This window comes from Vanacampus margaritifer, chromosome 13, assembly GCF_051991255.1.
Source record: "Vanacampus margaritifer isolate UIUO_Vmar chromosome 13, RoL_Vmar_1.0, whole genome shotgun sequence".
In the NCBI taxonomy this organism is placed as follows: domain Eukaryota; kingdom Metazoa; phylum Chordata; class Actinopteri; order Syngnathiformes; family Syngnathidae; genus Vanacampus; species Vanacampus margaritifer.
Window position 1 is genome coordinate 5146584 of NC_135444.1, and position 288358 is coordinate 5434941.

Consider the following 288358-nt stretch of genomic DNA (forward strand, 5'->3'; position numbering starts at 1 on the left):
TAGGCTAATACGATAAAAATGACAGCATCAATTTCTTCAAACTCCGTATCTGCTTTTAACAGGCCATCATGCTATTTTCCACAGTTAACTGCAGGCATATACTAACCTGGCAAAAGCCAGATTGATAATTGTGATTCATCTAAACCTGCAGGACTCCGGCCCTCAAGGATTGAGAATGCCTACCCCTGACTTAAGTGATTATAACATGTGTTACTTTCGTTAATAAACTAAATCATTTAATGAGTTACTGCCTCCGCAAAATTTTATTTGGAATTTAATGTTTGTGGACTTTTTGTAATGTTCTTGATATTTAAGAAGAATTCATGCTCCATAATTACCCAATATCGTAGTCAAGTGAAGAAAAAAAACACAAAACTGAATAGAACTGAACTCTTGTGAATAGAAATTGAATCGATTGAGGAAATTAGAATCAATACCCAGCTTTAATATTCATTTTCACTTGAAATGTCTACAGAAACTGCATTCTCTAGTTTAATTTTATAGATTTTAACTGTATAAAGACCAAGAGAGTCAAGACATTCTCTGATGCAAGTGGATGTCTTACTTGAATTTTTGAGAAGCAGTGGACAGGGGCATATCCATGGTCATGGCATAGTGGGTAATAGCGAGCACAGCCATTCCCAAACATTCATTCTCCATCTCGCGCTGCTCGACCTCAGACAGACATGTTCGAAGAGGTACCATACCTGTTTGAAAATCATTCTGGCCCTGGAAGACAAATACGAAAATATATGAAAATTAGTCAATGTAATTAATGAGGAGACATGTTTATTTGTATTTCGGTACTCAAGTGTATGTTTTGAAATTCAACTGTAAACTACAACCAATCAATTTGGGTACTGATTTGACATCTGACAGCCCATCTTTAGGAGCTCCTGGTTTTTCTGTAGTACAACAAGTAGACTAGAATGTCAGAATCGGCAGCCTGGCCGGCGGCCATGGCAGCCTAATCAGGCCCCAGGTGAGCAGCCCTCATGACCGACTGGGAGAGGCAGTCAGCAACGTAGTTGTCCTTGCCAGTCATGTGCAGGATTGTCTGGCAGTGGGCCGACGTCGCTGCCTTCCAAACAACAGCTGGTCTTGGGCATTGAAAATGTCAGCGGCCTGGCGCTGGCAGCCCTCCAGGAGAAATCGGTAGTGTTGTGTGGCGAGGAAGAAGCCCGGGAGCTCCCTGTCATAAGTGCAGTATTTCCTCTCATTGTCACGGAGCTGCCTGCTGAAGAAGGCCAGTGGTTATCAGGCTCCGCCCACCCATTGCTCACACACCTCCCACTGCGTAGTCTGATGCGTCTATCGTGATGGCGACCAGCAGACATGCGTTAGGCAGCGTAGCCTTGGCATAAGCGAAAGTTTCATCAATCCCCTGGGACCAGGCCTCTTCATCCTTGGGCCCTTTTCCCTGCAGGGCCTCGTACAAGGACTGCATGATGTGAGCTGTGTGGGGAATTAACCAAAAGGTATACCATTCCCCAAAACTCCTAAAGATCTTTTTGAGCGGTGCACAATAACAAGGCATTCCATGCTGGCGAATTCCTTCTTGGCAATAACTAGCATGGCCAACTTGAGGTGCCAAGCATGAGCATAGAAGGAAAATGAAGGTGGGATCAGTTAAAAAGTACAGCCAGCAACCTTTCCATCTTTTCTGACAGCTTGCCATTACCAAGAAAAGCAGATGGTCTGCCTTCGTGATTTCAGAGAGTTCTAAGAGGTATGTCTTGCCCAACCTACTTGCCGATGGCTGGTGGAGCTTTCGGCAGCGTCATTGCTCTGGCTGTTGTTGATGAATCCAAAGCTTCCACGTATTTGGTAACATCACGTTACTCCTCTTAATTGGAACTGCACCCCGATTTGCTGACACCACGGCATTGGGATGTGTTGACAAAAGTCGACTGATAACTTGACTGATGCAGCAAACCACCTGCTTTCTGACGTTGAGGCACTATAGGTCATTACCTGAGCCCTGTTATGTCATTTTCAGTCGACAGCAAGTGGCAAAATGGCCGCCCCCGAGATGGATAAACCGGGTGGATTTTTGCTGTTGAACTCATTTTCCACAAACATAATATTAACACAACATATTATTGTAAAGAAAAATTTGGGGTTGATTTCCCCTTTAAACATGAGCTGCTCATTGCGTTACAACTAGGGTTGTCAAAATTAGTGCGTTCATTTTGAGTTCATTTAAAGTTCCTTTAACGCCATAATTTTTTTTAATGCGCAATTAATGACTGCCCCTTACTTGGAAAGCCTGTACTGGGGGAATTGCAGTCGCAACGCATAGCAGACACGTCCACGTCAAAATTTAGTAGTAATAAATGTAATAATAATGCATATATTTGTGGATCCTGGGGTCAAGTTGTATTTTACAATTTTAACAATGTGCAGAATTTCACAAGTTACAAGTGCAATACATGTTGTTAATTTTAACTCAAGTTTATGAATTATTATGCAATAACTGTATCAATGACTAAAAGATGCGGCCATAGTTCTATTAGTTTAACATTTGTTTCCACTTTTATGTTAACAAGAGTATGAAAACTTAGGAAAAAATATTTTATTGAACATTTAGAACAGATATAAAACATGCGATTAATTGGGAGTTAACTATTGAAGTCATGCGATTAATTACGATTAAAAAATGGAATGGCCTGACACCCTGGTTATAACAAAGGCTGCTTCCGGAAATTAAAGGAAGGGGATCGCACTCTACGAACTCGCACTGACCTAATGTACACTCCCAACTCTCCCAGTTAGATGTGATCTGACACTGACCCACCTCTCCCCAAAGAACATGCATGTATGTTAAATACCTGGTAAAACAGGTAGTCAAGAGATGCAGCATCCAGGAGTGGTGCTCCTTCTGGTCTTTTCTGCTGGCTCAGGCCACCTTTAAGTTTACTGATGCAGTGTCTCCAAACTGGAGACTCACCTTCATTGGTACCATGCCAATTTCGGAAAAAGAACCTGAGAGTCAAAGTAAAATAGGGACAAAACAGTTTAGAGAGCAATATCATGCAGATATTGCACATGTTTAAAATGAACATGATTGTACTGAATATATTTATTTAGCTTGTTCATCGTGATATTTATATCCACTCATAACTCATAAATGTTGTCAATACAGTTTCATATCCTGCTCCTAGTTTTTAATCCTCTTTCCTTTGCGGTTGTGGCCAAACATTGATATGGAGGAATCACGTTAGTGCAAATTAGTGCTACATATAAATCTCTCCCCTTACTGCATACACAAAGTTAACGACTGTGATCAGGTGACTGCAGAGGCTATACAGTATGAGTACAGAGAAGACACTTTTATTACCAAGCTTGGTGCCTTATGCTGCTTCAAGCAATCAATAAAAGATGCTACGCATTCAGTAACGAATGGCTGTTTTGTTTTTGTTGCTGCTGTTGTTGTTTGACAGTATTTAAATAAGCTACAGCAAAGGAAGACATACATCACCAGACACTAGACTAGTGCTCTTTACACAAGCAATATGTGCCACCCTTTCTGCATGACCAACAATATTTCTATTGAAAAGGACATTATCAAGTAAATGATCTCGAGTATTCTATATATAAGATTGTTTCTGTCACTAATATGCTAATATGACACGGCTGAGGCCAGCAGAGCGAGGCCTCTCACAGGCCTATATTTACATGAAATGTACATTTTGCAATTTGCATCACAATAAATTTAAATGTATTTAAAAAGAAAGTTTTGGAGTTGACTTCTCCTTTAAGGAGGATTACCATACATCACAAATATGAACTCAAATGCAATACAATGAACAGAAGTCAATCTTACCTCATGCGATAGTGCAACTTAATATTGGTCTTATCTGTGATGTTGAATTCATAATTAGGCGGGCACCACATGCCCGTCACTTCATTGTACAGGGCAAAGAGATTGTGGCACAATGGTGAAATTGCTGATGAAGGGGTAAAATAACAGGGAAAACAATCAAAATCAAACCTTTTGTCCAGTCCGTCTCACGTACAATAATTTCATATCACTCACATTTTGCACGAAACATCGTTTACACCAAAAATGTATATAAATGTTTTTGCTACCATTTTTCATAATAAATGAAAAACTTTTCTCTGTACACAAAATAAATTTTCTCTACTACTGTTCACAAATCTGTATAACTGTAAATCTTATTGTTGGGCAATTACTTCTTCTTGGTTTAGATAATCTCCTCACCTCACAGGTGTGGCATATCAAGCTAAAATTGGCAGTTTTACTGTATTGGGAGTGGTGCAAGTGGGTGCAACTGGTTTTCTGACACAGATAACAATTTTGCCCACATGAAAATGGGTGGAGGCAAACAAAGTTCTATCTTCTTAGTTGCATATTACATCCAAATGTAAATAAAGCAGAAAAGGGACTTAAAAGTAGGGCTGCCGCTATTGAATATTTATATTTTTAATCAATTGTTCTATTGATTATTAATTAATCGAACATGAAGATAAAATTTTATTTTCCATTAAACCCCCACATTACTATTTATTAACCAAATATTTTTGTTTATTTTACTTAGTTTTTTTTGAAACAGCTAAACAATGATTAAGCAATATCACACAGAGTTGTACTCAACAGCCTTTTTGAAACTGATTAGTTCACGATTAATCGACTTTTTAGACAACTTTAGCTAAAAGGTTTAACGCAGGAAATTGAATTATGAATTGCCACGTGTGAGGGCGAAAAATAAAACTGCAAATTCCCTTTTTCACGTACCCAACCCGCACATTATGTCACATCCGAGGGTGGGAAATTCTAGCCCAAATCCAATGTGATAACTATTAGCCAGAGGCCTACAGAAGTATCCATTGTGAACAGCTAAGCCTTAGCTGTTAGCTTAGCTGCTAACATGTTGCAATTAGAAGATTATTGAGTCACGAATGGTCAAATAAAAAGGCTGTTGTAAAGATATTTTTGGCAAATTTCTACATTAAGCAGCTTTAATGTGATGTTTTAGCTTCTTATGTTAATCCCGAACGTCAAAATAAAGGAACTGGCCTCACTATTCAAATACTTGTAATTAAGGAGAATGTACCCACTTGCTATGCATCACAACACCTATCACAAATAGTTTCTTTGCTAAATATTGATAAAGGAGGGCTAAAACAATCACTGAAACAGGGTCTTCTTTTTGCCAGCCAAACAATAGTCACTTACCGCATTTCTTTGCAGCCTCCACACACAGATTTTCTGAAGTGTAGCAACCTTTGAAGAACTCCAGCTGATGGACGTCCGGTAAGTAGAAATGGACTTCCAAGCCCCAAGACGAAGAAGGAGAAGGGGTGAGTTGGGCCCTGCTGTTGGATCTCATCATTTTCCCACAGAGTTGCCTGCTCAACTCCATCATCGAGTGGTATTCAGACCCTGAATTAGGGTATGACAATATAAATTGAATTACTAGGGTACAAAACAGAGTATATAATGCAATGGCTTCATCCACAGAACCTAACACTTAAAAATCTGAAAATACTTTCTAAAAAGTTTGGACATGTGAGTTAATGAACAGTGCTGCTTCTTAATGGAAATACTTCTGATGTTGTACAATTTAAAATTTGTGATCGCAAAGAGGTCAAGTTTTATGATGGCCAAAGAACCAGAACCAGAAATAGACTGTCCTCACATCTTCACTCATTCCTCATGAAACCTCAATTCCGGGTTTTCCTCAGAGAAATCAACGTTGAACTACTACAGTACTACTTAAGCTTGGGTGACTGAATTTGGGAAAGAGGTAGACAAACCTGAACTATGGAATGGTTGCCCGCCAAGCAATTTAAACTATTTAAAAATGAAGTGCGCGAACCGGACAAGTAAGATGTGAAGTAAAGCCAGTCGCACAAAAATTCAAGCATTTTTAATGAAAGATTTCTGGCCTTAGTCCATAATTGACAATGACGCATATCAACACTTGTTGAGGATGCTAGAGTCGTGATAGAAAATCCCAGTTGCAGAAGCCATTCTACACAAAAGGTAATGCTGTAATAATAATAATACTGTACTGTAATGCAATAATGTAATATTGCAACCAGAGATGTGGTCACTAGAGAAAGAGCCACCCTAAACCGTAGTGTGTAAAGGGGCGAACATGCCAGTTTCTAGAAGGTAGGGAGCGGTAGAGTGGTGGTGGTGGAGGGTGACGTTTTGCTCGTCCCCGCGGACATGTAGTGTTGTGTTAGCTAGCATACGACACATTTGGGATAGATATACGAGAAAAAAACAAGAAGAGGCCGACTTTGAGCACATTCCAAATGTCCAGCTCAGACTCCAAGAAAACTTAAAACTTGAAGAGTTAATTTGAGCACACATACTCACATGTGCATGAGCTTGACAGAGACTGCAGTTACACTTGAGGCCAGAGGTGGCAGTAATGGGTAAAAAATGACAAACTCCACAATCCATCTTTATTATTATTATTAATATTATTATGAAGATAGTGATGCCCGGCCGTTCAGCTATCTTTTCTATGGGCTGAAACAATCGGGCACACATCGCTCAGGCCAATTGTCTCAAGGTCTAAGCAAGCACATCTGTATGTTTTATTGATAATAGGACAGTACGCAAAACATGACTTCGTCAATTCTGCTACTATATATAATGACATTATGCTTGTAATAAGGTTAATTGAACACTCCAAATTGTCCCTAGGTGTGAATGTGAGTGTGGTTGTTCGTCTCTGTGTGCCCTGCGATTGGCTGGCAACCAGTTCAGGGTGTACCCCGCCTACTGCCCGAAGCCAGCTGGGATAGGCTCCAGCACCCCCGCGACCCTAGTGAGGAAAAGCGGCCAAGAAAATGGATGGATGGATGGATGCTTGTAATAGAATACTGCATAACTAAACTAAGCACTAAGGTGGTAGAACTATGTGTGTGGAGTAAACTTACATACAGGTATTTGATTTCACAATGGCTATTTGATAAACTTCTCTAGAAAAGACTGTACCTAAAGGCAAAAAAGTTATGGCTATATTACATGACATTGTTATTGTTTATTTGGTTCGAAGAATGCCCAAATTCAACTCAAGCCCTTTAACTTGAGTTAGCTTGGTTGGTGCCATGCAACCTTAAGATAGTGAATAGCCCTTAATATTAAGATAGCAGAGCAAATTTGCAACCTAAGATAGTGAATAGCCCTTAATATTAAGAAGAGACAGTCATGCTATAGTGTTTGAATTGGTTTGGAATGTTGTAGTTGTTTTTTTTTTTATGTAAATGTTCAATGTACCACTTTACAATTGTAATACTCTTTCCCTCTCCTCCAGTCTAGTCAAGCCAGGATGTTGAGAAAGCAGCTAAGGAGAAGAAAGACTGTACATTCATATCATACCCAAAACAATAATTATAAGCTGGAATAGTATAGTTCATTTTTGGGGGGGACACATGTACATAAATTATTAGTCGGTTGTGGTCTGCTAATTATGAGAGGCAGTTTTCTTATCCCAGTCCATCCCTGTTGGGAAGCAAGGTACTGCAGGCACAGTACTCTCATATTACTGCGACAACTCATATTGCAAATGACAATCACTGCACACTCCAAAGTAGAACATTTGTTACAGGCAGTAGGTTATACATATTGCTCCTGTCAGCCCATCTGAGCTACGTCGTACAATCAGTGCGCAACCACATACACAATCATCCCAGTTTTCATATGACGAGACCAATAGTTTACACCGTAGTACGTACTCTTAATACCGTCGCCCTTGTCACGTACACAGTAATGACATCATGTTTATCGAGTATCGTTGTGATCACTCTCGACACCAGCAGGACGTCGATCAGTTTCCTGTGAAAGCTGATACACTAAACTGACTCACGACGGACACAAGAACACATAACTGCTAGTGCTAGCATTTGAACGACCCTAGCTCGCTCGACATGAACTATCCTAGCTTGGTTGACATATTATGTAAGCCAGTCCGTAACAGTGAGTAAATCAAACAAGCTTCACTATTACAACACGAAGAAAAGACAGCAAATTTGTTTTACATATTTTTCGACTTAAACGTTGCGTGATGCCGTCAACTCACCAAAAAGCTTCTCAGTCTTGCCAGACAGCTGGCAGGTTACTTCCGTTTCGTTTAAAACATTAAAAAGGGACCTTAACTGTTTTTAAGGCTTTAAAAAATCCTTCATCGGGAATATTACGACAAAACACCCTAGTATCGAGAAAGAGTGTAGACTGGAGCTACACTTTCCTGACAAGCAGCATCCTATTCCCGTAAAACAGGCAGCGGCCATGTGAGCACGGACGCTGATTGGTTCTTCAGGCCGTCACTCGTGATGACATATTAATGCTTCACGCCCTAGCCTGCACAAGGCTCAAATTTTTATGATTAACCCCTTATATATATACTGTAGTAAGAGATAAGCACGGCCACAGCATTATCGCTGCTCGCAAGAGCACTAATAAGAGCACAACAAAATTCTGGGAGTTATTAATGACCATTTATTTATTTATCATTTTGTGGCTCATATTTTGTCCAAATTATTGGAATGGAATTGATTGATAAATTGAGTTTGTCGCATTGTTTATTTAACATTCATTCTTCAATATGCTAAACACACACACACACACTCACACTCACACGTATGTATATATATAATAATTGTGTGCGTTTATAAATGTGAAAAAAACACACCACAATTTTACTTCCCAGAAAATGCTGCATCTTCTTTGTTAATGAACCTGGTTAGTTGACATTCCTCCCTTTTCTGCAGTGCCTGCTTTTCCTACCAAAATCCCAGTTGTGCAATCAGAATGCCATTTCATTCACTTTATTTCTATTTGTCTTTTTTTACATTGTGTCATCTATAGGCTGAACAAGTAACAAGCCTATTTTGAGAAAACGTGGAGTACAAAGTACAGGTATGGTATCTATGTTCAAATTTAGTGAATAAAAGTAAAAAGTTGTCAATCAAATAGATACTCAAGTAAAATGCCTGTAAATCTACTCAAGCACAGTAAGCGTATAGTTATTACTTCCCACAACTACACGGAACTAAACCAGTGTATTTCCTGGTGAAACTGTGGCTCAAATAAAAAAAAAATGTTGAGTTAATAAAATGCATATACACATTTGAATAGAAATTAAGATATATTTATTTTTTTATAAAAACACATAATAAACTAAACATAATATTGCCACGTCACTCATAATGTTCTGACTTAATCATGTAAATGAGTGCAAAAGTTTTTGTTTCCAAACTCACATTTCACATTAGTGCCAAGCCTGAATGCCGTTTGGTCCGCTGTGTAAGTGTCAAGTTGGCAGCCATCCTTCAGTTATCACAGTACTGTACCTTCGATGGGGACAGCATCAGCACTGTGATAACTGAACCAGGGCAGCCTGTCAAATCTAGAAGTTTCCAGGCGTCTTCCAACGTCATCTGTGGGATGATGGTTCACAGGTGTGCAAAAAATATTTTTTCTTTTGCCTATTATACACTTTACTGACGGAACTCAATACAAATAATGCCATACATACATTTTCTTAGCTAAGGGCTGTTTTATGGTTACTGGAATAAATATTCCTTATTCCACATTAGCACACCACTAAACGGAAATGCCACAAGCTGACTGAAATAATGGCGATCTCATCTCAATTGATCACAAATGTATGCGTGCTGTGAAATCTGGACCTGTAAAGATGAACACAACGCTAATACACTTATACACTTTCTATAACAGTTTTCGCTACACATAAATAACTAGCGTAGACATTGTAGACCAAAAACTGTAATTAATGATGATATTTACAGTACATATTAGCATAAATAAGGCTCTAATCTAATAATACTGAGGAAGCTATAAAATGTTACAGACAGAGTATATACTTTTCAATAAATCATATTGTAGAAAAATTTGAGGAGTTTAATTTAAAAAATGAAAATGATATACATATTCTTTAAACGGAAAAACACATTTCAGAAGGCCAGTTAACACCTAATATGAACTTTAAAAATCATATTGAATGTTTCAGTTGTAATATTCAAATTTATTAGGATAGTACATTTTCTGTTTTCATTAGCTGTAAGATACAATCATCAAAATTAAATAAATAAAAATAAATAGGAAATATATACAGTACAGGCCAATGGTTTTGAACACACCTTCTCATGCAATGCATTCTTCTTCTATTTTTATGACTGTTTACCAGTACATTGTGGAGTCTCACTTAAGGCATCAAAACTATGAATGAACACATTTAGAGTTATGTATTTAAAAAAAGTGAAATAATTGAAAACATGTTTTATATTCTAGTTTCTTCAAAATAGTCACTCTTACTCTGCAGAGGTAGCAAATCCAGGTCCAAAAAGTAAAAACCCTGCCACAGTTTGGCTTTAGCCCTAGGTGCTAGCTAACGAGCAAAGTTGGGTAGTAATGAGTTAGTTACATTTACTTGAGTAACTTTTTGAAGAAGAAAAAAAGTCCTTCTAAGAGTAGTTTTACCACACAATAGTAGATGTGTGAAGAAGTAACGCTACTCTTACTCCGCTTTATTGGGCTACACTAGAGTCATTACCCGCCGCCCAGTTCATACATGAGATTTACCGTATTTTCACGCAAAACGCTCCGCTAGACTGACTGTGTGGGAGCATTTCCGCGGACACTAGTGATGTGACGTTCACAAACGAATCGAGTCTTTTGAACGGCTCTTCAATGTGACAATGGGTACCAAGTCTTTAGAGTCTTTAGAAACCTCTAATCGTTTTTTGATGACTACTTTTTACCTTTACTTGAGTAATATTATTTTGAAGTAACACTACTCTTGAGTAAAACTTTTGGCTACTCTACCCACCTCTGCTAGCGAGCTCCCTAGCTAGCTCCCTGGGTGCTCGGTTACCTGCTAGGGAGCTAGCTAGTTAGCACAAGGCCTAAAGCCAAACTGTGGCAGGGTTTTTACTTTCTAGAGCTGGATTTGCCACCGCTGTAATGCTCTGATGATTTATTTATTTTTTGCACACTGTTGGCATTCCCCCACTGAGCTCCAAGAGTAGTCACCTGAAATGGTTTTCCAACAGTATTGAAGGAGTTCCCAGAGGTGAGAATGCCAAGGGTTCCTTTTTAGAAGAAACTAGAACAGTGGTGTGTATCGAGGGCCGGAGTCCTGCAAGTTTTGCATGTTGCCCTTCTCCAACACAGCTGATATATGGTCAGCTCATGAGCAAGCTCTGCATAAGCCTGATAACGATCCTGTTGATTGGAATCAGCTTGTGTTGGAAGTGAGAAACCTCCAAAACCTACAAGACCCCGGCCCTCAAGTACCGAGATTGCCCACCTCTGAAATAGAACCTAAAAGATGTTTTCAGTTACCAGTATTTCACCTTTTTTTTTTTTAAAAGTACATAACTCCACATGTGTTCATTCTTAGTTTTGATGCCTTTAGTTAGACTCTACAAAGCAAATAGTGATGAGAATAAAGGAATTGACACATTGAATGGGGTGTGTCCTAACTTTTGGCCTATACTGTATTTTTGTATGTAACCTGGTGATTTTAGGATTACAGTACGGTTGGCACCAAACCCTGTGAATAGCTAAGAACTATTATGTATTGAGCTCTTCAGCACCTGTTTAAGTAAACCATCGATAAATCCAACAAAAGAAAACTTTCTGAAGACAACAAAACATTTATTGCTACTGTAGGTGCCAAATGACCCACTGTATAATAAAAACAAACATTGCTCAAACCTCACGGATGACAACCTACAATCATGTGTCAAAATCAAGGTGATGTCTTACAGCCCCGACGTACCGATGCAGCTCACTGAAGTTCAGGAGCAAAAATGACAATAGCCAAGTAGAATAAATATAAATAAATAAATAATTGGCCATAATTGAGCAAAAATACATTTTAAATTGTAAAATGAAATAATCCTTAATTCATGTTGACAGAACAATTATTTAATTCTCCAAAACCGGTCGAATATCATTTCAAACTCATTTTACTCAACACTCATCACCATTGAAAATAAATCGCTTATAGTTCATTTGAATGCGTGTAAATGCGGCGTTGAATCTCTCGTAAGTTCTTCTGCTTCTTCGACTAAACTTTTAACTCCTCCCTGATTTACGAAAATCATGTCTCAGTCAAGATGCATCACTTCAACATAGTTCCTTGGCACCAAGATGCAACGAGATTTTGCCAAAGTATTGTCTAATTGAAAAGGACTACTGTCTTGGACATCTGGGGGTGTTTCAGAAAGAGCAAAAACAACAACAACAGCGAATAGGCAAGTTACTCATTAGATAACAAGATAGGTTCCAAGAACAATAAAATCAAGTGAAACCACAAAAGGGGCAATACTGTAATCAATTAAATTCAGGGATGGCGGTACACAGGCTTGTTCAGCCGTCAAAAATCTGTGTAGCCCCAGTTATGTATCATCAAGCCCCCAATTCGCCCCGGAAGAGAAAAAAATCCTGGCACTGGTGAAAGTCACTATTGGAATTGAATTACTGAACTAAATTGAGGTTTTTACCATCATGGTACTTTGACTTCTGAGCGCCCCAGATGTCCCTTGGTTGATTTTTGTTTTGTGTTGTGCCAAAATTTGAATTACAAGTGAGCTTCAGATTCATTGCCCCTTGAGGGGAGAGAAAATAAAACAGGAGAGCCACAGTCGCCAGTGCACTTTCAGCTATAATTTGAGCAGCACAAACTGCCAAGCACAAAAAATACAATTAAGCAGCTACTGGAAACCAAAACTCATGTCAGGTCTTCTTGACCCTCACAGAGACTAAGCCAGGGGTTGGCAACCTTAAATACTCGAAGAGCCCTTTGGACTTTCTCTTACAGAGGAAAAAAAAACCCACTGAGAACCACAAAACCCTTTTGACATCTAAAGTGAGGATAACGCTGCATTTATGTTTTTTCCCTGTATGTAAGAAAAACAACAACTACACTGTATACCCTGTTGCATTTATGAAATTAATAAACTGTTACAGAGAACACAAAACTGTATTTCTGCATGTTACAAAAACATTTTAAACTCTGAAAAAAAGACGCTTGGTTGAAGCTTACTAGCAAATAAAATGGTCCTTGTCTAATCGAGTCCTTCTCGCATTTCTGAAATTAAAGCCAAACTTAAATTATTCATAAAAGCAAACCAAAAATTACGTCTACTTCTGTGTTCCGTTGCCATTTTGTCACATGTGGAACATGCAGCTGTCAATATGAATTAAGGATTAATATATGTTTTGCAAATTTATAGCCAATTATTTATTTTACCTGGTATTTTTGCTTCTGAACCTCAGTGCACAGCATTGAATACATCCGGGTTGCCAGACATCATCGTACTTCATCTGATATATGATTGTAAGTTGTTATTTGTGAGGCGTGAGTAATGTTTGTTTTTAATATAGTTCATGCTCGTAGCATCAAACATCCAGTTGTCATCAGAAACTTTTCTTGGATTTATCGATTGTTTACTTACCAGGCGCCGGATAGCAAATAAATCTTGGTACCAGCTGTCGCACACTGGCGGTTTTGCAGCATATTTTAAGCTTTAAAAAACAAACAAGCATTTTACTTTAATGATGCAAGATCACCATAATATTAAAATGTAGGATTACATGTGAAAAACATTAACTAAAAATAAAAGCAAATTTCAATGAAATATTTCTTATTTATTTTCCAAACTCACAGAGAGCCAAAGCAGAACAATGAAAGAGCCACATGCGACTCTGGAGCCATATTGTTCATGGGTCCTGTGGCTTTGTCTTGTTGTTTCGTGACCCAGTAAAGGGTTGGAACCTTTATAAAAATATTGGAAAAAGTATATAACTTTACTACTGTGGCTTTCATACGCTGGAAATGTGTAAATTATTTTACAATATCGCATTTTGTTTTATGAATTCACTTTTTTAAACTTGAGCTTAAGCATTTAAATAATTTTAATTATGGGTTAATAGTTCAGACATAGACTGTGAGAGATGTCCATTCTGTTAGGGAAATATTTGTTTGTACTGCAAAGTGTTAATTATCAATTTTGTATATATATTTAACAATAATTATTTTTTTATAATACCTTTTGTTCCCCTCAATATATTATTATTTTTTCTTTATGGAATAATGATGAAATGATAATTGTTAAAGGGCAACACAGACCGGTTTTGCCCCAATTCAAGCTTTCAACTAACATGTACTAAAATTTCTAAATAATAACCAGGACATGTAGACAGCATTAGTAGACACCCGTTTATACAGTTTATCAGCCAAAAATATATATTTTTTTTAAAAAGGGGAAAAAAGTTGATTTGGTGTTGAATACCACTTTAAGTAAAACACGTATTCAGTGTTTAGGACCATCAAAAAATATTAAGGAATTAAAAAATAAACATAAAACAACAAATTTACTCGTCACACATACGTGATTAGATGAAAAACTTTGTTGCACTATCTTAAATTTTAGGGGGAAAATGATAACATTTAGGGCCAGTCTGGATCCATGATGCAACTGATTCTTTAGCGGAACAGTACTAGTTATTGTGCAACATTTGTGCATGTGAAAAACAGTATGTTTGTTAGAACATTCTTGGGCACATAATTGCAGATTTCCATCCCCACCCCAGATGGCGGTCACAAAACGAAAACAGAAGCTATTTACTGCTCCCATGCAGTCTAATGGGGTAGAGAACCCTGGTTCTTGAGAGCCACTGTCCTGCCAGTTTTCAATGTCTCCTTCCTCTTACTCAGGTCTCAAATGATCAGCTTATCAACAAGCTCTATATTAACCTCATAATGATCCTGTTCATCTAACAGGTGTGTTGGTGGAAGGAGACATCGAAAACAGGCAGGACAGTGGCTCTCAAGGACCAGGGTTCCCTGATTGCCTGCCCTGGACTCATGTACCTGACTCACTAGGCAAGACTCCCTTTAAAAAGGATACAGCTCCGGCACACTGCACATGCACGTCACAATGCGAAATCAGTTTTGTTGTTGTGAATAACATCAAATGGTGACAAGGATGTTTAACTCATAAATAGTGAATTTCCTCAAAATGTGCATTTCTCCTCCCTTCCATGGCAGAGGTCTCTCCCCAATGTAGAATCTCATCAAAACATTTCCTTTCTCATCCTTGTTCCTGTTAAGGCATGGCAGAGACAGTGTATTTCATTATTCATACCAGTTGCAAAGGGCGAGTGACGTCAGACTTGTTGTGATTCTTGTCGAAGGCTCCGCCCCCTCGGGTGGCGTCAGTTGTACGTGGCGGCTCCTCCTCCTTCTCCTCCTTCTCAGTCCAACCCTCTGCACTTCATGTAAACAACTCCATTAACCCCGCAGCTCAACCCACCGACCGACCGACAGACATACTATGTTAAAGCGTGGCGGGAATGGCGACAATGTTCCACAAAAACACGGCCAAACGCATTGTCACAGTAACATCTGTTTGTCAACTTGCACCTAATGTATATTTTCATGTCAAAAAAAGGTTGTGTCGTTCACCTCACAGTGACGACCACCAACCAACCTGGTAAATCTTCCATAGACTGGAGCGATGCGACATTAAACTATAAACTGCTATTACGCAATAACAAGCATAAGGACGTCTATAATATGACAAAAGTACGCTTGAATGTTGCACTTAAAAAAAGAAAAGTAAACCAAAAATAAAACCCGCGACAGTATTTACAGTGTCACATATAGATATTTTTTTAGTGGGGAGGGATCAATGTTTTTACATAAGAAAAAAGTGAAATAATGATACGCAGTAGTTTGCAGCCAAACGTTGACGCCCAACATTGCGCGCACACACACACAGACACGCAGGCGCACACACCCCTTTCTGAATTAAAAACAAACAGAATGCTACAAGATCCCGTTTATTAGCTTTTAATTTTACGAACACCGCGGAAGCATCAGTATGTGATATTATCATTTGGCTCACTTACCTGCTTTCCGTCCGTATGGCGTTCCGTGTTTACATGAATATTTTTAATGACGCAGCAAGAGCACACGGAGCAACGTGATTGTCGCCATTTTTTGTTGTTATTGAATTCTCCAAAGCCATGTGACAAGATGATCACGGTTTTAAAAATAGACTTCCGATTGCGAAAAGGAGAATTGAAAGATGAAAAAAAATGTTTCAAATGAACCGGAAGCAGGTTGATCCCCAGACTTGTTATGGATTAGTCTGCCTACTGACTGAAGGCGTGTGCAATATTTGACAGCTCATGGACGAAGCTACACGGCTCGCAACAAGTACTACAAGCGCATCATTCCTGTGTTGAGGAGAGGAGTGACAGAGACTCATGTGTCTGAGTTGGATCGGATGCCAGCGAAGAGATTTTTTCCTGAAAAATAAAGTTTTCATATTTGTTGGAAATTATGTCAACAAGTGGTGTGTCCCAACTTTACCAAATTAGAGCCACCTCGTAATTTAATGCCAATAGCATTTTCTGATTGAAAACATGGGTTGTGTGTGTGTGTGTGTGTGTGTGTGGTTGGGGGGGATATAAAAAATAGAAGAGAGGACTTGGACCCTTTGTTCTGCTCATGGTCAAGGACAATTAGCTTGATGGTGCCATTTCTGATGAGTCATGTAGCTCACTTTTTACTCCTTAAAGAGATTTTATTTTAGTTAGCAATAGTGTTTTAACAGTTTTAAGTAGGGCATATCAACAAAAACAAAATCATACCAATTATTATGATTTAATACAATATATACGTTGGTAATCAAGAGAGAGGGGCAACACTTAGCAATCACTTTTACTACATTTCATGTGGATGGTATTTATTTATTTATTTATCGATTGTCAAAAAAATATACGTCTGTCAGTTGTCTGTCAACCTGTTTGCAATGCGAGACCACATTTGCAAACTAGAAATAACGGCACGGTTATTATAGTTGGCCACAGGGTGGTGCCATTGGATCAGTATTGGGCATCGGTCTTTCATTCAGTGGTCCGTGCCATTGAATTACTTTAAAGGAAACCGCGTACTGTCGGGAGAGAGCGCAAAGATTCACTATTACCATGATTCAGGTGACAAAGGCACTATTCAAAGCATAACCTAAATCACAATAGGCCTTTATGTTTCATGAAACTGTATTCCTTTATTATAAACATTATATTCTCTTCATTCTACAGTTATGCTTCTCTCCGCTGCAATGTTGTACAATATATTCATTACGATTTTTTTTTGTAATCAGCCTAGCAATAGGGCCTTTAGAATCAGTATTGGCTGATATATAACTTCACACCTGACGCCATGTGCGGGCCAAACAGGGGCCATGCTCGCCTACCAATTTACTTGGAATTAGAACTGGGCCTATATTAGATTATGACGGTATGATAACCGTGAGCAAAAATGTTTCAGTATAACAGTATTACAATTACAGATCTAAAATTACTTTAAAAAAATATTTGCATAAATATAAACAGATTTTTTCCCTTTTAGCACAATATAATGAAGTATATAAAACATTTGAGAAAAACATTCAGTTTTCTTCTGTTTTTATTCTTCTTTGTAAATTTCCCATCACTTTGTGAGCTAAGAGACCTATGGGCTACTCGTGTTGTCCATGGGGCTAACTAGTACCCGCTGCCACCATTTTATTTTTTATTTTTTTTAGGATAATGTAGATTTTTAGGACAATGTACATCAACAGTGCAAAAACGCATCCATGTTTGCACAGTTTCTCTTTCATCTTTCTCCCGCCCTATCCTCCTCTGTGCACTGGTCACAAAAAAAGTTAATTGCAGCCTATTAACTTCAAAAGAGGCGTCTCATTTAGTCAACTCTGAAAGCAGCAAATCATATTGTGCACTACTTGGAAATCCTCTCAAAAAAGAAAAGAGTTCATTACAGGTGACAGCCAGTATTAGCAGTTAATGAAACCTTTTTAAAACCACGGCCAATCTTCAATCCGGTAATGTCTATACTTGTAATGTGTTTATCGATGACTGACAATGAGTTTTACTCAATAAAATTGAACTTTCACATCCTTGTTTTATTATCATACAATTAATTTAAAAAAAAAATCACTAAACCCTAAATGTTTACAGTTGGTTAGTGCTAACTTGATGATCACGAGGCAGGGCATAAGTTTGCGCCCAGAACAAGACTAGTGCAAAGCGCAGTCTAATTGTGTGCATGGGATGAGTTTTTCTTCTTTTGTTATTTTGATAAAATAGCGCAGCTAGAAGAGGGTGTTTGCGCTATTGGGCGCTGTTGTGGGAGGGAACTCAACCAACTCTAGGCTAATCGAAGCTGTTCCCCTCATTCTCTTTAAAGTCAGGGCGGTCAAGGCTCACAGTGCTTGACATTACAGAAGCAGAAATTGACTCACTGGGGTTGGTGCATGAGGTTGGTGCATGCAAAGTGCGTTCATACATACATGCGGATGATGTAGCATGTGACTTGAGCAATTGTAGATCGCCTTGCACCCTGATCATCCAACCAACATCTTTTTTCAGGGACATCCTTTCTTATTTCAGCAAGACTGTGCCAGGCCACATTTTGTGGCTTCATAGGGGGAAAAAAAGCACAAGTAAGACTTGTAGATTGGCCTGCCAGCAGTCCAGACCTGTTTCCCATGAACATGTGTGGCACATTAAGAAGCCTAAAATATGACAATGGAGATGCGGACTGTCGTTGTAAATCAAGCAAGAATGGGAAAGAATTCCACCGAGAAAGATTCAACAATTACTGTCCTCGGTTTCAAAACACTTATTGAGTGTTGTTAAACGGAACGGTGATATAATACAGTGGTAAACATGCCGCTGTCCCCGCTTTTTTAAAACGTGTAGTGCGAGAGGCTTGTGTAGTGATAGCGTGCTGGTGGAAAAGAGTTTTACTCCCATATTTGACTCTATGATAGTAACAGAAAATTACCGCATATACTGTACAGTAGTTAGTTTCTGTCAGTCTTGTGTCAGGTTCACATAAACTGGGTCTAAATTTGGTTAATGTGATTAATATTCACCAGCCTTCACTGGACTCATGTCTTTCACTATTTAAATTCATTTTTAAAAAGAAATGTTTGTGTTTTGTAAAGACATTTTCTGTTTGTTTTGTTAAATAATTGGATAGAATGCCATTTATTGGCAAGTGGTGGTTTGAGTTTGTCTTCCAGTTCTCATGCTGTCTGGTGAAAAAAGGCTTTATGTGCCTCTGATGCTCAAGAGAACCTTGTTCTGCTGAAAATGACCTGCAAAAGTGCCATTCAAATGACGCTCAAGTAGACTATTTGTGTATGAGCAAAGCACCAATATCACTGCTGGTTTTATGTTCAAGTGGAACAATAGTTTTATGTTACACATATATCTGGCTACAGTTTATTACATTCAGCATGAGCCGCCAATATACTACTTTCACCCAAATATGCATACGCTGTAAGTTTTTGTACTCATAACCTTGGCTACGCAGAATCACACTCTAAACTTTTCTTCTTCTTTTTTTAACCCCATGGTGATATTACTCTTGGCAATGGACAAACTGTGAAGTTAATGAACTGGTTCTAAAACGGGACAGTGTTATGTAAATTAAACACAACAGCACGTTCAAACTGATATCCACTGCATTTTTTTCTTAATTCAAGTATACACTTGAATTAAGAAAAAAATGCAGTGGGCTTTGGACATGATACAAATACAGATGTACATTGTATTTCTTATTGTGCGTTGTAGAGAGTTTGTAGCACAGCCTAAATTATTTTTCAAAGTGTAGTAGTAGAATTATTGGGAGAGCTTGCCATCACAGAAAAAACTACAGATACCACATTGCCCTGCGACAGGCGTAACTGTGAATTATTCGTCCGCATTTTTCCTGGATGATGTGCGCAGTAAAATGGGGCGTTGTAGAGTCTCTCACGTCCATTCGTGGATGAACTATTTTTTAAAGACATAGGCTACCGTAATGTAGGCAAAATAAGACATTAAAAAAAAAAAAAGAGGAGGAAACAGGGTTTTGGGCTTGGAGTACTGTTTTCACGGAAATGGGCACCAAGTGAAGGCTTTGCGCACAGCTTCGAACACTTCCGAGATAAACAGGAATTTATTTTGCCATCGAAACGTTTGAGCTGGTGGGTTACCGCTCATGCGTGTAACTTGCTGGGAGTAGCTATCCCTTTTAACGAGTAATTTTCTTGCAAAAAGCAAACGCGACAAGTAAGTTGCATTACACTCCGTGCAAACGGGAGCAGACTTTTATTTGGATTCCGAGTGAAGACATGGCCAAGTTGTTCCGCGCAGCTATCATGGGTCCTCCGGGATCAGGTAAAGGAACCATATCAGAGAGGATTGCGCAGAGCTTCGGCCTGCAGTATTTATCCAGTGGTCACTTTTTACGTGAGAGCATAGCAGCTAAAACAGGTAAGAAGATAAACTTCATCATCATTGTCTCCTAGCCCTCCACGAACACGAATGTTTTTTGTTTAAAAAATAAATAAGGTTTATAGGTTATAAACACGTGATGCATAGTTTATGTCCTGTTTATGACGGCAGATCAAGCTAACTATTCCAATTCTGTAGGTGAATGCTTTTAAAGTCTACGAAGGCATTTTGGTGTAATTAAACGTGTATTTTTGGACATTACCTCATTTTTTTCACTCCACAGTGTGAAGGCAACCGAGCATACAACTTTAAATGCATCTCCTTATAAGCTGTCCATTAGGACAGGAAGCAATTAGATGTCGTGCGTCTGTCTGTGTCACACACAAGGACTATAATTCTGTGAAGTCTGTTTTGATTTGACTCTTCATTCCATAGCAGGCTCCATACACTTATGTTACAACTTCCCAATTCTGGCTCAAAATCACATTGAAGGCAGCTTGTTGTTGCCCATGTTACATAACAGACGTTTGACAGTCCCAGTTAGGAATTGCTGGAGTTTACCACTTCATTGCCTGTGCCATCTTAATATAAGCAACTGAATGAATACTAATTAGAATTTCAGATGATGTACTCTTAAATCCATAAATGAACTGTGTTATCTGTCTGTTGTAAACCAGAGGCAGGAGTGGAAGTAAAGACGTATGTGGAGAGAGGCATGCTGGTGCCTGATCATGTGATGACCAGGCTGATGATGCCCAGACTGGAACGCCTAAGTTGCCACAGCTTGCTTTTAGATGGTAAGAAAATATTCCATATATTTCCCTAATTCATTATAAAGCATCCTCTTACAGTTATTTGTGTGCTGATACTTGATCTGTCATGTAATACTTACACAATGTCTTATCCATAATAAATGCTGGAATTGGGAATGGCCAACATTCCTTTATGGTGATTGGCCAACTTGTTTCCACCCCCATTATCTCAGATGACTCCTTTAGTAGAAAAGGCATGCATGCTCTTATACAATGCCTTTACATCTGTACATAATGAGCACTCAGACTTATGCTCGCTGGTCTGTACTTAGTGCATTTACAGCCATGCATTTACATCATGCCAACATACGTATATATTGTACTGTCCATTTTCACACACGGTTAGGTTGTTGTTTTTTTTAACCACGTATCCACCAGCAATACATCTACACACATGAAGAATGTTCAGTAAGAAAAATATTATATAGGATAGAATCATCTTAATTTGTCATCCTGTACATGAAATCTGATTTTTGCATTTGACCCATCACAGTAGTGGACACAGTAAACACGCATTTAAGCTCTTGGGGAGCAGTTTGGGGTATGTCTCGCTCCAGGGGAGGTTGGGGCCGGGCGACAATCTTAAACCACTTGGCCAAGGAGGCCCCTTTTATTTCAGTGGAGCTGTCCTGAAAGCACAACAGGTCACTGTGTTTTTCCAAGTTAAATATTATCTAGTATCTTTAATAGTGGACAAACATTGCTGAACACAACTGCTTGGTGAGTCACAGGATTAAATTTGGAAGTAGGATCCGTAATCAATCAGTAAACAACATAGCTTTTTGAGGCTGGCCAGAAAAATAGAGGAGTTACAGAGTACGGTTGGGCAATGCATTTGTAATGTTTTGAAGTACATATACAGTACGCTTTACTCGTAGTTAAAGTACCATACAGCTCAAGAAAACTACATGGAAGCATGTTAACCTTTTCAAGAAATTTCAGATAATCCCTCCTCCTGCCTTTGTCTGTTACTCACTGTTAATCTTTGATAGGATATTGGAGTCACCTGTTCACTCATTTGCCACGACTGAACACATGATTTTTTCCCCTAAAAAAAAAGCATCCATCCCCAAAAATGATAAAGAAGACCTTTTCAGAAAATTAACTTCAAGATGCATTTTTCATCTGATGTGCAATGCGCATGCAATATGGGCAATCGTGTTTAATTAAAAGGGGGAGTTTGCAACTTTCTAAAGAAGCACTTTTTGTCATGTCTCAAAACGCTCTAGGACCTGCTAGTAGAATATTATTAAAATGATCTTGTCAAAATATGTTTCTCTTTGGCCACATCTAATGTCTCTGCTTTCATTTTAATTATTAGTTTAAAATTTGTCACACAGAGACAAAATTAGCCTAGCAGAGACTGTCGAGACACAAGGTGTCACAGAAGTGGGTGTGCCAATAATTTGCGGGCACATGCTGTAGCCGTGCGGGCGCACCCAAGAAGCTTCAGTTTACAACATCAAGCTGGTAACATTTATCAGAGACGCAAGTGTGGGATAAAGGGAGGACTGAAGCGAGGCTACATTGAAATCTTGCTAGCTGTTGTGAACGGGTGACTAGCTTTTCCGAATTTAAAACCCAGACAGTACAATTTCGCAGAAAATCAAATATGCAAGAAATTCTCACCAGGAACTATTTATAACAAATTTAATCACTAGCCAATCTGTTGAGTGTTGGTTGTACTGTATTATTACTTTCGCAAATGCTCAATGCTATCTTGGTTGACAGTTCAACAGCACTAAACAAGTCAAGGCGCTCACCATTATCCAAGCCATTTTGCTCGATCCCCTTGTTGTGGCAATGTAGTTAGCCCTGGAACAATTGGTTTACTCTGCCCCTACAACTTGAGTTGACATGCGGCTGTTCTTATATTGGTATGTCAAATAAATTATAAAATGTTTCTACGTACTAATCATTGCTGTTTGGTGCATAATGAGTATTTCTATGGATATTTGAGATGTCCAACTTTGTGAGTGGTCATGGAACGCACCTCGAGTCCACTGCCGAACCGCAAGTACAGTACTTGCTTTCTTTTGTTTCTCCATGCAGCTATCGATCAATGAATGCAAGCACTTTTATTTATTTATGTTTTTTTTGTGTGCAAAACCTTGTTTATAAAACTGATATACATATCTTGTGGTCCCAAAACTGTTCGGCCTGACTGCATTTCCCATGATTAATAGAAAACGGAAGTAGGAAGTAGTTCTAGCTCTGTATGATGCAAACGTGAAAGTGAACGCAAATAAATAGGAAGGAACTTAAATTAACAGTTAAATTCCTTTTTAATTGGCTTATTGCAGTAGTGTCCAAACTCGGTCCTCGACGGCTGGAGTCCAGCAGGTTTTGGGTGTTCCTCTTCTCCAACACACTTGAAGCGCATCAGCAAGCTGTGCATGAGCCTGAGAATGATCCTGTTTATTGGAACAGGTGCGTTGGAGCAGGGAAACATCCAAAACCTGCAGGACTCCGGCCTTTGAGGACCGAATTTGGACACCACTGGTTTATTATATGAATAGCTATTCCAACTGTGCAATTGACATACACATAGCCCAAACAATTTGCTTACTGACTGGACTAAAAAAACAAAAAACAGACGACAGGATGGGACCTGCATAAAAGTGCGACAAAACAATGAGGCTGGCGAAATCCGCCGAGATTCGGGACACAAGGCTCAAAGGTCTCAGTCAAGTCATGACATCTATTCACCATATGCCTTGTGAACTTTCCTAACCCGAACACACGTTTTTGTAATATGTAAGAAAGTCGAACTGCCTGAGGAAAACCAACGCAAGCAACGGGAGAACATGTAAACTCCACAGAGTCCACACTAAAAGCTAGTTGAGATTCAAGCCTACAAACTTTGACCGTCAGGCAAACATGTCTAATATTTTGGTTGCATAAATATTGTATTGTGTTAATACTTGCAGCACTTTTTTGTTTGTGCGTCTCCCCCCCGTTTTCGTCCACATCTCAAAAATATGCATTTTCAGTTAATCATCGGGCTTTTGAACATTTTTAACAGCATGTTTGGTGGTGTCTCATTATCACACACAACTTTCTCCCTACTTGTTTCTCTCCAGGTTTTCCACGGACACTTGCACAGGCCCAGTCCCTGAACAGTTTGTACCAGCTCGACTTGGTGATCAGTCTCAACATCCCTTATGAGACTCTTAAAGACAGACTGAGTGACCGCTGGATCCACCCTGGCAGCGGTCGAGTTTACAACATGGGCTTCAATCCACCCCGAGTGCAGGTCTGAAAAGCTAAACCTTGTGATGTGACCAAATTATTACTTTATAATTCAGTCTCATGTTCTTGGAAAGTGTGAGACCATATTTCCCTCTCACAATTCTTGTTAGTTTCCCGCGTTACATCATTTGCTTTTACCGTACACATTCAATTTTGACTGTCAACATGTTGTGTCATACACACACAGGTACATATGGACCAAAAAAGTACATCCTATTTAAAGGGGACATATTATGGAAAATTTGCTTTTCAATGTTTGTGTACAAATATTTGGGCCTCTGCTGGAGTACCTTTGTACTTGGCTTGTTTGATACACTTTTACGCTCTGTGTCCGAAGCAACAATATTATATTTACGATACAGTGGATATAAATGGTAAATGGACTGCACTTACAAAGCGCTTTATCTACAAAGTACATAATATGGTTCCCAAGCGCTTTACAAAGCCTCACATTCACACACAATCATACACTAATCGGAGGCTCCAGCCATGTACGGCGATGCCAGGCCCACGCACACACATTATGGTTCAGTGTCTTGCTCAAGGATACTTCGACATGGCCACAATGGTTGAGTTGAGGATCAAACCCAACCCAACAATATAAAAACTCTACACACCCCTGACCAATAATTGTATTGGTCTAATTATTTTTATTTAACAAAAACCTGGTGTTTAAACAGGGGTGTGTAGACTTTTCTATCCACAGTAAACAGAGGTGTGTAGTAATGCACTACATTTACTCTATTACATTTGCTTCAGTAATTTAAAATTTTTTTTACCGGCGTAGTGGTAGAGTGTCCGCCTTGAGACTGGGAGCTCGTGGGTTCAATCCCTGGCCATGTTATACCAAAGACTATAAAAATGGGACCCATTTGCCTCCCTGCTTGACACTCAGCATTAAGAGTTGAAATTGGGGAGCTAGATCACCAACTGATTCCTGAGCGTGGCTACTGCTGCTGCTCACCGCTCCCTCAGGGGATGGGTCAAATGCGGAGAAAGAATTTTGCCCCACTTAGGTGGGTGTGACAATCAATTGTACTTTAACTTTTTGGGGTAAATTGTACTTGTCAGAGTAGTTTTAATGCAACAAAAGTTTTACTTTTAATTGAGCATTTTTGTTAAGAGAAATTGTACTTTTGCTCTTTTGCATTAAACAACATTCTGCTTGCTACATTAATTTTTTAATTAATCTATTATGTTTTGATGTCACTTGACTCGATTTGGAACGACTTGTGACGTTGGACTCAATTTTGACTAATCAAATGGAGCTAGGAAGTCACATAACTGCATAAAAAGTCTCTGCGCCCTTGCACAAAAACACATTTTTCAGTGACTAATTTTCATGCAACCTGGTAAAAGCAACAGAAAATATCAGCTAATAGCTATAAAAGTCTGGTGAGCCTATTGTGCTATTTTCTGAGTGTAAACTAAGTTAATTTAAGATAATTGTTTTGTGGAAGAATTTGTCTTATTGTTTTTTGCTGTCAATTTAAAATTACATCACAGTTGCTCAGGGATTAGGTAACGACCAATCACGGCTCACCTGTTTTCTGAAACTGGTTGGTTTGCCCTTTCAATTGAGAAGCATTTCTCAATTACAATGCCGAAATGGCCAAGTAAGTATTTGGTAGAATACTTAAACTAAAGTAACTGTACTGTTACTTGAGTAGAATTTGTGGCTACTGTACCCACCTCTGACTGTACATTATGCATAATGTTTCCTTTAAGTACATATTGTTCACTCTTAGATGAATGTGTGTAGAATAGGCAGATATTTTAATTAATGCAATTCAAAAAGGGTTCAATCAAGCAAACTTGATGCCAATTCCATTGAATGGTCACTGCGCCTTCCTGTGACGTGAAAATATTTGCTTCCGTCCTGGGGCACCGTCGACATTTGGCCCAACAGAGGAGTTTTCATGAGTTACCACAGGAAAATGAGTCATGGTCATAATATTGTTGTGCAACATTGTCATGCAGCAAAAGAGAGAACACCATGTGACACAAGAGGCGCCTCAGTTTTATGTAGTTTTTATTGATTCTGTGGAAATAACGAGCAGAAAATGTAGGATACATTTAAACGTTATCGCCTGTCTGAAGTTTGTTTCATCTTTTTTCATTTGTCATTCATCCACGGTTCAAGTAAAACTTTGTGTGTGTGTTTAAAAAAATATATACATTTAGGCATGTACGCATATGCGTATATCTGTCTCCCTTGAAGCTTGTTTTTTTCCAAATATGTGGGATTATTTGTGCATTTTTTATGTTCTGGCCCATTTGATATGTTGAGTTATTTCTCTGTTTACTGTGTGATGATACAAAGGGCAAAGATGACATTACCGGGGAGCCGCTGATTCAGCACGATGACGACAAACCAGAAGCTTTGATGGCCAGACTGAGACATTACAAAGACGTAGCGAAGCCCGTCATAGACTTATACAAGTTAGTATTTTCTTGGTTTTCTTTTAGTTTACTAATACAAGCACAGATGTTGTTTTTTTTAATGATAATTTGTTTGTGTGGTAGGATGTAACTAAAGCCTTTAACTCATTCACTGCCATTGATGGCTATAAACGTCAAAAATTCATTTGAACCATTTCTATTAGTTTAACATTTCCCCCCCACTTTTGTTCACAAGAGTATGAAAACCTAGAATTGTTTTTATTGTATTAGAACAGATGTAAAATTTGTGATTAATCGCGAGTCAACTAGTGAAGTCATGCGATTAATTACAATTAAAAATTGTAATTGCCTGGCGCCCCTAATTTTTAATAATCTTTTCTTAAAATATAAAAAAAAAGATTATTAAATAAAAAAATTTAAAAGTGTTTGTTTTTTTGTTTAAAAGAAAAGATTATTAAAAATTAGGGGCATCAGGCGATTAAAATTTGTAATCGTAATTAAACGCATGAGTTCACTAGTTAACGATTAATCACAAATTTTATAACTGTTCTAAATGAACAAAAAAAATCTAGGTTTTCATACTCTTGTTAACAATTTTTTAAAATTATTTTTTAAACTAATCTATATAGTTAAAAGGAAATTTTTAAAGTCTATAGCTGTCAATGGCAGTGAATGAGTTAATGGCGTTTTACAAAAATGGTACATACATTACACTTGTAACTTGTTCTCTTACCTCTTCACTCAGGTCACAAGGAATCCTGCACTCATTTTCTGGAACAGAAACCGATCGGATTTGGCCTTACATCAACTCTCTCCTCAGCACCAAGATGCACACACAGCCATTGGATGCCCATCAAAGCCAGGTGCCCTGATTTTGCTGGGAGAGAAGACCTCAAAAACATAAAGAAGAAGGTAGAACGTGGAGTGATCGTCTCCAACGCTGGACCGTTTGTCTTAGTGGATTTGAGAAAAGCCAGGATTCAATGTTTTCACCCCAATGTCATTTGAGGTTTTTTTTTTATTTGAGGTGTGTGTGTGTGTGTTAGCAGTAATTTTACAAAATGGTATGGAGTGAATAGCTAACCTGATAGCAGCTGTTCTATACAACCTCCGATTTTTACTTGCAACGTACATAGAATCTAAATTGGAGCGCCATGCAAGAAATGGCTAATAACAGAGCAGCAGGTTAGAAGAAAGAAAAAGAAAACGGAAGGAATATGTCAACACTAAAGGAAAGATTTCCTTTGCAGCAGACGGTATCTCCGCCACAAACTATGCAATGTATTCAGACAGTCAGACTGTTTTGACTTGAGTTTCATTTCTTATCAATTATGTAGAGGTAAGGCAAATCATTCCATGCAAGTTGAAATCAAAAGTGAATTAATTCAATCCAGGATATACTAATGTGGCACTGTATTACCTCAAGAATCTCAAATCAGGTTTCATTCAAAATACATAAAGCATTTTCTAAAGCATGCAGTAATAATCCCGGAAAATGTTAAGAAAATGGCCAAGAAGGTCTGCTATAGAGAGCTGACAAACACCGTGGAAGGACAGGACAAACAAGGACCCAACATAAGCATGTATGCATTGCATTTAAATACTGTACAGTGGAAACTTTAAGGCCGAACACTAATCCACCTATTATTTACTATTTCAAAACCATTTGTTCCATTAGAAATCCAATTGAAATATTTCATCCCAGAGCCAGACTAGTATGTCACTATCATTTAGCAGTCACACAAGTGTACAAACAAGTTGTATCGTCAAAGAAAGTGGCGGCAGGGGGCTTGCTGATGGCAGTCCATGTTATTCTCAAATTGTCTTACATATGTGGAAATTATTTTTACCACTGTTCAGTACAACTTAAAAATAGTAAATTTATATACTCTCCAAGATTATGATTATGTGAGAACAGTGTTGATGAACATGCAGAGGTATAATTATTGTGACTGGAAGCTAAATTTCTTCTCCCACCCCAGCTGATTTATGTGGTATATAAAGTATTCCTTTATTATTTTACTGATTTCTTGTTTAGCCAATTTGTACACAGCAGCTTAGACAAAGACACGTGTAGCAACATACTGTATTCCCTTTCCTGTTTAATGGTTTACGTCACACATACTCACGCGCGCACACACACACACACACACACTTCCTCTCTGTACTCTTCTGTGGTGGCAACAAAAAAAAGTCTAGGATGCAAAAACACGTGTAGAGTTTATTGAGCTTTTAGCCACTCACGAAGATGAAGACTTATGCGACATCATGATTGCCCCATATCTAATTTTATGGAAGATGCTGTTTCAACCTAAGATATTATGCAATTTTGTTTTCCCAGTTTCCACTGTATAGCAAAAGGTCCGTGTTTTGAATTAGAACTTATTATTGGGATGATCTCTAAATTTGCTGTATATGCTCTGTAATGCAAACTAGGCAGCTGTTATGTAACTGCTCTGGAGAACCAGTTACTGAGTTACTTGTTGCTCTTCTGCTCGATTATCGTAATGTTTAAAGGTGTATTTATCTGTTGAAATGAATAACATAAACAAGACATACTTCCATTATTTCCATTTCCAAATCCATTCCAAAAATGTCTGAATCAAACTCCACAGTGCCCCTTGTGGCTTGGATGAGGACCTTAACACATGATAGGAGTCCTTTGATTGCGGTTTGCATTTGTTCATTCATGTAACATGTAAATACCGCCACTCTGCTTTTCACGTTCAAATAATCACACTTGCTCAGCGTTCAAATATATTGGTTCCACACCTGTGACAAGTTACAGCAAAATTTATGACATTGTACACTACTGCCTAACAGATGGTCCAGCCTAAAATCTGCTTCTCTGCCTGTTGCCTTATGTAGAGATATATCATTTCACATTGAATTGGGGTCTGAATCGTGAGCAGGGTACACACATACCGATTTTTCAACATCTTAATCTATTTTTAAAATGTGAGAAATGTCACACATAAGGAAAAAATAGGTGAGCATTTTTGTTTGTCTGGTGTACTCGGGAAGACAAATACACTACATCAGACTTCTCTACAACAATATCTGGATCAATAATTACGGATCTTCTTCCCCACACCAGATGTCTGTCGTAGTAGTCTGGAGGCAAAAGAAGAAAAAAACAGTACAGAAGAAGCTAGGCTAATTGTTAGCTTGTCTGGTTGCCAACTCTTCTCTGTGTCATTTTTTTTTTATTGTGATGAATGATTTGGAAGACCCGTTATGTAAACACCCAACACCACCAGTTGCTCCTCTACAGTATTTGTGTCTGGTAACAAACAGCATGTGCTTGACATCACTTCCTAATTGCTAGCATTCTGTTACAAATCACAAAAGAGTCAGTGTCGTGGGCCAAACTGTGTTAACCACACACTTAAGGATGTGAGATTGTAAGATATCAGAAGGGTTCAATGTTTACGATATAAATATTGAACAGGTTCAACGTTTATGATTGTTAGCATCGACCGTTTTGTGGGCAAATAGGAGGAAAAATCACTATGCACACACTGCGGCACAATTGCTTAGGATAATCTGCCACTGTCACAGATATCGGAGAGTCGGGCCTTTACTGACTTTGAATGGATGAAAGGGAAAAAAATTGGCCTAATTGGTAGTATGTGTGTACTCCGCTTTACGTGACAATGTATGTATTTGTGTTCAGATTTTGAATATAGTTACTTGTAGTTAGAAGTACTTCCAGTATGAGACATACATTTTTGTTTTTACAGAGTTTAAAATTGTAAAATTAAACTTGTTAATTTTTATACTGAAAGGACAATGAGACAATGCGGTTTTATAGTTACTAGTGACTCGGGTGATGAGCGGGTAAGAATGCTTTTTTTCCTCTGTTATTTTAAAAAAACAATGGGAAAATATGTCTATGCAAAATGTCAAAAGATTTGTTAGAAGTGTAAGTTTCATGTGGCCACACCTGAGCTGCATGTGGTTAGGCAGCTTTGTTTGGAATGGGTGTGGTGTAAATATTTTCAGGTGTTCATGATTACACCACAGGACTTTTGTGTACAACATTTCTTTTCATGTCACTCTTTTAATACCAATTTTGCTCAATCCTGTTACATTCCAAATGCAATAAAAACAGTGTTCTGGTTATTCTCTGTTTTAATGTGATTAACCTCATCCGTTATAGTTGAACAAGATTGTATAAGGCACATTTAAATAAGCCCTTATTTAGGTAGTGTGAAATTTCACATGTACAAAAAAAAAAGCCTATTGAAATCTTTAGGTAGCTTGAGCAGGAAGTCAACCTTTTGAAAAAATGTACAATAAGAGCACCACTAGCCTAAACATGGTATACTGATTAATATCGCATTTTTGGAATATAAGTTAAGTAGCAAAATCCTCCCGTTTTCAGCCATATCAGGGGACGGTCTTTGCCGCTTGGTGTCCCCTGAAAATAACATAACAGTTGCTCAGGACCAATCACGACTCACCAGTTTTCTGAAGCTGAGCCGTGATTGGTCCCAAGCAACAGTGATGTCATTTTCAGTCAACAGCAAGTAGCAAAATGGCCACCCCCTGAGATGGATAACAACAGGTGGTATTTGCTGCTTAAGTCATTAGTACCAATACTAATCAGTATCATAGTGGGGGCACATATGACATATGGTCCAAAAAAAAGTTTGGGGTTGACTTCATATTTAAAAAGAGATGTTCAGATACTCCAGAGGCACAATCAAATGTATATTTGCTAGCCGGTAGCTTGTAGGCGTACACAGTAGTTTAGTGTGTACAGTTTAGTAGGCTACATAGCCTCGGGTCACATACCCTTTTGAAACTTTGAGCTACTTCTTGACTACCAAATAGCGCCAAGGGATTCCACCAGTTTCACATTTGCTCAAATTACCAAATATGTTATGTGAGGACACTGCTCATGTGAGAATTCAATAGATTTCTCACAATACAAGGTGGGAAAAATCAATCAATAAGCAACGCTTTGTTTCTATGAATCTCTGTACATTTTCTAATGATCATTTTTACAACATTCCTAAGAAATAGCAATGTCTCATTACTGGTGAGCTATTTTTAGAACAGGCCCAATGGCCAATCATATTGTTCTGTATTTTCATGGTAAAAAAGATTGCTGTTTTTGTCGATGTATCATTTACCAGTGTAGAGTCTGTAATTGAGGGCAGCGCACTATATAGTAACAAGCACGTCTGACTCATAGAAGTTTGAATGTGGGCTCTGGGCTTCCTGTATGGCATGTCTGTACTTACAGTGGGTTTTCTCCTGGCATATCGACTTCCTGCCACGCTTAAAAAACATGCATGTTAGGTTCATTGAAGACTGAATTATTGATTCTCAACTGTTGGGTCATGACCCAAAAGTGGGTGATAGACAGAGGTGGGCAGAATTCATAAAGTTACTCAGGTAAGCCTAAATTAGTGAAAGAAAAAACTACTTCTGAAGTATAGAACAAGCACAATGGAAAGGAGATGGATGGCTGAATGGAGTCGGCAACTAATTGGCTTTCCTAATGGGGTAATTTCCCCTATTTAAAATGACAGCATATGTGTGGTGAAATTGACTTCCTTTCTGTCTTCTAAAATTATTCATGCAGATATATTTGATGCAGTCTTTACACCTTATGTCATTTTGACATTTGCTCGTACTGTAATAGTTTTCTTAAATTAGATCCACTGAGACACATTAACACGTCAAAACTCCAGTCCAGGTTTTACCAGGTCGCTCCAGTGATGGCAGTGCAGACTGTATGCACTGAGCGGCGCAGTTTTGCGGATTCATGTAGCGTGTGCTAACACAGATTCCGGCCACATCTTCTAAAGATTTACCACAAGCTTGGATGCTGCGCGGTTCGCATACACCAGGATGCGATCACATCGCGTTACCGTAGCCCTTTGCAGCCTCCCGGTGCAAACCCATATTTTTTACCTACTAGGACAATAAACGCTTTGACCTTTGACTTGCAGCTGATGGCAATACAAAGGTCGCTGACTGATAGCAAGAAGCTTTGAAGCGCATCTTTACGGCTCGATAGGACTGCGCTCACGGGAGAATGCCCGAATCCATCCTGAAAGGTAAAGTCATATTGTTTGCATTTTATTCCTGCATGTTTTATCAGCCAAGAATGGGTATGTGTGCTTGAATAGTCATTCTGTAACCGGACAGATGAGAAAGCCGGATGTTATTGTTATTACGTAACGCATAGAGTAACAAGCACGTCAACGTCAGTCCGCGGGGAATACAGTGCACGTATCCTCTTGTTTTTATTTTTATTTGTAACCCACGGGCTCTTGTGTTGCCACAAATCGAGAGCTCGTACATCGCGAGGGGATTCATTTGCTGTACCTACGCTACACCGTACCATGGAAATGATGCATTTCGTGTGAGTGCCGCCATTGCTTTACTCACTTCATATTTGTCAATCACCTGATCGTCTCCGGTTTAGCTCAACACGTCAGCTTTACGTTTAAATCAGTTTTTGATGTAAATAAACCAGAATTCAAAATGCAATGCGCTCGAGAGTAGCGTGTGCTCACAGTGACGTCACTACAGTTACGTCACGTGAGCGGCTTATGTTACAGAGCTTACTGAGCAGCCCGGAGCAGCCTCCTATCCAACAGAAAGCCATAGTCCATAAAAATTCTGAAGCAGTGGTTCTCAAACTTTTAACGCCAGGACCACCATCATGACCAACATTAAAACAAAGTAGCATGTAGGCTTAAGTGCATATAAAAAACGATACGTTTCCTCAATACGATATATAATATTAAGGTAAGCCACAATAACTTCACGCAAATTTAGTATAATAACGCTGCCCTTAAACAAGAAAAAGTAAGAAAACTACCTTTAAAAAGATTAAATTTAAATGTTTAAAAAAACATAGTTAAATGAAAATTATACCCTATAAGTAGAATTTTTAAAGCAAACACCAAACAATTTTTAAAGAAATAATGCAAATATTGTATGGTTCTAAAAATGTAAATACGACATAACTGTATTGATTTTTCCCCTCCACGTACCAGTAGAAGGAGCTAGCCTACACATCACCTTGTCAAGTATGAAGGTTTTTTCATTGTGGAGTTGTGGAGGACCCAAAACGCAGGGAAGAAGGAAGGCAAGACACCTGGCTCGAAATAGCTAATCAATCACATTTGAGGAATAACTTTCCAATTTTGTGGAGCAATTTTTGCAGGTTAATCCCAGGGACTTGGAGCAAGGGTATTATTAAATAATTAAAAACATGACAATGTACAAATTAAAAATTGGTATTCTTTTGTATATAATCCACAGTTTTTTTTAATGTTATTTTTATTTATTTATTTGTGCATAGAAACTAACTGTATTCTTGAAACATTTTCACACAAATAAACATTTCAGTTTTAAACATTTCCGAATGGGTTATATTTTTAACAAAATGGATTCATAAAATATATCTACTCTAATGTAATATTGAGACCATTTAATGTGCAGACTTCAAAAGTCAAAATCACAACTAAGGACTCTATTGTGAAAACAAACAAATTAAATTACTGATATTAAAAATATTTGATACTACCAGTGTATGTAACTTTTCAGCTTATACGTAGGCCACTCGATCAGGCTGACGTACGTCAAACCGTAATGCAATTTATCTCTGGCTTCCGCTTCTGTTTAGAGTCCAGGTGCTTATTAATTTTCCTACTGTTTTGCTGCTCAAAGTTGGATACACTCTGCTTTAATGCAGTTCCACCCAAATATGTTGTGAAAAGTGTAGTAGCGACTACACTAGTCAAATACCCAAACACCTAATTTAAATTACATGTCAATCTTAGGTTAGCTTGGCAATTAGCATGGCTTCCCTTGTCTTATTGTCATCCCTTCGTGATAACGATGCTTGTTGGTAAGTGTAGCTTATTTATTGCCATGGAGGTGACGATGACTAATGAGGATCACTAGCTAGCCAGTCTAACGAGCCAAAGCTTGTTGCCAAGTAGGTGTGGCGTAAGTAGTACTGAATACACGCGTGGTGATCGACGTGAACGTGCTGTGTACGTCAACATCTGCAAAACTACTTTGGGACCATCTCGGTGGTTAATTTGACAGAAAAATTAAAAAATCTGTGATTTTCAGTTTTGCTTTTGATGGCCCAAATTTTTGAATTTTGAAACTGTGATGCAAAACTGCATACTACAATATTTTCAAAACTGTAAATAAGGCATGTGGAAGACCAGGGAATGACCAGGGAATCGTGACTTAGGACAACAATTAACAGAGAAAACCAGTGAACTAAATACAAACAAATAGACAAGAGAGGGACTGGCGGCAGTCTGGGCCACCCAGTCTGGACATTGTTGAGCGACTGAGGCTGAGCTGGTACGAGGGTCATGACTTACCAGAACAGAAATGGGAACAGAAACTCAGTCTGCATCATCCTCATCAGCCTACACTAATGGAGATTGGGAAACAACTACCTGTAGTTATAGTCTAAGTCAAGTCTCAAAGCAAGGTATTAAATTAAAGGCAAGCCGAGTCTTTCATTTTCATAATTTGTAGCCCGCAAGTTCCAAGTTCTCCTCTGGTTTGGACACTCACATGTCCTAAGTTATCGCATATATATGTTACATAATGTTAATTTTATCCACCAGTTTTAAATTTAGTCTCAGTTTTAGTTCAGTTTCAATCACGCTTGCTAGTCATCCCATTTTTATTTAGTCCATTTTAGTTGACTATAAATCTAGCATTTTAGTCTTTATTTTAGTGCAAGAATTTTTTTTATTTGTCTAGTTTTAGTCAACAAAAACTGTTAACGTTTTAGTTTTAGTCATTTTACCCCTGTGTATTTTTGTCAGCAGATAATGTTGAACATTTGAGATCTAAAACTATTTCACATAAAACTTACTCTCATCTTTTTTTTTAATGAAAAACAACTTCACACACAATTACAGCATATTAATAAGTGGCTACTATGGCTCCATGCTAGTAAATTAGCCAGCATTAGTTAGCGATCTGATTTACATTATTGTTGGAACGTTATAGCCGTTGGATTAATGTTACGTTATAACTATAATTATTATTATTTTTTTTACCTTTCACCGTGAATCCACCTCCTGTCTGTCCCGTAGGTTTGTGCATGTTATGCTGCTAGCTGCAAATTTGAAAGGGGGTGTGTCACTGTGTGTGACATGACAGTGTCACAGTGACAAATTAGCAGACAAGAATTTACAAAATCCTATAATTATCGTCTCGTTTTAGTCCATGAACTAAAATGTCCATAGATTTTAGTCCGGATTAAAATGAATTAAAGTATATTTTTGTCTCGCCTTCATTAGCTAACGAAAATGCATACTGATTTAGTCCCAGTTATCTTTTTTTAGTTTTAGGGTTTTAGTCTAGTCTAGTATAGTTTTATTCCGGTGAAAAATGTGTGTTGAGAAAATTATTTTTGTTTAGTTTTCATTTACAAAATTAACACTAATACAGATTCCTGAAAAATGTGAGTAATTAGAAAGAGTTGTATTGTAATATAAAAAAAGAAAAGAAAATAGTAATCTGTTAACATAATACCTGGCAACTAGATTGTGGTTGGAAAACCAATCTTGCAATTATTGTGGTAAATGATTAGGGACACATTTTATCAAGCACTCAACACAACCAGTTGCTCCTCTATTTGTGTTCAGCAACAGTAATGTCATCGAGAAGGAAAAATCACTCTTAACACACTCCACACTCAAATATATTCACTCAGGGTAGTCTTTCAGATAATCAGGCCTTTGCTTCGGCCTGATAATAACAGTAATGTGTACCCATCTTTAGACCTTTTAAAATGGTACAACTTTTATATTGGATCTCATTAGGTTGTGATGGGTGTACTTGTATTCTATTTCACTCCTCCTGGCCACCAGAGGCGGTGCTTCAAGCTCTGAACGATCATTCTAGCACTTAGTCGACAACCTTAAATACTCAGCCATTTGGACTATTTAACAGAAAAAAACATAAGACACAAAACTCGTTTGACATCTAAAGTGAGGATAACACATGTCGTTTTTTGTTGTTACTTATATGTCTGAAAACTATAATGCTAATAACTGCTACAGATAATGCAAAATTGTATTTCTACATGTAACAAAAACTCAACAATAAAGACATTTGATTGAAGCGTACTTTCAAATAAAATAGTCAAGTCACTGTCTGTTTGAGTCCTCATTGTATTTGCAAGATAAAATTTTATACATATGGCCGACCAAAAATCTTACATCATGGTTTTGTCATGCATAGAGACTACAGTCAGCTGTCAACCTGACTACAGTAAAAAATATATTTAAAAAATCTACTTCACTTTACACATTTTGACGTACTGTAGTAGGGACAGATAAGGTCAGTAGAGCTTCGGAGTGTATAAGTCAAGGAAAAACGTATTCAATTTAGTTGAAGATATGGAGAAAGGTAAACACATGAATTTATTTTCACTGTTTGACTCTCTATGGCATCAGTGGAACCACAAAATCAAAATGTCACCAATGTTTATCATCCTCCATGATCCAGGAAGTAGCCTGTTAATGACAATTGCAAACATGAAGTGCCACATTAAAAAAAAAAGTTTAAAGTTCAGCCTTGGCAAAGGTGCTTTTTATTATAGAATCACATTAAAGGTGGCTCAAGTCTTTTATTATTTAATAAAACACATTTTGAAAATTTAATAATGCCTACATGGTTCTATAAACTACACTTTAGATCACTTGCGTAAAACTCGCATTGCACTAAGTCCTGCCCTTATGTGTGGCAGAGCAGTAATGTAGCATGTATCACGGGCAGGTTTACAGGTGCTGCTCTTACTTGTAGATTCTACACGTTCACTTACATAGTGCCATGGTTAGAAATGAGAGGGAAAACTCTGCACCAACAATGGAGCGGTAGTTCCCTTCCTTTTGGACATTCCGTTCCCGCTGTGCTCTGTGCTTCCGTCTGCTCGAGAATGAGTTTCCCAGGCTCATGTCCTCTTTTCAGAACCATGAAATTGTTGCCAGGGGACAAGGCAAAAGAAGGAAGCATTTCACCATTGGCCAATGCTCTGCTCTGCATGGACTCAAGGTCATGACAGAAGATTTGAAATGAAATTGGATTGGAAAAATTGCAATTGACTTTAACATTACGATTAGCATTCAGCGTTGCTTCTTTTTTTTCTTGGTGATGCCTGACTGACTGAAATCTATTCAGGTGACCCTGAATAGTACAAGTGGCATAGAAAATGGATGGATGTACAATAATATTTGAATGTATTCAGATGTTGCCATGGGTGGGCCATAGGGGGCCGTGCACGCCCACTAAGATACTTGTGCCCCACTACTTTAGGCATGGATATGTAAAAATACATTTTCACTTATTCTGTTAAAAAAAAAAACTAGTGTTGAGTTCTAAATCACTAAGATTAAATGATGGTGTGATATTGTTTAATTGATGGCCAGTCTACTCTGCAATGGCTTTACTGAAACTAATGTTGGGTGTGCAGGTTTACGTAACAAATATGTCATGAAGGAGGTGCCTTCACAGATCACTTCACATCCAATCCAGCTGCGACTTTGATGTATGATTCAGCACTAGAGGCGGTGTCTATATGTACTGTAAACGTTGTCTATGGTAATAATTGCAAGTGGGTGTCGCAAAGGCACAAAGTTATACAGTAAGAATGGACTGACAATGTCACTGACTCGCCATCGGGAGAAGTGAAGCCACCAGCGGCCATCTTACGTTGCCTCTCGCTTAACCGGCCTAACTTGCGCGGCGTTTTCATGTTATTTTCTGCCTATACAGCAGAAATACCACCATGTATGGCATAGGGTTGTATCGATATGTCTGGGTGAAGCACTGCATACATATTTCATTGGTAAGATTTAGAGGTGCACTGATCAAAAATTTCTGGCCGATCACCGATCATTAAAGCCTGACAAGCCAATCCAGATATTTGCCGATCCCAATTTTTTTCCAAATCAACAGCATACATTGAACAATACCTGTGAAACAATACAAAAAGTTGTTTTAACTGCACATTGAGTGGCTTTCTCAAATAAAAATGAAAAGCCTATTAGTGTTATGGTAACAACAACAGAACTAACCTAAACCCAACCAAAGCCATGACAATTAGTCATCTCACAGCAGAAGAGGACAGTTTTTCATTATTCAAATTGGCCCCGATACCGATCCTGACTGATCAATCAGTACATCCCTAGTAAGAATGATATTTTAAATCTTACCATAAAACACACTGATAACAATGTTTTCAGCAAAAAACAAATAACCCAAGTTATAAAAGTGGCAACGTAAGATGGCTGCCCTCTGGCTTCAGAAAACAGGTGCGCCGTGATAGGTCGTTACCTGAGCCCCAAGCAACTGTGTGTCATTTTCAGTCGCTAGCCATAATGGAGCTGCATAGTTAATATATTATTGTCAAAAACATTGTGTTGACTTCGTTTAAGGGATTCAAAATACTGGACATGGAAAGGGGAACATGGGTTGCATTGGGGGGCACATTGTCACATTACTTGCCTTGCCCCTGGTGCTATGCCACATACTCGGCAGCATAGTGGGCCACACGACAGTACAACACTGCGGCACTGAGCAAGAGGGAGGGAGGGAGGTCAGAGAGAGAGAGAGAGAGAGAGTGAGTGACGGAAGGAGGAACGCGAGAGAGCGCACCTCCCCCAGACAGCAGTGAGCCAGCTAGTATATTCTCCTCCCGGACATGTGGTGCATGTAGCGGTAGCAGCAGTAGCATCGGCGGCTGTGGAGGAGACCGCTCGGCCACCTCGTCGTTGGTGCTCCTTCAAAATAGCTATTCCGAGCTCCTCTTTTTTTTTTGTTGAAACATTTTTTTATTTTATTTCACGTCATTTTTGTGATGAGCTTGCTTGGTGCTTACAAGAAAAAGAGCACTTATGATGGCTACGAATCTTTGCAGTTGGTCGATAGTGGCAGAGATAGCTTCAGCACCGGTAGAGGAGGCGGAGGAGGAGGCGGCGGCACACTCGGAGGCCCGGTAGCGGCTCTTCACGGACTGAAGGCCGGCCCCGGCAAAGAGGAAGACTGCAGCACCATGGACAGCTCAGGTATGTGTCCGGTCACCCTCATTGTGGCGTTTGTAACAGGAAGCGACTAGCGTAATGGCCTCAGCCACACCAAGTATAGTGTAGAAGTGACAGATGGGGTGGCTGGCAGTAGTCTCAGTCCCTGACAATATCACCATGGAGTCCCTTCCTGCACTCTCATGATTTTCAGGCCTCTTAAATGTTCATATTGGGTTTCAGTGTAGTATGTTCTGGTGCCGTTATCACCTCCTGCCAGGTTTAAATTATCTTACAAAAGTGAGTAAAAGCCCTCAAGACCATTCAGCAACCATTTCATGGGTCTCACTGTATATTGACTTAGAAATTGTACAGACTATATACAGACTTTTCACCCTCACATCACACATACTTCCAGGTGGCAAAAAGCTCAAATTACGCCAATTTGCGCAAATAGTAAACAAACCCTTGCATGCCATTTGACCAAGAAACAGTGATTGTGAAATGGTGTATATCAGTGGTCCCCTATTGGCAGAATGGTATTATGCAGCAGTAATACCGTGTGTGACTATTTTCAGGATCAACAAACCAATAATATATTGCTATAATGACAGAAATAACTACACACAACCTGCTCATCTGACAGTGTGGAATAAATAAACTTTATTACAAAGCAACAAAAAATCAAAGGGACACCGTTATGTAACAAACATGCATGCAATATAGTAGCACAGTAGTAACACACTTTTTGAGAACATATATCTTAACACCACCACTTGCTCTCACATTATTTTGACCACACATTTGGAAAACCTTTCATTTAAACCATGTGCATATATGAACGTACACATTATTTCCCAAACATGAACTTGGCAAACGTACGTATTCAACTTAACTTCCTGAACAAGTTTTAACGTGCCATAGATACATTGTTGTTTACAAGGTGTACATAGAAGTGACCTCACTTTTTGGGTACAGACAACAATGTTTTGTGACATCTTTTTTTTTTCTCAATCTCTTATTGCCATCTAATTTTGACATTGTGGGAAGAAATATGTATTGTATATATTATCCATCCATCCATTTTTTGAACCGCTTATTCCTCACAAGGGTCGCGGGAAACCTCATTTATTTATACTAAAATATTTAAAACACTGACTCAATTACTTGTCCTATGAAAGCATTTATGAAAGTATTTTATACAACATTCCAAAAATATTTGAATAATTGCCTTGCATCCATCCATCCATTTTCTTAACCGCTTGTCATCACAAGGGTCGCGGGGTAATTGCCTTGCACTGTGAGGGAATACAAATGCTATACAATTTTTTGGTGTAAACAGTACATTCTGTAGAGTAAATTTGACTCTATTTGAATGGATAAAATAATTTTTGCTGTTTATCGGAGAAATGTGATGTGAAGAAGATGCAGACAGCCCTTGCACTAAAATATTACTCAACAATTCGCTGAATTCTTGTCCTTGCTCCGGTGACTATACAGGATCCCCTATTTGCGTCTTCTCCTACAGATATACCCGACAAAACCCGACAATCTTTCCAGTATTTACCTGTAATCCACATAAATACATGCCAAAGCATATAGTTGCTGTAAAATTTACTTTGTTTAACTTTTTACCCTTAATGCACTGTTTTACCCATAATACATTATCGTTTATAGTTAAATACTGTAAAATTGAAAAACAAGAAAATGTTGTTTTTTTTTACTGTAGATTTTATATAAATGTGTTATATTATATTATTTATATTCATATTATATTAGATATACACTAGGAAGAGAGTAAAATAAAACATTAGAACTATATAAAAGTCACTCAAGGGTTGAGGAACAAACTCACAACCTTAAGCTTGGGAGACTGCCACACTACCACCTGAGCTATGCCCCTCCTACTGTTGGCTTATCTCCAAGAGACCGAAGACATCGTTTTTGGTCTCTTGGAGAGAGGAAGATATCATGGAATCAGTTGCAGCTGACATGATCAATATACTAACAGAAAGCAGCAGCTGCATGGCTCAAGTAGATCGGCTGTCTCCCAAGCTGAAGGTTGTGAGTTTGTTCCTCCACCCTTGAGTCACTTTTTTTTCTTTTCTTTTTCAATTCTATATTTAACTCTCTTCCAAGTGTAAATATTACTCTAAAACTGGGTCTATTTGGTCCCACTCTAAATATAGTAAAATTTACTCTACAGAATTTACTGTGTACTGTACCTGTATCTGTGTTGTTTGATGTCCTGTCAAATAGTACAATACACCAAAAATTATGGTAGTGCAAGCCCTCACAGTGCAGGACAATCATACCAAAGTTTTTTCAATGCTGTATTAAACATTTTCATACATACTTTTGTAGGACAAGTATTTAAGTCAACATTTGAAATTTTGTATAATGCTGGCATCAGGTTACAATTAGGCAAATTTGATATTTTTTCAAAAATCTGAACTTTTGGTCAGTCCACACGTGCGGGTGCCATTTTTGCCAATTGTTGATCAATCTAAAGTGTTGAAAAAGGCTGGCTCTCTTTGATGATACACTGTTAATGGTTGAACAAACATGCTGTTTTGGAGTTTCCTGAAAAGTGACAATATAAGGGTTTGGCCTGACACCAGCAATAAGTAAGTGATGCTTAAATTAATAAGTAATGTGTTTCAGTTAATGAAACTAGTAGAAATTACACATCACCAAACATATAATAACAATTTAAAAATTCAGTTGAGGCTGGTCTCGAGTATTCTCCCTTATCGATCATGCAAGTTTCAGGTGTTCCACAGCATCCACCTGAGTCTTACCTTATTTTATAGGTATGGAGCACAGAGCCTGAAAACATTGGAAGACAAATATCTTTCTGTATTGTACTGCATTAAAAAAAAGAAAAAGAAAAAAAGATGTGAGAAATAGTCACTAACGTGGGACATTTCCTGTTCTCTGGCCTGTCCCCGTTCTCCACATAGCCAGACAATGGTGAAATTTCAAAGTCTGAAGAAAGCAACCCTGTTCCATTAGATTCTTTTTTTTTTACGCTCAATGTGATTACCTCTTTATCAATGGACTGTATGCATTGTATTAAGTTCCAGTTATTTTACATTTTATAGTCGGTTGTTATAACTCACATGTTGAACTACACTTTGGATCCAGATGAGTTATGACACGGCGTGGCAGATTTAGGACTCAGACGCAGAGATAGGGGTTTGAGGCCAAGGCAGATATTTATTAAACAAAAAAAACTCCTCGTTTAGAGGGAAAAAACAAAGGCTATTAAATGTTAAACTAAAGGTGCTCCAAAAGGGAGGATGTCTTAACTACAAACAAAACAATATCACTCCTTAACTAAAACTATACTGTGGCTATACAAAGTTACAAACCAAAGTTCACACAAGAGACAGGACAACAAGGCTGAGGACTGTGACTTGCTTGAGTGGCTCTGACGAAAACACTTTAGCACAAGACAGGGGAGACGCAGACCATTTAACACATGAGGGAAATGGGAAACAGGTGGACACAATCAGGAATCAGGGTTGACACTGACACCATATGAGGAAGGGCAAGTGACCTGAAACGAAAGGAGTCAGAATGTTCAAAATAAAACAGGAAATGACAAGACAACCTCACCGTGGTGTGGCAAGTTCATCCTGAGCTGGGATTGTGTTGGTGCCTTTTTTTTTTTTTTAAAGGTAGTCACATTCCACCGTGACCTATACAATTGGAACTGCATGAGCAAGTAAATTCAAAATGTACTGTCCAAGACAGCTGCATCATGTGTTCATAACAATATTACAAGTACAGTGTGTCCACAATCATATACCCATTTGTCCTCCACATCCATGTCATTGGATTCTGGGGACAGAACATCATTTTGTAAAATCAATTATGACTTTAAACTTGAGCACAGTCAGTATTGTGTCATATTGTTTTGGGGTAAATTAACCTCATCTTCTACCTCCTCATGCTGCTTTTGCTGTAATGACTCTCATATAAAGTGGTTAGAAAATACACACAATTAAACTTTGGAACAGAAATGTATCCACAAACATTTGGTTCAACTATTAAGGAAACACCTTTTATTGTGGCCAACCTAAGGCACATCTGTGCAACAATCATGCTGTCTTATTGGCATCTTGATATGCCACACCTGTCAGGTGGGATGGACTATCTCGACAAAGGAGAAATGCTCACTAAAACAGATTTAGACAAGATTTGGAAACAATATTTAAGGGAAATGGTCTTTATGTGGCAGCACGGTGGCTGACTGGTTAGCACGTCCGCCTCCCAGTGCTGAGGACGTGAGATCGAGTCCGGGCTTCGGCCTTCCTGGGTGGAGTTTGCATGTTCTCCCCGTGCTTGCGTGGGTTTTCTCCGGGTACTCCGGTTTCCTCCCACATTCCAAAAACATGCATGGCAGGTTAATTGAACACTCCAAATTGTCCCTAGGTGTGAATGTGAGTGTGGTTGTTCGTCTCTGTGTGCCCTGCGATTGGCTGGCAACCAGTTCAGGGTGTACCCCGCCTACTGCCCGAAGCCAGCTGGGATAGGCTCCAGCACCCCCGCGACCCTAGTGAGGAAAAGCGGCCAAGAAAATGGATGGATGGATGGATGGTCTTTATGTGTAGAAAAAGATCTTTGAGTCAGTGAGATTGGGTTGTTTTCCTCACGAGTGGGCATTGTGCTGATGTATAAATGTCAGTCTGCTGCTGAAGCCTGTTTGGTTTAAGCCTGTCTCTCGCAACATTAGATATTCTGTCAGCTACTGTCCGAGTCGATGCAAAGGATGCGTCTACAAACATCACGTGTATTACAATGGCTTGTGATTTTTTTTTTCATTTCAATCATTTATTCCATTCAGTTGTGAAAGAAAGAAAAGACAACATGAAACAATATTCTTCAGTGTTGAATGAAAAAGAGCAGAAAGAAGACAAGTCTTGTGAATAGTGAATACAAAATGTCAGAGTTGAGTGGTGTAATGGCTTCCCGAGAATGAAAATGAACCAACACTCCTTGTGTGCGCAGAGTAATGTGAGTAGGTCTGAATGCATGCGTCTCACCCTGCAATAGTAATATACTGTAGCTGTAGTATGTAGTGTTAAGTATCCAGAAGCGAAGACAGCATACAGTACTTAATGCATAATTTACCTGATGAATAACCTGTTAAATAAGCTTATCTAGACTTCTTGTGATGATAAAAAGTAACTTGCAAAATGAAGGATGAGCTTTAGCTTGAGCGTCTGTTTGGAAAAAAGAAGCTTCACTTATTCTTTAAAGTTTAAAGCTTTGTGTTTTGTGATCCAAATGCTCCAAAGTGACCTTTGGCGGCTATCCATTTTTGTGCACCGTATGTTAAACACGGTCTGTCTTTTCCCAGTCTATTTCAACACATTAGATTATTTCAACACATTACACTTCTTGCATGGCTCAGCTGCCTGTTGGTTCCTTCCATTCAAATATGCACATTATTGATTTACTTTTGACTGCATACATTGTTCCTTGTGTGGAAGCGGGTGTGAGTGTAAAGGCCCATTAGACGCACAGCAACAATCAAAATATGGCTTTAATGAATGTAAATGAGAGGGTTTACAGAAAGATGCACCGCACTCTTAACAGTCAAGAAAATGAAAGTCAAGACTAGATTTCTGAAAGCATTCATGTTTAGAAATTTGATTTTATGTGCTGAAGATTCAGAATGGTGGAAAGGCAAAAGTTTGGAAAGGGAGAGAAACATCTCATGAACATCTCACATTAATAATGGACTCTAAGTATTAATCTAAATATTATAAACATCTAAACTTGTAGAAATTTCATCTTGATGGGCATATAAGAAGACAGACATGGATTAAATTCGAAAGAGAAAAATGCTGTCAGATATGCCAAAATTAAACATATGTGATGCGTTTTCACAAAATCATGCTTAGGTCTCAAACAGGAAAATTGAGATATTGTATTCTAACTCTGCACCTAATTCCCTTTAAAATGATGTATAATACACGGACATACCTAAAACATTTATGAAGTTACATCAATTTCAATGTTGACAGGTCGAAATCCCTCGTTGAGAAAAATGCATTTAAAGTTTTGGGCGCGTACATTTTTCAAAGGTCCATAGCAACCAGGAAAAAGATATTGACCCGAAACTTTCAGGGAGTGTTAAAAGACCATTGGAAGGTAAATTCCAATAGCAGATAAGGACATCAATCAGAGGTTTAGGTTCAAACCCATAGGTGAGGGAATTTGACATCTCAACTGATGAAATCGGGTAAAAATTGTGTTTTTGGCCTCAATGCCTCTATCTGAGGCATCATCAAAGTTTGCTTGTCATATTGTTGCAACTTGTGTGCGTGTGTGAGTGTGCGCGTTTGCTACATGGTGGGGCCCATATTCTGGGATTTTACAGACTTGTGCGGCCCACTTATCCTGGTGGGGCCATTTTAGAGGGCCCCACAACTTTAGACCTCTTTTTGAGGGTCAAGACTTGGTTTTAGAGTTTAGGTTTGAATTGGGTTATTTAGGGTTGTGGTTAGGCAATCATTTGTGATGGTTGGGGCTAGGGTAAGGGGCTAGGTGTGTGTGTGTTTGTGTTTTAAATTAGGTAAAATTAGCGCAATGGAAAACTCGTTTTAAGAGTTTTGTGTCAATGAAAAGATGATTTGTCATTTGGTGTGGCCTGTGACAACAAAGTTGATCGATATTTATCATAGACATTGTACCTCAAATGTATTTGGCCACATAAAGAAAATAAGAATGATTTGAGTTCGGTTCAACACTTTTTGTTTTGTTTTGTTTTGCAATCAACGTAATACAAAAGGAACACTTCAGCCCATCAAACTACTGTCTAGTCAATATGAGCTCTGTGCATTAGGGGGGGGGGGCTTTGTAAGAACCATCGCAATGACGTGATCATTTTTTCATCTTCAAGTATATTTCATAGCCCATATTTGATTTGAATTTCATCCCACTTAAAAGAGCATAGAGTGGAAATGTGTGGTGGTATTGCGAGCCAGGCAGAGGCTTCATTTGTGACACGTCGATGACGTGACGTGTCATCTTTCATTGCCACATGAAATTCACGACATCGAGGAGTGATCAAAACATTACATTATTTACATTAGATTATTACATCATTTCATTTCGTCATTATTTCATTCCACTTCAATCCGACTGCTGCACGATGCGTGACTGCAAGGAGGCACTTGCATGTAGGAGCGTTTAATTCCCCCTGTGATTGTATTGCGACATCATTTGCTTCAGTGCATAAATAGATTAAATTAAAAGGAAAAGTAAGATCCCGCAATTGAAGATGATCTCTTCTGTTTGGATTACAAACATTCACCAGTATGATTGGTGACATTCGCTTCTGCTATAAAGTAACGAGCGTGTGTCTTCTGTTTGATTTTGTACCGGAGGGTGACATTATGGTGTATTTCGACTTTTATTGGGTGCTATGTCCATTTCTATAAATCATTTGGGAAGTGACGTTAGAGGAGAGGAACTCTGGGTGCTTTTTGGAGCAGGCTCCAGAGACGCGCTAGCTAGCAGCTCGGCTAAAACATGCCCTAGTTATGATGCTCATTACTATACAAATTTCTTCTTTTTTTAAACTTCTACTACAAATTAAACTTTGCTGCTGCAGGGAAATGAAAATAGAGATCTTAAGGAGGTTATTGTTGGAGAAATGTCAAAATAGATTTTTTCCCCAAACAATGCATTTTTGTCATTGACTCAAAACTAATCTCCATGACATACGCCTGATTTTGTGAAAATACATCACGTATACATTTTGTAAACCCACTAATAATGCACTCTAAGCATTAATATGATTAATAAATGAGAGGATGGCCGTGGATACTATGGATAGACCGCCTGTCTAGGATGATTTAACTTTATAAGATGCTATTGACCCTGGGAACCTTCTGAACCTTTTGTTTTTTTTTCGACATTAAAACAAAGAAATGTGAAAGTTTAAGATTTCAGGGTTTTTTTCAATTCAAGAAAAAAACAGAGCTACGGTATTTACTTCTTTAAGTGTCCATTTAACTTTTTAAGGTGTTTTTTTTTTCATTTTTATTTAAAATGAAGTATATTGTTTAAGATTTTTTTTAAACTTCTACATTTTGAAAAGTCTGAAAAAATGTTCATTAAGCATTAATGCTTTAAGACATTGCAACAAAGACAAGATTGACATTTGTATTTGGAAATTTTTTGATGCCAATATCCCCCCCACCCCCTTTTTTTACTGAAAATTAATATTGGCTTCAAATAGCTGTTATCGGCCTCCTTGACTCCTAATAATCGGCATTGGTATTGGCCCTGAAAAAAACTAACATTTTGGCCTATCTCTGGTGGATACAATTCACATAGAAAAGCGCTTTGTCAGCCATTGGTCTCAGCTGCTGTCGCAAGTACTGATACCTTAAAATAAGGCTGGTATCAACCCAATACCGATCCCTGGTTTTGATACTCCCCCATGCCTAAGAATGACAGAAATGTAGAACAACAAAAAATGTGAATCCTAAATTACCGTAAGTATTGTGAAACCTCTTAAATTATAATTGAGAGTGTACATTTTTCAAATCCACTTTAGTGGTGTATAGAGTCAAAACAACCAAACTCTGTCACTGTCCAATGTAACCGTTTGCCTTTAAAACATTTTTTTAAACTATCTCTTTTTGCTTGGGATTTATTGGGTTAATGTCTTCTTTCCCCAGATATGGACGGCAACTATGGTGGAGGACTGCTGGATATGGTGAAGGGCGGAGCTGGAAAGTTCTTCAGTAACTTCAAAGACAATCTCAAGGACACGCTAAAAGACACATCAACCAAGGTCATGCATCAGGTTGCCACGTAAGTATTCATAAATAATAAATATGTAACTATAGTCAAAACAATGCAAAGGCGGATTCTTCTCTCACTTCTAAATAATGCTTCCTTGTGAAGGAAGCATTGGGCTGCATGGTGGAAAGTTATTAGCATGCCTCACCATTGCTACAATATGTTAACTTAAAACTTTGTCTTCACAATACGGTAATGCATGTCATAGCAAGGTTGCACATTTTAGGATACTTCCATTTACATTCATTCACATTGGTTTGCATTGATTCAAGTATTTAACTGAAATAATAGAATTACTTCTATGCTCTTCTTTGATAAGTCTAATAAGGATGCCACTGGTTCGAGATGTGTACCAGAGCAGCGTGTTTTAGAAGCACCAGAGTCTGGCACAGTGTGGTCCACTCACTGTTTGTGTGTGCACTGTTTGTGCACTGGGACCACAAAGGGAGCTCTGTTTCTCAAAAAAACGCACATACATTTCCTCTCACTGTTGACTCAGCACGTCTGATCATGAATATTCCTGCCTTGTGTCTCCCCCTTCAGACCTGCACTCTCTTCTCCTGTTGTTTCTTCATCTGTTTGCTGTCAGTCGTTCTCACTCCTCTCCAAGACTAAATTATTCATGTTAGCTCATTGTGCAAAACGACCAGTGCACTGCTGTTATGTAGAAGGTTGCATTTCATTGTGCCTGTGTGAGATGCATGTTTATTTAGTGCATATACTGTATGTGAGTGGGAGGTATGAACGACGAGGGAGGTACACTGCTATAGCAACCAGCAGAAAGCTGAAAAGAGAACAAGTAGATGGAAATATGCTTTCACCCATCCATTTTTGACTGCTTATATGCTTACTGTCATAGAAGACCTGAGCCTATCCCAGCATACTTTGGACTGATCACACATGTTCACACTTATTGGCATAAGCAATGTTTCTAGAAATAATGTTTCTAGAAAAAATGTTTCTTTTGAATAAATTGGCTTTTCGTTAACTGTTTGCATAAGTTAAAAACAAAACAAAAAAAGAGGAAAATAAATAAATGAAATAAAATTAACTGTTTGCGTAAGTAGATGGTGGATATAAATAAAAAATTGCAGATGAATAGAAGAGCAAACTTGTACTTGAGGCAGTCAACAGAAACTTTGAAAACAACAAAATTCAAAACAAAAAATAGAGTACTGCTACTAACAACGCACAACACACAACACACCACTCCAACAGTATGTGATAGAGCACTTACTGTAATTACAGCAACAAATGGAAAAGTTTTAGAAATAAAAAGTTCTTAGATCAGAATAGGAAATAGCTTAATAATATTTTCCAAGTAACAATATTGCATATTATGGCGGAGATATACTGTAAAGAAAAGCGGTCCGTTTTCAACTATTGCATCCATCTGAGTTTTGTTCAACCATTAAGATCATTGTATTCTCTGAATATGCATGCGTCATGACAAACAAGAGTTTCCCCCCCCTGTTCTTTGATTTTCTGAGGAGCTCAATTGAAGAGCTATAAACTGTTTCAAGTGTCACTGGATAGGCCATGTGAAGAAAATTGGTAATAGAGGCAACCGAGAGAGCACTGAGGAAAGGATGAAGTGATACCATAAGAATGAATGTTATACAGTATACATTTATACAAAATCGGTAAGCTTCTTGTTTTATTGAACAATAATCATAGACACTATGGAGATATGTAGAAAATATTATTTATGAAAGAATTAGGCCACGGTCAAACTGAAAGTAAACATTGCTTCGCCTCGTATTTTCTGTGGAGTTTAATCGTGGGTACTACAAAAGTAGCTACTTCAATTGTGTTGTGCCATAATGGAGAAAAAAAGATGCTTTCTCCTCTGAGAGAGATTTTATTTTATTTTTTTTACATTGATAGCCAATCAGGTGGCGGGTGGTTGTGCTAAAACTTTGGCTACTGCTATTGCTATCAGTTAGGTGGTCTGTGGTTGTGCTAAAACTTTGGCTAATGCTAAATACTACCTTGTTTCAAAGTTGTTACAACTGTAAATACACGTACTTTCCTTGCGCACCATTCTTCAAGTGTTTTCCATTTTGGCTCGGTCCTGATACCAGAAGTTGGCCGTGTTTGTATAACTGTGGGTGACCACAAACTGCAATAATTATTTTGACCTGCATCTCTACACTACTTACACAGGACAGTCAAATCTTGATGCCTATTTGGTGTCTCGACTTGATGTGTGTTTTGCAATTCAAATTATATACTACTTATACTTAGCCTATATATTACTTTCAATTTATTGCAGTGGCCTTTGTTGTTGTTTTTCTTATAACTTATAGTACGAACAATTCTGTACTTGTGTAGTCAGGGGCATCAAACTGGGATTAAAAATGGAAGACTTTCCCAGAGCTACAGGCATGTCCCCTCCTACTTGCAACAATCATTTACATGCGGGGGCCCTTCAAGAGGATTATGTATGGAGGCTCAGATTTTTGTGCTACGTAGTACGCAGCTGTGTGTAGCTGCATCTTCTATTTCCAGAACACTCGATTCTTGATTGACCAAAAATGAAACAGTTTAATTTCGATAATATATAAATAATAATATTGTGTTTGGAAACATAACTTTACATGTGAAATTCATGCATGGTGCGGTGATGATGCACCCGCTCACACAATCTAAACCATAGTAATGAATATGTAGACAAGCTGTGACTTTTTTCAGAACTGGATTTACTTTTACCTTTTCTCTGTGAAAATGTTTAAAATTGTCCTTAATAAGTAATGTTTTTTTGTTGCAGGTACACTAAAGGGGAGCTAGACATAGCTTACATCACGTCACGAATCATAGGTAAGAACACAGAGTATGCCTGAATATCACCTGAATCATTTCATGTAGGTAACATAATTAAACCCACCTTTCCCCTTTGTTGAATGGGGTTATACTGGCTGCATTTTACAATATTTAATTTTGTTAGATATTGCAGTGGTACCCAACCTTTTTCATTTAATACAAGTCCATAACTTGCGCGGACCGGCAACCATGGAGGGTGAGGTGGTTGGTTAGGGGTGGCTGACTGATTACTAAAATGTTACAACTGCATACATAAATCTGCTGTGGCATTTGTATCTATCTATGTATTTTATGTACCTGTAGTAGCGGCAGAAATGCCATAAAAAGGGCAACAACAATGGTTACTATGGTAACGCCTTATCATGAATGTTATGAGCAGCACAAAAACTGGGGTGTTTTCTGTTTTGCAGCTATATTTCAACAATTAACGTGAAGCCTCATTTTTATGTAACTATTAGCAGCATCCTCCTAAAATACATCAACAAAACAAGGCACCACAAAACAAATATGAAGTCCATGTATAATTCACCATAATGCTAAATCAAGAGCCGCTCGCCTAGCGGTGCAACGGATCACATAAGTCAGGTTCGGGTCGGATCACGGATTTGAGGCACGGATCGGATAGTTTTTCGTACCTGCGAAAAAATAAATAAAAATGCAACATTTAATTAATAATGCTCTACAGATTAGGTGTCACAAACATGGTGCTTGCAAGCCAAAGACCACAAGTAAAGCTCACGTGCCTGTTCTAAAAATACCTCACCAATGACAGCATGTTGTAATTTCCTAGGAATTTTATAGAAGCGATCATTTGAAAATGTGAATACGAGCGGAGATGAATGGAAACAGTGTTGGATATATTCAGCGTTTTTTCCTAATTGTTGTGAGAAATCATTAACATGAAAAAAACAGCTCTCAATTTCAAAAAGGTTGGTAACCCCTGTTCGAGATCAAGTATAATTCTAACATTGAAAAAAGTGCAGGCACACATGCTGTAGATGTATGCCTTCAGCATACCAGGCTCAGCAGTGCAGCGCAGGAGAGGACACAATCAGCTGGACACTATCTCACTTTAGGGCTTTTGTGAAAAGTGAACCTCACTTCACTATTTCAAAATCCCCTTTTGCAGTACCAGTAGAAAAGGGCATCTATCTATCTATCTATCTATCTATCTATCCATCATTATTATTGTCATCATCGTCATCATTATGTATTATTATTATTTGTGTGTTTTATTATGTGCAACTCTTTGTTACAGCTGCCACTGTTTTATTAAGTGTTGGGTAAATAAAGTTAAAAGTTGAGTTGTCAATTATGGATCCTGTGTCATTTTTAGTGATGACCTACCCAGCAGAGTCTGTACAGATTGGCTACCAGAACCATGTGGAGGACATCCGATCCTTCCTTGACAGTCGCCATGCTGACCACTACACTGTCTTCAACCTGTCACAGCGCAACTACCGCGGAGCCAAATTCTCCAATAGGGTAAAATAACTGCCTCATACACTTCGAACACATGTATCAAAACATTTGCCAAACTGGTATTGTGTTTGTCAAGGGGAGGGGTTTGATTTTTGAGTCCCTGCATTTCTAAATGGCCTGACAACTCCAGGTGGACAATATTCTGGGCTCTCCTCATCTGAGATTTCAAACTCCATAATAGGCTCTACCTCCATCAGGGTCATTTGTACAGCAAGTTCTCAATTATTGATGTGAACATGAACGATTTTTTGGTAGGCACACAAAATCATCGTCATCCTGTTCCCTTGTGTCATCCAATCATCTCCCCCAGCCACTTGTGTCTTGTCCAGGTGTCTCTCGTTGTCTCTTCAGTTGGCTTGTATTTAGTTCCCTGGTTTCGTTCGGTCTTGGTTGGATCATTGTCGCTGTCACCACTTTTGTGTTTTGTTGTTACTTTGATTTTTGGTCTTTTCATAACTTTGTTGGTTTTGTTTATTTTGAGTTTTACCCAGTTCCCCTGTTAGTGTTTTTGTTAAATAAATTGTTTTCAGTATTACATGCATCCCTGCCATAGTTCTCCTGCTTCCCTGCATTTGGGTCCTCCACCCCATCGTAACAGAATGATCCAACCAAAAACGGACCCAGCAGCGCAAGAGGCAGATACCAGTTCCCATTCCGGCGGCGCATGTCCTGCACCCGCCACCAGTTCCCGTTTCGGCGGTGCACGTCATGCCGCTGCAGCCCCTGGCCTCTTCACCTGTGCCCTCTTCCTGGCCCCACTGCCTTGTTTGACTTTTGTTTGGGACGTCTGGGATCCGTCCCTTGAGGGAGGGGTACTGTTTTGATTTGTGTCTGTCATGCTTGGGTTTGTTGTTTTGGCTTTGTGTCCTATCTTGCTGGTGGGGTTGTTTGCACCTTTACTCGTCATCTTGTTCCCTTGTCGTCCAATCATCTCCCCCAGCCACTTGTGTCTTGTCCAGGTGTCTCTTGCTGTCTCGTCAGTTGGCTTGTATTTAGTTTCCAGGTTTCGTTCAGTCTGGGTTGGATCATTGTCGCTGTCACCACTCTTGTGTTTTGTTGTTACTTTGATTTTTGGTCTTTTCATAACTTTGCTGGTTTTGTTTATTTAGAGTTTTACGCAGTTCCCCTGTCAGTGTTTTTTTGGTTAAATAAATTGTTTTCAGTATTACATATATCCCTGCCGTGGTTCTCCTGCCTCCCTGCATTTGGGCCCTCCACCCCCAACGTGACAGAATGATCCAACCAAGACTGAACGAAACCAGGAACCTAAATACAAGCCAACTGACGAGACGAGAGACACCTGGACAAGACACACGTGGCTGGGGGAGATGATTGGATGACACAAGGGAACAGGATGAGAGTACAGGTGCAAACAAAACCTAACAAGCAAGACAAGACACGAATCATAACACTTGACAAAGAAAATTATAACAAAAAACAAAGATCCAGGGCAAACGGGTTACGTCAGGCAAAAACGATTAACGCTAGAAGATATGTTGTGTGGCACTAATGCATGAGATGGAATTCTCTAGCGCCATCCTGGGTACAGAACAGGCTTCTTATTGAGAAAGGCTGATGATCCAATTGAGCCCAGGTGTGTCCCACCAGCTGCCAGCCACACCCACCTGCCTGACCTGCCAGGAGAAAACAGACCTGCCATGCACAAAAGGCATTCATGACATAATAATTGGAAGATGATAACCATAGTTATGAATGTAGGTAGATAGGACACACCCTTTTTGTGCTGCATGGCTATGGCGATGCAAGGGGCCAAGGCGTTAGTACATTGCTTATGTGGACATCGGGAAAACTGGGGGGGAAAAAGGACGCCGGACCATTGTACTGCATGCAACTATGAATCGAACTATAAAACTCTTGTTTGGCCTTCTTTTCAATATTCTGTATTTATAGTGCATTTTGGCATCGACAATTAAGTAAACTTCATCAAAATTGGTTGAGAAATGAGCAAATTGTGACTTGATTTCTATGTCAATGCATTGCCTCGGATGTGAACGGTGCCCCTGCCAAAATGGCCGCCACATAGGTGTGTCGTTAAGCTGGGCTGCTATAGCACACTGGTATATTATATATTATGTCTTGTCTTTCTATCTTTGATAACGCAAAACTCATGATTGCGGAAAACAGCACATAAATCATGGGGGATAAAAGTGATGATAATACATGTTTGTTATTGTGTTACTGTAAAAATAACCAGGGTGGTCAGACTGCTTGGATTACATGTTTGGATCAAGAGTAAATGTATACCTGACAATCACAGTGGATAAATATGAAATGTTTTTAGGGTTAACCTTTGAAATTGCATAGAAAGTACTTATGGTCATTTTTTACTCCATTGGAAAAGTGGGGTAACTAAAAAAAAACAATAACTTCAATACTATAATAATTAGATATAAAACCAATTAGCCTCATGTCAAAGACAACCTATTTGAGGAATACATGGAAGATTAAATGATACAAATTTAAATTGAACTAACGGTGCACACGAAAAAAAAAGCAAACTTATGCATCTAAGGGTTAAAAAAAAGGAAACTACATACACACATGTACATACAAACACATACACAGCCTCGAAAAAAATATGTGGACTAAGCACTGACTGAAGCAGATATGCGTCCGTCGATCGGTCCTTCTCATTCCGTCTATTTTTGTGAGGCTTTATGTCAAAGCATTTGCCGAAAACGCGGAAGCACTCTGAGAAAGGTGGACATCGTCACTGATGGGAATTGACGTTTATTTGACTAATTTGCTCACCGCTGTAATATACAATGCAGTACTATACAGTATATAAATGGGCATGTAGGTACTAAGTATTTGCTCTCACTCAGTCACTGACAATTGGCATGAAAAAGGGATGAATGGATATGGTCATCATCATTGTATAGATAAAATAATAAATCTTTGGCCAACACTCTTGCACTTTGTCCACATTGTGAGACAGAGGACTCAAATGAAATAATTTTCGCATAAACACCACCCAGCCTCCAGCAGCTACATGCAAGGCAACTGTGGAGTTAACATGGCCTAGATAGCTGCCTGTGGAAGTTAGTGTGCCTTCACAGATGACTCATCATGGCAGCTTGTGTGTTGTGCTGCTCTATTGCTGCTGCTGCTGCGCTCTAACTTGCACCTCTCCTCTTTCCATGTGTTTTGTTTCATCACTACTTTTCCTCTCTTCCCCCCGTTGTTCTCATCCCTTTCCTGTTCGGTCTGTTCTGCCATCTATGCCCTCCTTCCTTTCGAATCCCTCTCCAGGTTTCAGAGTGTAATTGGCCTGCTCGCCAGGCTCCCGGCCTCCACAACCTCTTCGCTGTTTGCAAGAACATGCACAACTGGCTAAAACAGAATCCCAAGAATGTGTGTGTCATCACCTGCTCGGTAAGATAACGCCTCATCATATCACTTTCTCGCTTCAGGTACTTCAAGCAACAAGTACCAGTAGGCTTTTACCAATAACCTTTCTTTTGTCCCAGTGACTTGCATTGTCATTAACCTGAAATGAACTCAGATGAATACGTTCACATTAATAGTGCACATGATTGTTGCCACACAAATTGAAATGTGTTTCTATTTGTCAAATGGTTTCACATTTTATGCTCGTTTTAATCAGTCATGCGCTTCATTCATAGAGGGAAACTTGCTGGGTGTCAAGAGACCTTGCTGTGTGCTTTTTAGGATGGCCGGGCGCTTTCAGGAGTCTTGGTTTGTGCCATGTTTTGCTTCTGCCACCTCTTCAACAATCCAGTTCCCGCCATGCAACTCCTCAGCGCCAAGAGACCAGGCTCAGGCCTCTGGCCTTCACACCGCAGGTTTGCATCCATGGTGGGACATGACATCTGACACAATCTGAATATAAAATGACCAAGTGTGGTAAGAGAAGAAGGAGGACAAAACTAGCACCGTAGTTGTGTTAATTTTGTCCCGGCAGCCTCATAAAAATGTCTTGTATCCCAGGGGTCACCAACCTTTTGGAAGCAGAGAGCTGATTATTTGCTAAAGCAATAAAGTTGATAAGTTTGAACATTAAATAACTTGTCTTTGTAGTGTACTCAATTAAATATAGGTTGAACATTATTTGCAAATCGTTTAGCACAACATCCCAACTTCAGTGGAATTGGAATTGGGTTTGTAACTTGGACTGACCACCAGTCAATCACAGAAGTGTCACATGGGAATCTTGTCCTCTGGCAGGTACATCGGGTATGTATGCAGCATGGTGTCCGAGAAGCCCAGTCTACCCCACACCAAGCCTCTGATGATCAAGGCTCTCACCATGAGTCCAGTTCCCTGCTTCAACAAGCAACGGAGCGGCTGTCGGCCTTTCTGTGACGTCCTCATTGGAGAGACCAAAATCTTCACCACGGCACAGGACTATGAGAGAATGAGGTACAAAAGAAACATCTTAAGTGTGTTAATATATTAGCTGTTACAAATAGACACTTATAGCATCTGTATTGTTGAAAGGCAAGCAATGCAAAGGCAATGTTAAGCAGTTCAAGTGCTGTTTAGTTTTTGTATGCAAAGTGTATTCATTTTATCTGTCTATGTCTAGAGAGCACCGAGTTCAAGAGGGGAAGGTGTTTTTTCCTTTGGGTGTCAGTGTGCATGGAGATGTCGTTGTTTCTGTCTATCATATGAGGTCCACCATCGGGGGACGTCTGCAAGCCAAGGTACACATACGTATTTATATTTTACAAAAATATCTATAGAGTAAAATACAGCCCCTCCAAGAGGCGATGTGAAAATTTCAGATCACACAAATGATTTTTTTTTAAGGTTTAAGTTTAATCAATCCATTTTTGATAACAGTGCTTTCAAAAATGTTAGCATCAGATCAAATCAATTTCATATAAGATAGAGCTCTTTAATCCCAAATCAAAATTGTCTTTAAAACTTAATCATTAGAAGTAACATTTTTTGTTTGCTCTTTAGGTGTCCAACACACAAATTTTCCAGATCCAGTTTCACACTGGCTTCATTGCTCCTGGAACTACTATGTTAAAATTTAACAAGTAAGTCTTGTTTTTCTTTAAATGGACCAAGTTGAGTGATTTGATTACATAATTAAGTGACTTAATTAAATTAAATTAGCTTCAGAAAATTTGTCTGGTGACCCTAGATCAGATCTGTAACATTGGTGGACCAGCCAGGTTACCTCTTGTTTCTATTAGTACGCTGTGCAGATTTTCTTGAGAAAAGATTTAGGTATTATAACACATAATCATCTATCAATTACTTTTACTTTCTGCCAATTATTATGTTGACTATTACATATGTTTACAACTGTGTATGTATTTATGAGAGTGGTTTTTATTAAGCCCTAGCGCCCCCCAATTGGGTCATCTTGGACTTTAAAGAAGATATTGTGTGAAACATGCACTAATCATGAAAGTGAAATAACTCTGCTCTCCCACTTTGCTACTTCATGCAAAACACACACGTATTTTTGTGTTTTGTATTTTCACATTTGTGCTGTGTGCCATCATTATTTAGGTACTTTTAACCAGTAACAAATATACTGATAATTACACATCTGAACAAATCTCACAAGTGTTCCCTCTATTATGACACAATTAGACCTTGTGGATGCAGAGATATCCTCTTTTTATTTTGGGTATGTAATTTTCAAGCAAAAGCCTGAAAAATATGTACATCTAATGTTACAAATGAATAAAGAGCCGTGGTGCCCCAAATCCACTTGAGTCTTATTGCAAGACTATTCGCAGTAGTAGTTGCATTAGTGTGCCTACTAAGTCTACACGGCTTTGGAAGGCTGAAGTAGGCGTTAAAAATGAAATTACTTGTCAATACTAAAATATTTACTTTAGCTTAATCCACAAATGCCTTTTATGTATCCCACATTTCTCCTGTCAGACCAGAGCTGGATGCGTGTGACTCTCCAGACAAATATCCCCAGCTGTTCCATGTGATATTGGACGTGGAGGTGGAGGGCTTAGACAAGCAGAAAGACCTCACGCCCCCTTGGGAGCAGTTCCCATCTAAAGACCTGAGTCCCAATGTGCTTTTCAGCTGCCACCAGGAACACCAGGATGCTCTCGCCGTTGCTGGTACTTGTCCTACTCATTATAATGTAGTGGTACTCAACTGTCACCCACAAAGAAATCATGACTTTACTGAAACAATATATTTTACTCACTCCATTAATGCAATCCAGGAGTCCCAGATGTGTCCCAGACAATGGCGAAAAAAGTTCATAATAATAATAATAAAATACCTATTTATAATAAGCATGGATGTCCCTGAAAACAATGTTGCTTGGATGGCAGGATATGTTGCTCCAAAACCTGTATGTACCTTTCAGCATAAATGGTGCCTTGACCAACAAGTACTCCAATTTTACGACCATATCGGTTGTTTTGCCATGATGAAAATACAACCCCACACCGCGACAGCTCGCCCTACGGTCACAAGAGGAACAAGATGTTGGTCCGTTCTGCGCATGCTCTTTCTTGACATCAATCCTTCGTCACTTCTGGGATGGAAAACTAATAGTTGGGGTTAGTATTAGGCTTTTAGTGAGTTTGTACGCGTTACGTCTTCACATTATACAATAATGGTTGGTGTTAGTATTTGGCATTCAGTGGTTGTAGTATGGTTAACGTTAAAAAAAACGTGTGGTCAACACTTAAATGATTACTGACCTGTTAGCTCAGTAAGATAGACGTTCATCTTCGGACCAGGTGACCCAGTTTCGAATCCCGGTAACTTCCGTTAGGGTTCAGTTTAGTGTTTTTTGATATTTACATGGCCGATAGGGGTCGCTAAACTACAATACGTAACACTTGATCATAATTTGGCACATTTCAAAACGACCTACAGTATGTGGTCGTATTAATTGAAGGACAGTCTCGCCTTGACAGATGTGCAAGTCATCTCAGATGAGCTCAGGCCCAGAGAATCTGGTGGCGTTGTTTGAACATTTCTCAACTTTCCCAGACCTTTGTTGGCTCTTCTTTTTTATTTGGGACGTTTTGCAGGCATCACATTTAAAATGAGAGAATCCATCCATTTTCTTAACCACTTAGTCATATTTGCACCCCCCCCAAAAAAAGCTGTCATATTCTCCAGTTTGAACATCAATTATCTTGTCTTTGTCATGTATTCAATTGGTTATAGGGTGAAAAGGTTTTGCAAATCATTGTATTTTGTTCTTATTTACGTTTTACACAACATTCCAACTTAATTGGAATCTGGGTTTGTTTGTTTTTTTAACAAAATGTCTAATTGTTTTATAATACATGCCCTAAAATGGGTAAATTACACTCATGTGCATGTTCACAAAAACACCATCACTGAATAAGAAGTGTGGATATGTTTGGGTGTTTCCTGTACTGGGGTCCATTTCACAAAGCATGTTCAACAAACACAGAGACTAACCCTGAACAGCGAGTTGACATAGACTGAGAGAGGAAACTCTGCGTTTTCGGTGCTAGGACAGCTGATATGAGGAAGTTATATCAACGCAGAGTAGTTTCACCTGGCGTTGCCACTACACTAAAAAGTCCACATCAATGGAGCCCCGATTTGTCGAGTCACCATGGCAACGGGGAAGCGCAGGGCGAAGTGCCGCCTCTGCTTCCGCGTTTGTTTGTTTTTTACCTCTCTCAACTGAAAATCGAAATGCGATCATATGGCGAATTTGAACACCGCAGCTCCCATAGAGGAAGGCGGCGTGGGAGAATATTGCTGCTCAAGTCGGGTCAATGCGTAAATTTAAATGTAGTCCTTTGCAATCACAATAATATTACAGGGGAAGCCTGTTGAATGGTAGCTCATTAATTCATTTCATTTGGGTGCAATCCTGCGGGGAAGAAGCGCACTTAAGATGAAATATAAAAACATTATTCAAACGGTTATACGAAAAAAAACGAGCGCAACACACAATATATGCTGTGATTTGAGCGCATGACTACGGCTGGTAATGTTGCAAATGTAAGGATGGATTTATGTAGATGATGGACTGTGAAGTGAAACGGTACCGTTCAAAAAGATAACTGCCCGAAAATGCCAGCATATCTATCCGCGGTCTGATAACAATCTCATGACAAATATTTAATTCCCTGCGCAATAATGCGGCACCTTCATCAATAGGGTCGTGTCAAAAGTGGACTTATGGACGCTATAGACTATAGGCATATTTACGCAAAAAACTCGCAGCAGCGGACTTTATGAATGAAGAAATGAATGCCGTGTGTGGCTAAAAAGAGGCGAGGACAGAGAAAACCTCAAGGTTCATTGTGGACAACCTGCAACCGACCAGGTTTGGTTCATGGAGCTTGTTACTACGGTAACTGACCGAGAGCTTAAATGACCTCTTTTTATGAAACAGGCTAAAGTTACCTCTTTTTCTCTGGTTTCATTTACCTCCCTTTCTGAAACGGAAAATGCAGAGTTTCACACATTTCAGGGTTTTTTGACCCAGAGTTCTCACTAAACCTGTTTTGCGAAATAGACCCCTGATGTGATGCCACAGAATACGCGTAGAATAGTGTTGTTAACTAACAACTTAACAAAACTTGCTAACTTTTATTTTTGCCCCAACAAGATGAGATGGAAGGCTTGGATTTGGAGGGTAAGACAGCAAAGTAGTGCTGACATTCAACTAACTGTACACAATGTATGAAAATTATAGTGAAAAACAAAATAACCAAATGTGAAGTTTACATGAAGTTTACAATTGTTGGATTGTTGTGAATTTTGAGTGTTGCATTAGATGATGCTTGTAGACCTCTCACAGTTAGTAGCCCATTATACATTGTTTCCTTCCTGACCCAATATTCTCTTTAGCTAGTTAGTCTATTACTGTGCATAACTTCCCCAAAAATATTAACACCCTCACCCGCACCCCCATAGCATCCATTTTTCACTCTACTCCATTTTAATTTGTGATTGATACCATTTTTCTCTTTCTCTGTCTCCTTCCGTCTATTCTCTAAATGGTCCTACAGAGCCAGCCAGGCCACCTGGAGGCCATGATGCCCGAGGCCACGGTGAGGAGAGTGAGCCCTCTGACGACGAGATGATCTCTCTGTCCAGCCAGCGAAGCAGCACCAGCGCAGCCCCCCATAAAGGGGATCAGCTTTCTCCGACGCACGTGGACCCCAATCCGCCTGGAGAAGTTGATCTTCTCGGCTTGGATCGGGAAGAGATCAAGCAAACGCCTCCAGTGACCCAAGCTCCATCTACTGCAGCTGCAACTACCGACCTCCTGGGGGACTTGTTTGGGGCTCCACCCCAGCCAACTAACGGGCCATCATCCAACCATTCCACTCCACATAAAACAGTACCAAGCTCGGCCTCGCCATGTGCTTCCCCCGGGCCACCAGGTGAGGATGACTGCAAGTGCACAGTACTCAAGCAAAAATTTAGTTATTTCTAGGTTGCTTGTCAGAGCTCATTCAAATGTTTAATAGTTTAAAACGAGTATTGGTTTACTAAGCATTTATATTGCAAGATGCATGTCTGTTGACCAGTGGCAACAGTGCCTTCTGTTGTCAACAGTACTAACTATGTGTAGCTGGTACATTAACTTACACTTACTGGCCACGTCAGGTGCACCATCCAAGGTGGTCTTGCAATTGATTCTGTGCAATTTATTCATGTCATCCTCTAGATTAATTCAGATTTTTTTTAAGCATTATTTAAAAAGCTTAGCATTTTGGGTTGTTTCTGATGGTACATTGATCATTCAGTTCATTCAAACCAGGTCAGCAGTACTTACCCCCTTTCTGCAACACAGAAGTACCACAGTTCCTATTATTTACAGAGCATTGTGATAAAGTCCATAGATAATTTCATTTTAAATAGTATTTATTATAATTTAGTGAAAATAAAGTGCATATTATTATTGTTATATAAATATTAAACAAACAGTGTGTTATAAAGGGCGCAAATACATACCATATACTACATTTTTGTCTATATTTCATTGGATTACTAAGAAAAACAAAATGGAAAACATGACATGAAATTACTTTAATGGCTATCTACTGTAATTCTCTTCAAATTTTTATCGGCCAGTGTTTGATCCCTTTGGAGCTGGTCCCATGCCGAAACCTCAGGAGATGATGGGTTCGTTCCTCGGACCAGGTAACATGGGGCAGCCACATTCCTTCTTGCATGCCGCTCGCTCTCCATCCCCCATCCTGCAACCCACTAGCTTTGGTGAGGAATGTTTCTGCTGCTGTGTTGCACACTGACACCATCTGTTGTCTATATGTACAGCATGTTGTATTGTACTGTAAGACAACTGTGTTGCTTTAAATCATTAAATTGCATGGTCATTGTCTTTGAGCATTCACTGGTAAAATACAACAATAACAATAAACAACTGTAGTGAGTCATTGCCTTTTTAAAGTTAATGTGGTAACGTAGCAAAAAGAATTTACAGCTAAAATAACTTCAGGCTAGAGGCGCGGTATACTCTGCACTGGTCGCCAGTCGATTGCTAAGCTAATATAGGCAAAAAACAGTCACACTCCGATGGGTTCCATTTTTGTGACCAACGCAAATCCGGCGTAAACCTATGATGAGGCAGTTTAGACCGGATGTTGGTAATTTTGGTGGTTAGCATGCTACCTTATTCAGTGTTTGAGTCTCGGCTTCATCCTTCTTGTTGTCCAGGTACTCCGGATTGCTTCCATATTCTAAAAATAAGCAACACACAGTTTAATTGAAAACTCAAAATTTACCATAAGTACAAATGTTTATTTAGCCTGCGATTGGTTGGTGACCAGTCCAGGGTGTGTCCCTCCTCTCGATGGAAACCAGGTGTGATAGGCTCAAGATAATCCGCAAACCTAATGGTTGTGAATTATTGTTCTTAGGACGGAGTTCCCCCGTCCAACCTGGTACCCCAACCGTCAACATTCAGCAGCAAAACATCATGGGAGGCTGGGAATGGAACAGAACAGCCACCACAAGCACAGGTACACCTCACTGCATCGACCATTGAGTGAAACCCAATTTCCCTGTCTAGATAGATTAAAAAGCCAGTGATAAGCGAGTGAGACATAAAGACAAGAAATTTAATATGTGAATATTCTCTGTTTCTAAAGGAGGAGGCTTGGCAATGGGCAGTCGATCAGCCACTACGAGCCCTACAGGTTCGGTTCACAGTACACCCACCCATCAAAGCAAGCCAAGCACCCTGGATCCGTTTGCTGACATAGGTAACCTTGGGGGAACCCTTGGAGGTAAGTTACTGCACATATTTTCAAGTATCTGCATTGTTGTCTTCTGCTGTTTTGTGCCACAAACTCAGTCCTTTCTTCCAGGAGGTTCTGGATTCTCCAGCAAGCCCACCACACCAACAGGAACAACTCCTTCCTTTCCTTCCATGGGCTCTCCATCTCGGCCTCCTCCATCTCCCCAGCATGCAGGAGGATGGCAGCCCCACTCAGGAGCTGGCTTCCAATCATGGCAGCCTAACACAGGCACAGCAGGCTGGCAGCCGCAAGGACAAGGACCCACTCCGCAACCAAAGCCCAGTCCAAGCCATACATCCATGCCTCACACTTCACCGCAGAACCGACCCAACTATAATGTTAGTTTCTCTGCTGGGGGTGGATCACCCAGTGCTGCGGGCAAAGCACAGATAGGAATGGGTGAGAATCAAACTTGGTTACTTTGCCTTCTTTTAAAGGACTTAAACATTCAGTAGGATTTTAATCTATAATAAATTAGCTGATGTACCATCCCTGAATACATTCTAAATTACTTTTCGTCTTTGCTTTGATCCTTTCTGCTCAGGCTCGAAACCCAAGGCTTCCAATGCCAACTTTGATGACCTGCTGTCTGGTCAATGCTTTGCAGGGGCCAAAGAGAAGAAAGGACCCAGGACTATAGCAGAAATGAGAAAAGAAGAAATGGCCAAAGAGATGGACCCCGAGAAAATAAAGGTTTTCACAATTTGAATGACTGCTTAGGCAGGCAGGCTAGCGAGAGTATGCATATGTAGCAAGTGTTGTTTTTTGGGCCGGCTTTGTTCAATGCTGCAAAATGTTGCAAAGCCACTTGCCACTCTTTCTCAAATGCTCTTTATGCTCTCAAGCCATTTTTCTTGTTGCAGAGAAATTTTGAACATGTTCAAAAGTTGATGGTGACACGGTTTTGTTCCACATTCCAAAAACATGCTCATTACTCATTCACTCCCAGCCATTTTCACTGACGCAACCCCCCATTGCTCCCGGCTGTTTTACTGGATTTTGACTGATTTTGCAAGGCCCACAGAAAATTGTGTTCTATTGCTTTAATAACATGGAACCTACCAAAAGAAAAACTAGAAAAATTCCCGCGGAAATTTTGAATGGGACTGCTGACTCTTGTAAATGAGCTGAACAGTTTAAAATTTAAACGACTGGAAGCGGTCAAGAAATGTGGAAGTTAACCATAATCAACATAAACTAAAAGTATCTCACTGTCCCTGAAAATGTATTTTAAAAAATGTAAATGAGCTGAACAGTTTAAAATTTAAACAACTGGAATCGTTCAAGAAATGTGGAAGTTAACCATAATCAACATAAACTAAAATTATCTCACTGTCCCTGAAAATGTAAATGAGCTGAACAGTTTAAAATTTAAACGACTGGAATCGGTCAAGAAATGTGGAAGTTAACCATAATCAACATCAACTAAAAGTATCTTACTGTCCATAAAAAAAATGTAAATGAGCTGAACAGTTTAAAATTTAAACGACTGGAATCGGTCAAGAAATGTGGAAGTTAACCATAATCAACATCAACTAAAAGTATCTTACTGTCCATAAAAAAAATGTAAATGAGCTGAACAGTTTAAAATTTAAACGACTGGAATCGGTCAAGAAATGTGGAAGTTAACCATAATCAACATCAACTAAAAGTATCTTACTGTCCATAAAAAAATGTAAATGAGCTGAACAGTTTAAAATTCAAACGACTGGAATCGGTCAAGAAATGTGCAAGTTAACCATAATCAACATAAACTAAAAGTATCTTACTGTCCCTTTAAGAAAAATGCACTTTCGCGCACACACATTTGACTTGGAGACGTCACGCACCCACATTCCATTGATATTGTATGAGAGACGCACACCTCCAACAAAAGCCTCTCACGACTTAACGGTTGAAGATGCAGATTCAAGAAATGGCACGTTAGAACGGCAAGGGTTTGGGGAACACGAGCATGTTCTCATTTTTTTAATCGGATGAAAAATGACCAAATGAAAGCAGGTTGAAAACTTATGATTTATCAGAAATGAAGAGCGAAAGGCGCCTGAATTTAACATGGAAAAGATAGGCGAGAGAATCCGCATTCTCCTCGCTTAAAGTGAAAATAAAGGTACTAAATGACACCTTAGCCAAATAAAAGTTAGTTTGTCTGAAAGAAGACACTTGTCACTACAAAATGTGAGAATTTGATGTCTAGTGAGCAAAGATTGTGGCCATGGTGACGAGTTGAAGTGAAACTTTTGACTTTTGGAAATAGATTTTTTTGGTTCTCGCCACTCAAAGCCTAATTGCTCCACAGAGTGTAATAGAAGGCTATTTCACTCACTGTCTTTGAACCCGCACTTGGCGGAGAGCTTTCGTTCCTTAAAATAAATTTCGACACTGAGCTAAAGATGGGAAAAATTGCTACAAAATGAGCTAAAATTCATATCGGTTGGCCAACGTATGTGCGCGCAGCGTGTCTTGGAAAAAGGTGCTTGATCTGTAATTTGTTCCCCCTTTCTCCATTTCCTATGGGACTTTTTGGGGAGTTTTTTGGTAATTGCGTCGCCATGGTAACTCGGAATTCCTAGAAAAGTAATGCCGCACCGAGTCAGATTGAGCCGCATCGTTTGATACCTCATTTGTCCCGGTGCGATCTACGGTACGGGCCGCATTTTTGAATCTGGGGATTTTCTAGGATGGAGAGTAATATGTGCTGCTTTCAGCAGACCCTAAGATCCTCTTCTTTCCTTAGAAGAAGTATATTTCTATCTGTTTCCGTTTTGCAGCAATTAGCATTAGAATATAGCTAAGTTTCATAATTATTCACAAATCTGATTTAAACTGCGGGGAAAACAGCTTGTTGCAGCATGGCCCTGGTTGATCTCTTATACTCTGCTGCCACCTGCTGGCCGTTTTTGTAATAACTACCATTGCTTCAACCATCCTCTTCAGTTCAGAGGTTGCATCAAAATCTTCTGTATGCTCAAGCATATAAAAAAAACATTAAAAAAACATAAATACGTTTTTTGGATACTGGGAATATTTGAAATAGAACGTATTAATAATTTTTTGGGAGCAAATTAGTTAATTGCAGGTAGATGTTGATGTGTGTTTGACTGGTCGTTTGTCTGCATGTGCCCTGCGACTGGCAACCAGTCACTGCCACTAAGGGCTAAGTTCCAGCTCACTCGTGACCCTAATAAGGACAAGCAGTATTGAAAATGGATGGAAATGCACCAATCAGTTGTTTCAAATCTGTTCCTGACTTGCGAATGACACTTTTGCCTGTTTGTTTTTCAGATTCTAGAATGGATTGAGGGGAAGGAGCGGAACATCCGGGCCCTCCTCTCCACGATGCATACAGTGTTGTGGGAAGGAGAAACACGCTGGAAGCCCGTTGGAATGGCTGACCTGGTAACTCCAGAACAAGTTAAAAAGGTCTATCGCAAAGCAGTCCTCGTTGTTCACCCAGATAAGGTGAGACAAATAAGGAAGTAGTCATATCCCATTAAGAAAAGAGGAATTTTATTAACCCACATGTTATGTTTGTTTCGTAACAATGTTCGTGACTCGTTCTAATATTTAATCATCACAAAATATCACAAAACACAATGCAATGTTTTTAATATTGAAAAACAAAAATGAAGAAACGGAGGCCAACAGACTACATTTAATCATTTCCATTTCCCCTCCTAGATTTTCCAAACAGGTCAATTTGACCCGCAACATAACGTATAGGTCAAGTAGACAATATCCAATTTGTTACTGTCTTAACATAGCCACATTCAATGTTCACAAAATTAAAAAAATTTGCCCTCTACCACCCTCAGTTGGCTGAAATTCTCAACCCAACTCAATTTGATATATATAAATATAATAATAAAAAATATAATGTAAAATCTTATATTATTTTCTAAATATAAACATCTAAATATAATACTCATATTATTAAAATAAAATACATAAACAGTTGTTGAGTCAAGATCCAGTTTCTGTCATCTAAAGTCTAAATGTAACACCCAAAAGTGTAGTATGTTAAACTTGAACTGTTTTATTTTTATTTTTTAAATGTAATCGTTATAATTAAGGTTATTATAATGATATGATATAATATATGCCCTTTCATTATAAACATTATACAATTTTGTCATTATTAGCATTGTTTTTTTCTCTGATTGTCTGTGTGAAATCACGCCTCTACTATCTTATTGTGAGACGTGCATTCTCCATTTCATTTAAGTCGCCATAGTTCCTGTGTCCCAACAATGTCAGCCAACAAGAGGGTATAAGCCTTCAAATCGTCATATAGTTTTATTGAATGCTGCACAGGAACTTTCTGATACATGATACAATGAGATAAAATATGAAACTGATAACCAGAAAAATGATCACACCCTCAATAATGTGATATGTCAAAGATCCAAAGGTGGGCTTCAACCAGTCAAATAAAGAACTATTGTCCTGATGAACAAATTTGGTTGTTTCATGAAGGTGATCAATTATATTACCAATAGTGACATTGTAGTCAGGCACAAAGGTACAACATTCAGATCCAATGACAGAACAAGTTCCCCCTCGGGCTGCTAAGAGAAAATCCAAAGCTGCTCTGTTTTGTAAAGCAAGCAGTCTGACAGAAGCGAGTTCACTTGACATGAGCACAAGAGCCCGACCGGTTTCGTTTGCGATAATTTCTATTGCATGCGACAAATCAGCGATTTGATCTAAAGCCGACATAACTCCATAAAAAGGAAGAAGAGAACCAATTGCGTTCTTGAACGGAGACTGATGGTGTGTCCAGAATAGATCGGAAACAGCACGTTTGTGTCTGAGAAGATAAGGGTTCTTGGGCAAAGCCCGAGTCACTCTCATAGCCGGGATGACATATCCTAAGCCACAGCGTCCTTTGTAGTCCACTGGAAGATAAGGGTAAGCCATGTTCCCACACACCCAGTACATTCCTACTGGAGACGATACGGAGCACATGGCAGTGCGCTCAGCGAGCGCATTGAGCCGAGCCGGGCCTGCCGTCTCCAGGCACCGCTGGGGACTTGATTTCACTGACTGGAACTCGCTATCGGGATGACTCGGGTCCCATTTAAATGTATGAAGGCAGTCGGATTCTCCCACAGATGCTGTCCCGTCGTTTTCCAGACACCAAGAAAACTTCTGAGGAATGAGCTGTACAGGAACAGCTCTGGGTGTTTTCACGCACCTGTTGCAGTTGCCGTGTGGCCCCGAACAGTTGAGGGGTCTCATTTTGGATAGACGAGGGCATTCGGAGTGGGAGTAGGTCTGAGAAAAGGGGATATGAAGCAGGTGGCAAGTGTCGCAGTCAGAGGCAGGCAGGGCCATCAGGGGCAAGCCCTCGCCAGCTGTGTAGGGCATAAAAGCACACACGTAACAGCTGGAATTAGGCCGGAGGTGCTGGGCCACTTGCCACGCCATAGTCAGGAAAACATTGATGTCGTCTGCTCCTGCATCCGGTGACTTTATTACCTGTGGCGCACCTAGGACAGACTCCACTAGGAACACGAGCAGGAGAAGCATGGCCACCTTTGTGATTGAGGATATAAAGACAAATAAATGAAGTGGTCCTCTCATGCAGATGTCTGTAGATTTAAGACCAGCACCCTCCTCTAGGCTCAGGCCAGCGCTTTAAACATGAATGAAGACCAGAAATACTCAACAGGGACTAGGTGAGCCCAAGATCATCTGTGGAGTCACCTCCCCTTTCATTATCTTCTCGTATCAGCATGTCACATGTCTCACTATCAATCTCCTCTATTCAATCAGTTGAAGGTGTTAAGCTCGTCTTGATGAAAAGAGGATATTCAGATGCAATCAATCGGGAGTCGAGTTGGGCGCCTAACCTGCCTTTGCCTCCGCCTCTTGCGCAATTGTCTGTTTGTTGTTTGCAGGACACCATCTGCTGTACTTTGGTCTTTTCCATTTGACACTTAATGTATGTGTGAACAACTGGCTCCGTTTGTTGACACTGTTTCTTTGGCTGACTGCTGACTCAGAGTAAAGTCCAGCTTTGCATTTCACACCAAAAAGCACAATGTAAAAAGAGCCTCTAGAAAGAACATTGATAAGTACTGCATAGTATTTGAAATGCCTGCATTAATACAATACATGCACACGTACAGTATAATTTTCAGAGCACACAGTTTTGAACTACTGCCTTCATATATTTGTGTGTATTTACTCTAAAAAATGCCGAATCTAAATCTTTTCGGTCACAAGATAATTTTTTGCTTTCGCACCTATACTTATATCTAGTTGGGTAAAAGGGCTTTTGTTTATTCTGCTCCTTATGTATAGAATATACAGTATGATAAACTAACTTCTTTAAACACTCTTAAGTTCAAACTTATACATTTTTAGACAGATTCCACCATATGCACTTGTTTTTCCATAATGTGTTTGTAAATTGAATATTCAGAGAGGGATTCTCCTATCCCATTGAAGACCTTTATTTTAGGGATGCACGATAATATCGGTGGCCGATAATTATCGGCAATTATCGACCAATTTCACGTCATACAGATAAACCAAATGATAAAGAAATCAGCTGATAATAATCGAGATGCCACGTTGGTCCATCTGTTGTGGTTGTTGCTCAAGTTATGCCCAACTCCTCAATCCCTCGCCTCGCCTATTTGTGACATCATAATGCGCGCGATCTCGTGTTCACAGAAGATGCATCATGACGACATGGCAGAAGCCAGTGTGGGCATTCTCTACTGTGTCTCCCCAAAATGTTACCCTCGCAGTTTTTTGTTTGCATTTTTAAAACATGACTGTTTTGTTTTGGCCAACTCAAAATGAGTTACCGGTTGTCTTTGAAGCAGAGATGTCAATAAAATTCAGCTTCATGGTGCTTTACACAATGTTTCAATGTATTTGTGCATGTTAGACTTATAGTAGGGCTCGAAAGTACATTTGTATTCGAGTATGTTTTGCAAACAATTATCGGTTATCGACATCAGCACTTTCTAAGTTATTGGTTTATCGTATCGGTTGAAAATAGTATTATCGTGCATCCCTATTTCATTTTTTTTTCTAAACAGCTGGGCAAAGCAGTTGTTACATTGGCCCGTCATTGATGGATGCCCGCCTTTACTGAAAACCGACTGGATCCGAGACTCTCTGTCCGTGTATTTTTCAGGCTTCACATCCTAAAGCCCTCGCTGAAAGTTAGGCATCAATGAAGGGCCGATGTAACAACGTTTTTCCCCAGCTATGAAAAATAATATACGGGTGTGTTTTCCACTCAGTGTTAGTGCACATGAGAGTGGTTTGTCTATATGTGCACTGTGAATGTCTGGTAATTAGTTTGTGATATCTTTCACCCAAAGTAAGATGGGCTTCCAGTGACTCTGAAGAGGATTTAGCAGTATAGAAAAGGGATTGATGGTTGATGGAAAATTATGTTTTAGCCAAAGTCAATTATAGCTAATTCCAAAACACCTAGAAACTATATTAGTACTAAGTAGAACGCTGACATTTGGCAAACAATTCACATTTGGATCAACACAAGCACATTTGCCACTTGTACAATTGAGAAAATCTGATTTATGTCTTTCATTTCCCTTCACAGGCCACAGGACAACCCTATGAACAATATGCCAAAATGATTTTCATGGAACTAAATGATGCCTGGTCCGAATTTGAAAGTCAAGGTCAAAAACCTCTCTACTAAAAAATGGAGTGCAGGGAAACAAGGGAAGAGAAGATCCTGGCACGTTTCACCACTCTGGTCAATATTTGCATTCATTCAGCCATGTTGGATTCCCACTTCACAGATTTAAGAGATGCTCTTTTAACTACAGCACCCAGGTGACTTGTCTCCTAGTAAGGAAAGTACTGTATAGCCTCTTACTGTATATCCTGTGTGCAATATACCTCCCCTTGTCGGGTGCCCTTAGCTCTGAACTATCTCACAGATGACACAATGGAGTGTCTGGGCTACATTTGACTTGAGTAGATCAATCTAGAACATTAGATAAGAGAAAAACGCATCAGTGAACGGACAGTGAACAAGTGAGGGATCATGCAAGTCAAAGCGTTCCCATTCACAGACTTACAAAGTTACTATTGACTCCTTTCTTGTTTTGGAGAGAGGGACACCAAGTGTAATTGTACAGAAATAAACAATACAATATTACACTAAAAGGCATCATCAATAAAGATTCTATTACGCCACCTAAAACATGCTGATACCATTTTTGTTGCCTTGTGCTTTTACAGGCTGTAATTTAGAATTAGCACATGTACAGTTGGAAACATGAAGCACTTTGGAGCCTCATGCATTGCCACTAACAAGAGCTGATTGAGTAATGAGCTCATTTTCAATGGTAGCTGTCAAGGTGGTTTGGTTAAAGCACAAGCATGAATCTGTGGCGCTTTGAAGGAATGTGATTATTTATTTATCTTGAGCATTTTGTTATTTTTTTGGTTTACGAAGGTTCCTTCATTTAAATGGTTTCAACAAATTGTGCTATTTATTGAAAAACGTGCATATCTGAGCTGAGCCAGAAACTCAGAGTGTAATACAAGTTTCAAACTACAGTACAAAAATGCACATTTTATGCATCACTGATGGTCTGAATCTTCTGTTTCTCCCCCAACTGGCGATAATGCAATAATTGGTATTTTTCGCAAAGGTTTAGGGCAGGGATAGGGAACCCTGGTCCTCGAGAGTACTGCCTATTTTCTATGTATCCCTCTACCAACACAGCTGACTCCAATGATCAGCTAATCAGCAAGCTCTGTAGAAGCCTGATAATGATCTTGTTCACGAATCAGGTGTGTTGGTGGAGGGAGACATAGAAAACAGGCAGGGTCTCGAGGACCAGGGTTCCCTACTACTGGTTTAGGGTCTAAAATGAAATTATAATGTATTAATGATGGTAATTGTTTGTTTGTTTGTTTAATGTATCCGTAAGTCGGCTGCTACTGTAACAACTTAATGAAATGTATTATTTGCTGCCATGAGTTTACTTTTGTATGACAATTTCTATCAGAGCACTGACACTTTTATTTGTTTGAATAATGCTCATGCAGTTTGTCAGGAATAGCATCACGTCATATCAAATTAAAGTTATGTACAACATTTATCAACAACACTACATTTGATTCTAATGTCTGATCGTGGGACATATTTTAGGGACATTTACTGTACATGCAGTTAGGTCATTTGATGCTCAAAATGATTTGAATCCTGTTACTATTGAAATCTTTTGTTTTCAGGACTCTCTCCTCTGTATTTTGTATAGTGACTGAAAACTGCTCAAAGGAAAAGATGCTTTAATTGATAACTGGGATCCAAAATGGTTTTAATCCTATCAATTGTGGTGGACACTCAACAACAGACACACTGGAAAGGAAATGCAGACACGGGATTTGAACTGTGCTCTAATTCCATGGACGAGCAACATGTGAAATAACTCATAAGCTCCCTCGCCGACGGAATTCTCCATCTACAGTCTTACAAGTTGGCAAAAAACTATAACATCTATGTTGTACTCAGTGGATGTGCGTTGTTTAAATTGTCGAATGTATGAAAGTGGACTATTGTATGTTATGTGTTTGCCTGTCTGCTGTTAACGTATTACTAAACAGAGTAAAATGCTATTGATGTGTTCCCTTTAATTTGTGTTTTACGGTCACATAAGATATATCATGTTAATAGTAAACTGAAGAAAGTGGAAGACTGCGGCCAGAGCTGGACAAAAAAAAAATTGGCCCTGGTTGCCACGTAGCTCTGCCACTGATGTTGATTGGTTCTGTATGCTATCTTTATTGTAATTTCATTAATGGGCTGATTCCCATAGATAATTAAATAGCACTGCAACGGCCCCAAAAGTTGCCGGCCCGCCAGATATATGTCAGATGGCCAGTCCAGCCAGCGAACACTCAACAGGCCTCCACTAGTACAGTTTCAAAAGAAGCAGAGAAGCTTGCGAGGCCTGTAATTCTAATTTTGCATATTTAGTACTCATGCCTGACAGCAAGGGACGCAAGTTGCGCAATAAAAATAAAAAAAAGACAAGAATGCTCACGGACAGTAGGTACAAATAACACTAATAACAAAACTGCATGAAAATAAAATAATACCAAAAATCTTTACATTTAAAACAACATATAATTTAAGCATCCACATAGGTAGAGGCAATAGTGTCTAGTCTAACCCTACAGTGAAACCCAAACTCTTGTTTAAAAGCGTGCTTTGAGACCCTAATGTTAGTTTAAAATCCTACGTTGAAAGCTAAAAACTTGAAATGGTGAAGACAAACCCCACTAAATTCCTTTTTGACAAATAAATAATTAGTCATGAGTATTTGCATTATTGGCTGTTGTTATCATTCAAACGGTAATGTTTTTTTTCTCTAATTACATTTTTGGCTATACCTGAACAGAATTTCTCGCTTATTGCTTAATATACATTTTCTATGAAAACTAATGCAAATGCTTCTTAGTGTCTTTAGACTTCTGTTTTTTTTTTTTAATTCTATTACAAATGGTCCATCTTTGTCACTCAAGCTGTCTATACTAATGCCACTGGAGTGGGCCTCATGTTGTTACAACACACCAGAGTGATCTGTAAGCAACAGTGCCAGGATGAAGCAGCCATTTTGGATTCACAACAGCAAACATTAAAATAACAATAAATAAGAATATGTTTAAACACTTGTAAATTATGTTTTGCCATCATTGTCTGTCTTGCCATGGGAGGGTCACCATTGTCGAGTGACGTCAGATTGAAGGTCTGTGAAGTCGGGGTCTTTTTTTCGGCTTCACAACTCCCAAGTTCAAAGGGGCGGTCCCATGTACACTTTCAGGGGCCTCATTTATAAAGCTTGCATACGATCAAAACTTTGCGTATGAACATTTCTGCGCCAAAGTTGGTATTTATAGAAAACAAACTGAACGTGAAACTTTACACACCGCCACGTCAAGTCTGGACCTAACGTACGCAATGCGCACATTCTGGAGACATGGGAAAACAGTGACACAAACAGCTTTTTGGTGCATTTCGATTCCTCAAACGCCATGTATGCTGGATGTTGGGTCACATTAATGTTTGTTTTGCTCCAGACTTGCTCCGATGACACAAGTACGCCGCGGAGCAGAAAGCACACAAATTAGCTTTTTTTTTTTTATTAAACATTTTAAACGCTTGTCTTCTCTCATTGATCACCTATCTTGAAAAATCCTCATGCAATAAATCATATTAACGACAACTAATGAAGACACATATTGCACGCATTACATCATCGCATCGCGCAACAATTTACGCACCTACAGTTATTTCACCCGCCCGTCGGCACAAGTTATTGCTACGATGGCGTATTAGGGCCACATATAAATATACAATATTCCGAGAGAAAAAACTCGCAAATTAGCCGCTTTATAAACTTACAAATTTATGAGTTTTTTTCTCGTTTAGTTTATAAAGTGCAAAAAAGTGGCAGATTTGCAAGAAAAAAACTCAGAAACTTACGAGAAATACATGTAGCGTAGCTATAGTCTAATCATGTGAGGATTTGTTAATGGGACACTGTTTATAAAATGAAAAGGCAGGATGGAGTCGGATTCATTCTTCAATTTAAACTTTATTTGTCATTTACCGCAGCCAGAGCGACAACACTTCCTGATCCCCTATCAGCTGACTAACACTAACCAATCAGATGCTAGCATACCATAGGTAAATGCAAGTGAATGACGGAGAGCAGCAGATTCGACACATCAACTTAGATACTTGTACAAAAAAATACCAAAATGTATGAACGTGTAAATAATAATTCTGGAAACATAAATGTACATTTTAACAAATTCACTTAAATGCTTGATCGTGGTGTGGACCTTCGCAAAAGCGAGGCGTCTTTGTCGCTGGCCGAAAAGTATTGGCACAAACAGTCGAATAGTACGCTACATGTATTTCTCGTAAGTTTTAGATTTTTTTTCTTTATTTCTAAAGTCGCAAATTTGCAAGAAAAAACTCGTAAATTTGCGAGTTTATAAAGTGGCAAATTTGCGACATTATAAAGTGGTAAATTTGCATGTTTTTTTTCTCTGAATATCTATACGCCATCGTACATTGCAGTTTAAAAGGCTACATAAAACTATTATATTGACACAAGACCATACGGATAAAAATGAGCTAGATGGGTGGGCACACGCGGTCCTCGAGGGCCGGAGTCCTGCAGGTTTTGGATGTTTCCCTTCTCCAACACAGCTGATATATGATCAGCAAGCTCTGCATAAGCTTGGTAACGATCCTGTTGATTGGAATCAGCTGAGTTGCAGTAGGGAAAGCTCCAAAACCTGCTGGATGTGAAGCTCCACGACCTGAGGACCGAGTTTGCCCACCACTGAGCTAGACTACAGTCAGGTACAAGCATCTTTGCTATGGAGCTTGAAGCTTTGTCCTACAAATAAATAAATAAAGGAAAGAAATGCATCAATAAAGTATGTCATAGCAGTCCACACAGCCGTGGTGATGTTTAATGAAAATCCATAAGCAACACATTCGGAATAATAATAGATACTAATAATAATAAGAATAATGAGGCGGCCTATTGATTGCCTAATTTTTGCCTCTGCAGTGACAACTCAATTTCCCTATAGTGCATTAAGTAAAGACAATAAGATTGGTGAAATTATTTCTTTATGTTGACCTTTGTACCAAACCAAATTATTATCCATCCATCCATTTTCTTAGCCGCTTTTCCTCACAAGGGTCGCGGGGGGTGCTGGAGCCTATCCCAGCTGGCTTCGTTTTTGTAATTTCCTTTTTTAAATTATATTTTTTGCCTCTGTGCGCCCTGCGGCCAATAATCACAGCCTTCCATGACTCAACCTCTGCGTGGAGGGTTTCATAATGTACATCTTTGTATTTAAAAAAAATCTTTTTTTATTATTATTCACACAAAAATTCAATGTAGCCTACATCATGGTGAGGTTAGTCTTCTTTCTTGCCATTGCCTGTACCGTCATCCATTGTTTTGATTCAATGATCGCCGTCACATGCTGCTTATGAATAGGCAAATCCATTAATGAGTAGATTTCCTAATATGGGGTGAAATAGGCAGACTTAGGGCACCGAAAGGCGTTGAATCAGCAGCGCACACCGGTTGGGATGTGCGGCATTTGTAAAGGGAAATTGCGTGAAGGTGTGCGTATGTGTGTCTACGCATGGTTTTATAAATGTCAATTTTTTTCTACGTTAAGTTTGGGTTTTGTTTGTAAGTACTTTAGTACGCAGGCACTGATGCACAGTTTTATAAATGAGGCCCTAGGTATGAAGTCGGAAAAGTCTGACTTTCCATTTTCCCAGAATGCTGCATTCGAGGATGGTCGGAAGTCGAATTTATCCCAGTTGTTTTTTCCCAGTTTCGACCTAAAAGCGTTCGAGGCAAAAGTTAACAATCAAAATGGCGGATAGTGATACTGTACATTATTATTTTTTTGGTCCTCAGAACACATTTTCACCTCTAGCAAATTTGCCTTCTCACAATTTTGCTTCATTTATGTAATTATCTTATTTCATAAGCATTTCATTAACCATACATTTCAGTAGTTCACCGTATAATTTCATGTAGAAAAATAGCGGCATACTGTCACGTACATTGTGTTACGTGAAGTTATGTTGAATATTTATGAATGAATAAAGTTATCTGGTTTTATACTCAGTAAATTGTGTTTTACCATTCATGGTCTGTGTTTCCAAAGGCGTTGCCCTTGTAGAGTGACGTCATATTGTAGTTCATCGGTGAAGTCGGGGTAGTTTTTTTTTCCGACTTCGCAAGTGGGATTTCCGAGTTCAAGGGGGTGTTCCCATACACACTTCCTGGCTTGAAGTCGTAAATGTCGGACTTCCGACCCTCTTTGAATGCAGCATAAGTTTGGCACTCATGAAGATTGCCTGCACGGTGCACCACTTGTCTCGCCGATCCTGCACAATGACACACACACACACACACACACACACACACACACACACACACACACACACACACACACGAAGACACAAGGAAAAGCGAGAAAGATAATTAACTTGATGAAGGAGCGAGGCAACTGGCTACTTTGTCCTGCTTGAATCCACTCCTTGTAGTCCGTGCTTCCATTTTCAATTTCGTTGCATAATCGCCATGCATCACAGGACTGCAGCTGCACCAAAGCACGCCCCTCCTCACCTCATACCTTTTTTTTTTTGCTGCGTAAGTGGAGTCATGATGTGGAATTATTAGGAACACAAACAATTCTAAGGAACGAGTTTTCAAGGGGCCGCTAATTGTAGTAAATTGTTTTTCCAACGTTCAGGGCTTTTCCTGTCTTCTTTCATGTGTTCCTGGAAGACCTGAAGCATACAAGGAAAAACAAATCACCGCTGCTTGATTAGATACTCATTCATTGTGTTTTAGTAAAAGCAGATTAGGTATTCACTATTTTTGTTAGCAGGTTTACAAAACCTTGTTGAGGGTTGTGACACAAACCAATGTGACAAATGCATTTTAGTGACATTCACCTCAATTGTATGCAGCAGATATGTGAAGCTAATGGTCCAAAACAGGATTGATTGGCCTTGGTGGAGGACAATTTTGACTGCCTGTTTCCCCTTTTGATCCCGATGGGGTCGCAACGTACGTTCAAATTACGCAGGACAGAAACCTTATTGCAATGATTACTGATCATGTCCTCCATGTAAATATGCTGATAACTTTTTTTCTTCATGTGAAATGTGTTCATTACCTCGGTGTGTTTATGTGTTGATGACCCGGATTGTTAATGTCTGAAACTTAGAAGATTGTAGTATCGTGCATCACATCACTAATGATCCCATATGGTAGCAGGATGGTATCATGTTTCACAACAGGACTGTAGTGTCATTGCCAAGAGGAAATTTGGGGTAATTTTTAATTCCTCCGTCAATCGATGACTCACATGCTTACTTGCTGCACTTTTCTGTTTGTCCCTTCTTGCCTCGTTTTCTGTTGACGCAATTCCTGAGAGACCATCAACGCTGATGGATCAAAATCAGTTGGCGCAGGCTGTTTTGTTTTTCATTGTAACATACGCCATTAAGTTCAACTCCTCTGTGCAGAAAACAACACCGTACGGCGTATGCCCTTTAATGGAACGGGCCGGCAGTACATTTCCGAAAAATCCAGCTTATTGTCACTTTTTTTTCTTTACATATTATTGAAATTGATAGTGGGCATTTAAAATGGATCGACACTGAAAAAACAAAAAATCAACAGTGGATTCAGAGATGTGCATGTTTCCAACAGATAGATAAGAGGCTCACTCTTGCCATCTGTTGGTGGACAGTTATAGCTATGCTGTAGCTATGCAGTTTATTTTCTGACTAAGTGTCTTCTTTTGTCTCTTGGTTTAGGTGGTTGTTTATTTGTAGATCATGATTGTGTTCCAAAATTCCATCTATTGCTCTCTGCACATCATCTGCAACTATCTAAGTCATGCGCCTCTATAGGTGTGCTTTTGCTTTACAGGGGAAGCCAACCAAAAGATTTGGTTCTAGGCGCCCCCACCAGGCTAAATATGTTATTCTAATTAATATTGCATTTGTGGAGTATGAGTTAAACAGAACCCCAGCCATTAAAAAAATAAAATAAAAATCAATCTCAGGGGGCGGCCGTTTTGCTACTTGCTGTTGACTGAAAATGGCATTACAGTTACTCAGGGCTCTGCTAGCGACTAATCACAGTTCACCTGTTTTCTGAAGCTGAGCCGTGATTGGTCGTCACCTGGGCCCTGATCAACTGTGATGTCATTTTCAGTTGACATGAAATTGGTTGGGGGGTGGGGGCGGGTGTCAAAAACTGTCCACATAAAGATTGAGGGTAAAAGTATTACTACTTGGTTTGCATACAACAGATATTTGTAATATTATTGGTCTTTTTATTTTATTAGGGAAATTGCAAATTTTATCCATGCTTTAAAGTATTTTTGGATGATATTAGTCCTTACATAAAGTCTCTTAAATTTGTAAACAATAGGAAAGGTCAAAATGATATTGAAAATATTTTCTAGTTTGTTTATTTGAAGTCTGGCATTTTCTATTTTTTATTTTATTTTAGGGTTATCATATAAATCTGTAATTGCAGTTATGATGTGGCATTGAACTGGAATGTCTGAATGTTTGTATATACTGTATATTGTTGTAGTTTTTTGTTGTTGTTATATTGACAAGATTTGTTACAGAATTGTCAATTTGTATTCTGTCAAAAAAAAGAAAGAAAGAGTAATTAACAACAGCAAAATGGCTGCCCCCTAAAATGGATAAAAATGAGTGGATTATGCTGCTAAATTCATATTCCGCAAACACAATTAATCTGAATGTTGTGTTAAAACTAATGAGGGCACATACAACAAATTATTGTAAAAATAATTTTGGGGTTTATTTCTCTTTTAAATGGTGAAGGTTATGTGGTATTTCTGCATTAGTCAAGTGTCTTGCATAATGTGTTACTGTGTAATGTTGATTTTTGCGCCGATGCAAGCCTTGTTTAGCTTGTTTGGGAATTTGTCACTCGGGTCTGCGGCAAGCTGGACTGTCTGGCGTTCCGAGGGCAATTTCTTTGACACGGTCCAGTACCTCGCAATTTTGGTGGTTGAAAGTAGGCTAAACTTTGTCTTAAGTATTGGCGCTGGTCATGTAATGCAATTTTGGTGAATTTGATTGAGGTGCAGGCAGACAGTTTCTTAGTCATGGATGGATGTCATCGTATTTTTTTTGTAAACATGACAAGAATGTGCATCAAACCCCCTGAATCAGTGTAGAAATCAATTCATTGAACACATTCTTATTATCGTTGTCTCACGTTCAACAGCTTCCAGTACACTGTTGCATCTGTCCGCCAGCCTATGTCAACAACTCAAATCCATCATGTTTGCTGGAGAAGGGATTTTTCCCTCTCTCACTTTTGGCCAGTATTGCCATCTTGCATCACTTGAATGGCTGGTACAACTTTGTCTTTAGTCTTGTATCAAGATTTAACTGTGTTCAGTTACCTCAATACAAGCACATGTGTGTAAACAAAGGGTTGGGGTTACTTGCTTGTCAATTGTACTGTGGTCAGCAGAAGGTTACTGGCAGTTTAAAAATAGGTTTCCCTTTGCGCTCCATTGCTTGTGGGTACAAACTGGCTGCAGCTGTGATGGAAAGTAACAATAGAGCTTTAATAGTAACCCTTACAGGCTTTTTAAATGTTTTTAATTAGGATCCAATATTTCCGAATGAATGTGTTTTTTAGGACTTGATGTCCTTGTGATGTCATGATCTGTGTTTGGTTGATATGGTTTTAGTTAGATTTTAGTTGTCATGTTTCCTTGTGTCTCCTTTCGTCAGTATCTGTCTCTTTAAGATTTATTGTGACCACCTGTGCTTGTCAACCCGGTCACTTGTATCATCCAATCAGCTCAGCCATGTGTGTCTTGTCCAGATATCTCTCGTCTTGTCATTTTGTTTGTATAAATGCTGCATTCAAGGAAAGTGGGAAGTTGAACTTTAACGACTTCATACCAGGAAGTATGGGAATGCCCCTTTGAACTCGGAAATCCCAGTTACGAAGTTGGGGGGAAAAAGGGAACCCAACTTCACCGACCGACTTCAATGAGTATTAAACTAGATAGCTTTCTTCATAGATATTCAACATACCTTAACGTAACACAATGTACGTGATGCCACTATTTACCTGCATGAAATTATATGGTAAACTACTGAACTCTATTGAATGTTTATGGAATTAATAAGATAAATACATAAATGAAGTAAAATGTAATTGTATAAAGGCCTATATAATTTGCTGGAGGTCAAAAGGTGTTTTGTGGACCAAAACAAAAACAATTCATTACTATCCGCCATTTTGGTTGTTTACTTTCGCCTTGAACGCTTTAAGGTCGGAACTAGGAAAATCCAATGGGATAATTCAGATTTCCGGCTTACCTTGAATGCAGCATTAGTCACGTCTTGTTGTGGTTTGTTTGGTGTCTCAAGCCAAGTTCAACTCAAGCCTACTTAGTCTTTATTTTGTTACTTTGTACCGGGTTGTTTTAGACTTCTGTTGATTTTGTAATTTTGTACCTTTTGCCTTTTTGTTCTTTTTTTTTTGTGCGCATACCTGCCGAGATGTAACATGTGACCTGTAAAGCTATTATCACCTCATGAATATAATTTATGAATATATTAATCTACTATCAGGTGTCTTGGAATTCTTAAATATGTGAGTGTTCTTCAGCAGCCCTGAATATAAACATGATTGGATCACATAACACTAAATGATAATGATGTTGGCTGAAAAACATCCAAATGGTGACAGGGTTCCTTCTTGAAGAACAATAACAGCTACTGTACGTATATTGAGGAAAATTAGTGGAAAAAAAGAAACAGTATGCACTACCAAGTCATTGAGAGCACTGTGAGTTATCTCCAAGAGCTTCATGGCACCAGGCAGTAAAACGGCGCACTTCAGTTCTTCGTCTGGAAATTCAGACAGAAAATGCTTGCATTTACACTGAAACTACAGCCAGGAAGTGCTGTAGAATGGTGAGGCATTGCATGTCAAAGGCACCTCCTCTCGTAACACATCAGAGCAGGGCAGCTCAGATATCAATCATCACATTTAGTGGACCACTTTTACACACAGCAACTCGGAAAAGCCCTCTCATAGGGATATCATTGAAGCAGGTGACTGACATAAAAGGTGAGCTTTGCATTAAGCTGGTGTCTGTCAGTAAAATCCACAGTGTGTGTGTGCGTGTGTGTTGATTATAACACTGTGGATCAGAAATAGCTCAGTATGCCCAGAGACACACACTCTATGCATAGAGCTTCCAGTTTATTGGACTCACAATGCTGGTGACAGGACTTTTATCGGCTGGCCAACTTTGTATCACTAGCTCTGATTCTAGACAAGTCTCAAGGCAACAGGTGAGGTGAGTCATCATTTTTTGATGTTATGTGTTGATACAATGCTAACTTTACTTTTAATCAATAGCCAAGTTCTTCAAGTTGGCAGTTGCCCTTGCTCATTTGTTTCTTTGTTTAAAAAAACAACAACAACAACAAACATTGTTTCTAACATTGTCTGTTTTCTTCTGTTGAACTGTCAAAACTCCCACTCTTCGTCTTGATTTGCATCTGATGGTTTTATTGTTTTAAAGTAAAATTGTAGTCTCAAGGCTTTTTATGACGAATTCAAATTGTGCTCACTAATTTAATTGCGTGGTATGAGTTTTTCAAAACTTAGCAATTATTTTCTAAGTTGCCTTGGTTTGGGTAAATGTCTCCCGTGATGAAACAGCTGCGCTTAAAGTCCTTGTTTCAAAAACTTGGTGATGATTTAAAGTTTTAGCTCATAATAATAAAGTTCCAATAGATTATAGTGCACCTCGACAACCGCACTTCTGCCACGCTTCAGCATCTGCCTTCTCATCTTTTGGTCCTACTACGCATTTTTACGCCAGCTGGAACCACGTCTAAATACAAACAAAATGCTTGTTGGGTGAAATTTTGGATTATTTTCCAGGCATGGGCATACATGTAAAATAAATAAATAAATAGAATTTGGGTGTTTATTTTATTTGATTGTACAGATTTTTCCTATATTTTTTAAATATTATTTAATTTTCAAAATAGACTGTGATCTTATACGCAGAATGCATAAAATAACATGTATATACTGTATGTATACAGTATATTTATTTATCTATTTTTCAAAAATCTATACTTTTGGCCAGTGTGTGAATGTGTGTGGATGTCTTTTTTAAAATTTATTTATTTATTTTTACAAATTATTTACCAATCTAAAGAGTTGAAGTGTTCTCTTTGATGATACAGTAATGGTGGAAAAACATGTTGTGTTTAGGGTCTCCAGAAAAGTTACAATTATGGAGGAACAAGGTTTTGGCCCGTCACATTATATAAAGCACAACTGTAAATTACTATTATAGTCTATTACTCCTACAGGGTATGGCTAATTCAGTAAAATAAATTCAAACACATTTTAAAAGATTGATGTTACCATTTATTTGATATAGCAGACTTGAGATTTCTACTTTGTTTTTCAAAGAGGAGTGCTGTGGTGACTGCAGTTCTGCACATGAATATAAAGTGAATGTGCTAGTGTGTGGTGACCTAGTCAAAAGTGAGGTAAGTTTGAATACACAAACATTTGAAATGCGCCTTGGGTTCAAACTGTGCAAGCCGGCTCAAGCCAACAGCCTGGCAATGTCTCACAGGAGACTCCTGTCTTTTTAAATCTATGTCACAGCTAACGGTCAATTCAACCATCATGGTTATTTCAGCTGTGGTTGCGCAACGCATAGCCAGACATATCCATGGTAACGAAGGGCTTCTGCACTTAGCCGCTGGCTGCAATAGACCTTTAAGGTTGAAGATAAACAACACATCTATTTATTTTAACGCTATGGACTCTCTGTCATTGTAACTTATTAGCCGTTAAGTAAACCACCAAGATCAGAATAGCTGGATGGCCAGACAGATGAACGGAAGGACAGACAGACAGACAGAACACAATGGTGTATGGAGGCAGGACCTCTGTCAATATTTTGAAATGTCAAGGTACATTAATATATGAAATTTGAAGAACAAGATGAATAACAAACCAGAGTTGGAGGGATGTATTGTACTCATCAGTGATATTTTACATTTTCTATTTGGTGTTTTGAATCATGAATCAAATTAGAATGTTGAAGACAAAAGAAAAAAAAAAACGACATCCTGCGGCTTTGCTCTGAAACAGTTGACTTACTATTTAGGAAAACATCATTAGTATAATATTTGCACTGAAAGCGGGTACAGAGATAATTAGCTTGACTAAGGTGAAAGGAACCTTTCCCAGGTAGCTTAACATACAGTATTAACAACCTGACTGTCATTTCATAAAATGTGACCAAGGTATGACTCAAATACAGTAATGCCCACTTATTCTTTCCTGCTGCTTGACAGAAATGCATGAGTGCGCATGAAAAGGTGCTGAATAAAAAGATTTCAACAAGAGATGACTTGGAGTAGATGGAAGATAAAATATTAAACGGCCATTCACACAAGTCATGGCCCTCAACAAATGTGGGTGTCTAGAACTTGATCTGCAGGTTATGGAATTTGGAAAATACTCAAGTGATGACAATTCTTAAATTCATGAGATTGGGAAAGTGGACAAGTTATTGCGAAACAACATTGGACTTGCTAGCGTGGCAGCAATTCTAATTCTAAAAGACGATTAAGACGATGATCAACTTTTCAATTTACAATGATATTAGAGAGTCAAACATGTCACGTTGAAAAAGGAGCAGCACTCCCAGTGCGTGACAGTCTGACAGATAAGCAAATAAGCAGTTTTACATATATTTTGAAAATGAAGTGTGAGAGTGATAGCTTTCCCTGCAGGATATGTAATAAGAGATCATTTAATTATCTCTGCCTGTCTATGTGTGTGTCTTTGTGACTGCAACACACGTGGGTTTGCATATAGCATATATTCTACAGTCTAAAGTGTGGTACAGTTAGGTATTGCTGGTGTTTGCTAACTAAAACTTAAGTCAAATTGGCTCGGGTGCTAGATTGGTCATCATTCAGTCTCAAGGTTGTCGTCTCAGTTGTACCTTGTAGCTTGGTCCAAGTATCCCTGAGCAACATACTACGTGTTCAGTCGCTCCCGGCGCTGTGTCATAAGTGTAAGGATGAGCTCTTACTTTCCTTTCATTAATCATTGTGCGACTTGTGGGTGAATGAGGTGACTGTGTTGAAGTGATTTGGTCAAAAAGATCGCCAGCCAGCCAGCCATCCAGCCATCCAGCCAGCCAGCCATCCATCCATCCACTGACACATCCAACCATCCATCCATCTATCTATCTATCTATCTATCTATCTATCTATCTATCTATCTATCTATCTATCTATCTATCTATCTATCTATCTATCTATCTATCTATCTATCTATCTATCTATCTATCTATCTATCTATCTATCTATCTATCTATCTATCTATTCTGCTTTAACCAAGTAATCAAGCAAGCAATTCTACATTGTTTATAACGTAGTTATTTGGGGAAAAACAGGTCCATCAAGGCCTTCTGTGAAAATATAGTGTGTAGAGTTAGTGCCATCCAGTGGTGATCTAATAGAATGCTACGATTTTGAAACACGTGCACTGAGTGCCTCAGACAGACCACACTTCTCAAGCCTACCACTAATTACTACCGATTATTATTTGGAGAGAACGAGCGAGCGAGCAATCCAGCAAGCAGGTGCTAGCATGAGCGGCGAACAAGAGTGGCTAGCAAGAACTCGCTGGAGTGGCTAACAAGGGCGTTTAGTGGAAGAAGCTAGCAAAGCAGAGGGAGACAAGTTGCGAGAGCCTGAATCAAGGGACTCAGCAACAACCACCTGCAGGCCCCAACTGGCGAAGTTTAGCAACGGTCGAGCCATTGGGTCCGACCTGAGCTACAACTGCCACCAGAAGTAAAGTATGTTTTTTTTTAAAAATAGCATTGCGGTCCATGCCAAAAGTTATTTTTAGTATATGCCGCAGGCCACAAAAAATGGATGTTGGGACACAAATGGCCCCAGTGGCACAGTTTGGAACCCCTGCTATAAAGGGTTAAAAGTGACAGCAGTGTCCCCTGCCACTCTGCTTTACTGTTACGTCATTGTTCATATTGGACGGGGGGAGCTCATTGGATTATAGACAAAAAAAATTGGATGACACACAAGTTTGGCATGGAGCACTTCAGCACTTTCCCTCCTTCAGCCTTTTGCTATTTTTTTCCATGTTTGTTTTCTCTGGGGAAAATGGAAGAAGAGAGACACACCCTAATTATTTGCAGTAGTCTACTTGGTGGCGAAGTTGTGACATTACTGAAGACTGAGATAAAGCGGACATTGTCTCTGGAAGTGATTCCATCTTGCTTTGATAACGAGCACACAGTTGAACACACCTGCTTCTGGCTTCCATTTACTTTTTGGTGAGAGTGAGTTGCAAGGCAGACTAAAAAGACAAGCTGATAAATCCTTCCTTACTTTGCCAGGTGATTCTCAGAAGAAGACCAAAGCTGTCGTGTTTGGCCCCAGATTTGCTAATTACGGGATGTTACCCACTCACATCTGGCCCTAATTTGTGTTCAAATGTTGCAGACTGACAAAACATCTCAATGTTGTTTGTGCCGCAGCATTATCACTAATAGGACTCATTATTATCTATTATCGTTCCATCCACTAGTGTCATTAGGATTTTATACTTGTGCACTGACTCACCACTAACCCACACTGTCTGTGTGGTCTTTTAAATTATTATGATTTGCTCTACAGAATAATGGTCACATGAACATTAGCAACTCCAAAAAAAATCTATTAATTTATGACGTTTGGTTGGGCTTAGTACATTTCTGAAAAGAAAGAAGGCGGAAAGAGGGGATGTTAACTTGTCCTGTCTGGTCAGCGCACTAGCCAAAATCGAATTTGTGGTTTAATGCTACATAGCTGGACTACATTGACTCACTCTTTTTTTCCCTCCATTTCACAGGCAATTTTTCCCTTGAGAATTCATTTCTGGCAGGTACTGGTTTTACATGAAGCATTGCAGTGGAGCAGTGTCTCTGTTAGTTCTGTAAAATGTGGAAAATGTTGGCTCATAACAGATGAGTGTAGGCTAAATACAGTATGTTAATGCACTTTCCTACAGTAAATCCCAAGAAAAACAGAAGAGTAGAGTCAGGACACATGGTGACAGTAAGGGTTCTATTTTGGTAGACAGGCGCAAGGGTCCGTAAAAAAACTTGCACATTTTAATTTTTGTCTCAGGGTAAATCTAGTTGACTGTGTTTGGGTATTTGGCAGACCGTGCTGTGCTTTGTGAGCATTCTGACAGATCCATGCTTTTTTTCTATTATACACCCAGACAATTTTGTGACAGAAACTAGACCAGGCCTTAAAACAGCTAAAAGCAGGTCTAAGTTGTGGTGCAGGTGGGGTAACATGATGATGAAGCACAAAGACTGATGTGTGATGTATGATGTGTGGTGAATGTCATCGTATGACATTCATAAATATGACATCAAAATCTACAAACCCTTTGAATCATTGTAAAAAATCACGTCATAAAATGCATTATTATTATCATTATCTTTGGTATATCTTTTGACTATGCAAGAACTATAAGTCTGTGGGGAATTTTCTTAACCTTAAACATTTCTTGACAATACTGTTTTATTTGACCTCACTCGTCTAAACATGACATTTTAATTAAAATTACATTTGTGGAATATGAGTTATGAAGCAAAATCCAGCCGTTTTTATCCATTCCAAAGTGCGGCCATTTTGCAGCTTGCTGTCAATTGTAGATGACATCACACTTGCTCAGAGTTCAAGCAATGACCAATCACAGCTCATCTGTTTTCTAAAGCTGAGCTGTGATTGGTTGTTTCCTGAGACCTGAGAAACTGTGATGCCATCTTCAGTCGACAGCAAGTGGCAAAATGGTCATCTTCTGATATTGATAAAAAACTGCTGGATTTGTCTACTTAACTCATATTCCACTACCACAATGTAAACCAGAATATTGTATTTAGACTAGTGGGGCTGCATAAAACCTATTATTGTCAAGAATTTTTGGGGGTTGACTTCCCCACATCAGCGCAAATACTCATTTCTTCCAATACGCATCTATGAAAATACCACCCAAAGATAAGACAATTTCTATAAAATGAAAATGATTTCACTTAACATTCACTTTAGCAGTCAATGGAATGCTTTTAAGCATTTCACCTTTACAGTAAATGGAAATGTGTGCATTTATACTGCATTGTTTTAATAATAAAGTAAATTAAGCAAAGTAAGCAGCATTATACTGCTGTGAAATGTTTCATCATCATTTTGCAGTCCCCGGTTTGAGTCACTTGACACAATGGCTGATGTCAGCAGAGCAATGTTCTTTTCAACATGTGGTCTGCTTTATCGATTAGAAGAGCTACTACATTAACCAGATCTCATGACTAATGTAACATCAGCGTGTGTTTCAGCTAGAGAAGCTTTCGAGGGGCCATGATTCAGCTGCGCCCTGCAGGAAAAGACATCATGCTGCAACGCAGTCAGCATTACACGATGATGACGATATGACAAAAACAAGGACAGTACTAACATTGCATTTATTGACCATTTCTTTTTGCGATGTCAATTTTTTATTTTGTCAACCAGTGGCAATGACATTAGAAAAAAAAGTAGGTCATACACTTTAGAGGTGGGGTAACAGGATTTTGGTGGATTTGATCGAAGCACAGGGATGTGTGATGTATGAGTGGTGAAATTCATCATGAATGCATTATTATTATCATTTTTTTCACTCAACTTTATTTCGAGCATTTAAAATGACAATAAAACAAAAGAGCATAATGTCACAATTGCGCCAAAAACAAATAAACAGAGACATTCAAGTTATTCCACAAAACAAGGATGAACTATAACAGTTTTCTTTCTCCATAAATAATAATAATGACTTTCAAAGAAACTCATTTACAAAAGAAAAGACTTACTGTTCGAAATGGAATAGGATGAAGCAACTGCTTATCTAGTCCTATCCCAATTTTACCTCACTTATTATTTTTATGAACTCATTATTCATAAATGCCTTAACAAAAATTGTACTTTCAAACACTTTTTTTAAAAAAATTATTCCTCCCTAGTATATTTAGCAAAAATGATTTTTTTATACAATCTCTTAAATTGACAAATATTTGTACTTCTTTTAATGCAAACACTTTTGAGTTTTGTGCGAGCATAATGTTGTCTAAATTTCAATTCCCCTCTCAAATAATGCCCCCCCCTCGCTCTCTGTTATTAATTTTTGTATGTTGCCGGGCAGCATTTTATTATTTGCCCTATACATTATTTGTCCAGTTTTTAATTTTAAAAATAGTTTATTGGTGTGTTCAAGGTACCCTACATGATTTATTATTCTGATGGCTTTTTTTTTGCAGTGTGCATAATGATTGTATTGTGTTTTTGTAGGAATTACCCCAAACTTCTACACAGTAATTCAAATATGGTAATATTAATGAACAATACAAAATATGCATTGTTTTCTCATTTAATATGTGTCTGACCTTTCCCAACAATCCAACAGTGTGTACTACCTTTGCCTTAACATGTTTTATATGGGCTTTCCATCAGATTTTGTCATCAAGAATCACACCCAGAAATTTGTTTTCATAAACGTCATTAATCCTTATTGTTAGTTTCCAAACAACATCAGTTTGGTTTTATTCAGATTTAATGGAAGTTTGTTTAAGTCAAACCATGTTTTTTTTTTAATTGATCTTTTATTCTTTGGTGACCACCTCCACAAGCTGCTGCAGGTTGTCCGCAGAACAGAAAATGTTTGTCATCTGCAAATAGCACAAACTTTAATATTTTCGAAATTATACAAATGTTGTTTATGTACATAATAAATAATTTTGGTCCCAAAACCGACCCTTGTGGGACTCCACATACCCAGTTGAGTTGATTTGTGATTTCCCATTTGCGCAAATTGATTCCTATTAGATAGATAATTTGTCAGCCTGTTGAGTGTAACTCATCTAACTCCATATTTTTCAAGTTTCCTAACACATAATGACCTATTGTGTCAAATGCTTTTTTTTTTTTTTAAATCTACAATCTTTTATTTTGTTATGTTCCTATTGGATGATTTGCTGTCAGAAATCAGCATCAGTTAGAGGCAGAAATGTGAATTGTGAAATTATTTCTTTAAATATCTGGCACTGCTCGCTTACTGCTTCATATGTTGCTATAACATATCTAATGTCTTACTGTATGACTACAATTTTTGAGCAAGTACAGCGGGCCACAGCTGTCTAAAATCTGTACAGTTTATACACAGTTTATAAGGAATTTTAGACACACTTACAATTTAATCCCTCCATATTAAATACACATTTCATATTGGAATTTTTTTTTAACAAAACCCCCTAATATTTAGGTTAGGAAGCGTGTGGTCCTATGGGGCACCCCCAGTAGCACTGATGGAAAAATTGTGGTCCCTTTTAAGTAGCCCATCCCTGTGCAATGCTTTGTCTTTGTACAGCATTTTTAAACTAAATGGGGAGTACGAATATTTTTTTCAAGATTATACTATACATATGAAATAATCTATTCTTGTAAATTCTGGTACACTAAAAAAAAAACACATTTACGCCAATGCCAAAGACTTAACATAATTACTGATTACTAAATAATATGCCCTCGTGTGCTATTTTTAGCACAATGAGATTTAACCATCCTATACTGCCTCAAATCGAATTTGTCTTCAATGAAAGTGACTCAATCTCCATGTGAAAGTGGATGCTACAGCACATTATATCAGACCACTCAATGACATCATCCCAACAGGTCTGAAAGCATGACATCATCCCCTTGGTATGTAATCCCCCATATGTAGTCCAACACCCCCACACTTTCAGTGTATGTGTTTTCTCTGTTTCAAAGCTAGCTCATGAATTTTTCATGAATAGCTTCCAGCTGCTGTAATTTAGTAAAGCGCATTTAATACTTAGTTCAGGGCTTTTTGTTGGAAAGCGCCATCTCATGATGTTGCATAGCGTGATCTTGACTCATCAAAAGCAGTGATATTGAGCTCTGACATCATCTTACTGTGAATACTGTGACATGGGAATAACTTCAATGAGCTGAGGTAGCTTTTTAGACAATCTCGCACTCTAAGAAGCAAACACACGCACCTCAACATGACTATATTAGAACTAGAGTGGGTCTGAAACATACCTAACAGCTTGACCTGGATAATAACCACATAATGATCAGCTGCAAATCATTCATTATCAAATTGCTCAATTTTAATATCCATGGCTAAATTTTGTGTCAGCGACTCCCAGAAAATATAGAGGAAGGAAAGGAACAATACCAAGAATTTGTCATTCAATCACTTCTTCAACCAGAACGTCTTTAAAATGTAGATCGTGCTTCCTTGTATTTACATGACTGACACTGCTAAGTCATTTTGGCACAAATGTTGCATAGCTTGAGGATGACGTCATACCTAGATTGTTGTGGATGATATCACTTGAGTGGATGATGTCATCCCCTTGCCTAGAGAGCTGCTGCTCAAGGGTGTTTCCAATTGTTGCCGTTCCCTGCTGTTCTATGGTCATTGAATGTCACTTTCCAAGAAGCTATTACTACTTTTACTGAACTACTTTAAATTTGATGGAATATAGCAATGTTTTGTGTTTTTAATCCATGTTCATGTTGATCACCACTTTTGTTTCTACTTAAAATACAATGCAAAAATAAAGAGGTATTGATTTTATTTTTACTTATTTATTTATTTTGACTATATTGTATAAATGATTCTACTTGCTGAGAATCCAGCCAGCAGGACGGTATACTGACAGCTGCAGACAATGATTAAAATTACATCTTTTGCAGTCATTAGACTGTGAAATTAATGTATCCCCATAATGACACGGCTCAAGGAAATAGATTTGCATGAATGAAGCTCCTCCTCTTCTGACAAGCTTAATATATGCAGCACAGCACGGCGACACATCATTTCTACGTCATAAAGTTTGACTGTCATTCTTAAAATCTGAATTTTTGACTTAAAAAAGAAGTACAGCAGAACACTTGTGGAGTGCACCTGCCGATTTTAGAATTTAAAGGTCTGATACAGATTTTTAACTGAACCTATGTGGAATAATAATTTAAAAAAATTATTCCACAATTCAACTCGATTGTGACCTGTGCTAAACTAGATAATCTGACAATACACTTGACCCTACACACGTCAATGGCTCCTGATGCTTGTCTCGTTCAGTCACTTAAATTTTTTAAATTCTTCTGTGGTGCACCATGTTCTATCACATGGCAAAATCCTCTAAATTCTTACTTTTATTCCTCAACAGTGGATACAACACACTATTATTAGTAACATGGACATTCCTTCCTTCCAGACAGCGTATTATTGAGTAGACATTTGGAAAGTTAACTTCAGTGTAGCTTATTGTCCACATCTGGATGGAAACTCTTTTTTTCCCCCAGTCAAGCAGCTGGTTGCTTTGATGAATTTGGGGAGTGGGGAAGCCTTCATTGAATTAAAGGCTCAATTTCACCTTATAGGTAGTTTAGTCTGTACATTTTGAGCAGCAATTGCAGCATTGGAAAAAATTTGACTCTTTAATTAATATCATCGTATACTGTGGTGTCTACGTAAAGTGTGTTGGCTACTTGTTGATGTTTGTTTATTGCAATGCACTCAAAACAGGGATGGTTCTGAATATATTACATTCTTTGCAGTATATAATTACTCACAGTATACCTTTGTCATAATCATAATGTCATATACTGTATTCACCACCACTAGAATTGAAAACTTAAGCGGATTTATGGCAAATGTCCCCATTGTGGGACTGATAGTAAAGTAATATTATGTAATTAAGTGATTTATTTTCTGTATATCCTTATACAAGAACATTATTTTGAGGATGTCAGCTACAAGAATGATTTGTGGCAAACGGGTTTGTCTTGTCTTTGTCTTAGTGTTTAGTTAAGCCAATTCACATCAGCCAAGCTATTGGAGCAAGTTGTTTTGAAGCATCTCATCTGTACAGATTTTACTCTCTCTCTCGGTAGAGCGATATACAAATTATTATTAATTTTTGTATTTATTTATGTATTTATTTTTTTATAATGTACCTTTTTTTTTTTTTAAATAGGTATTGTATATTATTGACAGTCTGGTGAATTTCAAAATCAGTGCTTTTTTGCCTTTACTTATTTTTACACAAGTAAAAATGTCATGCAGACAGTAAACATGAATAAATTATGCAGTTGTTAAACACAAAAACAAAAACAAAAAAACATCGATCCTTAAAAATCAATGTCGGAAGCAGACTTGAGAAACGTAGTGGTAAGAGCGCGAATTTCCTAGTTTACCTGAATGTATCTCCGAGGGCTCCACCCGTCTTCTTCGACGTCACTACTGCTCTTCCCCTCAACTGCGCTGTTGCATTCACGAGTCTGCTAGTCGTGTGGAGGGCGAGACGCGAGAGTGATGAGTTAGTGGCGACAAAGCGCCAGCACCGAACTCCAATAGTTTGCATGTTCTTAGTGAGGATTTAAAACTCGAGGTGAACTAACTGAACAAGATCCAGGACAGCTGATGTAAGAACAATTTGTTTCTACTATTTTTTTTGTTTTTATTATCACACGCTGTTGGAAACTGTTTTGCGCTTCTTTCGGTACCCCTGACAGATTAAATAAAATAAATTTTCACTTTCACGCTTTTCATCAGTGTATGCTATTGATTATTGTCAGAGAGTATAAGCATGCAATGTGTACTCTATATACAATACATCTAAAAACGTATGACCAGTTCTTTTACTACTATCTGCACTTTCTAGATGGGTTTCGCGTCCTTTGCCCGCTCTGAAAGTTACAGTATTTTCTTTTTTCACTTAATTGAGCGTTTTTGAAACTTTTTAGACATATTACTGCTGGTAGCGATCATCATCTGATGCTGATAATGAGAATACATTTCGTGAACCCATTCTCCTGTTTGTACCAAGCAGAAGGTGAGTCAGACCATGATGGGTAGTTGGTAAAAAGCCCTCAGGACACGAAACAGGCGCTTCTTTTGCATGTGGAAAAGGAAAATACACGCGGCACAAATGTCTCATTCTGCTTAATGTAATAACGTAGTTTCCAAACAAGATTAAATTCAAAGAAGATGTGTACGATTTAAAAGAAGACACATTAATGGTGTAGCAGTTTAGTCATGTCTCTTTTAATGTGCCTTTGATTGACTAGCAACCAATGATGGGTGGATGATTGGCTGCACAATGCATAATATAAAAGCAAGAATACTTTGCATGAGACAATATTGATTATCTTTTATCATCTGCTGATATACGATGTTGTCAAAAAATATAAATGTTTTGAGATCTTTGAGATCTCTTGTAATAGTTACCATCATGTGCACATTAAAATGTTGGCATTACATAACCAAAATCTTAATCAGAATGTTGCAGTTTTTAGTTACTAAGTCACAGAAGTCTTCTCATGCCTTTCACCCCTTCCTGTAATTGCAGAATTTGGCACTGCTTGATTGTCATGACTCCTCGCACTCACACAGCATTGTTTTTGGGACAACTGAAGAAATTCCCCTAAGGATAGTAACTGATGCAATTGTGTTCTGATGATTTGTGTTGGCTATAGCTGCACTTACTGTTTGCAAACCAACCTTTCTGCTCTGCTAGTCACAAACACTCACATGCTCTGATCAGAGTTCATGTGTTGGGGATGTTTTCCATTTTTGCTTAAGTCTAGCATTTCATTGAATTAATTAATACATGTGCTTACCAGCTGGTGTGAAGTTATATGATATGACTTGCCCTTTTGCTCTTTTTCTGGGTCAAAACAGGCAAATAATGTTGAATAAACATTGTATTTCATACCCCCAAAAATAATAATCAATTTGTTGTTATGATTTAAATGTTGTGATCTAAATTAAAGAATCACAAATCTGTTTTTCTCGTTCATACAGCAAAAGCAAGGAAAAGTCCAGCAAAGCAATGTCCACGCTTTGAATGCAACAATGTAAGTAGCGACATGCAGTCATCACCATAAGAGAGATTTTTTTTTCTTTACAGAAAATGAATCACTGAGTGTGAAAGCATGACTGTGTGGATTGTCTGCAGAGGGCGGCTTCAAAATAGTGTCTGCTGACATCATTAGTGTGATAAAAGAGAAGGGTGAAAATGAGTACCTACGACAAGATAATATCAGTCTATGAAAACATGAGTAAACCAATTGACTCTACACTAATTAATAATGATATAGAGCAATAAAGCAGGAATTAGTCAGTGCATTGTGATGTCAAGTTACTTAACTACGGTGTGTCTATAATGTTCTTCATAATGAGAAAACTAAAATGGCACTATAAAGCTTATCTGAAAAGCAATATTTTAAAAATTGTGATAATAATCAAGATTGGACGTTATGAAAACCAAATATATCATTCATGATCTTTTTTTTTTCTTTTGCCAAATCGCCCAGGCCTATATTGAGTATGTCTGCTCAACTGAAGGGGCTGGCCCCTTCCTCATATACTTCATGCTAAACGCCTGCTAAGTCAGGAAGCTGTTCATTTCCAACTTGGCCACCACAATATGAGCGTCCCCCCCTCTCTCACATATCCCATCTATGTCTCTCCACAGGGGTCAATCTGTGATGTTGTCCGTGCTCATCCATGTTTTGCTGATACTCAGTGGTGAGTTTTACCTCCGACTGTGAACTCTTAAAAGGGCAGTATACGATGGCTCTGGCCAAAACAACACCCCTCACATTTTATTAATTTATTTGTTAATGTGCCAATGAAACATGTTTTATTTGATATTTATTATTTACTTACTGTGTAAGTTAATTTAAGCATTAAATGTATTAAACACAGAAGGCTGAAATGATCAGACCCCTGAAACTCTCGAGTTTTGAGAAATTTTTGTTCCCTTTTATTTTCAGTGTTTTTAAGTTATTTCTTTTATATGGCTAATGGCGGGGCGGGGAGGAGGTTGTTTCCCCCCATTTCACCCATTTTTTCATGGGAAACATATATTGAATGTTTAATTTGCGTTTTTTTTTTTTTTTAAAGGATTTTTCTTTTCTTTATCGAGTGCTTATCAATGGGCATCAATTATACGCGGATTTTTGCTATTCGTGGGTATCCACAGTATTCCAGTCTCACCCATCTATTATAAATACTTGTCTGAAGATTGATATTTTTATTATTATTTTTTTTGTAGTGGTGAGTGACAGGAATGTCAAGAGTAATGCTGTGAAGGATTATCCTTGAAGCTGTATTGTCTTCCTACATGATTTAAAACTTAAATTTACAAACTGCAATTCCAATAAAGTTGGGACTTTAAAATGTAACTAAAAACAGAATACAACGATTTGCAAATCCTTTTAAACCTTTATTCAATTAAATTAACTACAAAGACAAGATGTATAATGGTGAAACTGATAAATGTTGCATTGTTTTTGTTGTTGTTTTTTTTGCAACTATTCTCTCATTTTGACTTTAATGGTTATAATTCACATTCCAAAAACATTCAGACAGGGGCAAAAAATAGACTCTCAAAAAACACCTTGAGATCATACCTCCGTCTCCAATGCAATCTGGAAGTTACGCGATGTGTGAAGATTGAAATTTGCAACCTTCACTTTCATCTCATCACTTTCCAAATTCTGACCTAACAGTTCATTTGGTATCACTGAGCATGTTGTGTGAAGTCCCACAATAACCTTAAACGCTCATGTCATTATTGACACAATTGACATATTGGTTGAGAAGACAGATTTCCTCTGAGTCGGAATAACAAGAATAAAAAATAAAAAATACCCAAGGGAATCTGTTGTATTCTGTCAGTGGTAAACAAGTGAGATCACTTTCCCCTGAACACAATTAATAGTCAGTCACAACCTAATACAATACATGCCATCTATTACATTTCAAATCGTAGTATTGTCACTTTGTGCACTTCACAATTGCAAAATGGATGTACATTTTTGTTAACCGCATTGTCTCTCCACCACTAGGAACGGTGTGCTTGAAGTCTGAGGACGGAGCGGGACTCTTTTCAGGTGCGCTGGACTTGCCGTGGCAGGACCAAGTGTGCTATGACTCACCTTTGGCGCATGAAGGAGAGGCTGGCGGCATGCCTACACCTGAGAGAAACCGTTCTGAATCAATGCAACATCCTCACTGCTACTTACGGAGCATTTCAACTGGCTCAAGTCTTAATAAGGCCTCTGGCGGTAAAATACTTTTTGATGATCATGTTTGTACACAAGTGTAATTCCACACATTTTTCTATCATTCTGCTACTTGATACAATTTGTAGGATGTTAAACATTTTTGTGTGGAGCAGTTTTCTGTTTACTTCCATTATGAGATGTGATGATTCATTCAGTCAAGGCCAAACAGGAGCTCTTGATATAGCAAGTTAAAGGGCTTGATGATGCAACTCCTGCTCCTCCTCATTGGTATGTTGCAGCATGACGGCTTGGCCTGCCGCACATTTGCTTGTCACTGTCAAAGATCACTCCCACAGGCTCATTACACTTGATTGGCTTTTTATCTGGCATTCCCTGCAGACTGTGGTTAAGGTGAGTGACCACCACACTCTTGTGCTGTCATCCAAAACATCGCTATGATGAGATCAAGCCTTTTACTTGACAAGAGGAGGAAGAAAACTGTCCTTGACCGTTTCCTTTTGCGGAAATGATAAATAAATACAGTCATCATTGTTTACAAAATGATTGTGGCACTAGGCTAATATTTATAAAATACATTCATATTAATTATGGGATATCGTCAATCGGTGGTAAAGAGGATGATGCGTAATGTTGGCAGGTTTGCTGTGAAATCCATTGCAATAATCTGCTCGTCACCTTTCATCTTCTGACAGGGAAGATAAAACGAGAGCCCTGCAGTCCTGCTCTGCTCATATTTACCATCCAAGAAAATATTCTACCAGAAACAAATTCCTTGAAATTTCATGTGAAAAAATATATTTTTAGAAGTTCATGAGCTTTTTCCCAACAAATACATATTTTAATTATAATTTTACTTGTGTGGTTAGATAGCTTGTTTTGTTAAGATGGCTAATTGTTAGCCTCATAACTTTGATTTAAGTTGAAGATATTATTTGGTGCAACCATTTTAGAGTGTGTCCTAAATAAGAGATGTCGTAAATTGTAGATGTTAGTACAATTGCACATAATAATAAATAATAAAGACAATAAGTATTTAATGTGTTTTAATAATACATTTACTGTGCTGGCTCTGGTGAAATCCTTATCTTTCAATGACCATACATGTTTATTAAGAAATAACACAACAAGAAGTGTATCAAAAATATTTATTCCCCAAGACATCATTGGCATTAAAATGGGCCTCACTTAAGGGATTTCCTAATGAACTAGGTTCTGAAAGTCTTGTCACATTTTTGTTTCTCAGAAAGCGTAAATAGGAAGTAGCGCTTTATTGGTAGCGCTTTCATGTCAATATCATGTTAATTTCTTGACAAGCACCAAATAGCTCTAAACTTCTGAGTTTCCAAATGAACTAAGTTCTGAAAGGCTTCAAACATTTCCTCAGAAAGCAACACTTTATTGGTGCTGCTTTGTAAGTTTCAATCTCATGTGAATATAATGTTAATGTCTTGGCAGGCACCTGTTTCAACATGCTGTGCAGGATTGATGAAAACTGGGAAACTTTGACTTGTGATTTGGGGGTTGCCAGACTTCCTTTGGGCAGACTGAACTCTGCTCTTATGGCAGTTCGCCTACAGCGCTTGATGTGAGTACAAAACTGTTTCTGTTTTATTCTTTTCATTTCCCACCGCGTGCGTGCATGTCCCTAAATTGTCGGTTCCCAATTTAGTATGCATTTGACGGTTGATCTGCTGATGGGAAGTCACTAAAGTTCACTCAGACCCCTGGCTATTTTCTGTGGGTGGACATTATAAAACTGCTCTCTTCTTAATATGCTGCAAAGATTTTAAAAATGTCCATAAGTTAAAACAAACAAGGTCAAAATGTAATTTAAATTTAAGTGAGGTGTCAAATGAAACTTTTTTTTGTGACTTGATTAAAAAAAAAACTCTCCACCAAAGTAGATTGTCTTTTGTCTCCATTTCCAGGTCCAACAAAAACGCCACAGCAGTCAACGACACAAATATGGAATCTTCTGAACCCGTTGTATGTAAAGCAAAGGATTCCTCCATGTGTTCGATTTCTGTTGGCACTACAAGCTTTGTTACTGTTGTAACTGTCAACATATCTGGCTGTGAAGCTGGACCAATTGTGCTCAATGTACCAGCTCGCCCTCGTAAGAAAGAAATAAAAAAAATCCAACCCATGCTTTTATGTGTTAATGTATCCAACTGATTGTATTTTATCTTACAGTGAAACCCAGGACTCCTTTGAACCTCTCACATTTCCAGACCATCAAACCAGAACTGGTTTTACAGTGGGATGAGCCAAAAGACCATGGTTCCGGTCCATTAAGATACGAGGTCCGATACTCAAATATCACTCATCGATCTTGGCAGGTGAATACTAATCCTTACTACACATTTTTTGTTTGTTAACATGTATTGTGTATAAATGGTCATTTTTAATTGTACGACACCTAGACTCACATAGACATACTCAGGGTTAGCCTGGTGGTCCGGACTGGGGAATTTTTTTTTTGAAAATATTCATATGTATCTGTTGAGAGCGGGGTGGGCGAACCGCCAGGCTTATAAAACCCTAGTGGGATCCAATGCAAACTTTAGACAAACTCTCAGGGTACATGCATAGGGAAGTTCCATAATTGGTTGCTGCAGTCTGAAAGTGCCTCAAAAAGCAGTGACAGTGACTGCTTACCCTTCATTCAGTGCTGTAGCCTTGTAGCATCTACGTACACATAGCTATAAATAACCAAACTAAATACACACGCTGTTTGCTTATCCAATGGCGGCAGGGCTACTTTAGCTCCGGGTGCTGCACTGTTATACCTCACCATCTCCACTTTACTTATGCTGTAATAAAAATTATCCAATTAACTATGGCCAGCAGCCACATGCAGACAAATAAAGACAGGAGACACTCGTTCTGATGGCTGTGCAGTGAAAAAGCGACCTGACAGGGTTTCTGATTCGTCTAATTATTATAATTACATTTTTTAATTGATAGCTGACGACGAAGTGACGCACAGGTCTCTATTGTTATTCATGCAGCAGGTCACAAGGTCGTCCACTTCAGTATTTACCTTTATGTAGAGTCTTACTTGCTGAGAGTCAGTCTAAAGAGCGTTTGCTACACCTGTTCAAATATCTTCATTCAGAAGCGAAGCCCGATTAAATATTGTTGTGGTTTATTTGCATGCGTGTTTTTCAACCATTTAAGGTCAAATGAGGATTTTGTGTTGTGGTAACACTTAAATTAAAGGGGAAGTCAACCCAAAAAATTGTCTACTTTACAATAATATGTTGTATTTTCCCCCACTGAACTAAACACAGCATTGTGATTAACATTATCTATGTGTAATTTGACGTAAGCAGCAAAATACACCCGTTTTTATCCATTTGGGGGCGGCCATTTTGCCACTTGGTGTCGTCTTAAGATGACATCACAGTTGCTCAGGGTCAGGTAACGACAAATCACCATGGTTATTACCTGAGCCCTGAGCAACTGTGATGTCATTTTCAGGCAACACCAAGTGGCAAAATGGCCGCCCTATGAGATGAATAAAAACGGGTGGATTTTTTCTGCTCATATTACACAATGCAATATTAATCAGATGTTAGTGGGGCTGCATAGAACATATTGTTGTAAAGAATTTGGGGGGGGGTTATTTTCTTCTTAACTCTTTCACTGCCAGACGTTTTCAGAAACGGGTTGTCCCCACTGCCAGCCGATTTAAGCATTTTGAGTGATCTTTCAAGGTCCACAGAAAATGTTGTGTTTGGACTATGGAAACACACATACTACCAAATGAAAGATTGGACTCTCATCGCTCCGCGTTACGACACCGTCATAGCCGCCGCGTCAGCGGTTCCAATTTCGCCGTCAAGCTCGGATTCACCATCATCATCGATGATGATCATCGTCGTCATCAATGTACTATTTTAGCGTTGGTCGATGCCTTTCGTCTTGTAAGTGTAGAGCTGCTTGCAAACGCTCGCCATTGCCCGTTCCCTCCTCCATCTAGCTCCATCTAACGTCTTCTACTGCCGCGTCAATGCTTCCCAACCACGGAGTCACCACCCTCATCTTCATCATCGATGATGATCATCGTCGTCAACAATGTGCTCTTTCAGCGATGCTTTTGGTCTTTGAAAAAAACGGCTCGGGCGTGAGCTCCTCGCAACCGGCCGCCATTTTTCCTTTGTCTTCCATTTTCATCTCCTGCTCGACGCTCTAGCTCCGCCTCTACTGACGCCCACCCGATCTTGTCAAAAGAGAGTCATCGCTGCCCTCTAGGGGCCAAAAATAGTCATTAGGCACAACAGACAGGCTGGAAACTTTCACCAGACATGCGGAAGGGTTTCCTCTACCCGTTTCCAAAAAAAATAAATAAATAAAATCATTGGATGACGTCTTTTGACGTCATTGGCAGTGCTCCGTAAGTTTTTACTTGACGTCTTTAAACGTCAGTGGCAGTGAAAGAGTTAAAGGTCTCATATTATTCAACTTTTCAACATACTAAAATGGTTCTCAAATGTGTTAAAGACATGTCTGTGGCATGCATTTGTCAAAATTGACTTTGGATCTAATATTTTTGCTGTCCCTAAATCAGCCAAAAAACGCTCTGTTCAAAACAGCCTGTTTTAGGGGTGTGTCACTTTTATGTAAATAGCTGCACGAGGCCACGCCTAGGCCACACCCTTCTCTTTCGAAGGTGAAGTGATTTCGGTCATGGTAGTCATGTGCTAATGTTGTGAATGGAAACGACTGGCCATGGCAGCAGAAGAAAAGAAAAATACAATTTTAATATGTGGAAAAGTGGCATAAAGTTTTACCATAAGAAAAAGTAGCATAACGTTACTACAGAGACTATATTGTAGCGTTAGTTTGTGATTGTTTAGGCAATGGTATTTATTATTTTATTTATATATTTTTATCGTAACTGGCAAATCTCCTGCGAACGTTATTTTGTCGTAAATGTCTCCGATTTTCCGTGAATGCTTGTAGACATTTACAAGCGGTTATGAATGACACAAATGTGCACATTTAGGCCACTGCGCGGTCGCAACGTGCAAGCCGTCTCGTCAAGACCACTTAGCGGCCGGTTAGCATCACAAAGTCATGCCAACTAGGTGGCGAGTTGCCAGTCACGGCAAATTAACCACTGCGGATTGTATCTTGACAAAACAATACGCAACCGCTTCGTATTATCCAACCACCGTCTGTTTTATCATAGCTGACCTCTTGTACCCAAACAACCTCCACACGACAAATTTATTTCCACTTTAGGCACTAATAATACACCAGTAATATAGTCGAAGGTGCACATCTCTTATTAGAAAGGATAGGAAGGAAGGCTAAATCAAAAATGTTAAACTTACATCTTTCCCGTTTGCAGTCATGTCACAATGTTGGGACCGATCCATTATGTTTAAACGTGTTGCAAATCCAGCTTTGAACAGGCTTTCACTAACAAAACAGTCCTTTGAGAAATGATGTCGGTGCACGTCCTTCAAAAATAAAAGTAATCCACTGTCTTCTCAAAGACTTGGGACGAAGGAAGCAACCACTTTTTCCTGATCATTGTTTCCCCTCTCCACTTGCAGTTGAGAAAAAGAAAGGAGCATCCATCTTATTGAATTTCAGTGGGCGTGACAAACCAGAGGTGGTGCCACTAATCCAAGGGGGCTGGGTCGAGTGTACTTCCGTGTCGTTTTGACATCACTAAGTCACGGAAGTTTAATCTGCCCGTTTGAAGCACACATTTTAGAAAGGAGGAGAAAGCAAAAGAAGTCGTGGACGGACTTTTTTTTTACCTGGTTGGATTGTAGACAGGCCGGGGATGTATATTAGTAATAGAAAACCCCACTAAAGTTCATTTTCATACTATGGGACCTTTAAAGGCCATTGGGAAAATATTGTTTTTATCAGAGTGAAGCCATCTGACATATTTCATCATGCAGGTGTTTTCTGACCTCTCCCTGCTGCTCACAGGTGGTGTCTACGGGGCTGGAGCGCAGACTGATTCTGGATCTTGTGCCCCTTGTCAACTACACTGTGCAGGTTCACTGCTCTCACCTGCATGGACCTCCCTTTTGGAGCAACTGGAGTGAGCCGTATCACATCTACCTTGGCAGTAAGGAACACCTCTATGTGTTGTTTTGATGGAACTTGACATTCTAAATTGATGCCTTGAAATAATCACAATAAGTAATTTTTTTCAGATTTTTCAGGAACCAAAAACATTTACCATTTGCATCATGAGGAGATGATTTAGGCAAAAAAATAATTTTTTTGCAAAAAAATTACATGGGTAATTAGACGAAATGTGTTTTCCAAAGTAAAAGCAGATCTTTGCAATTATCATATTTGCGGGGGGATCCCTTTGCGTTCATGGAAGACTACAGAAATCAAAGATTTTTACTGTAGAGAGGTTGAAATTCTATGGATTGGGACAATTTGGACTTCAACAAGGTCTCTAAAGGATAAATGGATTATTGAAATAGTTGTCAATTAATTTCATAATCAATTAGTCTAGTCAGCTTTAGATTTGGCATGATAGGTTTGCTACCTTGTGCAAGTCATACCTTGCTAACATCTGTATAAACTCGACTGCGTCATGTCCCTCTAAAAAGATTCATTTCTGAATGCGTTGCATTAATCCAATGACCTCAATTATTTCCTAGGTAGCTCTCAAGCATTAAAAATGGCTAGCTGCTCATTAGCATTATTTTAATACGACACTCTTCATATTATGATCAGTTTCAACAGACTGTAAAGGTCAGCTTAACATAATAGACCTGCTACAAATCACACATCATGGACTCATCTTAAAAGCATGCCAATGTTGTTTTAATTAACCAACCTTTTCTAGTGGGGTAATAAAATTGCAATAAATAATACAGAAGGATTGCTATTAAAATATTAATGTTATACTATATATACAGTATGTTTAAGATAATTTACAGGTGCTCACCCTGCTTTTTACTATAATGTACTGTATAGCCCAAAAAATAAAACATAACCGCAAATGTCAATTAAAAACTTCTTACAATGTGTTTGTTCAGTGGTGAGCTACATCCCTGAAAAGGTTTTGGCCCATCCGGGGGAGAACGTAAGTGTTTATTGTGTATTCAACAACCACAGCATCAATGCCAGCTCTGCCGTGTGGATGCTGAACTTCAAACAGCCTCTCTCGTCCAGCCACTATTACTCAGTCAACCAACGGGTATGAGTGCACACGTACCTTCTTTGATTGAGTGTGCTATATTTCCAAAGTACTGTTGTCCTCACTAAATGTTGTCCAAACCAGGTCAGCCATGTCACAATACAGCCATCGAACTCGGGGATGTATGAGCTGCTGCAGTGTAGGGCTTCGAAGGAGTGGACCATCCCTTACAGCATCATCTATGTAGACGGTAAGCTGTAGTCATAAGCAACAGCAAATATAAATCTAAATTTTTAACATCTTAGTTGGGTATTCCTGATGTTCTCCCTGTGCTTGAATGGGTTTTCATTTCGATACTCTGGCTGTCTCCCACATTCCAAAAGTATCCTTGTTAGGTTCATTGAATACTATTAAGTGTGAATGTGAATGGTTGTTTGTCTGGTTATGCTATTTAACTAGTTTGCGACCAGTCCAGGGTGTACCCAAACTCTTGACCCAGTGAGCTAGGGTAGGGTACAGCACACTTGAGAACCTAATAAAGATAAACTATATTAAAAAAAAAAAAAAAAAAAAAGCTGGATATGTATGTATGTAATGTGAATAGAAATTATTCTCCTGCCTTAATCACTGTTGTTTTGAAAGTATGTGTTCCCTCTTCCTGCTGTTGACAAAGGCAGGAAAGAGAGTGGAGACATGTGACAATGTGGGCTTGAGTATCACAATGAGGCATGGGCTGCTGTTGTTTTCCCCATAACTTAAAAAATGTGTGAATCTGTGTTTTTGCAGGAGCCTCTATCGACATCAAATGTGAAACTGACGGTGATATTGATGCTATGGACTGTAGCTGGAAAAACACTTCGTGGATCAAACAAAAATTCCAGTACACGTAGGTCATGATTTTTATTCAGGAGTTGTTAACTTTGGAGCGCCCTCACATGTCCTCGTGCTAATGAATACTCAAATCAGGCCTTGTTATTATGCGCAACTTCAATGAACACAGTGTACTGAATGAGACAATGCTCATTTGGGGCACACCCTGGAAATACATGTGTCCAATCCTGCACAGCCAGAGGACGCCAGGAAGTTGCTCAATTTCTTTTTATTTTGTCCTCTTTTTTTTCTTTTTTTTTAACCTCGGAGCAATATATTAATCAGCACACAAGTCATTGAAGAGCAAAGCTTAATAGTTTGCATTCCTGTTGAGACATGTTTTATAACTGTTGTGCCACACTTTTTCTTTACGTCTGTTTTACAAATTCTTATTGTAATATAACCAAAGCATATTTGATTTTCATTATCAACATTTTCTCCCCATGGAATAATTCAATGTAAACAATTAAAAAAGTTTCACCACTGTTTCTTTAAAGAGAATATTGCAAACATGAAATATCATTCTTGTAACATTTAAATGAAATAGGGGTGTCAAAATGAGTGTTTAATTTTGAGTTAATGTATTTTTAATAATTGAGTTAATTTATTTTTAATAATGTAATAATAATTGATTTTTAATAATTAATTTCTATTTTACTTGGAAAGACTGTAATGGGGGATTTCCAGTTGCAATGCAGCAGGCACGTCCATGTTAAAATTTAGCAGTACAGTAATTAATTTGAATGCATATATTTGTGGAGTCTGGGTTTAAGTTGTATTTTACTATTTTTTAAATGTGCAGAATTTTGCAAGTTACTTCATGTGAGATTAGATAGAACCAGGTAATAGAAAAAGAAAATGTACTGAGCTGTCACCAATGTCTTACAAATGCAATTATGACATCTAGTGGCAGAAAAATAACCTCAACACAAATCAATATCACTCATTTTTTACAGTATAGTGCATCCTTTTAATTTTAACTCAATTTTATGAATTAGTATGAAATTATTGTATCAATGACTAAAAGATGCAGCCATCTTTCTATTAGTTTAACATTTTTTCCTCTTTTATGTTAACAAGAGTAGGAAAACATATTTAAAAAATATATATTTTATTGTACATTTATGCCAGATATAAAATGTGCGCTTAATTGTGAGTTAACTATTGAAGTCATACGATTAATGACAATTTAAAATTTTTAGTTTTAGTAATTTTAGTCAACTGGCACCCATAAAATGAAATATTTGATAGCTATCCTAAACATCTCAAATGTCTTCTCCACAGATGGACTGACCTACCCTGTGATTTGATGGAGGAGAGAGAGAGAGAGGGTGAGAAAGTTGGCGAGGTGGGACCTGAATGTGTGCCGGTCCGATCCAAGCAACATGCCTGCACAATCCCGGATATACGAAGGAATTGCTACAAATTGTGGCTGGAGATGCTGTCCCATCAGGGCCCTATCAGATCCAAACCCATCTACATATCACCTCTCGACCATGGTAACATCCCAATATTTTGTTATACTATGCAGTCCTAAACGTGGCTTGTTGCATAAACTGATGAAGCCTGCTGTCCAGTGTGGATTGATTAAATGCCCTCAGAACCAGGGCGGGACTGGCACAAAATTCTGACTGAAACTAAGAAAAATGATCATTAAATGTCACTCCATCGGCCCCAAAAGACGCTGGCCCACCAGGCATCTGCCCTATAATCCAGATGGCCAGTCCAGCCCTACTCCAAACTAACATGGTTTGTTCCTTCATTGTCTGACTTGCAGTAAAGCCCCACAAACCATCGAATGTGAAGGCAGTGAATCTGGGAAGTGGCTTCCTGAGAATCACGTGGGAGCCTCCATTTTTGCCTGTGCAAGGCATCCAGTATGAGTTCCGTTATCACACTCCTTCTAGCATCAGAGCTCAGCCAGAGTGGAAGGTGAGTTATTTTTGGACAATTGAAAATAGCAAAATGAGTTTGATTACTGAAACACATTTTCACATTACATATTATTCTTACTCAATGCAGCTCAGTAATCCAGTGTGGGTACCGTTGGCGGAGATTCCGATCCCGGACATGTGCCAAGTTTTTGCGGTTCAGGTGAGGTGCATGCCCGCCAACCCTACTGGCTACTGGAGCGAATGGAGCGACTTGGTCTACTCAGAACCCCAAAACAGTAGAGGTAACACATCATTGTTATTACCTTTACAATATTTCACACTTTCCAAAATTTTATCAACCTATTGCATTATTATTAGAGCTGTCAAACGAATACATTTTTAATCAGATTAATCACATCTTAGAATTTTGATTCTCATGATCATGATGATCAGAATCATGATTAATCGCTTAATTAAAAAGGCTTTTTTTAGTAACATTTTTTCCCGCCAAATTTAAAGCGCACCTGTTATGTGTAAATTTTTTCGACATTTAATGTTATGAGGACGTCTTCAAAAAAATGTATCCACTGCACACGCTCATCCTCCTCTATTTGTAATCAGTTAATTAATTACATAATTTAAAATGAAAAAAATGACCCTAATAATTTGACAGAATAAATATGCTGAATGTCATACGCAAACATTTATTAAATGCTTTACTTTAATGCAAGTAGTTATGTTTATTGCTCAAACACAACCTGTGCTACCGTTAACGTAATCATCCGCTGTCAGGTAAAGGATCATTTGCGGTCAAAATTATTGTGATTAATCTGCGTTAATACATGATTAATGCGATATTTTTTTGTGATTAATTAATTAGTTAACGCTTTAACTTTGACAGCACTAATTCCTATCTTTACCTTGGTGCTCTTCCCGCAGCTCCAGAACATGGCCCTGATTTTTGGAGAATTCTTGAAGATGATCAGCTCACAAACTCAACGAATGTTACTCTGCTGATTGCGGTATAAAGCACACGATGAACATAGCCAGTCTGTAGTCGATGCATGACGAATTTATGTCTTGATTTGCTGTTTGTAGCATCTTTCAACAGTGAGCCACTCCTACTGCATTAATGGATACTATATAGTCCGGCACCAGACTTCAAGCAGTATTGTGACGAGGGAGAAGATTGAGCTGGTGTCGTCCTACAGCTTTGAGTGGAATCGAGGTCTCCAGAGTGTGACAGTGGAAGCCTACAACAGCCTTGGGAGTTCCAGAAAAAACTTTAACATGACACTGGGGAGACAACCTAAACGTAAGTGATCAACGACTCTAACCATACATCCAGTAGTTTTTGTATTATTTAATGGCCACTCGTTAAAGAATTCAATCTAAATTGGCTATTTTTTTTTCTCAGTTTAACAACTAATGTCATTTCAGAAGAGTGAATTAAACGATTATAATGCCCTGTGTAGACTAGTGGGAATGCGTAGAACAAATTATTGGAAAGAAGATGTTTGACTTGACAAATCTTGCATTAAAGCTTTTTTTATTTTTTTATATTCTTATTGTGCTTGAAATATCAGGATTGTCTTTTCTGGCATTCTCCCACCACCTGTCATCTACGCACTGTGAGTGGAACAAGCCTACCATGTGGGCGTGTCCTGTCAAATCTGGCTTTGAGCATTCAGTATTGTCCTGTCGGCTATTTTCCTCTGATGCACATGAAAGGCTGCTGTAAATCACGCGCCTTGAAATGGGGAGGCATTGCTCACTGGTAGAGTGGTTGTCGCCCCACCCGAAGGTTGAGGGTTCAGTCCTCCGCCCTTGTGATCATGTCGAAGTGTCCTTGAGCAAGACACTGAACTCCCAGTTTCTACTGGGTGAATGTGATGTCTGTGCCAAGTGCTTTGAGGGCCTAGGTGCTATATTAGTGAAAGACCATTTAGCATTAGAAACATCAATATTGCACTTGATGCATACGGATACAATCTGCACTGTAACGCTGTACGTACCAATAATATTGTAAAACAGACTTCCAGGAAGCTATCAAATACTGTTTATTTTAAGATGCCACTACCAGTTTTTCTTTTCTTTTTTTCCCTTTTTTTTAATGAGTCTCATGCATTGTGCCAACAATGACTTGACTTGAAGATTCAGCTCTTCAGGCAGCCTTACCCTTGCTTCTTCAAATAACAAGCTATAGGATTTTTTAAAAATTCAACACGGGGATCCCCAACCACTGTGGAAGCACAGACTGCATTTTAAAAAAAAAGTTGATAAAAGATGAGTCAGCTATTAGCATTTTATTGGCAAAGTACAAAGTTTCAAACATCGTGCTGTTTGAGATTAAAAGACAATCTTTAAAAAAGGATGATCCAAGATGGGAACAAGCGCAGGGCTTGGATCCAATGATGTAGAAAAGTGGATATTAGCTAGAGTGGTTTTCAATTGTGTGTTAATTAGAAGCAGCCCTCTATAAAACTTGTACAGTCTGTGCTTATGTGGTTGTTTAACTTTATTGAAAAGTGAGCTGGTGAGTATTTTATAGTTGTGTCGACACTGCTCTGTCTTGTGTGCACATCAGGTCGGAGCGTGCGCTCTTTCCACGTGCTGCTTATCAACAGCACTTGTGCGTCTCTGCATTGGAGCCTGCTGGACAACAGCTCTGCTCCACTCTTCATGGTGCTAGAGTGGGCACCACAGCGGCGAGATGATTCTGATTCCAGCCAAGATCAGAGTGGACGCACGTGGGCCAGGCTGCCCTTCACTGGCCGTTCTGTCCACCTCAAAGGTAAACAAGACATCTGTGCTTCATTTTCTCCACATCACTGTTAATTGAGGTTCAGTAGGACAAATTAACATCAAACTTGATCTTTGGTTTCAGGTGATTTTTCGGCATCCGAGGAGTATAGCTTCTACTTATATCCTATGTTTTCTGAGGGAGAGGGCGAGTCTGTATTCACAATAGGTATGCAAGCTATTAAAAAGCATTTTTGGGCCATTGTATTGCTATCCCTTGCAAAACTCCTGTTGTGTCTGCCCCACATAACGTAGCCACCAGAGGAGACCCTTCAGCCTACACAACGTTGCTGATTATTGCCCTCCTCTCCATCGTCCTCTTCATCACACTGGTCCTCTCACAAAACCAGTAAGTGTAGCTTTCTGGCTTCATGGATGACCAGCTTCACCATTTATTTATTTTTGCTCATGTATGAATGTTAATGGGAATGCTATAGAGATCTAACATATCCTCAAACCAGCTGTACTTCATTGTCAGGATGAAAAGGTTTGTGTGGAAGGACGTACCCAACCCAAAGAAATGCTCCTGGGCAAAAGGACTCAACTTCAAGAAGGTAAAATAATACCTGCAAACTTTCATGTATCAATTTTCTTCCACTGCAGCTGCAGACTGTCACGGCTAATTTTGGGCAACCCTTGACTGACAGCTGTCAATCAAAGCTTGGCTGACAGACAATCATTCACACTTAACTTCACACTGTTAACCCTAATAAGTTAACAGAACGAAACAAAAAAAAATTAAAAAGTGAGGTAATCGGTTGCCTCACTTTTTTTTAGTTGATTAACTCAATAGTTAAAGTCTTCCAGAACTTGAATGGTTTGATGACACCCAACTTAATTTTTTTGATACATAGTTACTTAAAAGCTTTCTGTTACAGCAACTCAGTTATTCTCAGGTACTAATTTATAAATGTTAGTTTTAAAACTACTGGATTAAGTTAACAGAAGTCCAAACAATAAGTACAAGATGTCCTCACGAGGGTCACAGGAATGCTGGAGCCTATCCCAGCTATCTTGGGGAAGTAGGCGGGATACACCCTGAACTGGTTGCCAGCCATTCGAATGGTACACACAGACAAACAACTCAGAGTGTTCAATTAACCTACCATGCATATTTTTCGGAATGTGGGAGGAAACTGGAGTACCCAGATAAAATCCATTCAGGAAGGTGGAGAACATGTAACCTTCACCCAGGAAGTCCGAAGGACCGGATTCAGTCTCACAACCTCTGCACTGGGAGGAAGACATGCTAACCAGTCGGCTACCATGCCACCTGCTATGAGGATCAATCAGATTAATTTGGGGGGGAGAAACAGTTGTGGTTGCTATTTACATTTTCTAACATAAGTTTTATTTGTAGTATGTACTATATAAAATTACTTTTATTTGTAAATATTACCTTTTTTCGAAACAATAAAAACAAGATTGTATCACAAAATAACAAAATGTTAAGTTACTGCTACCAATAATTTATGTTTTTAAGTTATCCATACCCCAAAACTACTATAGTTTGGTTTAATAAAAAATGATTAGTACAAATTACTCACAAAAGCAAAAGTTACGCATAGTAGTAATTTTTGTAAAACTTTGAGTATTGTGTTCTTGATCTATTTGATTTTCGGGTTTACAGTGCACGTTTTAATTTAAAATATTCAGGACATTTTGGGAATGCAGGCCTCTGGAAGGAATAATGGTTGAAAGACAGTAATAGAAATCAAGCACAGTCACATTCTTATTTTCTATTGTTGCTGTAGGCTGACAGCTTCCACGAGCTGTTCCGGGCCTCAGATGTACTGCCAGCCTGGCCGCTGCTGCTCCCCTCTGAGAACATTTCCAAAGTGGTCATCATGGAAAAGGCGAATATGTCAGTTCTCAGCACGACTTTAGTCCGAAGCCCACTTATTTCCCCAACTCCCGACGCACTGTCCCTTCCTTCATTTCTTGAGGGCAACCAAAACATAGCAGTGGGCAGCGAGGCTCGTTTGGGTGGCATCCCCCACTCAGTCCTCAATTTGAATATTCTAACCACACCCAGCCCGCGGCTAGATGAGCTGCAGCTCGTTGATCCCTCACCGGGCATCATGGAGAATTCAGCCCAGTCTTCAGTAACTTATTCCACAGTGCTGCTTTCTAAGCCAAAGCAGGAGCAACAGTCCATTCACCTGTCCGACCGGGACGGCAGCGGCAGCAGCTCCAGCGACGAAGGCAATTTCTCTGCCAACAACTCGGACATTTCCGGCTCTTTCCCCGGCGGCCTGTGGGAGCTGGAGAGCTGCCATGGCGGAGAGATGGACGACCCGCGTCGATCCTGCTCCTACAACTCAGTGGAGGAACTTTCTGAAACGTCAGATCAAGAAGATGCGACAGAAGACAAAGACTTGTTCTATCTTGGCATGGGTGAGGGAGAGGCTGAGCAGGAAGAAGAGTTGCTGAAAAGTGTTACTTTGAACAGAGATGCCTGCTCTGTCGAGTCGCACCTTAAGCCCGCTGAGCTGGTTTCCACATCCACGTGTGACTTATCATCACTCTACAAGCCCCAGTTCAGGACTACTCCGTACATTAGGCAAATGCCAGATTGAAAAACCTCATGTGGTTGCACATTAGATTGCTTGTATTGTGAACTGTATCGTCACTAAAGACTTTTAAATGGAAATCAGTTCTTGCAGACTAAAATTGACATTGAATGTCAAAAAGCTTCAAATGCTGTGTAACTCCAAAGTGATGTTCATCAATGCTGCTATTTTGTTGTTCAGTGTGAGGTAATGACACTCGCAATAGGCAATATGTATTTGATTGTGATTGGGCACATACAGTACATCCAAGTTGTGGCCCAGCCAAACTGCTTCTCAGCAGTTATGTTACAATGGTTACTGATGAGGTTATGTGAGCTCAGGTAACGTTCTGAATAAAATATAATGAGGAAGAGAATATTTAACAGAGAGAACTGAATGCATTTAATAGATTATTTGGTTACTACTCATGTCAAACAGCTTCTAAGTGACAGATGTGATTGTACGCTGCCATCTCTTGTACATAAAACTGCACTGAGATCTAAAGAACAGCTATGTGGAAAACATCTGCCTTTATTAATACAATCAAATCATTACGTTGTTATGATTATGTGTCCAGTGAGTCTAAATCTGAAAACAAACAATGAAAATTCTGAAATATGATGAATAACTGTTGTTGCACATTGATATTTTTTTGTGTCTATTTTTCATGGTGAATATAAATTATTTGTTATTATTAGACTCATGTGTGTTTCTTTATTAAGAGCACGGTTTCAACTGTTTGCAAAACCACAGTTGGTTTGAAATGGAATTTGATACATATTAATACTGCATGAATCAAAAAATCACATGGTTACACCACAAAATGTGTGTTTAAAACGTGTAACACGTAAAAAGACATGCTCTGTCTTTCATGTCGCTCAGTGGGGCGTTGGAAGACACTTGCCAATAAACCGTAACACTGAGACTACTCAACAATCGTAATATGTCTCCCCTTTGTGGCTGCACTTGGTAAATACAATGATTGAGTGCAAGTTTTTTTGTTTTTTATCCTACTAACACTAACACCAAACATTTAAAGAACGTTAGTACTTAGTTATTTAAAGGCATCCAAATTTCGTGCGTGTGCCAACGTTAAACACCAAACAGTGTCGTACAACTTAACTACATACATACGTGGACAGAATTGTTGGTACCCCTCTGTTCCATTGAACGGGACAGTGTATTATTTGGTGGCATTTAGTGGCTGAAGAAGAAGAACTTCGTGAATGTAGTTATGCTGCATTCGAGGAAGGTCGGAAATTTGAATAATCCCAGTTAGATTTTCCCATTTCTGACCTGAAAGCGTTCGAGGCGAAAGTAAAAGAATCAAAATGGCGAATAGTGATAAATTGTTTTTTGTTTGGGTCCTCAAAACACATTATGACCTCCAGCAAATTTGCCTTCTCACAATAAATCAAATAGAAGAGGAACAATGATGAATAACGTAAATATTATGCATTTATTTAATTTATTTCTTAAGCATTCCATACAGTTCAGTAGTTCACCGTATAATTTCATGCAGGGAGATAGTGGCATACTGTCACGTACATTGTGCTACGCCACGTGACGTTATGTAAAAAATTTATGAATGAAGCAAGCTATCTAGTTTTATACTTGAGTGAAGTGTGTTTTAGCATTTACGGTATGTATTTCCATAGGGTCACCATTGTAGTGTGACATCACATTGAATTTGCTTGGCGAATTCGGGTTTGTTTTCTTTCCCCGATTTCGCAAGTGGGATTTCCGAGTTCAAGGGGGCGTTCCCGTACACACTTCCTGGTATGAAGCCGGAAAAGTCCGACTCCCCACTTTCTTCTAATGGAGCATTAGCCTCTGGTAGTGCTTGCAGCTAGTGTTGGACGCAGTGAGTCGACCACCACTTACCTTCCACAGCTTCTTTAATTGGGATTATAGGTGTCTTCAAACTCATACTCAGTCAGTCAGCCTATTTAAAAGGTGACAAATAGTCACTGTGCTTTTTGGTGACATGGTGTGTACCACACTGAACATGGATGACAGAAAGTGAAGGAGCGAGTTGTCTCAGAAGATTAATAATAATAATAATACATTTAATTTATTAGCGCCTTTCATGACACACAAGGACACTTTAAAGGGCAGAGTAAACTAAACTAAGACAATTAAAAGCAAACCCAAAAATTAGGGCAGAAAAAAAAATTGAATTAGAAATTAATTATTTAAAAATAAATTAGATTAGAAAGACAATAATAGACAAGCATGTTATCGGTTGATAAAATAATGCAATGTTAGCATGATCTCCAATAAATTTGCTAAGACACTTCATTGACTGAATGATGCATGGCAACTATTGTACTGTGCTTGTGTGTGGTTTATTGAGCCAAATCCACAGCATAGGAAAAACAGGCACTATTACTTATCTTGCAGGCCCTTCCTTCCATGAAGCCTTCAATTTACTCCAATTTCCTTTTGACTTGAAAATAAGAGTTCTTAATTTGTTTGAGTGAAGGTAAATTTTCAGCCGATTTTTGGCGCCCTCTAGAGTCCACTGCACCTTAAGCATCTGCCTTTCTGGCCTAATGGGTGAGGCAGCCTAGATCTGTGGTGTGTGATCTTAGATTGTGTCCAAATGAAATTTTGATACAGTAAACTAATGTTTGACTATTTTTTTTAATGCAACAAATAGGAAGTACAAAAACTATGGCCAAGTAGAAACAGCATCACTGGCTTGTACCTCTGTCTCCCACTGTAGCACAAGGATAGAATTTATAGTACAGATTAGAAGCCTGATTAATCTATGGAAAACGTTTTTGTATATTACTTGCCAGTTGCCACCACAGTCCAAAAAAAGTTATTGTGCATTTGCATATTGCAGCCACGAGGAGGCAGAATAGCAGTCTCGGTTGGCTGAGTAGACATCACAAGCTCACTGACTTGGCTTACTAGTGTTCACCATAGAAGGACATGATGGTGCAAAGAGCAACTGGCTCTGGCAAAGACGGTGCAAATCATGCCATGCGAGGTTCAGATATGGTTATGGAAAGAAAGTCTCAGAGACTTTGGGTTTGTTGTTATTACACAGTGACAGGCAGCCATGAAGCTGGGATACATTTCTGATCTGCCTTGGAAAGGATGTCATGGAGTCCAAACCTGAGAATCAAGGAGAAAATTAGTCCATTTGAGCTAGCTAAGGGGGAAAAGCATCAAAAGATGTGGCTTGTCCAGTGAAGTGATCTATTCATTGCCCAAAAGAACCAGCTCACCTGCTTGGTATACAGTACAAGCAGCTTTCCAAAGGGGCTGGTGATAAGGCAAAGCTTGGACAGCACATTTAAGTGCCGCATGTGGCATTGTTTAAATAGATCAATGAATATACGTAAACAAGAAGGAATCTTATGTGATGGATATGGCTCTGTTTGGCAGTGTGGGTAATGTCATTCAAATGAACATACATAGCACATGTCAAAGTGTATTTCAGAGCATATTACAAGTCAACTAAATTGGTAGCATTGCATAATATAAGGCCAATAAAACATGACAAATTTACACGTGGACAGAATTTTTGATATCCTTCTGTTAATGAAAGAAAAATCCAAATGGTCACAAAAATAACTTCAAAATGACAAAAGTAATAAAGTTGTATTCAAAATTAACTAACGAAAATCAGACATTTCTTTCAAATTGTTGTTCAAGAGAATTATTTAAAAATAATAATAATAGTGAAGCAGGCCTGGACAATAGTATTGTTTACTTGTTAACACATTATTTGTTGTTTGTTTGTGTTAGATGCTTTTCCATCATCTTATTCAATGTGGTTGTTAATTGAACATATCAAATCCCAGTGACGAACTGTTTTGATTACTCATATCTAAATGGTTTATACTAATTTCATTTTTTTTCTTTACCTTTTTGTCGGTCAGGTTTTTTCCCCCCCGTGGATTCTTCCACAAATTGATGATCGAATCAGTTTGAACTGGTTTGAAAAACCCTTTTGGAGATTTTGAAAATTGGAAAACTTGTCCCCCCCCCCTATTCCCCCAATATTGTATATCTAGTTATAGCGAAACACATCTAAAGTACATGTAATATGGCATTTGCTAAAGTACATGTAATATGGCATTTGCTAATGATGCGGACAAAACTGTGTGTTGCGCTGTCTGTGTTCATGCTATCAGCTGTGACCATCAACTTTGTTAAATGGAACCAAGAGACGGTTTTAGCAGCTTGACATTGTGAATCCTTCATTGATCACCTGACATGAATTCATGCAGCAGTAATGACGGGCTTTCGCTACTGAGATTTGACCAAGGCGGCTTTGAAGGCCTTAACGTTTGGGCTAAAGGTCAGATTGCGGCAAGTTCACTCTAAAACTCCCCAAGCACAAAGGAAATGAGGGGAAATCTCCTTTGGTGGTTGGGAGAGCCGGTCCTTCTTTCAGTAAACAGAGAGCTTTGGTTGCCTGGCACCGCACTACTTCATGCTGGACACACTTTGGCTCCCAGGGAATGTAAATCCTCTCCTGCCCTGTAATCTGTCATTTTAGCTCAATTGCAGCTCAGTTTTGTGGAAATGTATCATTACATTCACAAGGGTGCACACAAACAAAAACAATGAAAATATAGATGAAAGGAATGAATTTGGATAACATTGAGGAATAAAAACATGGTTAGAATGCTGCTTGTAGCAGCAAGTGTGTCAGAGTTTAACAAACACAAAACTCAGATGGGAATATTTGGTGGGAAAACAACAGCATGCAGACAGAATATTCCCTGAACCACGATGCCCCTCTTGTGGCCCCTCCTCTGAGTGGAGACCTGAAGGAGGGCTTGGGAAGACGTTTCAGTCTGCAACTCTGATGGATGCTACATGACTAATTTCAGGTCGAGCCGTATTTTACTTCAGTAATAGCTTTTTGTGTCATTCCGTCAGGATCTGTAATGCCAGAAAGGTTGATAAATTGCATAAGTGACCCTACCAAAAATGTGCTTGTGTACAACAACATTTCTTGAGCTCTAAAATTCAACACTAGCTGCTTCGTGCTTATCCCAGTTAACGATGAGTAAGAGACGGGTTATGCCTTGGACAGGTCGCCAGCCAATTGCAATTTAGAGTCCTCATTGAACGTATAATGCTTGTTTTTGGAATGTGGGAGGCAAGCATGGGGAGAACAAGAAAACTCCCAACAGGAAGTGATTTGAACCCCTAACCTCAAACTGACCTCAAACTGTGGTAGTGCAAATCCTTACAGGACATTGCAATCTCCAGAAATACAAAAATACCATAGGCCAGGCGTTCAGCAATGTCCCCAAAAGGTGGTAAAGAAGAAGAAGAACAATGCGGGAAAATGAATATTAAAACTCTAGCCACGCACCTGAAGCAAGCTGAAAGGCTTGCTGAGTACGACCAGAGATAACTTAATGCAGCATTTTGTCGCAATGACAAAAGCATTTGTGTCTTGTCCAGATGCACCCCGTTGTCTTGTCAGTTTGCTCATTATTGATTACCCTCCGTTCAGTCCTTGTCAGTTCGTTGTTTCTGTTGTCACTACTGTTGTTTCGATACCGATATCGGGAGAAGCATTAAAACAGTGGTATCGGCATCGGCAAGTACTAACAAGTAACATGCCGATACCATTATTTCCAACACTATATGGGACTTTGGATGCAGCATCTTGTTTCTTCCTTGTGCACGACATTCACTGATGTGTGACATGTTCATTGCATGCTGAGCCAAGATATCCTATTGGCCATTAAATACTCTGAACCAATGGCAGGGCAGCTTATTCATGTTAGAAAATAAACAAAACTAGGTATTGGTACTGCAAAACTGGATATCGGAATCGGCATCAGGAGCCAAAAAACAGTATCGAAACAACACTAGTTGTCACATAACCTGTATATCTTGTTTTGAAATACATGCTTTTAATTTGGAAGGCTGCTCTGTATTTCCATTTCCTGTTCTCTGTTCGTCATTCATCTCATAGCGTGTAGTGCAATAGTCAATGACGATATGCAATCTACAAAGATATGTCTGCACTTCAGAGCTAATTAAATTGTTGAGTACAACTGAAGACTTATGTGCGCTTTTACCAAACCTGTGGCGGGCAATGAATGCAAAATAACCATTTCAGTCTTTAGTTCGTGACCGAAAAACGGCCACAATAACAGACCAGTATCGATATCCATCGCGAGTACCGATACCGTGAAATGTGTCCTGGTATCGTCCCGATACCGATACATGGTATCGATACTCGACGATCCCTAGTAAATACCAAATTCAGCAGAAAAGAGGATTACAGTCATCCCTAAAGAAGCGTATCCACGCATGATAAGAGTTTGTATATTGATCTATACTGTAATGAAATCTTACCGTATGTCTATCTGTATATTGCAAGACAAAAGCCATCTACTTATTCATGATGGAGGACGTGAGATGCACGTTTTTAATAACAAAAAACCAAGGAGAGCCCTCTGGCCCAGGTCTCGTCTGCCAAAAGTGGGTCGGGCGAGAGGAATGCCTTCAGATGATTGGGTGTGTGTGTCACAAAGCGTGCTTGTCTCTGGCTAACAGGGTGAAAGAGGGGAAGTTGAAAGGCCCCTTTCACTCCGACGCTTAATCAAATCCTAATTGCTTCGGCCCGGGGTCTTCATGGCCGCATGTAGCACAGCGACGCCCCCATGCTTCTGTGCACTTGTTTGCTATTTTTCAACGCCACCCCCTTGAAATATCCCTTTGAAGTGGGAATAAGCGAGGTCCTTCCTCATGAATAGGGGTTGGAGGGCAGACTTCCTTACGGTTCATTTGACTAACAGATGAAGTCAGCGCTGATAACTTGACCTAGACAGATCACAAAAGTCAAGTGTGGTAATGAACTCACATGAACTACGGAGCCATTTGTCTTTGAAATATGTGTGTATAGCCATGAATGTGCATCTGTGTATTCATGCGTCCAAGTGTAGCTGACATTTCTATGAGCTGCATCAGCAACGCAGAGCAGGAAGAGACGCTTTATGGATGCTAATGTAGAACATTACTGGAAGGCACCATCTTGCAACGTCTCTCCCGGGGTCTGTACAGTATCTGCACTTTAGTCGGGCTAAAACAATCCATCAGATATAGGCGATATAGCGAATCTGGAAAGGTTAAATGAAATGCATCATTTTTCAACATTCACTGTTTGAACAGAAATATTGAGACATATCACCAAATTAATCAGTACCACTCACGTCAAATAAAAAAATCATAATGATAAAAAAAAAAAAATTATGACAAAATAGCTAGCTGTATTGTACAGTACACTAGTTGCGTTGCTTTTAGGGCTTTTTCTATATGAATATGTTCATGGCTTTAAATAATAAAATAATAAGGTTAAACATATGTTAGTCATTAAAAAAGGATAATTACAATATATATATATATATATATATATATATATATATATATATATATATATATATATATATATATATATACATGTCACACAGTTTTGACAACGAAACAGTTTTGGTCCACCATCACGTTTTCCTCTATGTCATCATTACAACAACACTTGCACCAGATTGCTAGCTACACCGCTACCGCTATTAGCACTCGGTCACCACATTTAACACTTTATCCTCCAATAGCAGAAAATGAAGGAATTATTACCTACTATATTAAGTGTAATCTTTGCGTGTCCAAATAATTGTATTCAGGATCTGATGAAGAAGTTTTCTTGCAAGAATTTATTTAGAAGCTTCTAAAGACACCGTTAGGACATCCACATCTGAATGCGTCATAGACCCCCCAAGAGTGTGACAATTTACAGAACATCGACTCATTTATACTCAAAAGATAAAAGGTTCCTCCTCCCGGCTCTTGATTGAACAAAGGGCAGACATGTCATCTCCTAGATTGAACAAAGGTGTAAGGTTGATGGTAAACAGACATCTTTATACAGTTCCCCTTCTTGATTGGGGGAACAGAAGTAATCAAAATCTGACCCCAGACCTTCAGTCCCTAAGTGACAAGAGACTCTGACAACATCATGCACATTGCCCCTCCAACAGCATTTGAGGGTACAAAGATCAAATAAAGTTCACAAAATCACCACTGTATTCTTTTAAACACTCATGATTATATCACATTGATATATGCCTATAAGTAAATTCAAAAACAGTAAAACATCAAATTGAAAATGTTAAATGTCTTCAAAAACAGACACCACCACCCCCATTACTAACAACACTTGAGCACTACACTGCAGTTACAACTACTGTAACTATTGAGGTGGCAAACACACTCTTAACTGAAGTTACTGCTGTACATTTGAACTGTATTTGATCAAATTAACCTTCCACTCTGTTCCATTCTCTTATATTTGCGACAGTGAAATATAGGACGGCAAGCTTTGCATGCACTGTCTGTATCAGGCGCCTTTCATTAAATGTTCAAAGTAATATCGACCGCCAAAGACCTTGAAGAAGAAGAACAGGCCTACTGTGGCTGCTATAGATCAGCAGATCAATACTCCATCAAGGCTTCAAACAAACTGAATGTGATTCCACATACATACATTTGGCAATCTTCATACTTTGAACCTTTATTCTTTAAACCCTTTTCTAAAAAGTTTCATCTCTCTCTTGGATTATTAGGTGATACAAGCCATATGGCACATGAAGGCAATTGTGCTAGTCTTACTAAAATTATTTGAATTGGAAGATCAGTTTTGATTTCAAAGATGTGAGTGCATCGGTTCGAGCTTGAACGGACCGAGGGCCGACCAAAAAGTTACCAATTGTTAGAAAATCTTGAAGAGTTTCAAACTGAACTGCACCATGTCACCGTGAATCGTAATCCAACTGGATCAAATCGAATCTAATTGTTCCCCTTTAAAATGAGCCGTCCTTGAATGGCATCCCCCCCCCCCCCCCCATGTATTGGAGAGAGGCACACTCCTAACCTACATGTGAACATGAGACAGATGACTTCATTCTCAATGCTGTTTTGCAAAACGTTAAGGAAATGATTGGAAATTCATGCCCAATTCTTTCAATGGTCTCTGCTTATTCTGACACATGACAGATTACATCACTCTATGGGAACAGTGTGTCCTAGTTCCCCCACTTTGTTTGTCTCCCTCGGCATCCCACGGAGCCCAAGGACCCCTGGATAAAAACATCCATAAGCAGCAACAAGCTCTTGGGATAGCATTATGTGAGTATGTTACAACAACCCCTGGCTGTTTTTAATAGAATGAGAAGAAGACAGCTTGTTTACCCATGCATTTATTCAAAAAGGGACTGCGCGTATTAATGAAAAGTTACACGTAATTAATGACAAATTATATTGTAGCCATCAGCTAGTTTCCATCTGTAGCTCCTTGACAGGTTGACGTAACATATTAATAGACTAAAAATAGGGTGAGAAAAGTCAAGGCATGCACTACACGCTACAAGTATGCAGATAGTTTTTTTTTTATTTAATTTGTTGGTATGTACTACTATGTTTTGGCCTAACCTAAGGTGCATTTGTGGTAAAGGGAATCAGTAGGAAATTTGGACTTTGCAGGGCACTGTCATAAAACATTTACAGAACTCCTCCTTTCACCAAACTCTTCTGATTCCAACTCCAGTGTCAGGTCATTCAAGCTATGAAAAAATAAATAAAAAAAGGCAACGACTACTGAGCAAATCTTTTTCCAAGACTGGAATTATAGTCATAACCTTTAAAAACTTCAAAATCCATTCTAGATTCTGATCTAGGCAGAGAGATAAGGAAGTCACAAAACTGGTACACAGAAAGACAGACAGCCACCACGCTCATACTAACAAACACATTTTTGGTCTCAAGGAGGAAGTAAGAGTTCCCAGAGAGAAGCCAAACAAACACACAGAAAGTCCCCAGAGCACAGCCAAGAGTTGAACCTTGGTGCTGTGAAACAAGTTAGCAAGCACTCTTTCTACTGAGCCAGACTCAAACATAACAACCTAAATATAATTTAGCCTGAGACAAGACGTCATTCAGCACGGCTCCTCGCATTGCACAGCCACTCCCACAAACACAATACCAACGTCAACTCATGGTTCAATCCAACTGGCACACACCATGTTTAGAGCTGGAGGGCCGAAACACTACATCACGCATCAGTCATCCTCCCCTGCCTTTAAATTTTCTTCCCCTCCTCTCACAGCTTGCCAAGATGTTCAAGAGGTATTTTGGAGAATAATGCACAATTTATACAATCTGTCACCTTTAGAGGTTATAAACTTGATATCTCTGAGCTGCAAGCATTGGGACGGTTGACATCTTTTGAATTGCGATTCCATACAGCTTAAGTGTTGCTGCAGGCTTGTGGTGTGTGCATATTGAAAAACAACAGATTTGCTTACCGTGGCCTTTGGTGGGCTTGTGGTATTTGTTTGTGACTTCACGTACCATCTCCGCTGTTTTTCCCTGCATGCTGATTTGAGACGCCACCTCCTCACTCTGCCTGATTGTCTCAATGGTCAGCGCCAGGCCGTTCGTCAGCTGCAGCTTACGTGAAACTTCTTTGTCCAATATTCCCACAACGATCCTGTCGCGGATATTTTTCTCTCTGGTTGCGCCAACGTCACAATGTTCCGACAGTTCATACAAGGCTCGGATGAATGTCTCCGCCTTCTCACCCAGCGGTTGCGCCCGCTGGTGAAAACATGCGCATTAATGTATCACGTTCCTTCGCGGCACAAAGTATTCATCAAACTTGCCGAGCACACGCTCAAAGTCATTTCTGTGTCCCTCCACGTTGAAAGCCAACGACCTGTACATGTTTTCGGACTCGCTACCCATGGCGTATATCAGGCTGCTAACTTGCAACGCGCCATCTTCTCTGTCGAGTTTCGTAGCGGTCCTAAATCTCACAAACCGCTGCCTCGAATCTGGCCACTCACCAGGCTTATCGAAGGGGAAGCTTGTCGGTGGAGTAAACTTTGCCATCGCTTTGAGTTTACTTCTGACACCATGTAAAAGATGGCAAGGAGGCTCTCTTGTCTTTCTAGCACCTTCCTTTATTTTCCGACACCAACTTAACACACACGCATATATGAATTCTCTCGCAAAACTCCGCAAGGTATTGACATTGAATTACCATGCAGCTATAATGTATGCACAAACACAAATCTAGCATCATTAAATGACACTCGCGTCAGGCTACAAGCTGACTAACTGTTACGACTGATCTTAAATGACTTAAACGGTCAAACAGAGACTCATCAGTCATATACCTACGTTCTGTAATTATGTAGACGTCTTGTAAATGAACCAATGCTTAAGTATATATTTCCAGCAGTATGTAATTGTGGCCCTCCTGGAAGAAGGACCTCAATTTAAGAACTACTCGTCGTGATAGCTGACGTAGCTAGCATTACTACAAACAAAGACACAGTCACCTAGCATGGACACACAAGCTGTAGAACAAACGCCACACAGTAATATCATGGTTAGCTATGTTTCCAGTAATATAACACCGACCTGTTGAGAGTTTTATTCAGATTTGTAAGTAGTTTCATTACTGTAGCCTTACCTTTCACAAAGTGATCACTGCATATATGACTGTTGTCCGACTCTGCTCCTCCGGATTTCAGACGAAGGTTTTTAATCCAGATCTGCCGTCTTCTTTCGGTAATTAACAACACCCCCCGCCTCTATGGGTTACTACTTCCGGGACATGAAAGTAGCTTTAATTTTATCTCGATTAGACCGGTTGGTACAGCCATAAACAGCACAAAACTTCGCCATTTTCTCAGCTTTTTCTTATGGGCAAATTACTATTCCTGCCCCCCATCTGGGGTTGGGCCGCTTGTCGAGACGTCACATGAAACCCACCTATAGAATTCTTGATAGGGTATTTTGATGAAAGTACATCGGAGTCATGTTATTAAGACACTCAGCAACTGTTTTAAATTATGAAAAAAATGCATGATATCGCCTTTAAATAAAGCATTCAGAATGCTGCATAATGGTTGAAATCTCTTTTCATCATCGTCCTTTTTTAAATGCATCTGTAAAAGGTCAGTAAGTTATTTAAATGCAAATTGATAAACCTTATTGAGATGCACAATAATGATGATTGAAAAGTGCCCTGTGGATCATGTAAACCCCTCACGGTAATAGTTGTCATAGTTTAAGATGGTTAAGTGTATTTCTCACCATTTTGAACTATAACTACGATTAACATAATCGGGTAAGACTATGATTTATTGTTATTATTTTTATTGATAGACTCAAGATCCTGATATACAGTCACACAAAATATACTTATAGGAAGAAATGCATGTTAGAAAAAATGCACATCCATAGATAACTAATTTGCTTCCCAAAACGTATAAATACATTATATTTAAATGTTTTAAGTGTCCCTAAGACATATTTATATGTTTTTATCTTTTTTTTATGCTAGAACATACAAAAGGCTTTGATGCAGCCTTTCAACTGCAAAGTATGCTTGAAGAAATGGTAGTTATTACACAAACGGCCAGCAGGTGGCAGCAGTGCAAAAGAGATCAACCAGGGCAATGTTAAAAAAAAGCAAATTTACTCACATTTCTAAATAGATTAATAGAATAATAGAATAATGATGAAACTTAGCTATATTCTAATGTTAACTGCTGCAAAACGGAAACAGATACAAATATATTTTTTTCCTGATGAAAGAAAAGACTCTAATCTTTCTTTTTGTAGGTTCCATGTTTTTATAGCAATAGAACACAATATTCTGTAGGCCTTGCAAAATCAGTCAAAATCCAGAGATAAAGATGTGTTCTCAGTGGCGACAATTCATATGAATGTTGTCTGCAATGTTTCCAAAAACTGGAGTATCTTGCTTCATTAGGGACGGGTCATTATAAAAGATGAATTTATATCACAATTAGCGCATTGAATCTCATTAGGTTGTGTAACTGTACCTAATGAAATGTCTGCTGGCTAAAAAGTATTATTGCAATGGAAACCATTAACTAGATCAATACAGTGGACTGCAGTTGGCCAAAGTGGCGTCAGCCTTTTCACTCAGCTGAGTTTGGTGTTTTGGTTTGGACACAGTTCAAGCTCAGTGGGCATCCAAACAAATTTGTTTTCATTCACATCCAAGTCCTTGTGCAGTTTTAAGTGTGAAACAAAACAATCTGTAGAAATAAATAAGAATCAAGGGAACAAGACACGTCTTTTAATGGCTTTCAGTCATGTGCTAAGAAGGAAAAAATAAACCAGCAGGAAGCTTCCTTCCTCTCTGCTGCATGATGAGAGCAAACTCTTCAGCTCTTTTCAGCCTCCTGGGAAAGCACAAGCAGCCGTCTGTCTTTTAGCTCCTCAGAAATGGACAGTTAAAGTAAAAGCATTTTGAGAGCATACAAGGTAGAACGGCTTGGCTGGACCTCAAAAGAATGATGAGCACGATGAAAAAAAAAAACGGCGCTTGTGAATCAACCACTTCATTCCAAAAGCTGGAATTGAACAGAACATAATCTCAAACCTGCATTCAGCCACATTCCGTCATTTCAGCTGCGTTGTTTATGAACTAAAACACATAAGACAAACACTGGACTGACTGAAGATCTTTGTGAAATGTACTGTAGTTTCACCAAGACACCTGTGTTTTGTTTTGTTTTGTTGTGATGTTTGGCCTAAAGACTTGTGATGGTCTTGAGGAGATTTGGCTGCTGCCTGCCGGAAGACGTTTGCTAGCTTGTTAGCTTGCTTGCTAGCTATTCCAGCTGACTGGGCGACAGGCGGTGTGCACCCTGAACTGGTCACCAGCCAATTGCAGAGCACAAATAAACAAACATTCCTATGGACAATCTTGAGTTTTCACTTTTGGAATGTAGGAGAAAGCCAAGGTATCTAGATAAAAAAAAACACACAAGCATGAGGAGACCATGCAAATTTCACAAAGGCCAGAGCCAAGATTTGAATCCCAAACCTCAAATATGCAAGGCAGACATGCTTAGCACTAGGCCACTGTGGTGCCAGATTTTTGGTAATATCAATTAAAAGAAAAGAAAGAAAACTGGTTTTACCATTTGTATTAAGACTACATCAATGTGTATTGTTTTTCTCCTCCAGTCCTCATTTGTTACAAAATCATAATAGCTAAAGAAGACAGCCCGTTATATTGTCATGGCAACTGGAGATCCATTTGCAGTCTATGAAGTAATGGTTGTGTTATGTCTTGTGCCCAGAATAGCAAAAGAGGGTGGGACGAAGGTCACCACACAATGTGGGCATCTGATAAAGCTGCAGTGCCTGAAGAGAAATTGCTTCTTAAAAATCGAATTCTCAACCCCCACTTGTCAAAGCAAAGAAGAGTTGTCATGTCAACTTTTTCAAATAGGTCTTTAAGTGTCAACCTTTATTTTAAGAAAACTATTTCAACCTCCTGGCACCTCCACGCTTGTCTGCCAGTTTTTTGCTTTGAAACAATGTCCATTTCAAAACGGACTATACAGTGAAATACTGTACATTACATTGGTTTGTGGACTATGCACTATGGTTTTTTATAATGGGTTTTACAGATTTTCTGTCTGCATTGCTTTCTCCTCTCTCACATAAGGTTGAGCTCATTTGGAAAGAAAACCACAAACTAGTGGAGCAGACAGTCACTTCGGCATGCACTGCTGTTTTCTAGCCAGCACATATGTTAAAAGAGGAAGGAGCGCTCTGATGACGTCATGTCGACACTGCAGATGGATTGTCCAACCGAGATCGAGACCATTCCTGTGGGAAAGTAATTTAAAAATGGAAAAAGGCCTTTCTAATGTTATAATTTAAGGAGTTCTCTGACCAGTGTACAGACAGTGTTTTTGCATAGCAAATGGTGTCTCCAGTCACAGGTCACTGCAAGTGTGTGTGTGTGCACGTGTATGTGTGTGTTGGCAAAGGCTGCACTTTCCATTCAACCAGTGTCGTGCAGGAAAGTGGTGCGAAAAGAAAAGCAGAAAAGAAAAGAAATATTTCATACTGCTTTTCAAAAATTAATGTGACTGTCTTGCATGCTTTAATTAAGACTCAGCGGTTGTTTATTGCAATATTTGCTCTGTGATTGGCTGGCGACCAGTCTCTTGCCCAAAGTCAACTCTAAACCCTAAATGATACAGAAAATTATATACGGTAGACAGTAGTAAAAAACAACAAAAAATCAAGATTGACAAATTAGCCATTTCACATACACTTACTATGGATATAATTGCACAATGAAAATTTGTACTGGAAAGTTAACTCCCTCTTGAATTCTGACTCTTTGTAAGTGAAACCATAATTCAGTTCAATACTGCATGGAGCCACATGAGTGACAACCATGCACAAAACGCTCATGAAGCGCTTCAAAAATTGCTTACAAACACTTTCCACAAAGATGATGGCTGCAAATGCAATCCACTGTATTGGCACTAGCTACAGGGAGTTCATACTATTATTAGAAAAAAAACGTTTACAACCATTTCAGTGAATTGCTTTGAATATGACGTCTTACAAAATAATTCCGACATTTTTAGTTGAAGCTCTTCTACTTTGATCTTCTTCTTCATGTTATTTTCTGCAGAATCTTGGTCCAACCGTGACATTGCTCCAATGATGACAGCATACAATCTTAATGCTAACCAGTGCTTCTGCCCCCACAGCATGAATGGGACGTGGTTTAAGTGTACCACAAACCTAATAATCACTCTCTGTTGTTTACAAAAGACAACCACTAATGAAGGACTGTATTCATCAATAGCTTAGCTAGCTATAAGCTGAAGAGTACTGATTTACATTGTATGTTGGTGATGAACACCGTCACTGGCAGTGGTGTTTCTGTTGTGTTTGTTTTAAAACACTGATGTGAATATATACAAGTGGATTATTTTACTCTCAAAATGAAAAGGAACTCTGAAAAATGTTAGACATTTAACAAAGCCGAATTGTTAACATAAGCAAAGCGTTGTAAGGGGCCGCCAACCATCAGGTCATAGACTTGGTATCGGGCAAAGAGACTCAGCTAATTTAGCTTACTTATATTATAACTTATACTTATAACGATATTGACTGTTGACCACTGGTCTGGAGAACGTCAAAAACTTACCACTGCGACCAAGGAGCAGCCAAATCCCAAACAAACATAAGACCCAGAAAAAGTTAGTAATACTACCTGCTAACTTTCCCAGAACATTTTGGTAACCAAAAATTGTTTTGGTAGTAGACAGGGCCAAGAAACTCTGTGCTGCTTGCTGGACTGGCCAGCGCTGCAATGGGGTACCGCAAGATATACGTCACCACACTTAATTAATATTCATGAGTCTAGCAAGGGGGTCAAAATTGGCTGGCCAGTCATGCTAAACGCAGTCTACTAGCGAGATGTCTACTGCGCTTAAATCTACTAATTCTGTCCGAGAATGATATCCCCGGTGCCAAATTCACTGGTATAGATGTCGAAGAACATACAAATGTTCAGTTGAAGAGATGGCTTGAGTGTAGAAGGCTGACCTGATCCAGAGGTAAAGTTGTTGTTTTTTCTCCCTCTCAAAACATCATCCTACGCAACTGACACTGACATGCTCAAATTTGAACAAGCTATCATTCCTTTACCATCATATGCCATGTCTGTCATATCTGGTTGTCTTATGTCTTTGACAGTTGTTAGGGGTCTGGATGTGAAAGAAGTTTTATTTTGAATATCATGTATAGTCTGCACCTCTGTCAAAATCTCGGTCAAGTGTGGGGAAACCATAAAAATGCACATTTTAGATGAGACAGTACGAAGACTGTTGGTCTAGCCATTTATACACACAAGCAGAAGGCAGGAGCAGGCAAAAATACATTGATTACCCGATATCACAACAACAGTGCATCCATCTCTAGAGGGAAAGAACAGGCCAGGCATATGCAGTATATTTAAGGATTTCACCAATCAGGCACACATTTGATAGTAATAAAGAAGTCAAGGTCAATATTTGGGTCTCAAAAAGAAGGCATGTCAAAAATGCACCTACAACCAGCCATGAAAGGTACAGAGTAGCTGTACTGTGACATCAACATATGGCAGACGATAGGTTAAGCACTGAAGGTTTTAGCTCCACATACAGTAGACACAAACTTGCATAATGTGTATAGTACAGAGAATGAGGGGAACACCCTCTGCCTTTAGCTCATGTAGCTATTAGGTGGGTGAGACAAACATGCTCACAGATCATGACGCTCAGTGTTATACATGTGTTTCACTTGTTGATATATTAGCAAGTAGCCTATAACTGATATATTTCAGTTTTGTTGTAGGATACAGACTTAAATAATGAGTTGATCGAAAATATCAAATAAGGTAAACTTTGGTCTTCTTCTACATTGACATGGTTTAGACTCTTGATAGAGGCAATCACAGTGGTCTTAAAAGAGTTAAGACTATATCTAAAGATATATGATTAATAGCCTGTGGGAAATTATTGTGCCAATAAATATGAAGTTGTATTAATGAGGATTGTGTTTTTTGGGAGAACCATCAAGATGAAATCACAACAATAATATCTATCAATGTTTCAGACTTCTGGGAGATCATCACTGTGCTTGGAAGGGAAATAGAAAATAAAAGGGATAATGATTAAAAAGAGCCTGAGAAAACATTTTTGCATTGGATTTTAGATTGGGTATTGTAACGTTGCACTGTTGGCCTGAAAATAATCCAAATCCATTAGTGTGCATTGATCCAAGTATTGACACCAAAATGTTATTTGCACAAATAAAAATAAAGGTGTTTTTTTCCTTTACAGTCTGCATCTTATAGCAGTGGAAGCAACCCAAAGGCCATTTCTAGACATCATCCAAAGGAAACGGTTGGCAGGTCAGTAGTTTCACAGAAAGGTCACATCTTCTTGTGACTGCACCCACCGCCAGTGAGCGTCATACTCCAAATGCATTTTGCTGTTCAGTTTGCAAGTGTCCAAGTCAACATTTTTGTAAGGTTTACGTTTGGGGCTCTGTTTGATGGATAGTTTGTCACCGAGGCCGATCCGAGCATGGCTGGCTGTTGGTGCTGCTGTCTTCTCGAGGTTCCCGTTGGCCTTCATGGTTTGACTCTGAGTATTGTTCGAAGAAACCAGTCCTGCCTCTGCCACCTTAGTGCAAACTAAAACATCTTGCTTGGGCCGAGCTTCAGGAATGTTGCTGGGATCTGTCTTTTCACTTTGACTTCCAATTATCCCGTTCCCGTTGACATCACTGATAACAACGGTCCCTTTTCCAGTCCCATTCTCATTTGATTGACACCGAATGCCTATTACAACTCCATTCCCAGTCTCTGTATTAGCCACAGGCTTGTCCCCAGTCGCAGTAGCACAGGTCGTGTCAGCAGAGATTTCCGCTGTCCGGCCCTTAGCAGTCGCCTCCGAGACCTGTGGCGTAGAAGAGCAGATGACCGACTCTGAGCTGGAAGGGCAGTATTCATCCATATCATCTGCCAGGGTGTCTAGGTAACTGCCGATGGAAATGTTGTCCAGCCTGTCGTTGGAGTCGTGAAGGCTGCTCCAGGAGCCTCTCCAGGAGGTCTCGGGACCTTCGCCCAAGCTGTACTGGCTGCTGGTGAGGCTGCTGCATCGGCTGGTTAGTGTGCTGCGCTCCTCCAGCAACCATTTGACTGCCTCGATGCCCTCGTGGACCGACAGCAACTGCTGTAGGATCTTAATGTCCACTGAGCGCAACTGTGCCTGTGGAAACAAACAAGTGTAAATGTTAATGTAAGTGACTTTTACATTGACAACATGAATTGATCATTTGCATACAACTAATGCAAATTCTAGATCTCAGACTCCTACAGAGAAAATATTGACACATTGAAATGTATCAATATGAATCACTTAAACCGCAAAAGATCAGTGAATGAATGTGTCCATTTTTTTCTTCTTTGTATGTTCCTGTTAAGGTCACTCCTTTCATTTACTTCTTTCTCTTTCAGATTTGATTGATTAATTAATGCTGTAGTTAAAAAAAGGTTCTACAGTTTACAAATTGTAAATTGTATGACAACAAAGTCCACACTCTAAAAACAGAAATAACCCAAATTGGGTTAAAAATTGACCGACTCAACTTTTTGAGTTATTTAGCTCAAATTAACTAAAATAAAATGAATAACCCACAAAGCAACCCATCTTATTGGGGTGTTTTGTGGGTTATTCATATGACTCATATTCTTGGGTTAATCAAATTACCCGATTGTATTGGGTCAAAAATGGACTGACCCAACATTTTGAGTTATTTAACCTAAAAGGTTTGGTCAAATTAAATGAATAAACCATAAAGGAAACAAATTTTGTGGTTATTAATTTGACTTTTTTTTTGTTGTTGTATTAATTGAATAACCCAATTGAATTGGGTTGAAAATGAACCGGCCCAACTTTTTGAGTTGTTCACCCCAAAATGTTGGGTCAAATTAAATTAATAACTCACAAAGCACCTCAATTGTTTGGGTTGTTCTGTTGGTTATTCATTTGACCCGAGTTTTTGAATAAGCCAAAAACTTGGGTCTGTTCCTCTTGGACCCAGTTTGGTTTTGTTTTTAGAGGTCACGGTGTCCCCCACCTCTTTCCCAAAGTCAATACAGACAGGCTAAACCTTCGGTATTGTAATGACTTGTGAGGTTAAGTGGTATAGAAAACAGTTGGAAGGATGATTCCTACAGTTACTGCAACAACGTTAGGTTAAAATTCAGTAATGTATTGCTTTTTTTCCCCCTCTTATGGTGGCCCTTATGTCAAACAAGACTGTACGTGCCTTAAGAACTTTCTGACCTCGTATAATATCTCACTTACTTACGAAATTGTTATTTCAGGGTAAGCAACTCGTGTCTTCATTCTTCACATTTATACACTTAAAGATAATGTTAAGCTGTCACCTTCCATCGTTATGTGTTTAAAATTACTCTCCTCACCAAGAGCTACTCTCATATCTCTCATACATCATCTGAAAGCGATTATTACAACCCAATTACTCCCCATAAAAGCCAAAAGGTTTGAGGCAGGACAAGACTTTATATATTTAGCTTCAATATGAGAATGCCTGCTTTTTCTAAAGCCAAATGTGGTTGTAAAACCCCAAGAGTCTATGAGTTATTTTTTGTTTTTGTTTTTTAAAGGAAGAAGAGTCCAAATTAACCTAAACAAAATATACAGCATTCATTATGTCTGTTTTTTTTAGTCTGCAATTCTTGCCCTACACTACCAATGTGTTGCAAAGCTAAGGCAAACAACTCTTATAATCTCTACAGTGCCTGAAAAACTGATTTAATATACACGTAGTCTCATAGTATGCAATATTTCCTTGACCTGTCAGAGCTTGTATAACATAAAAATAAAGCATTGCTTCACCCCACCCCAGCCAAAACAAGTCTTAAATTGTGCTGCATTGTGTACGCAGGCACAAAACGATTCATGACTAGGTGAGGGGAAAAAAACATCTAAAAAAACACATTCAAGCAAAACTAAATAAATACCTGCAAGTAGAGACAAATACGGATGCAGTTATGCTTATGTACAGTACTTTGGGTAAATAAACAGCATTCAATTAAACATCTGATGCAGAAGTTAAGTTGGTTTTGACATACTGCACACAAACATACCCTTACACCGCTAGTGCTACATATGACGCACATACTGTATGTGTGTTATTAATGCCTTCAGGGCCACAACAGCATGTGTACGTGAGTGAATGTGTGGTGATAAACACAGTGGTGTCCTGGCATCCTGATTTGAGAGGTGGGCTTGAGGTTTGAGGCTGGCAGACACTCAAGGCCTAATGAGAGGAGTAGTAAAGGTTCTTCAGGCCTTGTCAGTGCTGAGGTAGCGCAACGCTAACAAAGCTTTGTGTTTTCACTTATCGGGTACGCAGCTGAGCTTGAGCAGGAAGATCAGTCGGTGTTTTATTTCCATTCTGTAATTCACTGCGTATCTTTTCAGTTCATTCATGTTATCCTTTGGACTTAAGATATCACACAAGACATTAGGAGGATATTGCCTCAGTTCAACAAATATCTGAAGGATTGTCTTTTCCTTTGTAATTTATTCTTTTTTTTTGTCAAGCATGTCTCCACTACATATAGAAAAATAACAGTGTTAAGATGTTTGCATTTAGAGGGCCAATTTGTTTTTCACACATGTAATACAGTTAAAAACGTTAAAATGATACATAACAGGGAAGGCAACTCAAAACTTTTCTTTACGATAATGTTCTATGCAGCCCCACTAGTCTAAACATGACATTCTGATTAATATTGTGTTTGTAGAATATGAATTCAACTGTAAAATTCACACGTTTTTTTAATCCATCTAAGGGGCGGCCATTTTGCTACTTGCCATCAACTGAAAATGGCATCACAGTTGTGCATGGCTCAGGTAACGACCAATCTCGGCTCACTTGGTTTCCGAGTTTGGTCATGTGACGTTCACAAGCTGAGCTGTGATTGGTCGTTACCTAAGCCCTGTGTAACTGCGATGTCATTTTCAATGAATGGTAAATAGCAAAATGGCCGCCCGCTGAGATGGATAAAAACAGGTGGATTTTGCTGCTTAATTCATATTCCACAAACGCAATATTGCGTTTAGATTAGTGGGGCTGCTTAGAACATATTATTGCAAACACAAAATTTCCCCTTTAACATTTTAAGAAATGCACTATATAAATAGTTACCTTGTCTTGACTGGCATCTATACAACAATATCCTTTTTTTTAGTGATTGATTTAATTGATATTCCTTCATTAAAGTAAAGACCTTTATTGTTATATGACCTGCTTGTTGCTTTCCATTATGTAAAATGTATCACAACTGTTCATGCCAATGGTATCTTGTATTGTATATCCTTTTTGGATCACAAATGATTTTACCTCCATTAGTTTTATGATCAGGCGCATTTATTATTCATTATGTGGCCAAACCTCATTATGGAGAAGACCTTTCTTTGGAAAAGGTCAAATAACATAAAAGGGTGATGAGAGCGGGACTGGATGATCAAAACAATTTCAGTTTTGCTGCTCAGCAAAAGGGCCGAGCAATACTTGATATACTGCTTGTTAGTACTGGAATTAAACTAGAAGCAAGCTTGTGTCTACACGTAACCTAAAGCAATTTGCAAACGCACCCCCAAAAAAAGTTTGTACTGCCATAAAGTTGCTTCCAAAATGTTTACTGATGGATATTTAGTTGGACATCTGCTTGGGTGTAGTTTTATTTGGACACTCTCTGTGACATTTTTCAGTTAAACTCATGGCAAAAGAAAATGTGGCTTGCTAGTAAATGGAATTTGGAACTTTGGTGGTTTGTCTCCTTGGAGATCTCCAGAGATAGGACAAGCCTGGTTGATTTTATTAGGGCATACTGCTGAAAGATATTTTGTTTGTTTTTCACATCATCAACTCATTATTAACGGTTGTCCTCTGCTTAGAAAACGAATACTGTGGCTATTTTATCAGCAAGCTTGATGTCAGCCAACTGGCACACAGTGAGCAGTGCGAATGAACCCAAACAGTCAACTTGCGGCTGGAAAAATCAAGCCTGGGAGCGAAGAGATGCTATAAAGTTTTGCTGATGGAAGGAAACTGTAGACAGCATGTGATACTCATTAGTATTTGAATTATAGATGACAAACCTAGCGTATAAGTGAGTCTTTTTTACACCATGGAGCAGGGTATACTATATAAAATGTACTATATGCAACATGCTTTATGAGGAGAATTTTCCTTGAATGATATACCAAACAAACCAAATGATATATGTATCTCTTTTGGAAATCGAACACCCTCACCTTCAACATGCAAATGCCTGATAAATGACGCAAATGCTTCCGCTTGTCAAAACCTGCCTCCCAAATCACGCAGTCACCTCCTTAACTGCTGAATCACTGCTAGTAGAAAGAGAAGGAAGACAGCGGCAGGCTTTCAATAATACAGCAGCAAGCAAGCAAGCAGCCACCCCCATCTCGTTCTGCACAAGCACCCCTCCCGTGTCCCCTGGCGTCGTTTCATCTTGCCAGGCGAACTCAGGCAGACGTTTGGCATCCTTGCACTCACCATGAGACAAACAGAGGGTTGACTGCTTTCTTTTTCGACCGCTGATGCTTCATGTTTGTATCAAACCTCTTTGGCATGAAAGATACTGCACAACACAGCACATTTTGATGTGGTTGCTTTATCATTGATTGGTGAATGAGAGTTGTTTTGCTATTTTGAGAATCACCCAAATATTGTACTAATAATAATGTAATACTGTCTGAAACAAATAGAGAATTTAACACATAGTTGTAAATATGTGACAGAAGATTAAGGATTTTGCATCATTTTTGCAAGTACAGTATGTCATTGGCACTCTTGAGGAAGCTGTTTGCCAATATCCACAGAAGGACAGATGGCAGATTCATTGATATTGCTTTTTAGCTGATGGACATGAAGAGGATAGAAGGAGATTATAGTAAGTGAGAGGAAAGACAGAATAATACAGAAAAAAACACATGCCCCCTGCAGGCATTTCACCTTACTCCTCTAAGGGTGAAAGTACAAGCTTTGTAAAAGGGCGTACCAGTACATGTTTAAAATGCACACCACCCAAAAAATGCAGATTAACTCCGTAGACTCTGCTTTCCTCAACAGTGCATCTGCACCGTGGCGCAAAAGTTGGCGGATCATCATTTGCCAATTTTGCAGACCAGTCTCCACCCTATAGAGGACCAAAACTGCCTAAATTAAAAATAATTTATAAATAAATGAACCGTACCCTCATTTGAATAACATTTCATGACAGATTTCAGCATGAAATAAATAAATATTTATTTATTGACTGACATTTAATTCTATTTATATATTTATTTTTGTATTTATTTCCACATTTATTTTTATATCTATTTTTTTATTATATATATATATACATTTTATTTCCAATTATGTTTATTTTTTGTGTTTAATTTTTTAATTCTATTTTTATTCATTCATATTTTGATTTTCACTTTTATCCATATTTTTTATTTAGGCAGTTTTGGTCCTCCATATCCACAAAGCTGGGGTAAGAGTTTGTTTGAAATGTGTATGGCGGAGGGACATTTTGGTGGAAGAAAGTCGCTCAAAATCTTATGCTAGCTCAGACCGCGTCTAACACCGCCATAGGGTAGCATGACGTATTCCATTCATATATACTATATGTGAAAAGCGAGCATTTAGCCTTCCTTGTATTATATATTTTTTAACCATCCTACTGGGCGGCACAGCTTTTAAGGGAGGCGCATGGACGATTGAAGGTGGGAGGTAGTCTCCAAAAACTTGCTGCATCCCGTATGATCTTTCTGTACGGTGTAAAGACATCATGTCACATATGTGTTTATTATTCTTAAAGGGCCCATCCCCCAAAGAGGGACAGAGGAAGTTCAGTGTCTCAGAAAAGTGAGAAAATCACACATCCTCACAACATAATTACTGCATTTATGTTAGCATGGGAGATTGCACTTGTCACTTTGGATGCAACTATTTCAGATGGTCCAAAAAATGTAAATCATGTTTTTCTCTCAACAGTACTTGTTAAACAAATAGTTTGAAAGGACAGAGCAAAAGAAAGCGTGAAGGGATCTTTTTTTCCTCTTCGGCGTCATTTTGTAGCAAATTCTCACTGGTGGTCCCCAGCCAATAAGAAGAAAAAAAACGTTTGGGAAAGAGCCTTAGTGTTTATCTTTGCATGAAGGGTGCTGATAAAGTGCAATGTTCACAAGTCTGCTGCTGCACTCTTACTATAGAGTAGTAATCCCACAGAAGAATGAAACACACAGTGGTGTGCTACGTGCAAATTTCACACCTTTGCAAGTAAATACAAAGTGTCTCTTTGCCACATTTTCCCATTATGTAGCAGACACACAACTAACGGCCAAAAATGTTAATCCATCCGGTTGTTTGCTCTTGGTGGAGCTTCAAGAGCCATCTGTCATGTTGGCAATCTAAATGAGTACTGTACTTCAGTCAACTACACTCAAGGGACATGTCTGGCATGAATGCTATCTTATCATAACGACATTGTCTGAAATGAATGACACTTACACTGACCACTTTGGGAGATGTTGGTTCTCTGACCAAAATATTAGCGAACCCCTTTCAAGATGATGCAGTCAGTATGTGAGAGCAAACAAACAATCACAATGATAGATATCTTGTCAAATAACCATGATAAGAGATTGATTGTTATGGATTTAAAAAAAAAGTTGAAGTCACTGTAACATTTTGTAGTTCGAGCATTTAGTCGGTGCTTCTTTCACCGAGAGGAACCCACGCACAATTTGATAATCACTGTGCATTCTGAACACTGAACTGATTCCTACATAGACTAAATATTTAGTTGTGTAGTACATAACTACATAGAGGAGAGTGGATCACTGAACTGGCCTATGGCATGCAATTAATGAACACATTATTGACGCAAGTTCAATTGTATAACGTGCATCCATGCTGTAAAACCCGCGCAAGCACATGACGCACGCACGCGCGCACACGCAGTGTGCACTTACCATCTCAGTCTTCAATTTTCGGATCTTTTCATCCAGGCTCTTCTTCCCAGTTTCCTTCGCGGTTTCCTGCGTGGCGGGGGCCGGTTTGTCTTCTCCCCGGAGTGAGGATGCCTCTTCCCGCATCCACCTGAGCAAACCCTCTGGGGTCTTCCGGCCAATTTTCGCCTCTATGTCTCTCAGGTCCGGAGTGTTCTCACAAGAAGTTCCTTCATCCATCATGGTCATGGAGCGCTGGTTCAAAAGAATTGCTCGAGGCAGATTTACTCCAGTGGTTTTCTCCGAAATTGTTCAAGCGACTTCCCGCAGCACTCTGTGGCATCACATGCGAGCTCAGCGGAGGTGGACTGCGCCAGCCTGGAAAAACAAACTGTCAGCATCCGACCAAACAACGAGTGCTCATCGCAGCCATACGTAGAACCGGAGCTAGATCCGAAGCGTGTAGCCCCGGGCTCGGTGGGAGTGCTCCAGGCTGGATGCCCCCTAACAGCGACTAAACTGCGCACATTCCACCTGCATGATGACAGGCAGGCAGCAGCAGTTTCGCCGCAGAGAAGCTGAGAACCTGAGTGAGCTCAGACTGTCAAAGTCAGTCAATGATATCACTTTATTTCCGGTAAGGCTTTTCAAAATTAACAACAAAAGGGAAATGTTAGGCTGCTTGTAAAACTACCAAAATAAGACAAACAAGCGAGGCAAAGTGAGGGACATAAACAAATTACAGACAACAACAAACTTTGATTGTGACAATTTTTAAATCCTGCAAATAAACGCTATGAATTTTAACATTTGTGTTTGGAGGTTATGCCGCCAACAGTTTATAGAATAAAACCAAAATGTGATTTTAGTCAAACCTGTAGGTAAATAATATAAATATAGCATACAGGCAAATATAAAAGTAGCGAAATCAGAAATTTTTTTCAGAGCTATACATACTGCGCACCAAAATGTGTTGTTTGCTAAGAACCATGGCTGTGTTTTGACTATAGTCCCATTAGTCAAATGAAAACTAGTAAATAGTTTTCAATCGAGCTGTTAATTATGCCGTTGCTGTTGCATAATTACAAGGTACTAAATCAAGTCAGATGGTCAATCCTACGTTATGAATATTGAAAAAAACCCATAATGTTGTATTGTTTTACAATAAGCAAATATATATACACATCCATTTTCTTCACCGCTTGTCCTCACAAGGGTCACGGGGGGCGCTGGAGCCTATCTCAGCTGGCTTCGGGCAGTAGGCGGGATACACCCTGAACTGGTTGCCAGCCGATCACAGGGCACACAGAGATGAACAACCATCCACACTCACAATCACACCTATGAACAATTTGGAGTGTACAATTAACCTGCCACGCATGTCTTTGGAAATGTGGGAAAAAAACAGAGTACCCTGAGAAAACCCACGCAAGCACAGGGAGAACATACAAACTCCACCCAGGAAGGCCGAAGCCTGGACTCGATCTCACGTCCTCTGCACTGGCAGGCGGACGTGCTAACCAGTCTAGCACCGTGGCGCCCGTGCCATTTTGGCATTTACTATGAATGTGACCTAGCCTGATTCATCCATCCATCCATCATCTGCCGCTTATCCGGGGTCAGGTCGCGGCGGTTGCAGCTTTAGCAGGGAAGCGAAGACTTCCCTCTCCCCAGCCACTTCAACCAGCTCCTCCGATGGGATCCCAAGCCGTTCCCAGGCCAGTCGAGAGACATAGTCTCTCCAGCGTGTCCTGGGTCGTCCCCGCTGGTGGGACATGCCCAGAACACATCTCCAGGGAGGCGTCCAGGAGGCATCCAAACCAGATGCCCCAGCCACCTCAACTGGTTCCTCTCAACCCGGAGGAGTAGCGGCTTGACACTGAGTCCCTCCCGGATGACCGAGCTTCTCACCCTATCTCTAAGGGAGAGCCCGGACGCCCTGCGAAGTAAACTTATTTCGGCCGGTTGTATCTGGGATCTTGTTATTTCGGTCACGACCCACACAGCTCGTGACCATAGGTAAGGGTAGGAACATAGATGGACAGGTAAATCGACAACCTTAGCGGAGTTCAACCCTCATTGGAAATTAATTTGATTTACTGATGGCAATGCGGACCAAGCTCTGACATCAGTCGTACAGGGTCCGAACAGCCCGTATCAGGGGGCTCTGTACCCCGTTCTCCCGAAGCACCCCCCACAAGACTCCCCGAGGGACACGGTCAAACGCCTTCTCCAAGTCCACAAAGCACATGTGGACTGGTTGGGCGAACTCCCACGCACCCTCGAGGATCCTGCCGAGGGTGTAGAGCTGGTCCACTGTTCCACGGCCGGGTTGAAAACCACACTGCACCTCCTGAATCCGATATTTGACTTCCCAGGCCTGGCTCCAGACGGGGCCCCCGGTGACCAGCGTCCGGGCAAGGGAAACCGCGATCCAAAATTGTCATTCATCATAGGGGTTTTCTGAGCTATGCTTTGTCTGGTCCCTCACCTAGGACCTGTTTGCCATGGGTGACCCTACCAGGGGCATGAAGCCCCAGACAATATAGCTCCTAGGCTCATTGGGGCACGCAAACCCCTCCACCCCAATAAGGTGATGACTCACAGAGGAGCCTAGCCTAGCCTGATTAATCTACTTATTCAGGGGGTCATAAAAATCGTAGAGTATCTTCAGCAGGGCATGCTCTTATATCAAATGTATCAATACACGGTATCACCAAGTGTGTGTGACGTGAGTAACACACTGTGCTATTTTGGTCGAAGTGAGTTCTGGAAAGACTCTCACAAATAAAAGAGCTCAGCTGCACATTTATCACTCCTGTTGGTGAGTCAACAGTGTAATGTCACGTGACTATATATAACTCCATATTGAATGATCAAGCTCAGCCTCAGTGTGTCCGCCACACATGGTGAGGGTGTTAACAAAGGTATTATGTCTGATAAGGGATTGGCATAGAAGGAAGAGTTGGAAGGTATAAAGTCTGGATTACTGAAGATTTCCTAGGATATATGAACCTTTTGTCTTCTACTAAAATGAGACCCTGAATTCTCACCCATTTGCCTCTCAGCGTAAATATCTAAAACAAAGACTTTCATACGTTACTGCACAGTTGTGAACTCGATGGATGAACATAATTACACTCAGATAATTGAACCACATGTTTGTCAGTCCTTTGTAGCACATATTTTAACGGGTTATATTTGGTATTTCTTTTACTATGCTTTTTCTGTAATTAATAAGCGAGTTAGCACGGGGTTAGTTTAAGGGCAATAAAACCTTTACGACATGTGGCCAATCCTAATCCCCTTTTGATAGCAACGCATTATCACCTATAATCATTGTCTCCTCAGTAAAAACTACACCGTATGCACAATATTTGGTCTCCTACCTCCTGTCATTTTTTCCATGCAATCATCCTGGTTACCATGAAGACCACCATGGCAACAGTGATGCAAGAGTTTTTGCACACCTACATGCTGCAAGCAGAAAGTGCTGCCCACAGATCTGTGCTACACTATAGTGCGCTGCAGCAACAAGTAAATTACATTCTTTACTGTGATTGACCCACAGGATTTATCACAATATGCTCTAGTAATACTCTGATTGATCATCTTACAGCAAAAATTGAAGTGTTAAAATTCCAGAGTTAAATTTGTAGGTTAATTTGAACTCCCAAAGGGTAATTTTAACATTTGTAGAGTTAAATGGTGTCCAGAGTAGTTGTTACTCACAGAGTTGATCATCTAGGGTTAGATTAACTCTACATAGTGTTAACTCTGCCTCTGCACCTGCACTTCTGCAGTTTGAGAGGGACAAATCAGTGCCATTTTCCTCCTCTTCCTTGCTTATCACTTGGAAACACTGACATTCAAACAAAAGTTACTTAAAAGTTAAAAGTGAAGTAATTCCTCAATGTAAAACATTGAGGACTTAGAATGTGAGTGTAGTGTAATTTGATGTGACTCATGGGACTGTATAGGATAGGCAATAATAAGACAGGCTTGCTTGGAGGGGCGGGGTTTTAGTGAACCAGGTGTCTTACTTTTGGGTTTAAATTGCAGACATCAAATTAAGTAATATTTCCCAAATAAATCGCATTACCATTGTGCCAAAGATAAAATATAATCATATACATGTTTATAGTTAACTGTGCAAGGACTTAAAATACCTTGATACGGACCCTTTAATTTTACTCTGCGAAGTACGTTAAAAATGTACTCCCCCAGTGTTAAATATCTAAAAAGCGTGGTTTTAATTCCGGCGGTACTGATTGCACGTTCGCCTCACAGTTCTGAGGTACACGGTTCGATTTTGGCTCCGGCCTTCCTTGGTGGAGTTTGCATGTTCTCCCCGTGCCTGCGTGGGTTTACTCCGGGTGCTCCGGTTTCCTCCCACATTCCCAAAAACATGCATGGTAGGCCGATTGACTACTCCAAATTGTCCATAGGTGTGATTGTACAAGTGATATGTCTATGTGTGCGCTACGATTGGCTGGCGACCAGTCCAGGGTGTACCTCGCCTGACGCCCGTTGACAACTGGGATAGGCTCCAGCATGCCCGCAACCCTCGTGAGGATAAGCAGTTCAGAAAATGGATGGTAGGATATAACTCCTAAGTGTTGAAATATCTAACTATTTTGAAAGTGTGGATTTAAATCCCAAGTGCGGAGCCATATATTAAAAAAGTGTTAAAATCTAGTCTGCGGGAGTCAATTCACGACTGGACTTTTTTTCTGCGTAATAGTGGACACATTTAGCAGCAGACATCCGCTTTAGTTAGTCACTAAATTGTCTGCTTTTATTTTGTTGTTGTTGCCATTTCATGTACAATAAGTTGACTTGTATGTAAATGTGCTGCATACGCCCTGCATGCTTTGTTTACATTCTCCAGTTGGCAACTGGTGACACAGCTAGCAATAAGTCTCTCACAAGTTTTCACCTATACATTGAACATCCCTATCCGTTATAAACTTAAAGGATAATCAATTCAGCAGGTATTCCTGGAAAAAAAAATCACACCAAAAGAATTGTGCGCATTTATTACAAATGTGAATTCATCAATTACAAAGGAATTTGTGTTTGCTAAACACTGCTGTATTTGCCTTCCTGGTCACTCCCAAGCCTAACCTGTTCAACCTGTCTGCAGCAGGTGAGTGCTGCCATTGAGTCATGACAAAGCGGCAAACTTGTGTGGGCTGAACAGGATGAGCTCCATTATGTTTGCACTCTTCAGTGCCAACGCGTGAAGTATTTTAATCTTAGGTCTTATTTTGTAACAGAAGAGTAGGAGGAGGAGGAGGAGGGGGGCCATGGAAGCGGATGAAACTAAGGACATTGAGTCCCTGATGGAGGACATGGATTACATTCCTGGTCACTTCCACTTGGACCTTAACCTCAACTGTGATCCCGCTGGACCTTTGAAACTGAGACACAGGGACACTTATTTGAAACAGGAGAGTCTCAGGAAGGAGTTGGAGGCCGAAGCTGGATACTTACAGTATGCTGTTCGCAATCTTCTCGGCCTGCTGGCTTTTCATCTCGACAACCTTCAAACTGCAGAGGAAATATTCAGGTGACAAAATGCACTGATTGTTAAAAACCTCTGGTTTCGGACTGGGTCACATCTTTGAAATACAGCCATTGGAACGTCGATACCATTAAGGTGTCTATTATTATTATTATTATTATTATTATTATTATTATTATTATTATTATTATTATTATTATTATTATTATTATTATTATTATTATATTCAGGACATGTGATCTTGCTAATCCAAATCTAGAATATGAGTTAGGGAATGCACCGCTTAAAGTGTATGTTCCCAGAAGTCTGTCAAATGAGAACATGCTTCTTTAAATTGCATGTATCATAAGCTTTGTTTGGTAATTTAAACTTCAGTAACAAAATAGACATGACACACACCTCACTATCAGGCAGACATAATTATAGGTTTTCCCTAGCCGATTAGTGACAAAAGGTTGTGATTTTCAGCTAGTCCCGTCAGAGGTCCTCACTGTGTGTTACCCGCATGATTCAAATGAATCAAACCCAAGCTATTTGCACAAAAGGTTGGGGGGTGGGTTTGTGACACATGAATTGAAGGTAGCCTATTTGTTGTTTTAATCTAGTGCTTTTCCTTATCAATTAAGTTGAAGAACAGCAGATCAGGGTCGTCTCAACCAGTCTGGATGCAAAATCCAGAGTCCGGCCAGTCCAAGACCAAGACTTGTGGGAGTCGAGTCTGAGACAAGACCTTCAAAATGTGGTCTTGAGATTGGTCTCAACACTAGTCCAGGGTGTCGTCTGTTTATTACCCAAAGTCAGCAAGCATGCATGTATAATATGTAGGTAAAATACGGGTACAGTATGTCATTATTATAATTATACTGAAGATGATACCAGGTGGAAAGGATTATTAGGAGGAGGGAAAAAAAGCTATACTGTAATACACTACAATATAGTTCTATGGAAAATGTGTCTTTAAAGTAGGAGTGGGCAAAGTATGGTGCATGGACTGGAAATGGCCTCTGTTCATTCATCTGGCCCACCAAGAATTTGCTCTATCTAGGGTCCTTTGTATATTAGGCATATGAAATTGGTGAATTAAAAGCAATTATAAAGAAAATATTAAAATTCATTATTCATGTTTTAATTTTTTTTCACTAAATAATTGGTTCAATGATTTATTGTAAATATAAAATATATGGGAAAAAAACAATTTTATATACTTTTAAAACAGTTTATTTTATTAACTACTTGTTAATTAATTATAGTGAAATTAATTACAAATAACAGGAAAATTACAATGAACTGTTTTATTATTAAGACAAAGTATTTTGCATAAAACAGTACATTTCCTGTATAATGAACGCCTTTTAACTGTTATATATGTAAGGGTCATTTTCATATAATTTGATCAATAATGATAAAGCCACACACACACAAAAATAAAAATAAAATACCAATGCTGCCTTGGTTTCACATATAGGAGTAAATATGTTCCATGCTGAAACAGCCCTGTTTTAAGTCTTATTTTTGGAAAGTTATTAATTATTTTTTTTTAAAAAGACATCAATAACAAAGGAAAGCTTTAGATTCATATAATAGTGGTGGCCAACTGAAATACATTTCCTGCATAACGGTCAAGATAAAAGTTAGACAAACAGCTTTATAAAAAAATCCTGTGAGGTAAACATTTTACATCCTGTCTTTCAAACTATGTGGACAAAGATGCAAATGTGATCCGAACTACTCATGAAACCTATTACACTCTTGTCTCTATCCAATCTGAATAATGGTAAAGAAACACAATTGTTTTGAATTGTCCGCAAATTCATGAATAGAAATACATCACCGACAATAAACAAAACCTTCTATTTTGCTGTATATGATTGTATGAATGCAAAATGGAGACACATCACACACGGCCCTTGAACTCACAGGCCCTTCTGTTTCCAATAACATTAAGCTGCATAACTATTATGTTACTATGTATAGTATACTATACGTCATTGTCATGTAATTTTATATGTCTAATTATACTTCAAAAGTTCAAATGAAAGTTGAGATATTGAATAAAATAGAATTATCATCCCTTGCAATCCATGCTATTAATATATAACATTAAAGTTTAAATGCCATACTTCTGTCACCATCTGCATTGACAACTACAGTACAATATGGTAACCCTGTCAAACCTACGGCGTGGACGCTGTTGGTATCGATGTACCAAATATGACATTGGATCATTTCTAACAATTGAATTTGGCACCCCTCTTTAATTAACGCTATCTATGCACTGTATATCTGTGCCTTCCAGTGGCATCTGTAAAGAAGACCCAGGCAACCTCAACGCTTGGGCCAACCTGGGCTATGTGTACGACAAGCTGGGACGAGAGCTGGATGCCGGGGAATGTGTGGAGAAAGTGTCCCAACTGATGTGCTTAGACGCTGGAGAGCCTAGCAAAGAAGGCACCAGGCAAATGGCGGCCCGCTGCCTGGCAGAGCAGGCCTACGTTTACCCCTATGATGTGGAGCTGGAGAGAGAGGATGACTTGAGAGAGAAACTGACCGCAGCCTTGATGCTCTTCAATAGAGCTCTGGACTACGGCGGTCAATTGGTGAGGTGGAAACATGGATATTTTTTTTTAGATCATTCATTTTTTAATGCCAAGATTAATTCTAACACTGCTTTTCAGATACCAGTGGAAGAAAAAAGAAGCTGGTACTTTAAGATGGCAACCATTTATATCAGGTATAAAAATACTGAAAATGTAATCTAGTACCGGGTTAATCCTGTTTGTTCCCTGCAGACTGGACGATATAGTAAAGACAAAAGAGGACGCTGAATACGCCAGACTCTCTCAATATAATAAGGGGCTAAGACTTCTGACAGAAACACTTGAATCAGAGAAAACACAACAAAAAGGTAAACACAACTTATCATATCATGAGAAATGCACTGAGCTTTATAGAATGTACAAATGTTGATAATATGTTCTGTGCAGCCCCACTATTCTGAATCTAGTATTCTATTTAATTGTGAGTTAACTAGTGAAGTAATGCGATTAATTACAATGAGGCACCCTGAATTTTTAATAATCTTTAAAAAAAAAAAAAAAAAAAAAGGTTAAAAAAAGAAAAGACTATTAAAAATTCAGGGTGTCAGGCGTTTAATTTTTTTTAACTGTAATTAATCGCTTAACTTCACTAGTTAACTCATGATTAATCACAAATTTTATATCTGCTCTAAATTTACACTTTAAAAAAATCTAGATTTTCATACTCTTGTTAACAAAAGTGTAAAAAAAAATTTTAACTAATAGAAATAGTTCAAATGAATTTTTGGCGTCTATAGCCGTCAATGTTAAGCAGCAAAATCCAGCCGTTTTTATCCATCTCAGGGGGCGGCCATTTTGCCACTTGCTGTCGACTGAAGATGACGTCAATGTTGCTCAGTTCTCAGGTAACAACCAATCACAGCGCAGCTTTAAAAAAAAAAAACAGGTGAGCTGTGATTGGTTGTTCTCTGAGCAATTGTGATGCCATTTACAGTCAACAAGTGGTAAAATGGCCGTCCCCTGAGATGGATAAAAACGACTGGATTTTGCTTCACAACTTATATTCCCCAAATTTAATATTTATCAGAATGTCATGTTTAGACTAGTGAGGTCACATATAACATATTATTGTCAAGAAATGTTTAAGGTTGATTTTTGTTGTTTCTAGCTCTTTCCTGGTGTTATGTTGGCATCATGCTGGAAAGACAAGATGAGTTTACCACAGTGCCCATGTCCATACACGACTGCGGTTACTCTGCCACTGATCCTTTAACATGCTATGGACACGTAAGTTCTACTCCACTAAAGCAACAAAAAAAGAAGCCCATTTGGATCAACACGGTCATCTGAAGAGTACAACTTGAAAGAAACAGATGTCTAAAATGTGTTTTGCAGGCTATAAAGTTGGCTAATGATGACGCGTTCATCCTTAACCTTCTGGCCAAGCTGTTCTTCCTGCTGGGTAAGCATGAGATGGCCACAGGAATCTGCAACATGGCCCTCAATGTGCTGCCCGATCCGGAGCTCAACTGGCAGGCTTACTGCACCCTTGCCAAGGTACCGCAAAATGCCAAGACCCCAGTAGCCCAAACTTTTTCCCATATCCGACAAGATCAGTGGTGTCAAACTCATTTTAATTCAGGGGCCACTTTCACTCAAATTGCAAGAGGGCCTGGCTAGCATGTCTATGACCTAAATAATGACAGGTCAAAATATTTCCTGTATGTTTTGTGTGTAAATGAAGTACATTCTGAATATATTCCCATTTATTATTATCTTGTTGCAGAGTAATCAGATTTTTTTAAAAACTCTTTCACTTTTGGCATTTTCACTCATCTTTCAAGAAAAACAGAATATTGTGTGCTACGACTATGTAAACATGGTGGCTAGCATATGAAAGATTGGATTCCATTCTTTCATTAGAAAAAAAAGATTTATTCCAACTTATTAAGTTATTTTAGTAATCACCATGTGAAAATAGTTCATTTGAGTGACACCAAGCTGTAATGGAAAAAATAAGGAGAAAACAAGCTTTTTGTGAAAAGATACATTTTCTGCACAACAGTGACTTTGACACTAATATTTGTTTGTTTAGTGACGCTCTGTAAATTAGATTTAATGTGACAAATGCTTTGTCAATCACGAGAACCTTGAAAACATATTTCCAAAGATCCGCAATTGCTTTGATCCACAGGATCCCATTAAAAAGAGATACAATGCTGCCATCTGCTGGCCATAGTGGGTGTTTTTTATTTTATTTAGTTCGTTCATGAAACCAGACCTGCCCAAGACTTTGCGCTGCCCACTGGAAAAAAACAAAAACGTAGTTGACGTCAATTAGCGTTGATGGCTGTACTCATTGGGATTTCCGTTAACGATAATTAACGTTGATGGCAGGAAAAGAGTTAAAGAAGCGCAAAATCTTTGTCACAAATTAAGTGGTCGTCAATGCGCCCTCCAGTGGACAAAAGTATCAACAACAGTTAATTGTAGTGAAAAACTGCAGTTTGTTTTGTGTCCTTATGGGCCAGATTGGACCCCTTGACAGGTCAATTCAAAAACAAAAACAAGATTCATTTTAAAACTTTCCAGCTTAAATTAAATTTTAGTTCACATCAACGTAATACATTTGCACGTTTGCTGGAATCATCATTTTTGCCCCAAACTCCAATATGAAAATTGGTGAATGTCAGATACCCTCACGCTCTTGTTTCCATGGTAACGCTTACTGCCAAAAAGAAAAGATAGCCAATGGAACTGCAAAAGTGCAACATTTTTCTGCGGGAAGACAAGTAATGCTTTATGAGATAAGAAATTGAAAATACATTTTGGAAATGTAAGACTGACTGGAATTTAGACTAGAAAAAGCCTTTTAGATAAAAAGAAAAAACGTTTAATTTTTAACAAACAGGAAAACTTCTATTGGCTCAATTCAGCCTTTGTGAAATTACATCATTTGGAAGGAAAGAAGAAAACTTCTACAGTAGCTTCCATACATAACACTGCATCAAATGATTTAAAGCAATTGTGATTCATTTAGATCAACACAATGCTTTACGTCAGGGACCTTGAAAAGGCCAAACGAGGGGAAGGCGGCGTCCCGGACAGGCAAATGTTAATCGAGGCCCAGAAAAACCTGGATAAAGTCTTGGCTGTGTGTCCTTGTTTGAGGACTCACCTGGAGATGGCACAGGTAAGCCATAAAGGGAGCTTTTCATTATCTTAACCTTAAAAATATCTCCTGTATTAGGTTTACTACTACATGGGTGTAGATGCACTCCAGGAGAGCCTCCTGGTGGACGAGGGCGCAATAAACGACGCCTTGGTGAGTCTGTCTCAGGCGCGACTGTACGAAAAGGGAGACAGCTTGCCTGACCTCCACCTGCTCAAAGGACGCTGCCTCCTGCTCAAGGGCGAGGAGCAAAACGCCGCAGACTGCTTCAAATGCGCTCTGGAATTAGAGAGACTGACGAGTCGCGATACCACCGCCCTGCGCTGCCTCCTCCAGGCCTTACTGGCCGTGTTCATGCAGGAGGGGCCTGAGCCCAACCAGGTTATCACCCAGATGGAGCAGTGCTTGCAGAGTGCTGAGGAGAAGTACCCCGAGGATGTGGTGAAGGCTGAGCTGAGGTGCCTTTACAGGACAAACACCGCCGAGGTGACGGAGCTGTCGCGAGCTCTCATCAGGACGGGACGACTGCAGCTGGTCAGAAGGCTGCTGCAGGCGGTGGCGCCTCGACAAACAGTGAAGAAGAGAGCACTTATGAAATCTTACTCCTTTGCCTGATGCCCAAATATGAGATCTGACCAATGACAGGCGTGGCTGCATTTCATATGATAATTTAAGCAAGGCTGTACTGTAATGAAGTTCTGTTTCAACTAGATACTTTGTTTATCCTGTGAACTCACTATCACTAATAGTATTTTATATCAGTTATATATTTGCTGCGCATGTTATCCCAATATAAAAGTTTGTGGCTTTTTCAAAGCAGTTTGTTGGCCAAAGATATTCCACTGCCCTCATGATGTTTTATTTTTATTTTTTATCACATTGCATCCAGCAGAGCTGAGAGAAACATTAAAACACTTTATGTGGACTTTTAAGCTCATGTCCCCAAAAAATTATTGTGTGAAGGCTGAGGTTATTCTACACCGTCAACTTTATCATTCTATTTTATTCTTCACACTTTGTTTCCAATGCTACTCCTTCCACATTTTTCAACCGATTCTCACCATTCCAACTTTAATATGTTCCAAATATTCACTGCAATTGTGCTTGTATTTTTCCTATTCAAAAAATTCACCGTTCATTTCCAATGGACCATTCAACATTACACATTTAAACTGTTCAAATTTGAAAATCAAAACATTCAGCTCATTGAATTCTCCTTGGGAAGAAATTTCAACATTCCAAAAATTCACGCAAATCACAAATTTCACATTTTTCACACTAATATTCCTAAAGATTCACATAATTCCAGTTTCAACACACTCCAAAAATTCATGCTATTCAGGGCTACTATTTTTCTCATTTCAATAATGACAATTTTTCACAAAATTCAAAAAATTTCCACCCAAATTTCACTATTAATTTCCAATGGCACATTCATTTTAACAGATTAAAATTGTTCCTATTTGAAACTGAAATCATTCAGATCATTCAATTAGTTAAATCCCGGATTCTTGTGTGTAGGCATCCCCAATGGTACACTCTGGATTCTTGTGGGACGGTGTATCCAATGAGGTGGCCAGATTGATCAAAACATTTGTTCTTTTTTGTAGGTGTTCCTTCCCTGCTTTCTAGTTTCCTTGCTACCTTTCTTTCTTATTTGTCTTATTCTGCTGTTTTCTGCCCTTCAACTCCTAAATTTCTCGACCGATTCAAACCACTCCAACTTCAACATGTTCAGCTCATTCCAGGTCATGATTGTATATTATTCTATGTCACTCCACTATCATTCCACACCATTGGATAACATTCTACAATTTTTCATTCAACCTCTTAGCCTTCGCTTGCAATTTCTCCAGAAATTGCATTCTCCAGTTATGTTCTGCTATTTGAGATCTGTGACTACTTCAATTAATTGTAGTACTACTTACTACTACTACTACTATTGCTAAAAGTACTACATGTGTCTTTCCACCTTGCAAGAGTCAGCAGTCCCATTCAAAATTTACGCAGAAATTTTTCTGGTTTTAGGATGAAATTGCACGGCAGGTTCGGGAAATACATTTTTCTGAATGCTAGTTTTCATCACAACACTGCCCTTCAGCAGTTTAACATGACTAGAGTGACTACAATGATAACATTTGGATCTTGGAAATAATAACAAGTACTGATAAAGAAAATTACCATGCACCTTCTAAAGGGCTTTTTGTAAGAGGGGTGGTTGTTGTTTTTTTTGTTACCAAAACTCTATTCAGTTTGAAAACCTTTTAAAATATCATATAATCCAAGACCAAGACGATGAAAATTGTGATCTTAAATCATCCATTTTACATTACCCTGGTGCCATTTTTTACGCCCTACTTTCTGTCTACTGTTTTCACTAACAACATAATTTAAAACATAAAAAATAATAACAATAATGAAACACTAGCAACCTTTCATTGGGTAGGCTCCTCGTTTACCTGGAAACTCAATATTTTAACCCCAGAAAATTATTCATGGTGAGTGCTTGTATGTGTTTTTACTGTGCATTAGTTTGTTATTTATTATTATTATTATTATTATTATTATTATTATCATCTGATATTTCCACTAATTATGAATATCAACATATACTGTATTTTGAGTCCTTTTTGAGTCAAATTTACTAACTGCCCTATGCAAGGTCACATTTATTATTCTATACTAGGTTGTAATTTGTTGTGCTTCTCTTGGATCTTATTACATTGTGTTCCAAAATAAATCATAACCTCATAGATCTGATCTGAGTTCTCATTTACAAACATGACTTTTTTTAATTACTTCATTTATTTATTACAAATCGGCATCAAGCTGGGACCATTTTTCACATAGATGGCTATAGTGCTACTGGACTGGAATAAACTACTCTGACTCAAAGCATTCTAGTTGGACGGTTGTCAAATCAGCTTGAACAAGCTCTCGGCCCTGCTTGGCACACTGAACTGGTTCAGTTTTATGAAACATGGATGGATGGATACAATAATCTTGGGAAAGGTCTGCATTCTCTGTCACGACTGTGTGTGTGTGTGTGTGTGTGTGCGTGTGTGTGTGTGTTGTGTGTGTGTGTGTGTGTGTGTGTGTGTGTGCGTGTGCGTGTGTGTGTGCGTGTGCGTGTGCGTGTGCGTGTGCGTGTGCGTGTGCGTGTGCGTGTGCGTGTGTGTGTGTGTGTGTTGGGGGGTCATTTTGCACCACTACAATTTGTTATAGAGTGTGATTATTGTACAGGTGCTGCTCAGTCGATTAAAGTACCTGCACTGCAAAATGTTGACCTTTACCGTACAAGGAAATCTCATCTATTCATACAATCGAGAAAGTGTCTGTAAGATGCGTCTAAAGCAAGAAATAAAAGGGAAATTAGTGAGCGTCCCCATGTGTCACCTAAAGGGTATCGGCTGGCAAGCCAAATAGTCTGTTACAAGTTTTTCAGGACTTGTGTCTAGCTCACAATGGGACACACCTGCATGAGAAAACAACGACTACTTGTCTAAATGCGCATTGCCATGTATTCAGGTTCTTCTGCATTGCTCAGCAAAGTGTTTATTGAAGAACATAAACGCCTCAGAGTGCCACAGTCCTTTCTCGCTTTCCACTTTGACAAGACAGAAGAGCAACCAGGTAAGGAATATTTGTACTTCTGATTGTTATTCATTTGAATTGCTCTGATGTAAACACAGATTGTATTTGTAAATACACAAGACCAAGGCAACAAACCATTTTTAACCACTATTTTGGAAAGTGGCTGGCTTTATGTGGGTAATTTGCTGTCAATATTAAAAACAAAAAAAAACTTGCACACAAAAGAAGAGCATCAAACTTAACCTAATTTATTTGCATGACATCATTGGTATCTTTTACTCCCATGGCCATTGGAGTTCCCAACTCGCCTTGAAGCTTGAAGGCCACAAGTCACACCCTTGACAGTCTACAGGAGTTTTACAGCAAATTTTCTATGCTACTGCTAACAATGAAACAAAAGCTTGAAATTCATTCAACACAGTATGGGATAAGTGCCAATGCTGAATGTGTAGCATTGAAATATTGCAGAGGGAAAACTCATTGGCATACGTTTTGCTGATTTTTATGTCTTAAAAATACATTGGTCCAAGCAAGATTTCCACAGCCAAAGACTAGAAGGGTTTTATTTCTACTATAATTTGTCTTAATTGAAGTCATTCTACTAAGACAGCAGTAAAAAGACTTTCTAGATTTGGAAATGTTATCTGAATTTCAAGATGTATGCTACTTTTGACATGTGTTTATTGATTTGTTGACTTATTTTATTTGCTCCTTCAGCATGTCTCCAAAACAGACAGAATGGAACTCTGGCATCCTTGATTGCTGTGAAGACAAAAGCTCTTGTAAGAACTATTTCTTACTTTAAAGCAACACTAAGGAACTTTCAATTTACGTTGATTATGCCATGTAGAGAAAAGCGGTAAGCTGAAGGAAGACCACATTTCCCATGAGGACATTGCGTCGTTTTTGAGAGCCGGGCCAGTGTTGGTCCTTGACTGTCCTTTCTTTTTTGTCTCCTCAAACAAAACTTTTCAGTTGTTTTCCAGCTTCTGCCAGGAAAGCAGTAATCGTGCGTCGACATTCAAATTGACTTCCGTCTCTGTAATGAATGGGGAAAGGGGGAAGTGATGTATGCCATAAAGCAGACAGCACATTTGTAGTTTTTTGTGTGTGGCAGTGTTACTCCCATCCTCCTCAAAGTTGCTTAATGCCAGTAAAAATGATACAGACCCAATCAGGCAAAATTGGTTAGGGTTAGGGTTGATGTCGATGTTTTATCAGAAGAGTTATGTAAATATGTTGTTAAGGTTGAAAAGTTCCTTAGTGCTACTTTAAGACCGGACGGTTGTTAACCACAAAGTAAGCTTTAAGGTAATCGAGAGTTGATGTTCCGCTGTACGGTAATATAATTTATCTTACCGACAGTCCATGTTGTAATGACTAGGGCTGGGTTTCAAGAAAAATCGAATAATTAAAAAAAATCGAATAATGAAAATATGTATTGAATAATTAAAAAAAACAAACATCTTTTTTTTAAATTTACATTTACAATTATTGAATTAGAATTATGAAAATATTTTCATCTCATCCTTGCTGGTGCCAATGTTTGTGTAACACTTAAGTGATTATAACTTCCTCTGCAAACTTTACCCTACTTTTGCCTTACTTACCTTACTGCCTGCACACAATGTTTTATAAACACATGCCAGATGAGGGTTGAATTATCACATCAAGGTGAATAACTATTATAATAGGTTTCATCATAATTTTTGTGTGTGTGTGTTTCAGGCTGCTATGGTTTCATTTGCTGCCCGTGTCTGGCCTGCTCAGTTGCGGGAAAATTTGGAGAGAACCGATGTCTCCCATTGTGTGACATTTTTAGCCCTGCTATCTTGACAGCTTTTGGGATCCCTTTGTTTGCACCCCCTGCAGCTTTGTCTCTCAGAGTTGGAATTCGAAACAGATTTGGTGTAAAGGTATACGATATGTTCTATAATTCCCTAATAACATTTGAGTTACAGCCGCAGGATTGTGAAAGGTTTGATTGGCAAACATATTGAGTCAGCATATTTCTTGCCATAGTTAAATTTGCTCATTGTGAGTGCGGATCGGTGTCATGCAATGAGCCAACCCTCATCCAGCTCATATATGGTCAAATTTGGTCAGAATGATTAGCATTAGATTAGTTTTATAACAGCATTAGCACTTCTCAGATGCTAATGCTGTTATAAAACGAATCTGTCATTAAGAAAACTCAATAAAATACAAAACAAAAAAAACAAAGAAAACTCAATACAACCCTGCTTAATTGACGAGCCACCATTGGTATTTAACCATATCATCACGTTCTCACTTAGCGTACAGAACGTCAACTCTGCAATCAGTACCGTAACATAAAAAGAGTAATGGCGCCCCCTTAAGTCAATACATAACAGTAGGTAACTAAAGATTTCGTTGGTTGTATTGCAATTATTATGAAATGCCGTGAAAACAACACTAATAATTGCACTTGTTCACAGGGATCAATGTGTAACGACATCCTGACCTCGTGTTTCTGCATGTGGTGCACCTGGTGCCAAATGCACCGTGAACTGAAGTTCCGCAAGAAAAACCCCACCGTCGTCGATATGCAGCCTGCACCCCTCTAATCGGTTATGGAACCCTATCAAATGCAGGCTGCGTGAGCAAGTCATCACCTGCTTTGTGTGTGTGTGCGTGTGTTTTTTATGGCTTATGAGACTAAGTTGCAGCTGACGGCTACGCAGATGAGCAGAGAGAGAGAGAGAGAGAGAGAGAGAGAGAGAGAGAGAGAGAGGGAGAGAGAGAGAGAGAGAGAGAGAGAGAGAGAGAGGAGAGAGAGAGAGAGAGAGAGAGAGAGAGAGAGAGAGAGCACGCTTATGAAAGTTTCTGATAATGTGACTTGTAATAATAGGCCGTAACTCAATGATACTGTATTTTATGCTAATAATGACAATATCGGGATAAAAAATACCAGCCAGGTTGGTCTTTTCTTTGCTGTGGTTCTGTGATTTAAAAAAAAAAAAATTTTTACGTACATTAAATCAGAGTCCTTCCACATGGTGAGTTTGTGAGTTACACAAGGTTTCGGTATCTTTCATGGTTTTGAGTTTCCAACTAGTGTACTTTTTTTTCTTTCTTTTATTTTATGTTATTGTTTGGTTTCATAGTATGTCAATTGTTATCAACCATGTTGCCCTAATAGGCTGTTATTAAAACTAGCTGTGGAGTATCATTAATTATTATTATTATGTGTGTGTAATGTTTATTTATTCTATTGACATTTCTGAACATCCGGGCATTTCTGATATGTGCCCAATGCAGCACAATGCAAATGCTTCCTTTATACGGTGAAAACAAACGGCAGATTGTAAGGCTTTTTCCTGTGACTATCATACAAACGTCATCTCATCACATTTTGAAATAAAAAATAATCCTCACAAATCAAATTACAACAATCCAAAATCCAAAACTTTTCAATGAGCAGATAGATTTCATTCCCCAAATTGAGGAGTTTTATTTTTTTTTAATTTTATGATTTGAAGATGCCAGCATCCCCACACAATTTTATGTTTTTGTCTGTCTGATGACAATGTTTTTAAAAATAAGTCAGACTTCATGTTCAAGCAGTTACTCAGTACTTAGTATTCATTTCAGCGAATACTTTTTTACTTGTACTTGAGTGATTTTTTTAATGACTACTTTTTACTTTTACTTGAGTAATATTATTTTGAAGTAACGCTTCTCTTACTTGAGTACAATTTTTGGCTACTCTACCTACCTCTGGTGTGCGGCTGCGCGCGCCAAAGATGTCAAAGCAAAGATGTTTAAAATCCAGCGCAGTCTTGCTTTTCACCAGGAGAGGGCAGTAGCTCTGAAGCTTCCAGAACTGAGCCATTAAGATATTCAACCACGTTGCTCGGTGCTTCATTTGGCCAACACTATATATCACCGTCACCAAACACCGGGAGACATTGAGCTTGAAAAACAAAATTCATAGTATAAATTAATATTTTCATTCATCCATCCATTTTTTTGAGCCGCTTATTCCTCAGAAGGGTCGTGGGGGTGCTGGAGCCTATCCCAGCTAGCTTCTGGCAGTAGTACACCCCAAACTGGTTGCTAGCCAATCGCAGAAATTATTTATTTATTTTACATATTTATTTTATTTTTTTAAATAAAATATTCTTTAAATTAATTCATGATTAAATACAAAAATAATAATAAATATTTTTTTTTTTTTTATTATGTCAGTCTAAATATTTAGGTTGTCAGAAAAAGTTGAACGTTTTTTTTTAAAAAATACCTGAATGTCCAAAAAGTGAACAAAATGCCCAAAAAAAGAAAAGGAAAAGCAACATTACCATATAAAATGTCCACGAAATTGCCAAAAATGTATTTTAATTAAACAAAAAAGGCAAAAAAGAAAATGTTCAAAAAGTAACCATTAAATGTCCAAAATCAAAACAAAAAATCCAGAAAATGCCACAAAATTGCCAAAAATGTCAGAAAATTGATAGCAACAAAGAAAACAGGAATTTTTTAAAAATAATAAATAATAATAATAATAAATAAAATACAATTTTAAAAGCTATAACGTGTCCATAAAATGAAGACGCATCAAAAAAAAAAGCATAAAAAATAAACAGGATATTTAGATTTTATACATTTTTGTGTTGTGGTGCAGTTCTAATTAACTCTTGGTCCGTCCGTACATTAGACTAACACTAACACACAGTTTCGTTACGTCACAATATTCAAATGTTTTGTGGCTGCACACAGATTTTTGGTTATTTATTGGGCCTAAAATGTCTCTTTTGACAGGAAAGGTTGCTGACCCGTGCACTACAAGGGGTCATGTCATTTTGTAGTGGTGCCCGAATGTAAGGGTTAGGGTTAAAAAAAAAAATCCATTCATCCATTTTCTGAACCCCTTATTAGTGCGCTCTCTATTACCCACAATTAGGGTGACCAGATTTTCAAAATTAAAAACTGAGAAAACCACAATTTTGCTGAAAATCAATTATACAATATACTCTCCATAGGAACTATTTATAACAAATTATTTTAATCCAGTGGAAATGATGCATACAGCACATTCCGCAATAGTTGGTAGTGGTTATTAGAGGTCAAACATTTCAACCCTCGTGCTATATGACCAAAAAACAGCCTTCCTCCATGTAGTCAGACATTCTAGCAGATGTAGTTGACTTTAGGTGCACCCAGGAAAACAAACAAAAAAACAAAATTTCTACTTTCATTTCCCTGTACACATTCAAGTTTGGTAGCATTTTTCAGTTTAGCTGTCTTTCGTCACTCAAGTTAACACTCCTATTATTTCATTCACCGCACCTGCACCGAGAAGATCACAACGACACCTTCTTCAGGTAAGATTTTATCCTAAAAAATAAAATAAACACACACAAAACTTAAATCTGGGACAATTATGCCAGCTAAAGGTCGTCAATTGTCATTGCCTTGTTTGGAAATATATATATATATATATGTATTGTGAATTGATATTTTTTAAAAGAGAGAATCATTAGTTTCTATAATGTCCTAGATGGTAGCATTCATTGTATTAACATTTATTTTGAAAGGACCTCAAATGAGATATAGGGAAAGGGTAACGCTTGAGAGGGTGAATAATACGCAAAGCAAAGAAATTGACTTACGGATGATGCCTCTAGTTTTTCAACAGTTATTGGCCATGTTTTGGAAGATTAATTAAATAATGTTTTGTCATATACTGTTATATTACATATATCTTGTTGAAATTACACTTAAAAACTGTACTTTAATTATGGGGGGGGGAATGTTTTTACGAGAAAAGTAATTTTCTGTTATTTCACAATATTTTTATAGTGCCCCATCTGCCAAAAAATTACCGTTTTTTTCTCTTTCTTTTTTTACGAGAAAGTAATTTTCTGTTATTTCCCAGTATTTTTCTAGCACTCCAACTGCTGGCAAAATACACACCCAAAAAAAATACATATTTTTTTACTATTTATTATTATTATTATTTTACAGTGCAGGTGTCTCCCATAAGATCATAGGATGTTGTTCAAGAGGCATCACTGTGGAAATTTATATTATTATTTTTTTATTTCTCAACTTTTATATACATTTGAACCAGGATTGGACAGGCACAAATAATCGGCCCTGGCATTTTGACTTAGGCCCACCGGCCCAGCCCGATTCCTGACCACCCTTGGCTGCCACGTAGTTCTACCACTCATGTGTATTGGTTCAGTTTGCTCTCCATATTGTAAATGGATTAATGGGCTTCTCCTTCTAAATTGTGGGTCGGTCTCTCGGAGTAAAATTGAGGAAAATAATAATCGGCCCCAAAAGACACCGGCCCACCGGGCATCTGCCCTATATGACTGATGGCCAGTCCAGCCCTGATTTGAAAAAAAGTGGCACGTCCAAAATGTTTCATACCCTTCTCAAAAATCAATAGAATATATTTTAGTGGCTACTACAGCAAATAAAATGCATCCTATAGCTGCTAATCAGCTTTTTGCAGCGTATAAATAATTTGGGGGCTTGACTATCAGTGGATTATAAATGTTGTACATTCACACATTGTGGAATTGACTTTCTGAGCTGCCTCTTTAGTTGGACATGGGGGAAAAACAAAACAAAGATAACAAAGCATGTTTTGACAGGCCTTACAGTAAGATCACAGCAATGGCATCCCAACCAGCTCTAACAGAGTGGAACAGTGACCTCTTGGACTGCTTTGAAAACGCCAGTACCTGTAAGATATATCTGCCCGAACACAAACAGCATCAGACTGCCAATTGTCTGGATCCTTTTCACACTGCAGATATCTTTCATTTTGCTCAGGCTGCTACGGTTTCTGGTGCTGCCCCTGCTTGGCATGCACGGTGGCAGGGCGATACGGAGAGAACCGATGTCTCCCATTGTGTGACATTATTAGCCCTGCCTTGTGTGTAATTTGTGAGATCCCTTTGATTGTGCCTCCCGCAGTCTTGTCTCTGAGAGCAAGCATGCGAGGCAGATATAATATCAAGGTAGGGTGGATGAAGCTGGAAGCCATTTTACAGATTCATTCCCAACTTGAACGCATGCTGTACTTTTCTCCCAGGGCTCCCTCTGTAAGGACATCATCGCTTCCTGTTTCTGCATGTGGTGCAGTTGGTGTCAGATGCACCGAGAGCTTAAATACCGACACCAACCGCCAACTGTCATTAATGTGGTCAACCAAACTGTCATCACTCAGCCTCCTCCTGTGGTGGTAATGAACCCAAACCCAGCACCACCCCCTTATTACGTCAGCCAGAAATAAGCAGCTTTGAGGTGGACATTGTTTTTCTTCTCTACTCTCACTGTGTGTATTTGATTCATTGATGACACTAATTTTCATATTTATGGTAGATAAGACAATCACACAAAAATACTATCAGTATAGATGATAAAAGGAATGAAGAAGGAAAAAGAAATTTATTTATCAACATCAATAAGCAAACAAATGTCTTCAATGGCCTAATGGCAACCCTAGTGGAGATGTACGCATAGACAAAATATGATTTTATTTACAATAAAATTGATGAAAATTGAGTTACTCTGATTTATTATTATTATTATTTTTTAAATGGATCATGTTGGACTTCTGTATTAATTTTTGGATAATTGTGAGGGTTATTTGAATTATCTTCTTTGCTGCTGTTCTTGCCCTTGCTGATTAGAGATTTACATTTTTTTTCCAATTGCTAAAACACTAAAATGACACACACAGCAAAACCACTTCTCAAGTCTCCAAAACTCTAAACACATTTTCTGCTTTACACATATTTTGCAATTCAAAATGGCACTTTTTAAATGCACCGAACACGGTTCTCTGCATAAGACACAACAATCTGACATGTTTGCCATTTCAAAACTCTGCCATTCAAAATGACAATACATTAGCTAATCGGCCATAATATGTACACCTCAGTGGTTAATTGTTACCACCTCAATCAGGAAGTAAGCACTATAAAAAGAACACAGATGAACACTTTGGAAGACGTGGCAGAGAGGAAGAGGAGGTGAGAACGAGAGGTTGAGGTAGTGGTAGAGCTGGTAGAGGAGTTCATGGCTAAAGACGACAACTTTCAACTGAAATCAGAGCAACCGTAGTTGATCAGTTCATCAACCATGGACTGAGAATGCAAGATGCTGCCTAATTTTTGTTGCCTCTCTCTATATATTTTATCTGCATTTTTTTCATTTTACTATTTTGTGAGCATATATTTGTTCACTCCAATGCATGTGTGTATCTTCAAATATTTATGTGCATGTTAACAATCTGCACAATGTTCTACAATTGGAACTATTTTAGTATTATGGCAATGCAACTAAAGATGAGAGTGCTTTTCATTATGCCTAACAGTGTGTAGTTGAAGACATAAATCTGGTAACGTGTGCCACTCGGTACAAAAGTTTAATTTCGGTAAAGCTATATGCAGTTTTGGTTGCAGTTCATTTGAGGAGCAATGTTGTACTTTTGGAGCAATTTTTGGGCATGTTAATCCGGACCTGAAGCAAGGATTTTATTAAAAAAATAAAAACACAACAATAAAATGAACAAACAATTGGTTTTGTTTTTGATATAATCAAGTTTTTATTTCTTACAATTACATAAAAAAACTGTATTTTCTTGCCTAGAAACATTTTCAGTGAGGCAATTTCATGCAAATATAAATTTCAGTTTAAACTGAGTATTTTCAAAATTGTCAGAAATGTAGATTAACTGCCGCCATGGAGGCCATGATAACTGATATGGGAGTGACTCCCGAACGTGTTTGTTTATCTACGCTAGTAGCCAGCAGGAATTTGTTGCTATCTAGCTGATGCGGCGCAAGTAGCATCAAGTTTGCCTTGACCTCCAATAACCCGTGGTAGGTGATGTGTGTCCTGCCCAACGGACATCTTTGGTGTTTGCTTCTCAGTTTTGCTAATCAATGTGTTTTGATGAGGCGCAAAATGTAAATTTTACCCTAAAAAGTACAATGCAAAACCGCTTATTTCAAGCCTTGATTTATCAGTTTCCTACAAGTCATTAAAACATGATTCATGTCTTCATATAGATGAAGATCATGATTAAAAACCCCTGCTGTAGATATATTCTGGCTTTTGCTCCCATTGCCACAACAGGATCCATTTTCTTTGGGTGAATGAAGTCTTTACGCTTCAGCAAACATTTTCTTCTATAGTATAAAAAGGGCATCTATTTCACAATCCCCGTATTTTCTTTCCTGTTAAATATTTCTTCCAGAATGATGAGCCATTCACCAAAATGATGAAGCTGGGCGTACCCACCTTGACAAAAAACCTGCAAAACAGAAAGAGAGAGCGTTGTGAGGAAGAAGGTCTAAACAAGTCGTTTAGGATCATATCCTCTACGGCTGTAATTTTCAAATGGCAATTCGGGACCCAAAAGTGGGCAGGAGAGACATTCTGGGGAGCTTGCGGACAGCTAGTGAAAAAAATTCCAGGTGACGAGTTTGTGTAATGGCATAAAAAAATTGTTGTACACGGTACATGAAGCATGCTCATTTAGAAATATTTGTAAACATGACGTGATAAACTATGGCACGGTCCAATTTTGTGCACAAATTTCGGTTATCTTGCTGGCGTATAAGCAGAACCCTGTTCTAAACTTACGACACAGTGAAATATTTAACATGCGGCCCAGGTGAGACAAAAGTTATTTTAGTTAACGAAAACTAATGAAAAAAATAAAATAAAAATTTTTGTTTACGAAATAAATACAAAATGCTTTTTAAAAAACCAAAACTAACTGAAATTTCATTTTACGTTTACAAAACTAAAACTATAATTATAGCAAAAATGTCCTTAGTTTTAGTCTTTGGTGATTAATTGAATGAATGAGCCTTTGGGGACGATTTTTAATGTGATTTTAAGTAGATTTATTTTGATATTAATCGGAATAAGGACGTTTGAAACTGTGTCACACAGGAGTGAGGTCATCTAGCAGCAGCCAATAGAAAAGCACCTTCAGACGACGTCGCTCCAAGGCGACAATTTTGCGTGCTTGACTTTAGCCCCAAATGGCTCAGCTGAAACGCAACATTAGGTAAGAAATGTGTTACTTTTCTTATTTTACCTTTATTTTTTTTTTAATACTGCGCACCATTAATACACTTTAAAAACAAACAAACATAAAACTAAAACTAAACAAAAACTAAGCATTTATTAAATAACTAAAACTAATCAAAACTAATAGAATCACCCTGAAATTAATTAAAACTAACTAAAAAAAAATATTTTTTTTAAACTCAAAACTAAATCAAAACGAAATCAAAACTAACTAAAATGAAAATTTCAAAACTATAATAACCCTGGGTGAAACTTGCCTTTAAAGTTGAAAATAACGTTAATAACCCAGTGCAAACTATTGACGTTTTATCAGTGCATTGTGGCCATATATTTAATTTCAATACAGTATTTTTATTTTTGTCCATGCAGTATTCAAGTTTATCAGTTTCTTCATCAGTAACCCTGAAAAGCACTTTGAACATGTAAGCAACTGCAGTGCCCAGCTGGCAGCTAAGGTTGCACAGTATAGCGGTACTAGAAAAGTACAGCAATACAAAACGATACCAGTATCAGTATCTGTCTACTTTATGCAGGTATAATAATGAGTCAGCATTTTTGTATCCGTGACAAGAGTTGAGAAGCACTGCTTTCCTAGTGCACAGCTGCATAAATTAAATGTAATGACTGACAAATAATTCTTGCTAATTATGAAGACAGACACAGGTGTTATCATTCAATGACATTCTTTCCAATCACGAAGGAGAAACATGCCGCACACCATAATTAGAGCATGACTTGTGGATTTAAATCTTGCAAAAGGTCTTAGCTATGCACACATGAAAACCAGGATTTAATTATCAATTAATTCTGGCTACGCAGCCAATAAAATACAGCTTAGAACTTAAGCGAAGCGCGAATGTGGCAAATTTTACATTTGATTCAATAGTTTAGCATGGGCCTACTAAAGATTTTGTGTTTTTTTATTGGTGATAAAGTGGCAGAATATTAACATGTGTCAAAGATAGTATGAATTATTATAAGGCAGTGCAGGTGGATACGTACTATACTTTCCGAATGGCAACCTCTTTTTAAAATAGATGCCAAGCATAAAAATATGCTGAGCAAGAAAACCCCAAACAAACCCAATAATAAGCCATAATGCAGGATACATGGACCACTAGAACAATAGTGGAATCAATTATTTGGGTATTTATTTTTAGCTACAAAATAAGAGTGTGGGGAAAAAGGGCCCACTTTAGATTACACAAGGCAGAAAAAGTTCCAAGACTAATGCCACGAAAGATAAATGGATGGATTTAAAATCCAAATAAGTTTTTGCTTTTGAGATAATCCCCTGCAGTTCAGGTTTAGTACACACTTACAGATTTATTTTTTTTTATCCTAAGAGATTGTTTACCGGTTACATATGCCATACATGAAGAATTTTTTTTTATCTTTTATAGGAAATAAAAACAGGATTTACCAGCTTGATCATACAGATGTATACATGATATATGTGGCGTGACAAATCTTGTCATCAAATATATTTTGAGTGAAGGAACTCGAGGTGTGTTCTCTAATGGATGGTGTTATTATCCTCACAACATGGGTAGGTCCCGGACATTTGTTTTTATTAGGGATGCACTGAAATTACATTTTTGGGCAGAAACCGAAAACGAGAAATACTTGGCAAAAAAACGAAAAGCCGAAAAAAATGTTTATGCCAATTTGTTATTATTGTTGCATTTATTATAATTAATTACATTTAGAATATTATTATAAAATATTTTGGCATATTTTAACATTCATATTTCAACATTTTAACAAAGCACAATATAAATTCAAATGCGTCCACACCACAGACATGTTGGCAAATGGTACATTAAAAACCAAACGTAGGGTGAGCAACTGAGCATTTTCTGGCGGTGCAATTGCACAGTACGTACAAATGTATAGTAGTTCGCACCGGTGGGCACGGATGCGTGCGGTACGGATGACGCATTTGTAGGCTATTTGGAGCGGGACACGTGAGGCGCACTTAAAAAAAAAAACATCTTTACCAAATAAAAATGAACAAAGCGCCTCTCGCTGTTCAAATTCAACAAGAAAACTGAGTAATTCTGCAAGAATGGAATTAATTGTAGCGTCCATTCGTCTGTTAGGTTTCTTTGTCCCAACCTTCGCCATCGAGGTATTTATTCATTGGTTTTGTCCCGCCTAAACAACGCCTGATTGGTCCGACCTAAAAAAGGTCGGCTGCAAACGTATCAGCGGGAGCGGTACAAGATGTATTCTCCGGAATTTGTAAACTCACAAATGCCGCAAGAATTCATCTTGCTGGCAAGGTTACGAAAACAGCCCAATTGTCGTTAGATGTGTACCAGGCCCAACGTGCTTTCCCAGCCTTCTCTGCACCGCTTCACACATGCCTGAAAAGATTCACGGCCATCTGGATGTGTTCAAATTGGGCCACCTTGATGATCCCCTTGAGCAAAAATAAATAAATAATTTATTTCTTTTTATGCTGCACGATGACCTTAAATGTCTTGTATTATTACTAAAAAAAAATGTTTTTATATTCCTGGAACTTTTCTGACATCTTGTAAAAGCCGTTCTTCCCTTCTCAATTATTTGGCCATAAATACCTTTTGTGCTGCAACACTTTTAATAGTGAAGTTTCTGGGTCAACTTTGTAGAGCGTCTCCCTCTCCTCATCCTCAAAGAACAGCTACAGAGCGAGAAGTTCATTACTCATCAAATAAAACACTGGAAGAGCAACTCTATTCAGTAAACAAAATGCATTATGTATGTTTGATTATGTATTGATATTTGTTTTAGAGAGACAGTCCTCCAATAAATACAACCACATAGGTCGTTTTGAAAAGGAGCCAAATTATGACCAAGTGTTGCGTATGTTAGTTTAGCGACCTCTTATCGGCCATGTGGAATAGTGCAAGAATCCAAAAGCAGGACCCCACCCCAACCTAGTCCGTCCGGTCCGAAAACGAGTGTTTATCTGACTGAGCTACTTGGCCAGTGATTGTTTTAGTGTTGTCTACATGTTTTGTAGTTATCTACAATCTTACTGTGCCTTTTACTAGCCTCAACCATTAGTGTCCCATGTAAAGACGTAACACGTACTGTACAATCTCACTGAAAGCCTCATCCTAACCCCATCCATCAGTCCATAACGGTGCATTGACATACATGTGAACACTAAAAAAAACACTAAGGCTACGTTCACACTGCAGGTCCTAATGCCAAATTCCGATTTTTTTTCACATTACCTATTAATTGCGACCTCAGTCCGTCTGCTGTGTGTACGTAATGCGTCCCCAAAGTGACCCCCTCATGTGCAGAAGAAGATACAACGTCACTCACAACGCTGTGTTTACAGAAGTAAATACGTATGGTTCCACATGTCAGGGCCACGGACTTCTATAAGTCCGTCGTCGGGGCTCATATTTTTACCATTTCATATCTACAGAGGAATGATGCAGGTGGAGATAGAAATAATATTTTGTGAAAATGAGGCGATCCTGTTCATCTCACGGAGATCGCTCCTTTTTTTCTCCCCAACGATGACGTCCCGTCATTGTCGCGCTATCCGTCTGCGTGGCTAAATTACTAATAACACAGCTACAAATGCCATCTTTATACTTCAGGTTCCAAGTGGGATTAAATTAAAGTCACAACAAGTTACTCGAAACAACTTTCACGTACGTCTCCCGAGCCGTGCGGACCTTGCGGATGCGTCAAGCATAAATCAAGCTTAATGCCCCCGCAGAGCGCATATTTGACTTTTCAAATATCGAGGTCGGATATATGTGACCTGGGTGAAAAAATAGCCTAGATGGTAGTCTAAGATCATTTCTAACCTGTTAGCTCAGTAAGATAAGCATTCGTCTTGCAACTAGTGGACCTGGGTTTGATTCCCATTACTTTTTTTGCTATTTAACATGGCCGATAGAGGTCAATAAACTACATTATGTAACACTTGGCCGTATTTTGGTGCATGGTAAAACGACCAATATGGTCCTTATTGTTGGAGGACTTGTTGGTTTTAGACATTGTATGCTTCAAATTATATTGCTGTTTTTTTTTTTAAGAATCAGATTAACAAACCTGTAAATTTTGCAGGTGATATTTTCTGTCCACATCCCAAGGTGGGAGTTCTTCCCCAAACATGACAGCAAAGTGATCTACAAAACTAATGGGGAAAATACATAAAAAATGAACACTGATTTTTTTTTTTGTTGATTTTTTTTTTAACACTGACAGTATTCTTAACACCGTGCCACAAGATGTACCAGTTGTTTTCGCAGAAAGCCGAGATGAAGTCACTCTGCTGATGTTCGGGATAGAGGAACAGCACAGGCCAATGCAGGTTGTGCTGCTCATCCAGGAAGACCTGAGCTCCTGTGGCCTGGTGCGAGCTGAGACCGTCCAGGCTCAGCTCGGCTATTGCAGTCGAAGACCCTTCATCGTCATCCTCCCCGTCTGAACCCGACTGACGAGGCTTCACCGACTGGAGGAACTTGATGCCTCGCTCCTGCAACAAAGTTTTCAATTTTAAGATTGTTCCCAGTCAACAACAGAAGATCTCTTGTCACTCTAGATTTTAGTATGTCTTATTATAACCTTAATCACAGCCATTAGAGCTTCTTTCTCATTAGCCAACTTCTTTTCTTTGACCTTGGCCTTTCTAGCATCTCTTTCTGCTGCCCTCTGTGGTAAAGAAAAAAATGAATATAAACTGTATTATATAAATTGACACCTATTTACCTTTAGGATAGATGCTACCTTGTGTTTGTCTGCTGCTGTTCTCAGGTCCTGCAACTTCTTGTCTGTAGGATGAGCTCTAAGACCTTCTACACACCACTGCATGGCTGTCGCAAAGTTACGCAACTCAATGCAACACTCAGCACCTGAACACACGTACAATCACATCCAACTAGAAATACAAATCACAATCCTAAGATAACCACAAAGATTGTCAAAAAGATTCACATGAAATGAAACTGACTTGAATGACATTCAATCAAATTAACCACAGTAATAATGTTGTCACTGTCTGATAGACAAAAATAAACTGGACAAAGCATGCGAGAATATTGTTTCACCGAGCTAATTAGTGTAAAACATACCTCTAATCAAGGCTTTAAGATGGTCTGGTTTGATCTTCTTTGCGGCTGCAGCGTCATTCAGTGAAGATCGCATGTTGCCTACATGTCAACAGATCACATCTAAAAAGTTACTCCAAATCATTTAGAAGGACATTGATTTCTTTGTAGTGTTTAACTTCAAGGAAAATGTACCAAGATGAAAGTGTGCTGCTGCTCTGTTGGTGAGAAGAACAGTGTCCAGGTCGTGATCGCCACATTCACTCTTCAAAGCTGCTGTGTATGCCACTATGGCCTTTAGGTAATTCTTCTCCTTGAAAAAGGCATTGCCCTCATTCTTTAAACTTTGCGCTTTTTCTGTAGAATAAAACAAAATTGATATCACTTCATGTTGGACACATACAGTTCATATTAACAAAAGGATAACATTTGTGGCATACATACCTTCTGGGGTCCTGTCTTCATCGTGGATTATAGCCTGGATATGAGCTAGCTCAGGATATTCTTTGGGGTCAAACTCATCAGGTACCGTTTTCATGAACATGGGTATCTTATCAAACTCCTAAATAAGACCAGAGAAGAGGGGCGTACGGAACTTCAGGTTATAGGTTGATTCACTGGTCAACACGATTTTTCTTGCATGAAAATTTTCAATGGATTTCGGCCCATTTTGGGGCGCTGAATCCAAATCTGGTGTTAGTTTTTGCTAATCTCATCACATTTCTGCTGTTTGGTCACATGTTAAGTACCACATAAAATATGGACCAGAGGGAGAGAAGGAGCGCATTGTATAGTTTTTGTTGAAATTAAACAACAACAACAACATATAGGACGTGTTCCCAAGCAACCATATTTGTAATAATGTTTACAATGGAAGGCAGCTACTTCCTTAAGAATGCATTTCCAAAGTTCCCAAACTACTTTTATGCTTGCACAATTTCTGAGCATTATTGATCACAATAAACAAATACCAAATAAGTGAAATATATTGGAAAAAGTATTTGCTGTAATTATGGGGGTTGACGTATATGTGTTTCCATCTCTCCATGTGGCATGACCACTGTGTGTAATGTGTTTCACTGCCATATACTGTATCCTTGTGTCACAAATGCCATTGTTGCTTGTTCAAGTCTACAATGATTGTAACTATCACCCAAAAGTGTATTTACGTTATAACATAGAAAACAGGTCTGCATATGGGCAAACTCGGTCCTCAAGGGCCGCAGTCCTGCATGATTCTGACGTTTCCCTACTCCAGCACAGTTGATCCCAATGAACGTGATCGTTATGCAGAGCTTGCTGATGAGGTGATCATAATCAGGTATTTTGGAGAAGTGAAACATCTCAAACCTGCACGAGTTTGCCCACCCCTGCTACGCTACATGTTCACATACTCACCAAACCCAGAGTCCAAACACAAACTACAGCTATCGCTCATAGCATAGTTAGCTACCATAATAAATACGAGTATGAGCCCCCTCGCCAGCAAAGATGCGCCATTAATAAATGTGTAGATAGTTCATCTGACCTCTTCCCAGTTGTCTTCATTGAAGGCTTTTTTGTATTTGTGGCGCTTGAAGGCTTCCGCGAAAACGTCATCATCGTCGCTATCATTTTGTACAGCAGGGGAGGCCATGACTCAAAAAGTTATCTGTGCGCCGTTTTCCTAAGTCAAAACAGATAATCACCGTCTACATGCTTGTCACACTATACGTGTAACGAAGGCACGACTCACCAAATAGTTCGTGCGGCAACAGCCGTCAGCCGAAGGTTCCATAGTTGTTGTTTTTTTCAAACACTTTATTGAACATTAATATTAACAAACACTCGCAGAGGATCATAACACGTCGTTTTTAAAAATTCATTATTTATATAGTGCGTACCTTATTCAATCTATACATTTTATGAATCGCTACTCTTATCGGGTGGGATTGTTTTGTTTGACGGACTGAACGGAAGTTGATTAGCCTTCTCACTTCCCTCCCGCATGCAAGTGAAGAGTAGAGAAAGCAGATGTCAAATTTGTCAATAAAGCGCCATGGCACTTGGCTTCGTGGTTTGACACTTCGCCTCCGACTCCCGTCACTGCTCCCTGCAGTGCATCAACTATTTCAAAGAGAAGATGTTTTAAATCCACTGCAGTCTTACTTTCCGCCAGGAGAGGGCACTATAACTATTCAAATTCAGTGCTTCACAAAGCTTCACTTTGCCAGCACTAGTTCCGCCTAACAATAGATAACGGACTGGTCAAATACCCACAAAAATCACATAAACACACATTTTAAGACTTTGATAATCTACTATCATATGCGTAATAACACATTTGTATGTTTTCAAATGGCGACATTAATAAGGTGAGGGCGGTGGAAGTTGTGGTCTCTATGTCTTATATCACTCTCTCGATCTGTCTCTCATATTTTGCAAAATCCGTCTGTTCATTTACCAAATGGACTCGGAAACGGACCACCAAGAAGACCAACAAGGCTTTCTTGGTTGATGTTCCGTGAAATTGCATTCTTGACAGCCAAACAGTGGTACCTCAATAAACGAACTTAATTGGTTCTGTGACCTTGTTAGCTTTAATGAAAGGCGACCTCAATAAGGTCTAATTATTAGCGCGAGACGCACAGTATGCTCCATCCGTTCACCCATGATTATAAGTTTCCTAAAACGAAACATGTACTTAACCGGAGGCATATTTTCGACAAAAAAACGTGTTCGTAACACGAGGTTCCACTTTCTCTTTCAGTCGTATTTTCGCTCCGTTTTTTCGAGTGCATAAACACTAAAAACTAAACAATTACATAATTATCAACAACACCTTACAGTGAAAAAACAAAACGTTGGACCAGATTTTCACCATTATAAACACGGAGTAAGCCCCACACTTTTTGCAGAATACACAAAGATTTGCACAACACTACACAAAAGTAGGATGCCACTTCCTTGCAATTCCAAAGCACTGATTGACATATCACCACACTCATGAGCCAGTTGATTAAAAACACAATATGGTAGACAAAGCAATCAAGTTTGAGCGCTACAAAAAATGCAGCTGGTAAAGTCTCCTGCTTTTAATCCAAATGGAAGAAGTCCGAGAAAGAAAAGTGAGGGTGAGAGGGGGAATCAGTGGAGGATGAGCAGGAGGTAGAGATAGAGACGTGAAATAGGAAGAGAACATCCTCAAAAAAGAGGACCAAATTAGTCAATTCGTGCAACACTGGTTGATGTCATCATCAACCGTTGATTGATGCGGAGGGAGGCTAAAAGTTCCACCATATAGAATTACACATCTGTCATTAAACAATTGTAAAAAAACAAAACAAACTGTAGAACAAAGATGTTCAGCTCAAGACAGAAATGTAAAAACAAGTTTTCTTCCTAGATACCATTTAAGAATACAGTATATCATGTGCTGAATTTTACAAAGCTAAAACAAGACAAAATACAGGGCTCTTTTTTATTTATTTTTAAATCTGATTCAAGACAATCAACAATCAACTTATAATGTACACTTCAACCTCCATTGAAAAGGATGCCCACAGCATCATGCTCAACAGTCAGTAGTAGCTAAACACAACTTTCTCCACCTGGTCAGATATTCTAAAATAGTGAACAGCGACTATGGTCACCACTTTAACTTTAGGCACACCTCCAAAAATGATCAACTTTCCTTTTTGTTTTGCTGTAAGAATTCAAGTTTTTCCAGCATTGTTCAGTTTAGCAGCCCTACATCACTTACATCCTCACACCTCATTCACTGCACCTGTACCAAGACCGTGTCAACCATCACCGAGTAAGATTTGCACTATTAGGCACAATTTCATCCCTTTTATTACTTGAATTCTAGATGCCGTAAAAAAAAAAAATTTCAAATAAAAATAAAAGTTTTTTTAGGGGGGGGGTTCCTGTTTTTCATGCCGTTTTAACCTTTAGTTGTATCCATGGAAAAAAAATGAATACATGAATTTTATTTGAAATCCTGAATAAAAAACGACCAATAAAGTGTATTACACATCAGGTTTATAAAAAATTATTTACATTATCAATGGAGAATAAACGTTGATATTCAATTTATTGCTTGAGTTCACACTTAAATCGCGGAAAGAGCTGCCTCTTCAAATGACATACAGTAGTGAAAAACAATCATTTGATTGCATGTTCTGACGCGCATCCAGAAATTTGTATGATTTAATGTTACATTTGAAATAGATTTTTTTCTTGTATAAATTTGACAACTACGTGCAGCACTTAGAATCCTCTGTGAAAATTGCTCATAAATCAAATGATCAAATGTATTCACTCAATTAAATGCACCAATGTCCGTTTAGGCTAGTCCTTCTCAAGGGGGCGTGACCTAATGCTGCATTCGAATTAGGTGGAAAGTCAGACAGTCCCAGTTCCGACCTCAAAGCGTTTGACGCAAATGTACACAGCAAAGATGGCTGATTCCGATAAATTGTTTGTGGTTCTGGCTAAAACAATCATCTCAAATCATGTTGTATTACGTGAACCTTTGTCAAATAACTAAGTTAAAGGAACAATACATAAATATAAATAAATACCTGTGACATCATATCGAAGTCGGGGTACCAGTACTCCTGCCACCCTCACACCCGACTGCAAGTGTCATTTCCAAATTTAAGCGGGCGTTCCCCTTCATTCTTCCTGTTTCTGTGTCGGAAAAATCAGATTTCCCACTTTCCTTGAATGCAGCATAAAAACACTAGATGGCCTCAAGGCGCAGGCAGCCAAGTTATCACTGGTAAGCCATTTTAGGACAGGAGACAATAACTTTTCATTGGCGCGCATGGGCCATCATCTTGTTTTTGTTTTTAAATGATTATTTGTATAGATTTTCATGTGTGTGACCTCAGGGAAGCTTCTAGTTTTTTTTCCCTGTACTACAATAAATTGTAATTGCACAACCACTTCAGTAGGTGCTCTCACACTGTAAAAAAGAAGAAGAAAAGAGACTGTTTAACATAAGAGTATAGCCAACGCTATTTTTATTTTTTTTTAACTACTCAGCTCAAAAGGTTATTCACCTTTGAACATAAGTTGTATTAACATGTATTGCTGTGTGGAAACGTTTTATACCTTAAGTTACAATAACATAATAGCTGATTTTTTTAATAGTGTATTGTCAAAGAGTGTGCAAGGCGTATTAGCTCTCCTGCAGAGGTGTACTTTCAATTTTATAGACAAATGCCATTTTGACACTAATAATAGTTGTGGCAGAGAGTTGGGCATGTGAAAAATATTTTCTTTTTTATCAGTGTGGAACAAAAAAATCATTGCAAAGCACTGCTTTATAATTTTAAAAAATCCATCAGTTTTATTGTAAGACGTTTCAGTGTTTTGAAAGTCATTTATGAATTAAATATATAATCAGTTTTCCTGCTCACCGCAGTCAAGCCATACAAGGACAGATGGCGTCGCAAGCGGCTCTCAGATTGGAACACCGGACTCATGGGCTGCTTTGAAAGCGCCAGTACCTGTAAGATATATCGTAATGCATACAGCAGCAGCACAGTCAACTCTCAAAACCGTTTTACACTGATGATTTATTTAGATTTTGCTCAGGTTGTTACGGTTTCTGGTGCTGCCCGTCTGGCATTCATGGTCGCAGGGAAATACGGAGAAAACCGTTGTCTCCCGTTGTGTGACATCTTCAGCCCTGCCGTGTGTGTAATTTGTGAGATCCCTTTGATTGTGCCTCCAGTCTTGTCCAGCAAGCATGCAAAGCAAATATATCGCGGTAGGGCGGACGAAGATGGAAACCATTTTTGAAAATGACAGGTTCATTCCCAACTTGAACGCATGCTGTACTTTTCTCCCAGGGCTCTCTCTGTAAGGACATCGTCACTTCCTGTTTCTGCATGTGGTGCAGTTGGTGTCAGATGCACCGAGAGCTTAAATAGTGACATCAATCACCAAACTATTATTAATGTGGTCAACCAAACGGTCATTTCGCAGCTTCCTCCTATGCTGGTAATGAACCCAAACGCAGCACCACCTCCTTATTAACGTTGGTTATAGAAGAGCTGCTTTGAGGTGGACTTTGTTTTCTCCTTTACTTTGAGGTTACACCAGTGGTAAGACATTCATTCTAAAACTCAATCCATTAAATATCTCTCTCTCTCTCTCCTTTTCTAATCATAGTATAGAATTAATAAACAATAAAATGTTAATCTTATTTTCTCGTTGTTTGTTCAGTGAGAGACAATGTCATGCCTGACGGATGGTAAGCATTTACACATGATTTCCAGTAACATTAAAGACAGGTGAGGCCCAAATTTCAATCACACGACTTCCACTGTTCCCAAAAGACAGAAGACCTCATCCTTAGTTAAAAACATCATCTCATCAGTCTGCTGGCAGATCACCTCAAACTTGGGAGTGTCCTCCAGTGCCCTCTTTCCAACTACAATGACATACGGGTAGCCCAGTCGGCTGGCGTCCTTCAGTCTCTTGCCGATGGTCATCTGGGCGCGGTCATCAAGAACGACCTCACCTTTCAGATGAGGTAACGTCTGTCCTATTGTGTGAACGAGCTCTTCAGCCACAACTGTCGCCTCAGTCTCCTTGCTGCCCTTCTTGGGGGGTTGAACACAAACCTGGTAAGGGGCTAGAAGACCCGGCCAGCGGATACTTTCATCTGTTGACATCACCTCGATTGCCGCAGCAAGAATACGCGTCACTCCCAGGCCGTAGCAGCCCATTTCTGCAACACTCGGCTTGTTTTGGGCATTAATGAACATGGCGTTGAACATCCCAGAATACTTTTTGCCCAGGTAAAAGGTGTGGCCTACCTCAATTCCCTTGGACTCGGTCAGGGTACCAGTTTTGCACTGGGGGCAGTCGGTTCTATCAGACGCCATTGTCTCTACATTGGCAGAGAAGGAGCAGCTCCCGCAGACCAGAAGCCTGTCTTCGCCAATATCTGCGGGCAGCTGGAATTCGTGAGAGAGTTTTCCACCTATGTTGCCTGTGTCTGCCTGCACCTGCACGCAACGCAGGCCCAGACGCCCGAAGACACGAATGTACGCGTGGCACACAGATTCATAGGTCTCAAAAGCGGCTTCCTCACTGACGTCAAAAGAATACATATCCTTCATGTAGAACTCCCTTCCTCGAAGGAGACCAAACCTTGGCTTTGGCTCATCTCGAAATTTGCGGGTGACCTGTTGAAGACAAAGACATTTGACTTTTGGATCTGCAAGCTGTGCTTGAAGTTAAAAGTTTACATACTTGTGGGGTATGTGAACTTATGAGTGCACTGTGTGGTGAGAAAAAGGCTTAATGCCTATAAAATCCAAAATACTATGGTAATTGTTTTGATATTTTCAGAGGTTGAAGTTGACATAGAGATGATTCATAGCATTTTTGTGTCACGTGTGACGTTTAGCTTTTGTACTTTTACAGCTGTGCTCAAAAGTTTACATACTTCATGCACAACTGTATCTAATCTAAATTTCTTCTCAATGCTAAGTGGAAGTCAACCATAAACATTTCTTGACAATAATATGTATGTATGTATGTATGGATGGATGTAACACTGGATTAATATTAAATTTGTAGAATACGAGTTGGCAGCAAAATCCAGCCATTTTTATCCATCTCAGGGGGCAGCCATTTTGCCATTTGCTGCTGTTGACTGAAGATGACATCACAGTTGCTCAGGTCTCAGGTAACAACCAATTACAGCTCAGCTTCAGAAAACAGGTGAGCTGTGATTTGTCATCTTCAGTCAACAGCAGGTGGCAAAATGGCCGCCCTCCTGAAATGGACAAACATGGATTTTGCTTCATAACTTATATTCAACAAATATTATAATAATCAGAATGTCATGTTTGGACTAGTGAGGTCACATATAACATATTGTCAAGAATTTTTTGGGGGGTTGACTTCTTACCCTTTAACTTAATCCTAAAATAATGGAGGGATTTCAGAACTAAACAGCAAACTGATGGCTATGTTATTATATTTGTCAAATGTATTAAAAGTTCTGAAAAAGTTTTAATTTGACAATAATTGTTTAGCCATCACAGGCTTCAGCTGCCCTTTGACGGGCGAGGGACGGGCACTGGAAATTAGCATTAGCTAAAAATGCTGTGATCCTGTGCATTAGAGATTGTTTATCATTCATCTATGTTGTGGCATCTGTCCCTATTCAAATAAACATGAAATGAAGTTTGACCCTAAAACAAAAAATGTGGGTCAATGCCCAAACTAACCTGGTACAACAGTAGAGGCAGCTGTCTGTAAGACAGAGTGGTCTGGTGAGCCACCAGATTGGTCACGGCCTCCTCGTGCGTGGGTCCCAAACAGTAGTCGACACCGTGGCGATCTTTCAGACGGAACAGCTCCTTCCCCATCAAGTCCCAACGCTCACTCGTTCTCCACAGATCGGCGGTGCACAAACTGGGCATGTCCAGCTTCTGCCCACCTATCTGCTGCATCTCCTGGTCAATCACTCTCACCTGGCGGTTGGAGAAATTATACATTTTGAACACTGGATTTGCCTGTACTGAGCATGCATCGTTTTAGAACAACTACTTTTCATACAAGAAAAAAATATATTAAAAATAAGTAAAAACTTCCTCTTCTCTTTACATATTTTTCTTTCTTTTTTTACCACTTGCATATTATTGAACTTATCCATTCAAAGTAAACAACAATGGCAGCGTACATACAAATAAAGTTTCTACAAAATGTATTAAATTGGAATAGATTTTTGAAAAGTGAATCTCATGTTAGTAACTATGGCGGACCAAGACTGCCAAAATTAAAAATAAATAAATGAATAAATAAAAGTGAAAATAAAAACAGATACAAAAATATTTCAAAAACTGAATACAAAAAATAAATATAAATTAAAAAAACAACAACAAACATATCAATAAATAAATAAATTAAAAAATTAAAAATGAGATTCAAAAAGCAAAAATAAATATAAAAATAAAGTTGGAAATAAATACAAAAATAAATATATAAACGCTCTGCTCTCACATTTATTTATTTCATGCTGCAGACGCTCTGTCAGGACAGAGCGGTCCATATATATATAGATATAGTTTTGGTCCTCCATAAGTAAGTAAGAAATGCCAAATTTGGGCACAATCGACTCCAATGATGCAGGTTAATAGATCCTTCTGGGACATGTTCTTCTTTAGGCAATTTTACATTACAATAATGATGGTAAAATCAGATGAAAAAAGTGCAATATGTTCTCATTCCTGATAACATTATTAAATCTCACCAGTTTTTCCATGGAGCGCACAATTGCAGGAAGGTAGTAGTAGCATCCTGGATTTGAAGGATGAATGAGTCCTCCCTGCTGCATGAGCCTCTGGCTCTTACAGGTAACTTCACCTTGCATTCGGCTGTCAGGGCCCATGTCACGCAGGTTGGACGGCTGATAGAGACGAGAGACCAGGAGCGGGGCTTTCATTCGCCTGCTGTGAGAAGATGCAACAGCAGGCTCTGCAATGCCAGAGTGGTTCCTGCGGGAAAGTAGTCCTATTCTATGGAGGCTGCAGAAGACTTTGTGTCGGACCTGGTGGATTGCAGGCTCCATGGTGGATCTAGTTCACAAAAACAAGTCAACAATGAGATGCCGTTTTAATATTTGTAAGAAAATTTTTAAATTACAATACAGAGAAGGCAGTGTCTAATTTGCCGTGACCGGCAACTCTCCTGCTAGCGTTATTTTGCCGTGAACGGCTCTGATTGATCAATCGCCGGACCAAGCCTCAGAGCATCGCTATCGGGTGTAGCAGTAGGCTGTTGTCAAGAAATTGCAGTAAAAATGACGTTTAAAAAATGTACATAGGATGTACATAGGGGATGCACTTTTGGGGCGACCGCTTAAACCACCATGCTACGAGTTGGCGCAGAATTCGTACTTTTCGTTCTCGCGCAATTCACGGCCAAATAGCGATATGTTACGAGTTGCCGGTAATACTTCGTACATGCTAGCATTGCTCACTGACACTCAGCAGTATATTGTTGCTGTTGTTTATTAAAAATAGATAATAGTAAGACTTGGTGTAAAAGTGTTAAGTGAAAAAGTGACCGGTAAACGACAAAGTGCCTCTCACTTCCTGGCTGGTGCTGTTATGCTAGCTTACTTTAGCAGAGGTTAAATAGTTAACCGTGGAATGACTTCCCAGGTTCGCCAAAGACCGCACCAAACGACAATAACAAGACTTACACTAGAGGCACAAAAGCTGCAGTGTTCCGAATATACGAGCAATCCAAAATATTAGAGTGTCGACTCGTCTAATGAGCCTAACTTGAAGGACTCGGTCCCATGCTGTCAAATTGCACTGCAGGTTTGCCCTCGTCTGCCACCTACAGGCCTGGAAGAATAACACAGAAACGTCAGTAGGATATTGAGAAACTCAACATTTGAGAACATTAGACAAGGGGATAAAAAAAAAACATCCAAAAAAACCTCGCGTTTATGAGTCAAGTATTATTAAAACATTTTTTTTACAAACGACAAAAAAATCAACTGAAAGTGATGAAGAAAAGACGAGGTCAAAAAAAGAAGTGAGAAATGTACTAAATTAATCGAACTGACAACATTCTTTTGTTCACTCTCCCCCCTTTATTGCACTTGTAAATAATTGAACTAAACCGTTTTGAAAGCATATATTTGTAATTCAATATAGTGAGTTAAAAGAAAGAACAAAAGGAGAAAGCCAATGAGTGGCTCCATTTTAATGTGTCATTTAACAACTGATGCATGACTCACATTGCTTTTATGTTCAATGAGGTGTATGGTCCAACACATCATGTACACATATTTCTCTGCAGCCTGGTGTAAACAGTGCTCGACAATATGCAAACTCACGTTTTCCCCATCATTGATAATGCAGGTGTAATAGTGTCAGTCTCTGTAAACATCGGTAGGGAAAATATTTAATGAAACGTGACATATTGGTCAAATCTGTTCATTTTTAATTTTACACACTATCTATTTTGTTGAGATTACACTTTTTTTTTCTAGTGTAATAGCATTTTATGTTGCTATTATTCCCGTCAGTGGCCAGTTGTTGTGGACCTCTATCTTATTGCTGTCTTTTAGCCAAACATTATGGATGATACACATTCCAGTTCCAGACCTGAGATAAAACGAGCACATACATTAAGGGGCGTGTCGTGACTTGGTTGTCATGACTTGTTCCAACATTAGTTCCCGGAGAAACAGGCGACCAATTGTCTCGGTGAGATAAAAAGAATCCCTCGAGCACAGATTCAATCGGCATAAAAACCTAATGAGTTTATTTGGTTTGATATTTTTATGTACTGCCATAAAAAATATTTTCTCAGAAAGGCATCACAAAAAGTACAAACCATAGTGTAAATATTATTTGAAAATTGGGTGCAAAAGTAGGTACACATATTTAAAAAGAGAGAGAGAGAGAGAGAGAGAGAGAGAAAACACTTACATAACTTAAAATAAATAAATAAACAGGAAAAATAATATATTTAGTTCCTTCTTTTTTTTAAAGATATGTATTGTATATGTTTTATGCATACCTACTTTTGCACTCCCTGTATATCTGCCAATAAGTATTCATGAACTACTGAACTGGTAATAAGAAATGTTTTCTGAGATGGACCATGATGGTTTTCAAAGCAATGTTTGAAGTTTTAAACAAAAGTATGTGTTACGTATTTTTGCCATAAATTTCAATCCAAAAGTATAATGCCTTCCACAAGGGCAAAATTTAACATCAGCAAAACTTAAAGAGGACGTCAACTCGAAAATGTAAAATGTTCTTAAAAATATTTTGTATGCGCTACCCTCCACTAGTCTAAACACAGCATTCAGATTAATATTGAGTTTGTCCTGAGCAACTGTGACGCCATTTTCATTGGACAGCAAGTAGCAAAATGGCCGCCCCTTTTGCATTTGGTATATTGATTGATTGAGGTCTACAATACACACTTTCTGTCTGAAATCTTAGGAGACATGGTGATGCTAGGGGCGGGTTGGATTTGGAAATCCCAATCTTGCAGAATTATTTGGATCCAATCCAGGAAAGGTTTGAGATACTGCGATAAAAAATTCTGATCCACGGATCAGGAAAATGGGATTTGAAAATCAGCTTAATCTGGATTTGAATTTTTGCAATTCTGGGTCCTGCACCTAATGATGGCCAAGTAGGGCGATTCGGGTGTGTGTCTTGACCTCCTAAAAACACCTCAGACTGACCCACCTAACCCCTGAGCTTCAATCAAACCCAGATTTAGAACCACTGCTTCAGTCTTCAATGCAACTTGAGGATGTTTTGAGAATGTGACAACTCCAGTATACGAAAACAACTCACACAAGCCTGGAGAAAAGTTAAAAAGTGAACAACTAACCCTACCCAGCTGTCCCACCACATATATTGCACACTTTTTTTTATTTTTTATTACTGGACTATATTTTTCCAAACAAGCATGCTATGATAGCACGATCACCGTAAGTAGGTCTGCTGATAACAATCATGCTGAAATGTCATACTGACTATCACACTGCACCATCAATATCTCCGTAATGACCTGGCTGATGGACTGTCAACATTGACTTTTTCCTCTCATATGGTCCAAAACGCTGTAAAGTAGTCAACAACACTGCTTTCTAAGTGTGTAAACGCGCCAAACATCTGCTTGAGCGTGGGAGGGAGGGGCACTTTGTTTCACCTAATTAGCCATGCACCACAGTAAAGGTCAGTGCAATCACTACGTAATCACCTGCAGCAAAAAGGGTTGCCCTCGTTTCATTTGATTGACATTTGGAGGTGATATTTTCTCGAAGAATGGCCAAAGTGGCCAAAAAGCGGAAATGGTGGGCGGCCATGTAAACATGTGCATGTATGACTGGGATGGGCTAAGGAGCATTAAGTGGGAGGTGCGGGGATGCTCAGTATCCCGCAACAGAAAGGTGGACGGCTATATAGTGAAGACAGCAGACAGAGCGGCATCCATAAGAGAGGACAAAAGATCCCACTCAGGGCATCAGCAGTAACTTTAAAAGAAAAAGAAAGTCACTTTAGGTATCCAGGATGCGAGCTCTCGTGGTTTTGCCTCTGCTGCTTTGTGCCGTGGCGTGGGTGGGCAGAACAAGTGCCGAGGTCAAAGCCGTGAAACTGTGTGGCCGAGAGTTCCTCAGAGCCGTCGTGTACACCTGCGGAGGATCCCGCTGGAGGAGGTTCCCCGCCGAGTCAAACATGGATGGTGAGATGACTGTTTAGTTATTTGTTTGTCCTGAAACAATGTCCACAGTTTTTGGTTGTTAAGATCAGATGAGTGAGAGAGAAAAAAAAGAGAGAGAGAGCAATGATGATGACATGTTGAATCGGTGAGACTAATACTGAGCTTTCTCTTAAAAAAAGAAAAAAGATAAAAGAAGAAAGAAAAAAGAAAAAAAGGAAAAAAATAGATCAGATGAGTGAAAAGTATAATAGTAGGGATGTTCGATAACACTTATTCCAGACCAATACCAACACCTGTGTACAGATACCACTAGTACTTTTCATACATAACATCCACAATGACAGATAATTTATCCCAAAATAGAACATAGATAATTGCCATTAATTTAATGCAATTTAAGGAAAAATTTTACATTTGGAGAATAATTATTTTTCTAATTTTCAAGACCCTGATCGTAACTTCCACAGGAGGGTGGCCGATACCGATATTGATTCCCGTCGCGAGTACCGATACCTAGAAATAAGGCCTGGAATCGTCCCAATGCAATACCTGATATCGGTACTCGCACATCCCTTTAGTATTTAGTAATGTTGTCAATCAATTTTTCCTGATTTTATTTATAAAGGCCAGGTCTGACCCAACACTTTATTTCATGTTTCTTGTTATTGATTGATTTAAAATAAATACATTTTATCAGAAAATGTGGATGAAACATTTTCTTCACTTTTTAAAGCTTTAAAAAATATATATATTTTTTTTATTGATTTATGTATGTATGTATTATTATTATTTTTTATTTTATTTTATTTTTACCAAATCCCTTAACATAAATTGAACAATATAATTTATATCTGGCTGTCACCATGACTTTTGGATTGAGAATTTAAGAATTTGTTGTTAAACGATATGTAAGATGCAGGTGCAATTGTGTATACTGTACAGTATGTAGTAACATGATTAGGTGATTATATGTTTATTTTATTTTCAGTCATCACGAACCTCTGATGGAAATCTGAGACAAACATGACTTATACACTGCCACATTGGTTGTCTGAAATTATTATTATTTTTTTTATAATGCCTTGACCAGATGCTTTATTAGATACAGCCGGACAACCTAGAGAGAATTCTGCCCTTATAAAAGCATGATTGCTTAGTTTCAATGAACACAATCATAATGTTGTGGAATCAGAATCAGATTTATTGACCAAGTATGTAAAAACACACAAAGAATTTGCCTTCACAGTCAAAACCCGTCCAAGAAACACGAAAAATGACAATAACCAACAGGGGGAGACATGGGAAGCCTTGTGGTTCGCTCACTAGCGCCCTGAGTTTCTTAGATGGAAAAAAAACTCAGACATGAGGTAGAAGAGCCCTGAAAAACCATGAAAAACACTTAACATGACATAAGAAAAATATTTTAAATGATCAATCAGCTCTCACTATTATCCGCCACACTTCTACACAACTGCAAACACAACTAAACAAGCTTCAGTCACTGCGATACTGACTGTGTCCTTGCGCCATAATCTAGCAATCTAGAATTTTCCATGCATGTGTGGGCAGACCAGGACATGATGTCTACATCATTAATCCACAGGAGCACACATATCAAGATTACAAGATCTCAGTCTCAAACTCAGTTAGTCTTATCAGTTGGAGTGATCACGAAGAGGAAAGGGATACTGAACAAGTCAAATTGCATAGCGGAAATCTGCATTGTCATTAGGGACGCTTTTAATGGGAACATCAATCAATTGAACAAGATGGTTCCACTCCATCTGTCAAGTATATAAATAAACATAATGCCACAGAATCCATTGTGATTTTTTTGTCCTTCATTGTGTATTGTTGATGCAGGTCTGTCCACAGGAGAGGAGAACAGTTTGGAAAGTTTGCAGAGCATCAAAAACCACCCGGGCTCAGACTTGACCAGGCGGGACATAAACAACATCCTGACAACAGTGTGCTGCCAGGTCGGCTGCAGGAAGAGCGACCTCACCTTCCTCTGCTGAGCTCAGCCACATCATCGTCGTCGTCTCTTCTCCAAGTGACCAAAAACGAATCAGCCTTGCCTTAATAGAATCCAAATGTAAATCAGAATGCTTAAAGACAACATGATCATCATATGAATTGCAATTGTCTTTTCCATGAAGTTATTTACAATTTTTTTTTGTTATTTTGGTGAAAATATTTCTGAGCACCTGTAATGTAATCATGGCACAATCACACCAATTAGTGATTGAGGTTAGAGAAAGTGAAGAATGCTGCATGTCTTTTTCGATCAGTTGAAAGCACTCACTGATAAGTAAGCAGGTTTGTAAACAGTCCATGCTTGTTTTTATTTAAATGGAGGAATATGCTTTTATTTCACTATTTTGTCAAATAAATTGCACAGGAGTCATATTCTTTGATGAGCATAAATTTCACTCCACAATGTATACAGTGAATGTGATCACTGGCACTGACCAATAAAATATATACTTCAATGACCTCTAACAGTGATGCTAGTGGTTAGTGCTTCTGTCTCAAAGTTATGGATTCAAATCTCAGCTAAATTTCCTGTATGGATTTTGCATGTTGTCTCCATTCGTGCTGCATATTTTACCAGGACTAAAAAAGTGATACGGCTACGGTACATCACCAGCAAAAACTTATAAACTAATCTATTAACAGCAAAAAACAAAGTGACAGACTCTCCAATTCAGTGTCTAATGTAGGTGGAACCATTTTCTGCATTAGCATGAAGAAAGAATATTTTATAAAATACAAAGATAATAATTACCATTTGAGCGGTACACTTTAGGTCAAAAGCATGGTGGAGACAGTTTGGAAATTATATAGGCCTTGTTATCATTTTTATACCACAAAAACCTGTTTTGAACAGGGTGTGTAGACTTTGTATGTTTATAATAGGCTCCAGCTCACCTGCGAATCTTGTGGACGAGCACTAAAGAAAATCGATGGAAGGACAACTTTGCCTTTTTTGTATCTTTCATGTACAAACCCAATTCCAAAAAAGATGGGACACTATACACCTTGTGAATAAAAACTGAATGCAATTATGTGTAAGTGCCAAATTTTTATATTTTATTCAGAATAGAACATAAAGAACAGTTCAAAAGTTTAAACTGAGAAAATGTTTCATTTTAAGGGAAAACTATGTTTATTTTAAATTCCATGTTGTCAACAAATCTAAAAAAAATTGGGACAAGGCCATTTTCACCACTGTGAGGCATCCCCCCTTCTTACAACAGTCTGCAAACGTCTGGGGATCGAGGAGGCAAGTTTCTCAAGTTTAGAAATAGGAATGCTGTCCCATTCTTGTCTAACACGCGTCTCTCTAACTGTTCAACTGTTTCCGGCTTTCTTTGTTGCACCTTCCCCTTTATGATGTGCTCTATAAGTGAAAGAAGTGGACCGCAGACTGGCCATTTCAATACCAGCATCCTTTTCCTACGCAGACATGATGTTGTAATTGGTGCTGCATGTGGTCTGGCATTATCATGTTGAGAAATGCAAGATCTTCTCTGAAAGTGATGATGCCAGGATGGGAGCATATTTTGTTCTCGAATCTGAATATACCTTTGTGCATTGACGATGCCTTTCCAGATGTGGAAGCTGCCCATGCCACACGCACTTATGCAACCCTATACCATCACAGATGCAGGCTTATAAACTGAGTGTTGATAACAACTTGGATTGTCCTTGTCCTCTTTAGTCAGTATGATATAGCGCCCCATTTTTCTACAAAGAACTTCGAATCGTGATTCGTCTGACAACAGGTTTCCACTTTGCCACACTCCATTTCTTCTTGGTCTGCTTTAGAAATGGCTTCTTCTTTGTACTGTCAAGTTTCATCTGGCAATGGCAGCTGGCACGGTGGATTGTGTTGACCCACAATGTTTTCTGGAAGTATTGCTGAGCCCTTTGTGTGATTTCCCTTACAGTAAGCATTCCTGTTTGCGGTGCAGTGCCGTTTAAGGGCCCGAAGATCATGGGCATCCAGTATGATTTTTTGGCCTTGACCCTTACACACAGAGATTGTTCCAGATTCTCTGAATCTTTAGATGATGTTATGCACTGTAGATGACGATTACGTCAACCTTTTTGCAATTTTTCGCTGGTAAACACCTTTCTGATGTTTTTCCACTATCTTTCTGCGCAACATTGGAGGAATTGGTGATTGTCTACCCATCTTTGCTTCTGAGAGACACTGTCACTCCGAGAAGCTCTTTTTATACTCCAATCAAGTTGCCAATGGACCTCATTAGAGATAACTGGTCTTCCAGCTGTTTTTTTAAAAATATTTTTTATAAGTGCAATTGACTTTTCCAGCCTCTTATTGCTACCTGTTCCAACTTTTTTTTTTGATTTGTTGGCACCATGACATTTACAATCAACATATTTTCCCCTTAAAATGATACCTTTTCTTAGTTTAAACTTTTGGCCTGTCATCTATGTTCTATTATGAACGAAATATTGAAATTTGGCACATGCACATAATTGCATTCAGAATTTGGATAGTGTCCCAACTTTTTTGGAATTGGGTTTGTATTATTCTTAAATTGAGTGCCCTAGAAATTTTATGTAACTGCCAAAGAATATTAAAATACAACATTTAAAGGAGCACATAACTGCAGCCCGCAGACTGGATTAGACTAATGTGGGGTGGCGGTGTTTGTTCTGGGCATTGGGTTCAAAAGTTGTGGTCAATAGATGTCCAAATAGAAATGAGTGGGATGCGTGCAGTATCACATATCCACAGCAGAGAGCGCACTCTCTATCTCCCGCCCCCTCTTGCAATTTTTTCATTTTATTGACGTCATAAAACGGCGCATCATTAAAAGCGACTGAGAAAATAGCTAGTTCTTAGGGTTCGAAAATCCACGTGGGCACTGGGCAGAATCAAATGTTTAAGTCCTCCCCCACGTTCAGCCAGTCTACTGAAATGATCACGTACAATACATATGTTGAAGAAATCCAAACACAATTCAATGGAGTTAGAACTTTTATTGGTTCTGGAAGGAAGCAAACTAAGTTTCCATATTAGCGTTGAGGCTGTACATGGTTTGATGTTAAAGCATTCTTACTCACAACACACACACAAAACTGTTCTTGTCAACAGTATTACAAGTGAGTGAGTACACAGCACAACATCATTTTAGAATTTTCTGAAGGTAAAGGTTGCCCTGCTTTTTTTTCTGCATGCTCTATAAGCAATGATGAATTACTGCAGGACACATTCACTACAGAGATGAGCCTCTGAACTGGGAAACAAAACGAAACACATGAACAAAAAAAATATTTATAAATAAACAAAAAATTCCAGCATACCCAATATTTAAACGACTGATAATTAATTTAGTGCAACCTGAAATTTAAACTTTTATATAAAATAATAGCAAAGCAATTACTTCAAGTGGTTGTTCTAAAGAAAAAAAACAACTTTGTTTTATTGCAAATAATAAATTTTAGTTTAGCCAGTCAGAATGTTTTGGATTTGAATCAACGACGTTGAAGGATTGTTTTGAGTCAAGCAATTAAAAACAATTATATTATTTAAATTTCGGCGCACTTGACATTAGTGTTTTGCTTCACTTAAAGAAATTAGTTGCAGGTTGCAGTATTTATTATTATTATTATTATTATTTTTACAGTCAAAGCTCAAATATTCAGTGTGACAGATTACTTATTTTGTGTTTGTTTAAAGTTCATCCAATGTTTATTTTTTTTCAGTGTGGAAAAGATTGTTCCATTTACATTTTAAAAGACTGAGCTGAGTGACAGAATGGATTTGGAACCAATGCATGATGGGGCAAGGTTGCTGTGATAGCTCTGATATTCACCAAAAGCTTCCTGTCATGTGTTTGTTCCCACTGGCAATTCAAAACAACAACAACATAGGGCACACTTATGTCAGGATAATTGCTGTGTTGCTCTAAACCCAGTTTATGATGCTTCTACAACACATCTTACAAGACCATGTTTGGGTGTATTTAACACAATATCGACATACAAGACAGTACCGTGGGCTTGGGCTACACCTCACATACACACTTCATGTTCAGAAGGCGTGTCAAAGAGCAATCGGGAAAATAGACATTATCGGCACAGTGTTCCCCCCACACAATAAACAATAAAATATTTTTCTGTTTATAGTCAGCATGAAAAATATTCCCCTTATTCTCATCCACAGAGGTTGGAGGACACAGTACACACACACACACACACACACACACACACACACACACACACACACACACACACACACACACGCACACACACGCACACACACACACACACACACACACAAAGCATTTTGGTCAACTTAACCTCCATCTCCAACCTCATGGTGTCATCTCACAGAGACCGTTACAATTATGTAAAATAAAGCTATGGATTCAAGCGGGGCGTGAGGACCAGGCTGGCGCCTGAAATGCAACTCGGGAAGTCACATTTGAATAGAGAAAGAAGTCAAGCAGCAAAGCATAGAGAAAGCTTGTAGTGTTAACAAGGGTCAAGCTACAGGAAAAGTGATAATGTTGATGAAAGGACTTCCCTTTATTTATTTTTTAATGTGTCTAGCTCAGCCTGAATTAATCCACTGTAGTGATGACAATATCTAACGGGAGTAGATTACTGATTGCCAGTTGGTGCAGACATAATGGATGTAATGGATCCATCATCCTCATCCAACCTCCAGCATGAACGTGAATTTGCATTTCAATGTGAACCCCCTTTCCCCTTAAGTCTACATGAACACTGCTTTCACACAGCAAAACACAGCATCCTGGATGATATTTATGGTTTTAAACTACCTGACCCCACCCGCCCATATATACATATACATATATAGCTCAAAACTTCTGTTGCACTTGAATTAAAAAATTATATCTGAAACAAATTCAAAAATTATACGTTATACTGTACACGTTACTCTACTACACAGATAACAAAAGGAGTTAAACTATTTTCAGGGTACTGAATTATGTGATACCGTTCAAAATCTAACCGTATACAGAATCACATTTTCTACAACAAATCATGTCATTAATGAAAAAAAAATAAAATAAAAATTGACGCCGTCATGTAATCTGGAGTTAACACTGCTGTCCTGGGAACAACAGAAAGGCTATGTAACAATACAAGGGAAACACCAAACGCCCTTTAAGATATATATTATTGATTTTAAATGACACTTTGTACATGTAAGGGAAAACACTTCTTTTAACGTCTTGACCAGCAGATTAGTTTATCATTGCAGCTGCCTACCAGCCCAAACATCTCTACGATTGGTCAGGCAGCCGCAGTGAAGTGTCACCACATTTTGACCAGAGGCACAGATTTCCCAAAGAAGGAAAGAGTCCAGGAGCGTACCACCAGCAATTCAGATGGAATGCAATAAATAAATATTAACACCATTGGGACAAATGTCATTATTAAATGACCTAAAATAGCTCCACAAAGCTAGTTTGACGTTTTACAATACTGCCGTTGTCCTGCGCTCTGACAAGGTGAATGAAGAATGCGGGTCTGTCCTCTGTGTCATCCGCCATCCCCTGGAGTTCATTTGTTCATCAGTGCTCTTCTTCAGTTAGTTGTCCGCCAGGTATTTCCCTAAAGGACAAAATAGTTTGTTTAACTCATGTGTTCATGGATTTTAAATCAGACATTCGTAGCTGGTTTATTATGGATGACCAGAACTGCCAAAAGTTAAAATAACTAACTAAATAAATACATGAATAAAAGTGAAAATAAAACTGATATAAAAAATATAATTCAAAAATGAAATGCAAAAAATAAATAGAAATATAAATAAAACAACTATATATATATATATATATATATATATATATATATCCATAAATAAATAAAAGTAAAAATAATTATTTTTTTTAAATGTAATTTATAATTTTCTTAATTTTTTTTAATAAATCTTAAAAAAACAATATTTTTTTTCCTTTTATTTATTTATGGATACATATTTTGTTGTTTTTATTTCCATTTATATTTATTTTTTGTATATCATTTTGAATTATATTTTTTATATCTGTTTTTATTTTCACTTTTATTCATGTATTTATTTATTGGGTCATGTATTTATTATTAATTTTGGCAGTTTTGGTCCTCCACAGTTGATCATTGTCTTTCAAACCGTTTTAACCAAATAGTAACACTGTATAACAGCTTGACGATTTCACACTCACCAGCAGCGAACCGCTTCTTGACAAGTGAGAAGCGATAGCCGGGCCCAGCCAGTTCAATGTCACAGCCTGACAGTGTACTGCCTTCACTAGTGAATTGCACGGCCAGTGGAGCTGGTTTAGTTGGGCCTTCTGTTAGCTGGAAGCGGGCTAACAAAGAGCCCACACCTACAGGAAAATGCAGAACACAAGCTGGCGGTCAGTACATCATGGAAAATCATTAAGAATAAGGAGGTGATTTCAGATATTATAGAGATTTTTTTTCTCCTGATGAGCTGACTGCATCTTGAGAAGAGGTGGCTTTATGCTATCTTACTTCGAGCAGATAATAAGGAAGCACTGATGAGAAATTACAAAGTGAGACAATTTACAAAATATTTTTCCTTTTTTCTTTCTATTTATCATAATAAAAATAACCAATACAAGCAAACAAAATAGATTTAATAGGAGAGTGTAAAAATGACATAAGATGATATTTCATGATTTATTTAATATAATTACTGAACTTTGGCATCCCATGGGCAGGGATTTTATTCATCATCTCTTCAGATGTATTGCAGCAAGCCATTTGAGGCCCTCCTCTGTCAGTTTTTAGCAAAACTCAGCACCAACTAAAAATAGCATTTGGCACAGGCTAGCGCTAGCCCATGTCATCACTACAGGGGAGGTGACGCTCATGATAAACTACTACAAAAACAAATAATACATTGGTTTTGGATAGTGTTGGTGCAATGATTCATAAAAACTACATACTGAAATAGTTCATTAATTAAACTAATTCAGTTACAGAAGAAAATAGTGTTAGTTGTCCCACTTCCTGCTAGGTGTCAAGGTCCGATTGTAAAATATCTTTACAATAGCCTTTTTATGTGACCATTCATGACTGGAAACATCTTCTAATTAGTAGATGAACGCCTTAGCTGTTCACAATGGGTACTCCTGCAAGCCTCTGGCCAATAGTTTTCTGACTGGATTTGGGTTCAAGTTCCCTACCTTCTGTCTGCGGATGTGACGCCATGTGCGCATTGTCTATGTGAAGATGGGTGTATGCAGTTAAATTTTTTCGTCAAACGGGTGGTAGTAGCGATTCAAAATGAAATTTTCTACATTTCGTAGCTTTAAGAGGAAGTCAACTAACTATCTAACGATCAGCTAATCATCAAACTCTGCATCACGCCTTATAACAATCCTCAGCTGTGTTGGCTGAGAGAGACACGGAAAACAGGCTGGATAGGGGTACTCGAGGACCGGGGTTGAGAACCAGTGCCATAGAACATATTACTGTATTGCAATGAACATTTTTGGGTTGACTTTGCCTTTAATGATCCTAATCAAGTAAACGTGCCTTTAAATATTGCCAAATAACTGCAGATTGCTCCTGTTTTGGTAATGAATGTGAAGATGTGATGATGTTAATGCCCAATGCAGGGGTGGATCTTTTCCTGTGGGATATTTGCCTAGAGCAAAAAGACCCCATAGTAAAAGAACAAGGAAAGACAATACATTAGATAGAGTCGTGCCTACAGCTCACTTCTTTCGTTTTGACAATAGTGTTCTGAGATATGAGCACATAGACTCATATCTCAAGGCACCAATGCATATACAATAACAATTTGCTTAGAGTATCTTTACCAACAGCGATGGATTGGTTTTAGTGTGTTTAATAAATTGAAGATTATTAAAGTGGCCCTTGCAACCTTTGTTTTTCTATACACGGCCCGCGTTGAAAAATGTTTGGACACCCAGTTATGTATATAATTATTTATCGATTCAATAATTAAAATAAAAATTAAATATATTACAAATCAAAGCATATTATGTCGTCCAATGTTTAAAAGTCAGACATCTCTGCAAAACTAGATTCATCACAGGCTACGAAGAATATTTAAAGGTACAGACCTCCATTTTCTGATTTTTGCGAGATGTCTGGAATCTTCCATAGGATTCTTTGCTGCTCTGCGTTCCTGTTAGGACAAGGTGGCATTAGTTCGGTAAAGCATATTAATGTTCTATCAGTTTGTTTATTTGTTTGGTGCTGCACTGGTTTGAAAACAACAACACATAGAGCAATTATATATTTACCATGCAGCTGGAGGTAACACAGCTTGAAGTTTGGAAACGGCGCCATCAACTGGGACCAGAAACTGGACATTGTTAAGCGCCATCGGCGTTGACATGGCCTCGCCGTTGTATTTGTAGTCTATCCTCAGGTCTGTGCTGGTGGGTTCACACCGCCAGCTCACGGCCAAATTCATGGGAGTGGACACAGGACCCTGCACTGACACCTGGAAAACAAAAACACAATATTTGCTTATATTTTTGCATTTTTATTTTCAGTACAACATAACAATCATTGTTTTTTCTGTTGGTTTCATGTTTGTTGTATTTTGCCAGCTCACCTGATACTTCAGCATGTCCACATTATAGTATGTTGCCTGCGGCTTCTGTTCAGATACCTTCTTTAGATGGGATATCAGGTTTGGCATGTTCACCCAGAAGTCCTTGGCATCAGCCTTGGCTTGCGTGGCGGTATCGCTGGTGAAGATGCACAAACAAACAACTTCTCAAACTAATCTTTAAGACTAACACTCTGGCTTTGGGCGGAGTTTAACACACTTCAGCAGTGGAGTTACATGCAGAAATAATCAAGAAACATAATTATTTACAATTCCTCAAAAGGGAAAACATTTTATGCTGTTACGGACCATGTAGCAAGACGGACAGAGGGTGAAAAATACAAAAAAAAAAATCAATCAAATAATCTCTGGTAGTATTTAAAATAACAAGCATAACAGAGACTTCATGATTATAAAAGGCAAAATGTGTCATGCTTTTTATTCTACATGCTCATTAAGATGTTTTGAGACACAACTACAAAAATGACGGTCGATCGTCAAGTTTACTGAGCCTTCATCGACATGTAAGGGGATTCGGATTCAGCTTCATCTTGATGTTTGATATAATTCCGGCGTGTACAACAGTGTCATTACCAGCAGAGCAGCTGGGGGTTAGGCAGCACATGCTCCAGTCGATTGTAGTTGGTTATGCTGAAGGTTAGCACAGCGGGGGACGGGTTATTGGCAAAGTGCCGAGTGATTCCCGCTGGAAACGACAAAACCATCTCACCTATGATCTTCACAACACATCTGAGGGAGAGACGAGGGAGAGTTCATGAAAAAGTGCACCAGAAAGTGAAAAGACAATAAAAAACAGTACAAGACAGTACGAGTTCAAAGCAGGAACTGGAATACGTAATTACTGCAACAACTAGGGTTGGGAATCTCTGGCACGAGGCTGACTCGATACACAGATTGCGATTCTATTCTATTCTATTCTAACTCATTTGCATCCAAAGACGTATAAAGGCGGCAGCAGAGTACAAGAAATCAACCAGGGCCATGTTGCCAAAAGGCTTTTTCCCCCCACTGTTTTAAACAGAGTTGTGAATAATGATGTAACTTAGCTATATTCTAATGCTAATTGCTGCAAAACGGAAACAGGTAGAAACACTTTTTTTTCCTGATGAAAGAAGAACACAACATTCTGTGGGCCTTGCAAAATCAGTCAAAATCCAGTAAAACAGCCGGGAGCGAAGGGGGTTGCTTCGGTGAAAATGGCTGGGAGTGAATGAGTTAAAAAACAATATGGTTCGATAAGATTAGGTTCAGTATGGGAACAATACGATTCAATGCCAAATATGCATTGTAAATGGGAAGATTGGCAGTGCATGAGCATTTGTTAGGCACGTGCAGACATTTTGTAGGGCAGGTGTTTAATCCAAAAGCCACGACTTCTACGTCCGTCCCAAAACTGTGATCAATCCTCACCAAATGTATGTGCACATCTGTACTTATGCCCAAACTATACTAAATATTACAGCAAAAGTCACAATATTTGTATATTTAGGGAGGCACTTCCGAACATTGCCTACGCCACAGGCAACGGCTTACAACGTGAATAAAGTACAAAATATTGTGACTGTAATTCTAATATTTTCAAAGTATGATTTGGGCATAAGTAGGGATGTGCATACAGAGGAAGATCAATCACATGTTCGGGACGGACATAGCTTATATCTTTTTATAGAAGTCGGACTGTGTCTTCTTTTTTTCTCGAAGGAGATGAACATGAAACCTGATGATTTGGAATGCTATCTGAATGTGCATATCTAATGTACCGTATTAAAACTAAAATTCAAATATTTACAAACAATTATTTGTTTGTTTGTTTATTTACACAATCTTAAAAAATACAAATATGGAATCAAAAAAACAAAAACAAAATAAATACAACATGTGAAAGTGAGGTAGAAACCCATTACAGGCTTATCAAGGACCTCACCTAAGAATATTAATAAACTAACATTTTAATAACAAAAATTTATTACCAATGCTGTATATAGCCTCAACAAACATATCTTCAACATAACTGAATAATCACTTTAGCAAAAATAATTCCATAGCAGCACACATTAAATACTGTATAGAGACATAGAGTTGGTTTATAATTGTGAATTTGTATTCCATAATTGCACTATTTAAGTATTTAAATACAATTAAGTATTTAAATATGACACACTCAAACACAATATATTTATTTCAGTGTGTTGATAAAATAAAAAAACAATGTAATCCCTAAATTAATTCACAAAATAGGCTACAGTACCCCGTTGAATGTAAATAAATTAAAATAGAGAACTAATTGGCTACTAAATCATGTTACACACTACAGAGTGTACGGCAGTGCGAGCCATGCACACTTGTTTATGCAGATTGGCACGGACGCACTTGCCGTGCGCTATTCCCTACAAACGCTCCCTGCTGCCTCTTTTGTTTTTGTGCCAATGCCGTGCTCTGGGCAATACAGCACGTGACGATCGGGTGGGGTCTTCTCGGTTTCAGGCTTGTAATGTAGCTACATGTCTAGTGCAAGAATTTGTCCACTATTCTGACAGGGCGACTGTCTTAAAGGACAAAAAAAAAAGTGTAGTTTGAGCTCGGCCTAAGGCTTATTATGGGACATGGCAATCTTTGCTTTGATACACTATTTATTATTTTGTAGGCATTCACAGCAATAGTTACATGTTTCGGCAGTTGTACTTGTTGTGTTGCACTTTGTTGTAAAAATGTAAATAAAATGAATTTAAAAAAGCACTTAAATGCACTCAGTGTTTTGTGCGAGAACATTTAAATTGAAACATTTTCAGCAGCCAATAATAGACTAGTCAGTTATAGGCCTATAGCTTATTCATGAGGCTGTCAAGTAACACAAATAACAAAAATGTATTTTAGAATGAGCTCCAATGCCTTGACTTTAGTTAGGCAAATATACAGTTGTAGCCATAAATGCAATGCTATTATAAATTGTCATAATAACTTTTTGCGGTGCTTCAGCCAAAAATGTTCATTTCTGTGTTACTAATAATTTCTCCAAATAATTAGGAAAAGAATACAACACTTTTTTTTCTGTAAACCTTTCAGTGATCACTTCTACAACATAAAAAGAAAATCACAATCACAAAAATGTCTCATCACTGGTGAGCTATTTGTAGAACAGGCACGCAAAGGTCCTTGGGGGCACCACGATTGTGACCCCTGATATAAACGTTAATAATAAAGAGCCAAATTCTATAAAATAACATTCTTACAGTATTTTCAAACATGTAAAAGGTCAGTTATCTCCGAGTGTTGTTGTTTTGCTTTATTCACATACTGCCCAACTACTATTTTTGGTTGTAACCAAAACGTTACATTGCGCAGCACAGTGCGAGCCTTTTCAAACTGCATTGCCTCACACAACAGATTCCTAGCACGCAGTAGCCAGAAGGAATATTTGGTTCTATTGGTTTATCATTCCCAACCTTAGCAACAACACATCGTTTTCTTAGTAATTCTTAGCTGTATCTTGTGAACTCTTTTTTTTTTTTATTGACCCGAAACAGTGAATGCTAAAGCACATACAGTAAAAAGCTTTTGGTTGACCTACTTGCCGGGGTCGGCCCCTTTAAAGAAGGCATTGACTGTCTCAGTGAATGCAGCAGCCACAGGGAGTGTGTCCTGAGCCCCCATGGTGAGAGGACTCGGCCCTCTGGAGCAGCCTAATATAACATACATACATGTATTAATACACAAATAATTAACATACATATACAGCATTTGTACTTTTACTTAATTTTACATAGCGCATTTCTTAAAAATTAGCTTTTGCGGCAAATTAATTACTGAAAAACCAAGCCAAATATGTGTGGATAATATAAATAACAAAATATTAAAGTGCAAGTAAGGACAAAACATTAAAAGGTGAAGTCAACCCAAAAATGTCCTTTACAATAATATGTTCTATGCAGCCCCACTAGTTTGAACACGATATTCTGTAGAATATGAACTAAGCATAAAATCCACTGATTTTTTATCCATCTCAGAGGGCGGCCATTTTGACACCTACTGTTGACTGAAAATGGCATCACAGTTGCTCAGGGCTCTAGTAACGACCAATCATGGTGCACCTATTTCCTAAGTTTGGTAATGTGACGTTCGCAAGCTGAGCCGTGATTGGTCGTTACCCGAGTCTTGAGCAAAATGGCAGTTCCCTAAGATGGATAAAAATTGGTGGATTTTGCTGTTTTATTAACTCATTCACTGCCATTGACAGCTATAGACGTCAAAAATGAATTTGAACTATTTCTATTAGTTTAAAATGTTTCCCACTTTTGTTAACAAGAATATAAAAACCTAGAAAAAAAATGTATTGTACATATTGAACAGATATAAAATTTGTAATTAATCTTGACTTAACTATTGAAGTCCTGTGATTAATGACAATAAAAAAATGTAATCACCTGGCGCGATAAAAAGTAAAGAAAAGATTATTAAGAATTAGGGGTGTCAGGCGATTACAATTTTTAATTGTAATTAATTGCATGACTTCACTAGTTAACTCACGAATAATCAAACATTTTATATCTATTCTAAATGTACAATACATTTTTCCCCTAGGTTTTCATACTCTTGTTTACAAAAGTGAAAAAAAAGTTTAACTAATAGAAATTGTTAAAATGAATTTTTGACATCTATAACAGTCAATGGCAGTGAATGAGTTAAATTTCCACAAATACAATATTAACCAGAATGCCATGTTTAGACTCTTGAGGGCCATACTAAATATTTTTGTAAAGAAATTTTGGGTTGATGTACCCTTTAAAACAATATACAGAATATTTACGAATTTCTCTCTGCTTTTATGACTGTGAATGAATTATTTAAATATAGTCAATAAGTACTTTAACATTTGCACATTTTGATGTTGAAAAAGAGGCTGTCATAAATATGTGCAAGCTTTTTTTAAAGTTGGAAGTGTAGACCAACAAGTGCAAAGATGAACCCAAAAAGATAAACAGCGAAAGGAAATGGTAGAAGACATTCAGCATAATGTACAATGACTGATGGTCCTTTGGAAGGGAAGGAAACAACATGAGGATGAGCAATGTCAGGACGACAAGATGGAGGAAAATGAGACCACAGCATTAGTTGCTGTTCATGATGCGGCTCAGCCAGATGTTAGTTTGGTGCTGGCGGGAAAGGGAGATGGAGAGATTTTTTTTCTTAAGGAAGAGGAGAAGCAGAGGAGGAGGGAGGAGAGTCGGGGCAGGCCAGGAACCAAGCTTGCACAAATGAGCCTCAAAGAGTGTGTGTGAACACTGCAATTAGCCCTGTTGCAGATCAAACTTACCTTCAAAGGTTAAATAAAACTTCCCTCTGTCAAACCAGACAAGGGATGGCTGGTCATTCTCTGTGTGGGGTCAAAGGGTCGGGTTGAAGGACAGAAGTGGGGATGGGACGTTGGGTGGCAGAGGAGGGAGATGAAAAGGAAGGAGGTGGGTGAGAAGGGGAAGGAGAGAAGGATAGCAGCGTGAGTCTCACATGGCAGGTCTGTCACGTCACTGTGAGGTGAAACATGTAGGTGGAAGCCGGGTGTGGATTGGGGAGAGAGGACCACGGCAAACCCACACACAGTCATGATGGAACACATTGGGACAATATGGAGGTGAACAATGTTTTGTGCTGCCCAGTTGAGTGCCACCACATTGTGAAAACATTTATATTGCTACATTTTATAATCTCACAGTTCATTTCTAATCTGAACCAGTTGATTTTTAAGCGTTATATGCAAGGCTCAAAATATGCGGTTTTGCATCACAGTTTGACTGTCAAAATTTGCCTTTTGCGCCTCATTAATACACAGTGAATCGCAAAACTGAGATTCAAACGCCGAGACAATCGTCAAAAGTACTGATGTGTCTGTCAGCCGTGAAACTAATTGACAATTGGTCTCTGACTTCACGGAGGATGTGTAGCTGCCTAAAGTTGCAGCACAGAGGAGGGAATGAGAAGAAACAGAGCAAAAAGAAACAACAATAGTAAAGAATAGTTAAGAAAATGAGGGACAGGAGAGGACTTCAATATGGACACATTTAAACTTTATTGACAATACAAAGGCAGAATGGGAAAAACAAGGAAACAACATTCTATAAGATTAATGAAGGTGCTAGTGTCCCTTACGCAACTGTTGCTTGTAGGCATGTCAGCCCTACCTGAGAGAATTTTTTCCAAAACAGGGCAGATAATTTCTGACAGAAGAAATTAGTTCAGCTCCTCAAAGCAGGGGTACTTTAGTTTTTCTTATTGATAACCTTAAATGTACAAAAGTCATCTGGATGCTGTCTTTTATTTTTCATTTTCGTTTTACATATTTGAATAAATATTTTGTTGCGCGCTGTGTTCTGGAGTGATTCAATGTAATTTCAATTCATATTAGTTTAAAAGAAAAAAGTTAAAATCTTTTAACTTTTCAATTGTAAATTAACTTCAGTTGAAAATAGTTAAGGTTTCTTGTACCTATTTTTAGCTTTATGGACAGCAAATAAAGGAATAATTAAAAAATACATTACCACAGATTTAAAAAAAAAAAATATATATTTATTTTATATTTTCCACGAAGTCAAAAAGTTGCTCCTCAAATTAAGTCATTGATCCACAAAACTGCTTCATCAAGAAAAATTATATATATTTCAAGCCTTGCATATGCACTGAACCAATCATGCAAAAGTCTACTCTCCATTGTAAACACAGCTGGGTCCATTCAAAATGGATGGCGTTCAAGTGCAATGTTCACAGACTGCCAGCAGGAGGCAGCCATGAGACCATTGCATTGTGCAGGAAAAGCAGTGACTGGCCAGACAATATGTTTATAATAATTACTGTACAACATTTCCATATGATTTGACCAACTAGAGGGATAACAAGCTAAACATTGTGACTGATCATTAGCACATTTAAACTTTGCAAGCTGACTGACATCGAGAGCTGGACAGCAGCACTTCATGAAGATAACAAAATGGCAGGTGTTCAGATGATGAGGGAATGGAAATAGGGCTATATTTTTCCTGGAGTGACAGGTTTGAAAGAAAGGTGGGCTTAGGGTTCAAGTGTAGGATGAGATAGCTGGCAATAAGACCAGGTGGGATTGGCTAATTTTGTCACGCTCAAATATTGTTTCGGAGAGGTTGCCATGAATACTAAACAGCTGCTGCCTTCCTAATTTGGTCAAATTCTTATGCCAGACTAATAGCTACACTGCTCTGACAGTATGCATGAGTGAGTGAGTGAGTCTGAGAGCAGCAAAAAGAAAAAAATATGTATCTCAAGGGCCCACCATAAGGAGTTGTTCAGACAGTGAAACACACACACACACACACGCACGCACACACAGCAAAGGTATCCTTGAGTGCCCGCACAGCAATCAGCCAAGACAAAATACAATGTGTGTCGGTGAAAAAAAAAGAGACAGGAGGTTTCCATGGCGACATGGTGAGACAGCCAATAGTGCACAGTCATAAACCAGAGAGAAAAGCCTCAAAGAGTGGGTGAGGATTGAGGAAGTCACCCAAACTTGGGGGTGAATGGTATGTCAAATTGAAGATCAATGTGCCACCATACACATGACAAATGGTATGTACATGTGGGCAAAAATGCAAGTGACAGTGATGGGAAAAGAATGAATAACATGCAGAATTTGTGAAGAAAAACGGACTGTGAAAATGAGAGGCTATTACAAAAGCTGTAAGTGTGCTGAGAGATCTGTGATAACAGCAAACCAATGAAGAAAAATGATGTACATGGTGCAACCTTTGAAAAGCAGAAAATGTATTCTGCAAATTTGTATTCCTGACTCTTTTTTTTTGCGAAACCTTAACAAGTCTAGTCAAATACAAGGTATTTTTGTACGAGTGAATCAATGTTAATTAAAAATGAATAAAAAAAAGAAGAAGCAAATGGCATTTTTATAGCAAATAGGACTGGTTGATATAGCTGACTTATTTTACTTTTTATTTTACTTAATTTTTTTTATATATGACTTTTGACTATGTAAATGCTGAGACTCATGCAGCGCAACACAAATGTCTTCAAGTCATAATCCCCATTCTTTAATTCACACTATTTGTTTGTCCTATAAAAACATACCATACTACCGCATCGGATACAGTATTGGTTTTAATATTTTGAGTAGGAATGCACAATAACTATCGGCCCGATATTGAGAAAAATTAGGTCATTTGTATCGGTCAGATATTGCAAAATTAGACCGGTACTGAAAGCCATCTCAAATTCACTTAAGTTGGTCTGGTTACTGTCACTTTAAGAGTTGAAGCTTTTTCTGCTTTCTGCGTAAGCCATATTGTGAACACAGCTTGGCGAATATTTTTTTTTATAGATTGTACACACGCAACCAACCAAAGTCTCCTCGACTCTAAAAACAATATTTAATATAAATATTGAAACTTGGGGCAAAAATTCTCATATGCGCACGCGCCGCTTGCTGAGTCCCATTCAATTGAATGAGAGCCGCTGCCAAGACTTGCCCCACAGTCACTTGGCTCGACGGCCGTGGCACTGCCTCGGGGGCGGCTCGCTTCAGGCAGTCACTGGAGAGTCGCTTGACATCCGTCAAGCATTTTCCTTTTTAACTTCTTTGATGGATAGTATAATCGTGTGGACTTAATCAACATTGGTGTACAGTACAAAATTTATGAGTTCCAGCGACTTTCACTGCACTTCCAACAACTGACCAAGGAGTGTGAACTAGGAATGGCTAATACACCAATTGGTGCTCAAAATATAGAAACATTTAGGCACACTGTGGACTTTTCTTTTGTGTGCGTGAAAGTTGATTTGTCACATTATACTATGTAACATGAATTTGACTACTTATAATTTTGTTTAACTCTTATTTCCCAATTATAACAATAAATGCTATAGCTTCACAAGTAGTATCCTATTAAAACACTATGATTTATCACTTTAAATAAATATAGGAAACAAGATATGGACACAATTGAGGTTAGCATATAGGCATGGCCCTCAACAACAGTTGTAGTTTCTTAAGTGGCCACTTTGGAAAATATGTTTATTTAGATTTATGCGGACTGCTCTGATATATTGACCGTAATATACATTCATATCTTGCCATTTAAGCTTGGCAACAGAATCTCTCAGCATCCATACACAATTTCTGTACAAAATTGAAATTTGCCGTCAAATTTAACTCATCGCCGATTGCCAAAATGTTTCCATTAACCCAATCCTAGAAGGAAAATGCCAAGAATCTATATTGTCCCATTACCTACATAGATTTGACGGATATTTACATGAAATACCCCCCCAACTACTGTACATTTACTTCATCATATGCACCTGCAGGTGAATATCAAACAAAGCAAGTCAGCCCCTTACTCCCTGAGGATGTCTCTACTATACCTGCAAATGAATCAAAATGTCTCTCAAATGACGGCAGCTTGTCTACATAAGCATCGTCTTCTGACAAGCCAAAGGACAAATAAAAACATGGGTAGCACAAAAGAGAGCAAATCAAACCAAAGTGACAACACAAATGAAAATGTAAGAGAAAACACAAAATACAGTACAGTGAAATTGTTAAAAAGAATACAAATTGAGAATCTCAACATTCCTGGCTCTGCTCATATTGTTAAGCCCACTGTCTTTTAGAGCACCACTGAATAAAACAAATGAGAAATTAATACATACAAATTTTAGCGGTTGCAATAATGATTGTAATGTTACAGTCTTGATCTAGTTTATTGTTACCCATGCCAATCTGTGCAAAGCTGAAAAATAAAATTTCAAAGGAGATCAACACTATATTTTAATAGCCATACTACTTTCCACTATTGGGCTGCACTACGCTAATGATAGACTATTAAGTTTGACACTTGCATCTTGAATTCATTAATGGAGCGTGTGCTATCTTTTTAGGCAGTTACACGCTTAAAATGAACAACTTCAACACGTATACGTGTATGTTCATATTAATAGTAGATCAAACAACAGCGATAAGCACACTTCTATTGTAAGTATTTGAATGATGTAATTCAATTGTATGGCTGAACTTTTTAACAGGGAGAAAAGTCAAGTTTATATTTTACATAAATATTATGTTCAGCTATTAAAGTTCAGGGACAGCCAATGGTGTACAAACCTGACACAGAGAGGTCTTTACTGACAGTGGGTGTGGTGGCAGCACTCAAGGAGTTGGTAGAGGAGATAGAAGAGGTGCTCTCTGCCCGGGCCAAAGGAGCAATTGGAGGGGGGCTGGCTGCATGAACCGGTGGACTAAATGGCCGATTCTGGAACAATAAAAAAAATGAAAATAAGTTGCTGAACATCAATGCAACCACTTTTCAAAGATAACTCAAATTAATTCTACAGCTATACTTATCTCAAAATACTACTGCACTTCTCAGACTGCAAGACACAATTTTTTTTTCATAGTTTGACTGGTCCTGCCATTTAAACATAGGTGCAACTTATATATCAAAATAAGAGCAAGCTCAATAAAGTTTATTTTGACTGGCACTGTTGCCTTCTGTGCACCAAAATTATTTGCTAAGGTACATTACTTATATATATATATTCTTATAGATATATTCTTTATAGCATGATAAAAGTGGGGGTAATGCACAAGAAGAAGTAGAAGAAGAAGAAGTACAACAAGAAGTAGTAGAACAAGAAATAGGAGAAGAACACTGATTTGAATATACTGTGTGTGTGGGGGGGGGGGGGGGGTGTAGCGGGGTGGTCACTATTTTATAACAAGTAAAAAAAATAAAAAATTAACAAGTGGACGGATGTGCTGCTTTGAAGACCCCCTTTTTCTTTTATCGCTCAGTTCCTAAGACCCCAATATTAGATTTGGCAGAGGCATCTTTTGCTGCATTACAGTTGTAATTCTTTAATAAAAAAATATACAATTTTCCTCCTGTAAATATCATTAAGCATATACTATATACATGTATTTAAGGCAAGTTGTAAAATGTCGGAAGTCTTCTTGTTTATCCATCCATTTTCTTAACTGCTTGTCCTCACAAGGGTCGCGGGGGACGCTGGAGCCTATCCCAGTTGGCTTCGGGCAGTAGGCGGGGTACACCCTGAACTGGTTGCCAGCCACTTGCAGGGCACACAGAGACGAACAACCATCCACACTCACAATCACACCTATGGACAATTTGGAGCGGTCAATTAAACTACCATGCATGTCTTTGGAAAACCCACGCAAGCACGGGGAGAACATGTAAATTCCACCCAGGAAGGCCGAAGCCCGGACTCGATCTCACATCATCTGCACTGGGAGGCGGACGTGCTAACCAGTCATCCACCGTGCCGCCACCTCTTGTTTATGTTTAACAAATTTAAAACATCATAAACATGCTGTATACTGTAAATTTATAGGATCGTATGCAGAGAAACGTTTTTTGGGAGGAGCAATATGGCGGCCTCGCGGCTTTAAAAGTCTTGGCCTATCGGCTATTCAGTCATACAGTATATTCAGATCAGTGTAGAAGAGGTGGAAGAAGAAGAAGAAGGAGAATAAGAATAAGAAGAAGTTGAAGGAGAAGAAGCAAAAGAAGGAGAAGAAGGAGAAGAAGGAGAAGAAGGAGAAGAAGAAGAACAACAACAACAACAGTGGTCAAGGTGATAACTGTTGCTGCTGCCGTTAGCATGTGGCGGCCGCGACAACAAGGATTTCTTACAGCACTAAAAGGCGCCATAACCGATCAGGATGGCCTTTGGCCACAATATGACGTGGGATTTTAGCTAAGGATAAGCATTTTAAATTACAAAGAAAAACTTTCCCATAATTAAAGGGGCAAGTTTTCGTTTGGAGTGTATTTCCGAATGCACCCATGATTAGAGAACGGGGATTTTGGGGGCGAGTTTATAAAGTAAATACAATTTTCTCCCAAAATTTTTAAATAAAAAATGAAAACCTTACTCATACTTCAGATTGACTTAGGCCTATGTATTTTTAATTATGTTTTTATGTACAACTTATACCCCATGATGATGTAAAAAATATGGTAGTGGGTCTCACCAATCCCCAGAACACATTTTCTTGCAAATGCAAGATGTGCTTTAGATGCCGAAACACATTCATAAAACGGATTTCACCAATATGCCTCGAGTTAACACTTGCTGTGGTATAAAATAACATTACTACTTACAGTACACTTAACTGTACTTACAGTATCTCCTACACTTGGTTTTCCCGGTGGAAGTTTGGGTCGTGAAGGGGGGCGGGGTGGAGGAGGAGGTGGAGCGGAGTTGACAGTTGAAGGAGTGGAAGGCCGCACTGGAGAGGAGGAACCTATAAAAAATGTGTTTGATGAATAGCAAAATAGCAACATTTTGGAGACAGAATCTACAATCTACATTGTCGGGTATTGAATGAGTGATCTTCATCAACTTACCACTTTTCGTTCCAGCCGTCCCTGATGTTGGACCTGGTGATGAGACCACCGCCCGGTATGTTGGGGGAGGCGGTGGTGGAGGTGTAGTTCGGTTCCCCTGGCTTGCATCTTTGGGTGAAGTGACAACTTCACCTTCATCCTCTTTGGGTCGATTTTCATCTGTATTCTTTGTCTGGATTGGTGGAATGGAGCATGTTGCTGTTTCCTTTTCAGGCGTAGTCACTGATGGAGGCGTGCGTGCTCTGGGAACTGTTGGGATGCTGGCTGGTGAATCAATAGGTGAATGTGTTGAAGTTGGAGGAGATGCAAGCTCCTTGGGTGAAGGGAGTGACGAAGTGGTAGGCGAGAGCGGATTTCGGTCCTCGGGTGTAGAAGGCCCTAAGGGGACAGCTGGCGCTGACGGCTCCTCTGATGGGGGCGGCGTACTTGCGAGAGGAGAAATCTGAATTTCTTTTGGAGAAGGAGCTTTAGGGAGATGTGGTGCTGTGTCTTCTGCAGGAGGTGGTGATACAGGTAAAGGGGGAGCAGGAGATTCGGGGGGAGGCGGGGTGGCTGGTAATGGAGCTGCCGCTTCCTCTGGAGGTGGGGAAAACGGAAGAGGAGGTGCAGGCTCCTTTGGTAGAGGTGGCCGGTCAGGAGACTGCTCACTGAAGCACACCCACGTGTCACTTGTATCCTCATTTGCAGGAGGAGCCTCCTCCGGTCCAAATAGGTTATCCAAGTCAGCTATGGATTTCTTTCTTGTTGAGTTCTCAGCTTCTGTCGATAAATCGGAGACAGACAACCGCTATTTAATAACAGACTGTTTGAAGAGGTGATTAGGGAGTTGACACAGGAGGATTAAGCATCCCTGATACACAATGGAGCAAGAAGATAATGGAAAAAAAAGATATACTACAGTACATGCAATTTATTCGATGACCACCAAATGTGTGCCACAGCTGCACTAAAATAACACTTTTGGTAAACACCTATTTTTCATCTTTACATAATAGTTTGAACACTAATATCCAGATGGTCTTTCACTGAAATTATATCTTTAAAGCAACACTAAGGAACTTTCAGTTTATGTTGATTATGGCGGCGCCATATTGACAAAAGCGGTAATGTTATGCCTGAAGGAAGACCACGTTTCCCATGAGGACAAGCGCATTGCGTCGTTTTTGAGCTCACGACAGCAAGTGAAAGCAGGGCCAATGTTGATCCTTGACTGTCCTTTTATTAGTGCATCAACATTCAAATTGACTTTCGTCTTCGTAACAAATGTGTAAAGGGGGAAGTGACGTATGCCATAAAGCACCTACCATCCTCCTCAAAGTTGCTTAGTGCCAGTAAAAATGATACAAACCCCTCAGGCCATGGCAAAGGTACCATTCAACTGGTTTTAAGTCGATGTTTCATCAGAAGAGTTATGAAAATATTTTATTAAGGTTGAAAAGTTCCTTAGTGCTTCTTTAATACTAAAATATAATTGGTACGACGGCGTATTAGGGCCACATATAAATATATATATTTTTAGAGGGTGAGGTCAATATTTAATATATAATAAGTTTATAGCTTACTATAACTATATCATGCTTTTTTCTTGCAAATGTGGCACTTTATAAAGTGGCAAATTTGTGAGTTTTTTTTCTTGGAATATTACCCCCACTCTAAAAAAAGATATACATATTTATATGTGGCCCTAATACGCCGTCGTAAATTGGTATTGTTTTCCAGGGGTTTTTTTTCTCCCAGTTTTACAAAAATGCTTTTAAAGAAATGGAAAAACTAAATTATTTCTTGATTAAAAAGTAAAATCATAAGCATTACTTACTAAAAATAGTTTTAATAATTGAATATTTATGAAACCCAATTTGCTGTCAATTGAGGTAAATAAAAGTGAATTCAGTTCAAAATTCCTCATTCCTGATTAAAAAGTGAAACATTAAAACACAATCCGCATTAAAGCAGTCTATGATATGCTTCCCGGGTAAGATCTAGCGTTAATGACAAGATAAACAAATTTTTCAGCACACATTGAACAAGACTAGTGAGAAAAAAATTCCTGATGTAATGGTGAGAATGAAACACTAAAATGTGTTACCAGTGTCATCTGTGGAGGCAGGTTCAGTTGTCAGAGGAGATGTTGGGACATTTTTGGGTGGAAGTGGTGGTGGACCTGCAGATATTGCCAGTAAAACAATTAACAGAGACTCCCAAAAATGGTACTATGTCAATTTGGATGATGTGATCATGTGATCTGATTTTCTATGCTAAACTTTCCCCCCAAAAATTAAAAGTAAACACCCACAATAAATTAGGTAATGTCCACTACATGAATGAATGAATGAACAAATGAATGAATGAATGAATCACCATTTGGTTTTTGGTTCATTTAGGTTATCAACATTTTGTGTAGCCTATCAAGGCTTGTTGAACTAAATATATTTTCTTTGTCATGTGTTCAATGGAATATAAGTTGAAAAGAATTTGCAAATCATTGGATTCTGCTTTTATTTACACAACAGTGTTCCCTCGCTTTAACGTAGTTCACTTTTCGCGGCCTCACTGTTTGGCGGATTATTTATAGTGCAATTTTGCATGCATTTTTTTTTTTTTACAGTAATGTACCTATTTTTTATTTATTTATGCAGGTTTGAAATTTGAGAATGTTTAAACAAGAGGCAAATGTGAGAAAATGTAAATGCCTCAATGAGAAAAGTGTATAAACTGTGTGGTGAGGGGTTTTAGAACCTGAAAACAGTTATAATAAATGTAAAACATAAAGCTAACTACTTTGCGGATTTCATTTATTGTGGGTATTTTTTGGAACCTAACCCCAGCGGACAATGAAGGAACACTGTACACAACATCCCAACTTCATTGGAATTTTTATTTTTATTTTTTATGATCATTTTCTTAACTATTTAGTCACCTTTGCAAATTACATTCATTAGGAAATGTTATAAACTTGCAGTAGTTACACTGACCCAACAAGACAAGAACACAATAAACAACTTTAACACAATTATTGTGAGTATTAGTTAAAGGAAGTGGCCAATTTCAAGCAAAGTGTCAATTTTTGCTAATAAATGTAATTTAAAACTGGAGTTGAATAATTTGGAGTTCAACAGAAGTATAAACTCTTACTTGTGCTTTCTCTGGAAATGACTTTTCTTCAAGCATTTGTTGCCTATTGGCAGGCTGGCTTTGGCATGCACTTGACAGCCTCCGATTACATTTTAATGTGGACAAAACCTTTTGAAAATCTCTACAGGTCTGAATACAATTTTGAAATCAACATTTGTAATGTTATACGTGGACATAACCTAAAGGACAAAAGATGGCCCAGGAATCATTAACCATGCAACAGCACATCAATTAATCACCATGCTAAAGCACAAGGAAGACAACAAGAAAGGTGAGTCATCAAAATGTCCATAGAACGGTACAGGAAAGAAAATGCTTCAACCATGATTTGTCTTTCTGTGATGAAATGAAAAGGTTAACTTCTAGAAAACGTTAAAGCCAGTATTCTTGTTTTAGTAGATGAGGGGGCTTGTTGTTAGATGACTTGATGCACGCATGTACATCGCCAGGGAGATGATGAGGCATGGCAAAATTAGCAGCAAATTCTAAACTTACTTCCTGTGGGGAAGGGTCTTGTCAAAGAAGACTCAGGCTCTGACACAGAAGCCCCCCACACATCAGACTCAGACAGAACCACTTAGTTCAGGAGGAGACAGAACACCAAAACACGAGAGTTAAAAACTCTCAGATATAATACAGATTCATTATGTGCACAAACGCTATAAATCATGACAGTTCAATGTTTGACCATTGTTTCAAGTTCTAAATGATTATCAATCCGCACAAAGAAGACAGTATGAGTCCACGTTATTAGTATTTGATAATGACAGAGCATTGTCCCACACATAAATCTAATTTCTTTCCTGAATAAATACATGAAATGTAGGAGTTACGCAATAGCTAAAAGCTCCCCTGCAGTCTGCATCAATAAATCCAACAGGATTGAATAAGAGCAGCTGATAACAAACTCTGCATATAAACAAGCTACACTGCAAATAACAAGGTCCCTGAGTGCCACTTTAAATTGTGACCACAGCAAAGACATAGTGACATAGGGAAGAAGGACATTTCACTATTTGTGCCAATAGGGAGGGAAGCAGAGATCTCAAGAGACTTTAGACACTTTATACTGTAGGTATTATACTGTATCATTTGAAACATTTTTTACACATGCACACATACTTGGATCAGTAAAAAATGCATCACTGGAGTCAAAAAAGTCAATAGAAATAAAACGACATAATAAAAAAAATAATAATTAAATTACCTTCTATTTTCTGTTCTCCAAATGCCGTTTCCAAAGAAGGCCCAAACAAATTTCTAGTCTCTTCGGAGGCTGGTGTCTGCTGGCTGCTGCAGGGGAATAAAAATAACATCATAATGAGTAACATCCAAACACAATTCATGTCATCCTATCATTCACAATATATATTGTAACTGACAATGTGCTTGCAACATCAGCTTTACATGAAACTAGTCTGTGGTGCAAAAAAGGTTGGGGGCTGATGCTGCATACAACCACAATGTCATAAACACCTTGTGGGAGCAAAGCGATGTACATACCTGGGAGCTTGTGGCGCAAGAGCAGGTGTGGGGGCCACAGTGGGAACCACACGTCTTGGTCTGACAATATCTTCACCTGGGTATAACATTTGTGCAATATATATGCAAGTCTTGCAAAACATTCTACCACTTTTGTAAAAGTAAGCCGAGAAACTGATACTTACTGGAAGGGTTCCTTTTCAACCCCTAAAACAACAATAAAATGAAGTTTAAAAACCCAAGAGTACAAAACCCTAATATGTCATCAAATATACAACCACAAAATTTTATTTTTGCCTCACAAAATTGCACCGTGTGCTAAAAAAATCGTAATGTTCCAAAAGGGAAGACTCTGCTCACTAAGTGCAAATAAATATGATCAAGGAATAAAGCTGTACAAAAAGGACAATTACTGACATGCTACCACATTAGGGTCTATAACAGGGGTGTCCAAACTGCGGCTTGGGGGCCATTTTCGGGCCACTGCCATTCACATTTCACCGACCTGCGGCATATACTAAAAATGACATTTGACATGGCCCCTAGGGCTAGTTAAAAATAAGAAGAGAGCAGAGGCTTTTCTAAACGTGCAAAGATACGAATAAAGTATTTCCAACTAACTTCTTTTCAAAACACTGTGGTGAATAAAGATAATTCAATTTTCAAAGCAAAATAGTTTCTTCCACTTGCATGCTTTGTGTCAAGGTCTGATTTATGAAGATATCACAATAATTATCTTCAATGAACTGTTTTTAAAATGGTAATTTTATTACCGTTTGCTGTTGTTTTTGTTCTAAATGTGGATATGGGCTTTGGCTGCTGTTCAGTGCAGGGGTGGATCTAGTTGAGTGTGATACAGGGTCTTTGGGCACCCCTCTAGAAAATTCCTTAACTATTTGCCTCTTATTACCCTACTAACAGATAGCTCTATAGCAGTTTATCAAATTAGCTAGAAAACAATATATATTTGCTTTCTTGGTTGATTTTAGCTTGTTTAATAAATAAATTTGAAGTATTTTAAAGTGGCCCGTGCATCTTCCATTCTTCTGTATGCGGCCCTCAAATAAAAAGTTTGGACACCCCTGCTCAAATTAATAGCAGATAATTCCTTTCTAATATTACACTATCATATATTATATGTAAACTTAACGACAAAATCAGAAAGCAAAGATCACTGAGTATAAAAATAATAGAATATCATAGAAAATAATACAGTAGTTGTATGTTCATTCCAAATTGCTCTTGAGCAGTGATATGGGGGATAAGGTGGCAATATTGGAAGCCTTTCAATGCTTGCTTAAAGCAAAAGGACGAATGAAAAGACAGGGATTGAAAACGGCGGGAAAAGAAAATTAACTTCTGTTGGAGAGGCAACATAGAAATAATATTGCAGCTGTGCTCTTAAACAGTCATGTTTACATGTGCATGCATGTATGAAATCCCCATGGGCAGAGCAAGGGGGGCTGAAAGGGCACATGAGGAGAATGAGTGAGAGGGGAAAGCCAGGGAGCAGACCAGAGGATATGAGAAGACACGATGGGTAGTGACTGAAGTAAGACATCAAAGAGTCCAGCTGTTGGTATTGAAATGTTTTTTTTCCCCAGTATGGGGAGCAACCATGAAGCCGATGGAAAACAAGAACACAAGCACATACGTGACTGTGAGAATCTACAATCTATCCATGATTTTTTCCTGCAAGTGTTTCAATGCATCACTTCAGCCACTGAACTCATCTATGCATATTCTCTTGTATTTATTAAAGCGCAAGTGGAGCCATGTGATGTACTGTATAGCTTGACAAAGGAGAGATGGTGGCAAATGACACTTACCGGGCTACGTCTCTGTGACCAGCAAAAAGGAAGAGAGAAGAGATACCTGGTCAGAGAGTAACAAATCAGTAACACAGACATCACGTGAATCAGAGGAAGACAGCTGTAGCAATTTGCTAACGGGGCTCACGTGTGGGGGGTGAGGATGAAAGAAATAAGAAATAACAAGATTGTGGCTTCAATGCTCCAGGATTTTGTTTTAGAAAAGGTCAGTGCAGCACTAAGCGATAACTAAAATAACAGATTTTTATGTTTTTGTGCGCATTTACCTCCAACAATACTGCAACATGGAAAAATGTTTCAAGGTTGTTGGTGAAGGGACATAATAGTGACAGCAATTTGCAACACTTTCTCCTGTGTATATTTTAATGTGTTTATCTACACTGTTCTTGTCATCTAATAATATTTTTCTCTTTATTACGCTCTCTACTGCCTTCATCTCTTTAATTTACATTGAAATCTCGTCAATCTTCCTGCGTCACGCCATTTTTCTCTCTCTCCAGCTCTCCCTCTCGTGCTGCTCCAGTTGTGCAGTGAGCCATGAGCGATTACAGTGATGCAACAGGGGGAGGGCCATGATGGAAATGATTCATTTCATTGGCTGCTGTGGAGCTGGACACAGCACAACTCCATTTCTCATAACCAATTACTGTCGTTTTCACAATGTAAACAGGAAGTGATGACACCATGACCTTTTTGCTTTTCTCACTGATGGCTATCATTAGAATTGTATAGCCCAGTTCATGTCTCAAAAGTGTTTGTTTCAATTTGTATAGAGAAATAACATGTAGTGTAATAGTTGGACTTTAAATTGAGCTCACGGATGCAAATGCCATTTAAAAGTCAGTATAAATGCCGACTTGCACTCAAAGTATTTGTGAAAACATGCATCGTTTGCATTTTCAATAAGTGGTGGTAAACAAAACAAAACCATGACATTCTTAATATATACAATCAAAACATTGGCCTTTAATTAATTTGAAAAAAAAAAAAGCATTTTATGGTGGCAGAATAATTTATGAACAACTTTTTAACATACAGCATGCAAAGCAAAGGCTTACCGAACTCTCCTATAAAGCATATTAGAGGCGACAAAAGAAGGGGAGATAGAAGAGAAATTAGGAAGCAAACGGAATAGGAGTGAATTGCAGTATTCCGTATTGATAAAGTCAAGACAAATCAAGGTGTTTGTATAAAAAGAGCAACTGCATAAAATGTCATCAACAATAAAAAAGAAAGAGAATGTGCAATAGAGAACGCATTACACAAAGCTTATTATCATAAAAAATGCTTTCAGTCCACAGCAATATGTATGCAAGCATGACTGTGCCCTCGGATTCTGAATCTGAATTATTAACTTGGAATTTTATTTGCATTAAAATTCAATGTGCACTTTTTATCACATTGAAGTCAATATTCAACTGCAATGTCAACAGCCATCCATCCCTGAATAACAGTAGGGTTGAACAATTTCAGGAAAAGATTGAGCGATTAAGATTTTTTTCTGAGAGAAACTGCAATTTCGATTTGATTTGACACCCTCAAATCAAGCTTCAGGGCAATATTTAATGGGTGCATTTTAACATTTACAAATACTGTATGACAGAAACTTACATATCATATCACACCAACCAAACATTAAAAGCTATTACTCAATGTAAAGATCTAAAAGAAGCTTTGTGAGGGAGGAAGTCGTTTCCATTTTTTTTAAATGGCTCAATAAAGCCTAATACTTCTTTTGTCATGTATATATAAATGTGTAATTATGTGTAATAATGTATGTAAAAATATATTGTATTGTTTTAAAACAAACATATTTTGACTTTTACACTAATTTACATGTTCATCATACATAAATCATAGGTAATTTGTTTTTCATATTTTTGCTTCAAATGGAGGGCTGAGCGATATGGCTGAAAATTCATATTATGATATACAGTAAATTTAATCCCTTCACAGTAATGCTACCTATTGTGATATAAACTCAAGTGTAAAAAATATAATGTAATATCAAGTTATTTAAATGTGAAAAGTAAATATTTCCTGTTAAGAGGCAGCATCAGATAAATTCTTCTCTCAGCTTCTTTTCAATCAAATTTGACATTTTTCAGTCAAGTCAAAACAATTTATTTACAATAATTTAGTCTAAACATGATCTTTTCATGAATATTGCGTTTGTGGAATATGAATTAAGCAGAAAAAAATAAAATAAAAATGGACTTAAAACCTTTCTTTTAAAAATACATTTTATTTTATAAACTTGTTTTATGTGTGTATGTGACTTTTACTTAGATTTTCTTGTCTGAACATTTTTATTATTATAGCACTTTGAGATCTCTTGTAGCTGTAAAGTGCGTTACAAATAATTTATTATTATTAGCCATCTATCCATCCATTTTCTTAACCGCTTATTCCTCACTAGAGTTGCGGGGATGCTGGAGCCTATACCACCTGGCTTCGGGCAGTAGGTTTTCAGTAAAAAACAGTTTTTACTCATCTCAGGGGGCGGCCATTTTGCCACTTGCTGTCGACTGAAAATCACATCACAGTGCTTGAGGGCTCACCTGGCTAACGTCATATGACCAAACCCAGAAAACAGGTGAGCCTGTTATTGGCAGTCTACTTTGGCTGGTTGAGGTTGGATGACTGCTTCATTGATGGCTTAGGAAAGTAACACGTTGCAGCCAAATTTGTAGCTAAATGTTGACTTTGCAGCTGAATGTTGAATTAAATGTTGATTTTTCTTGTGTTAAGAAGATGAAAAGTATCCATTGAATGTTTTGATGGTACTAAAATTCAACGCTAGTGATTTAGATTCCAGATCTAAAAACTCTAAAAACATTTAATAATAGGGTTAGTGGTTTTATGGGGGTGATGGTATCATTATCTTTTTTTTCTAGTATCTTTGTGACCTTATTAAATACAAGAAAATAACTACAGGTAACAATTGAGGATTATTATCTTGAAAAGGCAGACATTAATTAAGAAATGCCTTTTATTGAACCTTATTGGATTACAGTTATATCTTGGGAGTGTCCATTTAAACTGTATTGACCTTTCTTTGTACATGGAAATGTGCTAATTTAAAACACAAAAATGTAGCAACACCTGAGCCCAACATTCAGTCGTGATCAAAAGTTTACATACACTTGTAAAGAACATAATGTCATGGCTCTCCCGAGCTTACGGTTATTTCTTTACCTCAGATTTTTCCCTGATAGAGTAATTGGAACGCATACTTTATTGTCACAAAAAACATTCATGAAATTTTGTTCTTGTATGACTTTATTCGGGGTAAACAGAAAAGTGACCAAATCTGCTGGATCAAAAGTATGCATTCAGCAACATGGATTGTCATATTTTAATGACTTAGAAAATTTGTCAATGAAATGAGCTTCATACCATTGCCTCTTAACTTCTTGTGTGTAATTTTGAGTGCAACTTTTCTGAGGCCATTGAAACAGGGCTCATTGGATACCACTGCCCACAAATGCAACAATGGACAGTCAAAGATCTGAAAACGCAAATCTATTGACTTGAAGAAGTGAGGAATGTTGCTAGGAGCCATTTCAAAGCAGCGGCAAGTCCCACCACCAAAAATGCAAGCAATTGTTTGCAAGTATAAAGTGCATGGTACTCTTTATCACTGCCATGATCAGGAAGAAAATGCAAGCTATCACCTGCTGCTGAGAGAAAATTGGTCAGGAGGGTGAAGAGTCGACCGAGAACCACCAAAAGCAGATCTGCCAAGAATTAGAAGCTGCTGGAATGCAGCTGTCAGTGTCCACAGTCAAGCGTGTTTTGCATCGCAATGGACTGGAAGGCTGCAGTGCAAGAAGGAAGCTCTTGCTCCAAAAGCAGCATTTTAAGGCTGAACTGAAGGTTGCTGCTGATCATATGGACAAAGATAAGACCTTCTGGAGGAAAGTTCTGTGGTCAGACAAAACAAAAATTGAGCTGTTTGGCCACAATTCCCAGCAATCAGTTTGGAGGAGAAAAGGTGATGCCTTAACCCCAACAACACCATGCCTACCATCAAGCACGGCGGTTTTAGTATTATGCTGTGGGGCTGTTTTGCTGCCCATAAAACTAGTGCTTTACACAGAGTAAATGGGATAATGAAGGAGGAGGATTAACTTCTTTCAAAAATCATCAGCTCAAAGTTTGGGTTTTGGGCACTGCTTGGTGTTCCAAAACCCAATGACCCAAACACACATCAAAAGTGGTAATGGAATGGCTAAATCAAGCTAGAATTAAAGTTTTAGAATGGCCTTCCCAAAGTCCTGACTCATTAAACCCCCATTGAGAACATGTGGACAATGCTAAAGAAAGAGCACCATGACATTATGTTCTTTACAAGTGAATGTAAACTTTTAATCACGACTGTATACAGTAGCCCCTCAGATATCATACAAGTTGCCTTAAAGCGTGTAGACCACAACAGGTGTCACCTGCACGAATGCGCAAAACGACTGCCAGCATAAAAAGTATTTTACACCTGATCAGTTCAGCATAGCTGCTTAGTTGAACCCGAAGGCCCACATTAATTATTGACACCCATACAGAGCTCGTGTGACTACTGGCAACCTTAAACAGCTGAATGACACACAGGTTTTGTGTGTCCACTTTCCTAACTGAATTATTCAGCGTGGTTACCCAAACTACCGGTTCTTACTTTTGAATTCGTAGTCGTACTGCTAATTTTGTATCTCATTAATTAAGCGCTATTTTCGCACTGTGCTGTTTTGGCACCGTGTCATCACCAGATGGGTGTTGTTGTGGCGCAAGTGTTTTGTGTGACAGATGCTACATAAATGGGAGAATGCTGAGGTCACTGGGAAATTTACCAAATTTGTGAAGACCCCACAACTAAATTAAGACCACAATATTTAGTAGAAAAGGAAAAACTCTTAACTTATTTCGGAACTAAGGATTGGCATTTTATTCTAGAATTCAAACAGATTAGTTTTCTTCATGTAGAGATGCAAGAAAAGGAAAAAAAAAAATCATGTACCATGTCGTGGAAAAAGGTTTGCTCTTCAACAAATTGGATTGACTTTTATAATTGTTTTTATCTGGACATTCTATCCTTCACATTTCTTTGGGTCAAAGGAACCTTGCAGCAATAAGATGGCATGCGAACCGCATTCCTGAAGACCTGCTCTGCTTACTCGCCAGTAGGATGAGATGACTTTCTGTTTGCTTTCTCACCACAACTTAGTTTGTTTGCCGCCCTTTCTGCACCAATAATTGATTACTGTGTTCACTCTTGACCGAATGAGCCGCACTAAGCGGAAAAAACTAAAAAACTACGATGGAAATGGACCAAAGAATGCACACAAAGAATGACAACAAAGTCACACCAATTTAAGAATTTCTGAAGCACTGCAAACATTTAAAAAAATAATAATAATAAAATTCATATTAGAAAAAGAAAAGGACTGTCTACAAGTGACAGACTCCTGAATATTATTGTTTGTCTTATATAGTATTTACAGATCTAACAATTTGCATGATTTACATTAGCAGGAGTCCCTTATTTCCATACTGAGTGACAAATTTTTTTCAAGAAATTTGGACCTCAATTTTTATTTAGTATTTCTGAGATGCTCCAATTAAAATAGCTGTCTATCATTGTTGTTCTTATATATGCTTTGATCATTTTAAGGGGAGAGAAACTTCTTTTACAGGAGGATGTTTTCGTGTCACATAATCGTACCACTTAAATGAATACACCATTTATTAAAAATGCACGAGCTATTTTGTCAAATGGTTAATTTCAACTCCTCCCTGAAAAAATCATCAATTTAAGGGAAATTTTTGTATTAATAGTAAATGGACTGCTTTTTATATAGCACTTTAACTAATACACCATATGGTGCCCAGAGCGCTTTACAATGCCTCAAATTTAACCATTCACACACATATTCATACACCAATGGTCGGCTACTGCCATGCAAGGCGCTACCAGGTCCACTGGGAGCAAATTGAGGTTCAGTGTCTTGCTCAAGGACACTTCGACATGGTCACAAGGGGTGAGGATCAAACCCACAACCTCACAGATGGGAGTCGACCACTCTACCACTGAGCCATTCCACCCCCTTCCCCCAGGTACAGGAGGTACCATTTTTGGACAGTCACATGATCTGTGTGATGTAACGTGTGCTGAAACAAGCATAAAATCACATGGCTTCGAATGACCACAAAAATACTCATAAAGAATTATTGCGTCCTACGACGGCGTATTTTGGCCAAGTATAAATATATATTTTTTAGAGGGCGGGGGTAATATTCTGAGAAAAAAATTTGCCACTATAGCCACTTTATAAACTAGCAAATTTAGGAGGTTTTTTTCTCATTTAGTTTATAAAGTGGCAAATTTGCGAGTTTTAATTTAAGAATGACTGCCTTTTCATTTTATAAAGTGTCCCATTAACCACCAACGAATCCTCACATGATTAGACTATAGCTACGCTTCGTGTGTTTCTCGTAAGTATTTAAGTTTTTTTCTTGCAAATCTGCCACTTTATTAAGTTGCAAAAGTTTTTTCTCTGAATATTGCCCCCGCCCTCTAGAAAAAATATCGTATCGTAGCGTCCTACGGCGGAAATAAAAGGGGTAATTGTGCCCTATAGCAATAAACAACTTCTTCAACAGCAGTTCAGCCATGGGGGAAGTCGCCAAAGATTTGAGTGCAGCCGAAAGTGAAAACGAACTGTGGCCGATAATTCGGACGCATTTAGTCGCCCCCTAGCGAGTAAAAGTTAGGGACCAACTGCCAATTACATATTCCAGGTTGACATATGTGGGACAAATCACCATAAAAACAAACAAAAGTTGTTGTTTTTTCCAAATGGTAGACCACTATTTACTACAGCAGAAAATGTTATCTGTCATTGCAGAGACACGTGACATTTAAGTGGCAAAAATATTCAGATTTAGACAATAATATTCACAAAAAATCTACAAAAAAAACCTTTTCTCATTCTGTAATAATTGACAATGATAGGCCACTAACTACTACAGCTTAAAAATGTCATATCTGTCATTGTGGAAAAACAGGAGATATTTAACTCATTTGCTCCCCAAAACGTATAAATACATTCTATTTTAAATGTTTTATGTGTCCCAAAGACGTATTTATACGTTTATGTGTTTGTTTGTTTTATGCTAGAGCATTCAGAAGGCTTTGATGCAGCCTCTCAACTGCAAAAAAACGTTTGAAGAAATGGCAGTTATTACACAAACGGCCAGCAGGTGGCAGCAGAGCAAAAGAGATCAACCAGGGCCATGTTGAAAAAAAACCTAAATTACTCACAATTCTAAATAGATTTGTAAATAATGATAAAACTTAGCTATATTGTAATGCTAATTGCTGCAAAACGGAAACAGATAGAAATATACTTTTTGGATGAAAAAATAGACTCTAATCTTTCTATTGGCAGGTTCCATGTTTTTTATGGAAATAGAACACAATATTCTGTGGGCCTTGCAAAACCTGTCAAAATCCAGTAAAACAGTTGGGAGCTAAGGGGATTGCTTCTGTGAAAATGTCTGGGAGTGAATGAGTTAAGGGACAAATGTAGTTGCAAATTTGTTGTTTCTCCACAATGACAGATAAGATGACATTTTCAGCTGGAGTAAGCAGTGGTTTAACATTTGCAACTACTACAGCATTCAAAATAAAACAAAAATAATACCATTTTGTTTGTTGTATGTTGATTTGTCCTACCATTTACCATTTAAATATCTCACCCTCGAATATTTGTGGACCGTAAGAGTGAATATCAAACATCTAACTTTTACTCACTCCGCCAGCTAAATTTTACAACATGCTAAATTGAGAGCAGCCCCCCCACCCAGGTGACACACAATGACGCCACACCATAGAGAGGACAACTTCTTCCCAGCTTGCTCACCAGCTGTGGGTGGCAGCTGATTACCTTGCCATCTTTTTACCCACTATCTACGATTTGATTCTTGCTGTCTGTGATTTGTTACAAGTTGGACCTAATTTACACGGTATTTCTCACGCCGCGGGCCACACTGAGCAAGTGTTCAGGCCACATGCGGCCACCAGTTGCCCGTGCCTAGCACAACAGAGCAGTATAAAAGAGGATGCAGATGTGAAAAAACAGGAGAAACTTGCACATGCTCATTATGATTGCAGCACAGTGTCTATAAGAATCAAAAACGTCAGCCAAGTTACTCACCAGAGGCGTAGGGGATAAAGCAATGTTGCCTATGGAGGCTTTGAGCTCTTCAACTGAGGGCACTGCCACGACTTGATTAGATGGGAGGGGCTTAATCTTAATTTTGAACTTTTTCCTGTGTTCTTCCTCTCCTTCCGACTCATCAGAAGAGAAGAAATGGGTCTTGGGGCAACGTGGGAGATAAATGTCAAGGAAAAGTGTTCAAATCTTCACAGACTGTAATTGTTCAACTAACAAAACTAGAAAAGTAATCATGTGATCCTCTTCTAAACTTGCCAATTTGAGATCCGCATTGTTAATGAAATGTGTTTATCCTCACAATGTTTTTTTCAAATGAGAAGTAAAGCAGAGTAATTAGTAGAAAACTGATCTGTTAGGGTAAAATGTGTCAAAAATAATTTTTAGCGCATGTACTCACTCATGAAGGGATTATGATGCTCATATGTGTAGAAAACGTTGCTCTTTACTTTTTGAATGTTAAGCATTGAAAAACGGGTGACGACATAAAACAAGTCTCTCTAAATGTCATATAAATTGTTGCATTTTAGCCCTTAAGGTGTTTCAAACCCAAATAGACACATTTGAGAATAAAAAAGAGGTAAGGTTGTTGACAGTGCAATAAAATGTATCAAGCATTTGAGGATATTCGGCTCGTCTGCCTCATCTTCAGGTCTGATGCTATAACCCTCTTCATCCACCTCAGGAGAATTCTGAAACACAATCAATCAATGTAAAACTCCATTAAGTTTCTATAGGGAGATATAAATTATATAACTGACACTTTGAGTACTTTAAGTTAATCTGGCAATACATTAAGTCCCCGTGTGTCAAATGGGTTCTTACATATCTTTCCCAGTCAATTTCTCCATAGAATCCATTTGGGGTTCCATTGGTCTTTCTCTGAGACTGAAAAGAGATGATAGTGAAACACAGGCCTCATCAGACAATCAAGTTACAAGCATTTCCTGTGATCGTATATATTTGAAAAGTGCTTACATTGCTTCAGTAATATCTAGGTGACAACTAATTGGTTTATTTTGTTTGTTTTGTATATTCATAAACCTTATCTTGGTGATAGTTGTAATTTCTAAGATTCTGACTAACAACAACACCAGCAATACTAACAATGAGTGGTATTTGCTACCTCAGTCTTCTAATGGAAAAGATACTTGGAACTAAAACATCCATACTGCTCTACTCTACAGGCTAGTCTACTTTTAGGACTAGAACTTCACTGTATTCAGTACCGATTCAACCTCTTGGGGTTCCTGGCAAGTAAAAAGCACAAAGAAAATGTACGTATTTTAACAACTCAAGTAACTACAAAGAAAAAAGGAAAAAACATCAAGATTTAACCACAATCCCCCCCCCAAAAAAAAACATGATAAATGTACTTTAGTGTGTACTAGATTTAAGTGTACTTACACCCCCCTCTCTGTCTGGGGACCCCCTGTATGAAATGAAAGATGAGAGGAAAAAGAAAACTTAGCTTATATCTGTCTCAAACACATTTTGAATGACATTAAAGTCATATAACATATAGCAGAAAGACAAACTATTTCTTCTAAAAATTGAAAATAAACAAAAAAGAAACAGTGTATATAAAGTGTTGTTTAAATCCTTTTTGAAAGACAAAAAAAATGCACACATTATGCAAGTACTGTAAATAGCTTCCGCTGAAAATGGCATTACAGTTGCTCGGTAATAACCAATCACGGCTCAGCTTTAGAAAACAGGCGAGCCATGATTGGTGGTTACTTGAGTTCTGAGCTACTGTGATGTCATTTTCAGTCGACAGCAAGTGGCAAAACGGCCCCCTGAGAAAAAATAGCTGGATTTCACTTTTAACTTCCACAAATGCACGACTAATCAGAATACTGTGTTTATACTACTGGGGCTTTATAAAAAAATTTGGGTTCACATCTCATTTAACTGGTTTAGGATCATTAAATACAACCTGTAATGAAAGGAAGATAACTTACGTTGAGTCATTGTCTTTCTCTTTCTTCCGTATCCCGAAGGCCTTCCTGGTACGTTTTTTCAGTCCTGAGAAGGAGAAAGAGGCATCACTAAAATGTATCTTTTTTAATTGGTATTATTGATAATTTTACTCCACTAAAAGCAAACACTTTCTCAGAGCTATATAAAGCATGTGTTCATGGTCAGATGTCAGACGTACAGAGCCTTGTATTGGTAGTCACCCATCATAGTCAGGATGACAACACCTCTGCCTCAGTTTAAGCCAGGAAAAACCCTGTATAAAATAAAGCCTATGGATCGACAGAAAGGAAGCAGATGTTTTCCCCCCCCCAAATTTCACTTCTTTTTTTCTTTTTCTTTTTTACTTTTTTTTCTCTGCAATTTTCATGAACATGAAAAGTCATAAAACAAAAAAACAAAAATAACTGGGGTACTGGAATCTAAATCTTTAACAAAGTTCAATTAGTTTAGTGATGTAGTCTGCTTGTCCAATTCTTGTCGTTGAGTGAACAATGTACATTTTCTCAATTTTTTTTTCCATATCATATATCAGGCCCACAATTTTGTGCCAGTCCTCAAGTGTCGGGGGTCCAGGGCTGAGCCACTTCTTCCAAATTGCACTTTTGCTATTTGAAAACCACAATATACTACTTTGTACACTGCAATGTACATTTGAATTTGATTAATTGTTCAGCCCTACTAAACAGTATTCATATAGGATCTACACAAATATGATGACCTACACTGTACTTAGATATTAAGATATAGTCAAACATTAAGATAAAGATATAGTTTGAGGGTTGAAAATTTGCACCATTCATCCTCTCTATTCCATGGTTAAATAGAGTATTTTCAGCTGACAAAAACAGCACCGCACAATTAAAACTGCCCCTCAGCACTGAATAATCCCATTTTACAAATACAATTCTACTTTAAAAGTGTCATTTTAACACATTATATTTGCCTACTTTCTCTGTGTTCCATTTTACTTTCACACAATGAGTGGAATACAAAATAACATTGTGTCAGCTTTTTGACTAAAATCTCAGCATATTTTAGATGATCAGCACTGCCATTAAGATGAATTGACGTTAATGTCTTACCCCAGATGAAAGCCCAGTTGTCACCCTCCATCTCTTCTTTGCTACTTTGACTCGCATTCTTCCTCGCCGTCAACTGACAATGACCTAACACCAGCTGACCAGCCTATGCCTCCTCATGCACTGTCAACTGCACGCATGCACATACACTGTCAACTGCATGGAAGGAACCTAATGCTACCTAACACTGATCAAACTGTAACACACACCAGCATACACACATACACACACACACAAAGTAACACAACGCTAAAGTCACACTCCTGTTCTTGATCTGTCTTGCAGTCAAGTACACCACAAGTTAATCGGTGCATGCATTAAAGACTTGTCACTGATTAGTCAAATGCAACTTTCCATATGTATTGAGACAAATAAACTACACTTTTAATATATCACACATAGGGCTGAATCCACAAAGAATAAATTGTGCCAGCTGATAGTTCATTAATTGCACTTCATTTGCCCCGTCTTAACGTCCTATTCACAAAGGATATTGTGATAAGGAAACGCCACTGCAAACACAGTGTTTGAGAGCTGAGCACAGTTTGCACCTGTTTTCTCCCTGATTGCCACACACAGCAAAATATAAATAAGTATAACTGCTGGCATTGCGCCAGGAACACCAAGGCAGAACAATGGCAGGAAGAGACTGCTTCACTCACTTCAAATCACAACTCAAAGCACACCTGTTTAAAACTGCCTACTTAACCTGATGTAATTTTGCTCTGTCCCTTTCTGTTTGTTTGTTTTTTGTATACAGTATATATAATGTGAGCTTAGAGTCCCGACCGCAAAGGTGCGACGCAGACGGTCAGAAAACTGTTATTAGACATCACCAAAATTCATATGGACATCTCTATTGATGTCTATATTGATCACAGAAAATATCAAAATGATCACCATATATTTGAGTTTAAGTCCATAAACTCATTCACGCCCAGTCATTTTCACTGAAGCAAGCCCCTTCACCCTGGCTGTTTTACTGGATTTTGACTGATTTTGCAAGGCCCACATAATATTGTGTTCCATTGCTATAAAAATATGGAACCTACCAAAAGAAAGATTAGTCTTTCTTCTTTCATCAGGAAAAGGGTACATTTCCATCTGTTTCTGTTTTGCAGCAATTAGCATTAGAATATAGCTATGTTTCATCATTATTCACAAATCTGTCCTGGTTGATCTTTTATACTCTGTTGCCGCGTGCTGGCTGTTTTTTGTAATAACTACCATTGCTTCAACCATTCTTTTCAGTTCAGAGGCTGCATCAATGCCTTCTGTATGCTCTAGCATAAAAAAAAAAAAAATTTTTAAAAAACATATAAATACGTCTTTGGGAGCATGGTAATATTTAAAATAGAACCTATATATATATTTTTGGGTGAGCGTTTATAAGAGGAAGACTGATCCATAAAATAAAAAATATTGGCGTATATATATTTCATATTCTGACATTTGTACATGCAAAGAACGTATGTACACATCTCAGAGTAAATGTACTGTAAATTGTAAATCTCACAGCATAAAAGTTCATGTGAAATAGCATGTGACCACACTGCAGTGGTCCTGTAAATCAATGTCGCGCAATTTAACAGAGAGTTGTGTACACTTTGTATAATGACATAATTACTTCCGCTCAGAAGGATGCAGGCAAAAGTACTAATGTAATTTAACAGTGTCTTGTTGAGAAGCTGTAATTTGATTCTAAAATAGAAGATGAATTAAGGAAGACATTGAACTATACTTCAAACCTTAAATATACATGTTTGCTGTTACATTTCTCATCTCTTTCCCCATTTTAGAGTACCGGTAAATTATAAAATTGACCCCAAAAAAGAAGGAAAAAAAGCCACAGAATGAACCTTACCAGAAGAGTAGAGTATGTTATTAAACTGATAATTGGCCCGCATTTTCACCTCCGGGAAGGGGTTGGCACACTTGTTTTAAAATAACAGCAACAACAACAAAACAGCCGCCTTAGAAACACAAATTACACCTTACTTCCATAATAAAACTAAAAACATGTGCAAAAGTGGTTAAGATGTTCTCCAAAACGATCTTGTAAACTATGCAAATCTCCACTCAAGTATTTCAACAGTTTTGGCTGTAGATTGAAAAACATTCTCAATGTCATAGATGTAACAGCCAATCAATATGCGCATGAGCTTTCACTTACAAAGAAATACATAACCAGGTTAAAGCTAGCAAGACCCAGCCTGATGCCATGCTGCCGTCAAACCATACTGTACAAATTCAGTTTTTACTGTATACATAATATAGTGATTTACAACAATACTTTATCTATAATTTCATGTATACCTGTGGATGAAATAGTGAAGCGTGCACTCTCTCTCGCGGCGTCTCGCCTCTTAAAATAATCTTAGATTATATATTGGTCAACCCATTCCTTACGGGTGGGACTGTTAACCTGGCATGCATATAAATGTGCACAGTGCAGTAAAATGTCTTATTTTATTTTAAGTGGATTAAACTAAAAAAAAATTGGGTAAAAAAAAAAAAAGCAATGGAGTTACCTAGCAGGGTTACCTGTTATGTGGCAGCCCAACACAGTACTATACTGACTAATGTGTGACCCTGCTTTTAGTGCCTTGTTAGCATTAACTATTACTTGTTGCACCAGATGCATTAATAGAGTGTTTTAAGTGATGTTAATTAGTGTAAGTAAGTTACTGTGTATCGATTGCTTTAGCCACCTACTTCTGCTACTGGAAGTGCTGTGCTCTGTCTTTCAGAACAGGAGCATCATTCAGGAAGTTCTATGGTAATTGTGTAAATTGTAAATGTTGCCAGAGCGATGCGTCGAAACTACACTCTAAGCTCTGTATCATGATTTTATCAATGGTCTGAATGAAAGTCTTGGCCACGTAAAATTGCTAACTGCTCCACTCCCGCACAGTCAAAACTTACGTACATGGATCCGCTTAGGCATCGAAACATGGTACTATTTGATTTTATGTGAAACAGTGCTCAGTAGGGCAGACCCAAAATCTGTCTATACTAGGGGTGTTCCATATCATACCTTCTACGATATTACCGGTGTATTTTTTTGGGTGATAAAAATGTGAACGATCGTGAAATTTACATGATGACGTAATGTGTAACATCATACATTTCCAATATGAAAAAGTCTAGCTAGTTACCATTGTGAGTACACGTTCATGAGGGGTGTTGCTTTGGTTAGAGATGGGGAGAGGGTAACCTTGCCAGCAAGCTGAATTCTCACAGTATTTGTTCACAAACATCAGGAGAATCCATCCTGTACTGCTCCCCGCTGATCCGTTCGCAACCGACCTATTTTTAGGTTGGACCAATCAGGTGTTGTTGAGGGTGGGACATGAAGCTGTGACAAATTCAGGAAGCGCTGAGCCCGTGGGAAACAAACAAACCTAACATGACGAATGGACGCTGCAATTAATTCTGTTCACGCAGAGTTACTCAGTTCCCTTTTTGGAGAACAGTGAGAGGCGCTTTGTGCATTTTTAGTTGGTAAAGACGTTTGTGCTTTTTGTTCTCCTACGACGACAGCATTCAAATCTGTTGCCGTGATTGGTCAAAACAAAAGTTTGGTAGGCGTGCACAAGTCCAATCAGCTCGAAGTATTGTACAGAATGTCCCTCCTTTCACGAGCAAATCACAGTGGAGCAGTCCCAGACTGATATTGTGAAGAACTTCCTTGAGTTAATCTGGCTATTGTCAGGTTAGGGGGACGAGGAAGGAGTGGAGATTCAAATTATGCTAGTAGCTTTAAGATGGCATACTGCACCTTCAAGATTTGTATTTGAGTATGCCGCTATAGAATTTATTGGCTAAGCTGGAATGAGCCAAGAAGCTGGCTGAACATTGTTTTTTAACACTTTGAGAGACAAATCCCATTCATACAAACACACATTAAGTTCCCCAAGTGGTGTTTCGTGCTACAGATATTAAAATGCTCAATATACTTTTGCTGTTTGTACGTCCTGCAGCACAACACAAATGGCAAAGTAGAGAAACCTACCTCTCCTCAACACTACACAGACAAAGTAGAATAGTTAACAAATAGGTGGCTGTTGAGTCAAATCAGTGCAAATTTGATTTCACGCAATTATGAACATTAAAGGCCACTTAGTGCACAAGATAATCACCAGACACATACAAGCACCGTGACAAAGCAGTTAAGATTGTCACCTGCGGTTCAAGGCCCCTGCACACGAGGCTGTGGCTGCTGTCCTTGGGCAAGGCACAGATATCCAGAATTGCTCCCCGGGCGCTTTAAGCAGCCCACTACTCCAGTGTGTGCCACTATCAGTGTATGTTCACTGCAATGGGTGAAATGCAGAGGTCAAATTTCGTGTACATGACAAATAAGATGATTTTGTCTCTTTCGAATTCCTCTTCACATACTGTACTTGGCCAATAAAGATGATTCTGATTTATCTCTCTATAGCTGGATGCGTCTCAAGTCAGTGTAACAATTTGGTGTCCTTTTTCCTGTGGATGCTAAAAATAGGTCCTGGCTGTACTATCCAGGTGGCTACACTGCAAGCTATCAATTTGCTGTACCAATTCAGTTAGTCTGAAGATGTAAAGAAACGCCCGTATTAGATGACAGTTTTGTTTTAAGGGAAAAATAGAGCTGTTTCACTGCACATCATCATCCACTGTTGAGGAAAGTGGGTCAAGTGCCAGAAACCAAATACTGCAATAGCCGTTTCTGTTGCAATGACAAAGAGATACTTGGGAATGCCACAACCTCATGATGCATCCATTTGTATACTTGCTCTTTTTTTTTATTCATTTGAGCTATTATATTGAAAGTGAATTAATAAAGGAAACTCAGTTTTTAGAAGAAGTCCAACGAAAATATAAAAGAACTACAAAAATTAACATACTGTCTGCTTTATTGTTTTGTCTGAAGAAATGATCAAGATATTTTGCCTGTTGATGTGATGACACTGACCCCAATATTCATTATTTAGGTTGTCAATCATCTTTCTACTGCCAACTGTTAAGTCCTGGTCGAACATAAGAAACAAACCTCAGTATAAAATGTGTGAGGCATGAGAGACAACACCGACAACATGACCATGCATTTTCTCTTTAAATTTATTTAACCAGGTAGATCAGCTGAGAACCGTTTTTCATTTACAATTACGACCTGGCCAAGAGGCTGCATAAGAGGCAGTTACATGAAAATAATAAGAGTAACACAATATTAAAACCACAAGGTAATGCCTTTGCTGTATGCATTAGATTTTTTGACTTGAGGATCAAACAGTAGTTACTCTGTTTATTATAAACAATATGTTCTCTTCAAGAGCAAGTATGCTCTTTGCATAAAATATTTATAGGATTTTCGTAATGCAGTGATTCATTCAATGATTTATACTTTGGTCTCAAACAGTGGCTGCACATAAAGTATGATACGCAGATGAGCGGGTGGATAATATTCCTCAAAACGAAGATATGTGTCATATCTTTTGCACAAGAGGAGGAGGAGGAGGTAAAGGGCAGGGTGAGTGGTGGTTGGATGACGCCTTGAGAATAATATACTCTAAATGCAGTGACAATTAAAAACTAATTAACCACAATTTAGAATACACTAAACTACACAGTGGATGTGCACAGGAAATTTAAAGGGAGTGCATTTATGTTTTTTTTCCTTCTTTTCACTAAATGTGTTGGCAGTCTAAATTATCAGATGTTAATGTACTAGGGTGTGGGTGGGTCTAGAAGTACTTAACTATCCATCCATCAATCCATTTTCTTAACCGCTTGTCCGCACAAGGGTCGCGGGGGTTGCTGGAGCCTATCCCAGCTGGCTTCGGGCAGTAGGCAGGGTACACCCTGAACTGGTTGCCAGCCAATTGCAGGGCACACAGAGACGAACAACCATACTCACAATCACACCTATGGACAATTTGGAGTGTCCAATCAACCTGCCATGCATGTCTTTGGAATGTGGGAGGAAACCAGAGTACCCGGAGAAAACCCACGCGAGCATGGGGAGAACATGCAAACTCCAACCAGAAAGGCCGAAGCCTGGACTCGATCTCCCATCCTCTGCACTGGGAGGCGGACGTGCTAACCAGTCAACCACCGTGCCGCCAGCACTTAACTAATCCACTGGAATTGCAACACAACCTGCAATATTTTTGCGTCAGAGACCAGTAATTTGGGGGTCATGACCTCTAACAAAGCAACTGTTGCAATGATCGAGTTCATGGCGATTGTTTATGGAAAATCCTATGGATTCCAATCCCAACCTAATTTTAGCTCAAAATGACAGAATTATTCAAATGTGTGTGAAATTTGCAATTAATTGAATCATCAGCTTTATACTGTACTGATACCCTGTACGGCGTAGTATTCAACCATATGCAACATGTACCGGCATCCTTGGCCTTTTTGTTTTCTTGCCATCCACAAACATGGAATTCACCACAATTCCCAGCTTGGTGTCTGTCGGCAAGGGGGCATGTCATATCCATCTATTCATATCTGTGGTAATGGCACTGATGTAATCAGTGATAATGAAGCAGTAGCATAGCATAATAGTTGATAATAAATTATGTCATCAGAAAGCTGAGATGACAAAACCTATTTTCTGAAATACAGGTCACTGTGACTCATTTTGATGTACAAATGTGGCTCAATTTTCCCCCATTAAAAAAAGCTTTTTCTGAGAAATTCTGATTAAATTTTATTGTGTATGTAATTTTACAGTAATCAAGGTTCTGCAAAGCTATAGTAGTAGTAGTAGTAGTAGTAGTAGTAATTAGGTTCCATGTGCAGCTGATTGAAGACCTGCATATCAGCAGCATGAGGATGAGCTCAGTACAAATGAGTGGCATCATAGCAGCTGGACAGCGAGTAAATCACCAGTGAATTCAACCAAAAAATGAACAAGAAACACAAATGAATAACTCATTTTTCCATCATAAACAGTAAACCCACAAAAATTTGTTAACAGTTCATATTGATATCATCAAAACAATGACACATGTATAAACCACCACAAAATTACATAAAGAATCGTAATTACTTTTAGACACTTTCTGTCCGTCTTGTTCATACTGCGCATGCTGACTAGGGGTGGGCGAAAAATCATCGTCATCGATATTATTGTCATCTTAGCTTTTACGATGTCCAATTTAACATTATCAAGTTTTAATACTATCTCTAAATGGGGGGAAAAAACGGCTCAATTAATTGGCTGAAAGGCAGTGACGTGCGGTCAGGATAGGCAAGGTAGGCACTGCCTACCCTAGGCTGAAATGAAAGGTGAAACCGTTTGGCTTTTTCTATTTTAATTATTTCTTTCATTTCAGAAAGCCTACACTACCTACAGGTTTAAAAGTGACAACATTTGGTGATTTTCATACCTCAATTAAAAATGACTCATTACTTGGTTTGGCCTGCAGGCAAAAATGCTACAAAAATTATCCTCCTGAAGGCACACCGCTACTGTGCTTTTCTCAGCCCTGTCCGCGTAGTGATGTGTGTTCGCGCATGCGTAGTCAGTTTCCCAGTAGAAAAGTCCTTTACGCAAATAGGCAGACCTTTTTATGTCGCTGTATTATTCCTATGCAAACGTACGTTCGCACAGTGGATTTGTGAATTCCAAACACACTTAGTGTGCAGCAGAGCGGTAAGATGACGCCACATCTGGAGAATATAAAACTATTTTCACTCCTTTCTTTTGAGGGAAAACGCCATCTTTTGAAGGATGGGAGACCAACGCCTTAGCTACCGGATCTTCAGCAAAGTAAGGAACAAAGAATTATTCATACTTTTCACAAATAATGGTGCAAAAGGAAAGATTGGCATTGTGGATGTGCTTTGATTAACTGGCTGTTTCACTTTACATAGTGTTTGGCATTGCTATTGCTAGCTTGATTTTGTGAGGAATTAGGCTGTTTTACAGGGAGATATTCACTTTATACATTCTTTCCGGGCATCCGGGCGACTTGAAATGATTAAATTTTCGTTGTGCGGCAAATGGGACTGCAACGTTTACGGTGGCTGGCAGACTGCGCACTGGCTGACGGTGGCCCAGAACGTTAGCTGAGTGGCAAGTGTTAAGCTGCCGCACTGGAGGCGATGGGTACGTACCACGCGCGAAGTAAAAAAAAACGGAAAAAAGATTGCGGAGCAAAAAATTTAAGACTTTTCTACCTGTATAGGGGAGGCATATGTTAAAATAGTTTGAATGTATGGCATCTTGTATCTGAGTATCAAGTATTTCGAGGTCAGGCTGAGTGTCTTCTTTTTTTGGGAAATGAAAATATGGTCACCCTAGGATACGCTCTACACTCGCCTGCCAACACACAAATTAGTAATTGGTGTGTCCGTCTCAATTTGCGACTGCCTGCCTACCCCAACCTAGAGCTCACTGCACGTCACTGCTGAAAAGTAGGAGGAAGTGATGAAAGTTCTCATTTGGCGAATCAGCGTGCATAGACGGAAGAGGAGGAAGTGATGCGTCTTCATTCTGAAAATTAGCAACCAGGATTCAGTCACGTGACTGATGGTGGTGGTGGCGCCAGCCGTGAGGAAGACGGGAGAAGCGTTTACAAGTGACAACATGGAATCGAAGTCTCGTATTAGTGACTAATAAACTTAGCAAGACTTAAGTCCACGTCCCTAGCCTGGAAATTATTTGTGGTTGACAAGACCAAAATAACATCGTAACGTGTGCCGAAAAACGCTCGCCGTGAAAAGCACTTCTGTTCCAACACGGACCATATGGAGGATTATGTGACTTTGAGACTCCACAAGTACGACTACCACTAAAGACAAGATAAGTAAAGCAGCCAAACAAAATCAGAAAAGCCTCACTGCATTGAGCTGACACACACTGTAATTGACAAAGCAAGTAAACATTGGCAATGCCTCACAAATGCTGCCGTTATGCAAGCAAGTAATCATTGACCGGATGTTCCAATCCATATTGGCTTAATATTAAATTTTTACCCGCTTGTATTCCGCATCACAGCTACATTTACGACTATATCACGTGTATTATGTGCAGGACAACTTCAGAAATCACCTATCAAAAGATTGCGGCTGCATTTGTTGTCATTACAATATATACTGGCTCTTTCTTACTATTATATATATATATATATATATATATATTATATATATTCGTTCTATCACCATCAAATCAACATTTATAAAATATATATATGTAAAGTAGTCCATTTACCATTTACCAGATGTATTATTATGGAATAATAACATACATTTAATTGACAAAGATTCAGAAAAATCAATGAAAACACCTCATATAGCCTGGAATTAATAATACAGCTTTCATTGTTAAATGTTGCCGTAGAATATTGTTGTAAAATGTTTTGCAGAAGATGTATTGAGCAAATTAAAATACTGTATAAACAAGAGCTGTTCAAAAACACTGTCAATAATTATTCTGTAAAGAGAGTGCAGATTTACAAGATTTTTTTTTTCTTTCTGTAGAACATCGTCAAAATATCGTAATCGTGTTTTTTTGAGATATTTTATTTTGGCCCATATCGCTCACCCCTAATGCTGCACTACATCTATACAAATATTGCAAGCATTTACAATATGCTTGACAAAGTCAAGGTCATGAAACTGAGCAGAACCAAACAATGCTTTTTAGCTGGTACCAAGTTATATGTCCTAATTCTCATCATCTATTCATTACCACCAATTTAGAGACTTAGAGGTAATATACAACAGTAGATTTATTCGCAATATACATATTTTTAATACACACAAAAGTGTATAGCATAAGTGTCCCTTCTCTGTGTTTTAGTGTGAATAGGCATTGTGGCCATGTCATGAGATTTGGTTAAACTACTGTACAGTTTATACATCATTATACTCCCATGTTTACTTTTTTCCTTTACTCACTGCTGATAAAATGTGTGGCTGCTGTTCTGTGGCAAAGTTGCCATGTAAAAATGAAATCAGAAGAGTCAGTGTCATCATCCATTTGAGAGCTGTTGGAAGAATGAAATAGAAGACAGTTCCTCACCCCCGCAGACAGGTATAACAAATGAAAGGTCCCATGCCATCGAAATCTGTTTTTTCTTTTTTTTTATGTTTTACGCTTAACGGGTCTAAACGAGTATGGGACATAGTTGCTGTTTGAAATATAATGGGTTTGTCATTTGCATATAATTGTTTTGACTTGTCAGGGGTCGCCACAGCAAGGTACATGCTTGACACAATAAGCCTTTGAAAGGTAAATGCACGCAAAACAAGCAGATATAAATTTCGACTCCTTGTGACGAAGTCACCATAATCATTACTCAAGTACCCACCCACTCAAAGTCAAATTGATGTGACATTTCATCCTGACAACCAATCAGCAACAAGAAAATGCTCTGTCACTCACAATGTCTGACATCAGTGGCAGAGAAATGATCTTTTACACAATTCTGTCCTCTTCACATGCATATGAGTACGCAACTCGTATTAACTAAATACGTATATACTGCAATCACTTCCTGTGGCTGCGTTTTTGGCATCACAGTGCTGGTGTATACTCTGCTAATTGAAACTGACATCTGTTTGCATTGGGCTCTACTCTAAAGCCATACACTAAGAATACATACAGTTCGTGGTCACATTCATCCCTAAAAAAACAACAATGGAGAACGTCAGAATCAACATTTGGTACTATGTTAGAGCACTACAAGTTAGTGTTGGTATTTGGCAAAACTACAGTATGTTGTAGAAAGGAAGATTCTTGGTGAAATGTAGTAAGAGACATTAAAAAGCAGCATTTCATTCACAATTAAACATATTTGGTCAACAGTTTTAACTTGTGTCAATTATCTCAGTATTGTATCACTTCTTGAGTAATCTTAAAAAATATTTTCATTAACATTTTTTTCTCTAATCCAGGACACTTAAGAACAACCATTATATATACGGTAAAATATTAGAGCCCGAGCTAAAGCTTGCTGAAGCATAATCATCCATCCATCCATACTATGAAGGGCTAGCCAAACTAAATTATTAGCTATTAAACAGCTATAAACTCATACAGTGCTTGGCTATTTTACTGACGGAAGTAGTTTGTTGTCACGTTGAGAATAAACCTGTCAGCTGCCACAGAATTACACAAGTATGTCTGTTTATCTGGCCCTGAATCTTGCACGTGATTGTGAAAGTGTCAGTGAAACTGGGTGTGCCTGCTTTAAAAACAAAATGCCATTCAGGAGGGTTGTACTGTCACTGAATACATTTCCAAACAAGCACTAACAGAGAGCAAAACAACATTTCGATAGTATATTTCCCCTTTCCATAGAACTTCTTGACTGTGTGACCATTAATAATTTTTATTATCAGAAAGTTAGTCTGGGACCTCTGTCAACTTATTTTCAACCACAAAACCAAAGTGGACTTATTCCACTGTGACAATTTCAACAAAAGGTTTTCTTCTATGTCTCATACTCGGTGACATCAAGAGACAGTAGTTCATTGAAATATCCGGATTGTTTATTCTATTTTCAGAAAAGGACGATGGCAACATCTTTCGGTACTTATTGATGTCAGCAAAAGTTGTCAGGATGCTAATGCCTACATACATTAACATTCACATACTGTAAAATATTAGTTTTCCACCTGTACAGCTGAGAAGTTGGGCCTACAGTTTATGCTTTGACACTGTAACATGGATGAAGGTGATTACACTTGGTATAAAAGTTGTTTGACCTGAGTCACCAGATCTGAAAAGATGCATGAAATTGTTAAGGATTTCTATCCAGTGGGAACAATGTTTGTTTCAAGAAAGCTGGCAGGCTGGTTTGTGGTTACTGATTGTTGTTTCTGGTGCACCATCTCCCATGCGTTATAACTGCAACTGTGTTTTTTTATGCCACCAAATTCAGCATTTACTTCAACAAAATTGTATATGGGCAGTTCTCAGAAAATATGTTCCAGCGAGATGCTCAAACGCTGACCCATTTTGAGTCAATATTTTTTTCCCTATACAATCAATCACCAGATTTCACTGCTTATAATATTACAAACAGACTCGAGATAACATAAACAACCTTACTGAGATTTATGCAGTCATTTGTGTGTGAAAGTATTTTGAGCTGTGAAGAATAGCCAGTGTTCCTGTTCGTGACATGCCAGCACACCCATGTAATTAAGAGCCTTAAAATGCATCTGCATCTCTAGATTGTTTTATCATTTACATCATACGTTGAGATTTTCTTCAGTTGGAGAAGCAAAATACTGCTGCAATTTTTTGTTTTAGGTGAACATCTCAAAACAAGTCTGCAGTGTAACCGGTTGCACAAGTTTTATTTTTAAAATGTGGAAAAAAGACTAAGGATCTTAGTAGTTTGCTCTAAACATTTCATTTATATTAGAGGGAACTACTTAATGTGCAGTTTAAACATGGTTTACATTGTTTGACAGGTATTGCTCAGTGTTTTACAATTTAAAAAAAGAAAGAATATTGAAGGTTTATCCAGTTGGTTATGAGGTGGAAAAAAATCAAGAATGGCAAAAATCGAGATCGGCAGGTCAGGTTTTTTAAAAGATCGGTGATCAGCCTAAAAAGTGTGATCAGTGCACCCCTAGTAAAAATGTTTTTTTTTTTTTTTTTACTTGAGTGCTCAGTGCTTGTTGCTCAGTTACAAAGCATTCCAATAAGAAACAATGGTACTACGACATTCAACAATCTCTTGCAAACAAAGGGCTGACTGAACTATCTTTATTTAGAAATAGCACACACTGCTAGGTTTGATCTAAAGCATGTATTATTTTTATCAGGTTTAATTACGTTTAATTTTTGGGGCCTTGTGAGTTCCCAGAACCACCCATATTGATTAAAGGTATAGTGTGTATTATTTATTGTCTTCTAGTATTTAACCAATAGAATGCAACAATTTTGAAGCACAAACACTGTGGTGCCTCAGAGAGACCACATTTCGCAAAGCTACCACTAATTACTACCAATTATTATTTAGACTGAGCGAGCGAGTGAGCAAGAGTGGCTAGCATGAACTCGCTAGAGATGCTAACAAGAGCAGCTAGCAAGAGAAGCTAGTAAAAGCTAGCGAGAGAAAAGTAGAGGGAGACAAACGGCGGAAATGAGATTCAGCGATGACCACGTGCAGGACCCAGCTGTGGAAGGTCGTCGAACCCATTGGGTCAAACACTATGCAAGCACCATCAGAGGCTAACTACTAGTAAAAAATGTACGATGATGTGAGAGAACAATTTTTTATTCATATTATTGAAATTAATAGTGTGTGGGTGTGGGGGGGGGGTTAAATGAATGAATTATTAGTTCACCCCTAGATAATACACACTGTCCCCTTTTTCTTTTCTTTTTTAAACATACAAGATATGAACATTAAGCATGTGCATCTCTGTTTCTTCTCAAACCCATTACCAAAACAGTCATGAGTCAGCCTCATGCCAGTTGCCAGGAAACCAGATGGCAGCTGCAGAGATTCTCTAAATAACTGTGGGTCAATTGAACATAATAGGCAAGAAACATTTTGAGGATTTGATAGCCTTCTTGACAGTATGCAAATATAATAATACAACTATACATTTTAAGCCGACAGATATGAAAATTGAACATCTTGGTATTATATTGTAAAAGCGATTTTAGTTTGTATAATGCCAGGTACAATAAACGAGAACTAAGGCTATTAAGTTGAGGCTCTCATAATATACACTATGTCCTTCCTGAACTCTGTTCTGCAGCATTAGGGTTTATTCAAATTAATCTTGCAGTTGACCTGGCCCACAAGTACTTAGAATGTATAGGCCTTTAGGTCTGACACCTTCAGCTGTGCATTGAAAATTAACATTTTGCGGTATTTTCTGTTGCTCATAGAAATGTTTATTTTGAAAAAAACTTTTAACACATCATTCCAGTAACAACCAAACATGAGATGCAAAGAGGTCTTCTTGTCAGCCAATGGAAAGAACTATTGACCACTTGCTTCTGTGCCTTGCACATGCAGTAATCATTAGATTTCTTGAAACCCATGTATTACCCATACAAGCCATGGCATGAAGCTTTAAAAAGCAAAGCTAACAGGGATTAGCTTCCAATTTTAACACTTGACTATAATCCTGCAATCACACAGGCCATGCTAAGCTTGAGCTAGCCATGCAAATAGACTGTAGACTATTTTTCTCTCTAAAGGTGTCTGTCCAACCGTTTGGCTGGCTATTGAAAAATCTGGTCAAAGAAAGGACAGCAGCAGGAGAAGGGGAGCTTTACATGACCCGATTCTTAATCAGAAATAATTCCAATAGCGCGTGTAGCATTTGATTAACATATCTCCTTCAAAGTTCTGACGTAGTGGGTTTGAACCTTGTCTCAGACCCACATAAGTGGAGTTTCCATGTTAGCTTCATTTATTTGTGGGTTTTCTCTGGGTATTTCGCTTGAAGGACAATGGTCAACTGGAGACCAGTCCAGTGTGTACTCCGTGCTAGAAAATGTATGGATAGATGGCAGGCAGGCCATTATTATTTCGCCAAGCCATCACACTGGCAAGTCAATGGGTCTGTCTGACTGTGGAGGATTAAACTGTATTTTACAGATTGACTTTGTGGTGTCAAGGTGTCAGTCTGACTCCCAGACAAGTGTGCTGTTTGCTTTGGGCAATGTGGAATATTGACAAGGTGCGTCATTTATCAACCAGTGAAGTTGCTCACAACTGCACATTAACAAAATAGGAATAATATTTAAAAGTAACAGTTTAAAAATTGGTCTTATCCAGGGTCAGGTAATGGGGACATCAGCTTTAGCAGGGAAGTCCAGACATCCCTCTCCCCAGCCACTTCGCCTTGCTCCTCCGGGAGAGAGGGAGGAAATCCCAAGGTGTTCCCAGGCCAGTTGAGAGACTTGGTCTCTCATGTAGAGGAGCAGAGGCTCGACTAAGAGTCTCTCCCGGATGACCGAGCTTCTCACCCTATCTCTAAGGGAGAGTCCGGACACCCTGCAGAGGAAACTCATTTCAACAGCTTATATCGAGGATCCTGTTCTTTCGGTCACAACCCACAGCTTGGTGAGAGTAGGAAAGTAGATCGAACAGTAAATTGAGAACTTTGCCTTTCGGCTCAGCTTCTTCTTTGCCCCGATAAAGCAATACAGAGTCCAAATCACAGCAGATGCATCGATCCACCTGTTAATCTACCACTCCATCCTGCCCTCACTTGTGAACAAGAACCCAAGATGCTTGAACTCCACTTGGGGCAGGATCTTATCCCAGACTCAGATAGGGCATTCCAACTCCATCCTTTTCTGACTGAGGACCATGGTCTCAGATTTGGAGGTCTTGATTTTCATCCCAACTGCCTCACATTATATGTTCTATGCAGGCCCTGTAGTCTATACATTGTATTCTGATTAATATTGTGTATGTAAAATATGAATAAAGCAGCAAAATCCAACATTTTTTTATCCTTATCAGGGGACAGACCAATCACAGCTGAGCTTGCGAATGTCACACGACCAAACTCAGTAAACAGGTGAAAAGTGATTGGTTGTGACCTGAGCCCTGACAGCAAGTGGCAAAATGGCTGCCTCCTGAGATGGATAAAAACAAGCGGATTTTGTTGCTTTATTCATATTCTGCAAACCCAATATTAATCAGAAAGCTGTGTTTAGACTAGTGGGAGTGCATACAACATATTAATAATTTTAAAAAAGGGTTGATTTCCCCTTTAAAAAGCCATTTATTAGAATTTTATATTGACCAGGTTATTTTACTTTTTCATTGTTGCATTGAGCACTTACTAAAGGTTAAATATTATGCACAATAGCAGCCTGATGAAGCCCAGAGAGGTGAAATTTGTTGTAACTTGCATATTCAATAAATTTGCTAAACTTTAACTGCATGCGGTGGATCTCTCCTTATTTCCTGACATCATTGGCACCAGTTGAGACATTTTCTGTGCTGTGCGGGTCAATCTCCTCTCTACTTTTGGGTAACTATGTGTTTAAGTATTTTTTTTCTCAGTGTGCTAATTTTGAATGAATTAATGAATGAATGAATAAATAAATAAATAAAGGATATGGAATACTCATTATATTGACTTAGCTTAGCATAGCACAAATATGTGTTGAAAAGATGGAAGACTTCCTGCAGTTGTGCTGAGGTGAATGGGGGGGTTGATCATTGACTATATATAAATATATACACATTCCAATTATATTATGATCATATATACATTCCAACCTTACCGCCCTGCCCTACATCAACCTAACAGAGTGAGCACTGGGGAATATAAATCAATTGTAATATTGAACAATAAATTGACAATTAAGGAATTATAAAATACTTCCTGTCGACAACCAATCACAGACACATCAAACCACTGGTAATGACTCAAAATAATACCCAACGAAGAACTACAGTAACTGGAACGGATAACGAGTGGAGGTACTCGAGTGCCAGCTGCGGCTTTCCGCCTAATGATGTCATCCAGGAGTCGTAATTAAACTATCATTCATTTCTAATTGTCTTCACTATGGTTAAAATGACAACTACTGTACAGCTCAATCCAAACATGGACAGGAGCAAAGCCATTATACCCAGACAGAATTTACACGAGAGCCAGCTGGGCACATAAGCCCCCCTGCACAATACCTCCAAGTAATCCTGTACGAAGGGAAGGGGGAAAGGGGGGCTGTTGTGTACAAAGACAAACATTCAACTAAACAAAAGGTATACACGGTCCAATTAGTGTCACCATTATGCCTCTTTGATATAGGCTCTGTGCCTTTTTCCCGGGAATAACATTCAAGTAACTGGAATGTATGCACTCAAAATAGCATGACAGCTTATGACATTTGAACCTCTTCAACATTCACTTGCCAGCAGAAGCTGTTGTAGGCACTTTAGTAAAAGGACATAAGAGGGATTATACCCCGAATCGCTATACAGGAACGAGCGTAGCGTGTTAATGAAAAATATTTAGACTTACCTTCCATCATGGTTGCAGATTTGCATTCCTCTACTTCCAAGGGGCCTGAATGGAAAGCGGGAGAGATGTAGGGAAGAGAAGAAGAAGAAACCCCAGTTACCGGATTGCTTCGTCGGAATTGATGGACAGTGAAGCGGCCGTGTTTGAAGCTAACGCCCTGGCTAACAGTGAGCCTAAAACACCCCCAGCAGTCACTTGCCAACTAGCCAGAGAGGGAGAGAAATACAAAGAGCGAGAGAGAGAGAGAGAGATAGAGAGGGAGAGAGATAGGGAGAGGAGAGCTAGAGAGAGAGAGAGACGAGGTGGGGGCCTGGTCGGACTAGATGCAGATATGAGCGAGGGGCTTTAATCCATTGATGATGCTGCTGTTGCGGTGACGCCTGCCTCTGCTGCTACTGCGGCGCTAACCAACACAATCAATCAGCAGAGATGTTTAGAGAAGGGAAAAGCTTAAGTGGAGGTTTAAAAAAATAGAGAGAAAAAAAGAAAGCGAGCGAGAGACGAAGGGAGGTGAGGGTTTGTATGTGCATGCCTGTTAGGAAGAAAGGAGGAGGTGGGAGGCAGCTTGGTGACGTCTTACGGGCTCAGCCAATCCCTGCGGCTCGGTGAGAAGTCACACGGCCTGCAGCCTGACTCATTAAAAAGCTCTCTTCCTTTGCGAATGCCGATTGACAAAAAATACAAAACTCAGCGCAAGCACACGCAATGTTAGAAGAAAAGTGAATACTCATGCGCTGTGTAAATACGGATAATAAGTACAAAATAAACACATGCATAAGCCCCTGCTGCTGGCACTCCAGCCTACCTTATTTTGTCAGTGCAGTGTGCTGTGCCTGCCCAGCGGAGAATGTCAATTATTTGCTCACAGGCAGAGAATAACTGCTATTGGGAGCTCAGTAACCACCCACATTTCGAGCGCGTGCGCACACATTGCTATGAACACTCAAGTGAACCAAACTGCTTTGAGCTCAGACGCACTATCTACAGCCGCTCCAATGCGTCTGCCTTTGCGTCCCGCCCGGCTCAGAATCTCCTTGTTATTGCCTTCCCTTTCCCTTTCTCTGTTCGTCATTTCACTCCCACGTAACTCTCTTGCTATCTATTCCTTTGTGTTTTTCTACTGCACCGGGATAAAGATTGATTCGCGTGACCGTGACGTCATGGCATCCCAAGCTTTGACTGAAACGAGAAGAGTGACTGCACCCCTGAGCGTGCTTGAATGTGTCCAATTTTCTGTGAAGCGGATACGAAAAGACTACAGTACTCGACTGACATTTTTTTCCGTCCATTCGTATTTTCTGTAGTACATTGTCTGACACAGAGGCTTTTTGTGTGGTGATCCTTTACTTGTAGGCCATACTGCTACTGCATAATATGATCAATTTCAATGATTGCACATACATATGCATAGATAAATTTATAACTCTACCATATACAAATTACCTTTTCAAAAAGCTCCTTTTTGAATAATTTTGAGTGACAATTGTCCAATTAATTATTACTTAGTGAAATTATGGTGCTGGCAGTGAAAATGTGTATTCAATATATTTTCGCAATATATTTTATAAAGTCCAATAATGTCATGAAAGTTTCATGTACAAAATGGCATATTCCAAGAAATATAATTTTTTGTGATATTTCAAGGGATACTTGTGTACATTTTCATGTCAACGAAAACATGATGTTCCAATAAAATTGGTCTTCCGCAGAGATTTATCTACATAATTTTGCTTCGTGTGGGTTGCTGTAGCATCCTCAATAGGATTTTTTTTAAATTTGCATTACAATTGGGGTGCATGTATCCCTATTCTGGACAATGATCGGAGCTTGTCAAATTGACACGCACATGAAAAATGTACCGTACAGTAAAATGACTCGATACTCAAAACTATATGGGGTAAAAAGCAAGAATGTACACAGCAAATTGGTCAGTGTTAAATTTCCAGTGTTTGATCAAATATGCAGTTAGCAGTGTTATTATATATTATTATAAGTGAAGTACCATTTACCAGAGTAAAGTGTAGTTTGGCAGAATTAAATGTTTAACACTAACGCTAGTGTAGAGTACTTTCGACACTACTCAGTGTTACTGTTTACCAGTGTAGCTCTTAAACACTATACAGTGTTGGAGTAACATTGGTTAAGTGTAGGGGGGGAAAGTAACACTTTTATAAGTGTAAGATTTGCTCTAATGGGTGTGGACACATATAAACACTTTTAATACAATACAAGCCAACTAACTTAAAATTAAAATCGATACCCCCAACTGTACTACGTATGTTTTGTTTTGAACACACATTGGATTTGAAAGTATTTTGAAAATGTAGGCTAAATAAATACTGCATTCATGTTCAGAGTATATGCATGTCCATTACTCTCTTTTAGATCATTTGACTGAAACTTTTTGGGTTTATTCAGTCCAGTAAAATTCTCAAACTATCTAACTATTTATCTAATGCCCACTGTGTCACTTGTCTCCTCCCATCCCATTGTCTCTCAACACTGAGCAGATGTCCCTGCAAGTCATAGGCGAAAAATAAAATAAATATATTTGTATGTATGTGCACATGCATGCTCTCAAATAGAAGAATCTGAACGAATGTTGTCCTCCAACTTTTTTCCCCCCACGCCTCAACAGAATCACTGTATTTGCATGGAAATCGAATTAATGTCTCTAGTCACAATCGTCTCTGTCACACCGCTGATGAATTCTTCACATGCTTTTTTTTGTTCTAAAACAATCTCCACTACTACCATCTAACGGTCACCTTGACTGAAAGGGAGACTTTGCGAAACTATTTTACATATTTTCTGTAAATGCATCTGTATTTAGCCATATGCTATTGTTGTATAATCAGTGGCCACTCATGCAATTTCTGCATAAATAATACAATCGGTGGCTGAGATACATCGATAACAACAAAGTCCAATCAATCAACCAAGCTGATGAATGGATTTAGCGCCACCCCCTGGTGACTGTTGACATTGCTAGACTAAGTACATGGCACAAAAATAGCCCTCTTCAAACAGCAGGATCTGCAGTTTAAGATGAAAAAAAAAATGTAGTGTGCCAAAGCTCTTATGAAAAAAACAAAACAAAACGATTCCTTTAATTGTATGCTATGTCAGGCGAGATTGGTTTTCCATCCACCCTGTGACCTATTTTATATATATATATATATATATATATATATATATATATATATATATATATATATATATATATATATATATATATATATTAAACTCTTTATTCCTGCCTTTTGTCTCTGGGTGGCAGTCTAGAACTTTCTTCATCAACAAAATCATCAGGCGAAGGTGAACATGGTATTTCAGTTTGCAGTTCACCTCACCACCTCCTACTTTATTTATATGTAAAGGGGACAGCACTGAAAAATGTAAAGTGGTCCGTGGTGAGAAACGAGTTAAATTTTACTGTAATAAAAAAAATGCACACAAAAATTGTTGAAATGTGTATTTTAATGAGGAAAAATAGGACACCAAAACATACAGCACTGTAATGAGAAATTACATCATTAAATAGAATAGAAATTAAGCCACTTGGCCTCCTTGACCATCTGAGGGCAGAATACAGACAGACATGAATATACTGTTCATTAGCTGTGTCCAAATTCATAGGCTGGGTTCTCCAAAGAACCAATTGCAGGGTGGGATCTTCGAAGGCTTCTCCTCCCTCACGTAGTCTCCATGGCCGGACAAATTGTGGCGCTTTTGGACAGGCCTAATGTGTCTTATGTTAAGTCATGTTTATGTATAAAGGTTAGATACAAAAATGTATGTACTTGTTTGTCCTCAGTCATTTTGGTACATTTCTCAAATCAGAATTTAAATTTGTAAAAGTAATTGTATTTCTCAAAACAATTTGCACCAATCACAATGTTATTTGTATTATATTTTGTATGTGGGAGAAGATTGATTGCAAGAGACTGGAGGAGATTTATATTTCACTTTTTGCACTGTTTTTGAAAACCATCTCATTGTTATACAGAAAGGAAAAGACAGCACTGCCGATCACAAAGAAACAAAAATAATCAAAAAAAGTAGACATGTAAACATGGGACAATTTTCTTTGGGAAAATTGTGTATGCACAATGCTTCACTTAATATGAGCTATTTAAGAAAAATGGTTGACTGGTTGAACAAATGCATCACATATTTTTTCATTAGAAAAAGTAAAAGATTCGCCTGGGACAAAAAGGTCTAATGGAAATGTTATGAACTAATAAGTGTTCGGTGTTTTAGACAATTGAACAGGAGAGATCTGTTAATACATTTTGATCAACATGACATAAGCAATTGATAATGTCAGGAACAGCAGAGAATTTCACATAACCATTTGCATGGATTTACAAGCATTTACAACTTGTTCAAAGAAATGTATAGGAGCAAAATACTGTACGTCAACGAATTGATGTGTTTTCTTCATTATGTTGTTACCTGTGTTGTCCACTAGGAGGTACTGTACCCATAACAATTTTATCAGGAGGAAACTGGAAGCAGATAGGTGTTGACCCCGAAAGGCATACAGGTTTTGGACTGCTTTGGCATAATTTTGTGCACTGTACGCTTGCACTCGTGTTTTTATTGATTTTGTACTTTTTATGATTTCAAGAAGTATCACTGCGTAATAAAAGTAAGAAATCTGCACTTTAATTTACCATTGGACTCTTTGATTAACACGGAGAAGCAATAGTTAAACATTAGCCGCCTAGCGCGTCAGACCAAGCATTACCGAGGCAACACTTCATTAGCCCAGCATTTGGGCTGACTAATACAAAATTATTTTTATTTTTTAATATGCACAAGTGACACAATGTGAACATTGAACAAGTAGTTTTAAGAAATTCAAATCTGATCTGAGAAATATACGTAAGCAACTGTAAAATTGAACTCAGCTCAGTCTGAATGTGGGGTGCCTTCAGGTGCCTCCATGTTTTAAGTGTGGAACAAAAGCAGAGCATTACAGGCTACAAAAGTGTACTCCGATGGGCCGTCTCCATGGAAACGAAGGCCAGATTTGAAGGCCACGTGAGTTTGGACATTGGCGTGTCATGTTTGAAGTTATCTCATGTGGCTTTGGAGGACGCAGCCTATGAATTTGGACATGGATGGGCATGGCTTTGGTCAGAGACTTGAGAGGGCGGAGGGAGGTGTAACATGAGGCTATTTCCAAATCTTGTAAGCAGTTTGATGAACTGAAAACTCCCTCTTTAAGTTGAGTTCACTGCCACCATACAGCACTTATATATCAAGTTTGCGCTTGCAAGTCAAAAACAAAACAACAAACGTCTGAAGGACAGCTCGTATCTCAAAATACTCGTAAGTTGGGTTAGTTGGGCTAGAACAGTATTCCTTCTGAGTGCACTCCTCTAATTAATTGAGTTAAACATGTATTTTACAGTAAAGATTGATTAATGGTGGGGGACTTTTCAAGAATTTTTTTTGTCAATGTGACGATTGCCCGCCAACAACACCATTGCCAACTGGCTTGTTTTAAGATGAAAAATTAGTTTATTTGGCACTTCAGGAAACAAACATGGCCATATGGTCATTTATTTTATATCATTTTTTAACAACTGAAATTGAAATGAGCAGTTATTTTCCTATAATTCCTTTACGTCTGCTTCTTGACCTACTGCATGTATGCAGCCACACTGAAGCACTAGGAAGTGTCGCCAGATACTGCAGATCCGAAAAATCCACACACCTATTTTAAGATGCTTCATGAATTATGGGTACAGAATTAAGTGCGTCACTGGGAGGCCCGGCCAGGCTCTTTCTGGAGAGGAATATTGTGCATGTACACTCACACATAACCTATTTTAGCAGCACTCATGGGTGTTGTAGGTGGAGGAAAGCCTAGAATAGGGATGGGTAACTGGCGGCCCAAGAGCCGTATGTGGTCCATGCCTACATTCTGAGTGGCCTCTGATTATTAAAATAAAAATTACATATATATAGTTTTTTTTCCCAATGTTATTTTCATCCATCCATTCATTTTCCAAACAACTTCTCCTCACAAGGGTTGCAGGCATGCTGGAGCCTATTCCAGGAGTCAATGGGCAGTAGGTAGGGTACACCCTAAACTGGTCACCAGACTATCACAGGGAACAGATAGACAAACAACTGCTCACACACTTACGGACAATTTTGTGTGATCAATTGACCTACCATGCATGTTTTAAACCCATGCAGGAACAGGGAGAACATACAAACTCCACACTGAGGCTGGAGCAGGAATTGAACCCTGCACCTCAGAACCGTGAGGCAGACATGCTAATCAGCATGCCACCATGCCGCATGTTATTTTTGAAGTAATAATAAAAAAGTTTTTGGTGTGTGTATTTCTGTATATAACATCCGTTTTTCGTTGACAACACCTGTTGGAGGCTTATCTTTTTTATTTTTTTTAAATGTATTTTGGGTAATTTACAAAAAATAATAAATTAATTAAATGTGCTCATTTTCCAAATGCATTTCAATGGGCATCAACCATGGGCAGATTTTCACTTTTCACTTGTCCATATTTAAAATGTCATGTTTATCTTACAAGTGCATTGTCCTATGTGGCCCCTGAGTAGTACCGATGAAAGATTGCAGGCCAGACATTTTTCATTGGGGTGGGCAGGGTGAAACCACGACTCATATAGGGGTGGCCATAAGTTCATACCTGAAATGTCTATATAATAAGTGGTTCTTAACCATGCAGCCATACCGTTCGCATGCCGACCTTGGGCTGCGAGCACCGACTAGTTGGCTGCATTAAATAATTTCAGAGCATATGCTATGAATTCAATGCATTGGAGCTGTTACAATTGTCAATGAGTTGCTCAGTTACAATACAGCTTTCTGCCACTTGGCGGCAATAAGGCAAATGTCAGTTACTCAACTGTACACAATAAGTAGAAAAGGAAACTGAACAGTGAAACTAATGGCTAAGTATTAAAAATATATACAGTGAGGAAAATAAGTATTTCACCCCCTTGTGATTTTGTGAGTTTGACCCTTTACAAAGAAAGGAACGGTCTATAATTTTCATGGTAGGTTCATCTTAACAGTGAGAGACAGAATATTAAAAAAAATCCCAGGAAATCACATTATATTAATTTTAAACATTTATTTGTCTTTTATTGAGGAAAATAAGTATTTCACCCCCTAGCAAAACATGACTCAGTACTTGGTGGAGAAACCCTTGTTGGCAAGCACAGCGGTCAGACGTTTCTTGTAGTTGGTCACCAAGTTTGCGCAGATCCCAGGAAGGATTGTGGCCCACTCCTCTTTGCAGATCCTCTCCAAATCCTGAAGATTTCGAGGCTGTTGCTTGGCAACTCGAAGCTTCAGCTCCCTCCACAAGTTCTCTATAGGATTAAGGTCTGGAGACTGACTAGGCCACTCCATAACCTTAATGTGCTTCTTCTTGAGCCACTCCTTTGTTGCCTTTGCTGTATGTTTTGGGTCATTGTCATGCTGAAACACCCATCCACGACCCATTTTCAATATCCTGGCTGAGGGAAGGAGGTTCTCACCCAAGATTTCCCGGTACATGGCCCCATTCATCCTCCCCTCGATCCGGTGAAGTCGTCCTGTACCCTTAGCAGAGAAACAGCCCCAAAACATAATGTTTCCACCACCATGCTTGACGGTGGGGATGGTGTTCTTGGGGTCAAAGTCAGCTTTTTTCGCCCTCCAAACACGGCGAGTCGAGTTGATGCCAAAGAGCTCGATTTTAGTCTCATCTGACCACAGCACTTTCTCCCAAGCCTCCTCTGAATCATCCAGGTGCTCATTGGCAAACTTCAGACGGGCCTGTACATGTGCCTTCTTGAGCAGGGGGACCTTGCGGGCACTACAGGATTTCAATCCATTACGGCGTAGTGTGTTACCAATGGTCATCTTGGTGACTGTGGTCCCAGCTGCCTTGATATCATCAACAAGCTCCTGCCGTGTAGTTCTGGGTTGTTTCCTCACCTTTTTCATGATCCGGTTCACTCCACGAGGTGAGATCTTGCGTGGAGCACCAGACCGAGGGAGATTGATGGTCAATTGGTGTGTCTTCCATTTTCTAACTATCGCACCAACAGTTGACTCCTTTTCACCCAGCTGCTTGCTAATGGTCTTGTAGCCCATTCCAGCCTTGTGCAGGTCTACAATCTTGTCCCTGGGTCTGTGGGAGCCAGAATTCTTGCTGGTTGGTAGGGGGTGAAATACTTATTTTCCTCAATAAAAGACAAATAAATGTTTAAAATTAATATAATGTGATTTCCTGGGATTTTTTTTAATATTCTGTCTCTCACTGTTAAGATGAACCTACCATGAAAATTATAGACCGTTCCTTTCTTTGTAAAGGGTCAAACTCACAAAATCACCAGGGGGTGAAATACTTATTTTCCTCACTGTATATGTTGATTTTACACACATTTATTTGTTCAAAACACCAAACATTAAACATACAAATAAATAACAAAAACAAGTAAATTATGCATTTTCATGGACTAGTGGGGGCCACCACGTGCCTCCGCCATTGGTGGGCCCCTCTATCATTTAGTTGCCGAACCCTGGCCTAGAAGATTGTTGAATGCAGAAGTGTCACATAATGTAAAATCTTCATTTTACAAATCCCTCTAAGCTCAACTGGCTCCATTTTGTCATCTCAGGTTATCCAAGTGCACTCTCCTTGCAGTGGCTTCACTTAAAATTCACCATTCTTAATATAGCTTGATTGTAACCGATGAAATGCTTTGCAATGCTTTACCTATGGAAAGACTGAAGGGCATGTTGTATTTGACATCTGTTTATGAAACCAAAGCTCAAGATTGGGCAAATGAATAGCCAAAATCTGTTAATTTGACAGTATATCATTTTTTGTCATTTTTGTAATAACAAATATAACTAAATTAAACTAAACCAAAATTCACACATAAACAACCTGCTTATTCAAAAAATAACTTTGGGTATATACTCGATGCCATTGAGTTGTTGAATATATTACAACACGCAACATTGCTTCAAGTCACAGGCCAGTCCTGAAATTAAAAATAAATTATCACATGATTTTGTGGTGGTGTGTTAATCAAAGACAAATAATATGAATTCACAGGGTTGTGATATTTGTATGCTCCTACTCCAAGAAAAACTAACAAACAAACAATCGCATGGTAATTGTTCTATTTCAAATCCATGGTTGTCGTGTGTAAAGGTACACACACAAAAAAAAAAATAGTTAAAAATCCAAATACTGGAATACTGGAACTGACTTTGTAGTAAAAAAATTAAAATTGTGTGAGTGGCATTAGACTAAACAGAGCAAGTCTGCCTGACAGGCATCAGCCCCCTCAGCATCATCAAATAATTAGTCAGTGGGTGTCGTTTGTTGTGGTGTGTATGTATGCTTCTGTCCCTTTGGGCAGGGCAATAAGTGGGGTAATGACAGAAAGGCGTGACTGGCTGCCAGCACAAACAGACAGCGCATCGAGAGTGGCTGGTTGGCACGTAGGCAAAGGAAATGGCATCCTGCCATCCTCTCTTAGTCTTATCAACCAACATGTCTTGGAGTGGAATTTTGTTTTGGTTTGACTGCACCCACTGCAGCCTAATCGGTGGGTGGGTGCTACCTAATCATCACCCCTTATCAGTGTATGCGTTGTAAGAGGCGGTGGGCGAAGTTGAGCAGGTTGGAAGTTTGCATGGAAATGGCACAAGGCCTTGAGAAAGGAGACGTGACAGATGCAACATAAGGGAAGACCCAGTATACATGTAGAGACAAAATAAAAAGTGTGTGTTTACATTCTTAAGCTTAAAAGCAGATCCGCCAGGTAGTTTTCTTTAGTAGTAGTTTATTTTGTTGCAATATATTATAGTTTTATGGTGGTTGATATGATAATTGCTGAAGAATTGAGATGTTTGTGTGAAAGTAATAGTTTATTAAATAGGTCTTGAAACACCTGAGGCAAAATATGTGTACATTCTCCAGTGTACATTGGGAACATAGTAACTGCATTAGAATATAGACAAACTAAAAGTGCCTACACAGCAAATCGGTCAGTGTTAAATTTCCAGTGTTCGATCAAATATGCAGTAAGCAGTGTTATCTAACACCGTTAGGATAAAAAGTTACACTGTAAGAGTAAAAGTCCTTAAGTCCTTAGTAAAAGTGTTGGGGTGGATGTTGGGTGTAACCTGAATAGCACTACCTCGAGTGTTAAATTAGCCACACCCTCATTTCCAGTGAAGGAGAAACTTTCCAATTTTCCAGTGCGCTGTCGACATTTCAATAGCGATACATCCAGTTGGTCTTGTCAGAGCGGCGTGGATCAGTGGTAGAGTGATCGTCTACCAAACCTGAGAGTGTGGGTTCAATCCCAGGCCAGTGTGACTGTCAAAATATCCTTGAGCAAGATTCTGAACCCCCAGTTGCTCCTGATTCTGAGTTATCAGTAGGGATATAACGATATCCAAACAACACAATCTGATGTTATCAGGATGTGAAGGTTATGAACCGATAATTCTTATTATTATCACAATGTTGTGAGAAGGTTGGCGATATAAAAAAAAGGTCACAATATTGTAAAAAAAAAAAAAAAAGAGCTCATACTAACAAAATAAACTTTGCTTCTGTGCATAACAGCAATGCATATAAACAACCTACAATCTCTAATACCAATATTGAGGCACTTACTTGCTAATGCACGCACACATTGAGTTCCTCCACATATTGACTCAGTTCATCTGCCCATTAGCGTGGATTTGAAACATAGCAAGGCCAAAACATGCCTTGTGAAAATAAAACTGCACAAAAAATCTTGCCACCAGAGGATACTAGAACTGCACAAATGGAAATCAACTTGACATTTTTAACAGATGTGCTGCTTTTAATATTGTGACATGACGACGACGATATTGTTGCAGTTTTAATATCGCGATATCACAATATTGCTGTTATCGTTACATCCCTAGTCATCAGTAGTCAAAACGTAAAGTGGTTTGAAATGAAGTACCATTTACCAGAGTAAAGTGTAGTGTGAGTTGAATTTTTAACACTGACACTAGTGCAATACACTCATAAGTGTTTAAACACCTGAGGTAAGTGTAGTTTGGCAGAATTAAATGTTTAATACTGACATCAAAGTTCTTTCAACACTACTCAGTGTTAACTAATGTAGATTTTAGTAACACCGGTTAAGTGTGGAAAAAAGTAACAGAAAAAAGTGTCAGAGTTACACTCATTGATGTGGACACATCTAAACAGAGTTAGATTTGACACTCTAAGTGTTGATCTAACACTGGCGATTTTGCTGTGTAATAGGGCTAAAACATCCTCATCATCATCATCATCATCATAAGGGACATAGTAACTGCATAAGCAGACTACATTCATAACACAACGACCCCCTTGACTGCATCAGCATAAAACTGCATAAGTATAATAATACAGCAACATCGTAACACAATGACCCAACCAAAAATACAGTGACCCATGACCCAGTGACCCAACCCAAAGTGTTGTCCCATGAAAATATATAATTAAATATCTGCAGAAAAGTGTACTCACTTTTGTGAGATACTGCACTTGTACATACATGTGAATAGGAGCCGGGCAGCTACAGGCACAATGAAATGAAGATAACAGACTGAAATAAATAACATTTCATCTAGGTTTACAATGATAGCTTGTGATAGTGTTTAGGCCAGCAGAAAAGCCCTTGGAGCCCTCTCTGGTATAAACCGAAATTCAATGATAAGGCCACTCTTAATCAGCACCCCCGGTGCTAAGTGAAGGATGTGATGGGCCGAACACAAAACTCCGGTACTGGCCCATGTGAATCATCTCATGGAACGACACATGCTCCCTTTCCATTTCAATAGATTGCAAACCCAAACATATTGCAAAACAATAAAAGACAAAAAGCATTTGTTTGGGTGCACAGTCTGGCACCTGATAGTCTTACACAACCATCCCCAGGCGTACTGTTACGAAACATGATCAGTATAATTTATCAAACAAATGAATAATTTCTCAAGCACATGGTCATTATTTATTAAACTTGACTAATCAGCCTGAATGAATTCACAGTCTACAACACACCTCTCCATTAATACACAGTTGTAGTTTCAGGAGAAAATCATAGTGCAAAGCTTCACTTTTGTATGTTACTGCCTCATTCCAAAATTAAATAATTTATTTTCCTCGAAATTCTACACACAACACCCCATAATGATAATGTGATTTTTTAATTTTATTTTTTGCAAGTTTATAAGAAAAATAAATAATAAGAAGAAATCACATGACCACATGTATTCACAGCCTTTGCCATGAAGTTCAAAATTGAGCTCATGTGCTTATCTCAAGGTACAAATCTGGAGAAGGGTATAGAAAGAAAAAGGTTGTAGTGAGCACAGTGGCCCCCATAATCTGTAAATTGAAGAAAATACGAACCAGCGGGACTTTTACTAGAGCTGGCCTCTCATCTCAACTGAGCAATCAGGAGAGAAGGGCCTTAGTCAGAGAGGGGACCAAGAACCCGATGCCACTCTTTGCAGTACTCCACCAATCAGACCTATTGTAGAGTGGCCAGACGGAAGCCTGCTTTGAGTTTGCCAAAAGGCACCTGAAGACCATGAGAAAGAAAATGATGTGGTCTGATGAGACACAGATTGAACTCTTTGGCTCAAATGTATGTTGTCTTGTTGGGAGGAAGGCTCCGCCCATCACATGGCGATACCATCCCTACAGTGAAGCATGGTGGTAGTAGCATCATGTTGCGGGGATGATTTTCAGTGATAGGTAGTCGGAGACTAGTCAGGATTGAGGGATAGATTTCAATTGAATGCATTCTGACCCAGTCATGTATTGCACACAATACACATAGTATATATTTCAATTTTGGTATCATTCTCTTCATGACAAATTGTTAAATAATACCTCTCTAAACTACTGTTTATATGTAACTAGATATCCTATACAAAAAGGAAATAGTTTTTTAAAAATGTCAAATCAGTTGTGATTTTATTAGTGGAAATTTTTTCTACAATGTCCAAGAGAGGAAAAATGCCTCTATGCTGTACCAATGTTGCTTGCAAATGACGACGGTGATGTTATCCTACAGGGAAATGTCTGGAGAATCAGTCTCGGTATTCAACTTTGGCACAGTTGCTATGGCAACCTGACATAGAGGACTTGGTCGTCCCTGTCAGTGTGAGAGAGGCCCTGCTCAAATCCAACATGTATTACTTGTCATATGGTTCGTTCCGTGAAAGAATCCTTCATCGAAACATTGCTCTTTTTCTTAGAATGTTATAATCGGATAGATTGTGCTTTGACACCCTGAGTAACCTGCTCTGTTTTAACATTATGACATCAAACTAGCCTCAATTTACAACATTTCTGGGGGGATCTCTTTGTTTCCTATTTTTATGGCCTCGTGAATTTTCATTACTTTTTTAAAATTAATATTATTATTTATTTAATTATTGTTATTAATTTTTTTTTAAGTAAATAAGCCTTTTTGGTCAACCTTGCCCCCATATTTTAAAAGCAAATTGATTTTAAATTTTATATGAACAATTTGATATGGCATGATTGTAAAGTCATTGTCTGGTGACCAGTCTTGGGTCACCCAAAGTTGGCTATGAATGAGGACAAGTGGTATAGAAAAAGAATGGATGGATGGATTCACAGACATTGAGTCGATTTTCAGTCTGCCCATAGCCTTGATATACTATAAATTGTTCTGAACAAGCTTCATTCATTTGCATTCATGATCACACTCATTCTGTCTGTGATGCAGTCTCTCATTTCCACACCGAGCATACCAAAGCCAAATTTTCCTACAGAAGAAGATCGATAACTTTGATTAAAAGTCCATTTTGTAATAATCTTTCTTTCTTTCTTTTTTTTTTCCAAAGAAGTGAACTGGCAAATGAACAACTCGCAAAACAACCTAATTTACTTGGTGGTTGTGTGTGTTTTTGACCCAACTTTTTAGAGTTTACACCCTTAAAACTGCTGGGTCAGAAAAAAAAATCATACAGGGACCAACTTGCTGCTTGCGCCAATTTTATCAAACTTTGGGTTGTTTTCTATCAAAAAACTAAATTACACCCAGAAAGTTGGGTCAAATTACACAAGTAGTGAAGCAGTCCAATTTTGGAGCAAAATTGGGTTATTTTCGACACAGTAGTTTTAAGAGTTTTTTTTTTTTAATGTTTAATCATAGGTCAAGTAAAAAAGTTTGGTCAGTCCCTTTTTGACCCAATTTGTTTTTTTTGGCCCAACAGTTTTTAGAGTGTACATGCTCACTTTACAGTGAACATGCTCACTTTACACTTTACATTCAAGGGCTGCCGTTGTGAATGTACATGTTTGCAGCCCACAGACAAGATTGATGAATTTGCCTCCAAATTTTTGTCAGTGTTTGGCTTTCACTGTAAAAAACAAAAAAACTGTAGGATCAGTAGGGGTTAATTTCTGCTTCAAGCATTAACTACTTGACTGTACATAACTAGACATTTTATGTGACCAACAAAAACTGAAGTGATCTTCCCCAGTCAAGCGTCAATGTTACAAAAGCTTTTGTTTCTTAGGGTACCAACTCAAAAACAAACCAATAAGTCCCTACAGGAACACAGCAATGTTACACATACTGTATTCTCCAAATATATGATCTCATTAATGTGGCAAACACACAATGCAGTCCTCTACAGTAAAAAGTCCATGATTTTGCTCTGCATTCTCGGTCACTTCATCATCACTCCCCCAATTGGCTCAGAGGGTATAAATAGCCACATCCATCACAAGACTGATTTACTTGCTTCACTTACAAGGTTAATGCAGCCCCAAGGGACACAATGTGGGCCATTGGGTTATCTTTTGAAGAACAACTGTTCAAGCAGATACAGGAAGGTTAATTGATTTTGGCTTTGAGCATAACATATATTTACAACCATAAAAAGAGTAAAAAATGCCTCGGAGTTTGAACTCATTTTCGGAATTCAAACACCAAAGCAAAGCAAGCTAAGCCGAATGTACCTTGAAAACGGGTAGCCGAGCGAAGCCGAGCGAAGCCGAGCGAAGCCGAGCGAAGCCGAGCGAAGCCGAGCGAAGCCGAGCGAAGCCGAGCGAAGCCGAGCGAAGCCGAGCGGTAGTTGAGACGATGCACTGCTCATTTCCAGTCAGATCGTGAATACTTCTGGAGGTGCTCCATACTCGCGAGTGCATTTTGATTTTTCCATGACAATTTTCCTTGCCATAGGCCCAAAGAAAGACAACAGTGCCAGTGGCAGCAAAGAAAAACATACAGTGCTGCGAACCACAGTGGAATCAGGAAGGAGATTATCGCGCCGCTGTAACTACCGTGACTACTTCTGTAAATACTGGCACGAGGACCCCCCTTAGCTGTTCAACAACGTGCCTGACGTTAAACAACACACGCAAGGACCGCTTAGTAGTCTAACAATATGCCCAATGTAAAATACACAAACTCAGCAATGAACTAAAGCTAGCATTAACATAGCATTTATCATCCACTGATGCCATCACACCACAACAGGTACGGTAAGGTAATTTTATTGTTTAAATAATGTACTGTACTGTAAATGTAAAAAACATAAATAGAAATTAAAATAGGAATTTTCTGTTTTTGGAGCTTGGGAACGGATGAATTGCATTTACATTACTTCCTATGGGAAAAAATGTTTCGGAGGTTGAACAATTCTGACTTTGAACACTTTACAGGACCGAATTATGTTCAAACTCCGAGGTAACACTGTACGTTGTCACGTGTCATAATTTTATAGATAATGTGTCAGTAATACTCGTACAAACTACAATACTACACGTTTCACAATGCGACAGCCCCTTGACACAGTTTTGATCAGGGGTTCACGCAATTGAACATAAATGTTTAGCTCATCCTTTCTTTTCTTAAGCTTAAAACAGTAATTGCTGTATTTGACACATCTAGCCCAACAGCCAGCTCTAAAACCATGCATGGTAACACAAAAACAGGGTCTACATAATTTAATTAAGAGCTCATATTTAACCCTAGTAAGTAAGTAGGGCTGTGAACGAATAGATGGATGGAGACGAATGCTGAATCATAATTTTTCATAATCAAATGAGAATGAATCATAGCATGTTGTTGAGTGTCACAGGAATGTTAGAATGGCAACGCGTGTGCACAGTTGGTATGTAGGGAGTGCACTGCGTTGTCTGATGTGCGTTTTTTGAGACCTGACACCCAAAAGTGTTTGAATATCAATGAGAATATTTAGCCATTTAGCTAATGAGCATTATATCAAACTGTTAGCAATTATTCAGTAAAGTCCAACTAGGCAGTGTATCAAAGTATTTTGCTGTAGGTCTCTGATGCCGTTCTAGCTCGAAGGCTGTCGGCAAATTTGGACGCTGGGCCAGAGAGACAAACTTTCTTAGAAGTTTGCTTAGCGCTAGCTAGCTAGATGCTACGACAGGCACGGCACAGATGTGATATACTGATATGTTCAAAAAGAAAATGGATATTAAGCTTGACAAAGTGCATTAGACAACATTTGGTGTGGATAAAGCGTAAAGTGTACTCTATATACCATTATGAACACGTTGATTAACATTTTTGGGGATTATGACATGTTTTTCAGCAAAAGTACAATCAGTAACCCATTCAAATGGATTCGGGATTCAGTTGGTTAAATGGTAAACAAATATGCAGGCACTACAAGTAGTTGAAACTAATAAGTCAAAGGTTTGGTAATGTCAAATACACACTGGTGAGGAAATGATGTGTCTCCATATTGTTCCTTTTTTGCAGTGCTATTGTGACAGAGGGTTAAACACAACATTATTACAGAAACTCTTTTCCCCCTATTTCTCTTACTGTGGGGACTTTTCAGTCCTCAAGATTCATCACCATTTCCCAAGTTAACCATGACCTCAAACTCAAAATAACGGTGAGAAATTTTGAACTTGCTGTCCCGGCATACGTCATTGTCTTTTTAAAGGAGTATCCAGGGAGGCTCCCAGTCCCATTTGTCTCGTCTTTTGTCATATGCACGCAAGTTGTGTCATCAAATTATATCAGAGACAAGATGAGTAGAAGCCCATAGAAACACATATTATGGAAAATTCAAGGCTGGGAGCTACGGAAACTGAAAATGAGGGGAGCACAATATTATAGACCCTGAAGATATAATTCTCCCATGATTTGGAATGAAGTTGAAGTGCAAACGAGGGCAGACCTCTTAACATGGAACACAAGGAAATTAGATACGATTGGTAATGACATTATTTTTCACGTGTGTACCCATGTCCTGTAATACTTTTAGAGCAATGAATGTGGCTAACGCCATTCAATGTAAAGCAATAAGCAACTGAAACGACGTTGACGTACTGATTGATTTGACTTGTTCACGTTTTTTTCTAAAAGAACATGTCATTCTATGCTCCCCACTCGTGTGAACAGTTTATGGAAGAAGGCCCTTTTCTGCTCCAGCATGACTGCATCCAAATGCACAAGTCAAGGTCCGTAAAGGCATGCTTTGATGAATGTGAAGTAGAAAAACTTGCGAGACTTGACCTTAAAACCCATCAAACACCGTTGAGATGAACTAGAACAGAACTTGTGAGACAGGCCCTCCCTTTTAAATCTTGTGACCTATGACCTCACAAATATTCCTTAAAATGAAAGTACAAACATTCCAACATCTTACTGAAAGTCTTCCCAAAAGAGTGTAAGCCGGGGCTGGAACGGCACCAAAAAAAAAAGAAAAAATCCTGGCATTTTGACTTAAGCCCGCCAGCCCGACTCATGATCACCTCACCAAACACATAGTCCTGCCACTGATATTGATTTATGTTGGTTCAGGTTGCTGTCTATATTTGAAATTGATGAATGGACTAGTCTCTCTAAATTGTGGGCCAGTCTCTTGGGGAAAAATTCAGGAAAATAATAATTAAAAAGCACAGCATCGGCCCCCAAAAATGGCATCTGCCCTGTTTGCCAGATGGCCAGTCCAGCCCTGGTGTAAGCTGTAGCTGCACTATATGAACCCACAGAAGTCTAGATGATAAAGGGGGAAAAAAAGCAAGAAGCAGATGAAATGTAGTCATGCTGTACTTTTAATCGCTTCTTAGAAAAAGTATTTCTGATTGATTATTGTTGAACACAATATACAATATAATGCCATACATTGTGTAAAACATTTATTAATCCACCTGCAACAACCGGTGGACCTAAATGTGTTGTTGACAATAACAAAAATCACCTCTCATGCAGATAGTGCTAAATCAGGCTAACCACTTGGACAACCAGGACCAAAATGCATGAACATAGATTAACAATGTTAATACTGAACACAATTGTTTATCAAAACTGCTAACAAGTTTGGTCAGGAACAGTTTACACAGTAGCACAGTTACATAAGAGCATTTTGTTAACGCAGATCAATTGAGTGCCGTGCGTATTGTAGCATGCCACCAGTACCGTTGCAGTGACATCTACTTTTTCATGATGTGCAATAAGTGGAACAGCAGATCATTTGTGGGGTTTGTGTTGCTCAAACTTGGATTTTTAGACATTAGCAGTTGTCATTTAAAGATGTGAAAAGAAGCAATTTAGATAGGAAGCAATGATGAGTGTTTGTGCTGCTTAGCTATGCATGTGTAGCTATGCATGTGTCCTATTTCCAAGCATATGCAGTTTAACATGTCCTCTATGCAAATGTGATAAATCCAGTTTGATAAAGTGAAACACCGTTTGGCTTTAGCCCCAGGTGCTAGCTAGCTAGCTCCCTAGCAAGTAAACAAACACCATGGGAGCTAGCTAGGGAGCTAGCTAGCTAGCACCTAGGGCTCTGCCACTATGTCGCATCTTGGTTACCAAACTGCTGTCAGATGACAACCTTGTACCTTCAAAAATCATGGTCCCAGTTTAAATTGACAAAAGTCAGTGAAAATTAAATTAGCAAGCAACTAAAAGTATTTTTCAAAAGAAATAAAGGACATTAGTTAAAGCGATGATCTTTAAGTACATTTTTGGTTTAAATGAGGTTGGCGATATTTTTAGAATGCAGCATTACATAAAAAAAACAGCAACAACTTTGGTCATTTTGTAGTTACAAGGTTCTCATATGACAACATTCCTTTAGCTCCTGCTCTGACGGGCGCTCCAAAGAGTGTGCAGTTATATACACAATGTTACATTGTGTTGTGTGTAAATATATTTATAGAACAATATATTCCAGAGCCTTCTACACATTAGACACCACCACTTCCTGGTAATGCAAGTGCATATAAATTAGAAAATTGACTTTACACTCAACCGGTATTTCTTATTTACATGCTTAACGTATCGAATAAATACACACTGTTATAAACAGCAAAAAGAGCAACTTGAGCTTCTAGCGACAAACAATTATAGACAAAAGTGAGGCGTGATGGGGAGAAGTATAAGGCCAATGGCAAAGTCAACATATCCAAACACTCACACACACCATATTCAAAACCTCCCATACTGCACACGCATACAACACACACGATTGCCAGTTGATGAACTATCCTGGAGTGAATTTTGACAAAGTACCATTTTAGTATATAACTTAACCAATATGCATACAAACATTGACAAACAAATAAACTTTGCTGTGGGAGCCAGATGAAACGTGAGGTCGACAAACCCTTTTCAAACTTTACTCTAAAATAGGAAACAAAAAAAAAAGATTGACAGTTTGCTGTCAAAATAGTGTACCTAAGTCCCCTTATCTCCCTAAAGTTTATCTATCAAATATACAGCATGTGTGTCAATTTGTAATAACCAAACTGCCCTAGAAACCTGATGCGGTAAAGACACCCCCCCCCCCCCCCCCCCCTACTTCTCTCCTTTAGATGACGTCATTGGGAGGGAGCAGCACTTGAGTGATTTTCATCGCAGGAAAGAAATAGCTGGCCTGATTGTTTTGGGTTGTGTCCTTGGTGCCGAGAGGGGTTTGTCAAGCATGTGAACAGTGGCACTGATGAGGCTCCGTGAGCGCCTTTCATACCGGCAGCTGGGAGATCACCTTCAAATCATGTGGTCTGCAGGGCCTGATTGCATAGGGGCAGAAGGGCATTGCATCAGATGGGCTTTGGGGGGGGGGGGGGGGGTTCAGTGAGTAGTTCCAACTAACAGGATTATTAAGACTGCAGCATACCTGCCTGTTAAAAATAGAATCACTGCTGATGTGCATTTTGTCCTTGTCGGACTCCATCTTTGATTTGAAAGAATTGCAGACCTCCACAAAGGCAAATGTGTATAAAATGCCTTTTGTGTTATTATGTGATATCGATCTGTAAGCAATTTGTTATGCTACGCCCTCCAGTAAGTTAGGTAAGTGGCCCTGTAGGTTGCTTTTAATGGCGTCAAACAAATGGTACAAATGGTAGTTAATAGTTTAGGGTGACCAGAAATCCAGGGTTAACCGGGACTGGTGTTAATTTTATCCGCCATTTTTTAATTTAGTCTCAGTTTTAGTCCAGTTTCAATCACGCTTGTTAGTTTTGATCATATTTAGTCGAACTCATCCCGTTTTTATTTAGTTAACTTTTAGTCGACTAGAAATCTACCATTTCAGTCTTTATTTTAATCCAAGAAAATGTAATTATGTCTAGTTTTAGTCAACAAAAACTGTTAATGTTTTAGCCTAGTTTTAGTCAGGACAATCATTTATTTAACCCCTGTATTTTTATTGGTCAGCTGATTATGTTGAATATTTCGGATCCAAAACTATTTAATGGCTACTATGGCCCCATGCTATAAATTAGCCAGCATTAGTTAGCGGTCGGATTAACATTATTGTACGTTATAGCCATTGGATTAATGTTACGTTATACCTCTAATTTACTATTTATTTATTTATTTTTGGCCTTTCACCGCAAATCCACCTTTTGTCTGTCCCATGTGGGTGTGCATGTTGCACTCGCTAGCTGCAGATTTGAAAGGGTGTGTGTCACTCACTGTGTTACATCAGTGTCACATTGGCATATTAGTAGAGACAAGATTTTACCAAATCATATAATTTTCGTCTCATTTTTGTTCATAACTCAAATGTCCATAGATTTAAGTCCAGTTCTTTTTATTAAGTGAAGTCTCAAGTCTCAAGTTTCGTCTCGTCCTGACGAAAATGCATATTGATTTATTCCCAGTTTTCATTTATTAATGAACATTTTAGTCTAGTTTAATCTAGTTTTAGTCTGGTGAAAAATGTGTGTTGCCAAAAATATTTTTGTTGAGTTTTCGTTGACGAAATTAACACTAACCGTGACAGTCCCGGGGTTTCGATAAACCAATTAAAAAGGAATTTAACTGTTAAATTCCTATTTACGTTCACTTTCATGTTTGCGCTTTCATTCTCATCTGCAACTGATTGCTTGCAGGCATCCCATGTTTTTCTCATACCAGAACCAGAACTACTTCCTGCTTCCCTGTCTAAGAATCATGGGAAATGTTGTCCTACTAGCCTAAATGCTGCAGTTAGTTACTTCCGGCACACTTCCAATGTTCCATTGGGAACGTGAGGTAAATGCCACAGCTAGATTCTGGGACGGAGTAAAACATTTTGAAAAATGGTCAAGTGTCAACCAAGATAACATTTAGCATTAGCTAAAGTAATAACACAAGCACCTCTCACCAGATTGACATATTTGTTATAAGTAGTTCCTGGTGTTTGACTTTGAGTGAAATTGTCCTGGTTTTTAATTCTGAAAATCTGGTCACCCTTTATGAGTTGTTTGTAGTTTGTTTTCATCTTGTGGCAGGACCGGTTTATCATGGTTGAAATCTGATTTGAATGTCACACTCATGTAGAAAGAATATGAAAAATGCAAAACATTAATTACTCAAATTTTCCATCCAACAGGAATACATGACCTCACTGTGCATTTTGCATGAAAATTCCAGTTTTGGTCTGAAAAGTTAGGAAGCCCACAACGTTGATTATTTTAAGACAACAGATCTTTCATTGAGAAGTATGAAGATGTATTAAATGTGAATGTAACAATATCACCATAAAACACAAACTACAAATGTAGTTGTGTTTAAACAATGTGCTCAGGCTAAGAAATAATTCTGACAAAATGTGCACAATTACGTTTCCCTACCAAGACAATTTCATCTAAGGGTTGTTTGTCGACATATTTCTCTATTGCCCAATACATGGAAGACTATTCTCTTAACATACAAAAATGATTTTACTCTCTCAGATAAGAAAAACATGTCACAGACATACTGTACTAGAGTGTTCAATAAATTAAAAAAAAACTATATAAAGACATTAGTAAAAAAGGCACACAAAAGTTCTTTGACAAATGGTACAGGAAAAAGTAAACACTTTCTCTTGCTATACAAACGTGTTTCCATCAGTAGATTTTATTCTATGCTACTTCTATATCATAACTCGTAAAAAAGTCTTAAGTTACAAAATTTCTCTCAGTAGTGTCAATGTTCATTTACTGCCAGTCCAGAAAAGAAACATTTCCCAAACTGGCCTTCAATTCCCACCGTCATTGTTGCGCGAGCGTCAAGACTAAAATGTTTGCAGTAAATATTTCCTGAGAACTCTGAAGCCGCTTCTCCAAAACCGTCTGTCCGTGCCTGCCTTCAAACAGCCAAGTGCAAGACGGGCCCGTGCGGGCCAAAACTAAGCCTTTGCTTCTGCGGGCTTGTGAAAAAGCACAGCTGCACGAGGATCTCCCCTCTTTTTCCAAAACGCTTTCAAATCGGCACTTGAGCCTGCTGCCGGAAGCCTTATGTGTCTGTGGGTGACGCCTCGTGCGTCACAATCTCGATGGTCGACGTGGGCTCCATCACGTCGCCCTCGTCGTGCTCCTGATAGTCCAGAGGAGAACGAGAATCTCCGAGACTGTCCTCCTCCTCCTCGTCTTCCTCTTCCCCATCTTTCTCGATTCCGTTCAAGTCCTCCTCCTCCAGGGTCATCTCAAACTGGAACTTCTCGCCGCCTCCCTGTCCTCCAGTGCCTCCCCCGTGTCTGTGAGAACTCTGATCATAGAAGGGTGGGGAGGGGCTCTGCGGGATCATGCTCTGGTACCAGTTCCTGTTGTCTTCCAGTGTGTCCAGAATATCCTGCGCATCAGGATGGACCAGATCCGCCCAAGTTTCCCACAGAGGGTGGACGATGTAGTCAATGAAGCCCACCTGGAAGAAACAAAGACACACAGATTAGGCATGTCCGTTTTTTTATTTATTTTTTAATTCATTCACTCCCAGCCATTTTCACGGAAGCAACCCACTTCGCGCCAACTGTTTTACTGTATTTTGACTGATTTCGCAAGGCCCACAGAAGATTTTGTTCTATTACTATAAAAACCTACCAAAAGAAAGATTAGAGGATTTTCTTTCATCAGGAAAAAAAATAGTATATTTGTATCTGTTTCAGTTTTGCAGCAATTAGCATTAGAATATAGCTAAATTTCATCATTATTCACAAACCTGTTGAAAACACTGGGAAAAAGAGCTTGTTGCAACATGGCCCTGGCTGATCTCTTATACTCTGCTGCCACTTGCTGGCCGTTTTTTGTAATAACTACCATTACTTTAAGCGACCTCTTCAGGTCAGAAACTGCATCAAAGCCTTCTGTATGCTCTAGCATAAAAAACAACAACATGAAAAACGTATAAATACGTTTTTGGGAGTGAAGTACAAAGTATTAAAAAACATATATTTATATAGCACTTTTTTTTTTTTTTTAGCTATAATCCATCTATAACGCTGCACGCATTTTCCTTTTTCTCACCTGGCTCTTTTCCACTGAAGCTGTATGTTTATCGCACATCGGACTGATCTCCATCCCTCGTTCCCTCTCCCGGTCTCCCTGGTGGAAGAATTCCTCCATGATCCGATCAGTCCACTGACGATACAGCTCCAGGGACTTTGTGGGGTTACTCAGGTCAGCGCAGTGCACCATGTTTCGCAGCACCTTGGGGAAAAAAAAATAAAAAAATCAATTTGACAATAAAAACTATATACCATATCAGGGATGGGCAACTTAAATGCTAGGGGCCACAATTCATCATTGGTGCCACTCTGGGGCCACATAGCGCCTTGCACTTCCTATCCAGATGTATCACAACATGGACACGATAAGTGCAACCATGCTCTCAATATATTTCATTTTTCGTAATACATTTCTCAATGCATGTATAAGCCATCCATCCTAACCCAATAACAAAGGGTTTGAAGCAAACAACAAAATGACCTCAGTGTGATATCCTCTGCCCCCGCCCCGTCCAAAGGGTTTCTCGCTTAAAAATGACCATTCAAGGACGCCACAAAACTGCTGAACAGCGAACCAATATTAAATGCAAGAACTCATTTTGTGCATTTTTTCCACACATAAAAAAAAACGTACTCAAAATGTTAATATTATTGAGGAGCCATGTTTGTCCTGCATATCATTCCAAATCCGCCAATAAATGTTTGGCCTACTCATGGTGTAGTATTTAGAAATGTTTGGGGTTTTGTAAAATAAATAAATAAAATGAATAAATAAATAAAATACATAATACACAAAACACCAATGTCATTTTTTTGTAAATTTTTTTTTTTTTTTTTTAAGCCTAAATCATCATCTCACGATGTAAATGGTAATTTTTTTTGTGTTTCCTGAAATAATCCAGAAAAAATGACTTAGCCGATTACAGTGTTCCCTTGCTATAATGCGGTTCACTTTTCACGGTCTCACTGTTTCACAGATTTTTTGTAATGCAATTTTGCATGCATTGTTTTTTTTTTTTTTACAGTAATGTACCTATTTTTTGTAAAATTTATAAAGGTTTCAACATTGAAAATGTTTTAACAAGAGAAATGTGGGAAAATGGAAATGCTTCGATGAGAAAAGTGTATAAACTGTGTGGTGAGGGGTTTTAGAGCCTTAAAACATTTATGACACTGTATTTTAAGAAGGCGTCCATAAATAAATATTTAAACAAAAACTTTTTGGGGGGTGAAAATTAATCAAAGGCCAACTAAGAGTGTGGTCGGGGCCATCATTTGCCTATCCCTGTACTATATTGTAATGTATATATACTACAGAGGTGTTTCATATTAATTTCCCAAGAATCAAAACATTAAAACAGTACTCAAGCTTAAAATGATTAATAAAAGCAGATAAAAAACAGCAAAGTTCAGCCATGTAGGAGGCCACTGGCTGAGCAACCTCCACAAGGCAATTTATTCGAGCCATAAGAAGCATGTAAATGAGAGGTGGGCGATTCTTTACCTGTATTCTGTCTGTGTAATTGTCCAGCAGCAGCACCCCAGAACTTGTCACTTTCTTGGTTTCCACCATTGTCTTCAGATCAGCCAACAGACTCATGTGTTTGGACATGTCAGTAGCTAAAACCTGCATGACAGAAAAAAAAAAGGAAAAATTATTTTTGGACATGAAGCATTTGATAAAGGATCGACACCAAAATAAAAATCAAGATGTCGTACCATGTCAATGACCATCTTGCGTAGGGACTGCCGCTGCTTTTTTGTGAGGTTCTGGAATATATCACAGCCTTCCTCCTGCAGGAGCTTGAATCCAACAGCCAAGTGATGATTCTCCAGCACGGACTCATCGTTGTACATGAGCGCCAGCTCCGAGTCTGCTCGCAAGTGGAAAACAAAATCAGTCGCTCTCACCACTACTGCTCCAAAACTTTTAAAGACACAAAATCAAATTTGTTATTACAATTCACAACACATACTGGTATTGATGAGGAATTGGTTTGACACTCCTGGATGGTCAACATCATGGATAGCAGCGGCAAAGATGGCAGCAAGGATTTCAAGGTCGGTGAAGACAGCCTGGAGAAAACAAACGGCATGGTCACTTGATTTGGAAGATTGATCAGTTTTTAGAAATGTCACACAACAAAGCCGTGATAGCTCTGAATAAGGCTAAAGTCACAGCCAAAACGGTCAGCAAGCTAAGAGATTTCTCTTACTAGGAATGGGGGAGTACCGATAACAGGTATCAATATCGAGCTGATACCAGGTCTTATTTCAAGGTACTTGTGACGGTGACCAATTCCAGAATTGGCCACCCTCTTGTGGCCATTTTATGATACAAAATTAAAAGAATAGAAAATTGCTATTCATTTTATAACATTTTAAGGAAAAATGCTATTTGGGGATATATAGGTCAACCCCCTAAAAAATGTCTCGACAATATGTACTATGCAGCCCCAATAGTCTAAATACGGTATTTTGTTTAACATTGTTAGTCAAATATGAGTTAAGCAGCAAACTCCAGCAGTGTATTATCAATATCAGATGGCGGCCATTTTGCCACTTGCTGTCAACTAAAGATGACATCAATGTTGCTCAGGTCTCAGGTAACAACCAATTACAGTTGAGATTCAGAAAACAGGTGAGCTGTGATTGGTCCTTGCCTGAGCCCTGAACAACTGTGATGTCATCTTCAGTCGACAGTAAGTAGCAAAATGGCCGCCCCTTGAGATGGATAAAAACAGGTGGATCTTACTGCATAAGTCATATTCCACAAATGTAATATTAATCAGAATGTCATGTTAAGACTAGTGAGGTCACATATAACATATTATTGTAAAAAAATGTTTAAGGTTAACTTCCCGTTTAAAATGATCTGTCATTGTTTTTATTTAGGGATGTAAAAATTTGTTAATTTTGAGTTAATTTAAAGTTCCTTTAATGCTACTAATTTAAAAATAAATTAATTAATGACTGCCTGTACTGGGAGAATTCCAGTAATAAATTGAATAATAATATATGTATTTGTAGAGACTGGGGTCAAGTTGTATTTTACAATTTTAAAAATGTGCAGAATTTCACAAGTTACTTTATGTTAAAGATTAGATAGCTCTTAATATGAAAAGAAAAATGCACTGAGCTGTCATTAATGTCTTACACATGCAATTATGCCATCTAGTGGCAGAAAAAATACCTCAACACAAATCAAAATCATACTCTTTTTTTTTTATTTTAATTTTAACTAAATGTTATGAATTATTATGAAATTACTGTATCAACAATTAAAAGATGCAGCCATGTTTTTTTTATTAGTTTAACATTTTTTCAACTTTTATGTTAACAAGCGTATGAAAACGTTGCACATTTTATTGTACATTTAGAACATATAAAATTTGCGATGAATCGTGAGTTAACTATTAAAGTAATGCGATTAATCGCCTGTCACTCCTATTATTATTATGATTATAAATTTTATATATCAAAAACACTAGTGGTATCGGTACTTTGCATCTACTACTCAAGAGTTAAGAACTTGTTCTGGTATCGGTGTGAAAAAAATGTGTATCCGTAAAAAAGAACATTCATCTTTTGGCTGTGCAGTACCTTGTGTTGTAACTTACGTCAAGTGCTGGAGTGGAGAGGAGGATGTGTGTAGATTGGGCTACGTCAGCCGCATGCAGGCTGTTGTGGTAGGCCACATCGGAATGGTAGTGATCTTCCAGAGTCATCATGTAGCCCACAAACGTGTCCGCTGGGATCTTAAATGTCTTTAATAGATCTCGCTCCTTACAAACACGAGATTGCGATACACACAATTAGAGACGACACACGTAAGAGGCGTCATGCAACGTCATCCAAGGAAAGAAAGTTTCCTACCTGAAAGATGGCGTACATGATGCAGGTGAGAGGTCGGCTGTTTGAGTACTCGGAAACGGTGAAGATATTCAGGCCCCATTTGTTGAGGTCCTCCAGCTCCTTGGACAGCAATTCCTCTTTATCCGTTTTGACGCCGAAACGCGCGTTGCTGCTGCTGGAAAGCGACGATCCGTGGGAGATCTTCTTGACGCCGCTGATATGCGTCATCAGCTGCTGCTTCTTCTTCTCGCGTGTCTTGGAGGTCGGTGATGGGATCTCCACCTCATTCTGTTTCTCTGCGCAAAGGCAAAAAAATAAATAAATAAAGATGATGATGCACTAATTAGAAATAAAAAAACAATAATAATAAAAATAAAAATAAAAATTGTAAAACAATAGTGTGTGTTAAGAAGAAGTCAAAAAGGGGTCATTGAAGCTTCCATAGTAGGTCTTTGTTTCCTTAGAATTGCTACCTGAGAAGCAAGCTACACGATGGAAACACCTGCAACCTATCAGCCGATCTGCACTCATGCGACCGTTCATTCATCGTCTGTGCATTCATTTGTTGAATCTATCTCATGTTGTCCACCTGCTGTCTCCCTCAACTCCTATTGTTCATTCATCTCACTCTCTTGCAGAACCTTTTTCCACCTCATCACGCTACACTGGTTTGCCGGTCGGCTGGGGGTCATCTTCCTGACTAGCTCATGAACAGTGGTAATGAGGGTTAGTCTTGAAAGTCTGTGAAATGTTTATCGGCAATTTATTAAAATTGTGATCTGTGAATATTTCACTTACACACATGTAACTAGGAATCTCAAAATATTGGATTGTAATGTAAATTCCCAAATTCCCATTTGTCCCCTGTTGATCAAAAGCATTAACTAAATACTCGGCTTTACACACTCAGAATTTACTGAGGCAACTTTAATGTGAATTCAATGTTTGCATAATGTTGTTTTGTAGTGCTTAGCTCATTGGAGCTCATTTACTTCTTCTTTTTTATCATAGCCTCCCAAACATGAGTAAAAAACATAAATAGAAAACGGAACGAAATCAGAAATGCTGCTCAAGCGTTCATTGTATTCACATCACTTGCGAGAAGAGCCGAATGACATCCTGAATTGAATGACTGCCGTCTTATCCAAGAGCTTCTTTGTCAAGCTCCAACTCTGCTCATCACTGTCTTATCGGCCTGTGCTCGGGTTATTCAATTACCAGCTGTAATTCAAATAATTACTTTCAGTCTCACGCTCTCCCCCTCCTCTTGCACCCTTCTTGTTTTAGATCTGTCTTATTCTCTCCCCTGAGCTGAAGCCAGTTAACACTAAGAACGGCCAATTAAGCGCTCTTGGACATGTGCAGTCTGCAAAATAAGAGGAAGAAAATATTGCCATCTAATTTATTTGAGGGCGCTATTAAACTCGGTCGGCTGTAGGACTGTGAGGACTTGAGCTTTGGCACCGGAGGGTCACGGTTCAACTCTTGTGTCGGACAAAATGTAGAAGTAGCATTGCGTTGTTGGGTAGATGCTAGTCTGTTTTCTGGTTACTGTCGAGTTGCCCTTGAGCAAGGCTGTCGCCACTACACTATTCTCTTCCCTCATATTTTTAACGTCCACATCCCCAACCTCAAAGATCCTGTTCTTGCCTGTGCCTTCTTACCACATTATTTTTCCTTTTCATCCTGTCCATAGGTGCTCCCATAAGCTAAACCAGAATTCATAAAGGTTAAGTTATCAATCTCAGGGGGCGGCCATTTGGCCACTTGCTGTCGAGTGAAAATGACATCACAGTTGCTCAGGTAAAAAACAATCATGGCTCAGCTTCAGAAAACAGGTGAACCGTGTTTTGTTGTTACCTGAGCCCTTACAGTAGGCACTGTTAAGTCATTTTCATTGGACAGCAAGTGACAAAATGGCCGTCCCCTGAGATTGATAAAAACGGGTGAATTTTGCTGCTTAACTCACATTCCACAAATGTAATATTAATCAAAATATTGTTTTTTGACTAGTGGGGCTGCATCGAACATATTATTGTAAATAAAATTTTTGACTTAACTTCTTTTTTATATTCATGTGTTGAATGCCTTTGAAGAGTTTTTAAGATTTCACAAGAACCTTGCATACAGATGAAGGAGAAGCTGTTTGGCACTTTTTCAAAATTTCAATGTGTGTTCTCTAAGGGAGGCGTATTCCAATATGAATAGAGGAAATAATGATGTAATACTGAAAACATCGATCGTGACAGGCACACATAACTGCATGCTGTCTTTCAAGACAGATGAAGAGGTTTTATTTGCAAACTCCATTTTGCTGGCTGGAAATAACCCTACACCTCCACAAATCAGCATGCGTTTCCTCATCACTCAAAGAATATAGAAATACCGCCTCACTATGTTTTCAGGATGTCGTTCCTTTAACGTATGTTCTCTTAGGCCATCTGAGGATGGGAGGAAGCTGAGAAAGGACTTCCAAGGCGTCCCTGCTGCAAAAACTAAGCTCGAGATGAGTCACCCAGTATGGTAAACTGCCAGCAAAGGGGGTTCCTCTGTACCTCTTGTTTTCTCCTTCACTGCAGTCACTTCCCTCCCGCCCTCGCTTGCTCTCCTCTCCTCCCCACTCCACCCCACCGCCACTGATCCAGCAGTGAGGGATATGCCATTTAGACCACACGGATCAGGATGCCCATCGATCGGAAGCACAGTGTCTATAAATAGACCCAACCACCTCCATCGTGGCGTGCAATCTACATGTTCTTCTAAATTTGTGTGTTTAACATATCATTGATCCTTTCTCAAAGCAAGACTGAAGCCACTCAGGGAAGATTTGCTGATTGCCTACTGCTAAAATTAATTAATGATGTCATTTGAATGTGATATTTAAATGTATAGATTACAGGATAATTTCTCTTGAATGTTCAACCCACATTGAATCAGATTGTAACTAGTTTAATGTCTTTATTCAAAATCGGCATTTTCTCACTTTGAGGCTGCTGCAATAAACCTCGACATGAAACTTAGTGGCGCAGTGTTTTATGCTACGCCCCCACACAAGAGCATGTCATAGCAACTCACACAGCTTAGCATCATAGCTAAAATATACATTAGTGGAACTCTTTCTTAAATATATTGTGGTATGATTTGGCTTACTGTGTGTCAGTAAATGGCAAATTGGTACACTTGGATCATGAAAAATTTCGGATTGTGATTTTGTATGTATGCACTGTATGCAAGTACTAATTACCTAGGAAAGTGTTGGAGATGAATTCGGACACCTGATTCCCAGACCGACTCATCTCCGATAGGTGCGTCAACTCCCGATTCAACATTCTCTTAAACTGCAAGACAGAAAGGGAGGGAGGGAGAGAGACAATGCCATCAGCTTCCAGAGAAAACCACAAGAAAATTGCGACTTCATGGATTCTATGGACAATTCAGCATTTTATTCCACAAGTGGAATAAAACAAGTGGAGGAATTCCACCCCACTTCCACTTAAATTCCCTAAAAATAATAATAGTGTGGAGCATAATTTATTTCACCACTGGGGATGCCCTTTATTATTTTAACTCTCTGATTGCATTCACTCATAATTTTGATGCAGATTTGCAAATTTTACATGGGTCAGTTTTTTGTGTGTGCAAGAATTCCAAAATGTCATCATTTTGTCCATTTTCATGCTGTTATCCTCCAAACACAAATTAAAACATTTGGATGTAAGTACACTGTGATCCAGGGCACTGCGGTAGCAGCTGTTGACAGGCTGATGGATTTGCACGCACACACCACACACCAACACACATCAAACACAGCTCTGCAGAGGGCTCAAGATGGAACCTGAGCAACAAAACATCACCGGCACATCAGGGATATCAGTGTAGTGGCATCAAAGCTCCATTAGATTGACAAAAAATTGATGAATAATTCAATCATTACAATGATTTCCCAACAAGCTACGCAGTTAAGAAACACCCACCTTAATGTAACCCCAAGACACTGACAGCAGGTAATTGGCTTCAGGCATTTTGGATGCTGTTTTCTCGTTCCTAATCAAAGCCAGAACTGTAATCCAATAAGGAAAAAATATGAAGGCAGTCGAACAGGATTCTCTCCCCTTCGCCTCTCCTTGCGGTCCTTTTTTAGCAGCTTAGAGAGCAGCTTGATGGTGACCCATTCTCCCTCATTGCTACATAAAGTGGCCAGCTCAGAGTCTCCATGCCCGTGGATGGATGGATCGGTGGCGGGATGCGAGGAGAAAATGGGCGCTGCTAGATGGGTTGGAGCAGCAGCTGTGATCCGTAAGCAGAGGGACTCACAGCGCACTCATGAATAATGGAAAAGAAACGACCATGGGAGGCGTGGGTGGAGGCAGCGGGGATATAGCGATGCAGACAGGAGGGAGGGAGCGAGGGAGGCTGCGATGTTCATCTGACTAGAGGGGGGGTTCCTCTACTGGGTTTGTCTTGATTCGATGCTCTCACTGCTGGAGTGCTAACCCCCCCTCCCACCAGCACCCGCACCCTCCTCCGACTACCCTGTCTCTCTCTCGGCATGTCCCTCCCTCCCTTTCCCCCGATGGAGTTTACCAGCCCCAGTAACACGTTCCGAGCAGAACACATGATTTGACAGAAAGTGAAGAAAATAGGGGGTGAAGGGCAGGTTCCCCCCAAGTGCTTCTGATTGGCATGTGAGGAACCTATTAAATGTCAGGAAAAGACAAAAAAAATGACTGGACCACTTGGTCTCAGTTTTTATACTGAGCATTTTTTTCTTGTGTAATATTAAGTCTTTCATTCATAAATATGCAATTAAATTCAGATGACTGCACTTAAAATTTGGAGGACAAAATATTTGAGATGTTCGATACTATGTTCTTTCAAACCAATACAAGTATTCAATACTCGTGAGTAGTCGCCGATACCAACACTACAAGTGGTAATACCACTAGGACTTTTCATACCTAAAATTCCCCCCCAAACACAATGATATAACAGACGTCCGGGGTTAACTGAGACGCTTTTGAGCCTTGTGTACCGAGTCCCGACATCACATTTGTTTTTGTGTTTGTCCAGTCAGCAGGCCAATTGTTTGGGCCATGTCAATCACATAGTTGTCATAGCGATTCATACGATTAACCTATTAAAAAGGAAATTAATTATAATACTAAGAGCCTAAAAGCTGTATATGTCTAATCTGTATTTATACGTATAGTTTATACAGTAGTCTGCTCACGGGATGAGAGGAGTAAGATGGCCGCCCTGTGGCTTCAACGGATTGCTCAGGCGTTTATGGGCTTTCGGCTATCCAGTAATACAGTATATACAGATCAGTGGCATCTAATTGCTAGCAGATGTTTTTTCATCATACCGGAAATACCGTGTCTAAGAATCATGGGAAGTGTAGTCCTACTAGCCTCATGCTGCTGTTAGCAGGTAGACCCAACGCAAGCTGAGCTTTTCTGGCGGCATATTTCCAATGTTACAATGCGGGTCTGGCATGAGGTAACCGGCACAGCCAGCTTCCAAAAGTTGCTGGGACTGAAAAAAAAAAGGTTGTATATTGGGGAGTATGTACTGTACATTGGTGTATTTATAGTTGTTGAAATCAACCTAAGCATTTAGCATTAGCTAAAGTAATGACACAAACAGATTAACAAGTGATTACATTTGTTATAAATAGCTAAATATAATTTATTGTATATTTGATTTCCAGTCAAATTGTAGCACCCTGATTTTTTATTTTGAAAATCTGCTCATCTTAAAAGGTACCAACACGAGAGTGCATTGTCCTATTTACAGCTATTGAACTGTCAACGAAGATAGCGCTTAGCTTTAGCTAAAGTAAAATGATTGACTAGCGATTAAATTTGTTATAAATAGGTCTTGCTGAGAATTTGATTTTCAGTGAAATTGTAGCATCTCGATAATTTCATTTTGAAAATCTGGTCACCTTACAGGCACAAACAAGGTTGACCTCATAACTGCACGTGTTTCAGCCATTGTGAGAAACGCGTCCTTGAGGCTCCACAGTGCAACATTGAATACTGGTCACATTTTAGGGAACGTGAATGTGCAGCATTTCCTCTGCGCACCCTCCCTCTCTTTTGCAGATTCTGTCATCTGCGGATATACGCCAGCCAGCGCGGAGGACTGGTAAGCCTGATCATTAACCACATCCCATGTTATAGACACTGCGGAGGGTTATTTGTAACAGCCTGCGCCGGGGAGAAGACTTCAGTGTGTGAAAAAGAAAGAGATGGGAGATAATTGCATCCTTTCCCAATTTAGCTGACATCAACCCACTGGTTTCTGTGTGTGTGTGTGTGTCCCACATACGAGAACACCCAAACACCATGGCAACAACATCAGGCAGCCAGTATGCGGCTGCTTTCAGTGGCTTCCCCTCTTCCTTTGCAGGCAGACGTGTTATAGCTGCCGAGCTGTCACGAGGACACGCCACACACATCGCCTCAGCTCACATCCGAGCCATACAAAGTGAAAATCGCTCCCCCCACCACTCCTGCACCTCCTCTCGCCACTCTGTCTCTCGCTCACTATCCACCACTTACATGTCGATTCCTCTACTGGCTGCCACTTGCCAACACAGTCATCAATCTCTGCCTCACTGCCTCCCAGGGACGATCGATGGGGTGTCCTCTGGCGCATGTGGACACGGCTGCATTGTAGCAGGCTCGGGCCACCTGACGAGGATATACGGTTACATCAGGGCCATGAGCCAATTTTGATGCATGCCGTTGCTTTTGTCAACAATGGATTTGCAGGGATACCCTCCTGCTAAATTGCTTTATGTTGCAAGAGCGACAATCCATGGGAACCCACAAGTTCCCTTTTGACTGCAGATGTGTTTATGGGTCTGTGTGTACACAAATGATAAAGATGAGGGGGGATCAAAGCTCACCCGGGAGGATTCCAGATTATCCTCCCACAGAGGGAAAGAATCCAGACAGAAAGGACCAAAAGCTGGGATATAGGATGCAAAAAAAAAAGTGCAAGAGAGGAGGCAGCGCTTTATATAATACTGCACTGCATAATATATCAAGAAACCAGAAATAACAGTGGGTGATGTCGCTCTGCAGTGTGGTGAAGAACTGTGCTTCCCCACAGGCTTAAAGAAATTCCCAAGTGCGCAAACACATAGACAGAAGCACAGTCGTGGCAGACGATGCCATCTTATGCAGTGACGCATGCTGACATGCATGTTTTAGTTGAAGTCAAGTCAAAACATTTCTTTATAATAATATGATCTATGCGGCCCCACTGGTCTAAACACAGTATTCTGATTGATAATGCATTTGTTTAACATGAATTAAGCAGCAAAATCCACACGAGTTGACCCATATGGGGGGGAGGTTCCATTTTGCCACTTGCTGGTGACTGAAAATTACGTTACAGTTGCTTCAAGGCGCAGGTAACGAGCAATCACGGTTCAGCTTGTGAACATCACATGACCAAACTCAGACAACAGCTAACCAATCACAGTTTAGCTTCAGAAAATAGGTAATCCATGATTGGTTGTTACCTGAACAAATGGGATCTTATTTTCAGTCAAAAGAAAGTGACAAAATGGATGCCCCCTGAGATGTATAACGGGTGGATTTCGCTGCTTAACTCAGATTCCACATATGCAATATTAATCAGAATGCGGGACTTAGACAAGTGGGGGTGCATAAGACATATTGTTGTAAGAAAAAAAAAACATTGGTTATCCTGAAGGGGTAGATTAGTCTTGGGCCAAATGACAGAAAGAAGATGTGTTGAGTTCTCTTTTTTACGGAAGAGGATTAGGGCCAGTGAAGTGAGAAAAAAGGTTGGCAGGATTCTGACTTTAAAGTGAGAATTCTGACTTTATTCACAGAATCCTGACATTCGCAACCCCCCACAGTTTATAGCTCTATGTTACAAAGTCTGAGTTTTCTCACTTTAAAGTCCAAATAGAATTATACTGACTTTAACGTCAGAATTCTCACTTTAAAGTCAGAATTCTGCCAAATTGCGCCAACCCCCTTTTTTTCCACTTCACTGGCCCTAATCCTCTTCCATATTTTTTTCTATACAAAGCTTCACTTAGATTTTTGTTTACATGCATGAAAATTATTGAATGAATGGAATGGTAAAATGAAACAAATAAAATGCGATTCTACTACTTGTTTATGTCTGCCATCCTTTTGTTCATTTCCCACAGGCTTCCCTTGTACTGCTATCACTCTATAATCACATTTCCTTCTGTTCCTTCCCCTTTTTTAACCCCTGCTCTGCTCGCAGAGTTTTTGTGATTAAGAAAGCTGCTGCGACAGAGACAGGGAAGGTGAAGGGAGCATGTGGCATTTCAGCGAGAGTAGGAGAGAGAAAAAAAACACGCACACTGTGCTCCTCCATTCAGATATGATCCCATTGGACAGCTCAATGTGGAGGTCGGCCAGGCGGACAGGTAGCTTAGAGGCAGATGGGGAGTCTCCCTCCCTTGAGCGTGACGCGGCTGCCATCTGTCTATTGATCTATCGAACCATGCACTCACCCCACCAACATCCTCCCACTTTATCTTCAAATCAAAACCGTACAAAATAAAACAAGAGTTTAGGTTTAAGGCCACTAGTGGGCGCTCTGTGTTAAGCCTGCCATATGACAGGAATTGTTGACCTTTCTAACCTTGCATCCTTACCCATCCCCAAATTGAGAGACTTAAATAAACCGGGCAGACACTTAAAAGTGATGCAACATGTTTGTTTGATTAAATTACAGCAGGGAGTAATCTTGAAAAATCATTCCGTGAGCGTTTCAGCACACTTTTTAGACACAAATACTTAATGAGTTCAATTTTCAACTTGTTTTCTTCTTCTTTATGTTTTAAGTGTAACTAAGAATACAGCCAATGACATATATATGCAATCATCGCATCACTTTCTTTCTTTTTTTTCCTCCTTAAGCAAACTTGCTGCCATGCAGTGAAATCATTTAAGACATCTCCAAACTGGGCAGCCACTTAAAAGTGATGTAACATGTTCGGTTAAATTACAGTGGGGCGTAATCTAAGAAATAATACTTCACCCCTGTCATTCTATAGAGCGTTTCAGGCAGCACACTTTTTAGACACAAATACTTGAGTTCAACTTTTTTTTGTCATGTTTTGTCAACTAAGAATACAGCCCATGGCATAATTATCATCATACCCCTTTCAATATTTTTGTGAGTGTGCTCCTTATGCAAACAAGCAGCCATTCAGTAACATAATTTTAACTAGTTATAACTGCCAGTGACAAAACTTGTGAAGCCATTTGTCTTTTTTTCCTCAAGTATAACTATGACTTTTGCAGGCAAGAAAGGAGGACAATTGACAATTGTCAAAACAAAGAATTACTCCTAAACTTTGTGCTCGTTTGGCCCCAAAGGGTACAATGAGGTTCATCATCATTAGGGTTAGAATACAGCAGTAAGCAGGACAATGCGATTTTGTGAATTTGAAACAGTACAATAACAACAACAACAAAAAAGTAATGAAAGGATTAAAAAGTGTACACATGCTTTGTTCTCTCCGATCCCCCAAATATGCACTCACAAGTTATATTGAATTTGTTTGTCAAAAATAACTCTGTTAAGAAAGATACTTAAGACCAGAAAAAGAAAAAACACCAAAGGTGTAACTGGAACAGAACAATTTGTCAAAATAAATTATCCCTGCCTTATTCATCAATAACTAATACAGACACAAATCTAGAAATGTTTTCCACATGTGTGGATGTACATTTAAATGGCTGCACAACTTGTTCCAAGAGTCCAAATAATAAATGAACTTCATTATCATACAATATGCACGCCAAAGTTGTCTGAACAACAGAGCTTACTTGAGTCTCTCTCTCATAAACTAAACTAAACTTAGAGCTAACCACAGCATGCGCAAGCATCAGAAGTGCAGCCCTCAAGTCCACATGAATCAGATTTGTAAAATACAAACTCACCAAAAGAAATCTTCACAAAGCAAAAAGTGTTCAGGAAACTCACCTTCCTCCAGCCATTGAGCTTCCCTAATTTCCTCTCTTTCTTGTCAAAATAACTGGCTCCCATGTTGTTGCTGTTAAGTGTAGAGCAGCCGCTCAAGTGTGACTAGCGTATGAGTAAAAGGAGCGAGCTTTCTCGACTTTCTGACGTTGGGAAAGGCCGCAGCTCGAGTGACTCAGTTTGAGGTCTGACTAGGCTTTACCTCATTCTGCGTGTCTTTATGCGTGTGCGTGCGTGCACGAGGGCGCGAGACCTCAGCCCTAAACACACACCCACATGAGGGTAGTCCCGCCCGCCTCAGTACTGTTGTCCGCCCTGCTTGTTGTTCAACCCTCCTCACACACTCAGCTGCTGAATTGAACAGAACATTCGGATGGAAAGAAACCTTATCTCTTTACAAGTCTTTGACGAGTCTTGGTGAATTCAGAGGCGCATTTATTTCCTGGAGAATATGACAAATGCTGTGGTGACTATATTTACTCAGGACGTCCCAAACAAGTTCCCATTAACTAGTAACTCGAATAACAATTTAACATTCTAGTAGGGTTGGTGAAAAAAAAGCAGACCAAGAGGATCTCAAAAATAGGTTGATGCAAATTTTTTGCCCCAGGGCATTGATGGCACCCATACAGAATTTCCAGACCACATAAAAATCCATCGTACTCTATTTAAATCAATGGTCCACAACTTTTTTTGCACTGTGGACCGGTTCAGACATGCTTGTCGTGAAATGGCAACCATTCATTGCCTTTCGGCCAATGAAAAACATCAACATACATATCACGACGTTACATTGTTTTTAAATGGCTAGTTTTAAATCATATTACTAACAAATTAAGTAACCAGAGTACCTCAACATTTTCTTAACATGTTCGTTCACAAAGTGAAAACGATGATGAACAAAGAAAATTATTAAAACGTCTTTTACTCAACAATGCGACATATGTAAGACAACAGCTCAACTCAACTTTATTTATAAAGGACTTTAAAACAAGCATTGCTGTATACACAGTGCTGTACATGCAGTAAATGATAAGTGAAACAAGAACAAAACAAAGATTGTAAGTAAGTATACAAGTAAATAAAATTTACATTAAAAAAATTATAACAAGAAGTAGTAGCATTCACTGCCATTGACGGCTATAGACGTCAAAAATTCATTTAAACTATTTTTATTAGTAAAAAATGTCCTCCCCCCAGTTTTGTTAACAAGTTTGAAAACCTAGAATTGTTTTAATTGTATTAGAACAGATATAAAAATAGGGATTAATTGTGAGTTAACTAATGAAGTCATGCGATTAATTACGAATTACGAATGAAAAAATATATATTTTCTTAGAAAAAAAATATTAAAAATTTCCGTAAATTAGGGGCATCAGGCGATTAAAATTTGTTACTGTAATTAATCGCACGATTCTCGATTATATAATAACCCAGCCGAACGTATGTATATTTCCCTATAGAATGTAATTAACAAAACTATTTATTTTTCATTTTTGTCCATTTCTACGTGCGACCCGGTACCAATAGCCCACGGTCCAGAGCTGATCTAAACCACTCATGGCCTTTTCACAATCTATTAGCCAGACATCCCATTTCGGCTGGGACAGTTTTCGCCTTCCTCATCCTTTTTTAAATAAAATTTTTTATTTATTATTTTATGTTTTGTACCGTTATTATGCAGGTCCTGTCCTGGTGTCCCTTTTTTTGTTGCCATGTGCATGTCAATCACAATGTTGTCATAGCAATTCATATGATAAATCCATTACAAGGGAGGGCATTTACCTGTTAAATTCCTTCCTACTTGCTTCCAAATTCACGTTTGCATTCTGCATTGCAACGTGAGCTGAACTTCCTAGCAGTAATGTTACAATGCGTGACCGGCGTGAAATAAACGGCAGCTTCCTATAGCTGTCGGGACAGAGCAAAAATGGTGAGTTGCTTTGATTGTTTAGCACTGTTGAACTGTCAACCAAGATAGCATTTAGCATTAGCACCATATTTCCATAAACAGACGTGTTTAGAGTAAGGCTCCTTATCAACATGTTTGATCCATATGAGGTTACGTGCTGGGATGCAACATCACTGCCAGCATTGGGACTGCAGTTAGGAATCTAACAACAATACCACTTGAAAAAAAATGTAATTAAAGAAAGTTCATTAGGTATACCTCAAATACTGTTGATGGTAAGGATGTATCGATTTGAAGTTCACCATATGATAATTATCACAATATTAAGGGAAGGTTGGCGATGTAAAAAAGGTCACAATATTGTAAAAAAAAAGAGCTCATACAAAAAACAACAACACATTATTGTGCTTTTGTGCATAACATAAATTAATATAAAAACCTACAATTTCTAATAACACTTACTAGGCACTTACTTACGAATGCACACACACATTGAGTTCCTCCACATATGGACTCGGTTCACAAGCATATTATGGTCACCTTCATTTGACCATTAGCATGGATTTTAAACATAAAAGGGCCAAATCATGCCTTGTGAAAATTAAACGGCACTAAAAAACTAGCCACCAGAGGGTGCGAGAAATGCATAAATGAAAATCAACCTGACTTTTTTAACAGATGTGCTGCTTTTAATATCGTGACATGACGACAACGATATTGTCGCAGTTTTAATGTCACAATATCACAATATTGCCGTTATCGTTACATTCCTAGTCGATAGAAAAAAACAACTGTTCATCAAGAATCAATCAGCTCAGCTTTCAGAAGCGTTCAAATTAGAGGAAAAAATAATTAGTAATGCATTGTTTTCCTGTTTTAATAATTAAAGACAATAGGGTATCAATTACATAAAATAATTTGAATTATACAAAGGGACACAGTGTTCCATCATGCATGTCAACAGGTTGTGTCTGAGTTTGTCTGCAAAGACTTTACTTCTACAAATGTTTGCACATTTAAATATTAAGTTTGTTAGTTTAATGTTTTAAGTTATGATTAAACAAGCATTATATAATATAGTAGATTTAAAAAAAAAAAAAGAGTCTAACCAGTTGTCCGTTTTGATTGCGTTTAAATGACCACAGAAAAAAAAGAACATAAATAAAAAAAATGGATGGGATCTCTAATTGCTTTAGTTGTAACCCACACTTTCCCAAACCTGGAAAACTCCACCTTAAAAGTGGATCATGTCTTATTTTTTCAACAACAAAAAAAACTAAACATAAGCTTATATTAGACACCACCTCACCATATGCAACAAACAATAAAATAATCTGTTAAATTCATTTCCACAGTCACGCACAAAGAAGCAACTTCTGGTGGACAGTAAAAAGATGTTGGACAGCAACAGCATCGATGAAGTGGAGAACACGACAGATTGAATAATCACTTGACCAGTCATTCAAACGACATTTTGCAGCCGTGGGTGATGGATTCATAAAAGGTTTTTCCTCACGGTACAATTCCATCTTTATGTGAAACAGATTAATATTTTTTGTTAAAGGATTTTTTTTATTTTCATGACAGCTGCTGGAAGATCAAAACTTAAATTCTTAGAGGGTTGCGACTTGATACATACATGTATACTGTATATTTTTATTAAGTAACATTTGATCCAATGTTAAAGACGACAGCGTAGATCGAATGTGCAAAGCCAAAAGCACCATGGTATAGTGTAAAGAAACTCATAGTCACACTGATGGACTTTGTAAGTGAGGAACTGGAAAACTTCACTGATTGACTTTTTGTAATAGAGTGAATCCCCCGTTTATCGTGGGGGACCTGCGGCAGGTGAAAATCTGCGATATTGAGACCAATCCCACACAATTTAAACACCATCTAACACTCACTCTTTGAAAATAACACACTTTCTAATCAAAAACAAACAAACAAACAAACACAGGAGAAAGAAGAGCGTTGCACACTTCTGTAAATAAGAGCAGAACATTTTGTGGTCGATTGAGATAGACAACTTTTTTTTCCAGCCCTAATTGAAACAAAACAAATCCTATCAACTTCTCACAAATCGATATAATATTATTAGACTTTACAACGATCCGATCGCCTGGATCGGGATTGGACGATATTTAGCATTTTATGCAAAATCGGAGATCGGTTGTAATGTCATCAATCAATGACGATGCCGGGTTCACGAAATAAGACATTACACGTTATATTAAATGTTTATCAGCATTCTTTCAAGATTTTTATTTTTATTTTTTTCTCCATGCATTTTAATTGCGGCCCATTATACGTGGGTTTTCACTACTCGTGGGCCAGAACAATCGCTATCCCCCGCGAATGCCGGTGGTTGGCTGTAGGGTAAAAGCCTTTTTAATTAAGCAATTAATCGCGATTAATCAAAATTCTAAGAAGTCACTAATCTGATTTAAAAACGTAATCGTTTGACAGCTCTAGTAAATATACGTTTTTTTAACTACAGTATAAAAAATACATCAAAAATAAAATATACAAATATAATAATAATATATAAAATAATATACTTTAATGAACCAGCTCCAGTGTTAATAATGCAGACCTCCGCCATCCCCTTCTCTGCTCATAATTAAAATGGGCAACTTTGTTCAAGGCTTTTGTTCACATATGATCACAGCACACAGTATATCTGTGGATATTTCACGGGAGGATATTTTGTATGTAAGTAATGACGGCCTCCTATTTAGAGGTGAATGGCCAGTTCCTTGAAATAGTGTTGAAAACAAAAAAAAACAAGGTCTCTCCCTACCTTGGTGGAGGCCATGTCGCTGACAGAGCGATAGGTCTGGATTGTCTCCAGCTGGTCCAGACACCAATCCAACTCCTCCGTGGTCTCCATGGCCAGCTTCTGGTACGCCTCATCTGTCATCAAGCAAAGCAGCACAGAGACACACAGTCAGAACAGAGCATAATGCTGCAGAGGCACACATGTGCACCCAAGAGTGGCGCTCACTTGTCTAGAAGGAGTAGCTGCGGTGAGCTGGTTGGATTTGGAGCTCTGGGCCGTTTTTCTCTCTTTGTGCCATGCCATTTGAGCATTATAAAATTATATATAATAGAAAACAATGGATTTGATATATAGCTTCATTAGCATGTAACAATGTACGGCTAAAAGTAACGGCAATACTCATGCTGTAATTTTGACAATATCGTTGGGCAACTACTCCGTAGTTGCTGTTTAAGACAGTAAAGTGGTTAGTTTGGTGTGAGTTTGCTGGAAAGTAGTAGTTTGATGGCTGATGGGAGGGAGATGGGGACGCATACACACACGTAGGCGTTCTGCGCATCTGCTGCCCCGGTATTGTGTATACTTGGGGTATCCTAGCTGCAGAGCACAACACGGCGGCATGCACTGCACCGACCTTAGCGTGGCCGCGTAGAATGTGTCCCCCGCTCTGATCTTCTTGCCATCAAAGACGTGAGGCTGTTTGCTCTCCCAAACATGAGAGGCACCTGGCAGCCTGCCCACGGCCTTCCGTCACTCCGCTGAAGGGAAGCGAGAGACACAGAGGGAGGCTGTGCGACTAGCTTAAGGCCACATGCCTCTGATATTGAACTGGCTTCACTGGAAATGTTTTTTTCCTGGTATTACCGACACGGTTGAGGTGGTTTGTGTTTATAAGAGCACTGAGCGTCATTGGCTCTGAAATATCTTCCCAATTTGGAAACATTTCTTTGGACAATAACCGTCCTCCGTCCCACGTCCCGGCAAATTGCGCCAACCCCGTTGTACTGTTATTACACAGGTCCTGTCCCGTTTGTCACATTATTTTGCCATGTGTATGTCAATCACACAGTTGTCACAGTGATTCATATACCCATTAAAAGAGAATGTAACTGTTAAATTCCTTCCTGTTAACTTCCAAAGTCACGTTTGTGTTCTCATTCGCGTGTTTTCATTATACCGAAACTAGCACCACTTCCTGCTTCTGTGTCTAAGAATTGCTATTGCTGTGGTCGCGGGTCAATGCAAGCTCAGCTTTTCTGGTGGCATGTTTCCAATGTGAGACTGGCGCGACATAAACTACACGGCCAGCTTCCAATAGCTGCCGAGACCGAGCAAAAAAGGTTGGCTAATGGTCAGTGCTTTGGCTTGTTTAGCGCTGTTGAACTGTCAACCAAGATAAAATTTAGCATACGCTAAAGCAATAACCCAAAAGTCTGTCAGAATCGTGAGAATTATGTTTGATTTAGCTACATGTAAGCCCAAAATAACTAGATAACAGTAGCATGAAGCTAGCCTATATGTCATCTTAAGATAAAACACGGATGTCACGTTGGTAAGCTACCTGACTTTTTAAAGAAAACTGTTAGAATTCAGAATTTTTGCCTGAATTCTGAATTCATTCCTCCACAACTAGAGGCCTCTTATGCAGGATCTTTGCGCATAGCAAAAACTCTGAAGACAAGCTCCTTATTTGGCTGGAGTGCTTGCTGAGACGATTTTGGACAAAAACTTTGCCTTGGATAGAATGGGAATATACATTGTTCAACAAGACCTGGGAAAACCTGGCAACTTTTTTTTCCCACTCTAGCTGGGTGAATCCACAGATGTCAGTGGAAATGCGCAATGAAGCAAATTGAAGGTAGATCCCTGTCACCAATCAGAACAAAGTCAAATTGTTTTGGATGTGTGTGAAGCAGGAACACCCTGACCTAGGATAGAGAGTTTTGGAGCAGCTATGACCCTTTGCCTCCGCATATTTATGTGAGGCCGTCTCCTCTGAAAGGAGTGTGATCAAAGCACAGAGAAACAGACTGTGCTTGGCGAAGAGCTTGATCACAGCAGTTGCCTCCCAAGAATGACAAAGATCATCTGTGAAGCACAAGCCCCAAAATGCAAAAAACACTTAGTTCAGAGCAACAATGCGATGTTCAATGTTTACAGTCTTCTTTTTAATAAATACATATTTTAAGATGTTTTTTTTTCTTATTTACCTTTTAGCAGGTATGGTTTCTTTATGTTGATTACAGTATTTCATGTGGGCAAATCTTTATTTATAATTAAGGATATAGTGGATGATGTTTTTTGTCTGCGTTTTCTGGGTGGAACATCTTAACTTTTGGTCCTCCACCCTGCCAATCAATCTGGAGAAATGGATAATTGTGGGAATTCCCACATATGTTATTGTGATTTTTATTCTCCACAATTTTTTGTACTACTTCCGATTTATACCGTTCAAATTTTGACTTGCTTGCAAAATTCACGGCTCCCGGGTTATTTATCGTCTGATTCAATATTACTTTATTTATTCGCACAATTTAATGTTAAATCTCAACTTTCCCCATTCATTTTCAATGACGATAACTTTTTCTAAGTCCCACTTTCCACGCCAACTCCCATGCATACAACTGATCATCATTACCAGCAGTCTGATACTGCTCAGTGGCGCATTTGGTAAATTGCCTTGTCCAGTAACCAAAAGGTCGCAGGTTTAAATCCAACCTCCAACTGTACATTGCACATATATCCATGGCAAATATGCTAAGGGATATACATGTACACCAAGTGACTATCATAGTTCCACTTTTACAAATAAATTAATGGAGGGTACTGCTTGCCTAGGCGGCGCTATTGAGTGATTATTTTTGTTTATTTTCATTGGATATCATTAGTTCCACTTTTCCATCTAAATGAATGGAGGGTACTTTCAGATAACACTTTTCCATATAAATTTCAACTTGCTTAAAAAATTCTCGCCACCAGGGTTCAAGTGTTCTTTTTAATCATTTCTCTTTCAACTACAATTAATACTTCATACTACTACTACAATTAATATTCACATAATATATCGTTCAATTTAATTCATAAGCATTTAGATTAGCATTCAGCTATTAGCATTCAGCTTTCTGCATTCCCACATCATTTCTGCAGAAATTTCATTTAGTCTAGTTTAGGGAGGAATTGAGATTTTCTGTTTTAGACATGTCCAAAAATCAGGAAAAACTGAAAAACAAACTATTTGCTGCAATTGTGTACTCCTTATTGTAGTTCTCGGCCTGCACATATTTTTAGCAATTAACCAATCTTTTTGGGGGTGTTGTGCAAAATTTTCAGTGAAGAGCCACAACTACAACATGCACACTTAAAATCAACATGCTGCAGGGCAACAGTCTTCTAATGGCACTTGCTTTACGAGAAACAGCAAGCAAGATTATCGAAACCACGCATGTGGTTACACAACTCTTCCTAACAAAGACCAAAGACGCCGATAGCGGTCGGTTGGAGTTCTCTTTTTTACCCCTTACAATCTGAATCATGACTTTACTTGCACAGCATTGCAAAATCTATCACTCACATGTATTAGAAAAAAACAGAGTGGAGTTGGTACAGTATTTTAAAAGAGTGTCATGTGATAATTGGTTTGATGACATTTCTGCTTTCTGGGTTCTGACTGGCAACACTCACAACATTCATTAAGACAAAGACACACATCCTGCATTAAATTCACCGTAGTGCAAATTTAAAACATTCAACTGCTGCAATGGGGAATTACAGATTATTTATAAAAAAAAGAAAGAAAAAAAAGATTACAATTGGAAATAAATCAGATATTAGGCAAATGGCAAACCCCAAAGTACATCTATAGCATTGGACCTCAATTGTTGTCATACTGGGACCCGCATTTTCTTATTGTCACGAACAATCGAGGTGACCCACTTTAACTGACATTAAAAAAAATATATAATAATTGCATTTGAAAACGTACGTGCAGGTCAAAACAACTGTAACACTTTTAACAGTCTGGATTATTATTATTATTATTATAATATAAAGTGATTATTATTATTATTATTAATTCTTATTATTTATTCATTTTTAATGAGAGGGGCTGTTTATATGCCACGTTAAGTTGTGTTTACAACAAGTATGTTTCTGATGCATGCCTGTCAACACAATTTTATTTTCAAAATACAGTGGAACCTCAGAGTTTGAAAGTCTCGGAACTCGTACAAATCGGACTTCAAACAAAAAAATTGAGTAAAAAATGCCTCGGAGTTTGAACTCATTTTCGGAGTTCGAACACCCAAACAAAGCAAGTTAAGCCGAACGTAGCCGAGTGAAGCCGGGCAATGCCGAATGCTCACGTTGTGATACACTGCTCATTTCTAGTCAGATCGTGAATACTCCTGGAGGTGCTCCATACTCTAATTTTGATTTTCCCACGACCATTTTCTTCACCATGGGCCCAAAGAAAGACAAGTGCCAGAGTGGAATTAGGAAGGAGATTATTGCGCCGTTGTAACTACCGTGACTACTTCACTTAATACTGGCACGAGGACCCCCCTTAGCTATTCAACAACCTGCCTGATGTTAAACAACGCATGCAAGGACCGCTTAGTAGTCTAACAATATGCCTAATGTAAAATACACCAACTCAGCACTGAACTAAAGCAAGCATTAACATAGCATTTATCATCCACTGATGCCATCACATGACAAAAAAAAAAGGTAAGGTATTTTTTTTTATTGTTTAAATACTGTACAGAGTGTAAATGCAAAAAACATAAATAGAAATTAAAATAGGAATGTTGTGTTTTAGGAGCTTGGGAACAAATTAGCTGCATTTACATTATTTTCCTATGGGAAAAAATGTTTCAGAAGTTGAACAATTTGGACTTTGAACACTTTGCAGGAATGAATGATGTTCAAACTCCGAGGTACCATTGTATAAGGTAACTCTGACATTGGATGCACATTAAATATTTGACTTGTCCTACAGTGGCGACTAGTGTTGTTCCGATACAGTTTTTCGATTCCGATACCCAGCTTTGCAGTATCGGCCGATGCCGATACCATACCGATACCTAAGTTTTTTTTTTCTCAACATGAAAAAGCTGTCCTGCCATTGGGTCAGAGCATTCAAGGGCCAATGGGATAGCTTAGCTCGGCATGCAGTGAACATGTCACTCATCAGTGAATGTCGAGCATGAGCAAGACACAAGATGCTGCATCCAAAGTCCTATATTAGCGTCCGAATTAATGGTATCGGCATGTTACTTGTAAGTACTCACTGATACTGATACCACTGTTTTAATGCAGTATCGGGGCGTCTGCCGATACCACTATCGGTATCGGAACAACTCTAGTGGCGAAATAACACAAATTTGAAAAATTACAGTCTTAAAGTCATATTTACATTAAATATACGTATGAAAAACAATTAGCCATAAAAATATAAAAATAATAATGAAATGAATGAAAAAATGAAAATGAATGGATTAAATAAAAAACACAACATTCAGAAAAACCTTTACGGTTTGTTTTTTTAAACTCACAAAAAGCAAATGTATACATATTTTCCAACTCAAATGTCCTTGTGAGCACAACGTGTTTGAAGCAAACTATACAGTAGATATTCATGACGCATTTATGCAAATTACCCTGTGGATTACTAGGACTTTCCCTTCTGTCACTGCATCAACTTTTAATCATGTTGAAGTTTGCCTTTTAGCCGCTTTAGTCACTTTTCACTTGTTACAACCTTCCGCCCACCCTCTTCTCCCTGCTCCGCTGGGACATACTGTTCCCTATCCTTCTCATAACATACACATGTACACATTTCTGTTGGATTTACTACAAATCACAGTTGGATTGCCACTAGGAAGCCAATAAATCGGAATGAAACAACTCTTCTTAATAAGTCAATAGAGACACTGAATAGTTTTGAACAAATATTAGGCTAACTATGAATTATTGTTGAATAGGGACCTTTGGCCTGCATTGTCCACACAAATAAAACATGTCTCCTGCCTAAGAAGGGAAAACACTCACAATATACTGCACACAAGCACAATACAATCTAAAGAGATCCAAGAGCTGTATCAACAATTATGGGCGTGATAACGCTGTCAGAAATTATTTACAATACAATCTTTAGGTTACTTAAAATGATTATAAGAAACTATATTTTCAATTTTTTTTAAAATCTCATTCGGGTCATGGTTAACTGGAGTCTATCAAAGCTGAGGTGAGGTACATCAAGGACAGTCACAGAAATAACACAAATATGACAATAAAAATGTGATGAAAATGAACCAATGAAAATCGCTGTTGAAAAGCAGAAATATATATATATATAAATAAATAAATAAAAACTAATGAAAAAGGCATTG

General features: G+C 38.7%; 12 protein-coding genes and 1 long non-coding RNA gene across 39 annotated transcripts in view; 7 read left to right on the forward strand and 6 right to left on the reverse strand.

The window, feature by feature from the left end:
* Positions 1-16128, reverse strand: part of jak1 (Janus kinase 1) — a 46684-nt gene extending 30556 nt beyond the window's left edge. For 2 of the 4 annotated variants that reach the window (XM_077583174.1, XM_077583172.1), the window contains exons 1-5: positions 8064-8275; positions 5201-5407; positions 3827-3950; positions 2832-2985; positions 566-729 (exon numbers count right to left, since the gene is read on the reverse strand). In XM_077583174.1, the coding sequence (XP_077439300.1) occupies positions 566-729; positions 2832-2985; positions 3827-3950; positions 5201-5390 (632 nt within the window). In that variant the 5' untranslated portion in view covers positions 5391-5407; positions 8064-8275. Of the gene's footprint in view, positions 1-565; positions 730-2831; positions 2986-3826; positions 3951-5200; positions 5408-8063; positions 8276-15162; positions 15290-15928 lie in introns of those variants that run through there. The other 2 variants (XM_077583173.1, XM_077583175.1) reach the window with 2 other exon arrangements.
* Positions 16129-19853: 3725 nt separating this feature from the next.
* On the forward strand, positions 19854-30903 carry ak4 (adenylate kinase 4). Its single transcript, XM_077584898.1, has 5 exons — positions 19854-20350; positions 20989-21108; positions 24207-24379; positions 26699-26817; positions 27524-30903. Exons 1-5 carry the CDS (start codon positions 20209-20211, stop codon positions 27648-27650), a joined length of 681 nt encoding a protein of 226 aa, XP_077441024.1. The 5' UTR covers positions 19854-20208; the 3' UTR covers positions 27651-30903.
* A 1659-nt stretch (positions 30904-32562) lies between these two features.
* Positions 32563-73816, forward strand: dnajc6 (DnaJ (Hsp40) homolog, subfamily C, member 6). 7 transcript variants are annotated; one of them, XM_077584218.1, is made up of 20 exons: positions 32563-32852; positions 39710-39857; positions 48518-48653; positions 51412-51461; positions 52801-52949; positions 56220-56342; positions 56640-56773; positions 57156-57350; positions 57517-57634; positions 57897-57976; positions 58839-59032; positions 61531-61557; positions 61934-62311; positions 63006-63149; positions 63812-63913; positions 64043-64180; positions 64262-64591; positions 64737-64885; positions 67478-67654; positions 71781-73816. In XM_077584218.1, exons 2-20 carry the CDS (start codon positions 39845-39847, stop codon positions 71880-71882), a joined length of 2739 nt encoding a protein of 912 aa, XP_077440344.1. In that variant the 5' UTR covers positions 32563-32852; positions 39710-39844; the 3' UTR covers positions 71883-73816. The 7 variants fall into 7 exon arrangements, 6 of the variants coding, with proteins under 6 accessions (XP_077440344.1, XP_077440345.1, XP_077440340.1 ...); XM_077584219.1 differs by lacking the exon at positions 32563-32852 and adding an exon at positions 33009-33160; XR_013296426.1 differs by lacking the exon at positions 32563-32852 and having other exon boundaries at positions 39473-39857; positions 71781-72019; positions 73433-73816.
* A 20442-nt stretch (positions 73817-94258) lies between these two features.
* lepr (leptin receptor) lies at positions 94259-113938 on the forward strand. Of its 4 annotated transcripts, none has more exons than XM_077584511.1 (22): positions 94268-94400; positions 94722-94810; positions 95327-95834; positions 96455-96507; positions 97833-98051; positions 99468-99597; positions 99941-100128; positions 100206-100351; positions 103968-104109; positions 105041-105201; positions 105286-105391; positions 105928-106027; positions 107296-107510; positions 107789-107943; positions 108034-108187; positions 108825-108907; positions 108984-109200; positions 110473-110679; positions 110773-110856; positions 110943-111036; positions 111166-111241; positions 112442-113938. In XM_077584511.1, coding segments are annotated over exons 3-22 (3357 nt in total). In that variant the 5' UTR covers positions 94268-94400; positions 94722-94810; positions 95327-95832; the 3' UTR covers positions 113267-113938. The 4 variants fall into 4 exon arrangements, with proteins under 4 accessions (XP_077440639.1, XP_077440637.1, XP_077440640.1 ...); XM_077584514.1 differs by having other exon boundaries at positions 95782-95834; XM_077584513.1 differs by lacking the exon at positions 94722-94810 and having other exon boundaries at positions 94259-94400; positions 95782-95834.
* A 16032-nt stretch (positions 113939-129970) lies between these two features.
* Positions 129971-139300, reverse strand: lurap1 (leucine rich adaptor protein 1). The gene is made up of 2 exons (XM_077584561.1): positions 138721-139300; positions 129971-131901 (listed from the first exon to the last, which is right to left on the reverse strand). The coding sequence occupies exons 1-2, from the start codon at positions 138943-138945 to the stop codon at positions 131050-131052; spliced, it is 1077 nt and encodes a 358-aa protein (XP_077440687.1). The 5' UTR covers positions 138946-139300; the 3' UTR covers positions 129971-131049.
* On the forward strand, positions 138759-152685 carry ttc22 (tetratricopeptide repeat domain 22). The gene is made up of 9 exons (XM_077584560.1): positions 138759-139333; positions 143976-144268; positions 146520-146820; positions 146899-146954; positions 147013-147128; positions 147929-148047; positions 148156-148317; positions 149801-149953; positions 150011-152685. The coding sequence occupies exons 1-9, from the start codon at positions 139235-139237 to the stop codon at positions 150545-150547; spliced, it is 1836 nt and encodes a 611-aa protein (XP_077440686.1). The 5' UTR covers positions 138759-139234; the 3' UTR covers positions 150548-152685.
* A 6060-nt stretch (positions 152686-158745) lies between these two features.
* On the forward strand, positions 158746-161071 carry LOC144062321 (cornifelin homolog B-like). Its single transcript, XM_077583598.1, has 4 exons — positions 158746-158871; positions 160156-160247; positions 160337-160524; positions 160599-161071. The coding sequence occupies exons 2-4, from the start codon at positions 160178-160180 to the stop codon at positions 160797-160799; spliced, it is 459 nt and encodes a 152-aa protein (XP_077439724.1). The 5' UTR covers positions 158746-158871; positions 160156-160177; the 3' UTR covers positions 160800-161071.
* A 1026-nt stretch (positions 161072-162097) lies between these two features.
* Positions 162098-174229, reverse strand: ttc4 (tetratricopeptide repeat domain 4). 2 transcript variants are annotated; one of them, XM_077583597.1, is made up of 11 exons: positions 174087-174229; positions 173244-173352; positions 169123-169240; positions 168874-169035; positions 168703-168780; positions 168359-168483; positions 168197-168283; positions 167866-168107; positions 167681-167765; positions 166201-166283; positions 162098-162827 (listed from the first exon to the last, which is right to left on the reverse strand). In XM_077583597.1, the coding sequence occupies exons 2-11, from the start codon at positions 173253-173255 to the stop codon at positions 162728-162730; spliced, it is 1092 nt and encodes a 363-aa protein (XP_077439723.1). In that variant the 5' UTR covers positions 173256-173352; positions 174087-174229; the 3' UTR covers positions 162098-162727. The 2 variants fall into 2 exon arrangements, with proteins under 2 accessions (XP_077439723.1, XP_077439722.1); XM_077583596.1 differs by lacking the exons at positions 173244-173352; positions 174087-174229 and adding an exon at positions 170207-170432.
* On the forward strand, positions 162822-169062 carry LOC144062322 (uncharacterized). Its single transcript, XR_013296379.1, has 2 exons — positions 162822-162990; positions 163475-169062. It is a non-coding gene; the product is annotated as an uncharacterized LOC144062322 (long non-coding RNA).
* Positions 174230-179046, reverse strand: pars2 (prolyl-tRNA synthetase 2, mitochondrial). 2 transcript variants are annotated; one of them, XM_077583594.1, is made up of 4 exons: positions 178898-179046; positions 177944-178268; positions 176919-177164; positions 174230-175865 (listed from the first exon to the last, which is right to left on the reverse strand). In XM_077583594.1, exons 2-4 carry the CDS (start codon positions 178259-178261, stop codon positions 174984-174986), a joined length of 1446 nt encoding a protein of 481 aa, XP_077439720.1. In that variant the 5' UTR covers positions 178262-178268; positions 178898-179046; the 3' UTR covers positions 174230-174983. The 2 variants fall into 2 exon arrangements, with proteins under 2 accessions (XP_077439720.1, XP_077439721.1); XM_077583595.1 differs by having other exon boundaries at positions 178815-179037.
* A 2432-nt stretch (positions 179047-181478) lies between these two features.
* Positions 181479-184580, forward strand: insl5a (insulin-like 5a). Its single transcript, XM_077584640.1, has 2 exons — positions 181479-181917; positions 183760-184580. Exons 1-2 carry the CDS (start codon positions 181746-181748, stop codon positions 183912-183914), a joined length of 327 nt encoding a protein of 108 aa, XP_077440766.1. The 5' UTR covers positions 181479-181745; the 3' UTR covers positions 183915-184580.
* A 2317-nt stretch (positions 184581-186897) lies between these two features.
* Positions 186898-240533, reverse strand: sgip1a (SH3GL interacting endocytic adaptor 1a). Of its 6 annotated transcripts, none has more exons than XM_077583342.1 (25): positions 240434-240533; positions 239629-239673; positions 221566-221629; positions 221009-221033; positions 220831-220851; positions 220427-220489; positions 220230-220293; positions 219584-219756; positions 211371-211382; positions 209727-209748; positions 209563-209638; positions 209267-209352; positions 208555-208635; positions 207014-207088; positions 204928-205686; positions 204703-204824; positions 202659-202806; positions 197835-197894; positions 196092-196203; positions 193097-193252; positions 192506-192641; positions 192189-192391; positions 192006-192070; positions 190110-190274; positions 186898-189519 (listed from the first exon to the last, which is right to left on the reverse strand). In XM_077583342.1, the coding sequence occupies exons 2-25, from the start codon at positions 239636-239638 to the stop codon at positions 189497-189499; spliced, it is 2721 nt and encodes a 906-aa protein (XP_077439468.1). In that variant the 5' UTR covers positions 239639-239673; positions 240434-240533; the 3' UTR covers positions 186898-189496. The 6 variants fall into 6 exon arrangements, with proteins under 6 accessions (XP_077439468.1, XP_077439472.1, XP_077439469.1 ...); XM_077583346.1 differs by lacking the exon at positions 240434-240533 and adding an exon at positions 201920-201979 and having other exon boundaries at positions 239629-240161; XM_077583343.1 differs by lacking the exon at positions 220831-220851 and having other exon boundaries at positions 240434-240532.
* A 17207-nt stretch (positions 240534-257740) lies between these two features.
* The window catches only part of pde4ba (phosphodiesterase 4B, cAMP-specific a), a 185517-nt gene continuing 154899 nt past the window's right edge, over positions 257741-288358 (reverse strand). For 5 of the 8 annotated variants that reach the window (XM_077583694.1, XM_077583695.1, XM_077583698.1 and 2 more), the window contains 9 exons: positions 281991-282103; positions 270506-270599; positions 267283-267557; positions 267027-267191; positions 265383-265482; positions 265126-265280; positions 264911-265033; positions 263426-263608; positions 257741-262826 (listed from right to left, as the gene is read on the reverse strand). In XM_077583694.1, the coding sequence (XP_077439820.1) occupies positions 262419-262826; positions 263426-263608; positions 264911-265033; positions 265126-265280; positions 265383-265482; positions 267027-267191; positions 267283-267557; positions 270506-270599; positions 281991-282103 (1616 nt within the window). In that variant the 3' untranslated portion in view covers positions 257741-262418. Of the gene's footprint in view, positions 262827-263425; positions 263609-264910; positions 265034-265125; positions 265281-265382; positions 265483-267026; positions 267192-267282; positions 267558-270505; positions 270600-271235; positions 271737-277275; positions 277462-281990; positions 282104-288358 lie in introns of those variants that run through there. The other 3 variants (XR_013296391.1, XM_077583699.1, XM_077583700.1) reach the window with 3 other exon arrangements.

Coding starts and splice junctions, on each gene's coding strand:
- ak4 (XM_077584898.1), top strand. CDS start 20,209: ATGGCCAAGTTGTTCCGCGCAGCTATCATGGGTCCTCCGGGATCAGGT. Junction 24,380..26,698: donor TCAATCCACCCCGAGTGCAG/GTCTGAAAAGCT, acceptor GATGATACAAAG/GGCAAAGATGACATTACCGG. Junction 26,818..27,523: donor CCCGTCATAGACTTATACAA/GTTAGTATTTTC, acceptor CTCTTCACTCAG/GTCACAAGGAATCCTGCACT.
- dnajc6 (XM_077584214.1), top strand. CDS start 39,650: ATGAGCTTGCTTGGTGCTTACAAGAAAAAGAGCACTTATGATGGCTAC. Junction 57,635..57,896: donor GGGGACGTCTGCAAGCCAAG/GTACACATACGT, acceptor TTTGCTCTTTAG/GTGTCCAACACACAAATTTT. Junction 63,914..64,042: donor AACAGCCACCACAAGCACAG/GTACACCTCACT, acceptor CTGTTTCTAAAG/GAGGAGGCTTGGCAATGGGC.
- lepr (XM_077584513.1), top strand. Junction 98,052..99,467: donor TCTTAATAAGGCCTCTGGCG/GTAAAATACTTT, acceptor ATGTCTTGGCAG/GCACCTGTTTCAACATGCTG. Junction 110,680..110,772: donor CCGTTCTGTCCACCTCAAAG/GTAAACAAGACA, acceptor CTTTGGTTTCAG/GTGATTTTTCGGCATCCGAG.
- lurap1 (XM_077584561.1), bottom strand. CDS start 138,945: ATGACCATGATGGATGAAGGAACTTCTTGTGAGAACACTCCGGACCTG. Junction 131,902..138,720: donor GAAAATTGAAGACTGAGATG/GTAAGTGCACAC, acceptor TTGTTTCCACAG/GCACAGTTGCGCTCAGTGGA.
- ttc22 (XM_077584560.1), top strand. CDS start 139,235: ATGATGACAGGCAGGCAGCAGCAGTTTCGCCGCAGAGAAGCTGAGAAC. Junction 146,955..147,012: donor ATGGCAACCATTTATATCAG/GTATAAAAATAC, acceptor TGTTCCCTGCAG/ACTGGACGATATAGTAAAGA. Junction 148,048..148,155: donor CTTTAACATGCTATGGACAC/GTAAGTTCTACT, acceptor TGTGTTTTGCAG/GCTATAAAGTTGGCTAATGA.
- LOC144062321 (XM_077583598.1), top strand. CDS start 160,178: ATGGCATCCCAACCAGCTCTAACAGAGTGGAACAGTGACCTCTTGGAC. Junction 160,248..160,336: donor CTTTGAAAACGCCAGTACCT/GTAAGATATATC, acceptor CATTTTGCTCAG/GCTGCTACGGTTTCTGGTGC. Junction 160,525..160,598: donor GAGGCAGATATAATATCAAG/GTAGGGTGGATG, acceptor CTTTTCTCCCAG/GGCTCCCTCTGTAAGGACAT.
- ttc4 (XM_077583596.1), bottom strand. CDS start 170,314: ATGGCCTCCCCTGCTGTACAAAATGATAGCGACGATGATGACGTTTTC. Junction 168,284..168,358: donor CAGCAGCAGACAAACACAAG/GTAGCATCTATC, acceptor TCTTTACCACAG/AGGGCAGCAGAAAGAGATGC. Junction 168,108..168,196: donor CTCTAATGGCTGTGATTAAG/GTTATAATAAGA, acceptor ACTTTGTTGCAG/GAGCGAGGCATCAAGTTCCT.
- pars2 (XM_077583594.1), bottom strand. CDS start 178,261: ATGGAGCCTGCAATCCACCAGGTCCGACACAAAGTCTTCTGCAGCCTC. Junction 177,165..177,943: donor TGCGCTCCATGGAAAAACTG/GTGAGATTTAAT, acceptor TCCAACCGCCAG/GTGAGAGTGATTGACCAGGA. Junction 175,866..176,918: donor TGCCTCTACTGTTGTACCAG/GTTAGTTTGGGC, acceptor TGTCTTCAACAG/GTCACCCGCAAATTTCGAGA.
- insl5a (XM_077584640.1), top strand. CDS start 181,746: ATGCGAGCTCTCGTGGTTTTGCCTCTGCTGCTTTGTGCCGTGGCGTGG. Junction 181,918..183,759: donor CGCCGAGTCAAACATGGATG/GTGAGATGACTG, acceptor TTGTTGATGCAG/GTCTGTCCACAGGAGAGGAG.
- sgip1a (XM_077583346.1), bottom strand. Junction 220,852..221,008: donor CCCCAGACAGAGAGGGGGGT/GTAAGTACACTT, acceptor TTTACTTGCCAG/GAACCCCAAGAGGTTGAATC. Junction 208,636..209,266: donor TGGAGAACAGAAAATAGAAG/GTAATTTAATTA, acceptor TCCTGAACTAAG/TGGTTCTGTCTGAGTCTGAT.